General features: G+C 41.6%; 4 protein-coding genes across 10 annotated transcripts; 2 read left to right on the top strand and 2 right to left on the bottom strand.

The window, feature by feature from the left end:
* Positions 1-70451: 70451 nt before the first annotated feature.
* On the bottom strand, positions 70452-219172 carry slc30a6 (solute carrier family 30 member 6). Of its 2 annotated transcripts, XM_078557300.1 has the most exons (15): positions 218954-219172; positions 215248-215285; positions 194689-194775; positions 190404-190488; positions 143013-143055; positions 141472-141537; positions 135699-135779; positions 132498-132533; positions 129386-129480; positions 122891-122939; positions 118952-119071; positions 109530-109632; positions 108915-108962; positions 105231-105299; positions 70452-72425 (listed from the first exon to the last, which is right to left on the bottom strand). In XM_078557300.1, the coding sequence occupies exons 1-15, from the start codon at positions 219132-219134 to the stop codon at positions 71913-71915; spliced, it is 1614 nt and encodes a 537-aa protein (XP_078413426.1). In that variant the 5' UTR covers positions 219135-219172; the 3' UTR covers positions 70452-71912. The 2 variants fall into 2 exon arrangements, with proteins under 2 accessions (XP_078413426.1, XP_078413427.1); XM_078557301.1 differs by lacking the exons at positions 141472-141537; positions 143013-143055; positions 190404-190488; ... (1 more) ...; positions 215248-215285; positions 218954-219172 and having other exon boundaries at positions 132498-132576; positions 135699-135764.
* Positions 219173-219962: 790 nt separating this feature from the next.
* On the top strand, positions 219963-230624 carry LOC144689860 (protein CEBPZOS-like). Of its 2 annotated transcripts, none has more exons than XM_078557309.1 (5): positions 219963-220068; positions 224109-224227; positions 229214-229258; positions 229806-229895; positions 230025-230624. In XM_078557309.1, the coding sequence occupies exons 2-4, from the start codon at positions 224125-224127 to the stop codon at positions 229889-229891; spliced, it is 234 nt and encodes a 77-aa protein (XP_078413435.1). In that variant the 5' UTR covers positions 219963-220068; positions 224109-224124; the 3' UTR covers positions 229892-229895; positions 230025-230624. The 2 variants fall into 2 exon arrangements, with proteins under 2 accessions (XP_078413435.1, XP_078413434.1); XM_078557308.1 differs by lacking the exon at positions 219963-220068 and adding an exon at positions 223547-223997.
* On the bottom strand, positions 229788-262097 carry cebpz (CCAAT enhancer binding protein zeta). The gene is made up of 17 exons (XM_078557298.1): positions 261934-262097; positions 257931-259447; positions 254507-254738; positions 253375-253606; positions 252833-252921; positions 246965-247018; positions 246292-246394; positions 240592-240660; positions 239871-239937; positions 238226-238326; positions 237941-238001; positions 233756-233946; positions 233422-233445; positions 233205-233291; positions 230844-230902; positions 230440-230521; positions 229788-230125 (listed from the first exon to the last, which is right to left on the bottom strand). The coding sequence occupies exons 1-17, from the start codon at positions 262057-262059 to the stop codon at positions 229983-229985; spliced, it is 3237 nt and encodes a 1078-aa protein (XP_078413424.1). The 5' UTR covers positions 262060-262097; the 3' UTR covers positions 229788-229982.
* Positions 262098-262278: 181 nt separating this feature from the next.
* On the top strand, positions 262279-281709 carry ndufaf7 (NADH:ubiquinone oxidoreductase complex assembly factor 7). 5 transcript variants are annotated; one of them, XM_078557303.1, is made up of 10 exons: positions 262279-262445; positions 262928-263100; positions 263742-263822; positions 264495-264605; positions 266784-266997; positions 267690-267748; positions 269971-270084; positions 272914-273057; positions 278231-278404; positions 281261-281709. In XM_078557303.1, the coding sequence occupies exons 1-10, from the start codon at positions 262346-262348 to the stop codon at positions 281468-281470; spliced, it is 1380 nt and encodes a 459-aa protein (XP_078413429.1). In that variant the 5' UTR covers positions 262279-262345; the 3' UTR covers positions 281471-281709. The 5 variants fall into 5 exon arrangements, with proteins under 5 accessions (XP_078413429.1, XP_078413430.1, XP_078413431.1 ...); XM_078557302.1 differs by having other exon boundaries at positions 262285-262445; positions 272911-273057; XM_078557306.1 differs by having other exon boundaries at positions 262294-262395; positions 272911-273057.
* Positions 281710-282908: the final 1199 nt, after the last annotated feature.

The following is a 282908-nucleotide window of genomic DNA, read 5'->3' as shown; positions in this document are numbered from 1 at the left end:
TGAAGCTTGTCTTAGTAATGGTGACCATATCATTGATTGTCATTAAAAACACAATTGTTTCACTAATGTCCTTTAGGGAAGGAAATCTCTCGTCTTTACCCAGTCTGGCCCACATGTGACTCCAGACACACAGTATTGTGGTTGACTCTTGACTGTCTTCTGAAATAGCCTAACAAGCCACTCAGTTCAGGGGCAATTAGGGTTGGGCAACAAATGCTGGCCTTGTCTGTGATATTCACATCTCATGAAAGAATAAATAAAACCAAAAAGGGGTATACAGACAAAATGGCGAGCATGGCTACCACAAAGGAGATCTGCAACTGTCTGCCCTGTAGTCGTCCAGTGATGGGACAAAGAAGGACACATCAGGGAGGAACAAGAAAGGCAAAATAATACAGAAAGCTACCAAACAGTTGCCCGAGCCTCCTACCCCTCAGCAGACCAAATCAATGGAAGCTGAGCCAGCCGAGGGACAACTGAGTGAGTGGCAGCTGGTGAGGAAGGTCAGGAAGAAGAAAGGGACAAGAAGGGACCAAGCCACCACTCCCCACACCAGTGGCAAGAAGACCCAGATGACACGGCTGCTGCTCTTCGGATGAAGACAACACCCACAGAAGAAGCAGCAAAACACTAAGGGACTGGAAAAGAAACCCGCGCTCCAAAATATTGAAAACAGTGAATAGGCCAGTTTATCCCAATCCCAAAATGAAGAGGCCAGCGCATCCCAGCTAGGGGATCCAGGAGCAGAAAAGCACCTGGCATACCCCAGCTACAGGGAACCAGGAATGGCAATGTCCTCGAGGAAGGACAAAGTGGAAAAACTGTTCCAATGGAGAGCAGCTGAAACCTACCTGCTTGCGTGAGCCCCTAATATCATCTGGATGAAACAATACTGGCAGGGTGGATCAGGTAGGCTTTCTCAATCCAACAACAGTGGGACTACCTATGAACATTGTATGTATGCTGGAGTATACCCAAGGCCCAGAACTATTAAAGACGATGATTCTGGTAAGCAACAAAGTGCTTTAAAATGGGTCTAAAGCTTGTTTCCTGCATAGCATTTGGTCTACTACACAATGTGTTTTAACCTTGAGGTACCTTGCCAAGATCAAAGCGGTCCAGTGACCCACGCCAAGCGACCAACCTTGTAGGTTTCCTAGCATAGGCTGGTGGCGGGCAGGGGAGCCCCTCTTTAGTGGGCCCCCTGGGTCCATCCAAGGTTTTATCTCCAGGTTTCCATCCCAACATCACCCTCATCCTGATGGCTACCTTTGTGTGCAGCTACATCAAGCTGTGTGTAGACCCTCGGTACACCACACCACATGCTGAGGTTCTACCTGTCCCTGGTATTGCAAAAGATGGGTCTGGCTACATTGCTCCAGACAAATTTCAGTTAGACCATGCCGTACCACCCATCCCTCATGGAGAAATTTATGTAGAAAAACACTTTTAACCTCAAGTCCATCAGGCAGTGGTCTGCATGTAATATCCTTGAGGCTGAGCAAGAAAAAGGAGGTGGTGGATACTGTTGGATGGTTCCCTGAACGGACTGTCAAAGTCACTTGGCAGAATGCTACATCACCAGAACTTTCAGACAAGCAGCAACATGGAGTTTGGCTGGTAGTGAGAAAGGCCCTCCCGTCATATCCTTCCTGCGTGCCCGGAGTCTCAGTTCCTCTGCACATTGCCCTTGAGGGGGCTATGACAGGAGAAGACCATTGTCCACCTTCTTCTGGAATGTGCCTTTGCAAAGTAGGTCTGGAAAAAGATGCAATTGTTTTTGTCGAGGTGCATCCTAAGCAGCTCCTGACACAGGAAACTGTGCCCTACGGCAGTTCCCAGGAACACACACCAAGATAAACATCAGCTGCAGCTGGAGGACCATCAACTCAGTGAAAGATGCTCTTTGGTCTGCTTGAAACTTGTTGGTCATCCAATGCAAATAATTGCCCATAACCAAATGTTGCAGACTGGCACATTCCAAGGTCCAGGACTACAGTCTAAGGGATGCACTAAAGATTATGACAGCTGCCACAAAGGCGCAGTAGGGAAAGGCCACTTTTAAGGCCCTTCAGTCATAGCACACCAAATGGCTGTTTAACTGTAAAAAACCTCATCGGGCTATATGTTTGATATGTAATGAACATTGTGAATATTAACTGTAATTATAAATGTAGTGAGTAACATCCAGTATTGGAAGAAACTGATTTGATTTGTATTTTATATTGTGAGGGACTAAGACCTCACACTGTATATTTTTATAAACTATATATAGTCATGCTCATTGCTATTTTTAAAACTTTAAAACTGAACAAAGACCTTTAAAATGGCTAAGACTGCATCTGTCTGTGACCCCTGAACAAAAGAAGCTACCTGACAGTTTCGGGAAAACTCGCACCTTGTTATCTCTGAAGAGTGTTAGAACCATATCTTCAAGAAGTATATTTTCTTTTAAAATTTGGAAGGACATTGCATTATTTGGCTACCTGGGAATGACCTGGGTATTTTCAAAAAGGGTTATAAGTTCACCTTGGACTGTGGGCAAGCATGCCTTTTCTAAGAAATCACCATGACGCTAGCTAAATGACCAGCATGGCAATTGTGGAGGAGAGCTATTTGTTTATTTGAACTGCAATCACTTTAATTGCTAGAAAAAAAACTGTTTTAAGGCCTTTGTGATTTACTGGAAATAACCTGATAGAGATGAGCTTTATGTTTTGAACTTGTTGTTTTGAACTCAGTTGGGAATGAATGGAGAAGGGGAAAAGCTGCCCAGCTCACGCTCTCCTTGCCTTGCTTGAAATACAGGGCAGGATTTTCCCCTCATTGGGCAAGCACGGTGGGTGAGCCCAGGAGCAGCTGCGCAATGGTTCGCTGCCCGCGATTTCATGCTGGCTGGCCAATTAACAGCCAGCCAGCATGAATTGTGCGCTGAAACGCTCAGCGCTGCCTGGGTGGCAGGGGAGGAGGGCGAGCGCGGAAATCAGCACATGCACGGGGGTGCGCTCACAGAAAGCTCCCTGAAGGCTTTCTCAGGGAGTGGAGGATTTTCCACATTAAAAATAAAGTTTTAAACAATAAGAAAAACATGTCCCTCATGTGATTTTGTCACATGAGCAGGGACATGTTGCAAATTAGTTCTGAAAACTTTTATTTTTAATTAACAACGGAAACCTCATCCCACCCATGGATGAGGTTTCCTCAAAAATCGAAAGGCTGCTTGGCCTATTCACCTGCCTACCAACCATTAGGTTGAACAGGCAGGGAAAAATTCTATTTAATTAATCGATTAATGAGCTTAACAACCCTCTAATTGTCGGCGGGAGTGCTGTCGACTCCCACCCCCGCCCGCTGATCCAAATATTGCGCAATGATGTCGGGACGCTTGCCCGACGTCATCGCATGCTACCTCACGCTTGTACGTGTCAGGTGTGCACCCGCACACCGAGGTGAAAATTCAGTCCACAGTGTGGTTATCAGTATCCAGCTAGGAATCCTCATCTCAGTGGAACTTGTCCACATTTGGAAACCTGAGAGGCTGAGGCAAGAAGGATTGACCCAGCTCTATTCTTCTCCATGCTGAAGCTCAGTTGGTGAGAACCTCCAGACATCTACTGGGACTAGCAACCCATTCTTTCGTCAAAGAAACACCAGATTGACAGCATCAAAACCCTGTGAACTTGATCCTTTTTGACAGAGTTTTTTATTCAATGCCCATCTCTAGAGACCCTATTTGTTTGTCATGTGTGTGTGTGTGTGTGCACCCACGTGTGTGCATGTGTGCTGGGAAATTTTGAAAGGGATAGATAGTTACACTTCCAGATTACAAATTGTGTGTTAACCAGTTCTTGCAACTTGTTTTAAAAAAGAAGTTTCATTTTATAATAAATTAATCATTCTGAGTTTATTGAAAGACCCTGGTTAAAATCTCTTTTTTACTGGGTCTAAAAGTAGTGAAGGTAAATAATTGACCATTTTGGTAATTAAGTTAAACATTTACACTAATGGTACCACCTGTGGAGTAGTGGGCCTAGATAAACTGCGCACTGCTCTCATCCCAATCATAGCCACTAACAACCACTTGTGGACTGTACAGTCCAACTTCAAAGAGACCTATACAAAGGCCATCAGCATTTAATAAACCAAGCTGGCCAGAAGGAGATGGATCGTCTGCTAAAACAAAGGCCCCATAACATTCCTTTCAATTCCTAATGGATGAGACATTTAAAAGTCTTTGGAATCCAGATGGTGGATACACATCCTTTGTCAAAAATGGTGGAGAGGTGGGAGTCATATGCCATGGGACTCTGGTTTATGGAAAAGTTATATTGCCTTGCTGCACTTGGTTTATGGAAAAGTTATATTGCCTTGCTGCACTGCATAGCTCAGTTTGCTGTTTGCCATCTTACTAGCAGATAAGGAACTCTGCCCAGGTGGAATACCTGGCCCCCATCTACACTGCTTCTGCTGGAAATTCTATACCATCATCTACATGACTGATTCATCTCTGCGTGCCTATTTCATCATGCAAAGTCAACACCACCGGAAAAGTAAATAATCAGAATCAGTTTTAGCCCACCGACCTCCGTGAAGAATACCTCATTGGACTTTGATTCTGGACTTTGGAACCCAGGTGAAACAATAGTTCTTTCCGCTGTGGTCTCTGTACTGTAAATCTTTCTTTCCTTGCTCCCTCTCTTTACTATCAGAGTTTGGAGGTGGTGGTGTGACACTCCTTTTGCATTTTGAGGGTGTGCAAATAAATTAACCCTTTGAGTTCATCCTATCTTGAGTTTGCTGTGGGGTTATTAAAAGAAAATTGAATCAAACAAAAACTGAGGGGCTGGGAAATGCGCCACCACTTATAAAGAGGGAAACAAATTAATACACCTTTCTGTTTATGGACTGGTGGTTAGAGGAAAAATTAGTGCTGTTTAAATTAATCCCTCTCCTGTCCGTAACAATGTAATGTCAGCTTTGAACAGTTATGAAATGCACTTTTATAAATTTTACAAAGAAAGTATATTTTTGGAAAAACGAACTATATGGTAGAGGCCTATGTTCCTATCTGATTTTCCAGCCATTTATTAGTCAGACATATGTAACAGGAAGATGGAAGCAAAATACATGCTGGAAATCTGAAATAAAAACAAAAAATGCCAGAAAAACTCAGCAGGCCTGACAGCATGTGGAGAGAGAAACAGTTAACATTTCGAGTCTGTATGACCCTTCTTCATAACAAGAAGCTTAGTGACTACAGACAGAGTTTCATTTTGGTTGAACTAGCTCTACAGCGTCTACGAGGCATATGTTTATGTTGCATTGTGTTACAAACAGTGTCTTCAAGTATTAGCTGATGGAAATATCTGGAAGTGTATTTATGACAGCCAGCTGTCAACTTGAACGCTTCAACATCTAGCCATACCAGATCATGATATAATTGTTCCTATAATTGGCACAGCAATAATCTAGCAGCAAGCACAAGGCCTTCAGCTAATATGGTTCAGTACTTTCTCAGCTAGCCAACCATTTACAGCAAGGATCAAATCACAATAAGGGAAAAAGCTTCACTTAAATTTTCCTCCACCAACCCGCATTCCCCAGATTGGAATAATGTTGCCTCATTGAAATTTTTTCAATTTGAACTGAGTAAGGCCTATTTTAACATGTCCTGGTGGATCTGCCTAAATTTGAATTTATTTACTTTTCTGGCTAGCAATTATCCTTGTTCTCAATTGTCATTTGGTAGCAACACATAAAGAAGTGGAGATCTGTCATGTCTTTGCTCAACTGGTTGGATGTTCTTCTGGAGTCAGGCACACTGGATTGGCTGTCAGATTGAAGCCACATGCCTCATTGATAAAAGTGAAGCCACTTAGGGACACGTGACTTGCTCCTCACAGTGACAAAGAGAGTAACAGAGTAACACGGATGTGAAGGAGTCCTAATATGCTTGGTTTCTTTTGCAGCAAGGTTTTCAAGACAAGAAAATTTTGTGATTATATTTTTTGTAACTAGACATTGGGAGAATACTTTAAGCAGAATATACTCCCTCTAATTTCCCCTGAGGCGATATGGGATCTGCTGCAATAAAAACAGAAAATGCTTAAATTACTCAGCAAGTCAGGCAGCATCTGTGGAGAGAGAAACAGAGTTAATGTTTCAGGTCAATGATAGGATGGAAGGCAAAAGAGATTAAATAGCAAAAGAGATTGTGATGCAAAGCAAAATGAGATTAGAACATTGGTGGGACAAATAACAAAACAAAGATAATTCTAGCAAAGATGTAATTGGGAATAATAGAATCTTCACCAACAGCTGTCACCTGAAAAAGTGGGGGCAGAGGTTATGATCAGAAATTGTTGAACTCAATGTTGAGTCTGGAAGGCTGTATCACCTGGCTTGAATCCTGGATCCAAGTTAATGCAGCTTCTCCAAGCTGTTACTAATGGTCCCTGTAACTGACTCAATACAGATTAGATCAGAAACTGAACAGAGTGGAACCTGAATTTACTAACATGGAGCATGGCCTTCAATGTGGATTCTTGCACCGTTTAAACATTTACCATTCATTTGCTTCTTCAAAATAGAACCTAGGGATCACATGTGCTTCAATATTTACATTAAATACATTCTCATCCTGGGATCATTTCTTAAATAGCAAGGTGATTAGAAAGTCCAATCAATGGTTGCTATAATCTCATCATACCCCTTCAGTTGCAAGCCTTCACCTACTTGTTTGCATTCTTCTTACAGATACTTGATCGAAACATATAAGATCCCAAGGGTATTTGACAGGGTGGATGTGGAAAGGATGTTTCCTCTTGTGGGAGAATCTAGAACTAGGTGTCACTGTTTAAAAATAAGGGGTCGCCCATTTAAGACAGAGATGAGGAACATTTTTTCTCTCGGACAGTTGTGAGCCTTTGGTTTTCTCTTCCTCAAAAGGCAGTGGAGGCAGAGCCTTTGAATATTTTTAAGGCAGAGGTAGATAGATTCTTGATAAACAAGGGTGTGAAAGCTTATCGTGGGTAGGCAGGAACGTGGAGTTGAGATTAAAATCAGATCAGTCATGATCTTATTGAATGGCGGAGCAGGCTCAAAGGGCTGAATGGCCTACACCTGCTCCTAATTTGTATGGTTGTATAACTCCACAGTTATTTTGGCTCACTCCTATCTATGTAAATACTTGATTCCAAGCATTGTATGGAATCGGCTCACAAAACATGTTTGACAGTCATTCATCAATGAACCCTGTGATTGAATTGGCAGGATCTGGTCAAAATTTGGTCAGCAAACACCAGAAAGAAATAAGGGATCAAAGTCTTTCTCAAACTCTGCTTGTATCAAACTTAATACCGTATGAATCTTTTAGATCTTCTATTGCTTAGCCAATTAATACATATTAGCCTGAGATGTTCAAGCATTATCAGTTCCAGTCACAAACTCAGTGGTAGGCACAAACATTAGGGCAGCAGCACTGTAGCATTGCATCATTCAAGCTCTCAGTAAAAGCATTCCAATAGATTTTATTTACATTGTTGCCTCAAAGGAAAACTGATCCCTTCAACAAATTGATATTATTATTTGACGAAACAGTCTGTTGAATAATACTTTCATTTCTCAATGACTCCAAGTTTCCTATTATGGCTTTAGCCAGTACAGTTTTCAATAGGGCAACCTTTTATGAATGAAGTGTACATACATTAATGTAATTCAGTCACCATTTTTGCTCTGGAACAAAAATGGTCAAAATTAACAGCAAAGGCACATAAACAATAGCAGAACTTGGTGCCTCAGAGAAACAATCAACAGGTAGCATTCTTTAGTTATATTTCCGAAGCAAGCCAGGTAGGCCAAGAAGACAAAGTGCTTGTTTTTTTTTATATATATTAATCCAAAAGCTGTAACATGTAAATTGTAGAGGAGAGGTTACCGAGGCATTGAATGACTGTAGAAGGAGTTGATTCCAGCTGGAAGCTGAAATGATTGATGAGAGTCATGTAGCTGGAATTACAACACAGAATAAAAACAAGATGATATAGTTCCAGATTGCAGTGAGGGCTGTACAGTTACTAAGCTGATCAATGCTATAATAGGTCAATCCCTCTTAAGCAGATGAAGTCAGAAAAGAGTTCATTTTGTTTGCCCATGTGCATTACTCTTTGGCAGCAAGATGCCAAGACAAGCCCATGTTTTTAAAACATTCTGAATTAAAATTTTAGCTTTCATGCTCAAGAACTCAGATCTTTCTTACCAATGTGACACTTAATCAATCCGAAAATAACATGCAAGAGTGACCCAGCATAGTGTTTCCCCAAGCACTGAAACCTCTGACCTCTGTTCTGCACATCCCTGGAAATCATGACTGCAATCGAGAAGTCATCATTATGGAAGCTCTTGAGATTAAAATCAGGCCTGTAATGATCTTATTGAATGGCGGAGCAGGCTCAAAAGGCTGAGTGGCCTACACCTGGTCCTAATTCATATGTTTGTATGTTCTTATAACTCCACAGTTATTGTGGCTCACTCCTATCGATGTATATACTTGATTCCAGGCATTATATGGAATAGGCTCTCAAAACATTTTTGACAGTCATTCATCAGTCAACCCTCTGATTCAATTGTTAGGTTGTGCCAGAGCCTATCACCACCAGAATATTTTTTAAATATCCTCTTACTCTACCTGAATAAATTAAATACACAGTGAGCATTGACACTATTGCATCAGCCAATAGGACTTTTGGTAGGAATTACAGCTATTTTATAGCAAACAGAGACTACTTACCCAGCCATCAGCAGACAGAGTCTATTTAAATAGTTTGTCTACTTGGAGAACAGAGCCTATTAAAAAAGTTTTTACAGAACTCATGACCGAGACCACAGCAGTCTTCCGAACTCTCGCAAATGCGGGAAAATGCATTGAGTGGTGGATAGTTACATAATACAAATTATTTGCATAAAATGTTGTTGACACCATGTGCAGACAATTAAATATCAAGTGTGATTAGAGATAAAGCAGCTGCAAATGCTGGAAACCTGCAACAAAAACTGGATGCGCTGGGGATCTGAAAAAGGAAAGATTAACTTGTCAGGAAAGCCTCTTTCTGATATAAAAAGCTACATCCGAAACAAACTTTGCTTATCTTTCAAATGCTGACTAATGTTGTGCAATTCAGCATTTTCTATTTTTATTACCATTATCAGGCTTAGTTACGCATGTGAGTAGACACAGACACAAACTGCACCAGAATTCACACGCAAGCTCTGTCTGAAAAACAGATTACAGATTAGGGTTTAAAGTAGGTTAGACTGTAAATATTTATCAAGCCTTCAGCTTTGGGATGCTCACTGTCAGTAGTAAATGGATTTAAATCAGCGCTTTAAAGCTTTAAAGGAGCACTTTAATCAGAATGGTGGAGAAGTTCCTGGCTAAAGTGGGCTTGAAAAAAGGTTAATCTTGCGAGAAAAATGAATTGTTACAGGATATATGGCATAGTCATCTCTGCATAAATTTCAACCTGGAAATTGTAGATTATGCAACTATTCTATGAAAACTTATTACATGCTTACAACATTCCTCTACCTGCCATTTTGATAGAGACATTAAAATAAACTGTTTAAACTAATGTCAAGGGCAATGTTATAATGAAATAGTGGCATTAAATAGTCATCTCCTATTTCTGCTAACAGTGATTTCTTGGGTCTTGTTCTTTTTATTGGTAATCGGTAAAGAGTTAAAGCCTCTGATGTGGACACCACTAAGATTGGAAGTGTGGTGAAATACATTAAGTATAGCTTAACAGAAGTGCTAATGTCATGGACAACGGATTTCATATTAATGCATCAATGCATTTGTATGTTAATACTGTGCTATGCAATCTGACCTCACCAGATAGAAAATGCTTAAATCAGGCTCACAATCTAACCCACATGATGTACCAATGTCCATGCTGATGCTGAGGAATAATGAAGCATGTGACAGTGCATCCCAGGGAAGATTTTCCTCCTCTGAAGTGTCTTCTTTTACAAGGTATAAGTGCTGAAAAGAACCTAAAGCAAGAGGAAATGGGACAAGAGTCAGAAAGGCACAGAGAAGCTGGGCATTAGCAAGTTACAGTCTTGAGAATGTAGCTTAGAGTTGTGAAGCTTGCTGAATATTTGCTGAAGTGAATAAATGGTAAGCTGCAGACATCTTATTCTAATAATCCACCAGCCTCGCCTTCTTCAATGCTCATGGCTCTGCCCTAGCCACTAAACAACAGGATTTCCAGCTCTGCTTTAGTGAAGGCTATATGTTAGATACTCCTCTCCTGGATTTGCTACTCTCTCCAACATTATGTTCTTTTTTGCCATATGGAAAGAGAGGATGGGAGTCAGCAAATAGCTTCTGAAAAGGTAATGCCCCAAACTTGTCCAGATGCCTGAACCTCTGCTTCAGCACCCCTATGGCATGTTCATGTTCTGACACATGGGAACATCACCAACTGCAAGTTCCCCTCCAAAACACACACCATCCTGACTCGAACCTATGTCGCCAATCGTTCAATGTCACTGGGTCAAAATCCTGTAACTCCCTTCCTAACAGCACTGTTGATGTTCCTACACCAAATGGATTGCAGTGGTTCAAGAAAGTGGCTAACCACCAGCTTATGAAGGGCAATTAGGTTTAAGCAATAAATGTTGGCATCACCAGCTGTCCCTCGATTCAAGGATGACATCCATTCAGGGACGTGAATTTCTGCCATGGGTCTTCATGTGACTGATAGGCTAATTCTTGTCCCGCATATCTTTGGGCACATGGGGCAGTATGTCCCATGAGGTACTGGGATCCAGAGTGCAAGATTTGCTTCCTTTTCTTTCCTTCTCTGCCACCACTCTGCCATTAAGGCATTGGGACTCAAAGCATGATGTAGCTGGATGGACAAGTTTTCACCATTTTGAATGATTGGTAGTAATCTCCTCCCAGTCGTTAATGCCCATGCTGTTGCACTTCAAGGAAAGCTTCAGAATGTCTTTGAAGCATTTTCTTTGTCTGCCCCTGGAACATTGGCCATTTGAGAGTTGGACCTGGTGGAGGAGACAGTTTTCAGCCATCTTACAGTGTTCAGTCCATCAAAATTGATTTTGCAGGAGTTTTGCTTGAATGCTTGTGGACTTGGCTTCAAGAAAGGCGCTAGCATTTGTTCACAGTATTCCCATTGAATCAGGAGGATGCAGCAGAGGCATTGGTGATGGAATTTCTCTAGTGCCCTTATGTGTTGCTAATACAAAGTCCAGGCCTCACCACATTACAGGAGTGTACTGATGACAACTGTTCTGTACAATAGGACTTTTGCTGATGTCTTAGTTGTCAAACACTCACTGCTGTAGTTTGTAGAAAGCTGAGCTGGCACAACTGATCTAGTGTTCGATCTCCTTGTCAATGGTGGCCTTTTGAGAGAGGTAACTGCCAAGATAAGAGAAGTGCTCAACATACTCCAGAGTCTCTCCTTCTACATATATGCCGAGTAGAATATTTGGCGGACCATGTGTGGGTTGATTTATTCATTCAAGGACAGGCTGAACTGAAGAATGCAGAAGTATGCAGAATTGAAGAGATTGAGAGTGGCTTGCAAATCTGGTGCACAGTGGGCAACGACACTGTAGTCATCTGCAAACTGTAGATCATGTATATCTATGGTGGTCAATTTAGTTTTGGCACAGAGACAACCAAGGTGAAAGAGATTTTCACCTAGATGGTATTTAACACTGACGTCAGAGGGCTGTTGATCTTTGATGAGGTGAATAACCGCTGTCAGGTAAATTGTAAATAGTATGCCGGCTATGACACAGCCTTGCTTGACCCCAGTCTAGATTTTGAAGGCGTCTGTTCAAATCTCCCATTCAAGACAGTTGCAGTCATATCATCATGAAGCAATTGCAGGATTGTGATGAAGTTCCTTGAACATTCAAATCTTTGGAGAACAATCCACAGAGCCTTGTGATTTACCATCAAATGCTTTGGTCAGGTCGATGAATACAATAAAAGGGTTTCTAGTATAGTTCTCGACATTTTTCCTGGATTTGTTTGGCAACAAAGACCATGTTGGAGGTTCCTCTGCAAGGTTTAAAGCCACAGTAAGATACGTAAGGGTATCTGGCATAGCAATGGTTAATGTGGGACTGGGAAACAGTACTGCTTGCAGTGTGATGTAAAGAGACACATGATCTGAGACTAGGGTCAGGTGTGGATTAGACAGAGACCTGTGCAGAAGCAAGCATGGAATTAACTCATAGCATGGGCTATGCCCTGTAGGTATGCACATAGTTATGTGTTATCAATAAACACTGAATGTTCAATCATACAAGACTTGGAACCTCTTCCTGAGACATACAACAACACTGTGTTTCTGAAAGAATTTCCTCAGCCACAAGAAGTAGGCAATTTAGGAGAATGTGTGTCAGGAATTTCCCTGCAATAGATAAGAGAGAAATATCTTGATAGTTCCCACAGCGTGATTTATCTCCCTTCTTGAAGATAATTACAATTATCGCATTCCTAAAGTCAGAGGAGAGCTCTTTCTCCTTCCAAATTTGCAGGACGACTGCATGGAATCTTGATGTGAGTATTGTCCATTTGACCTTGGTCTATATTGGTCTGACCCTGGTGTCTTCAAAAATGCTTCGCATATCATGATGGTCAGCATAGTTTTGGATTTCCCAAGCTTTCTCTTCGCACCACATGTCTTCCTGATTTGTCTTTGGGCATCAGTTTTAAGCTGTTGGAATGCTGCCTTCTTGACTTGCAACCTTAGGTTGCTCTGCCAGGTAATGAAGATGGCTCGTTTCTTTCTAGGAGGTCAATATTTCAGCATTGTTTTCATCAAACCAGTCCTAGTGACGTTGATGCTCAAACCCAAAGGTCTGGGTACAGGAGTCTAGTACAGCTGACTTTGTTTGATCCCACTGTTCTGGAATTGGAATTCCAGAATGGTCATGAGCTGCACATGGACTTCCTCTCTTTGGTCGGGCTGTTTTAGGACTCAGACATTGATCTTCTTTCTCTTGGACTTCTGAGCCTTGCAATGTGTTGGTGCTCAACAAGTTGATGTTCTGTCCAGCAGATGCCAGTTCCCCACATGGATCGAGTGATACAGATATCACTTGGATCTTTGATCTAAACAATGACACAACCTAGGAGGTGCCAATGATTTGACTAGGATGTCTCCTTGTGGTTTTATATTTGACCTTCTGGCAAAAGAGGGTGTTTGTTATAATTAGGCCATGCTGAGCACACTTTGTCAATAGGGGGACACCATCTTCATTGGCTTTTCCCGCCCCGTTTTTCCCAATGGTTCCACTCCTGACATCAAAGTCATGGCCAACCCTGGCATTAAAGTGCCCTGGAAAGATGATCTCTTCTTCTTTTGAGATAGCAGTGAGGATTTCACCAAGGTAAGAATGGAAATTTTCTTTAGCATCTTCATCAGAATGAAGGGTCAGGGCTTAAGTGTTGATGATGGTGCCATATTAGTTATGGCTGAGTTGTCAGCGAAGTGTCATGACTCTTTTATTTATACAATTGGGGAATTCTGGCAATGCATCTAAGACCCTATTCCATATGGCAAAATCAACTCCTTGGACACAAAGGTCTCTGTTGGTTGTTTCTTTCGAGAAGAAGGAGTATCCCCTGCTTGTTCCCGCAGCTGTCCCTTCCCAAGAAGGCAGGCCTCAAAGAAGGAGGCAACGTCAATTTGGAGTCGTGATAGCTTATGTGATACGATTGCAGTTCTTCTTTTTGGGCAGTCACTCCTGAGATTATCCATGAGTACTCTAACATTCCAAGTTGCAAAATTTAAAGCTTTCTTTCATTGACCACAAAGATGATTATCCTGCAGGGTGTGGTTCCTCAGCTAGGAGAAAGTGGGGCACCTTTTCTAGTCCCCTCCCCATTATGGAATAAAAGGATAAAGGGATCATCTGAGCACACAAGCCTCTCCATCACAACAAGGTGTTGAGCTACGGAGAAGCATTGCTCATATCCCATGAAAGAAATAAAATCCTTCTGGTGGTCCTCAGGCTTTGATTATACTCTGAAGAAGAGTCATATGGACTCAAAACAATAACTCTGTTTCTTTCTCCACAGATGCTGCCAGACCTGCTAAGTTTTTCCAGCATTTTCTGCTTTTATTTCAGATTTCCAGCATCCACAGTATTCTGCTTTTATCTTGATTACACTTGTGTTGCTCAAGTGTGGCGTGGCTGTGGGAAGGTCTCATGTATTATGTCTGTGGAAGGTATCCTTTGCCCCCAGTAACCACCCTATCACTTTGGTGGAAGGATCAAATATTTGGGGATGATAGAATAGTGCAGAATAAAATCAGAATGACAACTGTCTGGGTATCTTGCACAAAATTACACTATCCTGTTTCCATCAGTGGAAGATGGTTGGATATTAATGGAATTGTAGCCTTTTTTACGCATAGATAATGCAGGCTGGTGTTCTGCTGTCCTGATGGCAACTTACATAGAGATAATGAGGCCTGGAACATGAGGGAGATCAGCTACCCCTAGAAACCCTCAAGCTCTCTCTTGTTAACTGTTGAGTTCGATGGGGAAGGTGACCTACTGGTTACAGCACAGTAAAAAGAGAAATAAGAATTAGTCAAAGATAGAGGCTCTAAAAGAAAAAGCACCAGTGAAATATTCTAAAGCAGGACGCCTAAGGTGGTGGGCAGAAGATTCAATTCCAGGCAAATGGCTCCAGTTACAGAAGTGCTTCTTATAGCGTGAGTGAAACAATCTGTGAGTTGTCTGCTTGAATCCAACCATTTGGATTTAATTCCCCAGCAGATGGTGTTCAATCTGGCCACATTCCCAATACACAGTGAGCAGATGAACAAAGCATCTTTTAATTCAGGAGAGTATTTCAAATCTGGTTTTAGGTGTATGCAGGTTTTCCAATCAGCAATATATTAACACTGGTGACTACTCATTTATTTTAAATAAATCTGACTGGAAAACTAGTTGACACCTTTGGTTAGGAAGAGATATGAGGAACCTTCAGTTATCCAAGTTTCAACTGTCATCTATTAACCAGTAATAAGGTAGAAAGTTAAATGTGGCTAGATGGGGAAGGGCTCATCCAAAGTTTCAAGGTCATTGCATGTGAATATAACAGGTAAAAGATGTATGTGGTCAGGGATTTCCTCCCTGGAAAGGCAGATGATCTTAGAACTGAATAGATTTTAATGAATGCTTGAGCAGAATTTTAATTGCCAAGGGCAGTTGGGTTCGGATGTAGGAAGAAGGTTGAAGACCTGAACTGTGGGTTCAGGTCAGGAACCCAATATGATCCCTCCTAGTTCCAGGTTTAACCCAGGCAGGTGAGCGGGGAACCCCCGTGGAGCTGTCAGGTAAGTAATTAAAATGTGTGCTACTGCAGTGAAACTGACAGGCTGGGATCAACTTTCTTGAAACATGTGAACACCGCTGCCTTCCCAGGTCTCATTTCCATTCCATTGTTGCCAAAGTCATAGGAATCAATATCTAATCCAGACCACTATTGCGGTCCCTTTAACTAAAAATCTCCCTTTGATAGATTCAATGAATCATCCAGTCCTGATTGGTCCTGACCTGCTAGGGGCATACTAATGCCACGGCTGAGTTGAGGAACCACAGCAAATCCCACTGAGAGACCAAACAGATTTCTGACCAACTACTGGCCTCATCGTTGTGTATGGGTATGTTCTGTTAAGATTTCACCCTTGATGTATGAGCACTCTGAGGCCACTCTTGTGTCGTGTGATTTAGTGGGTGGATGCCGGAGCCTGTGTTGGGTGGGTGTCTTGGCTGCCTTAAAAAGGACCCAGCTAAGATGGCAGCAGGTGAGAATCATTCAGGAACAGGAGGCTGGTTACAATTCCAGCTTTTGTATGAGAAGAATCAAAGGGCTAGCTTCGCAATCCCACATCTCCCAGTCCACTCACAGAGAATACTGCTCTTAAAACTGGAGACGCAACATCACTGCCCCACACTCCCTTCATGTATGGCTATCCACCGCAAGTGGAAAGGTAGCCCACAAGACTCATCATCTTCCATTCTTCCCCAGAACCTGAAACCAAGGAGTCCTCATTTCCTTGCATCGTCTTGAAAGTCAGAGCTTGGCATCTTTTAGTGACCACTTTTGATTTCTAGCTGCTACATGAATATAGCCATTGAGGTCAGCCTTGGCTCAGTGGGAAGCATTCTCACTTCTGAGTGAGAAGGTTGAGGGCTCAATTTGCACTCTAGGAATTTGAGCACAAAATCTAGATTGACATTTCAATTAAATACTGAGGGAGTGCCGTCTTTTGGATGAGATATTAAACCAAGACCTAGTCTGCCCTCTCAGTTGGATGTAAAAGATCTCAAGGCTCTATTTGAAGAAGAGTACGGATGTTCTCCCTGGCACCTTGGCCAATATTTACCCTCAGCTGACATCACAAAAAAAAATGTGATTATCTGATAATTATCTCACAGCTGTATGTGGGACCTTGCTGTGTAAATTAGCAGCTTTGTTTCCTATAGTACAACGTGACAACATTTCAGAAGTACTACATTAGCTGTAAAGAGCTTTGGAATATCCTGAGGTTGTGAAAAGCTATATAAATGCAAGTGCTTTTTTATTTAAAGCAAAAGGATCATATGCAAATATAATACAGCAAAATAGCAAGGGGACAGATGTACTCTGGGCGAAGTATTTCAACGTCCATCACCAAGGGTGGCACAGTGGCACCACGACTGGCTGAATTGACCAAGTCCTGATGGACATATCTGCCAGACAGATCCTGTGGCAGGTGGTGAGAGAGCCAACAAGAGAGAAAACCCTACTTGGCCTCGCCCTTATCAATCTACCTGTTATACATGTGACTTTAACCAAAATTGCTGATTGGATTATCCATCTTGGCCTCTTCCTGAAGCTCCCAGCATCACAGATGTTAGTCTTCAACCAATTTGATTCACTCCATGTAATACCAAGAAATGGCTGAAGGTATTGGATAAAGCAAAAACTATAGGCCCTGACAAGATCCTGGCTGTACTACTGAAGACATGTGCTCCAGAACAAACCATACCCCTAGTCAAGCTGTGCCAGTACAGCTACAAAACTGGCATCTACACGAAAATGTTACAATCTACCCTCACAAAAAACAGGTCAAATCCAATCGACCAATTACTGCCCCATCAGTCTAATCTTAATCCTCAGGAAATTAATGGAAGGCATTGTTGACAGTGCTATCAAGCAGCACTTATGCAACAACAAACTGCTCACTGACGCTCAGTGCCAGGACCACTCAGCTCCATACCTTATTACAGCCATGGCCCAAACAACTGAACTCCAGAGGTGAGAGTGACTACCCTTGAGATCAAGGCAACATTTGACTGTGTGGCATCAAGGAGCTTTAGCAAAGCTGAAGTCAATGGGAATCAGGGGGAAAACTCTCCACTGGTTGGAATCATACCTAGCATGAAAGATGATGGTTTTGGTTGTTGGAGGCCAATCATCTCAGCCCCAGGACATCGCTGCAGGAGTTTCTCAGGATAGTGTCCTAGGCCCAACCGTCTTCAGCTGCTTCATTAATGATTTTTCCTCCATCATTAGGTCAAAATTAGGGATTTCACTGATGATTGCACAATGTTCAGCACTGTTCATGACTTGTCAGATACTGAAGCAATCCATGCTTGCATGTAGCAAGACCTGCACAACATCAGGCCTGGGCTAATATGTGGCAAAGTAACACTTGTGCCAGACAAATATCAAGCAATGACCATCACAAACAAGAGAGAATCTAACCATCTCCCATTGACATTCAGTGCATTACCATCACTGAATTCCTCCACCATCTACATCCTGAGGAGTTACGATTGACCAGAAACTGAACTGGACCAGCCATATAAATACTGTGACTCCAGAAGTAGGTCAGAGGCTGGGAATTCTGTGGCAAGTAACTCACTTCCTGACTCCTCAAAACCATTCCACGATCTACGAGGCACACAAAAGGAGTAAAATGGAATACTCTTCACTTGCCTGGAGGAGTGCAGCTCCAGCAACACCCAAGAAACCATCCCCTACTTAAGAGATTTACTCCTTCCCGCAGCAGTGTGTACCATCTACAAGATGCACTGCAGCAACTTGCCACAGCTCCTTTGACAGCAACTTCAAAACCTACAGTCTCTACTACATAGAAGAATAAGGGCAACAGATGAATACTATCACCGCCACCAGCAAGCTCCTCTCCAAAGTCCCACATCATCCTGGCTTGGAAATATATTGCTGGTCATTCACTGTCGCTGGGTCAAGACCCTGGAACTCTCTCCCTAACAGCACTGTGGGTATACCTACATCACATGGCCTGCAGCAGTGCAAGGCAGCAGCTCACCGCCACCCTCTCAAGGGCAATTAGGGATAGGCAATAAATGCTGGACTTGCCAGCGATGATCACATCCCATGAATGAATAAAAAATGGTGGTGATATGGCACTGCAAAGGGTTGCTGAGCAAATTACAAAAGCACGCATTTCCCACAACCAGTCAAATCCAAGCACTTTGCTCAACTGTACTACATTATTTAGGGACAATACAATAATTAATAAAAAGCATGCTTCATTAAGAACCACATCACACAATTAAGCTGCCAAAAGCTGCCTTCAATTTCGTGAGCCAAGTGTAGAGGTTGAATATCCTGCGGTGAATCCTTCCAATTACATGATCACCAGGTGTCTTTCAGCCTTGGCACTGTTAAAGGAAGAAATAAATGATGATCTGAAAGATACGACAGGTATCCTTTTATTTTCCCTAACTGAACACTATTGCAAATGTGGTTTAAGTTCCACCATAAGAAAACATTATCAAGGTGTTACAATGGATTTCCTTTACCTTCTGTATTGACATAATTCATATTGATTCTTTCCCTATTGGATTTCTCCAGTTGTATGAGAAATATGGCAGAAAATGCAGCAAGTTACCATTAAGACCTGTATTCAATCTGCAAATGAACAAGGTAAATAATAACAATTGAATAAGATTGTGTTCACCATAAACACTGATGGAAGTCGTATGGCAAAGATCATTTTGTGAGAGTAAAGAATAAAATATCCAGATGGATATAATTTTTTTTAAAGGAGCAAAGGGAGATACTCACAGTCTCTGCAGTTTATTGAAACTTACAATTGAAAATTGTTGATACAAATGGATCACTTATTTCAGCACTCCATTCTCTTCAGCTTCTCCTTTGTAATATCAATCTTGCACTAATAGCAGAAAGTAAAAATGCTGGAGTTCTGCTATAAAAACAGAAAATGCTGGAAATATAAGGTCATAGTCAAGCTGAAAGCACATCTGTCGACGAAGTAAAGTGAGAACAGGGTGAGAGTAAAGTTTTCTAACAACTGGAATTTGATGAGAGTGGGATTCAGTGGTGAGAGCAGATAAACTGTATTTAAGTAGTACAGAACTTGGGCTTCTTATTGAGCTGAAATTTAAAGTTAGACTTATGCACGCATAACTTCAAGTCAATTGACAGATAATTGTCAATCATTTGTAAGTAGGCCACTAGTCAGGCGTTAATTAGTTAGGGGACTGACTGACCAATTGTAACTGGTCTGTGTCTGAAAGGCATATAAAGAGAGATGGTTGCAAGAGTTCTATCAGGCAGTGTGGTGGGAACAGAGTTAAAAGCTTCGGACAACAGGAAGTTAGTCAGAGAATTAGTTGAAAAAAAGGGAAGTTTATATGACTTACGCTTTTCAGTTAGCTAAAGAGACTGCTGATATGTGTAAGTCATATAAACAGTAAAGTAGAACAAACTAAACCTAAAAATGGCAATAAAGGAAGGGGCAATGATGCATGATTCCTGCAGGATGTGGGAAATTTTGAGCACCAGATTTTGGCATTCATCTGTCTGTAGGATATGTCACCAACTCACTTTGCTTGTTTTCAGAACCTTGGAACTTGAGAAGGAGTTGGGGACAATCTGATGCATAGGCTGGGATTTTCTGCCCCTGTTTGCAGTGGGCATCATGGCGGGCAGGAGAGAAAAAAATGGCGGGAGGGCTAAAAATTGGATTTACATCGTTGTTAAACCAGCTTGTGATCATCCGCTCCACTCTTCAATGGCAGGCCGCATTTCCCACTGCGGCATGTCGGGAACATCATTTTAATACATTTACATCTCATTATAAGCCCTGCTTGCCGGAATCAACCCCCCATGTTGGATCATCAGGCCACATCGATGTGCAATTAGAACAATGTGTTTCACAACAGGATATAAGTGACATGCACCTGGCAAATTGCACTTTACTTACCACTTTGAGGTTAGTTCACCTACCTTGCATCGCACAGTGCTTGCAGGAATCAGCACCAGTCTTCACACGCAGCACCACACCGCTTTCAAGCCTCTGCCTACCACACCAGCAGTAAGGCAGGCATGACTTAATGGGCTGCAGGGTTAGGGCTGCACTGGGGAAGGGGGGGATCTGGCCTGAGGCATGGGCAGGAGTTGTAGGGCTAGGCCTGTACTAGGGAAATGGGGGTGCAAGTGGCCTCAGACAGGAGAAGGGTCTGCAGAGCTAGGCCTGTACAGGGGGTTACGAATGAGGAAAGTTGCACTCAGAAACATGACTTGGGGGGGAGGGTGAATGGGAGGTTTATGTTGAACAGTGTAAGTGGCCTCAAGATGGGGGTGGGTGAGGTCCACAGGACCATAGACACATCCACTTCAAAATGTTCAGGGGCTAACTGGCGGACATGCAGTAGGAGCACGACAGGATCGAGGAATACAGGAGGTGGATGGGGATGTCTGCGAGGGAGGGAAACCTGAACATGAAGCTCCTCCAGGACGATGGAAGGAGTTTCCATACTCACACTGGGAAGGTCAAAGCTGATCTGGCTGAGAGCTCTGCACCACCATCTTCCAGCCTGCAGTGATGGCACAGTGCAAAATTAAAATGAGGAGAAGCTCTGCTGGTGAGGGCTCAGCGGCGGATTGAAGGGCAGGTGCACGCACTGACCATAAGACATAGGAGCAGAAATTAGGCCAATCGGCCCATCGAGTCTGCTCTGCCATTTAATCATGGCTGATAAGTTTCTCAACCCCATTCTCCCGCCTTCTCCCCGTAACCTTTGATCCCCTTACCAATCAAGAACCTATCTATCTCGGTCTTAAATACACTCAATGACCTTGCCTCCACAGCCTTCTGTGGCAATGAATTCCATAGATTCACCACTCTCTGGCTAAAGAAGTTTCTCCTCATCTCTGTTCTAAAAGATCTTCCCTTTACTCTGAGGCTGTGCCCTCAGGTCCTAGTCTCTCCTACTAATGGAAACATCTTCCCCACGTCCACTCTATCCAGGCCTTTCAGTATTCTGTAAGTTTCAATCAGATCCCCCCTCATCCTTCTAAACTCCATTGAGTATAGACCCAGAGTCCTCAAACGTTCCTCATATGTTAAGCCTTTCATTCCTGGGATCATTCTCATGAACCTCCTCTGAACCCTCTCCAGGGCCAGCACATCCTTCCTGAGATACGGTGCCCAAAATTGCTCACAACATTCTAAATGTGGTCTGACCAGAGCCTTATAAAGCCTCAGCAGCACATCCCTGCTTTTATATTCTAGTCCTCTCGAAATAAATGCCAACATTGCATTTGCCTTCCTAACTACCGACTCAACCTGCAAGTGAACCTTAAGAGAATCCTGGACTAGGACTCCCAAGTCCCTTTGCACTCCAGATTTCTGAATTCTCTCCCCATTTAGAAAATAGTCCATGCCTCTATTCTTCCTACCAAAGTGCATGACCTCACACTTCCCCACATTGTATTCCATCTGCCACTTCTTTGCCCATTCTCCTAACCTGTCCAAATCCTTCTGTAGCCTCCCCGCCTCCTCAATACTACCTGTCCCTCCACCTATCTTTGTATCATTTGCAAACTTAGCCAGGATGCCCTCAGTTCCTTCATCTAGTTCATTAATGTATAAACTGAAAAGTTGTGGTCCCAACACTGACCCCTGTGGAACTCCACTAGTCACCGGCCACCATCCTGAGAAGGACACCCTTATCCCCACTCTCTGCCTCCTGCCAGACAGCCAATCTTCAACCCATGCTAATACATTGCCTCTAACACCATGGGCTCTTATCTTACTGAGCAGCCTCCTGTGCGGCACCTTGTCAAAGGCCTTCTGGAAGTCCAAGTAGATAACATCCATTGGCTCTCCTTTGTCTAACCTACTCGTTACCTCCTCAAAGAATTCTAACAGATTTGTCAGGCGTGACCTCCCCTTGATGAAACCATGCTGACTTTGCCCGATTTTACCATGCACTTCCAAGTATTCTGAAATCTCATCCTTAATAATGGACTCTAAAATCTTACCAACGACCGAGGTCAGGCAAATCGGCCTGTAATTTCCCGTCTTTTGCCTCACTCCTTTCTTAAACAAGGGTGTTACATTAGCGATTTTCCAGTCCTCTGGGACCCTCCCTGACTCCAGTGATTCCTGAAAGATCACCACTAATGCCTCCACTATCTCTTCAGCTATCTCCTTCAGAACTCTGGGGTGTAATCCATCTGGTCCAGGTGATTTATCCACCTTCAGACCTTTCAGTTTTCCTAGCACCTTCTCCTTGGTAATGGCCACCATACTCACCTCTGCCCCCGACTCTCTTGAACTTTGGGGATGTCACTCATGTCTTCCACTGTGAAGACTGATGCAAAGTACCTATTCAGTTCCTCCGCCATTTCTTTGTTCCCCACTACTACTTCTCCAGCATCATTTTCCAGCGGCCCAATGTCCATTTTTGCCTCTCTCTTACCCTTTATATATCTAAAAAAAAACTGGAGGATCTGATTACAATGGCACGCAACTGAACTGTGCTTTCCCAAATGAGGAGAGAGGCACAGCTGAGACATAATAGAAACCTTTCAACAACAGTGCAGAGAATCAGGAAAGTGAAGCAATGATGCCCATGGCACTAATCAATCTCCTTGTTTTAACCCTTTGTTCGCAGCATGGAAATTCCTCAGACTAATAGCAAACTCCATCGGAATCGGGCGAATGGACAAGCTCCAGAAGCCTGTTCAAAAGTTGGTGCGGGACGGTTCACTGAAGAGAAGCCTCAGGTCCCCCTCAAATAATTTCATTTCCTGAATGAGCGTTTAACCTCATGTTTATTCCTAAGAGTGTAATATGAGAGTGCAGTGAATGAGGCTCCTAGGCTGAAAGCAGCACATCCAAGCGTCTCACCAAAGCAATGTCATGGTAGTTGTTCATGTTGGGTGGGGGGACCTTGCCATGCACGCCACACTGGCCATCATTTCAGGGGCGAGTACTCTTGACATGGGAACAAAGCCCTTGAACTCACATTCACTGACGAGTCATTGATATAAAGAGGACCCTTGGAGACTAATGCTGACACTTGTCTCTTTCTCATTGATACTGCAGAGAAGAGACCATCAGGAAGATGGAGGCTGGATTTATCGCTGCCTGCATTATTGCTTATAGACAGGAGAGAAGAAGGAGAAGATTGTGACAGAGGTGCCTGGATCGCCAAAGGGAGGAGCAAGATCCCCTGGACAAGGGCCAGCAGACCCTCCTTCGGACGCAGGAAAAGAGGCTCACAGAGACGTCCTGTGTGTGCTGAACTCGCATGAATTATCTGCAGATCAGCGAGAACCAATGTCGCTGCATGTCCCGGGATCTTGTGACTCACATTTGCCAAATTCTCCAAGAATTGGTGCCATGGGTACTGGGAGGACATCCATTGCTGGTGGCTGCGAAAGTAATGGCCACCCTGAACTTCTACACCCGTGGTTCCTTCCAGGCCTGCACTGGGAACCTCTGTGGGATCTCTCAAGCGTCCACTCACAAATGCGTTCATGAGGTGACAGATGCCCTTTTTGCCAAGGCCCTCAATTACGTCAACTTTGACAGAGATCAAGAAAGCCAGGACGCCCGAACACTGGGCTTTGCTGTTATTGCCAGATTCCCACAGGTGCAGGGTGCCATTGACTGCTGTCATGTGGCTATAAAAGCTCCCTGGCAAAAGACACTGCAATACATAAACCAGAAAGGCTGCCACTCACTCAATGTACAGCTGGTCTGCGACCATAAGAAACTTATCATGCAGGTTTATGCCAAATATCCAGGAAGCATCCACGATTCATATATCTTGAGTAGATCGCAGATCCAGGACATTTTCGAGGACCAAACAGGATCCAGGGCTGCCTCCTCAGTAACAAAGGCTACCCGCAAAGGAAGTGATTGATGACGCCCATGCGGCAGCCTCAGATTCCTGCAGAGAGAAGGTACAACAAGGCTCATGGCGCTCGCTGAGCATTGGTTGAACACACCATAGGGATCATAAAGATGCGATTCTGATGCCTGGACAGATCTGGAGGAACACTCCAGTACAGTCCCCAGAGGGTCTCATGGATCACCATGGCTTGCGGTGTGCTGCACAACCTGGTGCTGCAAAGTGGGGAGGACTTGCCAGATGTCGAGATGGAGAAGCTGCTTGTCTCCTCCGATGAGGAGGATCTTGACAGGGATAAGGGTGATGAGTTCGAGGAAGATGAGGCTTCAGGGGAAGAGGCCATTGCACGGGCCAGACGAGGCAGGTGTGTGAGTGAGGCCCTGATAGCCACCAGATTCCACCAGGACGATGACAAGTTGTAGTGAGTACCCTTTTGAACATGAGTCCTCCTTCCTGGGCCAGCATGAGCACCAGCATTGCAATTCCTCTCTTGCATGTTCTTCAATATGAGAGTGAATAATTACACATCAGGCTCACATTGTCCTGATCCTTTGAAGGAAGATGAACCCTCAGGCAGCATGTGTCCTTGCTGAGATGAGGGATGCTAACTGAAGGAGGGCATCCGTGCATCAGATGTCAGAAGGTTCTGCCTCCTCAAGTATCTCTCCAGCATCCCAGTCACATTGGCAGCCTACAAGAACCAGGAGCTGTCGGTGATCCTCAGTGGTCTTGTAGCTGTATGCCTTCAATGTGACAAGGCTGCTCAAGTAGATCCATTGTAAAGCAACAGAACAATGCACTCTGTGTAACATTGATGGTGAATCAGGTAGTTCACACTTAGGCAAGGCAGCCGATGACGTTCCGCTGCTGTTAATCCATTTCGAGATGACTAAGTCGACTGTGGTGCATTCTTCCAAATCACACTGACATCCGGCACTCTCAGTTAGGGATCCTGGGCTGCATTTATCCTCACCTTCATAGGGATGCAAACCACCTGAGCATGACAACGTCAAACACTTGCCTGCCAGACATTAGAATGCCTCCTCCTTAATACAAACATTGCACCCCTCCTGGCTCGCCCTGGCCCTTGCCAAGTCCAAAATGCACAAGCACAACATGAAGTCCTCAAGGGCACACGTCATTGCAAATAAAGAGCACACTTCAGCTTCAGTACATCCTCAGTCCTATCCCAGTGCTTCCCTACACATTGTCTAAAACAACCACGTGCGCTTCCTGCTCAAAGCCTCCATTGCCTGCCAGAAATGACCATTTGGAATTAGCATCAATGACCTTGGTGAGTGCTGAGGTGAGGGGGTGCACAGCATTGCATCCCTGGTTTGTGACAAGAGCCTTGTCCCTGCAAGACACACAACTACAGGGTGAAAGACTCACAAGGTTGGATGTTCAAGTGCCAGGACAATAATGTGGCTGAGAGGGACCAAGCTTTGTCACCTTGAGGTGGCAAGGCACCCTGCATATTGGTGAGTTTAGCAGTTGAAAACGCAATTGTCTGACAGCAGCACACATGAGCTCTAAGTTTGGGCTCATTGCATGAAAACCCTGCCGAGATACAAAAGGCACATGGAATTCCACAATATATGATCCTTCTCCATGCGTGAACACATCCCTCCTTGTACAGTGCACCTTCACCTTTCAAGAATGCAGACAAGATAGGAGAACACCTCTGCCTCAATCTTACACAAACAAGAATAAACATGACATGAGCCTGCAAAACATGTGAGCGAAGTTTGTTCCACAAACATACTTAAAATTAAGGTCAGGGTATCACTGATGCCAAGAATGATGTGCAAAAGGGGCACACACTGTGGTTATATGGAAGCACACTACATTGATGAGAGGCCCATGATAACGATATGTGCGACAAGTTGGGGGAGGAACTATGGTGTGTCACCCGAGTGACTGGAACACAGCTGATCATAGCAATGAGGCATACACAAGAGATGTGAAATAAGTGTGATTCTATTTACAGTTGTGAATATTACGTACATGTTGTTCACGCCCACGCCACTGTTGTGCTCTTATTATTTTCTTGATCCCCTCATCCTACTGCTATGTCTGGGTGCATCCCCAACATCCACAGTGGAGGTGGGGGCAGCCTGCTGACTGCTACGCCCTGTTGTCTGTGGTGACTTTAGCAGGCATCTTCTGGAGGGCTGAGACCTGGAGAGCCCCAGCTTGCTTTGGGTCTCCTGCTGTAGGGCAGGTGCAGCTTCCTTGGCCTATGGAGCTGGAGGTGATGGGGTCACAGAAAGAGGGGATTGGGATTGGCCAATTCTTGCAGTCATCTGAGTGAATAGCCCCGGGATTTTCAAGCTGCTGGTCCTCCTCCCTATGGGTGCCCAAGGGCCCCTCTAGGGGAAGGGGCAGCTGGAGTGAGATTGAGGTGCCCTGCTCCCCTCTCGCGTTGACACTGATGGATGCCACCAATGTCTACACCAATGAAGTGCAGCTCCTGCAGCAGTGCAGGACCGATGTCCTGGACCAAGGCTCCACAGCGGCTTCCATCCTTCGAATGTTGACCTTGGTGCACTGGCATGACAGCGCAATCACCTCAGACTGAAGGCGGATGGGCTCCTTCATCATCCTTTGCAATCTGAGGAATGCAGCTGATATCCCTTCCTGATATTCTCATGCTTGTCTTTGCAGCTCCAGCAACTGGTTTAGGACCGAGTCCAGAGGCTCATCATCTGACTCAGATTCAGCTGAATCGTGGTTCCAATAGTGCTCCGAGTGTCGGTGACCTCGGATGTCCCTGCCTCCGCCTGCTGTGGAGCAGATTGTGTGCTGTGCTTGCCAGATCATGACCCTGAGCCTGCTCTAGATCTAGGTCCTACTGAGGTGTGAGTCTCTGTGCTGGGGGAGAGTGTGGGTGAGTGCTGTGGTGAGTCTTCAAGGCTGCTGTGTTCTGGTTCCTCATCCAAGGTGTCTTCAGGGCTGGAGTTGAGAGCCTGGCTGGCTGAGGGCGTTGGACGCTTCACAGAGGTGTCCATAAAATAAAGTAGAGATAATTAATGCATGGCAGCCAGGTAAAAAAACAGGAGATTGCACTCACAGTAGCGTGGACTGATGGATGATCTGGAGTAGAATCCTCATGTAGGTGTTTGCCGCCAACCTCACCATTGCCACATCCTCTCCACATCCTATCCAGCCAGCTTGATGGCTCCGTTCTAGAACTCTGTCAGGACATTAAGTACTGGCACTCCACCCCTGGTCTGGGACCTCTCCCTGCGATTGTGCATGATCCTCTCCTGCATAAAGACAGATGGAATGTGAACAAGACACATGCCAGGGCAGATGATAAGGATGTCTGGCATGTGTGGGTGGTGAGTGATGCCATGGACAGGATGAGGACACAATCTGCAGAGGAGATTAAGGTGTGTGTGAGGGTGTGAGTGGTGATATTCATTGAACTGACAGTGGGTGAGATTCCTGTGAATGTCTGATGGGCTTGTGAATGTGTGAGTTGAGAGTGATGAGATGGTTGACTTACCCTGGCGGCAGAGATGAGATCATTCATCCTCTTTCTATACTGGGTGGCTGACCTCTCCTGTGCAGTGTTGGCACTGATCACTGCTGCCACCATCTCCCAAGCCTTTGTTGTGAAGTTGGTGGACCTCCTGCGGCTAGAGCGGGGGCAGAGGACATCGTGGCGGGCCTCCTCAGCATCCAAAAGGCATTCCAGTGAGGCGTTACTGAACTTTTGTACTGCTATCTTTTTGCCTTTAGCGGCCTTGTCTTGAGCGAAGCAGTCCTAGGCTGCAGACATTCAGAACTGTGCGTGTGGCTGCAGTTTAAATATGGCATCCAGAGTGAGGAAGAGGTGAGGTCAAGGCGTGGTGGGCGAAATAGAGGCCGTCAATCAGCGATACGGCGTGTTTCCCATTCCTGCATAATTAATGAGGCGGGAAGTGGAAGATATGGCATGAAAACCTGCCATTGTGGCTGGTGGGAAAAACACCGATTTTTCCGCCCGCTACCGCACTTAGTGCAATTTAGGGAAAACCCCGCCCATAAGGATGGAGAGCAGGTTTTGGAATGAGTTTAAGATGATAGTCACCAACATTTTTGTAGCATACTGGCAATTCATTTAAGTGCATGGGCCCTTTAAATTTTTTTCAACGTTCATGCATGTGCAGTAACTTAAAGGGGCGGACTTGTGCGCCGCTTGCTTGGAAGCTTTCTAGTTGCCGTATGACAGTGGGTCTATGAGTCAAACCCCGATGGAAGATAAGGAGCACACAGTAGAGTAAGAAAATGTTGGAAATCGTAGCAGGTTAGGCAGCATCAATGGAGAGAGAAACAGAGTTAATGGGCTGAATTTTATTAGCAGCTAAGAAGTCCCGCCACCAAGACTGAAAGCTGGACCCAACCCAGCAGTGGCTTCTCTCCAATTGAGTACGATGCTACGTCTTCCAGAGCTACTGACCAACCAGAGTGCCAGCAGCTTTGTAGCCTTGGCAAGGACCACCATTAGCGATCGCCACTTCTAAGGCTGCAGGATGAGGAAGAGGGCATCACCATGCCGAGGCACCCTTAAAGATGAAGTAAGTTTTTTTGCTGACAGCGCAGAGGCCAGGCAAGCAGGTCTCAGTGATGTGGGGGAGGGATGTGGCACAACTGGCTGCCCAATGGGCAGCTGCACTGCTGAGGTTCCCACTGCTGATAACGTCCCATTGCCTTTCACCGCTCTATTACCAACCCTCCCAGCCTGCCTCTTTGATTCATTGTTGTGGGTCTTAACTTAGGTTGTCCTTGAATAGACTGTTGGAAGCAAGGCTGTTGGTAACTTTAACTTTTATTAAACATTCTTCTAACTATGTACAGGATATGGTTTAGCACGAGGCTTCACATAGAACTATCTCAGTGTACTCTGTTGTCATGTGATCTTACATCACTGATGATGTAGACTGTCTATCTACATTTACCTTTTACAGTACAGTCTCCAAAGGGTCGATGAAATCTAGCTCAACATTTCAGGTCAATGATCTTTCATCTGAATCTTTCCAGCATCTGCAGAATTTTACTTTTATAATGGAGAAAGAAGGATGGGTGAATATTGTGGGAAAAGGTAGAACATTTTCAAACAGGGGTTGCCAAAAGAATTTATGCTTTCAAATAATTATCAATGGCACCAACAAACAAGAGATGATGTGGGTGTGTGTGTGTGGTGGAAAGGAGAGATTGTTAACCTAAATAGAAATAGTGTTATGAGCCCCATTCAACATGGTAGGTGCGTTCTTACAGTGTGAAATGAACATGCACGCACCGCCTGCCATATTGGACCCTTAGGCACTCATTATTTGCCTGTAAAAGGACATAGTGCTATCCAATTTCTAGGCCATGATTTCAATCTAGTTTTCAGCAGGTTTCTTGAAATGCTGTCAGACATATCCTAGAGCTAAGCAAATGGCTGGACATGGCAACAATATATCATTTGTAATATCAGCATTAGAACAGACTTACGTCAGCACATTGGATGAACGAACAATCATTAACGCTTTTGCAAGGTTGGTGTTGAAACCACACATAACTGTCACATCAGCACAAAAGCAGGGACAGGTGAACCGAGTACAAAAACTTTGTGAGCGCACAGAGAACTATGCAAAGTGCAAAGTGCTGTAACATGATCAGAGAGAAGGCAACTGGGACTGAGAAAAGATAAGATTAGCTTTTTTTTTTTTACACACACAAAGCTTCAGTGAGGTCCAGCACCATTCGCAACTCCTCACAAACTAAAGCAGTCCATGTCCAAATGCAGCAAGACCTGAACAATATCCAGGCTTGGACTGACAAGTGACAAGTAACACTTGCGCCACACAAATGCTAGGCAATGACCATCTCCAACAAGGGAGAATCTAACCATTGCCCTTGACATTAGTGGCATTACCATTGCTGAATCCCCCAATATCAACAACCATTGACCAGAAACTGAACTGGACTAGCCATACACATACTGTGGCTACAAGAGCTGTTCAGAGGGTAGGGAGCTGTGGCGAGTAACTCACCTCCTGAGTCCCCACAGCCTGTCCACCACCTAGAAGGCACAGGCCAGGAGTGTGATGGAATACTCTCCACTTGCCTGGATGAGTGCAGCTCCAACAACACTCAAGAAGCTTGACACCATCCAGGACAAAGCAGCCCGCTTCATCGGCACCCCTTCTACAACTATCCACTCCCTCCACCACTGACACACAGTGGCAGCAGTGTTACCATCTACAAGATGGATTGCAGGAACTCATCAAGTGGGGGAGGGAGGGTGGGGGGCACAGTTGAACAGTGTAAGTGGCCTCAGGATGGGGATGGGTGAAGTGTACATGGACCTTAGGCACATCCACTTTAAAATGTTCAGAGGCTAACCAATGGTCATGCACCAGAAGCACGGCGCGATCAAGGAAATGGGGTAGTTGAGGAGGCCTGTGAGGGAGGGAAACCTGAACATGAAGCTCCTCCGGGGTGATGGGAGGGGTTTCAATACTCACACAGGGAGGGTCCAAGCTGGTCTGGCAGTGAGAGTTCTGCACTACCATCTTCCAACCGACAGCAATGGCTCAATGCTAAGTTAAAATTAGGAGAAGCTCTGCCGGTGAGGGCTCTGCGGCGGATTTGAGGACATGTGCATGCACTGGAGGGGCCGATTACAATGGCACGCAACTGAACTGTGCATTCCCAAATGAGGAGAGAGGCACAGCTGGGACATAATAGAAACCTTTCAATGATAGTGCAGGGAATCAGGAAAGTGAAGCAACGATGCCCATTCATGCGAGATTAATCCCGCAAAGTGGCACCAATCGATCTCCTTGTTTTAACCCCTTGTTCGCAGCATGGAATTTCCACAGAGCAATAACGAACTCCTTAGCAATTGGGCGAATGGACAAGCTCCAGAAGCCTGTTAGAAAGTTGGGGTGGGACGGTTCACTGAAGAGAAGCTTCAGGCCCCCCTCAAATAATTTCACTTCCTGAGTGAAGTGCAGGGAATGAGGCTTCCAGCGCCTGGGCTAAAAGCAATACATCGAAGTGCCTGGCCAAAGCAATGCCATAGCATTCAGTCATGTTGGGGAGGGTGGCGGGGGAACTTGATACGTACTCCACACTGGCCATCATTTCAGGGGCGAGTACTCTCAACGTGAGAGCAAAGCCCTTGAACCCACATTCACTGATCAGTCATTGACAGAAAGAGACCTTTGGAGACCAATGCTGACACTTATCTGTTTCTCATTGATACTGCAGACAGGAGACCATCAGGAAGTTGGAAGCTGGAATTATCGCTGCCTGCATTCTTGTTTATAGGCTGGAGAGAAGAAGGAGAAGCTTGTGATGGAAGTGCCTGGATCGCCCACTGGAGGAGCAATACCCTCAAGACCAAGGGCCAGCAGCACCTCCTCCTGACACAGGGAATGAGGCTCACAGACACATCATGCATAGACAGCTCACAATGTTCAGGGTCTACAGAACTCGCATGTCTTATCTACAGATGAGCGAGAACCGGTGTTGCTGATGACTCTACATGTGAAGCAATATGGTGCCTCACATTCGACACATTCTGCAGGAATTGGCGCCACAGGGACTGGGAGGGCATCCATTGCTGGTGGCATTGAAAGTAACAGCCGCTCTATTTTTCTATACCAGTGGCTCCTTCTAGGTCTCCATTTGGGACCTCTGTGGGACCTCTCAAGTCTCCACACACAAATGCATTCATGAGGTCATAGATGCTCTTTTTGCCAAGGCCCACAATTATGTCAACTTCGACGGAGATCAAGAAAGCCAGGATGACAGAGCACCCTCACTAGTGCAAGGTGCCATCGACTGCTGTCATGTGGCTATAAAAGCTCCCTAGCAACAGGCACTGCAATACATAAACTGGAAAGGCTACCAGTCGCTCAATGTACAGCTGGTCTGCAACCATAAGAAATTATCATGCAGGTTTGCTCCAGATACCCAGGAAGAGTTCACGACTCGTACATCTTGAGTAGATCGCAGATCCCGGACATCTTCGAGGTACCACATAGGATCCAGGGCTGGCTCCCCAGTGACAAGGGATGCCCGCAAAGGAAGTGACTGATGATGCTCGTTCGAAAGCCTCAGACTCTTGTAGAGAGAAGACACAACGAAGCTCATGGCACTAGTCGAGCATTAGTTGAACACACCATAGGGATCTTAAAGATGCGATTCTGATGTCTGAACAGATCTGGAGGAACACTCCAGTACAGTCCCCAGAGGGTCTCATGGATCACCATGGCTTGCTGCGTGCTGCCCAACCTGGTGCTGCAAAGTGGGGAGGACTTGCCAGATGACGAGGTGGAGGAGCTGCTTGTCTCTTCCGATGAGGAGGATCTTGATAGGGATGAGGGTGATGAGTTCGAGGAAGATGAGGCTTCAGGGGAAGAGGCCATTGCATGGGCCAGACAAAGCAGGCGTGCACGTGAGGCCCTGACAGCCACCAGATTCCACCAGGACGATGACGAGTTGTAGGGAGTACCATATTGGATGTGAGTCCTCCATCCTGGGCCAGGATGAGCACCAGCATTGCAATTCCTCTTATTTCACCCCTGCATTTCAATATGAGAGTGAATAGTTACACATCAGGCTCACATTGTCCTGATCCTTTGAAGGAAGATGAACCCTCAGGCAGCATGTGTCCTTGCTGAGATGAGATGCTAATTGGAGGAGGGAGTCCCGGCATCAGACGTCAGAAGGTTCTGCCTCTTCAAGTATCTCTCCAGCATCCCAGTTGCAATGGCACCCTACAAGATCCAGGAGCTTTTGCATGATCCTCTATGGTCTCGTAGCTGTATGCCTTCAACGTGACAAGGCTCCTCAAGGAGATCCACCTCAAGCAATGGAATACGCACTCTGTGTAACATCGATGGTGATTCAAATAATTCACACTTGGGACAAGGCAACCAGAGACGTTCTGCTGCTGAGAATCCATTTAGAAATGACTCAGTTGTCTGTGGTGCATTCCTCCAAATCACACTCACATCAGGCGCTCTCAGTTAGGGATCCTGGGCTGCATTTATCCTCAGCTTATTAGGGATGCAGACTACCCGAGCATGACGACATTAAACACTTGCCTGCCAGACATTATAATGGCTCCTTTTTAATGAGGACATTGTGCTCTCATGGCCGGCCCTGGCCATTGCCATGTCCATTATGCAAACACTCATGAAGCCCTCAAGGGCACGTGTCATTGCTAATAAAGTGCACATTTCAGCTTCAGTACATTCTCACTCCCAGCCCACTGCACCGCCCCACCCCACCCTCCCAACATTGTCTAAAGCAACCATGTGCGCTTCCAGAGCCTGTTCAAAGCCCATATTGGCCGCCAGGAAGCACCATTTCCAATTAGCATCAGTGGCCTCAGCAAATTAACGCACAGTGCTACACCCCTAGTTTGTGACAAGAGCTTGTCCCTGCAAGACACACAACCACAGGGTGAAAGATGCTCAAGTTTGGAAGTTTGAGTGCCAGGACTATAATGTGGCTGAGAGGGGCCAAGCTTTGTCATCTTGAGGTGGCAAGGTGCCCCCACGTATTGGTGAACTTAGCAGATGTACACTCTGAAAGTTGAAAACGTGGCTGGCTGACAGCAGCACACACAAGCTCTGAGTAAGGCCTCATGACATGAAAACCCTGCTGAGTGACAGAGACTACACGGATTTGCATGATATATGATGCTTCTCCATGTGAGAACACATGTTTCCTTGTACACTACACCTTCACCTTTCAAGAATGCAGACAAGATAGGAGAACACCTCTGCCTCAATCTAACACAGCCAAGAATAAAGATGACATGACCCTGCAAAGCCTGTGAACAAGGTTCATTCCACAAGCACAATTAACATTAAGATTGCGACATTGTTGTTGGGAATAATGTGCAAAAGGGACACACATTTTGGCAACATGGAAGCACACTACATAGACGAGAGGCCCATGATACTGATAGCAGCAATAAGTAGAGGAGGCACCATGGTATCACACCTGATTGACAGCAACACAGCTCATCATAAAAAGGAGGCGTACACAAGAGATGTGAAATGGGTGCCTGGTGCAATTCTATTTACATTTGTGTATATCACGTACATGTTGTGAACACCCGTGCCACCGCTGTGCTAAATCTTTTTAACATTCCTAACCCTACTGCTACCTTGGTGCTTCCTCAACAGCCACAGTGGAGGTGGAGACAGCTTGCTAACTGCTGCGCCCTGTTGCCTGTGATGACCTTGGCAGGTGTCCTCTGGAGGACCGAGACCTGGAGGACCCCAGCCTGTTTTGGGTGTCCTGCTGTGACAGGTGCACCGTCCTTGACCTGTGGAGCTGGAGGTGATGGGGTCACGGGAGGAGGGGATTTGGATCGGCTAGAGTGTCCCAGAGTCACCTGGATGGCCCTGGGATGTGCAGCTGCTGATTCTCCTCGCTATGGGTGCCCAAGGGCCACTGGCTGAATTCTAGGTGCCCCCACCCCTCACATAGCCACTGTTGGATACCACCAAGGGCTACTGCAGTGGAGTAATATTCTTGCAGCAATACAGGACCGATGCCCTGGACCAAGGTCTCCACAGCAGCCACCAACCTGCCAGTGTTGACCTCAGCGCGTTGGCATTCCAGCAATATCACCTCAGACTGAAGACAGACGGACTCTTCCATCGTACGTTGCAATCTGAGGAATGCAGCTGACATTCTTTTCTGATATTCCCTTGACTGTCACTGCAGCTCCAGCAACCGATTTAGGACCGAGTCCTGAGGCTCATCATCTGACTTGGACTCAGCTGAATTGTGGCCTGCAGTAGTCCTCCGAGTGCCGGCAACCTTGGATGTTGTTACCTCTGCCTGCCATGGACCAGATTGTGTGCTGCGCTCACTAGATCGTGACCCCAAACCTGCTCTAGATCCAAGTCCCACCGAGGTGTGAGTCTCTGCGCTGGTGGAGGGTGTGGGTGAGCACTGTGACGGGTCTTCTGTGGTGCTCTCCTTATCTGAGCTGTCCTAGGGGCTGGAAATGAGGCTTACGGGTACTGTCAGGTGCTTTCCAGAGATGCCTATGAGAGAAAGGAGAGATAATTAGTGCATGGCAGGCGACTCTAAAACAGGACAAAGTACTCACAGTATGGTTGATGGGTGAGCTGGTGCAGGATCCTCACTTGAACGTGTGCCACCAACCTCACCATCAGCACAGGTATGGTTGATGTCCTCTCCGGCCAGCTCAATGGCTCAATTCTCGAACTCTATGAGGATCTTGATGTCGGGCACTCCATCCTGGTCTGGGACCTCTCCCATTTATTGTGCGTGAGCTTATCCTACATAAAGACAGACGGAGAGAGTGTGAGCAAGGCACATACCAGGGCAGATAATAAGGACACCTGGCACATATAGGTGCTGAGGGGAACCATGAACGGGATGAGGACGCGATCTCCAGAGTAGATGAGTCCAGATGGAGATGTGAGGGTGTGTGAGAAAGTGAGTGGTGATGTCCCTTGAGCTGGCAGTGAGTGAGATGCCAGTGAATGTGTAATGGGCTTGTGAGTGTGTGAGTTGAGAGTGATGAGATGGTTGCCTACCCTGGCGGAATGGATGAGATCAATGCATGAGATCTGCACTGAGTGGCAGACCCCTTCTAGCCCATATTGCCACTGACCACCACTGCCACTGCTTCCCAAGCCAGATTGGTCACCTTGCTGGACCTCCTGTGGCCAGAACGGGCATAGGGGACATGGCAGAGCACTAGACTGCATCCAGCAGGCTCTCCAGTGAGGTGTCATCTTGTCATCTGAACTTGGGGGCTGCCGTCTTCTTGGGTTTCGGTGCCATGTCTTCAGAGGAGACGTTCTAGGTTGCTGACATTGAGAAGGCTGTGTGCGGCTGCACTTTAAATATGGCGCCCAGAATGAGGAAGTAGTGAGCTGATGACGGGGCAGGCAAATCAGAGGCCACCCACCAGCGACCCAACATGATTCCTGTGCGCGCATAATTAATTGGGGGGAGTGGACAATACAATGCAAAAACCCACCATTGTGGCCGGTGGGTAGAACGCCATTTTTCACCTCCGCTCCTGCACTTAATGCAACGGGGGACAATCCTGCCCATAGTTTTATCACAGGTCACTGTAAATCAGAGTTTTACTTCTGGGTCATAGATCGTCTTGACAGCGTTGAAGAAAACACGCCTATTGTTAATGTCCACAAGTTGTTGGATCTCCTGCATTCTTTCTACCCACCTCTTGTTCTTTGTTGCAAGTTTTACGCTGTACTGCTGCCTTCAGCTTTCTATAAGACTGTTGCCTTTCTCTTGAGGCATGGTAAGTCAATGAAAGCTTTATGCTTACTCTCGATTAGGTCCTGTACCCCCTGGTCATTTTTGTCAAACCAGTCACAATGTTTCCTGGTAGAGAGATCAAGGACCACTTTGCAGGTACTTTTTATGGTGGACCTTAGGGTCGACCAGGCACTATGGGCACGCTGTAGCTCCTGGTGACTGGAGGTTGAGAGGTTGGCAATGAGGCACTGAATGAGAAGAGCCACCTTTGGGATCTTTCAGGCCTTCAATGTTAATTTTCTTGCGACATTGCTTCTCTGTTGTGTTTGTTTCGCTGGCTGCACAGGGTAATACCATTTTAATTGCATGCACTAATTTTAGTAGAAAATCCCTTACACACACACACACACACACACACACTTACACAATACAGATGAATGTACTTCACATGTGTACATATACCTAACAAACCACCAATCAGTAGCCAAGGAAGTAAAGCACTCACAACGATCAATAAACATTCACACAGTCTTTTTTCACTAACCTAGGGACAAAAAAAGTTAAAGTACACATGGATACACTGTGCACTGAGATCATATGCCCAACAATAGCCTATTAATTTTTAATTTATTAATCATATGCAAATAGCCAAATCTGGATTCCCAATTAGCTACATATACCAGGTGGCTAAAGTATTGGACAATACTGTCCTGGATTATTAACTAGTCCATATTTTTAGAACTTGACCAAATCACTTAGGGATTTTTCTATTCTTAGTCTTTGCTCCCCAGTGCATTCTTGTTTTCCTAAATGTTTTCTGTTTATTCACCTAAATCACAATGGAAAATCAACAGATCAGATCATGTTATGAGCTGCCAACGATAAGATCACTTCACAAGTACAGCACCAGTCAGGGATGGCTGCTTTCACTGAAAACACATACAGAGCGGATTAGGTACCATTTAGCAAATATGTAAACCAAATACACGCAAAGCAGAAAACAAATAATCACATTTAAAAGTGCAAATTATGCATAATTTAAAAAGAAAACTAAAATGGGAGGATTATAAAATGTTACAAAATAAGGATGAGTGAGTGCAGGTGGATTAGAACGACAGAGGGCATACTTTGAGAGATCAGCTTGTGGATAGAGCAGAGATCGATGTCAAAAACTGGAAAGAGATCAAACAAAATGAGACACCATTAACTCACTTTGAGTACCCAAGAATTCCAATTTTAGAAATTGGAGTCAAGGCTCTTAATCTTGATGATAATCAGGCAGAGCAATTTAAAAAGACCTTTTCTGAACATTGACAATGGAAGGATCCTGTTCTCAAGTTAAGCCAAGAAGACAAATGGAAGAATAGCATTTTAACGCAGAGCCAATAAAAGATTTACAGACAGTAATTTAAATACACTGAAGAGGGCAAAGCTGTTTTAAGACTCTGCAATGTAAATAAGCTCAGAGAATCAGTCCACATAAGTTGGCCTCGCTGAGCTAGTTCAGATCCTGAGAAATGTGGATTGGCAAAAGCAGAAATATTTCTATGTGAATTCTGATTCCATTGACTTTCAAATTTTGAAAGGTCATCCACGTAAAATGTTAACCAGTTTCTTGCTCCCCTGATGCTGCCTCAGCTGTTGAGTACATGTCATGGTGTAATCTAAGGCTTTTTTTTATGCATTCATGGAATGTGGGCTGGTTAGGCTGGCATTTATTGCCCATCCCTAATTGCCCATGAGAAGGTGGTGGTGGGCTGCCTTCTTGAACAGCTGCAGTCCATGTGGTGCAGGTACACACAGAGTGCTGTTAGGGAGGGAGTTCCAGGATTTTGACCCAGTGTCTGTGAAGGAATGGTGATAAATTTCCAAGTCAGGATGGTGAGTGGCTTGGAGGGGAACTTGCAGGTGGTGGCGTTCCATGTGTTTGCTGTCCTTGTCCTTCTAGATGGTAGTGGTCATGGGTTTGGAAGGTGCTGTTTAAGGAGGCTTGGTGAGTTCCTGCAATGCATCTTGTGGATGGTACACACTGCTGCCACTGTGCATGGGTGGTGGAGGGAGTGAATGTTTGTGGATGAGGTGCCAATCAAGTGGGCTGCTTTGTCCTGGATGGTGTTGAGCTTCTTGAGTGTTTTTGGAGCCGCACTCATCCAGGCAAGTGGAGAGTATTCCATCACACTCCTGACTTGTGCCTTGTAGATGGTGGCCAGGCTTTGGGGAGTTAGGAGGTGAGTTACTCGCCACAGGATTCCTAGCCTCTGACTTGCTCTAGTGGCCACAGTATCTATATGGCTAGTACAGTTCAATTTCTGATCAATGATAACCCCCAGGGTGTTGATAGTGGGGGATTCAGCGATGGTAATGTCATTGAATGTCAAGGGATGATGGCTAGATTCCCTCTTGTTGGAGATGTTCATTGCCTGTCACTTGTGTGGTGCGAATGTCACTTGCCACTTGTCAGCCCAGGTGTTGTCCAGGTCTTGCTGCATTTGGATATGGACTGATTCAGTATCTAAGGAGTCACGAATGGTGCTGAAGATTGTGCAATCATTAGCGATCAGGCCCACTTCTGACCTTACAATGGAAGGAAGGTCATTGATGAAGCAACTGGAGCGGGTTGGGCCTAGGATACTACCCTGAGTAACTCCTGCAGTGATGTCCTGGAACTGAGATGATTGACCTCCAACAACCACAATCATCTTCTTTTGTGCTAGTTATGACTCCAACCAGCAGAGAGTTTTCCCACTGATTCCCATTGACTGCATTTTCACCTCACCTCTTGAGTTCTGCTCTTTTGTCCATGATTGAACCAAGTACGTAATGAGGTCAGGAGCTGAGTGGCCCTGGCGGAACCAAAACTGAGCGTCAGTGAGCAGGTTATTGCTAAGCAAGTGCCGCTTGATAGCACTGTTGATGACTCCTTCCATCACTTTACTGATGATCAAGAGTAGACTGATGGGGTGGTAAATTGGCCAGGTTGGATTTGTCCTGCTTTTTGTGTACATAACTGGGCAATGCTCCATATTGCCAAGTCGATGCAGTGTTGTGGCTGTACTGGAACAGCTTGACTAGGGGCGTGGCAAGTTCTGGAGCACAAGTCTTCAGTACTATTGCAGGAATGTTGTCAGGGCCCATAGCCTTTGCAGTATCCTGTGCCTTCAGCCATTTCTTGATATCATGTGGAGTGAATCGAATTGGCTGAAGACTGGCATCTGTGAAGCTGGGAACCTCTGGAGGAGGCCGAGATGAATCATCGACTCGGTGCTTCTGGCTGAAGATTGTTGCAAATTCTTCAGCCTTATCTTTTGCACTGATGTGCTGGGCTCCCCCAGCATTGAGGATGGTGATATTTGTGGAGCCTCCTCCTCCAGTTGTTTAACTGCCCACCACCATTCACGAGTGGATGTGGCAAGACTGCAGATCTGATCTGTTGGTTGTGGAATTGGTTTGCTCTGTCTATCACTTGCTGCTTATGCTGTTTGGTATGCAAGTAGTCCTGTGTTGTTGCTTCACCAGGTTGACACCTCATTTTTAGATATGCCTGGTGCTGCTCCTGGCATGCCCTCCTGCACTCTTCATTGAGCCAGGGTTGATCCCCTGGCTTGGTGGTAATGGTAGAGTGGGGGATATGCCGGGCCACGAGGTTACAGGTTGTGGTTAGGTACAATTCTGCTGCTGCTGATGGCCTACAGAGCCTCATGGATGCACAGTCTTGAGTTGCTAGGTCTGTTCGAAATCTATCCCATTTAGCACGGTGGTACCCACACAACACGATGGAGGGTATCCTCAATGTGAAGCCGGGACTTCACCTCCGCAAGAACTGTGCGGTGGAGACTCCTACTGATACTGACATGGACAGATACATCTGTGGATGCAGGTTGGTGAGGATGAGGTCAAGTATGTTTTCCCTCTTGTTGATTCCCTCACCAGCTGCTGCAGACCCAGCCTAGCAGCTATGTCCTAGCAGCTTTGATGCCGTGCAAAGAATTTTATAAGTTGACCTGAGCTGATGCAATGGTTGGGACAACAGAATTGGGTCAGAGTTCTAGGTTAGGGAGAGAAATATAAGAGTAACATTCTAGTAAATAAAGAGGAATTGTTTCTAGTAGTAGAAGGGTCAGCAGCCAGCAAACACAAAAGAAACAGAGGAGGTGAGAATTTTTTTTATGCAGCAAGTTACTATGATCTGGAATACACTGCCTGAAATGCTGGTGAAAGTAGATTTAATAATAACTTCCAATGGAAATTGAAAAAAAATATGGAGAAAGAAAAAATTGCTCTTGGGTATGAGCAGGGGAATGGAATTAAATGGACAGCTCTTTCAAAGAGCCAGTAAAGCCATGATGGGTCAAATGAGCTCCTTCGGTGCTGTATCATCTATTATTCTATGACTTAATTACTACAAAGGTTTGGCTAAAAACAGTAAAATTAGTATTGGAAAAAGGCTTCTGTACCCAAGTGTTGAAAATTTCCATAACTTTTCTCTTGCCATCAAACCTTTGGATAACTGAAATTAAAAAAAACATTGAGAATACAGATACTGCACAGCTAAATAAAATATAGAGCTGTAAATTGCATGCATATGTCTCTTATGAACTGGAGAGATGGAGAGCAAGATAACCATGGTAACCAATGAACTACTGATCTCATGAAACAATAATAGAGCTCCATTGGGACCTGAATTTGTCTGCTTTTTTTAATCAAAATAAAATAGAGGGACCGGGTATCTTCGAAGAAATTCCATCTGCCTTTAGCAAGGCACAGAGCTCTCTCACATGCTATAGAGTCTGTTCAGAGTGCAGTCTACTCTTTGACAAACAGCTCTTTTGGATCTTAGCAGTATCTAAGAGCTACACAATTAAGAATCTTTTTCTTTTCAGCGGTTAGAACTGTATATGTGTGTGTGTGTGTATATGTGTCTGTAGCTTTTGTTTATCAAATTGTAAGCTGTACTGGGGGGTGGAACATTTTTCCATATTTTTCCACCTATTATCAACATGAAGAACTCCCAGGTCAACTATAGCATGTGCTAGATGCAGGAAAAAGTTCATTCCGCACTTCCAGAACAAAAAGCCACAACTCTAACCTTAGAAGAGCACACTCAGTTCCACCAGTGTGACATCTCACTTCTCTATGTCAACCATATTTATAGCCTGAACAAGTGAAACTAGTGTTAGAATTATAGGTTGTTCATGTTCTGGATAAGCACCCAGTTGGAACTAGAATGAAGCAGCCCAATTATTCAGCATTTCTCCTCATAGACTCAGGCCTTGAATTTCCTCTATTGGTTATGTCATTGTTACATCACAACTCATCAACAGGGGGAGTGACACACAAGCATCCTGGAGTGATTTATTGGGTCAGATTTTCCTGGAGTGCGGTTAATTAGGTCTTTACCTATACCTTTCAGCTCCATATTTTTACACCCTAACTTAATGTAAGTGTGAGCGGATAATGGAGTGTTGTGGACAAAGACGCATCTGGGGCCTTATTGAACAATTGGACCAACAGTCTACCTCCTTAACCAATTAGATTTAAAGATTGAGAAAGAAAAATAGGAATGACAGAGTAGGATGAATTAAAGCCAAATCAGATACAGAATGAGAAATAGAGATAAAGCAAAGGAAAAAAAAGATTGGATCAAGACAGAGAGAGCAAAGAGACAGAAAGCAAAAGTAAGAAACAAATCCCAAATTTGACATTTTTAGAATCTCTAACAATTTACTACATGTAAAAATGAGACCCAGCATTTAAAATTGATCCCTTGCTGGATGGGACAGATTGATTGGCATTGCAATAACAAGTATTTTGTCATTTATAGATTACTATGCAATTACTTATGAACTTTGGTGTTAGCTGTGCCATTGGGCAGCTCAACATCGCAGCAGGTAGAAGTAATACACTGGGTTTCTCTGATGAAGATCTCCAAGCCCTTCTCCTAATGATCCTATGTAGCAGTGAATCATTAGTCAGTTTTCCTCCTCATTAATATCAGTAAACCATTAGTTACAATTTCTTCTCATTAATATCAATGAATCATTAGTCAGCTTTCCTCTTTATTAATATCAGTAAACCATTAGTCACCATTCCTTCTCATTGATATCAATAAACCATTATTATTAATATCAGTAAAGCATTGGTCAGCATTCCTCCTTATTAGTATCAGTAGTATCAGTACCACCATTCGGCATTCCTGCTCATTAATGCAGTATCAACAAACCGTTATTCAGCTTTCCTTCTTATTAATATCAGTAAATTATATTCCTCTTTATAGACTTAGTGTTAGTAAATTATTAGTCAACACTTACTCTTAGATCATATCAGTAAAGCATTAGCCAATGTTCTGCCTCATAACCTTCATATTAGTAAATGATTAACCAACATTTCCTGCTCATGGCATGAGAGTAAATAAGAACGTAAAAAGATAAGATATACGAGCAGGAGCAGACCATTTGGTCCCTCAAGTCTGCTCCAGCATTCAATAAGATCATGGTTGATCTGATTGTGGCCATAACTCCACTTTCCTGCCTGCCTCTCATAACTTTTGACTCCGTTGTCAGTCAAAAATTTGCCTAACCCAGCCTCTAATATATTCAGTGACCTAATCACCACTGTTCTCCGGGGTGGAGAATTCCAAAGATTAGCGACCCTCTGAGAGAAGAAATTCTTCCTCATCTCCCATCTTAAGTGGGAGACTCCATATTCTGAAACTGTGCCCCTAGCTTTAGATTCCCCCATGAGGAGAAATATCCTCTCAGCATCTAGCCTGTCAAACTCCCTCAGAATCTTATATGTTTTAATAAGATCACCTCTCATTCTTCTAATCTCCAATGAGTATAGGATAAACCTGTTCAACCTTTTCTCATAAGACAACCCCTTCATCCCAGGAATCAACCCAGTGAATCTTCTCTGAACTGCTTCCAATGGAAGTATATCTTTTTTTAAATAAGGAGACTGAAAATGTAAGCAGTACTCTAGGGGCAGAATTTTGCCCTGGGCGGGGGTGATTGGCGGGGGCAGGTGGGGGCAGTCGGGAAGCTGACCACTGCTCGTGATTGGCGCCACACCGCAATTTCATGCTGGCAGGTGGGGGGAGGAGGGCGAGTGGGCTGAGCGCGAACTTCACGCATGCGCACGTCTGAGTGCTGCATAATCTCCCTGAGGTACTGAGCTGCCTCAAGGAGATCAAGAAAGATGATAAATAATAAAAGTGTAATGAAACATGTCCCCTCATGTGACTCTGCCACATGAGCAGGGACATGTTATTAATTAAATTTAAAAACTTTTATTTTATTATTACTTGCTTTTGGAAACCTCATCCTGCCCGTGGATGAGGTTTCTAAAAAAATGCAAAGGCCGCTTGGCCATTTTGCCTGCCCGCCAACCATAGGTTGGACGGGCAGTGAAAAAATTAATTTAATTGATTATTTAATGGCCTTAACAGGCCTTTTAGTTGTCGGCGGGTGCACTGCCGAGTCCAGCACGCACCCGCCGACCAAACTGCCGCGCAACTGCGCGTTGACGTCAGCACACTTGGCCGACATAAACGTGTGTCATTTCACGCTCAAGCAGGTCGCCCACCTGCTGAGCGAAAATTTCTGCCCTAGATGTGGTCTCGCCAATGCCCTGTACAATTGTAGCAAGACTTCCCTCCATCTCCCTTGCAATAGAGGCCAATATTCCACTTGCCTTCCTAATTACATGCCATATCTGCATGTTAACTTTTTATCATTCATGTATGAGGACACCCAGATCCCCCTGTACCTCAGCATTTTGCTGTCTCTCTCTATTTAAATAATATTCTGCTTTTCTGTTCTTCCCTGCAAAGTGGACAACCTCACATTTTCCCACGTTATGCTTCACCTGCCAGATTTTCCGCACTCACTTAATCTATTTATATCCCTTTACAGACTCTTTGTGTCTTCCTCACGACTTACTTTCCTACCTATCTTTGTGTCATCAGCAAATTTTGCTTCAATACATTCAGTCCCTTCATGTCCTGCTACTACTTCCTTAATAATAGTGTTTTGCAGGTGTTATGCCCAGTAAAGGCAAGTCATATTCATAACTTTTAAAATATGAACTTTACTTAGTGTGGAATCTTATTGAACTGACCTTTCTTTTAAAATGGACAAGATGTGCTGCAAAAGATACCTGCTGAAGATCACCTGACCCTATCTGTGAATTCAAAAACTACCACAATGCTTCGCAAGAACATAAGGATATATTCCAAACTAAGAGGTGTCAAGTACCCTATCCTGAGACCCTCCAAAAGACATTCCTGAATTGAATGGGTGTTTCTGAAACAAAGATGGTGATTGTCTCAACCCCCTCAGGATGAATGTCTTCAAACAATAAACCAGGTTGTGGCTAATCAACATAAGACGACCACCATATTTGGAAAAGGGACCTGTGAGAAGCCACAAGGTAGGGAAGCCATGTTGGTCTCCCTTTTAATCTTGAAGTGCTGTCTGCAGAAAGACACAGTAGCAGCAGAAAGGGCTTATGCCTTAAGAACCAGAGCCTGTAATGTTGCAAGATCTCCAAACCTGTTCCTTTTTTGGGCCCATCAATACAGCAAACGGACCTCCTGGTAACAAGACTACAAGAAGCTAACTTTGTGACCTTCAGAGACAGAATCCTGAAAACCACTTTGGCTCGTGACTCTGGCTGTTGAACTTACCTAAACTACACTTCAGGAGTAAAGACATCTTTTCCATGAGGCCTGCAATGCATGTTTTCCGGTGCAGGACAATCACGTGAATTATGAACTATTCATTTTGTTTATAACTTGTAAAAGTGCACTATTCTCTTTCTGTACTTGCCTTGAGCATATTTGTGTGTGTGACTATGTGAGTGAATGCCGTAGCATTAGATTTTGGGGGGAGCGCATGAATAAAAATCCTCTTTATTTAAACCAGTGAAAAAATTGCTGCTGGTTATTCAAATTGTTCACACACTCAAGGGTTAAGAAATACACACACCTCCCTTTCAAAAGCTTACTGATTTACAGACAGCAGGGAAGGGAACAGATAGTTCTGTAGTTCTCTCTCATCCTGTCTGTAACACAGGAATGCAGATTGGAGAGTAGGGTGTGGGGTTCACCGTGTCTGATTTGCAGTACCCCTAATTATCTGTTTTAAAATTAATTAACAGAAAATCAGAAGCATGGCAGTTGGAGCACCAATTTCCACACCTAGTTCTCCAGCCCACTGTCTAATCAAGCATGGTACCATGCCAAAATGTACTCTTTAGTGTAAATCAACATTCCTCCTCTTAGATTCAGTCAATTGCTCCTTCTCATCAAATTTCATTTCAATTTAATTCACTTTGAAATTGTTTAGCATCAGATTTTTCTTATATAAAATTATTATTGTCTAATGATTATTAAGCTATTGTCTATTGCACACTCTCAATCTTTGAACTGTTTCTCCCGTCACCATAGAATCATAGAATGGCTACACATAGAAGGATGAAGCCCATGCAGGCTCTCTGCAACAGCAATCCAGCTAGTCCCATTCCCCACCCTTTCCTCATAGTCCTATAATTTCTTTCCCTTCATGTATTCATTTAATTCCCTCCTGAAAGCCTTAATTGATTCTCTATTACCCTTTCGAATAGTGGATTCCGGATCATATCCACTTGCTGCGTAAATAAGTTTTTCCTCATGTTGCACAGAATCACAGTGCAGAAGAGGCCCATCGGCCCATCGAGTCTGCACTGACACGTGAGAAACACCTGACCTACCTCCCTAATCCCATTTACCAGCACTTGGCCCATAGTCTTGAATGCTATGACATGCCAAGTGCTCATCCAGGTACTTTTTAAAGGATGTGAGGCAACCTGCCTCCACCATCCTCCCAGGCAGTGCATTCCAGACCGTCACCACCCTCTGGGTAAAAAAGTTTTTCCTCACATCCCCCCTAAAACTCCTGCCCCCCACCTTGAACTTATGCCCCCTTGTGACTGACCCTTCAACTAAGGGGAATAGCTGCTCCCTATCCACCCTGTCCATGCCCCTCATAACCTTGTACACCGCGATCAGGTTGCCCCTCAGTCTTCTCTGCTCCAACGAAAACAACCCAAGTCTATCCAACCTCTCTTCATAACTTAAATGTTTCATCCCAGGCAACATTCTGGTGAATCTCCTCTGCACCCCCTCCAGTGCAATCACATCCTTCCTACAAAGTGGCGACCAGAACTGCAGACAGTACTCCAGCTGTGGCCTCACCAAGGTTCTATACAACTCCAACATGACCTCCCTACTTTTGTAATCTATGCCTCGATTGATAAAGGCAAGTATCCCATATGCCTTTTTCACCACCCCACTAACAAGCCCCTCCGCCTTCAGAGACCTATGGATGCACACGCCAAGGTCCCTTTGTTCCTCAGAACTTCCTAGTGCCATGCCATTCATTGAATACTTCCTTGTCAAATTACTCCTTCCAAAGTGCATCACCTCACACTTTTCAGGGTTAAATTCCATCTGCCACTTATCTGCCCATTTGACCATCCCGTCTATATCATCCTGTAGCCCAAGACACTCAACCTCACTGTTAACCACCCGGCCAATCTTTGTGTCATCTGCAAGCTTACTAATCCTACCCCCCACATAGTCATCTATGTCATTTATATAAATGACAAATAATAGGGGACCGAGCACAGATCCCTGTGGTACGCCACTGGGCACTGGCTTCCAGTCACTAAAGCATCCTTCTGTCATCACCCCCTGCCTCCTACAACTAATCCAATTTTGAATCCACCTTATCAAATTACCCTGTATCCTATGTGCCTTTGCCTTTTTTATAAGTCTCCCATGTGGGACCTTGTCAAAGGCTTTGCTGAAATCCATATAAACTACATCAACTGCACTACCCTCATCTACACACCTGGTCACCTCCTCAAAAAATTCAATCAAATTTGTTAGGCATGACCTCCCTCTGAAAAAACCTTGATCAAACCTTGCCCCTCCAAGTGGAGATAGATACTCTCCTTCAGAAATTTCTCCAATAGTTTCCCTACCACTACTGTGAGACTCACTGGCCTGTAGTTCCTGGCTTATCTCTACAACCCTTCTTAAATAGCGGAACCTTTGGTTCTTTTGTCAATCACCCTAAATCAGTGTCCCCTGGTCCTTGACTCTACCACCAATGGAAACAGTTTATCTTTATCTACTCTGCCTAGAAACCTCATGATTTTGAACACCTCTATCAAATCTCTTCTCAACTTTCTTTGCTCTAAGGAGAACAACCCCAGATTCTTCAATCCATCCACTATACTGCTTTTTACAAAATGTACTCTTTGAAATATTTATATTTTATGTCATACTTTGTTGTTTTTGTCTCTTCAATAAATTTTCTCAACGTCATAGCATCGATCGCCAGAGGTAAGCGTGGCAGCTGGGAAGCCACTGCTCTAGATCTTGTCTCTGTTACTAATGATTGGAGTTTAGAAGAATGAGAGGTGATCTTATTGAAACACATAAGATTCTCAGGGCATTTGAAAGGGTGGATGTTTCCACTTATGGGCGACACTAGAGCTAGGGGACACAGTTTAAAAATAAGAGTCTGCCATTTAGGATGGAGATGAGGAGATTTTTTTTCCCTTGGAGGGTCATTAGCCTGTGGAATTTTCTTCCGCATGGAGCAGTGGAGGCTGAGTCATTGAATATATTCAAGGCTGAGTTAGATAAATTCTTGAGTGACAAGGGAGTCAAGTGTTACAAAGGACAAACAGGAAAGTGGAATTGAGGCCACATTCAGATCAACCATGATCTTATCAAATGGTGAAGCAGGCTCGAGGGGCTGAATGGCCTACTCCTGCTCCTAATTTGTATGTTTGTATGATTTGGAAACGTGCAAGAGCAATCCAGAGTGATTCGTTTGTCAATTCTCCATTGAATCACCTGTAATACAGAATTGGCTGTAAACACATAGCTATGTTTACAACATATTTCTACTGAGCAAAATGTTTAATTACTTGTGGCAAATAATTATTCTCAAGAGAATCCTGTTTGAATCAGCAATGACAAAATTAATCTGAGGCCACATCAAATGCAAATATGAAATGCAGCCAGACACAGTAAAAAGGTTGAAGACTCTTTTAAATCCCATAACTTAGATCACACAAATATAACTCCTAGTCACATAGTCATGTAACTAGGGGTTCTCCCACTTGTACATTGGGAAAATGGAAGTCATCTTGTTTGACTTTTGTCAAGATCTGTATGGTTAGCCTCTAACTTCAGCATCCAGCTCCCCCCTCACCCCTGCCATAAGCTTCTTGTTTTTGCTGAAACCAGCGGTGCAAAGTTATTTGACACGAGTTATGCCTCGAATATCACATTTCATCCATTACCAAGGTTGTTTATTTTTACATCAGGGACGTTCATTAAAAATAAAATCTTTGCCTATATGTTTTTACCTTGTATGTGTCTCTTCTAATGTGCTTCTTCACAAATTTCAGCTCATTCAAAGCTCCTTTGTCTGTCTCTTGTCCTACAGCAAGTCAGTCACCTATCATCTACCCCATCCTCACCAACTTCCATACTTGTCCTCCCTGTCTCCTAATATATCAAATTCACATGGTTTGCTTCATTTCAAATCCTTCACCCTTTTTATGTAACTGCTGCTGGCATTACACACAACAATCTATCCTTTGGTCCTCTTATTCTTGTGTATTTCTCCTTCCATTCCAGCATTAGAGGCAAAGCCTTACGCCATCTCAGCCCTAAACATTGGAACTTCTCTCCTCAAACCTTCTGCCTTGATATCTTTAAAAGCATCCTCAAAACCTAACTAATCTTTCAGTTATTCCTACCTTTGGAAATTCTGCTTGGTGTTTTTTTTTTAAGAAGCACCTTGAGACACTAACACAGTTTACTAAGAAGTGCGGGAGAGCAGGCCAAGAGCAGCAGCACAATGCATACCTAAAAATGAGGTGCCAACCTGGTGATGCAACACCACAAGACTATATGCATGCTAAACAATGGACGCAGCATGTTATATAGATAGAGCTAAGTGATTCCACAACCAATGGATCAGATAAAAGCTCAGCAATCCTTCCACATCCAGTCGTGAATAGTGGTGGACAATTAAACAGCTAACCAGAGGAGGAGGCTCCACTAACATCCCCATGCTCAATGATAGCAGGACCTAACACATCAATACCAAGGGACAAGGCTGAAGCATTTGCAACTATCTTCAGCCACAAGTATCAAGTGGATGACCTGTCTCAGCCTCCACCTGAGGTCCCTTTCATTCCACATGCCAGTCTTCAGCCAATTTGATTCACTCCACATGATATCAAGAAACAGCTGAAGGCATTGGATACAGCAAAAAGGCCATTGACCAGGACAACATTCCGGCTGTAGTACTGAAGATTTGCATTCCAGAACTAGTGGCGTCCCTAGCTAGCCAAGCTGTTCCATTACAGCTACCCAGAGTTGTAGCTGTGGAAAATTGTCTAGTTATGCCCTGTCCACAAAATGCATGACAAATCCAATCTGGCCAATTACTGCCACATCAGTTACCCTCAATCATTGCAAAGTGAAATTGACAGTGCTGTCAAGCAGCACTTACTCAGCAAAAATCTGCCAAATGATGCTCAGTTTGAGTTCTGCCAAAGCCACTTGGCTCCAAACCTCATTACAACCTTGGTCATACAGAATGTTTGAGGCTTACTGATTCTGTATCTGGTGAAAATAAACCAAGCATGGACAAAAGAGCTGAACTGAAGAGATGATGTCAGATGAGAGTGTTTGCTCTTGACACCAAGGCAGAATTTGACCGTGTGTGGCTTCAAGGGGGCTTTAGCAAAACTGAAGTCAATGGGAATCAGGGGGAACATTCTACACTGGTTGGAGTCATACCTAACACAAAGCAAGATGACTGTGGTTATTAGAGGTTAACGTCTCAGCCCAGGACATTGTTGCAGGAGTTCCTAACCATCTTCAGCTGCTTCAGCAATGACATTCCTTCGATCATAAGGTGAGAAGCGTGGATGTTTGCTGAAGATTGTGGTGTTCAGTGCCATTCATACCTTCTTAGATACTGAGTCCATGTCTGCATGCAGCAAGACCTGAACAATATTTCCAAACACTCTTTACAGGTGAAGCAACAATTTACTTGCACTTCTTTCAATTTAGTTTACTGTATTCACTGCTCACAATATGGTCCCCTCTACATTGGGACACCAAATGCAGATTGGTTGACCGCTTTGCAGAATACCTCCACTCAGTCCGCAAGCATGACCCCACACTTCTGGTTGCTTGCCATTTTAATTCACCATCTTGCTCTCACGCTCACATTTCTGTCTTCGGCCTGGTGCTGGGTTCCAGTGAAGCTTAACGCAAGCTTGAGGAACAGCACCTTCCTTCCGATTAGGCACTTTACAGCCTTCTGGACTCATACGTAACTCATATTTAACTGGATCAGCTAATTAAATATAATGGCTACAACAGATGACAGAGATTGGGAATTCTGCGGTGAGTAATTCATCTCCTGACCCCTCAAAACCTCTCCACCATCTACAAGGAACAAGTCAGGAGTATGTGGTATATTCTCTACTTGCCTGGATAAGTGCAGCTCCAACAACACTCAAGAAGTTCAATACCATCCAGCACCAGCAGCCCGCTTGATTGGCACCCCATCTATCATCTTAGACTTTCACACCCTCCATCATTGGCGCACAGTGGCAACAGTGTGTACCATCTACAAGATGCACTGCAGCATTTTGCCAAGCCTTCTTCAACAGCATCTTTCAATCCCCTGACTTCTACCACCCAGAAGAACAAAGGGAGTAGATACAGAGGAACACCACCGCCTGCAAGTTCTCCTCCAAATCACACACCATCCTGACCTGGAAATGTATTACTGTTCCTTCACTACTGCTGGGTCAAAATCAAAACTCCCCCCCTAACAGCACTATGGTTGTACCAACACCACATGGACTGCAGCAGTTCAAGAAGACAGCTCACCACCACCTTCTCAAGGGCAATTAGGGATGGCCAATAAATTCTGGCCTTGCCTGTGATGCTCAGGTGCCATGAATGAATAAGATAAATAAATAAATGGTAATTGTTGTTGTAACAGTACTAGCCACAAATCCCCAGCTTCTTTGCTTCACACTTTCAAGAGGACATTTAGACCTCATTTTTATTTCAAGGAAACTAAATTCAAACAGCAAAAATCAATCAGCTTGTTTTATAACTCACTTGTCCTCCTGGATGAGGATGTCAAAAAGGATTGAGAAACAATTGGTCTGCATTATCTGAATTGTTAATACTTAGGAGTGAGTGCAAATCTGAGCTTGAAACCTGAGTGGGTTCAAACTTGGCCAGTCAAGGAAATCCGAGCTTTGGTAATTCCAACTCTGGATAAATGGTGATTTTCTTTCTTTTCTCTAATGGCAAAATGGAATATTGGAGTTCAGCCAAGTCTTCAGTAGACTATTTCAACAACGGAGGGAATTATAATTTTACTGCCTTTGGATTAAACTCAAATGGGGCCTGAATTTGGCTCAGAATCAATGGGGTGATATTCCCTGTGCAATTATTCTTTTTAACATTTGAGGTTTATTTTGTTGAATTATTCCTTTCAAAAGCTTTTATTTTACAATATATATTGGTGTACACTATTACACTTTCATTAACTTATTAAGAACTTTAAGCTTTCACGTCTGCACAATGTGTTCTATTAATGCAGTCCATTAGAACAATTCATAATCTTCCTTTTGATCCTGTTATGCAGCTTATCCAAGGCCTTGTTTCCATGGCAACTGAAACTAAAGAAAAGAAGCAATGTTCTGATCAGGGTGACAGCTCAATCAGTGTTTAAGGAGACTTCCTTCTGCTGTTGAGAAGAATAGCAACGACTGCTGAAAGGCCCTGAAGATTTTAAAGGAGCTTCGTCCAAACTCCCTTTTATATCACCCGAATCCCAAGCACATTGTCTTCAAATAATGATCCTCCTGAGAAAGCCAGTTGGCTGATACTGTATTAAAGTTACCAGCAAAGAGTTTGACTACCATGACATATTCTTTAAACGCAGTTAAGGTCTGTTTTAAGAATGCAATTTTCACATAAGTATGTTTTCAAGAAGATATCACTGCCCACAACCTTTCTTATTATAAAAATTGCTCTTTGAGCATTCTCATATCATTTATATGATTTTGTCAGATGTGTCTACAGCACAGAAACAGCCCATTCAGCTTATCTGGTCTAAGTCAGCATTTATCCTCTGCACAAGCCTGCACACACCCTTCTCCATCTAATCCTATCAACATAACCTTGTATTCTTTTCTCCTTATGTGCCTATCTAGCTTTCTCGTAAATGCATCTATGTTATTTACCTCAACTACTCCCTATATTGGCTGATTCCACATTTGTGGCACTCTGGGTAAAGAGGTTCCTCCTGAATTTCCTATTGGATTTATTGGCAACAATCTTATATTTATGGCTCCTAGTTTTGAAATGCCCTATGATTGAAACTATTTTCTCTATGTCTACCCTAACAAACCTGCTCATCATTTTAAAGACCTCTGTTGCTGGACCCCTTGTTAGCGTCCATCTTACTGAAATATTTAAAGTTCTATTTTTATAACTAACCTGAAAACAATTCTGTTCTGAGCATTAAAGGTTTAAACAAAATGACATCCCCCATTCCCATTGTCCTCCCCTCCCCCCGCAACACACATGTATTACACACTAAATAGTACTGTCAGTTGTGAGCTATTTACATCATTACATTCCCACCACTACATCCATAATGATTAAGGACTCCGACAGGCAGTGTGAGGTATGAGTTAGGTAGATTAATTACCTTCAGGTGAGTTTAGTTAAGCTTTCTACTCAAATGCCTCTTCACATACCGTGGGTAAATTGAGCAATCCCACTAGGGAAATTATTGGAGCTGCCTGTCACTCTTACCTCTGAGTAATGAAGGTTGTTTTCAGCTTGGAAAACACACAGCTCTTCTCCATCATGTAGTACCTACCAAAGTAACATTCTGTAAATTTGTGAGGATAAACATTGGAAAATAAATTTCAAGAAGTTCAAAGCAAGTTTGTAACTTTACAATAAAAACAAAAAATGCTGGAAATAGTCAGCAGGTCTGGCTGCGTCTGGGGAGAAAGAAAGAGAGTTAAAGTTTCAGGTCGATGACCTTGCATCAGAACTGTTCAGATATCTGCCTGCCTCTAATTCTGGCCCCTTTTAGTGCATTTGCAATTTCAATCATTTCACTATTGTTGGCCATGCCTTCAGCTGTCTAGAGCTGTCTTGAGTTTTGGAATATCCCCCCTAGACCTCTCCTCCTCGTGACCTCACTATTCTCCTTTAAAACACTCCTTAAAATCTATGTCTTTAAACAAGCTTTTCTCATGTGTCTCAGTGTCATACACATATTTTGTTTAATAGCATTCCAGTGATTTTTTTTTTAGATTTCTAAATAACAATTACGTAAAGGGATATGGGGATAGTGTGGGGAAAATGCATTGACGTGGATAACCAGCCATGATCGTGTTGAATGGAGGAGCAGGCTTGATGGACTGAATAGCCTACTGCTGCTCCTATGTTTCTTCATGTGATCACTGCAACGTGCCTACAGGACCACTTACAGCTCTGATCAAGCACAAAATAAATTAGGTAGCATACAGTTTGGTGACAGAATTTGAAACAAAATTATACCTCCCTGGCCCACAGTTCTTTCCAAAAACACCACCAGCAAATCATTTAGCGCATTGAAACTTGTAACAGCGCTAACATTCTTTAGTACAAACTTTCAGTGTTGGGATTTTGCAAAGGATCTTCATTTTTATGGTTTTTAACAGGAATTTATTTTCACTGGAGCAGAGTGTAGAGAATAGAGCATTGTGAACTGAGGTATGAAGGAAGCATTCATTTGAGCAATGGTTAAAGTGAAAGATCTGTTTGACATCTTATTCATTACATTCCACATACCAGCAGGTTCTTCCAAAGTAATGTATCTAGGGAAAATCAGTTCTGCTTGTGTACAACCTATGGTCAAAGTTCAGAAGCTAATTTTTTTTCCTGTTGGTTTCAAACAAGTACAAACTATGATTCAGGATTCTGTGGGTTATCAGAACTCTTATAAAGTCATTTTCAAAGTAACATGGAAGGGGTGGTGTAACTAAATTTGGGAGGAAATCTTTAAAACTGCAGCAGGTTTTCGCTAAAACAAATTGTAGCACTCAGGACTAGTGTTGGAAATTCATCATAAAGGGGCAGGTCCAACAAACGAAAGATCTCAGATATTGTAACGGTTTTGCTGTTGTTTCAAAAATATCTTTTTGTTACATAGTCTGTTTCTAAAGGTGGGAGGAACTTTATTAATTTATGCAGGACTATAGTTAAGCTCCACACCAGAAGTAAAATTCATGAAAAGACCTGGACCTTTACATTAACACCCACGATGAGTGAGAGAGGCCCAGAGATCGGACATGGGGAACACGACCTGAACATTTTTCTTCCCAATATCTATTTTACACCCAAAAATTGGCAACACCGAAGTTGGATTTCTCCTCCCACCACATCCACTATAGTGCTTTGCTCAGCAAATTTCAGAAAGAAAGAAATTTTGCAGATTTGTTAAGTGGAGTGGAGTTTTTGTTGACACCGATTATAGCTGATCTGTGAAAGGATTAGAGTTGATGGGTCAAATGGCCTTTTCTTATTTTCATACTTTCTTCTGATTGGATTAACTGATCTTTGTTTCAGTCATTATGTTACAATGGATTACTTACATGTCAGAGTGTATTAATACATTGTGGCATTTTTCCTCACAGAGTGACGATCCTTCCAAACCATCATAACCCACCAGTGGCCCCCTTTTAATGTACAGTTGGTTACTGTGCTTTTTACCCTTTCTTTTCATTAGAAAAGGAAAAACAATGCGTTTTGAAGAATAGAGTTTCAATAAAAATCATTATGGTGTTCAAGAAGTGATACTTCATTGATTTAACATGAGTTGCAATATTACATGCCAATTGGCAGTTTGCAAAGTGGGGCATGATCTTTGGGTTTTTTTGCCTTTTCTTTAAGTTTCAAAACATTTGTAATTGGTAGTTTGCAGATGCTGTGATTGTGTTTAAAAGCATGAATTCTAGACACGTTTTACTTCATGAAACATGACAGCATCAGATTTCCCTGTCAATGTGATTTAAGCTGTTAAAGGCTGTTGGCACCAGTTCAATCAGCATGTTTGCTGCTCTATCCTACAGCTAGTGCTGATGTAAAGTGGTTCTCTTTCTTTTACTGCAGATTGCGGCATTGTCTTAATTTTCGTCCTGTGCTGGTTAGTCCAGCTTTTGAAGGCCATAAAGCAAATACATGCTGTGTCACTCGTTGTCCATTATTGAAGCAGATATCTTGCTCATTCTTTAGAACACAGGTAATTCAGGAAGTGAATGATTTTCTACACTGTTGCTCCCCGCCCCCACTCCCCACCAATTTAGTGCTATATTCCTAGTTAAAGAAAACATAATCCGGAGGCAAGTTGGTCACGCAGACACCAGATTGTCTACCTCCCAACTAGATGGCCATGAGCTTAAGCCCCAGGGTTGCCCATCATCTTCACATCAATGTCGAAGTGTCACCACCCTTTCACAAGATGGAGCAGCACATTAAACCCTATAAAACTAAGATGATGTCTATTACAAATGATGAGAGATTGGGTGGTCAGCCTGAAGCAGCACTACAACTAAACAACACTGAATTGAAAAATGTAGACAAATTCTGCTACCTGGGGTTAATGGTCTCAAGTGACATGAAGTTTGATGAGGAGATATTGGTAGTGCTGCTATGGAATTTCGAAAGCATCAGGCAAGAGCCTGGAAAAACACCAAATTCACGATTGCCACATGACTAAGAATCGATAATGCCTGCAAACAAGCAGACTGCTGTGCGATGCTGAAACTTGGACTATATATCAGAAGCAGGAACACAGATTGAATTAATTTCACATGTGTTGCTTGAGAAAGATCCTTGGGGTCCATTGGCAGTGTAGGGTCCACAACACAGAAGTACTACATATTTCTAACATAGAAAGTATCATATTACTCAAGCAATATTTACGATGATGGCTAGGCCACCTTGTTAGAATTGATCAATTCAAGTAGAACAATTAAGCAGTCAAAACTAAAATGCAAGGACCCATAGAAGCAAGACATGGGTTGGATTTAATGCAGCCCGTTATGGTGGGAAACATGGCGGCCGGGCCCACTTAATCACAGGAGAGCATCCCCCCCCCCAACCCCTCCAGCCCACGGTTGGTCTCTTGGTGGCAGCAAAACTCCCCCAATTAAGTCGGAGGGCAGAAGGGTCTGAAGCAGGATTCCGAGTTGTTGGCAGCATGATGTCAATTAGGCTTATTAATGAGCCAATTATCATGAATGAACCCACCATTATCCCTGAGCCCACCACAATTTAGTGGTGGCTCATGGATTAAATGGGGGCTGCATGGCTTTCCCACACCTTCCAGAGGCTGCCCAGCAAACCCTGTTGGGTCTGCCAGCAGCCTGTCAGGGGATGGGGAGACGAGTGGGGAAGGACGGTCCTTCGTAGTCGCACACTCTGTGCTTGATCAAGGGATCCAGCATCAGGAAGCAGGGGGCCCGCAGAGAAACCCCCCCCTTGCCCTTGCATCTGACCCCTCTGTATCTCTTTCCCATGACTCCCATTCCATGACCCACATCCCATCTTCCCCTTTGGTGTGGGGTCCATGATGATCCTGAACCTCTGGTGGGTACATTGCTACCAGCTACCACTGCTCCTGCTGTTTCTGGCGGCATGAGGAGCTGCAGCCTCCAAGTGGCCAGCAACTCTCGGCAGACAGAGCTTCTGCCGCTGGGGTCCTCAATGGCAGGGAAGGCCCAGTGATGGTCACTTAAGTGCCTGAAGGGCACTTGATTCCGTTGAGCCTCTCCCATGGAGTCCCTCTGCACAACACCTATCCTCCCATTGATTAAGATCAATAGCAAGATCCTGGAAAATATGGACCATTTTCCATGTCTTGAGTGCCTTCTCTTGGCGAAGGCAGACACAGATGACAAAATCCATCATTGCCTCCAATGTGCCAACTGAGGAAAAGAGTTTTTGAGGACCAGGATGTCAAACCCAAGACTAAGGTCATGGTTTACCAAGTAGCAGTGATCCCCACATTCCTATATGCTTTGGAGATTTGGACAAACTACAGCTGGTACCTCAAAACACAAGAGATGTACCATCAGCACTGCCTGTACAAGATTCTCCAAATTTAGTGGCAAGAAAGGCGGTCCAACAGCAGCGTCCTTTCCCAAGCCAACATGCTCAGCATCAAGGCACTAATCACTCAAAACCAGCTTCACTGGGAAGGACATGTCATTCATATGCCTGACACCAGTCTCCTGAAGCAACTGCTCAACTTGAAACTTGGTCATGGCAGGAGATTCCCAGGAGGACAATGGAAACACTTTAGGGATGCCTTCAAAGCATCACCTAGAGGTCATACATCCCTGCCAATTCATGGGAGTCCCTAGCTTGTGACCGAACAAAATGGAGAAGGTTCAATCAAGAAGGCACCAAACACATCGAGAGATTCATTGGGAACACACAAAGGCAAATTTGAAGCATTGGAGATAACACACAAACCTCTCAATACCTCATCCACACAACCCTCCAAGCACCACCTGCCCCACATGTGACACAGTTTGCAGACCCATCAAATCGGAGTGGAAGAAAATCATCCTCAATCTCGAGGGACTGGCTAAGAAGAAGAAGAAAAGTTATGGATTAGTGTTAGGAGTGGGTCATCTCACTGTTGAAGAGGCCTAAAATAAGGAGAAAGATAACTAAAAATGGGTCATTCAATTTCTTTTGAAAATAGAATAATTGACAGCTGGGCTTGAGTAGCAAGGAGAGACATAAAGGACTTATGACGGATGAAATAATTCTAATTATATTTGATCTTTATTTGTAACATTGTCATCCTGTAGATAATTGATTTTTAAAACATTTCCAGCATACAATTGCAACATGGTCTTTAATGTCCAGCACATATGAATACATTTTATTGGTCTGAAAATAGCAGCACAAATCCCATTGAACTTTGCATTTCAATTCGCTTGATGTGAATACACACATGACAACAGTGTTGTGCAATGTCAAATGGGTCATTGAGCAACAACGTGCTAACACATTAACAGTGGGAGGGCTGGCACATAAACATTAGGAATACTGGAACTTGCAGCTGTTGCCCTGGCTGTGTGCAAATCAGCTTCAGTATTAAACAATGCTGGTGATTATCAGGGTGCACTGAACCTATTAACCCTTTACTATCGGTGGAAAACATTTTTTTCCTCTTCAGCTGAAGCCTTTTCTGTGGTTAGGGTGAAGGGTTAAACAAAGCTGGTGATTCTAAGAAAGCAATGACCTGAATTTGTCTGTTTTCAGGATCCAGTAAATATGATGCCTGAATCAGTTGTACATAGCTAAGGTTAAAAATGAACTCAAATATTTTGTTAACAACCTACTGAGAAGGTTGTTTATGTAGCTTTTCAAGTCTCACTTTTTAAAATTATGGATTTTGTTTGAGGGTAAGATATGATGACTAGGGAATATGTGCCGTGAGGTCACTTAAATTGCCATTGTGAAAACGGCTTCGAAAGCCCAGATTTCTTATATTACTGAAAGTCCACATTTAAACATTGATCAAAATATAAATTGCACGACTCATTACACAGCTCTATTAATTCAATCTCCAGCAAAAAGACTGACTGGTGTCAGACAATGCAGTGTACCAGAACATTACAGTCATTCTCCGTTCTCAGGCACATCTCTGGGTTGGGAGGAGGTGGCAAGCGATGCCAAATATAGATGAACCATTTCTTCAAAAAAAAAATAGAAGGAGTAGTGAACTCAATTCACCCTTGCAAATGTCGTAATTATTGGTTACATATCTGGGTGCTTAGTGCAAGCAGATCTACATTTTTAATTAGATAGGACAAAAACTGCCCTTCAGTCCATTGATTTCAGCTTTCCAGAGTTTGGGGGCAAATAGGGAGGAATGAACTCAGAAGAACCAATGATAATCTCTGCTTTTGAAACAGCAAAGTCTATAAACACCAATGAGCATGAGCTGCCTGAAGAAACTGAGAGGCTGAGAAGAATAGAGCTGAGAATGAGAAGATGAGTTGGATTGAAAAGCTGTAAAGGGAACATATAGTGGAATTCATGGAGGAAATGAGTCTGAGCAAAGCTGTCAGGGATTTGGGAACGGGTGTTGTGGGGGGAGAAACTAAATGCATAATGGTTGGGGACTGGGTTTGGAAAGGAATTATGAGAGGCTGGAATAGGAGAGAAGGGTTGTAGGATGTGTAGGTGACAGAATGGATAGGTGTAATTTTGGAAACAAAGAATTCCATGAGCTCCTCACCTTTAATATCCTGGTTGAGGATGGAGGTCATTTGTGATGCAGAAGAGGAAGTTGTTTTTCAGTACAACCCTTCTGGTGCAGAAGAGAAACAGTGTTACTGCTTACTGCAGGACAGTTGTAAGTCATGCATGCTGTACCCTGCCGGCCACAGTTTTTAACCCATGGCAATGCCTAAAACTCCATGAAAAATAGTTGGGGAGTCTGTGATCTAGTGTAAATGAAAACATCACAAATAGAGGTAAGGCAGGAAACTGACAGTGGTGTCAATACCATTGTGGTTGGCAGGACAGAGGAGCTTTTAAAAAGGGTCGTGTGAGGGAATTGGAGTGAAGTATGGAAGGAGAGTGTGGAAGGATTGGGACAAGTTTGGAATGCAGGAAGAAAGGAGAGAGAAATCAGCAATAGCCCTGTTAACAATAGAGAATTTATGCCAATCTCTCCCACTGTTTGAAACACCCTAAGTCGGGCTTACCCAACCTTCCCGCATGGAGGACCACATTTCAACATTTTTCTCACTCAAGGGGCTGATGAGCAAATTTCGGAAAGATAAGGTTTGGCACATTAAACATGAATTTCAAAACAAAACAGGCATGAAAAGAAAGAACTCATTGAGCAAATAAAAACAATATCAAAGCAACAAATTGATTAAAAAATTAGTAATAAATAACGATGAGTATTAGAGTGCGATAGGATGAGAGTGTATATGTCTGGCACACTCCCAGTCTCAGGATCCTCACTCACTTACCTGCACCCACTGTGAGAGTGTATGCTGGTGTGTGGGGGTGAGGGAGAATGAGAACCCTGAGACTGGGATTAAGCCAGACTTATGCACAAACTCTCCGCCCCACACTCTCTCTCTCCCCCTCACACTCTCTCGATCTCTCTTTCTACCCCTCACACACTCTCTCTGCCCCTCACACTTGCACTCTCTCCCCCTCACACATGCTGTCTCTCCTCCCTCACACTCACTCTCTCCCCCTCAGATTCTCTTTCTCTCTCCCTCACACTCTTGCTCTCTCTCTCACTCCCCCTCACACTCTCTCTTGAACTCATGCTCTCACGCTTTCTCTCTCCCCCTCAAGTTCTCTGTCCCCTTCACACTCTCTCTCCCTATATGCACCACCTCTCACTCTCACTCTCCCTCTCTCTCACCCCTCACACACTCTCTCTCTCTCCCACTCTCTCTACCCACTCACACTCTCTCTCCCTCCCCATCACACCCTCTCTGTCTCTCTCTCTCCCCCTCTCACTCCCCCTCAAACTCTCTCTCTCTCCCTTCACACTCTTTTAATTCATTTACAGAATGTGGGCATTGCTGGCTAGGCCAGCATTTATTGCCCATCTCCAACTGCCCTTGAGAAAGTGGTGGTGAGCTGCCTTCTTGAACTGCTGCAGTTTAGCTGTGGTGTAGGTACATCCGCAGTGCTATTAGGGAGGGAGTTCCAGCATTTTGACCCAGCGACAGTGAAGGAACAGCAATATATTTCCAAGTCAGGATGGTGAGTGCAGGCAAGTGGAGAGTATTCCATCACACTCCTGACTTGTGCGTTGTAAATGGTGGATAGGCTTTGGGGAGTCAGGAGGTGAGTTACTCGCCGCAGGATTCGTAGCCTCTGATCTACTGTCGTAGCCACAGTATTTATGTGGCTCGTCCAGTTCACTTTCTAGGTCAATGGTAACCCCCAGGATGTTGATAGTAGGGGATTCAGTAATGGTAATGCCACAGACTGTAAAAGGGCAATGGTTAGATTTTCTCTTGTTGGAGATGGTCATTGCCAGGCACTTGTGTGGCGTGAAAGTTATTTGCGACTTGTCAGCCCAAGCCTGGATATTGTAAGGGTCTTGCTGCATTCGGACATGGGCTGCATCAGTATCTGAGGAGTCGCGAATGATGTGGGACATTGTGCAATCATCCGCGAACATCCCCACTTCTGACCTTATGATGGAAGGAAGATCATTGATGAAGCAGCTGAAGATGGTTGGGCCTAGGACACTAACCTAAGGAACTCCTGCAGTGATTTCCTGGAACTGAGATGATTGACCTCCAACAACCACAACCATCATCCTTTGTGCTAGGTATGACTCCAACCAGCGGAGAGTTTCCCCCCTGATTCCAATTGACTCCAGTTTTGCTAGGGCTCATTGATGCTACACTCAGTCAAATGCTGCCTTGATGCCAAGGGCAGTCACTTCCACCTCACCTCGAGAGTTCAGCTCTTTTGTCCGTGTTTGAACCAATGCTGTAATGAGGTCAGGAGCTGAGTGAACCTGGTGGAACACAAACTAAGCATCAATGAGCAGGTTGTTGCTAAGCAAGTGTCACTTGATAGCACTGTTGATGATCCCTTACACCAATTTACTGATGATCGAGTGTAGACTGATGGGGTGGTAATTGGTCGGGTTGGATTTGTCCTGCTTTTTGTGTGCGGGACATACCTGGGCAATTTTCCACATAGCCATGTAGATGCCAGTGTTGTAGCTGTACTGGAACAGCTTGGCTAGGGGCGCGACAAGTTCTGGAGCACAAGTCTTCAGTACTATTGCCAGAATGTTGTCAGGGTCCATAGCCTTTGCAGTATCCTGTGCCTTCAGCCATTTCTTGATATCACGTGGAGTGAGTCGAGTTGGCTGAAGATTGACATCTATGATGCAGGGGACCTCCGGAGGAGGCCAAGATGGATCATCCACTCGGCACTTATTGCGAATGCTTCAGCCTTATCTTTTGCACTGATGTGCTGGGCTCCTCCATTGCTGAGAATGATGATATTTCTGGAGCCTCCTCCTGCAGTGAGTTGTTTAATTGTCCACCACCATTCCTGGCTGGATGTGGCAGACTGCAAAGCTTAGATCTGATGCATTGGTTGTGGAATCACTTGGCTCTGTCTGTCAATTGCTGCTTATACTGTTTGGCATGCAAGTAGTTCTGTGTTGTAGCTTCACCAGGTTGACATTGCCTCTCTCATCTCTCTCACTCTCTCTCCCTCTCACACACTCTCTCTCTCCCCTCACACTCTTTCTCCACCTCACATTCTCTTGCTCTCTCCCCACAGATGCTCTCTCTCCTTCCTCACACACTCTCTCACAGTCTCCACTCACTCACTCAGACACTGGTAAACCCCGCTCCAGCTCGCCCTGGCCCCGCTTCAGCTCCCCCAGGCCCTTCTCCCACTGCCTCACTCTCTTGGCTCTCACTAGTGACCCTGTCAGCAGCAAATGCAGGGAGGAACCATCCTGTGATTGGATGAGCAGCTTTACAGCATTTTTCAAATATAAGTCGGTTGAACGTCCAACAAGTTTGGCGGGCTGAGTCCAGAGGCCTCGGAGGCTGTAACCTGTCCCACGGCCATGAGTTGGACAAGCTTGCCCTCAATGATGAATGACATTCTCTAAGGCTATAACCATGCTGCATTATCCCTTCCAAGTCTCTCTCAGTCTTTAATACAGCTAATCATACCATCACCCTCAAATACCTCCACTCCACCATCCAGCTCAGTGGGACTCACTTGATTCCGCACATACTTGTCCAACCATGGCTGGTGCATCTCTAGCAATGGTTCCTTTTCCCCTTGTTGTTAGCTCTGGAGTACCTCAAGGATCATCTTGGACCTTCTCTTCCTCATCTACATGCTGCACATTACAACATCATACACAGACATGGGGTTCCATCTATTCACTGATGACATCCACCTCTCTTTTCACTTTTCTGGACTCCTTCACTGGCCCTATGCTGGGCAGAATGATTCTCCAATATCCTTGATGAACTGCAATTTCATCCAGCTAAATATTAAACCAGAAGGCATTGTGGCTGGATTTTAAGTCCGAGACATGCTGGGAGTTGAACGGGGGGAGGCGGTGGTGGTGGGCAGGTTACTGGTGGGGGAATCCACTAGTGTGTGGAAAACCCGGAAGTCAGTGCAGCGCGGCTGTCAGTGGCATTGCAACAAGGGCAACTGCATTACTATATAATTTCAGAGATTCCCAACTAATTAGCGTCAGCAGGCGTGATGACAACCCACTTGATACAATTTCAGCTTCTCTATTTGAAAGTGCGGTCCTCACATGCAATTTGAAGGAGTTTAGAGTTGGCAGCCAAAGAGAACGGATTGGGTGAATGAAGTCAAAAAGGTCAAAGGGCATGCCTTGGTTCATTGACACTTTCCTGGATGTGAGGGCCTGGAGAAATGTACTGTTCCCTTGTGACAAGAGAAATAAGCTGGCTTGGACCACCAAGAGGAGATGGTTGGAGGTAGCAGAGGACTTACAAATCATAAGTGAGCATTAGGAGATGGTGGAAACAGGGACAGTAGTGAGTGGGCAGTCTGCATCGGAGGGTGCAGGATGCTCAGTTGGAGACAGATGCTTTACCTTGGGGACTATTGATGAACAGGATACTTCTAGAGTAACAGCAGAGAATTTGCAATGTACTGCCAGGGTTTCAGCTGCATGCACATGCTTGCAGAGAAATTTGAGGAGTACACCTCAAGCATGTTGAAGGCCTTGAAGATGCCCTCATCAAAACTGTGGCCACCAGCATGGATCTCAGTTCCAGGAAGTTCTTCAGGGTAGTGTCCTAGGCCCAACCATCTTCATCTGCTTCATCAATGACCTTCCTTCCATCGTAAGGTCAAAAGTGGGGATGTTCATTGATGATTGCACAATGTTCAGCACCATTTGCAACTCCTCAGATATTGAAGCAGTCCATGTCCAAATGCAGCAAGGCCTGGACAATATCCAGGCTTGGGCTGACAAGTGGCAAGTAACATTCACGCCGCACAAGTGCCAGGCAATGACCATCTCCAACAAGATAGAATCTAACCATTGTCCTTGACATTCAATGGCATTACCATTGCTGAATCCCCCACTATCAATATCCTGGGTGGGGTGGTGGTGGGGGGGGGGGGGGGGGGGGGGGGTTACCATTGGCCGGAAACTGAGCTGGACTAGCCATGTAAATACTGTGGCTGCAAGAGCAGGTCAGAGGCTAGGAACCCTGTGGTGAGTAACTCACCTCCTGACTCCCCAAAGCCTGTCCACCATCTACAAGACACAAGTCAGCAGTGTGATGGAATACTCTCCACTTGCCTGGATGAGTGCAGCTCCAACAGCACTCAAGAAGCTTGACACTATCTGGAACAAAAATTGATTGGCACCCCATCCACAAACATTCACTCCCTCCACCACTAACATACAGTGGCAGCAGTATGTACCATCTACAAGATGCACTGCAGAAACTCACCAAGACTCCTTAGGCAGCACCTTCCAAACCTATGACCGCTATCATCTAGAAGAAAAAAGGCAGCAGACACATGGGAACATCACCACCTGAAAGTTCCCCTCCAAGCCACTCACCATCCTGATTTGAAAATATATCGCCGTTCCTTCACCGTTACTGGGTCAAAATCCTGGAACTCCCTCCCTAACAGCACTGTGGGTGTACCTACATCACATGGAATACAGCACTTCAAGAAGGCAGCTCACCACCACCTTCTCAAGGGCAATTGGAGGTGAGCAATAAATGCTGGCCTAGCCAGTGACACCCACATCCCATAAATGAATTTTAAAAAATCAAATTCAGCAACCATGCATGTGCATGCAGGAACTCACTAATGATTTGCACACTATGAATTTATGGGGGAGATGGTGGACTAGTGGTAATGTCACTGGACTAATAATCCAGAGACTCAGGCTAATGCTCTGGGGACATTGATTCAAATTCCACTACAGCAGCTGGTGGAATTTAAATTCAATGAATAAAATCTGGAACTGAAAACTAGTCTTAGTAATGGTGGCCATGAATCTATCATTGGTGAACAAGATAGGTTTTTATGACAATCAATGATAGATTCAGATATTGATTGTCATAAAAACCCATCTTCTTCACCAACGTCCTTTAGGGGAGGAAATCTGCCATCCTTACCTGGCCTGGCCTACATGTGATTCCAGACCTACAGCAATGTGGTTGATTTTTAACTGTCCTCTAAGATGGCCTAGCAAGCCGCTCAGTTCAAGGGTCTTGTTCCAGAAGGCTGCAAATGTCTACCACCACCTGACTCAATACCCTGAGCCTCTGAGACACTTGTGTCCTGACATTGTGAGGAAGCTTATTATCTGCTTGTGTGCCAGGTATGACCTGTCTGCTGATCCCCTCTTTCCTGTGAAGCGGTAGGTCTATAAGCAGAAGGCTGTGCCTGATGGTGCTGCTACAGCTAGCACTGCTGATGATCAAAAACAAAAATAAAAATACCTGGAAAAACTCAGCAGGTCTGGCAGCATCTGCGGAGAGGAACATAGTTAACGTTTCGAGTCCGTATGACCCTTCAACAGAACTAAGTAAAAATAGAAGAGAGGTGAAATATAAGCTGGTTTAAGGAGGCGGGGGGGAGGTGGTGGAGGGTAGAGCTGGATAGAGGGCCAGTGATAGGTGGAGATAGCCAAAAGATTTCACAGACAAAAGGACAAAGAGGTGCTGAAGATGGTGATATTATCTAAAGGAATGTGCTAATTAAGGGTAGAAAGCAGGACGAGCATGGTACAGATAGCCCTAGTGGGGGTGGGGTGGGGTGAAGGGATCGAAATAGGCTAAAAGGTAGAGATAAAACAATGGATGGAAATACATTTAAAAATAATGGAAATAGGTGGGAAAAGAAAAATCGATATAAATTATTGGAAAAAAAGAGGGGGGGATCCGGAAAGGGGGTGAGGATGGAGGAGAGAGTTCATGATCTAAAATTGTTGAACTCAATATTCAGTCCAGAAGACTGTAAAGTGCCTTGTTGGAAGATGAGGTGCTGTTCCTCACCCAGTCTGCGTTTGGTCTCTCCAATGTAGAGGAAACCGCATTGGGAGCAGCGAATGCAGTAGACTAAATTGAGGGAAGTGCAAGTGAAATGCTGCTTCACTTGAAACGAGTGTTTGGGCCCTTGGACTGCTGATGATCATCCTGGCTCTCATCTGAGGTCCAAAGTAACACAGCATAAGCAGCTCCCATATATGATAGATTAGAGTTCCAAAGTGCAGATCAGGCCCTTGAGTCTCCAAAGTGTATAAAGTAACCTCTAAGTACAAATACTGTGAACAAACCCTTTTACACAAGCAGATAAGCCAGCTATGATTACTCAGTACTTATTGACATGTTTCACTGTCATGGTTTCAGCCCCCACAATTGCTGCTTTCCTCTCACTTTGCTTTCACTGGTGAGTTTGGGGAAGCCCAGGAAACCTGTGGAAATGAAAGTTAAACTGCAAAACCCATGTAAATGAGGCTGTAATTGAGTGATTAGCATATTTAAATTGACAATCCACCTCCCCTGAGCAGGTTGCTCACAAACAGCCTAATGTGCTGCAGTTAAATTGGAAGCTGCCAGGTTGGAGCAGGCTTCCCAATGCACTCACATTTTTCCATTATTTCAGCTCTCCCACCTGTTAACTCAAGTTAAAATTACCCCCATTGTTTCCAGTTCCCACCATAACATCACCAGTGATTCCATCCCCTTCTCCAGCTGACATGTTAAACTGAACCAGTGAATAACCTCAGGACTTGGTTCAATGCCGAGCTGAGCTTTCAACCCCACACCTTCTACACCTCAAAGATCACCATCTTTCACCTCTGTGGCCTCAATCTTCACTATCTCCTTCAGCTTGAAAAGGACTCCCACCCCAGACTCTATTCCTTTAACTCTGGTCTTTTGTGTTTCACTCCTGGGACAATATTTAATGCTTTTCCCCATGGAGATTTTGGTGGCTGGGGGACATTCAATGGAGATGGGATGGTGGTGGATGGGGACCCTACGGATTCCCACCTCCATACCAATGAAGTTCATAGCAGGGAGGCCAGTGGACAGCTTTCACACTCGCCAAAAATTGAGGCCCTTAAATGGCCAATTAATGTGCGGGCCTGCCATGTGGACAGCATAACCAACAAACCCATGCGGGGTTGCTTGCAGGGCTGGATGGGGCGGGTTGCTCGTTCAAAGGCACTCAGTGCCTGATTGAGAGACCTGATATCAGGAAGTGGGGGGCGGGGTGGCTGTTGAGTGCCATTCCTCTGCTCTTGCTGCCGACCTTCCTCCACCGTGGCTCACATCTGTGATCCCCTCCCACCATCACTCACTCATTCCCAACGCCAGCAGGCAGAATTCCTGCGTAGGGCACTTCCCTCTCCCAGCTTAATTGGGGACAGTTTTGCCGATGCTGGGAATGTCATGCGGGTATTCCCGCCTGATTCTCCTGGCTTCCCCCCACCATCATGCCTGCTCCAGCAGGCTCAATTAAATTTTTCCCAGTGAAACGAACATTGGGCAGGGTTTATAACTGGTGTTCTGTTCAATTCAGCGGTTTCAGGCTCAATGAGTTAGGTAAAAATTGCCCCCAGATGTTCTATTTATTCATTTTAAAAAGGTAATATTTAAATTTGCATTAAAATACAAGCATTATTTTAAAAGGAACCAATGTATTTCTCTGGAATCATTTATTTTTCCTTTTCAGGTTTCATCCCTCACCAGCCAAGTGACCATTCATCTGGTATAAGCCCAAATAGAATGTTGGAATAATAGATTACGATGGGGTGATCAAAGAGATTTGGGGGAGACCCTTAAAGGCGAGAAGATTTAGCGAGGGAGGAGTACCGAGACAATTGAAGGTTGTGTCACCAATGCTGGGGCCAAGAAAGGAAAAGAGACAGAAACATTGGGAAGGGCTTTAGGACTGAAGGAGACAGAGATAGGGTGGAACAGGCCATGGAACGAATAATGATGAGAACATGAATTTTGAATGGAAGACTTTGGAGTGGGGGCAGAGGAGGAGGAGGATTGGGAAACTGGGACCACGTGCAGAACAGGATATTTGAGCAGTTTTCAACAAGTTGGAGTTAAGGGTGATCAGCCAGAAGATCATTACAGTACTTGAATCTGTGGGGTGACAAGGGCAGGCATAAAAGCTTCAGTAGTGGAGTGGTTGAGGTAGGGAGAAGTGGGCAATTATGTGGAGGTGGAAGTAAATGGTTCCGGTGATGTGTGGGATGTGGGGTGTTAAAGCTTAGATTAGGGTTCTGCATGACTCTGATTGCAAATGAATTGGTTCAGTTAGAGCAGTGGTTCTCAAAGTGTGGTTCACAGATCACTGGTAGTCCACGAGGGTCCTCCAGTTGGTCCACAGACTGGTCCAAAATGACACACAAAGTCACGGCTCACGCAACGTCACACAACCAGACCGGTTCCTGTGTGCAGCAGAAGTTGTCACAAATGCATGCAACAAAAATGTAGTTTTATAAGCAAGATTTATGTAAATGTTACAACATACAACTGAGAGGTTGGATTTTCAACACTTATGGGGCTGAAAACAAAGAGGAACTGGTGGAACATGGATGAGACTGAAACTCTCTAGCTTGGAACCAGACAGTACCTCATTGGTAAAAACAAAAAACTACTGCGGATGCTGGAAATGCAAAACAAAAATCGAATTACCTGGAGAAACTCAGCAGGTCTGGCAGCATTGGTGGAGAAGAAAAGAGTCGACGTTTCAGGTCCACACGACCCTTCAACAGAACTGAAGTATAGTTAGGAGAGGGGTGAAATATAAGCTGGTTTAAGGTGGGGGGCGGGGGGGGGAGAGAAGTTGAGGGTGGGGTGGTTGTAGGGACAAGCAAGCAGTGATAGGAGCAGATAATCAAAAGATGTCACAGACAAAAGGATCAAAGAGGTGTTGAAGGCGGTGATATTATCTAAGAAAAGTGCTAATTAAGAATGGATGGCAGGACACTCAAGGTACAGCTCTAGTGGGGGTGGGGTGGAAAGATTGACAAGGTATTAGTTGTAGATTTAAAAATAATGGAAATAGGTAGGAAAAGAAGAATCTATATAAATTATTGAAAAAAAACAACAAAGGGAGGGGGAAGAAACGGGGTGGGGATGGGGGGAGGGGGAGTTTAAGATCTAAAGTTGTTGAATTCAATATTCAGCCCGGAAGGCTGTAAAGTGCCTAGTCGGAAGATGAGGTGCTGTTCCTCCAGTTTGCGTTGGGCTTCACTGGAACAATGCAGCAAGCCAAGGACAGACATGTGGGCAAGAGAGCAGGGTGGAGTGTTAAAATGGCAAGCGACAGGGAGGTTTGGGTCTTTCTTGCGGACAGACCGTGCACACACCAATTGGTGTCTCCACACACCTCACTGGTGTCTTGTGCCATCTTCCCTTCAATTTTGATGAGGATTTTGCGGTGGCATGTGAAAGTGGATGGAATGGGATAGATAGGTGACCTGCGGGGTGGTTTGCCTGGGCTAAGTGATCCCCAGCTGAAAAAATTTGAGAACCACTGAGTGAGAGTGTGTGACTAGAAAGGAAAGCACTTCCAAGACTCCGTGTTTCATTGTATGTGTACAATACTTGGTGTAGTGGTTCCAGAAACTATCACTGAGAACACAGTTGAAAATAACCCACTTTCTTAACACAGTTATTCCTAATTTGAGGAGCACAAGTATACTCGGACAAATAGATTCTTTTTAAAACCTCATTATTTTAATGCAGCATCAAATACAAATCAGCACAAATTTACTGCTGCTCATAATGCGGTTTGTCATTTTGACTTTTCATTTTACTGGTCAACATAACGGTAACACATACCAAAACATTTAGTCTTTTAACATGTTCAGGTCAGACTGAATCTGATTTTGTTATAACTGAGCCAGCATTTTTTTTTAGAAATTTGGTTTTGTACATTTGATGCCAAACACTTCACACTTATATTAATAGTGCCAGCTACAGCATATATTTGTAACAAGAAAATTTGTACTTTTAATACAAAATATTTTTCACATACATTTCTCTAGAAAAGCCCTAACAAAAGGATCAGCTATACAGTTCTGTTTCTCATAACACAGGAATGGAGCTTTTATTCAAGAGATATTTACAGTGACAGTCCAGTCCTTATAATTAATATAACCAGACAACACAATCAAAAATGACTAATTATACTTGAATACCTGAAAGAATTATTGTAAATAATGCATGGATACCCTGGGTTCAGCAACATAGCTAAACAGATCACTCTTTCCTTAAAATGTCAATCAATTAATCCTAATGGAAGACTGGTTTGTCTCCAAAGCAAATATGTATAATTTTAAACTTCAATAACACTGAAAACAATAATCACACCCTTTGTTGAGAACTAGATGCTGAGGTTAAAACGTGATTTGCCAAAAATTGACAGTAAGATTGTTATTTCTTTATCTGAATTAATATGTCATATACACGTCTTCAAATGGCTGAAGTCTACACTGGTGCCGTCAATGTCAGTCTTGCAGTGCTTGTTAGAGTACCTACTGTGAAATTGATCTGCAAGCTGCAAAACTTGCATCACAAGGTAAGTCACTGCTGCGGTGCTTAGGAAAAGGCATTTGCGTGACTCATTGAGCTCATTTGAAAAATCACATTTTGAAGTGACGTGGATCCCTCTGTGCCTGTTCATGAACCACGGTTTCCCAAAATGGCAGATTTCTGATCTCATCAAGACCATTAGATGGTCAGGAGAGCAATATCAGGGGAGAGGAGGTCCACTGATTTGTCAGTAAGACACTATCTTTCATAGCCTGGTGGCCAGATATACGGACAAGTATATTAGGGAGTCTCTTGACCATCCTTGGCAAAAACTATAATCTCAGCCAAGTGATTTGTTTAAGCACTTTGAAAAGGATACATACACATTTAAGAAAGCAGATTACATTGTTGTTTTAGTGTAACACACTCCAGGTATAGTCACAGCATTGTAAATGCATGATTAAAGGCAAAATTCTGAAGAAACCAAAATATGACTGGTCCAGGAATGACCCCACCTAACTATACTGAGGTAATAACACAAAATATGTTCCACAGTTAAAAAACATTCCTCAGCGACACTTTTTAATTTAAGAGGAATCAACTTGAAGCATACCTTTGCATCACGTACCACTGTTGTGTACTTAAGACCTGAATTGGTTAACATGTCCTTGAGCGCCTGTTCCATATCTACTTGGAATATTAATCAATCCTGTTCTGAATCCCTGAGTCATTCCCATTCCAGGTCTTCCGATGCCCTGATTAAAAGTGCCTCCATATGAAATGACTCCATGATTGAGCCCTAAACCATGAGGTCTAGTCGATGGAGCAGTAGGTAGGATGACCGGGTTGATGTTCTTGCCTGGTGTGTTGAAGGAAAATTCAGGAGGAGGACTGGCTGGTTTTGCTGGGGTGGAGGTGATGGGGTTTATTTCGTCCAAGGACTTGACAGATGAAACTGTTGGAATATTAATGTGTTCCAAGGGATTCAGTATGTTGCTCGGGATTGACCCTGTAACCAGTGACGGCCTAACCCAATCATCTTTAAAAATCTGAACAGTTAAAGTTTTAACAAGTGTGGATAGGCGATTGGTCACGTGGGCCAGCACCAACTGTTCATTTGCATCTCTCCTGATCCGCACATGTATAGAACCAGCCTAAAGGGAATGAACACAAAGCCTTTTTAAAAAGATGTTGCAAATCTGATTTGAAAACACAAGTTCTGTAAAAGTACACCAATTCAATATGGATCTGAAGGAGGTGAAACCTTTCATCAGAAATTAAATTGTTAAAATTTACACCCAAAACATTAACCAGCTTGGTCTTCATTTTATTAGCAATTTCCAGCATTTTCTGCTTTTACTTAGAAGTGCAGAGTGCACCCTATTATTTCTTGTGCAGTATGTCCTGTTTTTCAAAACACTTAAATGCTATGAAGTTAGACAAGACAACAAAACTAGATTATTGTGCCTCAATTCTGAGGAAACAATATCTTACTCAGATATAATTAACCGGTACAGTTTACTCTTGTGTATTGGGATTGTCTTGTTATTCTGTATATTGAACACCTTTAGCAGCTCTTTAATGTGTGTTCATTTTCCAAAGTCATTTAAGACATCCATTTGTTTCAAAATTTGAAAATGAGAATGGAGAGTTGCTGGATATTTAGTAATCTGCATTTATTCCAGTTTTAGTTGTTAACAGCCTCACTTGGTTGCTCCCAATATAAAAGGTGAAAAATTATCAGATTCATAACAAAAGCAAAATAAACTCATTTTAGTTACTGCTAATCAGCCTTGGCTTATCAATTTAGACACCTCTATTTTACACTTGGATTCTAATTGTTATATTGATGTTTGGCACTCATTCTTTCCTTAATGTGAGACTCAGAAATCAAAATGGATTAAAAAGATAGAATAAAAGCAAATAATTGAAGAATATTGTCTAGTGAGATCTACTAGCATGAAGAACCCATGTCAGCCACTTGTGTCAGTGGTACTTAGAAATTATACATCTTGAGAAAAATGCATAGGTATGGGGGAGATGGGAGAAAGAGGAGAGAAATTTCACCTTGAAAATTTGTGTTATCGTGAAACTCATACTCTTATCCGTACTGCCTTGGAAGCCTGGGAGCTTCAGGTTTAAAGTTTTGTGGCAAAATAATTTACTCAGTCCTGACTTTTAACTGACTCTGATCACTGAATTTGCACAGAAATGTGACAGGTTGTTGCCAGTCCATTAGGCACAGACTCAGCATTGTATAGTATAGTACTAAGCAGCAGGATAGGCCTTTAATGGAAAACATTTACTACCCACACACTTGTTTAATAAGTTAACAAAGTCATCAGCGTTGCAGGAATCACCAGAGTGCAACAAAGTCTGAAGGAGACATAAAATATATTTCATATCGCAAGGGGATGACAGTGAGATAAAAGACAAAGACAGACAAACTCCTCTTTTTTTTACAATATTCTAGGACTGGACACTGCACAATTTTGATTTCTTCGTATTCATTAAGCTTCTAAACACTATGTGGTCTTTGATCTCATGCTGTTTACTGACAATACTCTGAATATAGAATTTGGTTCACTGACAGAATAGTTTCCCTTCTAAAAAGGAATGCACACATTTATACAACACCTTTCATGACAACAGGATGCCCCACAGCACTTTACAGGCAACAAAATACTGTGGAAGTATAGTCACTGTTGTAATGTAGGAAACGCAACAGCCAAATTGAGTACAAGATCTCACAAAAAGCCAAGGTCCCACAAACAACCATGTGTGCAGGCAATCCGTTTTTTTTTAAAAAGCGATGTTGGCAGAGGGATAAATATTGATCAGGACACCTTTGCTTTTCTGCGAATTGTGCTGGGAGATCCTTTACATCTTAATAAGGCAGATACCCTTGGGTATAAAAGCTCATCCAAAAGACAGCACGCACCTCTGACAGTGCAGCACCTCCTCAGCATTGCATTAGAGTATTAGCCTGGATTTTTGCACTCAAATGTCTAGAGTGGGACTTGAACTCCCAATCTTCAGACTGAGGTAAATGTACTGTCCGAGTGGCAGCTGACACACGGGGGCGTGTATGGTAGGTATATACACATACAAAATAAATTTTAAAAGATATTAAACAAACCAACCAACAAATAGATATTAAAATTACTTTCAGAATCTCTACCTTGCCAAGCAAGCGATGTGCCCACATCTGTGTAGACAAAAAGGCACCCCATTGGTATAAAAAGTGATATTTGGGTGTTAATGACAATCTTGGTCAGTGACCTGGATGTTAATTGAATCTGCCAAAAGCCTTTTAAAATTGGGCTCGTTCCAAATTTTAGTCTACGGATGAAATCACCCTATCCAACAATCCTGAACCATCCAGCTGATCCATGACTGTCCTCAGAACAAGGCTCCAGCTGTTCAGCAAAGGAGTCATTAGCAATGACCATTGTTTAAACTGTTGTAATCCTTAAATCCAGATCTTAGTGGGGCACATTAAATACTGTAAATTAATCTGGAGCACTCACAGATCACTCGATTGAATTAAAATCCAATAGAAATATCAACTTCAATCAAGGTGTTGCCTTTTTTAGCATCATGTATAAAAATGATTCAGATCTAACATGGTCAAAAGAGATTGCATGATCTTCTGAGTGTGCCTATTGGCCACTGTTGGAATGAGCTTATGACATTTCCAGACAGTCTGTCTTTATTTTAAAATCCAAAAGGCCAGGACAAACAGCTCTGGATATAAAGTTTTAAAACAGTAAAATAGAAGACTAGCTAAATAGGAAAGGAACGATAGGGAGACATTGAAGTGAATGTTGGTTACACAGTTGAGGATTCAAGGAGGTGGAAGGGTGCATGGGATGGCATATTTGAAGGCTCCAGGAATAAAGGTGAAAAGATGATTATCTAAAGTTCAGAAGCATAATGATCTATTTTGGCAAGGAAATAAAATAAAAATGATAGGAGCAACTTTTCTACTACTTTACCCCAGTCATTATCAGCAGAACTTGGGCAGAATCGGCCGAGCCTACAAAACTGATCAGGGCATATTAAATGTGAGCTACACCTAGAACTGGTCATGCTCAAGTTTCCACGATCTTTTACGCTGGTTCAAGATCAGTTCAGTAAAATCAGGAATAAAAATAGAAAATGCTGGAAATCCTCAGCAGGTCTGGCAACATTTGTGGAGAAAGAAGCTCTTAACATTTTAGGTCAATGACCTTTCATCAGAACTATTCAGAATGTTAACTCTATTTTTCGCTCTCCACAGATTCTGTCAGACCTCAGCATTTTCCGCTTTAATTTCAGATTTCCAGCATTGGAAGTATTTTGCTTTTGTATCAGTCAAATCAGGTTCTATGCACAAAAATTAGCCACATCCCCAGATCAAAATTGCGAGTTTCAGTTGACTGTGCGTGTTAGGATAGGTTCTTTCAATGGTGCCAATTTTCTCAGGCACTAGTAGGCATTATTTTAAAGCTTTTTTATATAAAATAGTTAGCTCAGTAAGAAACCGACTGCGAGGCCAGTTAGCTCAGTTGGCTAGATGGTGTGTGATTCAAAAGAACGCCAACAGGGCAGGTTTGATTCCCGTTCCGGCTGTGTGGTAGACCTGGGACATGTCTCCTCGTCCTGCCCCTGAGAATGGAAGGCAATGGCAAACCACCACTGACGTAAACTACCAAGAAAACAGCTGAGCATGAAGCTTCAGCAGCAATGAACCAAGGACTTGCCTTTGGGCAGAGCACACATGACAGATGAAGAAACTAAGTAGTGTACACCAATGAAAGTATTAAATGGTTCAATGGATATATTTTTAAAAATCAGTCATTTTCAGTGATTTTGAAATCAGGTTATTCACAGGTAGAGGACTAGATACTTATTAAAAATGTTCATTTTTCATCATATACTCATTTACCCCTTTTCAGCTTTGTTCATAAAAAGGTACCATGGTACCACTCAAATATATCAATAAATATTTCTATGATGTTACCAGATTGCACTTGTTCAGGTAGATTTTAGGTTTATGAATATGCAAATTGTTTTGGAAACTTGAACTACAGCGTAACTAGCGTAGGTTTGAATGTTTTATGGGTGCAATTTCTCAAATGTGCCCAAAACAGAAACTCTGTGCCAATGGAAATGCATGCCCATTTTACCATGTGCAAAATACACCTGTGTCTAGGTGGCACCATGACAGCATGGTTATATTAAACGGTAGCTCACAAAAGAGCAGTTATTGCTGCCACATTGCGCCTGAATAATTCTTCTAATACCGTACCCCAGCTGACTCTAGCAGATTATTTTAATTGTTCATCAGTGACCTAAATATAATGAACATCTTACAAGTGTTTCAAAGTGTAATGTTTGATGATTATAAAAACGTGAAGCTGTATTTGTGAGAGCTCCAACTGTTCCTTCAGGGCTGAAGAATGTTCTCTTGATCAGGCTGATTCACTGCCTTAAAATCTGTTTGGACTCCAGAGTAGCCCAATTGCACCCTTGACAGAAGAACATGTAGCTTGTCTTTTCCCCCTTTTAGACTGAGGCAAAAAATCATCAAGCCTTTTGTCTCTTTTGCCATTTACGTTTCCTGCTCCACTGGACTATGCTATATACAGATGTAGAGAACCCGGCCTCCCACCCTGTAAATATGTTCTTCCTGGGGTGGAACAAACTGTGATGCTCTCTCCGAAGATAAAAAATAGTTAGAAGAGAGCAGTCTGCAAATCCTCCTCACCCACCAATGCTGCCACCACCCCTCCCCACTCCCAACTGAGGTACAAATAAGCTGCATAGAAGAAAATGAGATGATCCAAAGCATCCCATCCAAGCAAGGTATAAATTCTGGTTTCCTGGAGGGAAGGGGAAGTTAACCTCCAAACCCAGCTTCCTCCTTTCCCACCCATCCATACGCACAAGTAGTTTTTCCCGTCTTTCCTCTGCCCATCTTCACCATGCTTTCCTCCTCTTCCTTTTCTCTGACCCCTCCCCACCCCTCACCCTCCTCCCATCTCTCCTTAGGTAGGATTAACCCCTCACCATTTAACCACGCTTGACATGATTTTTTTTTAAACTTGGTTTAGACTCCCTGGGGGAAATTTTGACTTTGGGTGATAACATGGATTGGGTGATATAAGATTAGTTGTCCAGTTACATACAGCTTCCAATTTTAATTTCTATTGATTTTAGTAGAAATTAAACAAAATATGGTGGTGCATTATGGTTGGCTGAACTAATATTGCTAATATCAGTTAAACCAAATGTGAACTTACACCAAAATGTCATGAGAATTCAACTAGTGTAATACAAGAATAAAAGAACTTGCCCCTGTATAGTTTCTTCAATCTCTCAGAACTATCCTAAATTAGAACAAATTACACTTTGCAGTTATGACAGTGAATATAGCAGCCATTTTGCGGCCAAGAGTCCACAAACAGAAACAAATCACTGACTAGCTTTTTTTTGTTTTTGGGATGTGAACACCACTGGCAAGGCCAGCATTATTGTCCATCCCTAACTGCCCTTAAGGTGGTGGTGTGCCACCTAGTTGAACCACTACAGTCGAAGTAATGTAGCTATACCCACAGTGCTGTTAGGGAGCAAGCTCCAGGTTTTTGACAATGACAATGAAGAAATGGTGAAATATTTCCAAGTCACGATGGTGAATGACTTGGAGGGGAAGTTGCCATTGCATCTGCTGCCCTCGTCTTTCTAGGTGGTAGAGGTTGTGAGTTTGGAAGAAGCTGTCGTGCATCTTGTAGATGGTACACACTGCTGCCACTGTACGCCAGGGAGAGTGTGTTTAAAGTGGCGGATGGGGTGCTGATCAAGTAGCCTGCTTTGTCCTCAATGGTGTTGAGCTTCTCGCGTGTTGTTGGAGCTGCACTCATCAAGGCAAATTCCATCGCACTCTTGACTTGTGCCTTTTAGATGGTGGGCAGGCTTTGAGGAGTCAGGAGGTGAGTTATTCACCGCAGAATTCCCAGCCTCTAACCTGTTCTTGTAGCCACAGCATTTATATGGTTGACCCAGTTAAGTTTATGGTCAATGGTAATCTGCCCTCCCTCAATGTTGATCATGGGGTTTCAGCAATGATAATGCCATGAAAGTCAATTAGGTTCTCTTATTGGAGATGCCCATTGCCCGGCACTTGTGTGGCATGAATGTTGCATGCCATTTATCAGCCCAGGCAATGCTGTCCAGGTCTTGCTGCATGCAGGCACAGTCTTTTTAAAATTATGCGAGTAGAGGGAAGAGTGTTGACTGGGATATCCTGCTTTTTCTTAATATAATGAGATTTTAATGGGTGATAAGACACTATTTCTTTCCATAATGAAAAACTGTTCACATGCAGTTGTGTGAATAAAAGGGACCAGTAAGTAATTTACAAATTGATCAATGTGCGTGTTTACGAGAGCAGAATCACCATTTTTTTCAACAATTGAATTAAATTTGCATATTGCTGAAAAGAGAGACATGGTGTCAAAACCTTTTGTCTTGTACTCATTAGGACAGATGCAACAACGCCAAATTTCAAAGGGAACAACAATTTATGCCACAGGAGAAAAAAGTTGTGGCTTGTTTGGCAATTCGGCTCTGATTGGTTGGAACGTTGCCATGGCAAATGCACCAGGGAACTATAGCCCCCATGCTTTGTTTATTCAAAAGAGGTGTAATGTCTGGACATTTTCCTTTTGCCTGCAGAAGACAGGTTCTTGCATATGAATATATGCAGTTCCAGCTACATTGCGAGCCCAACTGATAAATCTTAAAATTGGTTGCTGGTCTAATTCTTAGTACACTCGGGCTTGTTCAGCAAATGCTGCCCAATCACGGAACAGCACATCAAACATTAGATGTTATGCTCTGAGTTTTGCAAGCAAGGGTTGGTTGAGTACGGACACTATTCTGCCTATTGTGAACAGCCGAACAGATGTGCTATTTGATAAGATTATCAGTCAAGTGCAGGGACCTATACTCTGCAGGCAAAAGGAAAATGTCCAAGACATTACACCTCTTTTTAATAAAACAAAAGTATGGGGGACCAATTGCTCCATGATGCATTCGCCATGACAATGTCTCGACCAGTCAGAGCTGACTTGCCAAACAATCAGCACTCCTTTTCTCATGCAGTATCAATTGTTGTTCCCTTTAAAATTTGGCAGTCTTGCGTCTGATGAGTACAAGACAAAAAGCTTTGACAACATGTCTCTTTTTTCAGCAAAACTCAAGTTCTGTACTACAAAGTGACTAATTCAATTTGCAATCCTAAACAGGGCATCGGGTAATTACAGGAGCTTATGTAGATGATAACAAGTATACACTTTCTTTACCAATATTGTAGGTTGTGAGTTAGCAACATCAGCTTTTACACTATGTTTGATGTGTAACAATACAATGAAACAATTTAATACTATGCCAAGACAGAAGTTTTGTCTAATTTCTAAAGGTTTCATTGTTCATAGCATTTATTTATATAATAAAGTCTGGCCATATTATTTACCTGTATTCAAATCAAATTATTTCTTTATAAACTTACAATTGTAAACTAATCAATTGTGTGATCATTACTCAACATTACTCAAAACTGAATAAAAGAACCATCCCACAAAGTTATTAACAGATTAGCAAATACTGTGAATTGATTTTGAGGCTGTAATTTCATCAAGAGTTCAGATGCCTGATTTGAGTTTTGTTCTCATGATTTCTAACATATCGTTGATCAGATTACTGCCTTGCAATCATTCCCAGGTGTCATTATTCTGTACAAAAACGAAGGGGGTTTCAATCAATAATTAACACTTTGACAGTGAGGTACAGGCATTAAGTGGAAGAGGCTTTAAATGGACCGAAATCACTAGCAGGATTGAATTTAAAAATGGGCTGGGGCCAGGGGGACAATTGGTTATGAAAAGGACAAAACATTAATTGCTTTTAGAGAGCATTTTCATGTAAACCACAATCTTAAACCATGAGTTTGTTTTAACGCCTTCTGTGCATGTGAATTAAATTCTCCATAGAGATCACACACCTTCCGCTATCAGCACAAAGCATTTCACACAACCAAGCTACAATGGTTTGGAGACAAGATGCTGCTTCTCAGGTGTCATGTCATTAGTACGCAGCTGCTTTGGAACTGAGCTAATAAGTAGTTATTTGGCCTAACAAATGATAGTTCTGCTAGGTCTGGTTTTTCATAAGAGTGATGTTTAATCCAATCTGCTCGCATCGCCACTTTTACATAGGATCCTATATTTATTGCACAATTAAAGGGAAAAAAAATTCCTTTGCCTATGAAATGAAAAATATCTAGGCTCTGGTCACCATTTGTGTGCTGCTGTTTTGAAATATTTTTCCATTTATTTCTAATCAAAAATCAAAAAGGTGATTAGGAGAGCTTCAGGTTTCAGACTATGAAAGAAAGGCAATTCACCTTAAGAGTAACAAATCAGCACACCATGCAATTAAAGTTTATTATTGAAGTTTATGGAACTCTTCAAAGTATTTTTAATAAGCTACTGAAACCATATTAAACGACAAAATTGGCCAATTTCCATTTCAATAAGTTGAAATGGAAAGGAACAAGTTAAAAACAGGAAAATGCAGAAGAAAATTGCAATAACATTTCACACTCTTGTACACCAGAGCCAGTAGTTTTGAGAGCAGCTGAGCTGATTCTGGCAATGTATAAAGAAAAATCACAAAAGCGATGCTTAACTAGCTTGTGAAAGTCTATAGATTTCAAAACATTAAACCACTGTTCTATTGTTTGTTTAGTTGCAGTTCTTACCTAGTAGCACTGTTGATGGTGCCGTAACCATATGGACTATGGGATTTCAAGAAGAATGTCCACTGTCACCTTCTCAAGGGCAACTAGGGATGGGCAATAAAAGCAGATTTTGCCAGCGACGTCCATATCCCAAGAATACTTTTTAAACAGCATCTACCTGTTTAGGTGGACACAAAATGCCATGGCACTATTCTAAGAGTAGTAAGTAGCTCTTACTCTAGCCTAGCCAACATTCCACTCTTATCAGAACAATAAAAAAATGATTAACTGTCCATTAATTTCATTTGTTGTTTGTGGGGATTGCCGTGTTCAATAGACTGCTATATTAGTCTATACCTCTGTGGCAATTATTGTTTCAAAGCTAATGAATTAGTTGTCAACCACTGGGAACACCACCATCTGGAAGCTCCCCTCCAAGTCGCTCACCATCCTGACTTGGAAATATATCGCCGTTCCTTCATTGTCGCTGGGTCAAAATCCTGGAACTCCCTTCCTAACAGCACTGTGGGTGTACCTACACATGCAGTGGTTCAAGAAGGCAGCTCACCACCACCTCCTCAAGGGCAACTAGGGATGGGCAATAAATGCTGGCCCAGCCAGCGAAGCCCACATCCCATGAATGAATTTAAAAAAACTTGGAGATATCATGAGAATGGAAGGCACTATATTAATGCAAGGCTGTTTTCTTTATTGGTCTGAGTAACTTTGGCATCACTGACAGAATCATGAATAAGACATCTAAGGGGCAGCTACATGATTACACAAGGGTAAAAGGGATAGAAGAATTGATCAGGTTAGAAGAGAGAGGATGGGAGGATGTTTGTGTGGAGCATAAGCACTGGCATGGACCAACTGGGCTGAATAGCCTGTTTCTGTGATGTACATTCTACGTAAATAATTGCTTGATCCTGACCTCAGCCAAGTTGGCTGATCACCGGTCAGCTTGAATTAGTGGCACTACACCTAGCTGAAAGAGAGGAAATATAGGGGATCCCTATTCCTGACTGCAATCCAATAAGTGAATGTGAGTGAGTGTGAAAGTGAGAGAGTATATTTATAGCAGGCTGTCCACATGGTTTCACTGGTACACTTCCATAACACTGAACCACCCACTCACTAACTAGCCTTGTGCGTTAAGAACAATCACTTGCACAAAGGACTGTTGAGCACTTGAACAAACGAATTCTGCCTTTCACAGAACAATACCCCAAAATAAGTCACAACCATTTGGAGAGGTTGATAAAGCTCCTCCCAGCATCGTTCATTAAATTCTCCAGAGTGCACAATGCTGAATAAACTATGTTTGAAGAATTTCAGATTCATCAGCAAAGCACTAAGCTGTTGTATCTTATTCCCTGTAGGAGATTCCAGATCATGATAATGTATATTGTAGCATGAAGAGGTTCTGAATCCTGGGAGAAGATTTTTCTCTACAACCTATACAATTAAATGTTTCCCATTTACAGTAGTATGCATCTGTAGTGCAAACAAAATTATCAGTTAACGTCAAATGGGCAGGCTCAGACTACCTATGATTAACACAACATGGCATGTACAATTAATGAAATGTCTGTCATTCAAGGATGTAAAAAATGAAAAAGGATACTGATATAAGCTTCCCATGTAGTTATTTGAGCAACCCAGGGTCACAGGAAATATGTACTAAATCAAGAGGCATCTTTGCTACTTTGATTCAACAGCATTGCTGGGAAACCATTTTGATTTGCACTACAGATCCAACAAAATGAAACAAAGTGCTTACCTCACAGTCACCAGGGATCCCTGCTCCCACAAGAACACCATTTTGTTAGAATGCTACACTGCTTAAAGGCTGGAAACAAAATATATGTTTGTGTAGGACTTCCCTAGAGTGCGTCAACATGCATTATCAAGAGTATTTGTTGTTGATGTGCTAAACCCACCTGAGGACAGCACATCTACTTCCCCATCTGAAGCACAGTTATGGTAGCTCACTTGGGACAATATTAACTGGCAATGCACAGGCTCTACTTTGAGAAGCTGTGACTGTATCCAAGTGATAGAACATGACCAGACATATCCAAGTAAATCTCTAAAATTCCCCATAGGTACAATTATTTGGTTATTCTCTTTCAGGTTGTGCTAGGGTTAACTTGCTAAATGGTTAACAGCTTGAGCTCTTTGCCATTTCAATAACCTTCTCAGTTGAGTCCCTATCTTCGATGCTTAGAAAAAAAGCTGGTTAGATATTTTCTGAAGAGTAAAACATTTACTGCATTCCAATATGGTGATTTATAAGTGTGTAGTAACATCGCTAGAATAACCTAATCTCCCGTTTTTGTAAAATGTTGTATTGAGATATTTTATAATATATTATATAATTATATATAATAATATTCTGATATTTATTGTAGTATTACATAGAGTCTGTGATATGCAACTGTAGCAAGTAGACCAGCATGTAAAGGTCCTAAGAGCACCATATTTGCAATGATATCATATTTGTAACCTGCAGCGGGAAATGTCGCATTAGTCCCATATTGACGATCTGCAGTGGGACACTGTAGCATGTGAACCCTGTGGTAAGGAACTGTAACAACATAAATATGCATTCAGCCTGCAATTAAAAATAAATCCATCACAGGGCGAGATGTCACTAGAAAGGTCAGCATTTGTTGCTCATCCCTAGTTGCTCAGAGGTGGTGGTGTTGGGCTTTCTTATTCAATCATGAGTAGCGAACTGATACAACTCAAGTGCTTGCTTTGCCATTTTGGGAATAGTTAAGCATCAATGTTTAGCATGTGCCTGGAGTTCTATATAGGCCAGACCATTTAAGGACAGCAGGTTTCCTTGTCTACAGGAGTAAACATTTTTTTTAAAAAAGCAATCCAATGTTGCTATTTTTACTGATCCTAACAATTTAACTTCAGATATTTAAAACTGAATTAGAGCTGTCAAACTACCATGGTGAGATTTAAATCATTTATTTGGATTGTCAGCCCATGACTCTGGATTACTCGTCCAGTAACATAACCAATAGATACCATACACTTACAGCCTGAAAAATAGAACTCTTCCAGTGATATACTTAACATTTTCAACAGGAAATTTTATGAGCAACGACGACTTATTTAAAAACAAATACTCAAAACCACAAATTACAGGAAATGAATACTGTTTAGCGGATTTCACAAATGGCAGCCTGTCATGCCCAGAAAGAACAGACATGAATAATACAAGTGTATTGAGAATTGCCTCTGCATGTAGTCAACTTCCAAAACAAATTTAAAATAATAAAATGGATCCACCTGTTGTAGCAACAAAATATGCAAGGCAGAATTTAAGAACAACCTGTTTATTCTACTCTTAGGGAAGTTGTTTGCAAGTCAAATGAATGGGTCTTCTCTGCTCAGGGAAAGAATCGTTTGTGTGGCATGTATTTATTAGCTTGAAACACATAACAGTAACCAATTAAGTCTTGTGTGCATAAACAAATCAGTTGCAGCAAATGTGCAGTAACTTGCAATTAGGTTTCATGCAATGGACACGATTTAAAAACATTCCATTATTAATGTTATAAAAGTATTGTGTTGCTTTATTGACAAATTTGAATTACTAGATTTAAAAATTTTTTTAAAGTAGGATCATAGAGATCTGCAGCACAGAAAAAGGCCCTTTGGCCCATCGAGTCTGTGCCGGTCAAACAAGTACCTAAACTATTCTAATCCCGTTTTCCAGCACTAAGCCCATAGCCTTGTATGCCATGGCATCGCAAGTGCATATCCAAATACTTCTTAAATGTTATGAGGGTTTCTGCCTCTACCACCCTTTCAGGCAAGGAGTTCCGGATTCCCACCACCTTCTGGGTGAAAGAATTCTTCCTCACATCCCCTCTAAACCTCCTGCCCCTTATCTTAAATCTTTGCCCCCTGGTTATTGATCCCTCCACCAAGGGGGAAAGTTCCCTCCTGTCTACCCTATCTATGCCCCTCATAATTTTATACACCTCAATTATGTCCCCCCTCAATCTCCTCTGCTCCAGGGAAAATAACCCCAGTCTATCCAATCTCTCCTCATAACTAAAGCTCTCCAGCCCAGGCAACATCCTGGTAAATCTCTTCTGCACTGTCTCTAGTGCAAACACATCCTTCCAGTAATGCAGATTCCAGAACTGCACGCAATACTCTAGCTGTGGCCTAACCAGCGTTTTATACAGTTCCAGCACAACCTCCCTGTTCTTATATTGTATGCCTTGGCAAATAAAAGCAAGTATCCCATATGCATTAACCACCTTATCTACCTGTCCTGCTACCTTAAGGGACCGGTGGATGTGTACACCAAGGTCCCTCTGATCCTTGGTACTTCTCAGGGTCCTACCATTCATTATGTATTCCCGTGCCTTGTTTGTCCTGCCCAAGTGCATCACCTCACACTTATCTGGATTAAATTCCATTTGCCACTGATCAGCCCATCTATATCCTCCTGTAATCTAAGGCTATCCTCCTATTTACCACCCTACCAATTTTCGTGTCATCCGCAAACTTTCTGATCAACCCTCCTACATTCAAGTCTAAGTCGTTTATATATACACCACAAACAGCAAGGGACCCAACACCGAATCCTGTGGAACCCCACTGGACACAGGCATCCAGTCACAAAAACACCCCTCGACCATCACCCTCTGCTTCCTGCCACGCAGCCAATTCTGGATCCAATTTGCCAAATTGCCTTGGATCCCATGGCTCTTACTTTCATTATCAGTCTCCCATGCGAGACCTTATCCAAAGTCTTGCTGAAGTCCAAGTAGACTACGTCAAATGCATTGACCTCATCTACACACCTGGTCATCTCTTCAAAAAATTCAATCAAATTGGTCAGATATGACCTACCCTTAACAAAACCATGCTGACCGTCCTTGATTAATCCCTGCCTCTCCAAGTGTAGATTAATTCTGTCCCTCAGAATTGCTTCCAATAGTTATCCCCACCACTGAGGTTAGACTGACTGACCTGTAGTTCCCTGGTTTATCCCTTCCTCCCTTCTTGAATAACGGTACCACATTGGCTGTCCTCCAGTCCTTTGGCACCTCTCCTGTGGCCAGAGAGGTACTGAAAATTGTTGCCAGCTATCTCCTTGCTATCCCCTCCCTTGCCTCATTCAACAGCCTGGGATACATTTCATCCGGGGCTGGAGATTTATTTACTTTTAAGCCTGCCAGACCACTTAGAACCTCTTCCCTTTCTATGCTAATTAAAAAAATTATATCACAGTCCTTCTGCCTGATATCCACACCCACATCGTCCGTCTCACTTGTGAACACCGACACAAAGTATTCATTTAGAATCCTACCTACGTCTTCCAGCTCCAAACACAAATTACCACTATGGTCCTTAATGGGCCCTACTCTTTCCTTAGTTATCCTCTTACTCTTAATGTACTTGTAAAATAACTTTGGATTTTCCTTTATTTTACCTGCCAATGTTTTTTCACGCCCCCTTTTTGCCCTCCTAATTTCCTTTTTAAGATCCCCCTACACATTATATACCCGTCTAGGGATTCCACTATTTTGAGCCCTTGGTATCTGCCATTAGCCTCCCTTTTTCTCTTTATCCAATCCTGTATATCCCTCGACATCCAGGGTTTCCTGTATTTGTTGATCCCACCCTTTGTCTTTACTGGAATATGTTGGCCCTGTACTCTCCCTATTTCGTTCTTGAATGAGTCCCGCTGCTCTGACGCATATTTACCTAAAAGTAGCTGGTCCCAGCCCACTCTGGCCAAATCAGATGGTCCCAGCCCACTCTGGCCAAATCAGATCTGATCTTATTAAAATCAGCCTTCCCCCAATTTAGAACTGTGATTTCTGGCCCATCCTTGTCCTTTTCCATAACAACCTTGAATCTAACGGAGTTATGATCACTATCTGCAAAATGCTCCCCCATCGATACCTCTACCACTTGCCAGGCTTCATTCCCTAAAATTAAGTCCAGAACCATCCTTTCTCTTGTGGGACCCTCTACTTACTGGTTAAAAAGCTCTCCTGGAAGCATTTTAAGAATTCCGCTCCCTCTAAACCTATCACACTATGACTAAACCAGTTAATTTTGGGGAAGTTGAAATCCCCCACTATTACAACCTTATTATTTTTACACTTCTCTGAAATTTGCCTACATATCTGCTCTTCTATTTCTCTCTGACTGTTTGGGGGCCTTTAGTACACTCCCAGCAATGTGATTGCCCCTTTTTTGTTTTTAAGTCCTACCCATATGCCTTCATTTGAGGAGCCTTCTAAGAAGTCATCCTTCCTTGCTGCTGTAATTGATCCCTTGGTCAATATTGCGAAACCCCCTCTTCTTTTACCTCCTTCCCTGTCTCGCGTGAAGACCCTATTTCATGGAATATCGAGCTGCCAATCCTGCGCGTCTCTCAACCATGACTCTGTGACAGCAATGACATCATACTTCTATGTGTTAATTTGTGCCCTCAGCTCATCTGCCTTATTCGTCAGACTTCTTGCATTAAAATAAATACCATTCGACCTTGCCAAACTCCCTTGTGCCTTAACTGGCTTATAATTTCTATGCCTTCCAGACTCACTTGCTCGCTCTTCTAATTTTGGCTGTTCGTCTCCCCCTGCTGAACCTCCTCTCAGGATCCCACCCCCCCTGCCAAGTTAGCTTAAACCCTCCCCAACAGTACGAGCAAACGTTGAAGTAGAAACAACTGAATTAACAGGAGCCAATTGTAGCCTGTTTCTGGTGATGTTGGTTGGGAGATGTTTGTCAACTAGGACATAAACGTTTCTTAGCTTAGTGCCACAGGATCAGTTACATGAACCTTGGTAGAAAGGCAGAGCCTTGATTTAATGTCTTATCCAAAAGACAGGTGGCTGTAAATTCTGTGGAGATTCTCCTGATCTCCTGCTGTAACTTTGATGAATGATGATCAGGAACTTGGACAAATGGGACAGTTATTTACATAGATTCTACAGAGCTTTTGCCAAAAGTTGTGGTGGTAAATCAGGGAGCCACTGTAGAAATTTCAATTTAGCATCTTACACAATGCAGCACTGAAATATCAGCCTGGGTCATTTTCAGGCTGGCAAACTGTAACTAGTGCTGGGGTCTCAACTAATGACAATCTATATTAATAATTTGGATGAAGGGACCAAGTGCATTGTATCCAAATTTGCTGACGATACAAGGATAGGTAGGAATGCAAATTGTGAGGAGGACACAAAGAGTCTGAAAGTAGATATAGATAGGTAAGTGAATGGGCAAAAAAATTGGCAGATGAAGTATAATGTGGGAAAATGTCCACTTTGGTAGGAATAGAAAAGCAGAAAATTATTTAAATTGAGAGAGACTGCAGAATGCTGCGGTACAGAGGGATGTGTCCTTGTACATGAATCACAGAAAGTTAGCAAGCAGGTACAGAAAGTTTTAAGGAAGGCAAATGGAATGTTGGCCTTTATTGCAAGGGGTGGGGTATCACAGTAGGGAAGTCTTGTTACAAACATACAGGGATTTGGTGAGACCACAGATGAAGTACTGCATACAGTTTTGATCTCACTTAAAGAGGGATATACTTGCATTGGAGGCATTTCAGAGAAGGTTCACCCAGGTTAATCCCAAGGATGAAGGGGTTGTCTTATGAGGAAAGGTTGAGCAGGTTAGGCCTGTACTCATTGGTGTTTAGAAGAGAAAGGTGATCCTATTGAAACACATAAAATTCTGAGGGGTTTGACAGGATAGAAGCTGAGAGGATGTTTCCCCTCATGGGGGAATCTAGAAATAGGGGGCACAGTTTCAAAAAAAGGGGGTCTCCCATTTAAGACAGAGATAAGAAGATATTTCTTTTCGCAGATGGTCCTTAATCTTTGGAATTCTCTTTCACAGAGAACAGTGGAGTTAGGTTGAGTTAGACATACTTTTGATCTACAAGGGAGTCAAGGGCTATGATGAACAGGCAGAGATGTGGAGTTGAGGCACAATCAGATCAGCCATCATCTTACTGAATGGCAGAGCAGGCTTAATGGCCTACTCTTGCTCCTATTTCTTACGTTATCAAATGCCTGAATCCAAACTTCTGACTCAGAGCCAAGAGTGCCACCACTGAGCCTAGTTGGCAATTAAGTCACACAGCACTTTTCCTTCCCCTGCTGGCAGTGTGTAGTCCTATCTACTATAATTATGTGGTTGAGGAGCTTTGGGACATATCCCAAGCAGACCGAGTCATATCCAGCGTCCTCCTGAACTTGGGGAAATATCAAGCAGCCTGGGGCCTGTTTCAGAGTCAGAGGGAGTGATCTTCATCAGCTCTATCAGGCGCTGAAGAACCTTAGAGGTGGCCAAGATGGGGTCTTAAGCTGAAACATGGGTTTTGTTCACAAGATGCCACTTTGGAATGGAGGTAAAGCACGTTAGGAATTGGTCATTCAGAAGATTGCTAAGGGGTTGATTGTCACAAGGCATTTTGGTGAATAAGGCCTAACAGCGACAATTGAATAGGAGTAAACAGGTCATTGCCAAGGATTTTGAGTGGTACTGAAATGTTTATTCATCTTTCATTGCTCTTTTGCTGTTGGATGTTTGAAAAGAACTTTTGAAATACATGGGGCAGGGGCAGTTTGTCAAGATTTCAACATGCTTTCAACATTTATTCCAGAAATTCTCTGTAGGAATTTTACTTAAAAATAATAAGTGTTCTGCTATCCTACCTGATTGGACTCCTTACCAGATTCACCAGAAGAAGTACTTGATCATTGGCAAATGCTAGGAAGCCAGGCAGAGCAGCACCAGCTACAGCAGGAAAGAGGGTACAAGAGGTTGAGTGAACCCTTTCTACCCTGTGGATACAGGGCATCCTTTCACTTCTGGATGTCCTCCACCGGAACCTCCAATGCCTCGCCTAAGAACAGGTGCACTCTCTCCCTTGGCCTGAGCCATCCTGAAATCTGCTGTTCTGTTAGCCAGAGCACTCCACACTTTCAGTGGAAGTGGGTGAGAAGTGACATACACAGACACTGCTTCACGAAAATTGCTTCAAATCAGCGCTTGAGTGCTAAACCTGCAAATGTCTGTGGTAGTGTCTCCAGGCAAGTTCAAATTATGGTAATCAATTCGGCCCAAAATTATGTGCTGAAACCAGACCTTCAAATAGGTGTCTTAATGGCACAGCTGATAGTCGAACGGGTGACGGCCACATCCCCAAAGACATGTTCTATGCCAGGCTTGCAACTGACACGAGGCTAACAGGTCACCCATGTCTGCAATACAAGGATGTCTGTAAGTGAGACTTCAAGTTGACCGGGATTGGTGCTGATGCATGGGAATTCCTTGCTGCTGACTGAAGTGCCTAGAAGCAAGCAGTCAGGAAAGGTGTGGAAAAAGCAGAGGTCAACAGAAATTACCTGATGGCGGAAAAGAAAAGATGGAAGGAAAAAACATCAGTTGACCTTGGGCCAAAGCCATTCATCTGAGCCAGCTGTGGAAGGGACTGCCACTCATGAGTTAACCTCTACAGCCACAACAGACGATGTTCATTACAGAAGTGACATACACCCTGGCCCTTGTCTTCAAAGATGGATGGATGCCAATGGCACTGCACCCACTTAGCCTCTGTTTTCACTTATTCACCAAAATAACCATTTGGCCCATGTTGCCTGCCCTGGCTCTTTGGTAGAACTATCAAATCAAATCCATCGCCTTGCTCTTTCCCCACAGCCCTGTAATTTTTCCTTCAAATACTTATCCAATTCTCTTTTGAATGCAACTATTGAATCTGTTTCCACCACCCTTTCAGATCACAACAACTTGCTGAGTGAAAAACTGTTTTCTCACGTTGCCTCTCGTTCTTTCGCCAGTCACTTTAATTCAGTGTTCTCTGGTTACCAGGACGTCTGCCACTGAGAACAGTTTCTCTTCATTTAATTTATCAAAAATATTTATGATTTTGTACACCTCTAATTAAGCAACCTCTTAACTTCCTTTGCTCTGCTCAACTTCTCCAGTCTCCCCACATAATGCAAGTCCATCATCCCTGGTTGTGTTCTAGTAAATCTTCTCTGCACCTTCTCCAAGGTCTTGACATTCTTTTTAAGGTGTGGTGCCCAGAACTGGTCACAATACCTCAGCCAAGGCCAGACAGGTGTTCCTATAATGGTTTAGCATAACTTCCTTGCTTTTGAACTCTATTCCTCTGTTAATAAAGTCTAAGATCTTGTAGGCATTTTTTTCTTAAAAACTGCCTTCTCAACTTGTCCTGCCACATTCAAAAAATTGTGTACATATGTCCCCAGGTATCTCTATTCCTGCACCCCCTTTAAAATTGTACCATTTAGTTCATATTGTCTCTCTTCATTCTTCCTAGCAAAATGCAGCATTTCACATTTCTTGGAGTTAAATTTCATCTGCCATGTGTCTGCCCATTTCTCCAATCTACAACCTCCTGAAGTCTGTTATCTAATTCATTGATCAGCACATTTCTAGGTTTGGATCATCTTCAAACTTTAAAATTATTCCAATTGTACCCTACCCAAGTCTAGGTCATAAATATATGTCAAGAGCAACACTGGTCCTAATACTGTCCCCAGGGGATACCATTATATACTTCCTGAGAGTGTGAAAAGCAACCATTTGCCACTACTCTATGCTTCTGTCACTTAGCCAATTTTGTATCCAGGCTGTCACTATTCCTTTAATCCCATAAGTTTTACTTTTGCTAACAAGTATATTAAGTGGTACATTAGCAAATACCTTTTGAAAGTCTATAAAGACAAAGACATACCATCCTATCTCATCAATCCCCCCCATTACTTCATCATAAAGAACTCAACCTAATTAGTCAACCATGATTTGCCTTTAATAAATCTGAGCTGGTTTTCATTTATTTGCCCACACTTTCCAAATACCAATTAATTTTTTATTGGATTGTTATCTCGAAAAAATTCCCCACCACTGATGTTGGGCTGACTTGCCTGCAGCTGCTGAGTTGACCCTCTCTATTTCTCAAAAATACATTTGCAATCGTCCAGTCCTCTGACATCACCTCCCCCTCCAAGGAGGATTGGAAAATTGTGGCCAGACTGATTGCAATTTCCACCTTTACTTCCCTCAGTAACTTAAGATGCATTTCATCCGGACTGGGTGACTTTTCTACTTGGAGGATTGCCGGTTATTTTTAATTATCGCCTCTTTATCTATTTTTATCCTACCCGATATCGCTACTGCCTCCTGCTTTACTAGTGCGTTGGCAACATCTTCTTCTTTAGTGAAGGCAGATGCAACAGTTTAGCTCTTAAGCCATGCCCTCTGCCTCCACAAGATCTCCTTTTTAGTCCCGACCCAACCCCAACCTCAACTTTCTATTGACCACCTTTTAAATGCATCTTTTAAAAAAAGATGCAGTCACTTAGAATTTCAATCCACACAAAAGGGTCTGAGTTTTCCATTCTCCTTCAACCCCCACCATACATCATTTTACGTTCCATCCCATCACAATTTAAACATCCTGTCACTGCCTACTATTCTAGGTGTTGAGGAAAGCTGTAAGCAACAGCTTTTTCTGAAGCCAGTCTCTACAAACTGTCATAAGTTAAAAGGTGGGACAGGAATTATCCTGACAGTGTTACAATGCTCCTGAGCCAGAGCACTCCACCGTGTAGAGGACTCACAATATTTTTCATTTTTGTGCTGCATAACATGTTATTGCACTTTGTTTTATAACCCAGTGGGACAAATTTCCAGGATATGGCACATATATGTGTACAAAACAGACAAACTGCAAACTTAAGATTCACAAACAACAAACAAACGTGATGAATGCAGCTGATGCAAATGGTACAATAAAGCAGCATACAAACAAGTATCACCCAGTCTAGAGAGGAAGCTATTCTATTGGTACACTTAGTTACATGAATAAATAATTGTTCTAAAATGTGAGAAGGGAGCAGATTGAGTAAAGTTATAAAGGAGACAAGCAAAAATCAAAGAAGAAAAGCAAAAAGATGATAATAGCAATGATTTAGTAGCTACATTCAAAGCAAAAGAAGGTTGAAGAATGGCTGAGACTTATTTGGGATGAAGACAATTTTACAGCACAAACTGAATGAATGCTAGAAATACTTCATTTGTGGCTCTGCATTTATACTACAGGAATATATGTACATGCTAAAAAGCAAACAGCATTTAAAAGATTTATGATGATTTTTAGTTGATGACCTGGCCTTTGCACTCCACACCCCAGAAGATTTTCCACTGGATCTGGCCTAAGTGGATGTGGAAAACAACTTGCTGTTTTCCACGGGCCAGTTTTGACAAGGGACTCTACTCCAGGCCTGCCCACATGCTGACAGGCATATGATAAAGAGATGCTGTGTTTCCCACCATTTGCAGTCATGGAATGCTTGATGTGGGGCTGCCCATTAGGCCTGGCATACAGTGATCAGAGATTGATGGGACCCTGGGCAGAAACTCAAGAGACCTTTCAGAGTGCTGCCGTCCACAGGTTCATTAATTATATATGTTTTTTTGATGAATTTCCATGCTCAGAGGTATGGTCACCTCCTGGGATTACCAGAAGCCCATCTCCCAGCACTGGAAATATGAATGGGTTTTTTTTTGTATGGAAGCCCTGTCACCCCAGATGGGGCCAGGACCTAGGCCACTAAATCACCAAGCTCAAATGGTCAACACTTTGGAATATTCCAGTAAGTTTGCAATTTAAATAGCACAGCACTTTAGCAAGCTTCATGTTCAGAATACTCATCAGATACTTTCCTAAAATTCTTTGAAATTAAATAAAAGGATCAGGGGTGAAAAAAGGATAAAGCATTAACTAAAGGCCATTTAGCTTACACGAATAGCAGGAAATTGCTTAAGACCATAAAAAGGACCAACATCTACAGGCTGATACTTTAGTGCTGTTCTGCCTACCCTCCCTGGTGCAGATAAAAGGTCTGAAGGTACTATTTGAAGAGCAGAGGAGTTTTCCAAGTGCCCTGGCTCATATTTATGCCTCAATCAGAAGCACAAAGACAGATTATCTGGCCATTAGCCACAATGCTGCTTGAGGAACAAAAACAAACCCATCCTTATGTGCAAACTGGCTTCCACATTTACCGACACTACACCATGCAAAATTCCCATTATGTCACATTGAAGGTCTGGCCTGAACTCATGCTCAAATATGGCAATGGGACTCTAACTCAACTTTCTAACTCAGAGGCAAGTGCCCCTTCAACTGAGTAAGGCTAACACTAGAGATAGCCAAAACCAACGTGCTGCAATTTCATGGGTACTACAATCAATTGTGTTTCTACAAACAGGGTAGCCAATGGACACAGGAGGGCTTTGTGAACTGTATCTGGTGTCTGACATCAACATAAAGTGTAACTAGGGAGGAGACATATCAGAATGCCACAGGTTTTACCCATTCTTCTTAGCGTAAGTGACATCATTTTAGTGGTTTCCATTTACACATGGTAGGAGCTACAATTTTAGTTGTAAATTACAGCTACCCATCACCATGCCACCTAGTCCTTCCCCAGAACCCATTATCAGACAAAATTGGAAGGGAAATAGAAGCAATGACCAATGCAAATCTTGGCTTGTTAATACATGTGGTATCAGAGAAACATTATCCACATAGCACCACAGATGTAACATACTAAACAGCTTCTTGAGTGAATCCAAAGATAAAGTAGAGCTTAAAAATATCTGAAACTCAAAAATTTCAATATTGAAAATGGAAATTGGGAAAGAAAGAATGCGAAACATTAAAACATCACGCATCAGGAAACTGCAATGCAAAACTCTCAAAGCACCGTATAAAGAGATGTTCACATGTGGCAAAGTGCAAAGGGATTTTAGTGGAAACTGTGTGTATTACAAATATAACAAATGAATAGATCCATAATCTATTTTCACACCTGCTACTTCAGATTTTCTATTGTCTCTGAGTGTGCGACATGTTCGCACTTGATGTGGCCTGAGACTAAATCTCTACAATGCTGATTTTCTCTCTTGGGCCTAATTGTTTGCAACAAGTAATTAAACATTTTGCTCTGTAGAAATATGTTCCAATATGCTCCAAACATAACCATTTGTTTATACCAATTCTGTATCATGTGTGCCATACATACCAAATAAAAGCATGAAAACCTGATTCATGTCATTGCGCACTTTTAGAAGCAATTAAAAAATGTATAGTTTTTACATCAGTTAAATTTGGCATGAAAGAAAATCTCAAAATGATATGTGTACCTATGTTTGTGAATACAGACAGACAATATGTTTTGTGATCAAGTCTGTTTGTTTAGAAACATATCCCAGGTGAATTTAACTCAAATGTTGCAAGATCTATTTTTATATAGAGATGAGAGCTGTACAGCTCAATGTGTGTCTATGAGGAGAAGCAGCAACTTAATGGTTCATTGACACCGAGTTTGAACATAAACAAATGCAACAGAATTACATGGGAAAATACACAACAGGGGAACAAAACATTGGCAGAGATCGAATTATACTTTGCTATAAAGGCAGCTAGAACCTTGTATCAATCGTTAAATATTTGATACTGAAGTATTGGAACCTAATAGACGGGCAATGTGTTGTTTCAATGCATTCATAGTACAATTATCAACAATTCCATATAACTTAATTGACTATCTTAGCTGAAAAACTTATGGTCCTCTGGATCGCAGACTCTACTAGTTAATTTGGAAACCCGTTGCAAGCATTAATTGTTCCTTAATTGTGTGATAAACTTCCAGTTTTTCCTCCTAAATTTGCTTTCTTTATTTTTCTGACTTAGCCTGAAGTAATACTTCAGGCCACATCAAGTGCAAACATGCTGCAGGCTCAGACACAGTAGAAAATCTGAAATAGATTCTGAATCTTTCAGATCTTTTCTGATGTCTCTCAATCAACTTTTTACAAGTTAAGATGACAAACTCAAGTTTCTCTGGTCTTTTTGCATTGTTCAATCCTCTATTCTAAGGATCATCTTTGTTATCTTCGAAATAAACCAAACCTCTAGAAACTGCTCTTATGTTTAAATCAAAATAGAAAGGTATCAGTGCGGTGGTGAGTAGTGATAAAAGTGCAATGGATCGTGATGTGGAATCAATTTGGGCGGAAGTAAGGAATAGCAAGGGAAAGAAGTCATGGGTCGGAGTCAACTATAAGCCCCCGAAGAACTGCCTCACTGTAAGGCAAAGTATAAATCAGGAAATTATGGAGGCGTGTAAGAAGGGCGCTACAATTGCCATGGGTGATTTTAATCTGCATATTGATTGGTTAAATCAGATTGGCAGGGGTAACATGGAAGATGAATTTATAGAGTGCATTAGGGACTGTTTCTTAGAGCAATATGTTGCAGAACCTACACGGGTTATTTTAAATCTAGTAATTTGTAATGAGGTAGGGTTAATAAGAGATCTCATAGTTAAGGATTCTCTAGGGGGTAGCGATCACAACATGGTAGAATTTCAAATTCAGTTTGAGGGCAAGCAACTCTGATCTCAAACCAGTGACCTCAACTTAAATCAGGACAATTACAGAGATATGAAGAAAGAAGTGTTTAAAGCAGGCTGGGAAAATAGACTAAGGGGAAGGTCAGTGGATGAGCAGTGGCAGACATTTAAGCAGATATTTCATAAAGCTCAGCAAAAATTTATCCCAGTCAAAAAGGAGGACTCAATGAGAAGGATGAACCACTTGTGGTTAACAAAGGTGGTCAAGGAGGGTATCCGATCAAAATCTAAGGCATACAAAGTGGCGAAAGCTAGTGGTTTGGGAAATTTTTAGGAACCAACAGCGGATGACTAAAAAGCTAATAAAGAGGGAGAAAATTGATTATGAAAGTAAATTGGCAAGAAATATAAAAACAAACAGCAAGAGCTTCTACAGGTATATAAAAAGAAAGAGAGTGGCTAAAGTGAGCATGGGACCCTTGGAGGATATGACTGGAGAATTGATAATGGGAAACGGCAGATAACTTAAACCAATATTTTGCATCAGTCTTCACGGTGGAGGACACTATAAACATCCCAACGATATCAGATAAGCAAGGAGCTATTGGGAAGAGAGATCTTGTAACAGTCTCTATCATGAGGCATCTGACAAACTAATGGGACTAAAAGCAGACAAGTTGCCAGGACCTGATGGCCTGCATCCAAGGGTTTTAAAGGAAGTGCTTACAGAGATAGTGGAGGAATTCCAGAACTCATTGGATTCCGGGAGGGTCCCAGCAGATTAGAAAACCACTAATGTGATGCCCTAGTTCAAGAAGGGAGGGAGACAAAAAGCAGGAAACTATTGGCCAGTCAGCCTAACATCTGTCGTTGGGAAAGTGCTAGAGTCCATAATTAAGGAAGAAATAGCAGGACATTTAGAAAAGCTTAACACAATCAAACAGAGTCAACATGGTTTTGTGAAAGGGAAATCATGTTTGACAAATTTGCTAGGCCTGAATCTTCTGGTCAGCTTGCGGGGGTGGGCTCCGCTCGCTGACACGTAAAATGATGCGCAGTGATGTCGGGCGTGCGTCCCGACATCACTGTGCGTCATTCCAACCTTCAGTTTGGCGGGCGCGCACCAGAGTCTGCTGCGCGCCCGCCGAACTTTCAAAAGCCTATTAAGACCATTTAAAAAGTGATTGAAACATTTAATAGGGCTGCCTGTCCAACCTTAAGGTTGGCGGGCAGGCGAAGAGCCCAGGCGGCCTTCGCATTTATAATGAAGCCTCATCCACGGGTGGGATGAGGTTTCATGAAGGCTTTATAAGTCAAATACATTTCATTAAAATTCAATAACATGTCCCAGCTCATGTGTGTCACGCATGTCTGAATAATTTTTTCTAATTTTTTTGAAGCTTTCACAAAGAAAATAATCTCCCTGAGGCAAGGAGCTGTGTCAGGGAGATTTCTGCACTCTTTCGCGTGCATATGCGAAACAGCGCAGGCCCCGACTCTCCCTCCTCCTCCTGCCCGCACAGGGAGCGCTCAGCGCTTCCGAGTGCATGTCACACTTGGCGGGCCTTAATTGGCCTGCCCATGTAAAATGGCGGCACGCAGCCAATTGTGGGTGGCGATCGGCTGCTCGCCCGCCTGCTCTTGTTCCAGCCCAGCCCGCCTGACGGGGAGAAAATTCTCCCTCTCGAGTTCTTTGAGGATATAACAAGCAGAGTTGATAAAAGGGAACCAGTAGAAGTAGTGTATTTGGATTTCCAGAAGGCATTCGATAAGGTGCCACATAAAAGGTTATTGCACAAGATACAAGCTTACGGTATTGTGGGTAATGTATTAGCATGGATTGAAGATTGGTTAACACACAGAAGACAGAGAGTCGGGTTAAATGGGTCTTTTTCAGGTTGGAAAGAAGTAACTAGTGGAGTGCCACAAGGATCAGTCCTAGGGCCTCAATTATTTACTATCTATATTAATGACTTGGAGGAGGGGGCAGAGTGTAATGTATCCAAATTTGCTGACGATACAAAAATAGGTGGGTGGTTGGGGGAACAATATGGCAAGAAGGCCAAAAATTTGTTTCATGTTGGCTTGAAAGCACAACAGGATCATCTGATAGTGTCTGCCATGGCGGAATGAGAATCCCGCTGGAGGGTGGCATGAACCCTATTTGCATCCCACTCATGGGATGGAAAGTAAGGCTTGACGGGAATCGTTCCCCATGCCAGATTTATTGTTACGCTGGCGGGAAAACACACTGGCCCAGAACACGTCTGGACAAGTGCGACATACAGAAGTCGGGACATACCATTCAGGGCTTGCTCAGATCGGGGACATCCGAGATGATGATGATGCTGAAATCCTACAGCTACGGAACCCTGGAGGAACACGTGCATCGCATGTTGGGTGAATTTAAATGGACATGCTCCACCGTGAAGCAGCTCACGGAAGGTGGGAGGTCTCCATTGATATCTCAGGTCTGCTTCAAAACATCATGGGCTGCCACGGATGAGGCGGTTGGGGGTGGGGGGGTGTCTAGCTGTGAACAGGAGAGGAAGTTGTACCTGGGAGAGTGGGGATGGAAGGTCCAGGTGTGACTGGGAGAGGAAAGTGTACCGGGAGGGGTGACAGTGAGGTTGGGAGGTGGGGGAGTAACCGGGGAGAATGTAGCAAGTGGGAGGTAGGTGTAAGGGGGGAGGAAGGTGTAAGGGAGGGCGTCCGGAGGAGGGGGGAGGGCGTCCAGAGGAGGGATTTGGGAAGGGGTCCGGGGTGTGGTGTGGGGATGAAGAGGAAAGGGGAGGGCTCCGGCGGAAGGGGGAACGGGACAAGCGGGGGAGAGGGGTGTAGGGGCAAGGGGTCCGGAGCGGGGCGGGGTGGGTGAAGCGGACTGGGGAGGGGGGGCAGGGGGAGTCTGGAGGAGGGGTCCGGGAGGGTGTCTGGAAGGGGGGGGTGGGGATGGGTGTCGGCGGGGAGGAGGAGGGAGATCAGAAGGTAGAAGGTGCCTGCGGGAAGGAGCAGCAGGGGTGGAGACAGCCTGTGCAACGGTTCGTCCTGTTCCCTCTGATTACTTTCGCGTGCGTCCTCTGGAGGGCCGAGACCTTGAGGGCCCTGGCTTGCTTTGGATGCCCCGAGCTTGCTCTAACCGAGCTGCCACCAAGGTGTGTGTCTCTGCACTGGTGGAGGGTGTGGGTAAGCACTGTGATGGGTCTTCCAGGCTGCTTATTTCCAGCTCTTCAAAGGAAAGGGTATCCGCTTGGCTGGAGGTGAGGACCTGGATAGAGCTGAGGAACTGGCTGGCTGAGGACGTTGGTCACTTGGCAGAACTCCCAGTGAATTAAAGTAGAGATAATTAATGCATGACAGCAGAGTCAAAAGCAGGAGAGAGAGCACTCACAGTTGTAATGAGAGGGGGGTGATTTGGTGCAGGATCCTCGCATTTGCCACCGACCTCACCATTGCCGCAGGCATAGTCCACAACCTCACTAGTCAAAGCAATGGCACGCTTCTCTAAGTGAGTGAGGGGCCTAATATGGGCCACTCTCTGCTGTTGTGAGTCAGCTTCTCCCGCATCTAAACAGATGGAGAGTGTGTGAGCAGGATGTATGGCACTGTGTGGTATGTTTGTGTGGTGAGCAGAGCCATGGATGGGATGAGGATGCAAGCTCCAGAGGATACAAGCCTGATGGAGATGTGAGGGTGTGTGTGAGAGTTAGTGGTGTTGTCCCTTGAGGTACGAGATCCCTGTGGATGTGTGATAGGTTTGTGAATGAGAGAGCTGAGAGTGGTGAGGTGGTTGACTTACCTTGGCAGAACAGGCGAGAGCATTTATCCTCTTCCTGCACTGGTTGGCTGACTTCCTCTGTGCTCTGGTGGCACTGACCGCCAGTGTCACCGCCTCCCAGGCCAGATTGATGACTTTAGTGGACCTCTTGCAGCCAGAGCAGAGGTAGAGGATATTGTGGCGGTCTTCCACTGCACCCAGCAGGTGCCCAGAGAGGAGTCACTAAATTTGGGGGCTGCTGTTGTCTTTGCTTTCAGGGCCATCTGTCACCTGAAGCAGTCCTGGTCTGAGGATGTGAAGTAGGCTGCGCTCTTGTGTGCTTGCAATATGGCACCCGGAGCGAGGAAGTGCTGAGGTCATGGTGTGACAGGCAAATCTGAGTCCGCCCGCCAGTGATCTGGAGTGCTTCCCGCGAATGCATTATTAACGAGGCGGGACGTGCCAGGAACAGGATGATAAAGTCCAAAAGCCGGCCATTGTGACTAGTGGGTAAAATGACTTTTTCCACGCCCACTACGGCATTTAGCATAAATCTGGGACAATTCCACCCACTATCTGAAAAGCTATCAAACTAGCTGCAAGACAACCACGCAGCCAATGTAAAACAACTATAACTTGAAAGGGGGAGAAGGATTCTCCCCCAACCTGTTCCATTTTCAAGTTCACATGAGAGCTAACCTCCTGGCTAATTCAACTCAAAGGAGCCTCGCAGCTGACTGAGACTCCTCTGCTTTACAAAGACCCCCACTCCATCAAAAGCATTAAATCATCTAAGAAACTACAGACCTATTATGAAAGACACTGAAATAATTGCTACTTGTAATCGCATTGCTTTTTTTCTTCATAGGTATCTAATTTTCATACGTGTGATAGTGTGCATGAGATGTTGCGTTAAACCTCCAGGCAATTGTCCGATAATAAATAATCATCATTACTTTTAAATTAATGAACAGCTTCCTGCTGGAATCATTTAAATTGGGAAAAAATACCAAGGATAAGAAAACACACTAACCTCACATATAAAAATACTCTGATCACAGACAACAATAAAACACAAGCTCTGACTATGGCAGGTGCGAAATATTTTTGGAAGAAAAGAAGACTGGATTAAACAGAATTGAGTAGAAAAAAAGTAAAATTATGAATTAAATACAGAAAAATATAGGGAAGAATAAGAGGAGAAAGGAACACTGGGGGAATTGTAGGTTTATCTTAAATACTGATAATTATGATTTTAGTGCTTTAGTAATTTAGTAAGAGTTGGCACTAACAATTTATTACATTAATGAAACATACTGTTACACAGAACAATGTAGTTCATATTATTTCAATCCTATTGACTACAGAATAGAATCATAGAATGCTATCAAGAAAATATAATAAATTTCATAATATTTTTCTGGTTTATTATAAAGTAGGTTTTTCGGGGTAAGTATAGTTAGGTTGGTCTGTATGTGATCTAATTACATTTAAACTCAGGTAGACCCCAGGCTTTGACTCATCAAAAGAAGCTGGATGCTTGGTGTGCTAATGAATAAACATGGATGCTGGCTTAACATGTAAAATGTGAAAGGAATTTGCACTTTTAGATACATGAAGGAGGATTTGGATTTCAAAGGGATTTTAGGCTGTTTACAAATAGCCAGATAAGCAAGGCTAAGGAATGTGTTTAGTTTTCCCAAGGGTTACTGACAATAAAAAGTAGCAATATGAAAGTTTTCATATTGTGAGGAAGATACAATTTCAAAGACATATGAAACATTCAGATTTACATATTAAAAAGGAGAGAAACATATATGAAGGAGAATGAGGCTATGTGTCAGAGAAAGGCATTGAGAGATCTAACAGAAGCATGTGAAATAGCCTTAATGAAGCTTCCAGTATTTGTGCATAAGCCTGCTGTCTAACGAAACTGAAGCTGGAGGAGAAAGCCACTTGGAATCCCACTGTCCAGGGTATTGTGTTAATTTGCTGGATCAGTTTAAAATCTAAAATCAATTTTTGGACCGTTGCCTTAAAAGGGGTGTAACTGGGGGTCATGTTAATTAGGGATTTTAGGAGTTATTACAGTGGTAATTTGTAGTTTTTTGTATGAGCTTGAAATCTTCTCTTTTGTTAATAAATATTTTAATTTAGTTTTTAAAAAAAATCTCAAAGTCTTGGGGGTCTTATTACTTCTGAATTCAGTGCACGCATCTCGAAATAAATACAAATTGTAAAACTGCTGTGATAGCACAAGCAAGCTTCCCTCATGGGTTTGATCTGCTGTGTCATAACAATGCTTACAGCACAAAATGAGGCCTTTTGGCCTGTTATGTCCAAGCTAGCTCTCTGCAAGTAAAACTCAGTTAGTCCCACTCCCTGCACTTTCCCCATAGTCTTGTAAACCTTTTCTGTTTAGATATTCATCCAATTCCCTTTAGAAAGCCACGATTGAATCTACCTCCACTGTCCTCTCAGGCAGTGCATTCCAGATCCTAACCACTCGCTATGTAAAAAAGCTTTTCCTCCTGTCGCCGTCGATTCTGTGGTCATTCACCTTAAGTCAGTGTCCTCTAATTCTCAACCCTTTCAATGGGAACAGTTTGTCTCCATCTACTCTGTTTTGACTCTTCGTGATTTTTGAACCTTTATCAAATCTCCTCAATCTTATCTCCTCTTTAAGGAGAGCCACGGCTTCTCTATTCTTGTAACTGAAGTCCTTCATCCTTGGAGCCATTTGTGCAAATCTTTTCTGCGCCCTCTTTCATGCCTTTGCATCCTTCTTAAAGTGCTGTGCCCAGAAATGAACACAATACTCCAGTTGAGGCCAAGCCAGTGATTTATAAAGGCTCCTGTGCCTCTATTTATAATGCTTAGGATCCTGTATGCTTTATTAACTGCTTTCTCAACCTGCCATGTCACTTTCAACAATCTGTGCACATATACCCCAGATCCCCCTGCTCCTGCACCCTCTTTAGTATTGTATTCTTTATTTTATTTTGTCTCTCCTCTTCTCTTCCTCCCAAAATGTATGACTTGATACTTCTCTGCATTCCACCAGCCTGTCTATGTCCTCTTGAAGTCTTTATCTATCCTCCTCATAGTTCACTATACTTCCAAGTTTTGTGTCATCTGCAAATTTTGAACTTTGCCCTGCATACCCAAGTATAGGTCAATAATATAGATTAAGAAAAGCAGTGGTCCTAATACCAACCCCTGAGGAATCCCACTATATACCTTCCTCCACTCTGAAAAACCACCATTCACCATTACTCTCTATTTCCTGTCACTTAGCAACCTTCGTAACCAAGTCGCTACTGTCCATTTTATTCCATGGGTTTTAATTTTGCTGAAAAATTTATCATGTGGCACTTAATCAAATGCCTTTTGGAAGTCCATGTATACCACAATCACATGATCCTCATCAACCCCCTGTTACCTCATCAAAAACGCAATCAAGTTAAACAGGGTTTGCCCTTAACAAGCCCATGCTGGCTTTCCTTAATTAATCCACATTTGTCCAAGTGACTGTTAATTGTGTCTAGGATTATCATTTCTAAAAACCTTTCCACCAGTGAGGTTAAACTGACTGGCCTGTTGCTGCTAGGCTTATCCTTACACCTTTTTTTGAACAAGGTTGTAACATTTGGAATTCTCCAGTCCTCTGGCATCACCCCAGTCTAAGGAAGATTGTAAAATTATGGCCAGGGCCTCCAAATTTCCACTCTTGCTTCCTTCAGTACCCACGGATGCATCGGAACCAGTCCTGGTGACTTAAGTACAACCAGTCTTTCTAATATCTTATCAATTTTTAGCCCATCTAGTGTCTTGACCATCTCCTCTTTCAGTATGACTTAGGCAACATCGTCTTCTTTGGTAAAGACGCAAATTATTCATTTAGTGCCTCTGCTATTTCATCTGCCTCCATATCCAAATTTCCTTTTGGTCCCTAATCGCCCCCCCACTCCTTTTATCAGCCTTTTACTTTTTATATGCCTATAGGAGACTTTTGGATTCCTGGATCCCTTTTATGTTAGCTTCTGGTCCCTTCTCATAGTCTCTCTTTGCTTCTCATTTCTTTTGACACTTCCTCTCTGAACTTTCTATAGACAGGTTCTCATTTGTATTATCAACTTGACATCTGTCATACGCACTGTTTTTCTGATTCATCTTATTCTATATCACTTTCGTCATCCAGGTTTTGGTTGTCCTCGTGGGAATGTATCTTGACTGCACCAGAACTATCTCCCTTTTAAGTTACATTCCGTTTCGCCTGCCAATCTTGATTCCAGTTTACCTGGGCCAGATCCTTTCTCAACCCATTGAAACTGGCCCTCTTTCAATTAATTATTTTTACCCTGATATGCTCTTTGTCCTTTTCCATAGCTAACCTAATCCTTATGGTGCTGTGAATGTCCCCCTAAATGTTCTCCTGTTGGCTTGATTAAGATTTTCAAAATCATGAGGGGCTGGACAGAACAGATGGGGAAAAAATGTTCCCATTGGTGGAAGGATTGGGAACAAGAGGGCACAGACTAAAGGTAACTGGCAAAAGAAGCAATGACGACATGAGGAAAATTTTTTTCATGCGGTGCGTGGTCACAATCTGGAATGCACTGCCTGACAGTGTAGTGAAGGCAGGTTCAATCAAGGGATTCCAGAGGGAATTGGATTATTACCTGAAAAAGAAGAATGTGCAGGGTTATGGAGAAAAGACAGGGGAGTTGCACTAGGTGAACTGCTCCTTTGGAGAGCTAGCACAGACACGACAGGCCAATTGGCCTCCTTCCATGCTATAACCATTCTGTGATTCTGTGACATGATCTACTTCTTATTCCCTAGAACCAGATCCAATAAAAAAAACAAGAGAACTCAATAATTTAAAAATGATAACATTTGGTGCTGTAGGATTAAATTCATATTCTATCTACAAGGATCATACCAGAGTTCCAAATCCTAGGGTCCAAAAGTGCTCATTCCTCACTTCGAGAACACCATCTAGAGTGGAGACCTGAAACAAGGACATTAAAGCATTCATGTGCACACTGACATTTCAACTTTATTTACAGGCAAGTTCAACATTTCTAAGCTTTTAAACAACAAAACAAACCAGGGTCAGATTGTCTTTTAATATTTCATTGTAGAACTCGACAAGTTACCTGCACACAGAATACAAAAAATAAATACTTATAGGTTTCCAAAGACTACTTTATATATGTATGCTGCTCTCAAACTACCTTATTTCTCTCATTACAATTTCAAAGGATTCATATTAAACACGGGAATGAAATTAACATGTCTGGTAATGAAAAAGTGAAATAAAGCTGTCAGCCAATGTATCCTTTCTCTTGCTTCAGGCTTGTTTTGTGTTGTCACACTTTCTCCTTTAGCCAGGAATGCAGCATACTGCCCTATAGTACGAGTGCTCAGCTCGCATGAGGCACAGACATGTTGTCACAGGACACTCCATACTGTAATCTGGATGTGGACCAACAAATCTTTTTCAATGCAGCTGCAGCAAATTGAAACTGAAGTTTGGATTTAACATAAAACCACATGGCTCAGAGCCCAGTGCTATTACTAGGATGCCCCCAATGAATCAACGCTTCTATATCAATGCGATCTGAGAATCAGGAATTCAATATTTTTTCCTAATGCTTTTGGGATATTTACAAAATTTTCAGAACTTCACGTTCTAGGTTTCAAAAGGACCAAGATTTGACACTGAAAACGAAATATTTCCATAATAGGTTCTCTAGCAACTTACATTGCTAGCCTTACTAACTTAAGCCAACATCTTAAAGAACAATTTATATTTACATATTTTTCATGACATTAGAATGTTCTGAAGCACATCATAGCAAATGAAGTACTTGTGCAGTGTAAGTTGGGGGCAGGGGGGGGTGGCGGTGTCCTTGTACATGAATAACAAAGTAAATGTGCAGGTCCAGCAAGAAATTAGGAAAGCAAATGGTGTGTTACTTTTTCTTACAAAGGGATTGGAGTATAAGAGTAAAGAAGTCATACTACAATTATACAGGGCATTGGTGAGGCCACACCACTCCTTACCCAAGGAAAGACATACTTGCCCTAAAGGGAGTACAATAAAAGTTCACTAGACTGGTACCTGAGATGAAGGGATTGCCTGTGAGGAGAGATTATGCAGACTAGGCCTATATTCCTGGCGGTTAGAGGATAAAAGGTGATCTAACTGAAACATTTAAAATTCTTAATGGGCTTGACAGGGTAGATGCAGAGAAAATGTTTCCCCTGGTTGTGGAATCCAGAACAGGGGGCCACAGTCTGGGTCGGCCATTTAGGACTGAGGTGAGGAGAAATTTATTTCACAACAAAGGATGATGAATCCTTGGAATTCTCTATCCCAGAGAGCCACGGATGCTAATTCAAGACAGAGATCAATAGATTTTTGGGTACTAAGGGAATTAAAAGATATGGAGATTGTGTGGGAAAGTGAAGTTGAAGTTCAGCCATGAACTTGTTGAATGACGGAGCAGGTTCGAAGGACCAAATGGCTTATTCCTGCTCTTATTTCTCATGTTATGTTCATACTGTTGTAATGAAGAGAAGTCTGTTAGCCAATCTTTGCAGTGCCAGGTCCTTGGGGTTGGTATAAATAAGCACCCGGGGATATTTTACTACATTAAAGGAGTTATTTAAAGACAAGTTCTTGTCCCCCAAACAACAATAAAATTGTTTTAGTAATCTTGGTTGAGTATTGGTCAGTACACCAGAAGAATCACTGGGGGTTGAGGGGGGAGCGAGGCACATGTGTCAGGGGGTTGGGGAGTGGCGAGGGCATCTGGGGTTTGGGGGAGGTAGGGCAGGGGGGAGAGAGTCTCATGGGGTTGGTCTGGGTCTTTACAGTAGTTACTCAGAAGTTAGAAAAGGTTTTGACTCTTCTAACTTCTTCTGGATAATTATTGGTATAATCCTGGCGGAACAACCGAAGTTTGCAATTTAAATGGTTCCCAGCGGATGGTTCCCAGCGCAGTGCAGTTGTCCAGAGGAAGTGTGCACTTATGGGCAATTGCCATGCAAACCCTTACCTGGGAAATTGCCAGAGGGGTTCCCCAGTGCATCTTTTGGGTACCCCCCAAATCTGACGCTGGGGAGCGCAAAAGTTACAGGCCAACGCCTCATCTGGCTGACAATATCTCAGACAATGCAGCAGTCCATCAGCACTGCAATAAAATGTCAGCCAAATGATGTGCCTATGTCCTGGAGTAGGGCTGGAACACGTAATTTTCATGAGTCATACAAACATACGAAATAGGAGAAGTAGGCCATTCGGCCCCTTGAGCCTGCTCCGCTATTCAATAAGTGGCTGATCTATGTTTCGAATTCCAAATTCCAAATTCCAATCTACCCCTGATACTCTTTGATTCCCTTGCCTAACAGGAATCTAGCTACCTCTGTCTTAAAAATATTCAATGATCTCACCTCCAGAAACAGAGTTCCAAAGTCACACAACCCTCAGAAAAAAAAATTCTCCTCATTTCTGTCTTAAAGGGCAACCCCTAATTTTAAAATAGTGCCCCCTAGTTCTGAACTCCCCACAAGAGGAAACATCCTTTCCACATCCACCTTGTCAATACCTTTCAGGATCTGGCATACTTCAATCAAGTCGCCCCTCACTCTTCTAAACTCCAGTGGAAAAAAGCCCAGTCTGTCTAACCTCTCCTCATAAGACAACCCGTTCATTCCAGGTGTCAATCTAGTAAACCTCCTCTGAATCGCCTCCAATGCATTTACATCCTTCCTCAAATAAGAAGACCAAAATTGCACCCAATATTTGAGATGTGATCTCACCAATGCCCTGTATAACTGAAGCATAACATCTCTACCATTTATGTTCAACTCCTCTCATAATAAATGATAGCATTCTATAAGCCTTCTTAATTACTTACTCTACCTGGATACTAACTTGTGACTCATGCACTAGAACACCTAGATCCTTCTGCACCTCGGAGTTTTGCAGCTGTTCTCCATTTAAATAATACTCTTTTTATTCTTCCTGCCAAAGCGAACAGCTTCACATTTTCCGACATTATTCTCCATCTGCCAGATTTTTGCCCACTTAACCTGTCTATATCCGTCTGAAACCTCCTTACGTCCTCTTCACAATATACTTTTCTACCTATCTTTCAGGTCATCGGAAAATTTATCCACCATGCCTTCACTCCTCTCAGCTAAGACACTGATATAAATTGTAACAAGTTGAGGCCCCAGCAGAGATTCCTGCGGGACTCCATTCGTCACATTCTGCCATTCCAAAAAAAACCCCATTTATACATACTCTCTGTTTTCTGCCAGCCAGCCAATCTTCTATCCATGCTAATATGTTATCCCCTACTCCATGAGCTTTTATTTTCCACAATAGCCTTTGATGTGGCACCTTATCAAATGTCTTCTGGAAATCCGAGTACAGCATGTCAACAAGCTCCTCTTTATCCACAACGCAGCTCACTCCTTCAAAGAACTCCAATAAATTGGTTAAACATGATTTCCCTTTCACAAAACCATGCTGACTCTTCCCGATTACCTTGAGTTTCTCTAAGTGCCAGGCTATAGCCTCCTTAATGATCAGCTTGATAATAGTACATACCTCTCTTAAAAGTTTATCCAACTGGCCAATCACATGAGAAGGTGTCGTCTGTAAAAAAAAACAGTCAAATGGTATGTTACAAACCTCAGAGCTATAACAGCAGTATCTTCATTTATGATTATTTATGCAGAAAATATATTTATTCACAAAATGAATTTTTGCCCCTCTCATTTTCAATCCCTTGTGACCTGCCACCAGAATCTCAGATCCTGCCCATCATACACCAATAGAAGAAAAGAAAATAGCCCTTAATGTTGTGTGACATGATTCTTGTAAAAGTACCCTTAATTCATCATCTGAAAGATGCTCCAATCCCGACTAACAATAGTGTCAGACCAGTAACCATCCATATTGTATCACTGCAAATTTTCTCTCTAAACATAATCTAGGTTTGGTAGGACAAAGTACGCAGTTCAAGTGCATATCATATGACAATTTCACGCACTCCATCATAATATTTTAATGAGATCCTAGTTTTAAAAAAAATCTGCACTGCAGTCACTTAGCATGCCTAATGTTATACTTTACGGAAGTCCTAGTGAGAACCTGATTTAACGGTGACCATAGACTGAGTTGCCATTCCCAAGGTTTGACATGATGTAAAAGGACTCCTACCTGAAGTAGCACCTTTCCACTGTAGACACTCATAGGATACATGGTGCCAAATGTCATAACAGCAATGGCTATAGCTGAGGCTGTGTCCACTGCAAAATAATTACTGAAAATAGAGGGGAAAAAATAGGTGGTGGGCAAAAGATAGTATTACATGGCTTCAACACTTCTCATAGCTAGTTAAAAAGCATCAACAACTTGCATTTATATAGTGCCCTTAACCTTAAAAAATGATCCATGTTGCGATCTACAGATAGAGGTGAGAAGATACTGAGCCACAAAGGCGGTGATTTAGAAGAGTGGTTGAAAGCTTGGCTGAATGAAGGGTTTTGAGAGAACATAAGACGTAGGAGCAGAAGTAGTCCATTCAGACCATCGAGTCTGCTCCGCCATTCAATGAGATCATTCTGATCTGATAATCCTCAAATCCACTTTCCTGCCTTTTCCCCATAACCCTTGATTCTCTCTCTGCTTAAGAATCTGTCTATCTCAGCCTTGAATATACTTAACGAACCAGCCTCTATAGACCTCTGCGGTAAAGAATTCCACAGATTAACAACCCTCTCAGAGAAGAAATTCCTCCTTATCTCTGTCTTAAATGGGTGGCCCCTCACTCTGAGATTATGCCAACTGATCCTAGACTCACCCACAAGGGGAAACAACCTTTCAGCATCTACCCTGTCAAGCCCCCTAAAAATTTTATATATTTCAATAAGGTCACCTCTCATTCTTCTAAACTCCAATGAGTACAGGCCCAACCTACTCAACCTCTCCTCATAAGAAAATCCCTCCATGCTGAGATCAACCTAGTGAACCTTCTCTGGACTGCCTCCAATGCCAGTATATCTTTCCTTAGATAAGGGGACCAAAACTGTTCACAGTATTCTAGGTGTGGTCTAACTAGTGCCTTGTATAGTTTTAGCAAGACTTCCCTATTTTTATACTCCATTTCCTTGGAAATAAAGGCGAACATTCCATTTGCCTTCCCGATTACCTACTGAGCTTGTATGCTAGCTTTTAGGGATTCATGCACGAGGATCCCCAAATCCCTCTGTGCTGCAGCTTTCTTCAGTCTTTCTCCATTTAAGTAATATTTAGCTCCTCTATTCTTCCTGTCAAAGTGCATAACCTCACATTTCCCACATTATATTCTATCTGCCATGTTTTTGCCCACTCACTTAACCTGTCTATATCTCTCTGTAGGCTGTATCATCCTCACCATTTGTCTTCCCACCTATTTTTGTGTCATCCGCAAACTTGGCGATAGTACATTCATTTCCCTCATCCAAGTCATTAATATATATTGTAAATAATTGTGGCCCCAGCACTAATCCCTGTGGCACTCGCTAGTTACAGGTAGCCATCCTGAAAATGCCCCCCATATCCCAACTCTCTGTCTTCTATTAGTTAGCCAATTCTCTATCCATGCTAATATACTAACCCCATGGGCTCTTATCTTATTAAGTGGCCTTATGTGTGGTACCTTATCAAATGCTTTTTGGAAATCCAAATATATTACACCTACTGGTTCCCCTTTATCTATCCTGCTTGTTCCCTCCTCAAAGAATTCTAATATATGTCAGACATAATTTCCCCTTCATGAAGCCATGCTGATTGTGCTTGATTATATTATGCATTTCTAAATGCTCTGCTATTACATGGGGTTTTAAAGGCAGAGATAGCAAAGGAGAGGCAGAGAAGTTTAAGAAGGGAATTCCAGTGAGGGTCAAGGTAACTTGGAAGCACACATGGCCAGAGTCAGAGGACAGGGTTATTGATGAAAAAAAGAGATGGGGTAAAGGATAGTTATTCAGATTTGAGGAAGGTAGTAAGCAGTGTTCCAGACTGGGATCAATGTAATTAATATTAATGATTTGACTTAAGAACAAGTAACTCAATATCAGAATTTGCAGATGTTACCAAACTGGAGGGTGTAGCTAACACGGTGGAAAAATGCAAAATAATGGAAGTTAACAATGCAACATTTGTAGATTGGGCAGATAAGTAGCAGAGGCACTTTAATATAGATAAATGTGAGGTGATGTGCTTTAGTAGGATAAATAGAAACATGACCTATACTTTATAAAATAAGAAACAGATAGGGTGGATGAACAAAGGGATCCAGGGATATAGGTGAACAAACCATTAAAAGCAGGATCACAGGTCAGTAAAGCAATTAAACTGGTTAACAAAACACTGGAATTTATATCTGAGTATATAATTCAATAGTAGTGAAGCTATTTTAAACTTGTGTAGCATCCTGGTCAGACTGCCCTTGGAGCACTGTGCATACTTCTAGCCTCCATATAAAAAGGACACAGAAGGACCAGAGAAAGTGGAAGAAAGATTTACAAAGATGGTACTAGAACTGAGAGATTATAGCTATATGGAAAAGTTGAACAGATTTGAGCTTTCTGCTTTAGAGTTCACCTGATAGAGGCCTTTACAATTTTGAATGGGTTGAACAGAGCAGGTATGAAGAGAACATTTCCACTTGTAAGTAAATCCAAAACTAGGGGCCATCAATGCACGATAGAAATTAAATCCAAAGGAAAATAAGGAATTTTTTCTTTTACTCAGAGAGTGGTTAGAATGTAGAACTTGCTGTCATAAAGAGGTGGCTGAGGCAAACAGTCTTGATGTTTTCAAAAGAACATTAGACGAGTATATGAAAGATAAAAGAATAAAAAGATTTGCTGAAAGGTTGAGGTGAGGCAGATGGAATAGGAGACTTATGTGTAATATAAATACCAATGCAGACTAGTTGGGCCAAAAAGTGGCTTGCTGTGCTGTATGTTCTATGTAATAAAGAACCAGAAGAAATTACAGAGATTGGAAGGGCAAAGGCTTTATACTCTATGGTTAGAGAGCCAATTTTGGTTACCAAGGGCATAGGTTTTAGGCAAGTGGGACAGCTGAGTTTTGGGCGAGTTGGAGTTTATGGGCAGTGGAGGATGAGAGACCAGTGAGTTACACTTTGGGGTAATTGTTGTGATGAGGTATATGTGCCTTTAAGGATGCGTATCTTAAACTGCCATCAATCATAACCACCTCGACAGGACGTGATGTATTAGTCCCATGTCTTGTAGTCAATCTACAAGCAGCAGCAATAGGAGTCAGATGTACTATATTTAGCTTCCTAATTAACATTACTTGTATATAGTCTTATCTTCAAATGAAGAACTCACATTATTGTTTCACCAATCCTTGTGTATGATTGGTACATCTACACTGAAAAGAAAAATGTAACATGGTGGGAGCATGGTTTTGAAGATTTGACTGAGAACTATACAAGCTTCAGCCCTTCACACGTAGAAAAACTGGTGTGAATGTGGAACAACTATCAAGACCCAATGTGTGCAAGTGCTTCTGCAGCTCTGTATGAATCCTGCACTCTGTACCTTCATTCTGGGATATCGTCACACCTCACATCAGCCAGCAGACACCAGCTCCCAGTAAGATTGTTTAAATTTGGAAGAGCTTAATCAGTAGAAGTGTACCTACTTGCTGCAAAGTTTAAGCAGGAACAGAAATTAAATTGCTGACTCTGGAAAGAAAGATTTGCTGAAAGGCTGAGGTGAGGTAGATGGAATAGGAGGAGACTTATGTGGAATATAAACACCAGCACAGACTAGTTGGGCCAAAAAGCTTGCTGTGCTGTATATTCTATGTAATAAAGAATCAGAGGAAATTAGAGATTGGAAGGGGAAAGGCTTTATGCTCTATGGTTAGAGAGCCAATTTTGGTCACCAAGGGCATTGGTGTTAGGCAAGTGGGACTCTAACTTTAAGCAGAGCACACAGACAGAAGAGACTCCATTACTGTTGCTTACTGTCCTTACAGGAGGTCTGGGGGAGTTAAAATCCTGCAGACTGGGCTGGGAAGAAGAATCCATCCAGTAACAGCTCCTAATAGCCAGAAGAAGTCTGTTTAAAAAAAAAACTTGCTTCACTGTTTTATTTTACCTTTGAAGTCTGCAGTTCCTATTTGCACCTAAAATCACTGTTTTGTGGGTGGAGCTTCAGTAAACCCAGAAAATACAAAGAGCTCACCTAAGTCGCAATTACAGTCAAGCAAAACATATGACCAGCTAAAGGTACTGCAACTTAGAGCCAACTGTTCTGAATAAGTGTCCTATTTCAGATAGGGTCCTAACAATCCCACAGGATGACCACAATGTTTCCAACACTCAACTGGAAGGCAGCAGACCTCCTATCTGAGTTTACCTCGTTCCAACAATGTGTCGAGCTGTGTTCTCTGGACCACAATATTTCCGAACCACATAAACATGCCATTAAAATCCTAATTGTTATAGGCAATGAAGGCCTCCACAGACTTAACACATCAGGTCTGTCTGATGACCATCTTAAAAATCCCTATGAAATATGGTCAACATTTGAACATTGATTACCAGTGAAGCTCAACTTCAGAATACAGAGTCTTGAATTCACGTTTCATGCCCTTTAGACAACAAGCAATGGAGACCAATGACCAGTTCATAAGTAGACGTAGAGACAAGGGGCATGATTGAGACTTTGTGGTAGCAGAGCTAGCTGACTGAATACTTGAGCTCGTGTTAGCATCCACCCTGATAGAAGCATTCCAAAAAGACCTCTTGAACCAACCCAAAGGTTAGAGTGTGGAAGCATTACTACAAAGCGGACCAAAGTATGAAGCCATACTACTGGGTAGACAGAGTATACAGGCTGTGCCTAATTCGTCCACCATTGGCATGATAGCCAAAGCCAGCAAGCCTAACAAGCATTGCAGTTGGTGTGGCCTTACACACGCAACTAAAAATTGCCCAGCTTTTAACACTGTATGCAAGGCATGTGGCACCAGATGCCTTCCAAATGCCAAAACAAGTGGTTCAGCATCATGAGAAGCCACAACCAAAAGCCACGCAGGTAAATCATTCTGAACAACCAAGATCACGTACCAAATAATTTTATGAAATATCTAGCCAAGCTACACAGTCCGGTCATGAGGGTGACCAGCACATTTTACACAAAGTGAACTGACATTCAATACGGTGAATATTAAAGAATATACTGGTTGTGTGGTGCTAACCAAAGTCTCTGTCACCATCTAGGTTATGTGCCCACATTGCGAGGCCAGTATAACTTATATGTCAACTCGTAGACACTTCCTCCTACCTCCCCCTGGACCATGACCCTACCACTGAACATCAAGCCATTGTTTCCAGGACTGTCACTGACCTCATCTCCTCTCGAGATCTTCCCTCCACAGCTTCCAACCTCATAGTCTCCCAACCTCGGACGGCCCGCTTCTACCTCCTACCCAAAATCCACAAACAGGACTGTCCCAGCAGACCGATCGTGTCAGCCTGTTCCTGCCCCACGGAATTCATTTCTTGCTATCTTGACTCCATTCTCTCTCCCCTTGTCCAGTCTCGTCCCACCTACATCAGCGATTCCTCTCACGACCTACATCATATCAACAATTTCCAGTTCCCTGGCCCCAACCGCCTCTTCTCCACCATGGACATCCAATCACTCTACACCTCCATCCCTCACTGGGATGGTCTGAGGGCTCTCCGCTTCTTCCTCGAACAGAGGCCCGAACAATCCACATCAACCACCACTCTCTGTCTGGCTGAACTTGTTCTCTCACTGAACAATATCTCCTTAAACTTGTCTCACTTCCTCCAACTAAAAGGTGTGGCTATGGGTACCCGCATGGGCCCCAGTTATGCCTGTCTCTTTATGGGGTATGTGGAACATTCCTTGTTCCATTCCTACTCAGGCCCCCTCCCACAACTCTTTCTCCGGTACATCAATGATTGCTTCGGTGCCACTTCATGCTCTCGTCTGGATCTGGAAAAATTTATTAATTTTGCTTCCAATTTCCACCCCTCCATCATTTTCACGTGGTCCATCACTGACACTTCCCTTCTCTTCCTTGACCTCTCAGTCTCAATTTCTGGTGATAGACTATCCACCAATATTCATTACAAGCCTACCAACTCCCACAGCTACCTCGACTACAGCTCCTCACACCCCGCTTCCTGTAAGGACTCCATCCCATTCTCTCAGTTCCTTCGCCTCCATCGCATCTGTTCTGATGATGCCACTTTCCAAAACAGTTCCTCTGACATGTCTTCCTTCTTCCTTGACCGAGGTTTTCCTCCCACAGTGGTTGACAGGGGCCTCAACCATGTCCGGCCCATCTCCCGCGCATCCGCCCTCACACCTTCTTCTACCTCCCAGAACCATGATAGGGTCCCCCTTGTCCTCACTTATCACCCCACCAGCCTCCGCATTCAAAGGATCATCCTCCATCATTTCCACCAAACACATCTTCCCTTCACCCCGCCGGCGGCTTTCCGCAGGGATTGTTCTATCTGGACACCCTGGTCCACTCATCCATCACCCCCTACACCTCAACCCCCTTCCACGGCACCTTCACATGCAACCGCACAAGGTGCAATACCTGTTCCTTTACTTCCCCCCTCCTCACCGTCCAAGGGCCCAAACACTCCTTTCAAGTGAAGCAGCGCTTCACTTGCACTTCCCTCAATTTAGTCTATTGCATTCGCTGCTCCCAATGTGGTCTCCTCTACATTGGAGAGACCAAACGCAGACTGGGTGACCGCTTTGCGGAACACCTTCGGTCTGTCCACAAGCATGACCCAGACCTCCCTGTCGCTTGCCATTTCAACACACCACCCTGCTCTCATGTCCACATGTCCGTCCTTGGCCTGCTGCATTGTTCCAGTGAAGCTCAACGCAAACTGGAGGAACAGCACCTCAACTTCCGACTAGTTACTCTACAGCCTTCCAGACTTAATATTGAGTTCAACAATTTCAGAACATGAACTCTCTCCTCCATCCCCACCCCCTTTCCGATCCCCCTTTTTTCAATAATTTTTTTTTTTTACAACAATTTTTTTCTCTTCCCTCTTATTTTTAAATTTATTTTGGTCTATTGTTTCATCTCCACCTTTTAGCCCATTTTGATCCCTTCCCCCCACCCCACCCACACTAGGGCCATCTGCCACTAGCTTGCTTCGCTTAATGTCCCCATTAGCACATCTTTTAGATAATATCACCACCGTCAACACCCTTTTGTCCTTTTGTCTATACATCTTTGTCAGTCTCTTCTTGGCCTCCACCTATCACTGGCCACCTATCGAGCTCTCCTGTCCCACCCCCTTCTACTAGCTTATATTTTATCTCATTTCTATGTTTTAGTTCTGATGAAGGGTCATATGGACTTGAAACGTCAACTGTATCCCTCTCCGCTGTTAGACCTGCTGAGTTTTTCCAGGTATTTTTGTTTTTGTTCTAGATTTCCAGCATCCGCAGTATTTTGCTTTTAACTTATATGCAAACCTGGATACTGGTGCAGATGCAAATATCCTTCCACTTCATTTCATACTGAAATGAATGTACCCACAGAAGTGGCAAGTGATGGTTCAACAACCATTGCAAAACTCACTGTGTACAATGGTTCAGAGATCCCGCCTCTGGGACCCATTATACTCAAGTGTTGCCACAACTCACACTGGTCACCCCAGATATTTTATATTGTGGACACCATGGGTCCAGGGATCACAGGTCTACTGGCATGCAGGGTCCTGTCTTTGATCACCGTTCCAAGTATCTTCAAGACAATGGTGAAGACCAGAGACCACAAGGAGCACCACTGGGAACCCCATGCTAACCTACTGGGAGAAGACCACTTAACTCTGCAACACAGATCATCAGCCAACAGACTGAGTGGCACAATTTGAACTGAATATGTATACCCATTCTGAACGTGCATACTTCATCTATAGTGAAACCAATGTGGAATTACTATTTGGCAGACAAGTGCGGACAAACCTCTCCAGTCATCACTTGTCGATACTCCCAGGAGTATGTGATGCATTGCTCAAAAAACAGGGAAGATAAAAGCCCATGACTGGCTTGTGTGTAATGAATTACCCAACCTGAACATTGGACAAAAAGGTAAGAGTACAGCACCCAATTGATGGCACATGAATCCAGCAGAAATCATCAGCATATGCCCAGAACCAAGATCATACGATGTATGAACACTAAATGGCATGACAGTGCAATGAAACAAATGCCAAATAAGAACAATACCATAACCAGAAACATCGAGCAATCCTATTGCGAATAGGACACATTCTAAGGCACAATATAAACAAAGCACCCGTAATCAGCATTCTGGAAATGTGTAGCAGCCTCAAGCAAAGATAAACATAACTAAGTCTGGATGGATAAGCAAACCATCGATACATTTCAGAGACTTGTAAATTTATTGCTTTGTATAATGGTTTATTCAGGTACAGTTATTTTCTTTTGCCGTCATGTAAATAGCTTGATTCTCTCAGAGTAAACCTTCAGTTAGAAAAAAGGGAGATGTTGTGATCTGAGGTGCATGTCCTTTAAGGCAACGTTTCTTAAACTGCTGTCAATCACTACTGCCTTGACAGGATGTCACATGTTAGTCCCATGTCTTGTAATCAGTCTACATGCAGCAGCAAGAGTCAGGTGTATTATACCTACCCTACAAGTTAACATTATTTGAAGATAAGACTATAGCAAGTAAAGAATCTACATTATTGTTTCACCAATCCTTGTGTATGATTAGCACATTTATGTCTAAGAGAAGCACGTAACAGTTATCAAACCAAAAATGTGGATGAGGGTTTTAGCAAAAGAGGGTTTTGACTGTGGAGGCATCGTAGTAAAGATGGAGATGGAAATAAGCAGCCTTGGTAATTAATGGAATTACGGGTTTGAACTGTAATTCAGGGTCGATCCCAATGCTGAGGTTTTGTATTGTTTGGTTCACTCTAAGCAAATGGCTAGGGAGGAAGATAAAGTCAGTGGCAAGGGAATGGAGCTTGTGACAGAGGCCAAAAAATGATGGCCTGAATCTGACTCCACCATGATGATGTCAAACAAGCAGTCTAACAGCAAAGAGCTGGCTCTGAGCTCAAAAGAAACGCTGGAACTAGAGCTGGGTGCCATTGACATTGAGGTTGACACCATCCATGCCTGCAGATAATGTCATTGCATGCAGAAAATGAAGGAAAACAGAACTTAGAAGAGAAATTGCAAGTAGCTAAGGACAGATCTCTAAGGTAACAGGTTAGAACAGAAAAAACTGCTTGAAATGGGCTGATCACATGGCCTAGAACCAGAGGCAAGAGCAGTTCCATGGAGCTGGCCAATGGAGGAGAAACATGTAGCAAGACAACTTGGTCAACTGCATTAATGCTGTGGAGAGTCAACGAGGACAAAGGATATTACACTATATTATTTGCATTTTCATACATTGAGAAGTTTAAATCTGATTCAGAACCTTAATTGCAAACATACCTCCATGGCTTAATTCAATATTTCTCAAAGATTAGACACAATGCAGAACTTACAGTGCACATCACTTACTTTATTTCAATCAGCATATAGGTGATGCAGAGTGCCAGTGCTCCTGCAAGGTCTATTAGGACAAATGGGTTCATGCGAGGAAGCAAAATACTGCTTAAACTTGGAATTATTCCACATAAACTGAAAATAAAACATATTTAGGGCTTTTAGAAACAATCCATTCCTGAAACCGTCTTTTATAATTTTTGGCAATGAAATATTCATAAGTATGATATTTTTTGTGGTTAACCACTTAAGGGACACAAAATAACAATCCTGAAAGTCATTTGCTTTTCCCCAGGTCATTCGTTATCCCAAGTAACAGATTGCAAGAGCTCTAGTTCTGACAACAGTCACCAGAGGTTGTGCCAGGACAGCCCAGAGCGTTACTTGTTCTGAATTTCCTCCCTTGTAGCAAAGAGCGAAAACTCCCCACTTCCCAGCGTGAATAAATTCAGCAACCCACAATGTGGTAAATAGCAGGCTGGTAAACTGTGTCCCACTACACTGCAGCTAATGTACTCCAATAATAGAAATGGCCAAAAAGTGGTACCATTTTAAGTGGTTTAACCGCTCCATTTTTTCCTACCTATTTCTTGCACCCAATGCATTTATAACCTGGCACCATGCGAGACCTGAAAATTCATCATCATGTATAAATGGATGGAAATGATTAATACTTATACAGATGGCAAAAATTTTCAATTTGCAGTACAACTCGCTCCAACCCACCCACAAGATAATAGAAAATGGATCCCTGGGTGTGATTGAGAGGCAGTAATCTGATCCAAGGATACAGATGATGTAATAATTTTCAAGAGTGAAGCTTTAGTGCTTTATAATTATCTGAGTAAAACGATGAAATTACAGCCTTGAAATTACTCCAGGGTATTTATTTTATGTACCATACAGTATAATTTTTTTTGTATATATTCAACTTTTGGTTACTTAAAATATCAAAGGCTACTGTGCTCCATGCTATTAAAGCACAATGATATCCATGCTTAACAACTATAATGCGGTCATGTTAATTTTGTGGCAAGTGAAAATATTTACATAGTACTACACGTATGTATACTTGCTGTTTAACATAGATCAATGAATCCGACATGAAAATCACATTTCTCTTAAGTACAGGATTATTTTCTCGCCGATGAGGCGAGTTTGAGATTGCAGTACAAACTACTCAAAAGGTTTGATCTTTAGCAGGTGATTTTGTAAATGTGCAGTCCACTGGGACACTGCATGATCAGTATGCCCATACTCAACAAGGTTCTTTATCTGAATCACATCAATCTGTCAGATTGTGAGGAAAGAACAAATTACAGCAACAATTACCTTTCATTTACTTCAAAAACTTCTAATTTGGCATCTTGTAGTAAGATCAGGGTATTTAATTTGGGTTTTGAAGATGGTTTAAATTACACCCTTCTGCACAATGGTTTCTTTTGTGGCAGGGAGACTTTACACCAGGCTTATAATAGCTGCAGGGAAGCTGCTCAAATTACCTGCACTAGCAAACGTAACTACCTTGATAACACCCCTCAGCTGCACTGATGAGCTCTCAGATATGAATCTCATGAATGGTGGTGGACAATTAAACAACTAACAGGAGGAGGAAGTGCCACAAATGTCCTCAATGATGGGGCAGCCCAGCACAACAGTGCAAAAGACAAGCTGAAGCATCTGAAACCAGCTTCGGCCAGAAGTGCCGGTTGGATGATCCATCTCGGATTCCTCAAGGTCTCACAGATGCCAGTCTTCAGTCAATTCGATTCTTGATATCACATGAAGCGAAATGGCTGAAGGCACTGGATACTGCAAAGGCAATGGGCCCTGGCAACATTCCAACAATAGTACTGAAGACTTGTGCTCCAGGACTAGCCGTGCTCCCAGCCAAACTGTTCCAGTGCAGCTACAACACTGGCATCTATCTGGCAATTGCCCAGGTATGTCCTGAACTCAAAAACCAGGAAAAATCCAACCACGCCAATTACTGCCCCATCAGTCTACTCTTGATACTCTTTCGAGTTATCAACAGTCACAGATTGCAACTCTTTTGAGTACAATCACAGTTCTTGGTTTCCGGGAGTGGGACATGAACCCACAACCTTCTGATTCAAAGGCGAGGGTGCTATGGACTGAGCCACAGCTGACACCACCCCCAGTCTACTCTTGATAATCAACAAAGTGATGGAAAGTGTCAAGTGGCATTTACACAGCAATAAGCTGCTCACTCACGCTCAGTTTGGGTTCCACCAGGGCCATTCAGCTTCTGATCTCATAGCAGTCTTGGTCCAATCAAGGGCAAAAGAGCTGAACTCAAGAGGTGAGGTAAGAGTGACAGCCCTTGACGTCAAGGCCACGTTTGATCGCGTGTGGCATCAAGGAGCTCCAACAAAACTGAAGTCGGTGGGAATTGTGGAAACTCCCCACTGGTTGGAGTCATACCTGGCACAAAGGGAGATAGTTGCAGTTTTTGGAGGTCAATGCTCTCAGTTACAGAATCACAGTCACGGGACAACACTGCAGGGTAGTGTCTCAGGCACAACCATCCAGAGCTGCTTCATCAATAGCCTTCTCTCTAACATAAGGTCAGGAGCAGGGGTGTTCGCTCATGATTGCGCAATGTTCAGTACCATTCATAACTCCTCAGATACGGAAACAGTCCGTGTCCATATGCAAGACCTGGACAATATTCAGGCTTGGACTAATAAGTGGTAAGTAACGTTTGCACCACATAACTGCCAGGCAATGACCATCTCCAAAAAGAGAGAATCTAACCATCTCCCTTCGACATTCAATGGCATTACCATCAGTGCATCCCACACTACCAGCATCCTGGGGGTTACCATAGGCCAGAAACTGAACTGGATCAGCCATATAAATACTGTGGCTACAAGAGCAAGTCAGAGGCTGGGAATTCTGCAGCAAGTAACTCACCTCCTGACTCCCCAAAGCCTATCCACCATCTACAAGCCACAACTTTGGAACATGATGGAATACTCTCCACTTGCTTGGATGAGTGCAGCTCCAACAACACTCGAAACTGGATGCCATGCTGGACAAAGCAGCCCACTTGACTGGTACCCCATCCACCACCTTAAACATTCATTCCCTCCACCACCAACTCACACTGGCAGTGTGTACCACCTACAAGATGCACTGCAGCAACTCGCCAAGGCTCCTTCAGCAGCACCTTCCAAACATGCGACCTCTACCATCTAGAAGGACAAAGGCAGCAGGTGCATGGGAACACCATTATCTTCAAGTTCCCCTCCAAGGCACACCCTGGCTTGGAACTATAATTGTACTGTCACTGGGTCAAAATCCTGGAACTCCCTTCCTAACAGCACTGTGGGTGTTCCTATAACAAGTGGAATGCAGTGGTTCAAGAAGGCAGCTCACCACCACTTTCTCAAGGGAAATTAGTGATGGGAAATAAATGCTGGTCTAGCCAGCAATGCGCACATCCCATGAACGAATAATTGTCAAAAAAAAGTCACCTGCATATTGTCAGAAAGTGCTAGATAAATTTGAGGCGACGCTGGTGTTATTCTTTTACAGAAGATTGCATGAATCAGCAGTTCTGTCACATTTCTACATTTACTTTCCATAACCAAACGTTTGTTTTGGTATCCTAGTATAATGGAGGAATATTCCATTCCTGTCGTGACTGACTGGTGAAAAAGCAACCGATTACAACATAACTGCAATTACCCATAACTGTTTTCTACCCTTCAAATGCAGTTATATTGTAGAGCTTGTTTTAAAACTACATGATGGTAAAAATCAATAAAGCTGAACACATCAAGGGCCTACCAATGCCTCAACTGCCTGCCACTGAATTGACGAAAGGTCACGGACCTGAAACGGTAACTCAGTTTCTCTCCGTTGATGTTGCCATACCTGCTGTATATTTCCACCAAATATTTGTTTTTATTTCTAAATCACTCTTACCTTCGGCTTAAATCAGCAACGTGTTCCTGGAGCCAACTCGTACTAGCAGCTGCAAAGAGAGTGGAAAGGCTCATTAGATTCCTTTTCATATTGTTGTCTGTAAATGAACACCCCGAAGAACTACAGGTTGATTCCAAGAAACTGTGCCTTTACTTTCCTAGAACAAAACATTTGTTTTGGTTTCCTAGTACTACAAAAAATATTCCTTTCCTGTTGTGGTTGACTGGAGAGAGATTAACTGATTATAACCATAATATTTATATTTCCCTTTAAAAACAGTTTTATTGTACAGCATGTTTTATGACTGGATATTGGCAAAAACACTAAGTTGAAAACATCAAGAATCTGCCAACTTTTCAACTGCCTGCCACTGAACTGCATGGAATAACCCTTATTCCAATTAAATCATCACCCACTTATAATGGAAATATATGCATCGCCATGCACTACCTGAAAAGACTATTATGTTTATTGCAAGTCTTAATGCAGTCTCGATCTCTTCAGAATGAGGAATTAGATGTTTTCTTATTTTCTACACTTTGTTTTTGAGTGCTCATGAGGACAGAACGGGAATCTATTGCTAGGTGTCAATGTTTGAACTGAAAAAGGGTCACAACCAGAAACACTAGTCAATCTTTCTTTCAAAAAATGATCAATTGTTTATTTTCACTATTTTCTATTTTACCCAATGGCTTGTGTGCAAGACAACTGCAAATAAGTGGCTCAGGTGACTCTCTGATGGGTAAATGCCCAAGTTCCACTCAATTTCTAAAACACAGTTGAGAAATATATTCAGCACAAATCTGAAAATGCCAGCCAAACAATATCTCAATGGCAATTCTGAACCTCTTTATTCCTTCTTTTCCTCAATCTTAATTTTATTTTATTTTAATCTACTTTTATTTATTTTTCTTTCTAACACTTTTGTCATACCAAGTTTCAGCACACAAAAAAGTATGTATGTTTTACTCAAGCCTGTATACAAGTGTGTGGAAACAATTTTAAAAAATGATATTTTTATTTGTGTGGTTCTGAAGAGCTAATGTTTTCTAAACCAATAAAATAGCCCTCAACAAGCATTCAAAACTCCAGTCCAGATAAGCTATCTAACAGATACACTAGAGAGGGGAGGAACTCTAACCTCCCATCTTTGAGTCAGGTCTGTGCGTAAGTAAGCAGGTCCATTTGGTTGTGCGCTTTTCTCTATTGGGGTGGTGCCTGAACTCTGTGACACTTGCTTAGATTGTTGTCATATTGGATCATTACAGGATCCAGTGTCAGTGGATTAATGCTCTGTAACCAGCACCTGGTGCTGCTTGCCTTCCCCACTGTCTGAGGCTGGGGATCCAAGGTCCCAGCAACATGTGGATCTTCACATGGCGACTGTAGCCCTGCCAGTACCCCCAAGCTAGGAGCCGGGGGCTGAGCCTGGAGCTGTGCCTGCAAGAGGGATTGATCCTGTCGGGGGGCTGGGTTCTGATGGACATGATCCCCTTTCCCTCCAGAGTCTAGTGAGGGTTCAAGCCTGGGAAAAGTGTGCAGCAGGTCAGGATCACTGAAGTGAAACAAAGAAAAAAAAAATCAAACTGGCATCACAGGAAGGTCATGAGCTGATTGGCTAGTGAGCGTTGTAACTTTGTTTCCCTTTCTTCAAAGTTAGGAAGTTAATCTAAGGAGCTGGGAAATTAAAAAAATCATTTTTTTAACAAGTGTTAAATAAAGCATTTGAATTAACACCACGTAGTTAACAGAAAACAGAAGAGGAGAAGTGAGTAGCTGGTGAGTCTTTTTTAAGTAGCAAGTTTTATTATTTAATAGATAGAGGAATGGCAGGGCAGGTCTGATCCCTGGAGTACACATTTTGTACACATTTGGGAGCTCCTGGACATTTCTTGTGTCCTGGATAACCATATATGTAGGAGGTGTCACCAATTGCAGCAGCTCAAGCTCTGGGTTTAGGAGCTTGACCAGCAGCTAGAGTCACTGCAGTGCATCCATGAAGCTGAGAACTTTATGGACCACATGTTTATAGATGTGGTCACCCCAAGCTTGGAAGTATTGTGAACCATGAGGAGGGTAGTATGGAACTTCAAAAGGACATAGATAGATTGGTAGGATGGGCAGACAAATGACAGCTGAAATTTAATTTTCAGAGAAGTGTGAATTAATTCATTTTAGTAGGAAGAACATTGAGAGACAACATAAAATAAAGGATACAATTCTAAAGGGAGTGCAGGAGCAGAGGGACCTGGGTGCATATGTGCATAACTTATTGAAGGTGGCAGGACAGGTTGAGAGAGCGGTTAATAAAGCATACACCATCCCAATGCTTTATGAATAGAGGCATAGAGTACAAAAGCAAGGATGTTTTGTTAAACCGGTTTTAAAAAACTGGTTTGGCCTCAATTGGAATACTGCATCCAGTTCTGGGCACCACACTCGAGGAAAGATGTGAAGGCATCAGAGAGATTGCAGAAAAGATTAATGGGAATAGTTCTAGGCATGAGGAACTTCAGTTACGAGGATAGGCTGGAGAAGTTGGAACTGTACTCCTTGGAGTGGTTGAGAGGAGACTTGATAGGGATATTCAAAATCATGATGGATCTGGACAGAGTAGATAGGGATAAACTGTTCCCATTAGTGAAAAGATCGAGAGCCAGAGGGCACAGATTTAAGGTAATTGGCAAAAGAAGCGATGGAGACATAAGGAAAATCTCACAGGGAGTGGTTAGTGTCTACAATGCACTGCCTGAGTGTGTGGTGGAGGCAGGGTCAGTTGAGATTTGCTAAAGGAAATTGGATCATTATCTGAAAGGAAAAAAATTGTTGGGCTATGGGGAAAAAGGCAGGGGAGTGGAACTCAATGAATTGTTCCTTCAGAGGGCCAGTACAAACAGAACAGCCAAATGCCTTCCTTCTGTGCTGGAATCGTTCTACAATTCCAAGGTCATAAATGGCGAAAACAGGAGACACTACTACTCAGGGACAGTTTCAGATCCAAGAAATTAAAATGGATTAGCTCACTGCTTTATTACCCATTTCCCCCAAGATATTCTTCTATTAAAATTAATGCCTTATATGTGTTAATGTCAAGGTTCTGGGATATTAACGTCTATCAGAAAATAACCATGACAAAGAAGTGGATAGAGATGATTACTTTCCAGTATTAAATTGCTCCAAAAACACAATGGTAATATGTTTTTAAACTTTAATGAAAACTTGGATCCATGGTGCACTTGGTCAAGCCAGCATATAAAATGAATCACACAGACCAGGAATTTACAAGTTTGATTTCCTGCCTATGCTCAGCTAGCTGATTGTAGCCATGATGGCAGTGGACTACTGCATTCTGCCTTAATGGCCCTGGATTAGGCAGCAGAACAATTGGTGCAGATTTCCCAATAATGACTGCTATCAAATGAATACAATTATAGATTGCAAACACTCACTGCCCTGAATCAAATCTGAAGGTTGGTCACTTGGGTGAAGCACTGGAGGATACTTGGTCCTCACGGTATCAGAAGTCACCATTCAAGAGAAAATTGGCAAAACAAATTACCAAAAAAACTACATATTAAATCTAGTATCAGAATGTTGGAACAAAAGCAAAATACCGTGGACACAGGAAATCTGAAATAAAAACAGAAAAGTGCATCGACTTGAAAAACATCAACTCTGTTCTCTCTCCACAGATACTGCCTGACCTGCAGAGTATATCTAGCATTTTCTGTTTTTATATCAGAATATCGGATTCTGTTTTGGAAATTTGACGGCCTATCATGAGGCAAGTCTCTTTTCCCAAAGTGATTAACTGAAAGGCATAGTTATTGGAGTGTACTTAATGGTTTATGACAAACTGACTAAGATTTCAAATTGCTGTTGTGACTTGCTTGCATCCTTGAAAAACTCCACTTAAAGTCTGTAATTGCTCTCATGGTGGCTGTCATTCTGATGTTTAAATATTGATGAAGCATTGTAAAAAAGGTATCTGCCAACAAAACAAATTAAATGTGGCAATATTTTCATATGCTGTTAAACTCACCAGCAGCACCTATGCAACTCTGAAGTGACTTTATTTCTCTACATGAACCCTTAAGCCACCCAATTCATATTAAAAGCTATGGAAGTTCATGAGAAATATTAAAATCAAGACCATTAAGTTTTGAAATAACTTTTGTGTTGAATATATGTTTTGATAGGTTAAGCAGAGACCAATGAACAAGTTCCTAATTTCTTTCACACTTGGTCCAATTAGTCCCAAGATGCCTTCTAACAAGGAAAGGTGGCATAGTGGTATTGTCACTGGTATTCCACAGACCCAGGGTAATGCCCTGGGGACCTGGGTTCAAATCCCACCATGGGAGATGGTGAAATTTGAATTCAATAAAAATCTGGCAAAACCAAAGGAAGGAAATCTGCTGTCCTCACCTGGTCTGGCATATATGTGTCCCCAGCCCCACAGCAATGTTGACTCTTAAATTAAATTAGGGATGGGAAATAAATGCTGGGCCTAGCTAACGATGCCCACATCCCATGAACGAATAAAAAAAAAATTGGTTACCGTCAGCTGGGATTAACTAAAGGTTGCACACAAGCAATATCAGACTATAGAAAAGAGGCTGTCTAGCAGACAGCGCTAGGATGCTACCTGGTTGGTAAGAGTCATAGGGCTGGATTTAACGCAACCCACTTGATTGGATCAGTCTCCAGACAGCGGCAAAACTGAACCGATTAAGTTGGAGGGTGCAAGGGGCTGATGCAGAGATCCTGGCTGCCAGCAGCGGGATGTCATCACTAAGAAGGCAATTGACACCCTTTATCCCTGAATCAGGATCCCAGGAATTAAATGGTAAGAGGGTCTCTCGATGTGTCTAATAACGAGGGGTAAGAGGGTCCCTCTTACTGTGCCTGATTTGGGGCGGGGGGAGGCAGTTGCTGCTCAAAGCCAACCCACTGCCCTTGCTTCCACCCACTCTCTGGCGACCCCACCACATCCTCAACCCACGTTTCGCCTGTGGTCCCTCGGCAATCCTGGGCCTCTGCTGGGAGCGTTGCTGGCAGCCACTGCTCCTGCTGGCGTTGACAGCGATGAGGAGCTGCCAGCCTCTGATTGGCCAACAGCTCCCAGCAGGAGGGGCTTCTAGGACCTTAGTGAAAAATAAACATCTGGTATAATCCAAAGCACTGAGCAGCCTGATTATTTTTACGTTCATTTCACTTTATATGTCTCACCCAACTTTTTCTTGCCAATTCCCTTAGCAAACTTGTTTCCAATATCATTCTTCAGTTCTAGTGAAAGGTCATCAAGCTGAAACGTTAACTCTGTTTCTCTCCTCAGGTGTTGCCTGACTTGAGTTTTCCCAGCCTATTTTGTTCTTGTATCATTCTTCAGCTATTTGCCAGAAGGCATGGCAGAGTGGCTCTATGATGAATTTCACAATGGGCTTGCACCTTGGGCTTGCAACAATGTGACAGAGATCAGAATCCCAGCAGAATGGGAAAATGACATGCACGTTGTGCTTCCAAACGTGACAAACGTACTGGTTTCTAATGTTTCCACATGCAGTTGATAATACTACATGAAACAGAATTGGGGGCAGAACAATTTATGAGTTTGAATACCTACAAAAAGCATATTTTTAAAATTAGATAAATATGTTGCTTACTTTAAATCAGTTGTTTTAATGTTGGAAATTAAATTACCTATTCAAACCTATAAAGTGTAAATCCTTTGAATTTTCAAAAAATGACATGGTGTATAATGTAATATCTGTGTAAATGTTTACATTTCAAATGTGGATGCTGGGCTTTAAACAGAATTTGAGATGCTTTCAGGAGCACAGAATTTTTTTTCCTCAGTGTACCTGTAATTTTACAAATAAAAAGGTGGGTAGGAGACTGTTCTACCACCCAGACCCCTTTCTTAAAGATTTGATTTTAAACAGCAACTGGGGAACTGGAGGTGTTACAGAGAATTAAATTAACAAACCAACATTTGAAAATAGAGATGTAGGTTAATGAGCAAGTTAATGTTGATTCAGTTCCCTTGCTGCTCAGAAGCCTTCTCTAATTTTGACACCTGACAGCAACTTTAAAAGTGGAAAAGGAAGGAATAATAAAGTCAATCATATCCTGCCAAATAGGTGGTGTCCCTGATGAAGAAAATGTCATCTTATATTAAGGAAATCCTACTATGGTCCTAAAATGTTAATGCAGAACATACTTAAAGTACATCGTTTGCCCCTTGCAAGATTTGAAATATGCTGCCAATAAAATAGAACCGTGCAGAATGTGCCTCATGCCCCAAATGCAAAGAAACTATTTTATTTTTATTAATTTCTGTTTTAAGGCCAACTTAAGTTCTCCTTTTTGACAGATTCCTGTACATAACGAACGTGCTTCGAAACTGTTAACATTTTGTAGACAGCAGCATTTAAATCATTGGAAATTGCTACCACTTTGCAGCTAGTATGTAGCCGTTGAACTGGAACATACCTTCAGAGACGTAAGCCAAAGCCTTGTTCTTCAAAGACAACATGGTAAGCAAATTGAAGAACAGGGCCACAAAGGTACCAACAAGGAGGCGCCCCCTGCAGGATAGAATTTGTTTTTCTTTTAGCAAACTATGGAAACTGATTTTTATTTTAATTGCATACCCTGTAATTATATTTCTGAAAATTGATTATTCATGTACTTCGTATTCACTAAATATACAATCATCTGTCAATCGAGGACTCGTGGCATTTCTTCAATACCAACTATACAAAAACTGGAGTCTACAATCAACAATGTATCAATAAGCTTAGGACCATTTAACCATTAATAGGCATGAAAATCTAGGGCTGGCTGGGGGAGGCAGCAATTTTTTTTAGTTAAGGTACATGCTCAACATATAAAACAATATATATTCATGTTTGGCAGTTTTGTGACATTGCTGCAGAGACAGCCCCTCAAGTGCCCTCAAATGGCTCTGCAGCAAATGGAGGTTTTGACTCTGGACTGGCCTGAATCCATCTCTGGAGCTACAGGCCTGGCTGAAAATCAAGACCCAGTGGATGGGCATGGATGTACATCTATTATTTTTCATAGAGTCATAGAGGTCTACAGCACAGAAAACGGCTCTTCGGCCCATCAAGTCTGCGCTGGTCAAACAAGTACCTAACTATTCTAATCCCATTTTCCAGCACTAGGCCCATAGCCTTGTATGCCATGGCATCGCAAGTGCATGTCCAAATACTTCTTAAATATTTTGTGGGTATCTGCCTCTACAACCCTTTCAGGCAGTGAGTTCCAGATTCCCATCACCCTCTGGGTGAAAAAATTCTTCCTCACATCCCCTCTAAACCTCCTGAATTTGAGAATTTTGAACAGAAAGTGCTTTCCTCTTTAATCTTTAGTGGTTAAAATCAGGATTAAAAAGAATCACTCAAGTTCTATTGGAATTTAAGACATGGATTCATCAAAAATATTGATCCTTTTCCTTACAGTGATGTGTATGACTGGTGAATAATCAACTTGGTGAAAATGTCTAATTTCACGATTCACATGTTGTAGGAATATAACTTTTAATTTTAGGGAAATTCAATTTTTAAGGTAATTGAAGCTCCGAAATTCAGAAGTTGCCAGATCACCCGAAGTACTCATTCATCAAAGGCCAGTCTATGTGCACTTACACGGTCAGAGTTAGAAAGGTTTTTTTTTTCATTCATGGGATGTGGGCTTCGCTGGCTGGGCCAGCATTTATTGTCCATCTCTAATTGCCCTTGAGAAGGTGGTGGGTGGTGAGCTGCCTTCTTGAACCGCTGCAGTCCATGTGGTGCAGGTACACCCACAGTGCTGTTAGGAAGGGAGTTCCAGGATTTTGACCCAGCGACAGCCACGGAACGGTGATATATTTCCAAGTCAGGATGGTGAGTGACTTGGAGGGGAACTTCCAGGTGGTGGTGTTCCCATCTATCTGCTGCCCTTGTCCTTCTAGATGGTAGTGGTCATGGGTTTGGAGGATGCTGTCTAAGGGACCTTGGTGAATTCCTGCAATCTATCCCCAGGTGAAAGCCATAAAACAGCAGGTGGGCCCATTTAGCCGGGGAACTGAAGACAGTAAGCTTGAGGACAAGTGCCCTGCCTTCATTAGGGATGTGAATTATTCAAGTAATTCCCCAGATCAGAGAAAGGTTGAAAAGCAACTGGTAAGCAAGGAAGGTTCTTAAATTAAATTAAACATTACCTTCTAAAACATCCTTATTGTCAGGAAAGTTAATTAGTTTAAATCTCTATCTGGGACATCCCGGGTGTGCCATGTTGCAGTGGGAATAGATTTCAGGGAGGCACGTCTTTTGTTTTGGGTTGATCTGCGCATTTTCTCATGGAAACAGTCAGTTGGAGTCTGGAAGCAACTTTGAGACAAGCAGAGAGGGAAATATACCAGAAGCTGTAGACCACTAAGCAAGAAGGCATTGAAACTCATGCTTGAACGGGGGGTGTCAACAATTGTGAGATGCTTAAAGAGAATTGGAAAGTCGCTCGGCCGAATGTTAGTGCAAGGGCCCCAAAGAAACCTCATACCTCAAAGAATAGCAGGAACACTGAAGGAATCAAAGTGAATTCCTGAGAGCTGTGGCACATCTTGGTTTGATCTCAGGAGAAGTGAAATAACCCTTATGTATAGGGGAACTTTCAGCTGGAATTAAAGTCAGAATGGGAAGTGGTCTGTTAAGATTTTTGGCTTTAAAGAATAAGGGTTGACAAAATATAGGGCAAAATTTTTAGCTCGGCAGGTGAGCGCATGCCCGACCCGCTCAAATGTGAAATGATGCGCGTTGACGTCGGGCAAGCGTCCCGACATCAACGTGCAGTTGTGTGATATTTCTGTCGGCAGCACACCCGTTGACAATTAAAAGGCCTGTTAAGGCCATTAAATTATCAATTAAGTTAAATTTTTCGCTGCCTTTGAACATTACAGTTGGCGGGCAGGCGAAAAGGCCAAGCGGCCTTTGCACTTTTTAGGAAACCTCATCCACGGGAGGGATGAGGTTTCCTAAAGCAAATAAAAATAAAATAAAAATGTTAAAACTTAATTAATAACATGTCCCTGCTCATGTTACATTTTTGATTTCTTTATTTTTTTATATAACTTTTTATCTCCCTGAGGCAGCTCTGTGCCTCAGGGAGATTATCAAGCGCGCACTCGCGCTCGCCTGCTTGCCCTCGCCTGCACAGGCAGCGCTGAGCGCTGTTGCTCGCGTTTCACGTTGAGTGAGCCTTAATTGTCCTACCAGCGTAAAATTGCCTTCTGGCTCCAATCATGGGCAGAGGTTGGCTTTCCAACTGCCTCCGCTGAGCCTGCCCGACAAGGGCAAGATTCTGCCCATAGTATTAAATTAGTAGCACTTGCTTTGCTTAATTTTTATACAGTAGAAGTTTTTGTTTAAAACATGAAATCTTGTGGCATCCAGTTAATAGCTGGGTGTTCAAATTTTGTTTTAAAAGCTAATGGTCTCTTTCGAGATCATAATTGATTCAGTTAAGCAAAACTGAATACCATTTAAGTTTGCTGCCAAGATACTACTAAAATGTTACCCATACAGAACTAAATCAAAACACTTACGTATGAATTTCAGGCTGTTCTAGAAATCGCTCCACGCTGTTTTTTAAAAAAAAGTTAAAACAATTAAACTGCTGCATTGCTAAAGGTAGAGAAAGCAATATTATATTGCACAGAAATGAAATAGAAGAGATGAAAAAAAGTTTTAAATGTATAAAAGACGAAAGTGCACTTTTGCTAATATTAATATTAATCTATTGATCAGTAGTCACAATGTATCATTTGGTTTTATTTTTAACAAAATCTTTCCAAATTTTCACCCCTTCTCTTCTGAAGATGTCAAATCATGATGGAGTATAACTATAAGAATGCTGGTTACTGTACAGTACTAAGCCCATGTGATCATTTGGTGCAAGATTATTCTGGTTAGATTTTTCTGTCCTGGATGTGGAGGGGGCTGGGGAGGGGGAGGTTGGGGACTTGCAGTGGGGGAGGGATGAGGGCAGTGGGAGGCACTGTGGGGAGGGGTGCAAGCGTAATTCCAAATCCCCAAAGTCTGTTCCAGCTGAGATCAGATAATTCAGCACAGACTAGGAATCTAACCTGGGATGATATGTGTAGCTCAACTATGCACTGTATGTACCAATAGCCATTAGAGGGCTGGTGATGCAATGTATCAGCATTGAATTTCTTTGCAGCTTGGCAAGTAGGTATTTTCCATAATCAGACACCCATACAATTTTTTTTCTTGGAACTATTAATATTCTATATGACACAATTCACTCAGATAACTGAACACTGTCTGCATCTTTCAAAGCTTTTCAGGATTCTATGCAAGTAAAGAACTATAAATATCTTATTCCTACAGTGAACGATAAAAGTTTGAAAAGTTAGGTTCAAACTTTATGCACCCAGCATTTCAAAAGACTTAAAAATCGTGGTGCAACTGGAGACCACATTTAACATGTCTGTGGACAATGCTGTTTTAAAAAGTACAATGCTACAATAGCTGCAGGCCTACTAATCCAGGAAACCGATAATTCTAAATTCTGATTTCCTATTTTTCCCATATCTATCTTAAAAGAGTTAAAAGATTTTACCCTATCCTCTGAAAGCACCAAGCAATCTATCTGTAGCATGGAGCACATGCAACAAATAGCTTCCCCTACATTGGCCTAAAAATAAAACTAATGTCTGACCTCAAAAGGGCACAGACAACTCCATTTGATAGCATTTTTTATAAGAACAGTGGCCTCATCTACTGGGGATATAACAGATATTTCACTTTGGACTCTTTAATGGCATTCAGACTCAAATCTAAAGCCAAAAAGCACTTCAAATTAATTTATATTTTTTAACAAATTGGTGTGGTACATAGGAACATGGACTGGGATTTAAAAAAATTCTTTTCACAGGGTGTAATCAGGAGTTTAAAATCTAGCATCACCGGTGTCACTGGCTAGGCCAGCATTTATTGCCCATCCCTAATGATCCCTAGGGTCATTAATTTGATCCCCATTTGATCCCAGTGAGAACAAAATTGATTTGCTTTCCTGTGACCTTGTGATTGAGAGAGGAGGAGGGGTTTGGGAGAAGGGGAAAATCTGCTAGATTTTAGACTCCTGATTACTATGCAGGAAATGTATGTCTGATATTTGGATAGGGACAAGATTGAGCTCAGCAGTCACAAACTTCTTGATAGACAACCAGCCTGCCAACATGCTAGGATAGCTGTTGGTACCAATGAAACTGTATCATAACGCAAGACAAATACTTTCAGTCAAGGGGTGGGGAAGGAAAGCAACACTAAAAATCAAAGGGGTGGGGGAGTTTTATGGAGGGGTCAGGGGTCTTTGTTGCTGGCTGACGAGCTGGTGAGAGACCAGTGTTGCGTTTTCTGGGAAGCCCGCTGGCTTTAAGTGCCTCTCTGGCACTTACGTGGCCACCGGCGGGCATGCCCTGGGATCAAGGACCTTAAGGTAGAAATCCCACCCACCGAGATCTGCCGCCCAATCAGTGGTCGGAAGCTCTTTTGCTCACCAGCATCACCAGGGAGCAGGGAGGTGGTGGATGCTGAGGGAATGACAGCCACCAGAGGCCAGGATTGAGAAGCGGCCTAGGGCAGGGATAAGTCATAGCAGGAGGGGTTTCATGGGGTGGGGTATGGTGGCAGGCAATAAACAAATCTTAAATGTTTCCTACATGAAGGGCTGCAGGGTGGTGGTGGGTATTGGGGGGCGGGGGGGGGGGGAAGAGCAGGGAAGAGATGGAAGATTAGAAGTCAATCATGCTAGACAGGCCTTGGATATTCCTAGTTACTATCTATAGAACTGATTTAGTGGAACATGTAGAGGCCTGAGAGCAGATCTCCAGGTCATCATCTTGGTCAGGAAAGAGGTGTTGGACTGTTGGGTTTGAAGGAATGGAAGAGCAAGGACCAAAAAAAAAAAAAAAATAATTTTTGAAAAACAGATTAAAAAAACATTCAAATTGCTCTTTCACTACAAGTGGTGGGCTGCAGAAAAAGATAGCTTGGAACCTTGGACCAAGCTGCCTGTCTTGTTCTTAGGTATATGGCACGGGGGGGGCGGGGGTAGAGAAATTGAAATGGAGGGATAAATATAAATACAAGGAGGTCAGGAAGTTCAAGCAATTTGACGCATTAAGCTAATATGCTTGATCTCTTTCAAACATACTGCTGGAGCTGAGCTCCCTTTGTGCCCCAAATAGTCAAGTATGTTTATGATAGTCCAATAACAGCATGTTTTATCCACTTATTTACTGATTAATTGAGTAATGTTACTGTTGTTCCGTATATAGTAGTAAGATATGCACACATTTATTGTTTAAAAACATATCATTCTAACTAAAGATTCTTTGCACTGAAAAAGCTTCCAGAAATTAGCTGATAACCTCTGATATAATTAACTTTACTATTTTATTGAACAGCAATAGGTATTAATAGAAATGCTAGCTCCATTTTTACTAAATCTTTGGTTTGAATTCCCTCATCAATCATTCTGAATCTGAATAAAACTTTAAAGTAATACCAAAGCATAGCCAAAGTACATCACCCCCTCCTCTTTTTTTTGGCACGATTTTAAAATACTCTCAAATTGCACAATTATTGCTTTAATGCTGAAAGGAACAATTGTGTTCTTGCATCTATAAAATATCGATTAGCCCGATGCATGTCAGGCCAGGATAAATTTTCATGGTAAAATGTTACATGTCAATCAAAGGGAAAAGGACCCACATTCCTACCTTTCTTTGAGTATAAAGAGAGCCCCGAGCTGTGCCAGGACGGTGGCAGCGAACACTGCTAATACTTCAAACCTCTCAAACCTGAAATTTAAGCATCAGGCAGGAAAACAAGTGTCACGATTGTAAAACAATCCATGCATGGTTCTCACTAATGCATATGCTACTCCATGCAGAGTAGAAATAGGTGCAAGACAGAACTAAAATTGCTCTAACATAGGAATCTCCCCCCACTTAACGATGAAGATGGGTCAGCAAACAGCTGAACTAACGTTTCCAGATTTCAACTGCCGTATGTAATCCTGCTCAGATAAAAATTTATAAGGTCATTTTCAATACTTCATCTGGTTGTAGATCTTATCTTGAAAACAAATTACTGCAACATTTAAAACTAACATTATACATAGCTGAATCTTAGTATTAAAATAAATTTCAGGAACATGCAATAAATTTCAAATGTGTTTTCCTGTTCAAAATTTTCTCCCTCCAGGGGTATTTCTTCTGCAGGAAGCAACGGGGGTAGAAAATCAGTATAATTTGTCTTTCAGACAGACATTAAACCATAGTCTGTTCTCTGAGTGAGACACAGAAGATCCCATGGAACTATTTTAAAGAACAGCGACTCCTCCATAGCGTCCTGGTCAATTTTTAATTCCTCAACCAACATCACAGAATATCTGGTTATAGGCACATAGGATTTAGGAGCAGGAGTAGCACCATTCGGCTCTTCAAGCCTACTCTGCCATTCGGTAAGATCATGCCTGATTTGATTGTAATTTCAACTCTACTTTCCTATTAACCCTCCAATAACCCTTGACTCTCTTGTCTATCAAAAATCTATCCAACTCCGCCTTGAATAAATTCAATGACCCAGCCACCACTACTTTATGGGGAAGAGAATTCCACAGACTAATGACTCGCAGAGAAAAAAATTCTCATCTCAGTCCTTTCTTAAACTGTGTCTCCTGGTTCTAATCTTTCCCCTCATGAGGAAATATCTTCCCAGTATTCATCCTATCAAGTCCCCTCAAGATCTTATATGTTTCAATAAGATCACCCCTCATTCTTCTAAACTTCAATGAGTATAGGCCCAACCTCTTCAACATTTCTTCATAAGACAAACCTCTCATCCCACGAATGAGCCTTCTCTGAATTGCTTCTAATGCATTTATATCCTTTATCAAAAAAGGAGACCAAAACAGTACACAAGGACTCCAAATGTGGTCTCACTAAGGTCCTGTACAGCTGCAATAAAACTTCCCGACTTTTATATTCCATTCCTCTTACAATAAACGGCAAGATTCCATTTGTCCTCCTAATCATTTGCTGTGCTTGCATACTAACCTTTTGTGATTCATGTACCAGGACTCCCAGGTCCCACTGTATCACCGAGTTCTAGAATCTCTCTCCTTTTAAATAGTATACTGCTTTCTATTCTTCCCACCAAAGTGGACAACTTCACATTTTCCCATATCATACTCCATCTGCCAATTTTTTTGCCCACTCACTTAACCTATCTATATCCCTTTGTAGACTCTTTACCTCCTCTCACTTTCCAACTTATCTTGGTGTCATTAGCAAATTTAGCTCCCATACATTCGGTCCCCTCATCCAAGTGTTTGAAATAGATTACAAATAGTTGAGGCCCGAACACATTATCACATTTGCTGTTCACTGGAGCATGATGTGTACAGATTGGCTGTCACATTTCTTACATTACAACGGTAACTACACTTAAAAAGTACTTCAATGGTTATAAAGTGCTTTGGGATGTCCTGAGGTCATGAAAAGCATGACATAAATGCGAGTCTTTCTTTTTTTACTGTAGAAGAGGAATAGCTGGATTATCAGTGAAATATTATGAAAAGATTCTTCAGGTCATTGAAGTAGTTTTGACCATACAGCAGTGCCTGTCATCACTTCTTGCAATAACAATCATTCATAAATAAAATATTGCAGACAAGTTATTTTGTGTAGATTTTTACTTTGTATAAGGACTGACTTCAAAGTTGCACAATTTATTACCTTACTTGTGTAGAGAGGAACTGAGTGAAGCGGTGCCACTAAGCACCAGAATGCTAATATTCTGAGATACAAAGTGGTGGGGTGTAGGACTGTAACTGATCTTCCTCACAAGCTCTCAGACTCAAATGCTCTGTTTTAGGGAGGGGGAGTCACCAATATTTGTTTTGGTACAATGTGGTGCACCTTGTGGTAGTTGTCTAATGCATTGACGGAGGCTTAGAAGATCTCCTGCCAATGCATTCAGCTGGGGAATGTGAGCAGCACAGCAATGTTAGGGTCTTGTGGAGTAGGAGAGAGAGAAAGAGAATGATAAAAATAAAATTACAAAATAATACTATATAGATGGCAGCTGGACAGTTATACCATATTCATTTTCTTTTCTCATGTTTTCACCTTATTATTTCACATGTTAAGTCAGTGGTCAGACCATGAAAATGCATTAACAAACCAGGCCTAACTTGTGGTTGAAATGCTATTGGATTTCGAAGGGTATATGTAGTTTCTGTTGAGTAAATGCTGAATAATGAAGAAATAAAACATAGCACAACGAAAAGTTAGGATCTCCCTCACAGTTCACTTTCTGATCTGAATCATGCTGTGCAGCGGTATGGCAAGGAGTAGCCACAACAGTTTCTAATGCTAATAAAAACAAAACGTGCTGGAAAAACTTAGCAATCTGGTAGAATGTGGAGATTGAAACAGAGTTCCGAAGAGGAGTCACACTGGACCCAAAACGTTAACTCTGTTTCTCTTTCCACAGATGCTGCCAGACCCACTGAGCTTTTCCAGTACTTTGTTTTTATTTCAGATTTCCAACATCTGCGGTATTTTGCTTTTAGTTTCTAATGCTACCCACCTTTACAAGCCAAGCAGGTGGGAGGCCTGCTTTCAATTCGTCAGGAAGCCATTAGGAGGTACAGGAAGCAACTGGGTTCAATAAAGAACATTTAAAATTTAGGGAAGAAGGGAGAAGAGCCACAACCACACTATGGGATCTTTACTGCAGTTCTGCTATCCCTTTTTCCTTTGTGAGTCACGTTTCTATGAAGAGACAATTTAGAGTACCTTTACACTACAAACCCATACAAACCTAAGAGCTCAAGTGGACTTTGATCCAGTAAGTCTGGACTGATGTAAATCCAACGTCTCCAAGTAAATTCCTGGATTAGGATCCATCACAGAAAAAAATCTGATTCATTTCACAAGAAATATTTCAAGATAAAATGTAACATTTTCCAGAATAGTTCACATGTGGCCCAGTGATAGAAATGAACTGTTGTAGTAAACAGATTTGCTTCTAAGTTTTTGATCTCAGTTGACCTACTTGGAGCTGACATACTAAGAGGTGAGTAAAAACAAACAGAGGGAAATAATCAACCTCACCAAGTCTTTACACACCTATCCCAGGCCAATGAAACAAGTGAAATGATAGAAACCTGGAAATGAATAGTCTCTAGTCTCAAAGAATGGTGCTCATTGTTAATGATTTCCAAGGAATTCAGCTTCATCTGAAACACGGCACCTCCAACATTACATTATGATCTTGTTGTTGACTAATATTTGTGCCATAAAATGAAATTTTTTTAAGGTGTTTCTCTTGAAGCTGCAGGAACTTCTGAGGGTTTTGAAAAAGAATGTTATTTTTTTTCCACCAGCTATGAAACATGACAAAGACAGCTGTCCCAGCTGGATGCCCAGCCAACATACATACAGTGGGATTTTAAAATTAAAATAATAATTAAAGTGCTTTAAAATTGGGTGAAAAAAGTTTTTTGTTCCTGAGCCACAGACTGAAAACAAAGATATTACAAAGCCAACTAATGCTCAATATGGGCGCGTTGGACAGAGGGAGTGGGGGCGGGGGGGAGGAGAAGAGAAGCTCATCATGTAGAGATTCCATGTGCAAGCAAATAGGGACAGTTGTGTGGGAAAAAGTGATTATCCCCTAAAGGGGACTTTTTAAATAAAATGTATACTCTTCAATACTGGTTGCTCTTTCAAAGTTAATAGTCACATGAAAGAAACAGATATTTACAATTTTCATAACGGAATGTCTATATTGTCTGGATGATACAAGTTCCACTCTATAGGAATGTGATGACCAATGTTCTTTCTAACAGAACATGATACTGTTAGCTGAATATTCAGAGCTTGGTTTCATCCAATAGAACATTGATACAAGTTAGAGCTTGCACTTAACCAGGGAACAGCACACAAAGGCACAATTTGTTTATTGTGACATTTTTCAGTGAATATACAAGTCAATTACATGGTTAATCTATGGACTGAAATTAAGTTGTGGCTTTTCTTTCTCATGCTAGTATTGTGAGCAATCTTCTACTTCTGGGTCACCCTCTAAACAACCAGATCAAACTGAACCTGTCAGGTAGCTAAAAAATACCATTTTGGAAACCTAGCTGAATATTATCAGGTTTGAAAATCCACGAGGATTTTAAAATCTAGTTCTCTTTTGCTAAGAAAATTACCCAAGAATTTCCATGCCATTGTGAAGGCAGCAGGATTGAAATTCTAGACTGAGCAGAAATAAATTGTACTGTTGTATTGCTAAGTATGGTGTAGAATGAAGCAACTATACATTTAGTGGCACATGGATTTGTCGGAAACATCAGCAAGAAAAGAAAACATATTTGCATTTATATAGTGTCCTACACAACCTTAGAAGATTCCAAAATTCTTTATTGCCAATGAAGAACTGCTGTAACTTAGGAAACATGTGCATAGCAAGCCCCCACAAACATCAACAATCTGGCGATCTATTTCAGTGATGTTGGTTGAGGGATAAATATTGGCCAAGAAAATGGAAAAATATTGCCTGCTCTCCTTTGAAATACTGCCATGGAATCTTTTCTGTCCATCTCAGAGGGCAAATGAAGCCTTAGTTTAATGTTTCATCTGAAACACCGCACCTACAACAGTGCAGCTCTCATTCAGTACTACACTGAAGTGTCAGCCTGAATTATGTAATTTGAGTCACTGGAGTGCATGTTGAAGCCACGACAACAAACTCAGAAACCAGTGTGCCACCACTGAGCCATGCCTGACAGTGGGTAAGTACAGGCTATACTGTTGTTCTCCAGAACACAATGTACACTTGTTCAATTTAAACCCCAAGTTCATCAATAACAGTTGCTCTGAACCACACTGATATAACTGAAAATGATCCATTTCAGCCTCCTCCTGAGGCCCCCACCATCACAGAAGGCAATCTTAAGTCAATTTGATTCACTCCACATAATATGAGGAAAAAGTTGAGTGCACTGGATGTAGCAAAGGCCATTGGCTCCAACAACAACCTGGCTGTAGTGAAGACTAGCCTTGCCTCTTGCCAAGCAGACTACCAGACTGTCTACCAGACAAAATGGAAAATTGCCCAGGTACGTCCTGTTCACAAAAAAGACAAACCTGATCTGGCTAATTATTGCCGAATCAGCCTACTCTCAATCATCAGAAAAGTGATGGAATAAAGTATTCTATCTACTGGCAGAGGATGTAAAGGATGAAACTTCACTTCAGTTGCATGCAGGCTGGAGACCCAGTCAACCTTATGTTACGAACACAACCAGGCTGAAAAACCTGTTACTTTATAAATAGGCAGCATGAAAACAAATGTCTTAAAAGGGTTAAATGTCCTACTTTTGGTAAAATGGATAGAAGCGCTCATCAAACTGTTATGGGTCAAGAGGGCTACCTCATCTAAGTGTCTACTGAGTAATGTTGAACATATACTTACCCAAAAGAGTACCCTGGACCAGGTTTCTTCAAAGTCACCCAGAAACTTATTAGGCAAATCACCAAACTAGGAAATAAAGAGATTAATGTCAAAAAGCCTGGACTGAAAGTAGCAAAACCAAATATATTTGTAAGCTTCAGATCTGCTTATGAAGTGATTTTTAAAAATTAATATTTCACATAAAAATGATCTAATAGTACAGAGATATATTTTACAATTCTAACCCCAGCCCAATAAACAAACACAATTTTGTGCATAATCAGTCACTAACAGGGAGCCTTGGAAGGTGCTTTTGATTTGCTGGAATGATGTCACTTAGTGCTGTTGTATTCATAATCTCAACAGTAGCACTGTTAACACTCTACTAAACACTAAGCTGTGCCTCATAAATTTATGTAGATAAATAATTCATAGTGAGAAGAACAAACAACAGTTCTTCCCCCTTTCAATAAAAAAGAGCATTGGTGAGCAGACAACCATTTTTGAAGGGAAAGTAACAAATGTGCACATTAATTGCATCTTACAGATCTCCCAATCACATTTTCTGGTGCCAGTTTAAAAGAAACAAAATCCAACATGACTTTGCTACAGCAAAGATATGTTATTTTCCATTCTTCCTGAAGTGATGACATCCCAGATAAAAGTCAATTATGATATTCACTTTCATAAATGACAGCAGGGACCATATTGATAATCACTCCCTAAGAAAGACAGGAAGGGCAGGAAACTAGAAGAGTCTCATCTGAAATGTTAACCTCTCTCCAATACCGAATGGACTTCTACACATTTCTACCATGCACGTCTTTTTCAATCCTCATCTTCAGCGAGGTAGCGATAGATTAATATTCTACAATCTAACTCAAAGCACTGAATGTCCTTTATAGTTTTCAAAGTAATAAATTTTGAACAGAATTTTACAAAGAATGCTGCAAGAATTCTCATGCTGAAATGTAAACAGAGACTCATTCAGAAATATAGACCAAGGCATAGAAAGTTTCTTCACTGACAATATTCTCAAACAAAATACCTATTCTAAGCTGTCTACCATCAGAACAAAAATAATTACATTATTGTTATGTGGCAGAACAGCCAAATGAATTGAGTTGTGAAATTACAAAATGCGAAGCAGGCAACACAGCATTATCATGGCACAGCAATCAAACTGTACTATACCAGGTATCAGCTGTGCAACCAGAAGGAACTATAGTAAGCAGATGTCAGGCATCATCCCAGAGAATGTAGAAGTTCTCAAAGTCTGTTCTTGTGGACCTCCAAGCAGCTGTGGCAAGAGCAGCAGAGCACAGGAAACAGCTCACCTGACCACCCTTCCTCAAAAGGGTAAGTGTTTATGAAATAAACAGATAACTTGCAAGTTCAAGTAAAAAATGATCACCTGATGGAAAGCAGTCACACAGTGACAACTAATTCTGAATATATTTCACTACAGCCATTTACAAGATTTGACAAAATAAAATCTCACTTTTATCAATGAATCTTTAATACAAGTACACTAAAAATTGAGGTTCATAACAAAAAATTACCTGAAAAGATCAAAAATGGTAAGGTATGTGTAGGCTGTCAAAGCTGTAGAGAAAAAAAGGGGAAAATGTCAAATTAACACTTGTGCTGAGTAGACTTCTCTTCATTCACAGCAAAAAATAAATTAAATTTCTTTGCGTCTAATGTAATCACCTACCTTTGAGAAACTCTCAAATTTAAATGGATATTTACAATCAATTTTGTACTCAAGAACTATTTCAAAATATGTTCATGATTGCTTACTAACCGTGCCATGTGAATACAGACTTACCACCAATAACACTAATTCTGCCTCAATTAGATCTCTTTTACTTTTAGTAATTCAAAAATCATCCTACTGTATATGTAAATGTAACATAGCAAAATGCATCAATCCTGCAACATCTGGCAGAATGTAGTGCTTATTTTCAATTCTCTAAAAATCAGTATTACTGCTATGACTAAGAAAGGTATAATTATAACATACTACTTTGATGCATTAAATCTTTCTCTTAAGCTTGTTGGCCACATAGACAGTAATGTGGCCCTGATTTACTTTAGGAGGATTCAGACAAATTACGTCCTAGTGGATTGGACATAAAATGATCCTATTAGTACGATGGATGGGCATTAATACTAATGGGAGTGGAGTTCTTAAAGATTTTAATCTATGCTGCCTCAATAGAAATAATCTTTACTACAGCATGCAAGATTAAATCAAAGTGTATACAAAAATTAATACCAGGAAACACCTGCATCTGTAAAATCACTACCGGCTGAATATCATCAAAGCTCCTATGACTATCCTTTATATCAAAGGCAGGGACATAAACCCTGATGTTGTGTTTCAGGCGGTTCATGGTGGCTCTTTCATTGACTTGTTATGCATTGCAGAAATGTCACGGCTTGTAAGGTTGTGGATGCCATTTTTTAATTGAAGGCTTAGCACCCCATCCTTTGATGGCATTTCCTCTGTCAAGGGTTCCACTAACCACCTCCAGGTGTTCTTCTCATCTGATGTCATCAGCATTTTCTGGGGGTGGCCAGGTCACTTAACTGTTAGCTAACAGTCACCATTGTCCAACCGCAAGAACCGAAAGAGTATTGATCTTTACCAATCAAGTCCTTCAATGGAACAGGAATGGTACAATTTCAATTGAACTTTATAGACGTGCTGAAAAGCATTTTAAAGTAAATTGTGCATTCTAGTATGAACTTACTCATTGTGCCTAGGGGTTAAGAAAGGAGTTTCCTTCCACTTCAAAAATAGATGTTAAAAAAATTATTTTCAAAAATCATAAATAAATAACCGTGCCTAGACATGGTAAACGGTCGACAGAGAAACTCGTCCCACTCACAAAACTAACCTCCTCTCATCTATTATAGAATGGCATTGACAGTGATCGTGAGAAGAACATGGAGATTAAAAAGGCACAAGAAGATTAATGGTTAAAAAAACTATAAAGTCTTTGTTACTATTTTGTATGAAGAAAATAACAGCACCACGTCATATTTCTCAAATTCTGACAATGTACAACTGTCCATCAATGTTACTTAACAAATTTAACCTTGCCACAGGACTGTCTTTCTTTCATTAGGAGGCCAACCGAAAACATGCATGTCAAAAATTACTTTAGGAATGGGTTTATCTTTTGTTCTTGTAATACTTGACATTTGAAATCCATGGAACAATTCACTTTGCCACCCTGATCCGACTAAAACCGCATCAGAGTCCTTATTTCACGAAAGCACTTTCGAAATGGCTTGTACTCAACTAATTTAAAACAACTCAGCTCCTAAAATACATGTCATGGGGATTTAAAACCAAAGATAGCATTAGAAGAGAAACATAGTTCAATGTTGACAAACATCTTCAATGCAGAATGCTACAGCAGCAATGTGGCATGATGGGGCAGTTCAGTGAGAGATGATGCAGGTTTAATTGTTATTTCATTATTCTTGATCTCAGGTGTGCAGTTGTGTGGAGTAGCCAAGAAGCCAGACATCTCTTTACAAAGCATAAATAGAAAATAAATAAGTCTTCCTCAGAACCCCGTAGCCAGCTTAACGGCAGCACTTATGGAATCCTGGCACAAAGCGTTTATAAGAACAGGAAGTTCCTCCCACATTGCCTGTCTTTTTTGCAATTCACCTTAAATCTGTGCCCTCTGGTTGTCAATCCTTCAGTCATTGGAAATAGTTTATCTTTATTTACTCTATTTAAGATTTTCAGTGAAAACTATGCTCATTTCAATCCCTCTTCAAAAGGAAAAAATAATCTGTCCATTACTAGAAATACTACGCACTAACTTAGTGCTCATTCAATAGCATTTGATAAACTATTTTGCAAATTACGGTCTTACGATCCAAGACATTACTGTGTAATTAAATGTACAGAAAAATCAAAAGTAATATTAGGGGAACATTTCTGCTGTTTACTAGATTGAAAAATCATTAATGGATATATAAGTAACAACTTTGTTAAAATGAAGAGCAAAGTCTTCCCCCATAATTTTCTAGTTGACAGGTTTGGGAAGAGGGACAGCAAGGAAATACAATTCCAGGTTAGGTTCTTTTGTCACTGTTTGAGAGCATAAAATGCTCGGTTTACTTACATATTTCTCATTGATCATGAAATTAATTGTCCTGAGCTTCTGTAGTAGGTAGCACTGTAATTCCCAAATTAATGACCACAACTTTAAAGTATTAGCAGCTACAGCAGTCATCGTGATGGCTGTTCTCCAAGTTAGAGGAACTAAATTATGCCTAGAATAACAATGTCAAGGCTACTGGCAGGAACAAGACACAGATAGTTGCAGTAAGAGGATCCCTTGTGTATGCGGCTAATCCTTAAGTCAGTACAACAAATATACACACAGCAACAGAGATCATCCTGAAATATACAGCACGCCTTTTATTTGAATATGCTGACAGCCATAAAGTGTGCAATGTTTTAGTCATGTAAATACTGCAACACACTGCAAACAGGGACACAGAACGGTGTATGTTTTATAATTGATTAACACAATTCACTCAACTAGCTACGAATTGAAAATAAACGGCATATTTATAAAGCTAAATTAACTCAATGTGCTTAGGTTACAACTTAAAATAACCACTGGGATTATGCAATGGTTGGAAATGAATGATTAGGTTGATGATTAGGGAGTCAGATGGGATTATAAATTATGGTAGAGAAGTGAGAGCAATTTTTGGCAAGACTGTCCAAACTTCTTTCTTTGAAGGTGACAAAGTTTGGGACATTTGTAAAAACCTGAAATCCCATATGTGTAAATGTTTAATTCACTCACCAGATTGGCCAATTGTTTACCTTCGCTACTGCTAGACCCTGAATAAACGAGACTTAAACCAGGATTCTTTCAATAAACTCAGAATAATTGACTTGTTATGAAACAAAACTTCCTTTTTTAAAACAAGTTGCAAAACTGGTTAACATACAATTTGTAAGTCGGAAGTGTAACGATTTACCCCTTTTAAAGTCGCAGCACCCTCTCACGCACACACACATACCAGAGGGCAAGACAAATAAAGTCTGTGCAGAGGTTGGCGTAAGGGAACCCTTTATGAAAAAGGATGAAGTTCGAAAAGGTCTTGATGCTGTTGATTTGGTGCTCGTGTGTGTGTAAGGGAACCCTTTATGAAAACAGATAAAGTTCAAAAAGGTCTTGATGCTGTCGATTTGGTATTCCTATGTGTGAAGATGGAGCGCTGGTCACAGCAGTTGTCTGGAAGTCCTTTCCAAAGGATCTTCGGTGAAACGCAGTCTTTGTTAACTCTTGCTTCTTGTAACCTCGCAGGCTTTCAAGTGCAGACGAGTTATACTGAGATGAGAATTTTCTGGCTGAAGGTGAACACACCCACTCTGGACTGCAGGCAATGCAGGGAGGGAGGGAGTGAGTGAGTGAGGGAATGAGGGAGTGAGGGAGGGTGAAAGAGAGCTGAAGTCATATTATTTCTTGGAAAAAGCAGCTTGCTTATGGACAATAGTGAACTTGTAACCTTTTAGGAAAAAAAACTCAAGAGAGTGTTTAAATGATTCAATGTCCTTCCAATTTTTAAAAATGCCATATCGTTCTTGGAGATATGGATTCCTAACATGCCTCCACCCTTAAGAAATGAAACACAATTTCCAAATGTGTTTCATTACAAAATGTACAGGGAAAACATTAACCTATTAAAAAAATTCAAACATGCACTCATTCTCATTCACTCCTTATACAGAACTTATTTGGTTTCTCATATCTTCTTGATTTCCAGATAATTCTAACAAAATTACATTCTTGATAATGCATCAGCAATTATATTATCCTTCTCAGCAATATGGACAACCTTTAAGTTATACGGCTGTATTTGCAAGCTCCATCGGAACAGTCTGGCATTGAGTCTTAAACCTTTCCACAAAGGCCAAGGGATTATGGTCAGTATATATTAGTGTCTCTTTACAGCCATGATGGATATATACACCAAAATGTTTAAGAGCCAGTAACAGTCCCAGGGTTTCCTTTTCTACTGTAGAGTCTCTGTTATGATGTCAATTTAATTTTTTTTTAGAAAAGTACCCCACTGGCTTCTCCGTACCCTATTCATCTTCTTGCAATAAGACCACCCTAACCCCAAGTCACTAGCATCGATTGCCACCATAAAGCTTAGTGAAGTTAGGGGTAGCTAACTCCAGGTCATTAGTTAGAATTGCCTTCAGCTTTTCAAAAGCTGTCTGGCACTCTCTTGGCCATTCTCCCTCTGCCTTCTTTTGCAACAAACCTGTTAGTGGAGCAGTTATTGTACTGAAGTCTGGCACAAACCTACGACAGCAGCTGCACATCCCCAAAAATCTTATGATTTCTTGTTTAGTTTTAAGGGCAGGGAATTCCAACAAAGCCTTTACTTTTGCTGTTCTTGGCAAACCTGTCCTTGCCTTACAATATTCCCTAGGTAAGTAACTCGCGCTTTCGCAAACTCACTCTTGGCAAGGTTTATTATGAGATCTGCCGAATGTAGTTGTTTAAATAGAGCTTCCAATTGTTTTAAATGATCTTTCCAAGTGTTGCCATAAATCAATATATCGTCCAAGTAAACCACACAGTTAAGAACACTGATTATATCTTGATTCATTAGTCTTTGGAAAGTGGTTGGAGCATTTTTAGCCCGAATTGTATCACTCGGCATTGGTATAGACCATTTGGCATGACAAAAGCCGATATCTCTTTCGCTTGCGATGTTAAAGGTACCTGCCAATATCCTTTCAATAAATCCATCTTAGTGAGGAATGTAGCACTACCACCCCTGTCAATACAATCTTCTAAATGAGAGATCGGGCAGGAGTCTGTTTTTATTATCACATTAACCTTTCTGTAATTTACACAGACTCTGGTTGACTCATCAGGTTTAGGCACGAACACTACTGGGGAACTCCAACTGCTTTGATTAGGTTCAATTAGGTGATTTTCCAACATATGTTGAATTTCTGCTTTCGTCTGAGCCTGTTTTTCTGGGCTTAACGATAAAGATATTGTTTTGTGGAAGATTTCCCTACATCCAAATCATGCATGGCTAAAGTTGTACCCCCTGGTTTATCTCTACAGATTCCTTTAAATTCTGTAAGTAACCTCACTAGGTCTGCTCATTGTCCTAACTCAAAGTATGAGAATATGGTGTCTAATTGTCCTAATACTTAAGTGTCAGCTAACCGGATAATAGGAGATTCAATTGGTGAACTGTCCAAGTCTCCTTCTACCTCACTCTCACTGTTTCTTTTGTCCTCCACTACCCTTACTACCTGACATACCTGCTCCTTTTTATCCTCCTTCCTATGACGGTATTGTTTTAACATATTGATATGACACAGCTGATTCTTTTTCCTATGATCTGGGGTGTCTATCAAACAACTTACTTTGTCAGCCTGCTTAATTACCTTGTACGGACCATTGAACGGTGCTTTCAGAGGTGCCTCCTGTAAAGGCAATAACGCTAACACTTCATCCCTTGGTTGAAATGTTTGGGTCTCAGCTTGCTTGTCTGCCCATTCCTTCATTTTTGTTTGTGAAATTTTAAGATGCTCTTGAGCCATTTTGCAGGCTCCCGTGAGCCGTTCCCGGAACGCGGACACAAAGTCTAGCATACATGATTCGTCTCTCTGTCCTAAAGGCTTTTCTTTGATTAATTTCTGAGAACTTGTTATCACACGTCCATAAATTAATTCAAAAGGACTAAAACAGTAGATTAATTTGGTGAATCTCGGGTACCAAATATAAGAAAGTCCAGTCCTTTGTCCCAATCAGGGGGATATTCATGACAATATAATCGTTGTTTTAAGAGTTTGATGGTACCTCCCTAAATTTGTGTCTGTGGCTGCTATGCCGTGGACTTCAACTGTTTTATACCCAAACTACTCATTGTTTTGAAAAATTTTAGACATAAAATTAGAAACTTGATCCGACTGGATCTTCATCGGTAATCCATGAAGAGTAAGAAATTGGGTTAACTTCTCTACCATGACCTTAGCTGTAATAGCTCTCGAAGGGATGACCACTGGAAATTGAGTTGTCATATCCATAATATTAAGGATGTACTGGTGTCCCGCAGTCTACAAACACCCAACTAAATGGTTCCCCAAAAACTGCTATGGGAATTAAGGGTGCCAGTTTGATTGTAGGTTGTAATTTTCCCGCTATCTGGCACGTATGGCAAGTTTTACAAAACTGCACCACGTCCTTGTGAAGACCTGGCCAGTAAAAATGCCCTGCCATAGGAATTTCATGTGCTATCCATAGTATCTCTATGATATTTGGGTGGCACCACTATTTGATGAACAACCGTCCACTCTTCGTCTGCAGATCTGTAAGGAGGTCTTCACTCCCTCATTAGAATTCCCTTTTTAACATACCATTCTGGAACTCCCTCAGCTTCAGTTTGGGCTGATTATGCTATATTACTTAACTCCAGGTTGGCTTGTTAAGCCTCAATTAGAGAAGATTTACTGAACAGCTCTTTCCGATTCTCCAAGTCCTTATAGAAAGTTTCAGCTAACCAAATATCTGTCTGTGGTATCGCTTTGACTTCCCATAATGGACTTTGATTAACTATTGCCTAGGTCATCACACACAAAGGAAAAATTCCTGGCACCTTTTCCTGTAACTGCTCCCTCTCTTTAACCTCATTTGGGTTTTCCATAATTATGGGAGAAGATACTACCTTCGTTCAGGCTCAATCATTTCCCAGGAGTAAGTCAATTCTGTCTACAGGTAACTTCTGGACAACCCCTCCTGTCACTGTCTCAGACATTAGGTCACACTCCAAGTGTACCCTGTACAAAGGTAGAGGTATATACTCCCCACCAATGCCATTTATTAAAACTTTGGCTTTTAATGCACTTTCTGGTGAACAAGTTATGCCTTTCCCCAGCAAAAGTGCTTGAGTGGCTCCTGTACCTCTGAATATAATTAGATGTTTAGCTGTCTCATTTGAGGGATAAGGGGTTACTTTCCTCTTGACAAAAATTCTTTATAATTCTAATGTACCTTAGTCATCTCCTCTAAGCTCACAACAGTGTTCGCACTTGGACTCACAGCTGTACTTAACACTACAACTTGAACTGTTATATTTTTCAGTCAGGACTCCTTTACCTGAATTGCCCGTACGTACCCCCAAAAAGTACCATAGATTTCCCGTGCAACTTCCTGTGGTCTGCAGAAAGGTGTCCCACCTTGTTACAATGGAAACACTTAGGCCTTCGAATATCACTTCCACCCTCAGGACCTTCCTTTACGGTATGAGGAGGAGTTTCCGAGGCATTCCCAGCTGTCCCTTCTCTTTCCGGGCTACTTGCCTTCCTTTCGCCCTCCCACCTGCTATCCTTCTTGAGTTTGTGGGGGTGATGGAGAAAGGGTTTGCATTTATGGACCAGCTCATAATCGTCAGGCATCTCCGCTGCCCTTCTAGCTGTTTTAACTCTCTGGTCTTCAACATGGTCAGTTCTAACTACTGGAAGAAGTGTATCTTTAAATTCTTCCAGGAGAATTATTTTCCTAAGAGCTTCATATGCGGCATCTACCTTTAATGTCTGTATCCAATGATCAAAATTACTTTGCCTTACCCTCTCCAATTTAATATAGGTCTGCCCAGGCTGTTTCTTTATGTTTCAAAGTTTTTGCCTGTATGCCTCAGGAACCAACTCATATGCACTAAGAATAGCCTTTTTTACTGCATCATAATCCATAGAAACCTCTTCCGAAAGTGATGCATAAACCTCATGAGCTCTGTCCACCAATCTACTTTGCAGGAGCAATGCCCAGTTTTCTTTCAGCCACTTAACCTGCTTAGCTACTTTCTCAAACAAAATGAAAAATGCCTCTACACCCTTTTCCTCAAACTTTGGTAGGCCTTGTACAAATTTAAACATCTCCTGACTGGCCTCCAAGTTAGGGGTAGTTATTTCTTCATCAAAACTTCCCCCAAAATCTAGAGCTTCTCTTTTTTAAATTCCAGCCTTTTAAGCCAGTATTCCCTTCCTCGTTCCTTCTCTCTTTCCTCCCTTGCTAACTTCTGTTGCTGGAGTTCTCGCATTTCCATTTCTCTTTATTTTTTCCTTTTCAAGTTTTCTCATCTCTCTTTCTCTCTCTTTCTTCCAATTCAAGGTCTTTCAGTTCCTTTTCCTGTTCAAGTTGCTTCATTTGCAACTGAATACTAGCTAACTCTAGCTGTGATACTCCAATTTCAGGTGTCTTCTCTTTTAATTCTAAGCACTGGATAATTGCTTTAATCATATATACTTACAAAATCCTGCTTTTATATCTACCCTCACTTCATCTGCTAACTCTCTCAGTTTAGCCTTAGTCTAGGATTTCAAATTACTGACATCTTCTACTCCAAGAAAAGTCTTAGCAACTTCCAAAGCCATTTTGGTTTACTCATGTATAAGAAGCCTGGTATATGTTCTTTTATCCTATACCAATTGGCATTAATCCTCATCCAATCATCCGTTGTTCACGTTTCAAAATCCGGCAAGAGCCCCCAATTTATTTTATGACTGGGGTAGGAGGAGTGCGCAGTTTTTCTAGCCCCACTACTCCACAGGTCACACCACAACTGCAAATGTTTAATTCAATCACCAGAATGGCCAATTGTTCACCGCTGCTACTGCTAGACACAGAATAAAAACAACTTTTACCAGGCTTCTTTCAATAAACTCAGGATACTTCATTTATTATGAAACAAAACTTTTTTTAAAAAACAAGTTGCAAAACTGGTTAACATACAATTTGTAATCTGGAAGTGTAACAATTTACCCCTTTTAGAATCCCAACACACACACACACACACACACACACACCCCAAATAACAAGACAAATAAGGTATCTGCAGAGGTTAGCGTAAGGAAACCCTTTATGAAAAAGGATAAAGTTCAAAAAGGCCTTGATGCTGTCGATTTGGTGTTCCTGCATAAAAAGGAGCACTGGTCACAGTGATTGTCTGAAGTCCTTTCCAAAGGACTTTTGGGAAACTGCTGCCTTTGTAAACTCTCGCTTATCACATCCTCACAGGCTTTCAAATACAGATGAGTTATACTGAGATGAGGATTTTCTGGCTGTAGGTGAACATCCAATCTGGACTCCAGACAACAGAGGAACAATCTTCCTTTACAGTTTGCTCCCAAGGCACATACTGAGTTCAAAAACCATGGTCATCAGAGCTTCTCCAAGGCCAGGTGTTTTTCAGCCAATCATGAGAAGCCGACAATCTGGCAACAGCAGTTCTTAATTTTAACTCAAGTGAACAAATTAACTCTCATCTCCCTAGGTATCTTGCTGGTCACTTAGCTGAAGTCATGTGGTTTCTTAGAAAAAGCAGCTTGTTCACAGACCAAAGTGAACTTGTAACCTTTTGGAAAAAACATCAGGACAGTGTCCAAATAATTCAATATCCTTCCATGTTTTTAAAAAGCATATAGTTCTTGGAGATATGGATTCCTAACACTGAAAAAACTGGCTTGGGAATTCTGCATTTTACTTGCATTTGTTAATTTACTGGTGCACCTACTTTGGTTCCAACAGATTAATGCAAACAAAATATATTTTTCTTTGGGTGGCTGACATCTTATTAGGTTCCATATAAACTGTATCAATATTTTCAGGTTATAGATATCTCACGAGTACACCATTGCCTCAATAAAATGAAAAGTCCAAACAAGACTAATGAGTGATTAAGCGGGGCTGAAAACTCAAATTTAAAACTGCAACAGGCAACAATTATGCTAAAGAATAGACATATTGATCACAGGAGGGTACAGCAAGTGGTTAATGTTCTCATGGCTGCATTTGAGCCAACTTTCACTACAATTTATAAATTTAATTTTTAGGGAGCATCACACAATCAAGGAAATCCATCTAATTCCAATACATTATTTTTGTAACTAGCAAAATACACTAACAATCAAATGATTGTGTCTATTATTAAAATATACAGGAGAACAATATTACTATTAAAAATACAGGGATGAACAGTCTCCCAAGTTACCAATGTCTTGAAATCATTCCTTGTTACTGGTATTAAAAATGCTGGTTAAGACACCACTGTCTGGGGAAGAGATTTTATGACTCCTGATTGTGCCACATCCTTCCGTTCATTCCAATGTCACACGTAGGGACTGCAAATGTTTAGGCAGCACTTCTCATTCACATAGTCGCCAGAGCTAAACTCTGTCATCATTGGTCCCTTACCCTCAAAATGTACTATTATTTGAGCCAGGTGCTAGTCTGGTCTTCATGAGAATTAGAGTCAGAAATCTACCGGATGAAAGGGAGATTGGGATTGAAGAACAATGTAATTGAGAGATACCTTCCCCTTCATTGGTACCTTGGTGCTGAAAAACATATTGGATTTATTTTTGTATCTACAATCATTAATTTAGAAGCTCTGGAAAAACATCCATTAACAGCGCTGATGCTTTACAGAACTAGCACATAGTTGAAAACACAGGGATTATGTCCATTTATGCTTTCTTGTGGCCAATTTGGTCTCCCAGATGTGAGTGAAAACTAGCGAAAGAAAAGTTGATTTTTTGGGATTGGAATGGGATCCCTGTCTGGACATAAAATGATCATGGATACAGCTATTAAAAATAACCTTCATATTTCAGTTTTGTTAGCCCAGTCCTCATGCAGCAGCCTAGTCAAAGAAAAACTATGGGAAGCAACAAGCATAAGAGTTAGAGTCTAGATTTTTTCTTACTCCATATGCTGGGTTCTGTAATGAACCCCACATTAGTGGCTATTGGAGTGAAATCATCCATCAAGGTAGATCTCAGTTGCAATCTAAGCGTACTGGTTGAATTTGGACAAATGTGTTTTCACCAGATTTAACAAACCACCCTTTTGAAATACCAAGTCTGGGTCAGTTAAGGTTAACAACTGCAGACAAGGCAATTAGCAGAAGACCAGGTAAGATTCCATGTGTTTCTGCCTCCGCTAAAGCATTTTGGTGGCCACAGCATTGCACACTGCTGTCTTAGAGCAACATCATATCAGCAGGATAAGGTCAGCTGTGTATGTTTACAAAAGTGGCCAATCAAGATAAAAGAAACAAGAACAATAAAGGTAAATTAATCTATCTTTTTGGTTTAATTTTTAATGTCGACTGCAGAACAGAAGACAAACATTCATATACTCCGCTCTCTCATTTTATTTGTGCCATTTTATTTCCTGCCCTGGGGACAGATACATTTCTTACATAACTGCAGCCCTGTTACCAAGGGATCAGCAATGTTAAAGGCTCTGCCCTTTCCCATCCATCTATCCTACATTTAGCCAGTTCCCCTGGCAGGGCTGCAACTGAGCCAATAGAATGGTGTAGAAACATTCGATTTCCAATATCGAAATCTTAGCTAGTTTTCAGACTCGGAGAAGGAGATTTGCAAACTACAGCATTCTGCTGTCATTGCTTCATGAAACACATATCGACCACTCAGTGTCGGATGTCGTAAAATGCTCTGCATTAAAAGCGAATTCTTCAATAAGTAAACTAAAAGCTTTATTGACTGAAAACAAGAATCCACTTGGTATACTCTGAAAAGAAATTTAAGACTTTAAAAGGAAGCTTTGCGTCAAAGCGTCCCTGCAAAGCTACCATTAGTGGCTGTGGATTCAAGTTGATAAAGGCAGCCGTCTCCTACCAGTCACTGAGACAATCTTCCCACTTTGGCAAACTCCAGACATCCAGATGGATTGAGCTGTCATAACATTACAGCAGATACTGTCAGCTAGGCTGTACAGATTTCATATCTCATCTGAGATCTCCACTTTGCTGCTTCACAGCACAGTCTGCAAGTTAAGTCTGTTTACTATGTTCTGCCAGACTGGGTTTGAAGGTTAATACAGAATATTTGTACAACTGTACAGAAAAATTTAAAAATGCATTAGTCCATCTCCCAAGGTAGTGCTCACATACAAAGTTTATTTTAATTAAATATGTCTCTTGCTGTAATGATCTATCTGCTTGCCACATTTCAAACGTTTGACTCAGTCTCTCCTTATTTTATTCAGTGTATGGTTCTATTATTATCTGTTTCTGAATCTTAATAATCATTACTTCCTTTTTTTCCCCTCAGTCTTTAAGTCTCACACTTCATAATGTTGCATTATTAATTTAATTTGCATCTTTTACTTTTTAAAAGCCCAGGGTTTGCAGTGAAATGGCATGAAAACTGTGCACAAACAGCTGTTGAAATGTTTACAGGCAAGAGAACCTTGAGCCAGGGTTCTGCTAAAACAAACCAAAGCCTGATGGGGGAACCAGCAGCAATAAGCCAATCAGCACGGTGTCTGAGCATGGGAAGCTAACTGTCAGATCAAAAGGGAATTGGATTGCCACCTGAAAAGAGAGAACGTTCAAGGTTACGGGGATAAGGCAGGGGAGCGGGACTAGGTTGAATGTTCTTTCAGAGAGCCAGTGCAGACTCAATGGGCCAAATGGCCTCCTTCTGCACTGTAAAGATATTGTGATCTACTGAAACAGCATACGACTGGGGAGTGCAAGATGGAGTTGGGGAGCAGGGTATGGAACTAAGGAGAGAAGATGACCTGCGACACTCAAGGCACACACACAATTGTTTAAAATTAGCTTGAGAAGGACAAAATCCCAGCAAGAACAGGATTGCCTTCTCCAATGCTAAAGATTTCTATATTTTCATGTACTGTACTAGGTTAACATGTAAAATGTAAACAAATTTATGTATGTGATAGCAGTAAATTAAGATTACAACCATTTGATATTTGGAACACCAGATTGTTCCAGTTTTTCCTGGGCTCAAAAAGAAACAACATACCATGGATGCTAAAAATCTGAAATAAAACTGAAAGTGCTGGAAACATGCAGATCAAGCAACATCTGTGGAATGAGAAAAAGTGCTAGTGGGCAGAATTTTAACATTTACTCCTGCCCGCAGCAGGGCTAGGCAGGCTGCAGCTTGAAAACTCGAAACTTAGAGGTGTGAGCTTTGCCACAGCTGAGTTAAAAAGCAGTACATGGAAGAGGAAAGGAAAGAATGATTGATCATTTTGAAGAGAGAAACCCTTTTTTTTAAAAAGGGGCCAACAGAATTTAGCTGATTCTGATGATGAATCACAATTTCCTTCTGGCATAAACATTTACTCTTCCCAAAACAGTTCTTTGATCCTTGTACTCTATTGAGGAAGGAACTCTCAACTTTTTGTCAGCCATGGCTCAATTGGCAGTGTAGCACTTACCTCAGTGCTGCTGCACTGTCAGAGGTGCCATCTTTTGGATGAGATTTTAATCCTGAGGTCTGTTCTGCCCTCTCAGGTGGATGTAAAAGATGTCAAGCCATTATTTTGAAGAAAAGCACGAGATTATCCCTGCTTCTGGGCCAATGTTTAATCCCTCAATTGACATTACAAAAACTGATCATTATTATGTAGCTGTTTGTAGGAGCTTTTTGTGCTGTTATGACCACAGTGATCTTAACTGTTGCACAAACCAAATCCCAGAGGGAAACTTGCCTTACAGGCCATACCTTTATTTGTATTATTTGTATTCTGAAAACGAGAAGTCGTTTTCACAGTGATCTCAGCAACAAAAAGTCCAGTAACACTTTTTGGATTTTAAAAATTCAAAGTAAAAGTTTTATTAACAAGAAGAAAACTTAAACACACAGGATTACAGTTACACAGTTAAACTTAGTCTTACAACACACAACCTCAGGGGGCAGGTGATGGCTTGGTGGTATTGTCACTGACTAGCATTCCAGAGACCAGGGTTCGAATCCCACCACAGCAGACGGTGAAATTTGAATTCAATAAAAATCTGTAAAAGTCTGATGGCGACCATGAAACCATTGTTGTAAAAACTAATGTCCTTTAGGGAAGGAGATCTGCTGTCCTTATCTGGTCTGTCATGTGACTGACTCTTAAATGCCCTCTGAGCAAGGGCAATTATGCAATAAATGCTGGCCTAGCCAGTGACACCCACATCCCATGAATGAATTTAAAAAAAACATTCTGCCAAAGACACTCTACTTGGCCACAAGTAAACATCTTCCAGGCAATTCTCCCTTATAGATATTTAACGATAAAAAAATCCAGTAATATTACCCAAGGCACTGCTGTAGCTTTAATAGAGGCATACCACATGGCCTCTCAACTCTCTCCCACTCTGCTGTGGAATCCACATTTCAGAATTCTGTTACAGCCCAAGGCTTTTCTGGTTTGACTGGATGGCTGGTTCAAACGGCATCGCCTCCCAGCCTAGAGCTAAAAGCTCCCAGCTCAGCTCTAGCTGCTATCTCAACAGCACAAATTGCAGCTACAGCTACAGCTACTCTAAGCTCCCCACAGTAAATCTAAAATACCTTTTTTCCCCTTTCATCTCAGGTTCCATTGTTCTCACACCTCTCTGAAACTCAAATCCTTCCAAATATAAAATCTTCCATGTCCCTATCTTGTCTTTGCTTTCGGGTAAATAAAATATATCCCCACTACTGTTTACCAATGGAACTCCTGCAAGATGGAAACATTTTCCTTTTTACCTCCGACTCCCCTTTGATATTCAAACGAACTCTCAACTTATCTAAAAATGCAAATGTTAGATCTAACTTATTTGTTGGTACCTCAAACCTAACACCGCTATCCTTATCATGTTTTAAACCCCCAAACAACCTGTCTCCTATTAATTTCTCGCCAGTTTAATTGAATCATACACACACACAGGCACAGAGAGCCTTTTCCACAGAATAACACAATATTCCCCAAAAATATTTTTTAAAAATCCATTTCTCAGTGCACAAATTGGCTTCTGTGCTTTTAAAAATTTCTTACATGGAGGTGGGCATCGCTGTCTCATCCAGCATTTGTTGCCCATCCTGAATCGGCCTCAAGAAGGTGGTGGTGAGCCACAGTCTTGAACCACTGCAGTCCATGTGGCGTAGGTACACTCGGAGCACTGTTAAGAAGGGAGTTTCAGGATGTTGACACAGAGACAGTGAAGGAACAGCAATATAGTTCCAAGTCAGGATGGTGTGTGGCTTGGAGGGTAACTCCCATGCATCTGCTGCCCTTGTCCTTCTAGGTGGTAGACATTGCAGGTTTGGAAGGTGTTGTTGAAGGAGCCTTGGTGAGTTGCTGCAGTGCATCTTATAGACGGGGTACACACTGCTGCCACCGTGTGTCAGCGGTGGAGGAAGTGATGTTTAAGGTGGTGGATGGGGTGCCAATCATGTAGGCTGTTTTCTCCTGGATGGTGCCAAAATTTTCAAGTGTTGCTGGAGCTGCACTTATCCAGGCAGGTGGAGAGTATTCCATCACAATACTGATTGTGTCTTGTAGGTGGTGGACAGGCTTTGGGGAAGTGAGGAGGTGAGTTACTCGCCGCAGAATGCTCAGCCCCTGACCTGCTCTTGTAGCTGCAGTATGTGGCTGGTCCAGTTGATAGTGGGGAACTCACCAAGCCTCCTTAGAGAGCACCATCCAAGCCCACAACCACTACCATCTAGAAGGACAAGGGCAGCAGACACATGGGAACACCACCGCCTGGAAGTTCCCTCCAAGCCACTCACCATCCTGACTTGGAAATATGTTGTCGTTCCTTCACTGTTGCTGGGTCCAAAATCCTGGAACTCTCTCCCTAACAGCACTGTGGGTGTACCTACACCACATGCACTGCAGTGGTTCAAGAAGGCAGCTCACCACTACCCTCTCAAGGGCAATTAGCGATGGGCAATAAATGCTGGCCTAGCTAGTGATGCCCACATCCCATGAATGAATTTTTAAAAAATTCTGCGATGGTAATGCTACTGAATGTCAAGGGGAGATAGTTAGATTCTCTCGTGTTAGAGATGGTTATTGTCTAGCACTGGTGCGGCAAATATCACTTGCCACATTTCCTACATTACAACAGTGACAGCACTTCGAAAGCACTTCAATGGCTGCAAAGCATATCAAATGGTCATGAAAGGTGCTACATAAATGCAAATCTTTCATTCTTTAAAAATACTAGCTGCAAAACAAACTAACCAGAACCTGTATTAACCAGGAGTTTCAAACTTACCACAAAATTTACGATTATACAATCAGTCTGGGATAATACTTTAGCTTAAATAAATAATCCACCAGGAAAGGGAAAAACAATCTGGTGCAGTTGAATTGGCAGCGTGCCAAAAAAAATGACTAAATGGAATAACAACTAAATAAAAGTAATCAAGTATTTAAGCCACAAAGTTAACATTTCAGAAATGATGTTATCAGATTAAGTTTTAGAATCAATTTTAATAAAATTTGTTGCTTAAAAAACCCTATGCTGTTATATTATAAAACCTTCATACACTATACAAACATTTTTTCATGATCGCAGGCAATTTTACTTCCATCATTACTAGTAAGACTGTTTATAATCATAGATAATAGCTCGGAGAAGTGATTTAAGACTCACATCCCTGATTCAGATAGTACAACGTTCAAGTTTCATCCAAAGCCCATGACGTCTGTTGAACACCAATTGTCAAAATAACCATGACATTTCCAAAACGGGATTCAAAATGATTGAAAGTTTAGGTTATATGGAAGCTTGTAGTACAAAACACTTCCTACTATTCCAACAAAACCTTTAGTCGGTCATGGGGCACACCTTGGACACAATTAAAATAAAAAATTGCAGTCCTCTCTCATTTTTGTTTGGTGTGGGAAGAGGTGCGGGGGGTGGGATGTGGGAAGGAGTGGAAGAGAGAGACTCGACACTGACTGCAGCCTGCGGCTCACTAACTGAGCCTGAAGTCTCAATGTAGAACTGCAATAGACACATCCATTAGTGCAACTTTTACACGTAAAAATAATTAATAGCAGCTTTAAGTCACAAGAACACAAGAAATAGGGGCAGGAGTAGGCCATGTGGCCCATCGAGCCTGCTCCGCCATTCAATATGATCATGGCTAATCTTGGGCTTCAATTCCATTTTCCTGCCAGCTCCCCGTATCCCTTAACTTCCTGAGAAACCAAAGATCTGTCTATCCTAGCCTTAAATATATTTAACAATGGAATATCCACAGCCCTCTGGGGTAGAGAATTTCAAGATTCTCAACCCTTTGAGTGAAGTAATTTCTCCTCAGTTCAGTCCTGAATGATCAGCCCCTTATCCTGAGACTGTGCCCTCATGTTTTAGACTCCCCGACTGGCGGAAACAATCTCTCAGCGTCTACCCTATGATGCCCTCTCAGCATTTTGTAGGTTTCATGAGATTGCCTCTCATTCTTCTAAACTCCAAAGAATACAGGTCCAATTTACTTAGCCTCTTATCATAGGACAGTCCCCTCATCCCAGGGACCAGTCACAGTAAAAAACTATCCTCTATGAAAGTCTATTAATTGATGATAAGTGGGTTGTGTGTTAAATGTTTCAAGGAGTTAACATGGTGGATTTTAATGCTTGCAAAAGCACTCAGACCTAAATCTTAAAATGCAGAATATATACACAATAAAAAAAGGTAAACCAAATTTAGTGGAAATAATTATATAGAGTTGATGGTGGCTGAACGCTTAAAGGATAAAGAAAAATGTTTGATTACAAGTGTCTGCCAAAAATCTGTATGATTAATCAGATCCTTGCTGCACTTCAGTAATTCAGTACCACAGATGCTAGAGTAGACTAAAGACATTAGAGTAACTAAATGGCAATTAATGGATAAGAGTGAGGACCCATCAGAATTCAAACTCGTATTACAGCCGGAAGCTGAGGTCACTTTCCCAGGAGGATTAATCCACAACATAAATGATACAACTGCCACAAGGCATCACTGTTTTTTGAACAAGGATAAACATTTATATTTACTCAGAAAGCTTTTTGTACAATTACCCACCTCACAACAGCAATGTATATTAGGAGGACAGTAATATAAACTTGCCAGCGTATAACTGCACCTCCCAAAGACATTAGTAAAATCTCTGTATTTCAAAGGGGTGGGGGTAGGGGGAAAGCAAAGGCAAGTATGAGCAATTTTTCAAAAATCCTCTCTTTCCCACCAAAATGAAGCTGTTGCAAGTGTTTGCAGAAATTAATTTTTAAAACCACAGTTATAAAGTGCATAGGACCACCAAGAATTGAAGAAGGGAATCTGATTGGGGAGGTAGGGGGTATAGCAGAATTAATACATGAGTATTTTTGCATCAGTTTTTATGAAGTAAAAAAAAATAGAGGATATTGAACAACTGACCAAACTTAACTGTATATTTAAAAAAAGAAATTAGTTCTGAACACGTTCATAGAGTGGAAGGTGAATAAGTCACCCAGCTTAGATGGCACGCACCACTGTCTGATAAAGAAGTCAGAGAGAAGAGCAGATGCTCCTTAAATATGCTGTGGGACTGCAGAATGCTCATTGTAACACCCTTGCTCAAGATAAAAAAGAATGATAAACTAGGCACAAACCATTAGCTCTTCTAACTTTGCTTGTGGGGTAAACTCTTAGAATCCTTGATTCAAATAAAAATTAATGAGGGTTTAGAAATGCATAGTGAACCAGCATTGATCCATTAACAGCAAGTCATGTTTATCAAGCTTTACAAAGCTTTTATGAAGAGTGAATAAATAAAATGAATACTCTTGATATTGTATACGTCGATTTTAAGGCAACATCCAACAAAGGTGTCTCACAAGAAGGTTTAGGGAATAAGTTTCATAGCACCATCAACAGAAAGCTGGTTGAAGGACTTAAAAGAAACAGGGTAATTGGGTGTTGCTTAAATTGGAAAAGGTTTGGAAATGGGGTATGCCTGGGTTCAGTGCTAATCCACTTTTATTCTCAGTGATTTAGACTTGGGTAAGGGAAGACTATCTCAAATTTGTTGACAATATAAAATCAGGAGACATGGAAAACAGTGAGAAGGACTGTAAAAGACTTCAAGGAACACAGGTTAGCAGAAGAAGACGACAGGTGATAAAGGTCGCTGATCCTATTAGTGCAGTTAAATGTGAAGAAATACCTTTTGGGAAGAAAAGCAAAGGAATGGAAATACTGTACATCATATCTGTATCTGTACATTGTAGGGATACACTAGGGGGGGGGGGGGGGGGGGGGGGTCGATCAACAAAGGCATCTAGGTCCCCAAATACATAATTCCTTGAAATGTGAGTGCAAGCAGATGGAGCCATAAAAAAGGTCAAGTCTTTGGATTTTATGAATAAGAATGTAGAATATTGGAATAAAGAAGTCATGATAAAGTTAATTTGTTAGGTCAGCTATAAAAATGGTAGTAGAGCAGATTACGACAGCAGTAAAGACAGATTACAGCTGTAGTTTTGAGTGCTGACTTATAGAAAGAATAATAAAGCCATGGTTAGTGTCCAATATTGATTTATTAGGGTGATACCAGGAACAAGAAACTATAGTTATGAGATGAGACCTCAAATAATGGGATTAATTCCAGTGGAGCAGGGGAAATTTAATAGAGATTTTAAAATTCTGAAGCGTTTGAATAGGGTAAAACTATTTCCTCTGGTTGGCGATCCAATGACGAGGGATCAATTTAAAGCTGTCACTTCTTAACAGTAACCACATGGTAGAATGGAGCATAAAAGAAGAAATAATTGGAGCTTGTCAGAAAGGCACGGTGATAATCATGGGAGATTCAAAGGAGGGTGCGAGAGGAGGACCCTGGGACAGGCTGTCAGCAGTACCTAGAGGAGAGTGCAAGAGGAGGACCTTGGGATAGGCAATCAGCAGCACCTAGAGGAGAGTGCGAGAGGAGGACTCTGGGACAGGCAGTCAGCAGCACTTAGCGGATCTAGTCTATCTAGAGGATCTAACATCAAGTTGGAGTAAGGGTAAGATAAAAGCAAGGGTCCATATTCTATTTAGTTAAGATATGTCTGGCTAGCTCAGTGCCGTGATTTGCATATATTGCGCTATGTAGGAAATCCTAGACACTCCTGACGGTGTGGATAACCATGTGTGCATGAGGTGCCTCCGACTGGAGCAACTCGAACTCTAAGTTTTGGAGCTTGAGCGGCAGCTGGGGACACTACGGTGCATTCACGAGGCTGAGAAGTTTGTGGATAGCATGTTTCAGGATGTGGTCACCCCGCAGCTTAAGAAGTGCAAGCAATGAGGGAGTGGGTGGCCGTCAGACAGAAGGAAGGGACCAGGCAGGTAGTGAGGGAATCTCCTGAGTGCATCTCGCTCGCAAACCATTTTCAGCCTTGGAAAACAGTGAGAGTGACAGTTCCTCTGTGGAGGCCAACCAGAGCAAATATCATGGCACTGTAGGTGGTCCAGTAGCTCAGGGCAGGAGAAAGAAGTGTGGAAGAGCAATAGTGGTTGGGATTTGTTAGTGAGGGGAGTAGACAGGTGCTTGTGAGGCCGTAGACATGATTCCAGGATGGTATGTTGCCTCTAGAGTGCCAGGGTCAAGGATGTTATGGAACGGCTGCAAGACATTCTGAAGGGTGTGGGTGAACAACCAGAGGTTGTGGTCCATGTTGGCACCAATGACATAGGAAGAAAGAGAAATGAGGTCCTGCAAGCAGACTCAGGATTTCAAACTTAGTAACCTCCGGATTACTCCTGGTGCCACGCAGTAGTTAGTATAGAAACAGAAGGTTGGAGCAGATGAATGTGTGGCTGGAGAGATGGTGCAGGAGGGAGGGCTTCAGATTCCTGGTGCATTGGGACCATTTCTCAGGGAGGTGGGACCTGTACAAGTTGGACAGGTTACATCTGAACAGTAACGGGACCAACATCCTCACGGGTAGGTTTGCCAATGCTGTTGGGGTGGATTTAAACTAAATTGGCAGGGGGATGGGATCCTGAAAAGTAGTTCAGAGAGGAAAGAAGCTGAGATGGAATTAGAAATTAAAACACTAGTAAATGAGCCTGGAAGGCAGAGAAAACATAGGCTAGATAAGAAAGAAGTGAGTTTAGCAAGGCTAAATGGAATATATTTTAATGCAGAGCCTAAGGAATAAGACAGACGAGCTGAGGGCACAGATAGGCATGTGGGAGTATGATATCATAGTTATGACCGACACTTGGCTAAAAGGAGGGTAGGATTGGGAGCTGAACATTCTTGGTTACAGTGTATTCAGTTGAGATAGAGGGGGGATAGAAGAGGAGGGGCATTGCAATATTGATCAAGGAATCAATTACAGCAGTGAGGAGGGATGATATCTTGGAAGGATCATCAAATGAAGCCATATGGGTAGAAGTAAAAAGAAATAAAAGGGGCAAACACCCTGTTGGGTGTGTACTACAGGCCCCCAAACAGTCAGGGGGAGATAGAGGATCAAATATGTAATCAAATTTCCGAGAAATGTAAGAATAATAGGGCAGTGATAGTAGGGGATTTTAACTACCCAAATATTAACTGGGATAGTTTTAGTGTGCAAGGTTGGGAGGGGGCAAAATTCTTAAGTTGCATCTAGGAGAGCTTTTTCATCCAGTATGTAGAAAGCCCAACAAGGGAATTCTGAACCTAATATTTGGAAATTAGCCCAGGCAGGTGGAAGGTATATCAGTAGGGGAGCATTTTGGAGAGATTGACCATAACACAGTTAGATTTAGTATAGTTATGAAAAAGAATAAGGTTGGGCCAGGAATAAAAGTTCTAAACTGGGGAAATGCTAATTTTACTAAGATGAGATGTGATTTGGCCCAAGTGGACTGGGGGCAGCTACTTGCAGATAAAACTGTGTCAGAGCAGTGGGAGGCATTCAAGAAGGAAATAGTGAGAGTACAGAGCAAATATGTTCCTGTAAAGCCAAAGTGGGGGACCAAGTCCGGAGAACCCTGGATGTCATGGGACTAAAAGGTTAGGATTAAGAAAAAGATATGGCAGATACCAAGAGCTCAATACAGCAGAGTCCTGAGAGGAGTATAAAAAGTGCAGAGGGAAACTTAAAAAGGAGATTAGGAAAGCTAAGAGAGTGCATGAGAAAGCACTGGTAGGTAGAATAAAGGAAAACTCAAAGGGTTTTTTTAAATACATAAAGAACAAGAGAATAACTAGGGAAAGAGTAGGGCCAATTAGGGACCATAGAGGTAATCTGTGTGAGCACCCGGAAGACGTGGATGCAGACCTCAATGAATACTTTGCGTCAGTCTTCACAATGGAAAAGGACGACGCAGATATACATATCAGGGTGGAGGACTGTGAAATATTAAAGGAAATTAACATAGAGAGAGAGGACGTACTAGCAGATTTAGTGGCCTTAAAAGTAGATAAATCCACTAGGCCCGGATGAGATGTATCCCAGGCTGTTGAGCGAGGCAAGGGAAGAGATATCAGGGGCCCTGGCAGTAATTTTCAAATCCTCCCTGGCCAAAGGTGTGGTGCTAGAGGAATGAAGGACTGCTAACGTTGTCCCATTATTAAAAAAAGGGAAGAAGGGATAGACAAGGAAATTACAGGCCAGTCTAACCTCGGTGGTGGGGAAGTTACTAGAAAGAATTCTGAGGGACAGAATATATCTGCACTTGGACACACGGATTAATCAGGGACAGTCAGCATGCATTTGTTAAAGGAAGGTCATGTTTGACAAATTTGATCGAATTCTTTGAGGAGGTAACCAGAAGTGTTGATGAGGGTACTGCATTTGATGTGGCTTTAGCAATGCTTTTGATAAGGTCCCTCATGGCAGACTGGTCAAGAAAGTAAGAGCCCATGGGATCCAAGGCAAGTGGTACGTTGGATCCAAAATTGGCTGAGAGGCAGGAAGCAGAGGGTGATGGTAGAGGAATGTTTCTGTGGCTGAAAGTCTGTTTCCAGTGGGGTTCCGCAGGGCTCGGTGCTGGGGCCCTTGCTGTTTGTAATGTACATAAATGATTTAGACTTAAATGTAGGGGGTATGATCAAGAAGTTCATGGATGACACGAAAATTGGTAGGGTGGTTAATAGTAAGGAAGATAGCTGTAAACTGCAGGAAGATATCAATGGACTAGTAGATGGGCAGGTCAGTGGCAAATGGAATTCAGCCCGGAAAAGTGTGAGGTAACGCACTTGGGGAGGGCTAACAAGGCAAGGGATTACACTATGAATGGAAAGACCCTGGATTTTGATATTCACTTGCACTGACATAGCCTCCAGGGCTATGGGCCAAGCGCTGGAAAATGGGATTAGTATAATCAGATCTTTGTTGACTGGCATGAACACAGTGGGCTGAATGGCCTTCTTCTGTGCTGTAGCCTTCTATAAGTCTATTTTAATTTACATATACACTGGAAAGGGTAGATGGGCAAAGATAGCCTGGATGTTGAGTACATTGAATGTTTTTGGGATAGTTTCTTAGAACAGCATGCTCTGGAGCCACCCAGAGAGCAGGCTTTACTAGACCTGTTTTTGTGCAATAAGATGGGAGTAATTAATGATCTCACAGTAAAGGCACCCCTAGGTAGCAGCAACCACAATATGATTGAATTTTACATTCAGTTTGAGGGAGAGGGGAGTGGGTCCGAGACTACGTTTTAAAATTTAAATAACGGCAATTATGAGGACATGAAAGCTGAACTGGCTAAAGTGAATTGGCAAATTAGTTAAGGGATAGGTCAATAGAGATGCAGTGGCTAATATTTAAAGAAATATTTCAGAATGCACAGAATAGGTAAATTCCAAAGAGTAAAGAAATGTCCAAGGGATGGACACATCATCCGCGGTTAACTAGAAAGGTTAACGATAATATGAAACTTAAAGAAAAAGCATACAATTGTGCATAGGCAAGTGACAGGTCAGAAGATTGGACAGAATATAAGGAACAGCAAAGAATGACTAAAACACCAATAAGGGGGGGCAAATTAGAGTATGAGAGAAAGCTAGCCAGAAATATAAAATCAGGTAGAGTTTTTATAAATATTTTAAAAAGAAACGAGTTAACAAAGTGAGCATTAGTCCTACAGAAAGTGAATCCAGAGAATTGATAATGGAAAACAAGGGGATGACAAATGAATTGAACAGGTATTTTGCATCGGTTTTCACTATAGAGGATACAAGTAACATCCCAGAAGCAGCTATAAACCAGGAAATGGAAGGGATGGAGGAAGTCAGGAAAATTACAATCACCAGAGAAGTGGTACTGAGTAAATTGTTGGAGCTGCGAGCTGACAAGAGCCCAGGTCCTGATGGACTTCATCCTAGGGTCTTAAAAGAAGTGTCTGGTGAGATAGTTGATGCATTGTTTTAATTTTCCAAAATTCCCTAGATTTGGGGAAGGTCCCATTAGATTGGAAGACAGCAAACATAACTCCATTATTCAAAAAGGGAGGGAGACAGAAAGCGGGAAACTACAGGCCAGTTAGCTTAACATCTGTCATAGTGAAAATGTTAGAAGCTATTATTAAACAAGTTATAGCAGGCACTTGGATAAGCTCAAGGTTATCAGGCAGAGTCAACATGGTTTTTTGAAAGGGAAATCATGTTGAACCAACTTATCGGAGTTCTTTGAGGAAGTAACATGTGCTTTGGATAAAGAGAACCGGTGGATGTACTGTACTTAGATTGCCAGAAGGCATTTGATAAAGTGCCACATCAAAGGTTACTGCGGAAAATAAAAGCTCATGGTATAGGAGGTAACATATTGCATGGATAGAAGATTGGCTGGCAATCAGGAAGTAGAGAGAAGGCATAAATAGGTCTTTTTCAGATTGGCAAAATGTAACAAGTGGTGTACCACAGGGTTCAGTGCTGGGGCCTCAGCTGCTTACAATTTATATAAATGACTTGGATGAAGGAGTAGATGGGATGGTTGCCAAATTTGCTGATGACACAAAGATCAGTAGGAAAGTAAGTTGTGAAGAGGACATGAGGCTACAAAAAGAATTAGATCGGGAGGTTATGCTTCAGGTATACAGGGCACTAGTGAGACCACATTTGGAGTACTGTGTACAATATTGGTCACCCTATTTAAGGGAGGATGTAAATGCGTTGGAAGTAGTCCAGAGGATGTCTACCAGACTAATACCTGGAATGGACAGGTTGTCTTATGAGGAAAGGTTGGACAGACTAGGCTTGTATCTGCTGGAGTTTAGAAGAGTAAGAGGTGACTTGATTGAAACATAAAAGATCCTGAGGGGTCATGACAGGTTGGATGTGGAGAAGCCGTTTCCTCTTGTGGGAGAATCTAGAACTAGGGGTCACCCATTTAAAACAGAGATGAAGCAAAATGTTCTCACTCCGAGGGTCGAGAGTCTTTGGAACTCTCTTCCTGAAAAGGTGGCAGAAGCAGTGTCTTTGAATATTTTTAAGGGAGAGGTGGAGAGATTCTTGGTAAGCAAGGGAGTGATAGGTTATCAGGGGTAGGCAGGATGCAGGTTTCAGGTCACTATCAGATCAGCCATGATCTTATTAAATGGCGAAGCAGGCTCGAGGGGTTGAATGGCCTAGTCCTGCTCCTTGTTCGTACGTTCCAATGTGAAGTGAAAAAAGAGAGACATTTCTTTATACCAAAAGGGGGAAGAGAAAAGAAGAGTAACATTTTAGTTTAACACTGAGTAAGACAATTTTACAGTTATGTCATGTAAATTTTGTACTGAAATGAGCCATTGTTACCTTAAGATAACTGATGGGTCTTGACATCTCGGGCAGCATACTCTGCCAGTTGTCTGGAAGAGTGACTGGAACAGGTAAGAGGTAGTTATATATGGTGGAGGATGGGAATATGGGCAAGATCCTACTGCTGATTGGTCAGGTATTTGTGGTAGTCTGGTACCCATTAACATTCTCGCTGCTGATTGGTCGACTGTGCAGAATGGATGGCAATGTGATTCTTGAGTAAGGGTAGCCAAATCTCATTGATGAGAAGACTGGTGTCTTGGGGGATGGTGTGACGTTGCTAGATCTCCATGGCCTCCCTGATGCGTCCTGTGTGCCAGTACATGATGGGTGAGATAAGTAGAGTTGGACCACTGTATGTAGTGGTTATTAAGTTGAGCATGCTTGATGTTAGCTGATTTGTCCTATCCACTGCGTTTGAAGCGTGTTTAATGTTCCTCAAGTTTAGTGTGTAGGCTGTGGCCATTTCCCCCCCAATATAGACCAGTCTGCAATCGCATGGTATGCTGCAAATTCCTGGCATATTGTGAGAAAGCTTCTGGTCTTTGTGGGAGTGAAGAACGGAGTGGAACTTCTTGGGTGACTTGTGTCGAACTTCAATGCTAGCTGACTTGAGTATATGACGTAGTCCTTGTGAAGTGGAATTGATGTATGGAAGGCTGAATCTGTCTTGGTGGAAGTAATTGTTATGGAGCAAGTTACAGATGGGCATGTGTTCATTTGAGTGAATGGGATCCATTGAGTTGATGTGTAGACTTAATATGGCAAAGTTCTCGTAAATTTTTTTGTCACTGATGGAGTAGGCTCTTCTAATGAGGGTGTTGGAAAACGATTGGAGGATCGAGGAATGATGGAAAAAAAACCGAGTAGTTCAAGTATCATATATACTCATGTAAAACTAGGGTTTTTGAGACTAGAATTTTAAGCAAAAAGTAGGGATGTTTACATGAGTAATACTTGAGGGGTTGAAATCCATGCTAGTTCTTGGGAACTGCCAATAACAACATTGCTTTAGCGGTTGCTGCCCATGGTGGCGGGACAGACAAATGAGGAGAGATTGAGTCGGTTAGGATTATATTCGCTGGAATTCAGAAGAATGAGGGGGGGGGGGGGATCTCATAGAAACCTATAAAATTCCAACAGGACTAGATAGGGTAGATGCAGGAAGGATGTTCCCGATGGTGGGGGAGTCCAGAGCCAGGGGTCACAGTCTGAGGATACGGGGTAGACCATTTAGGACTGAGATGAGGAGAAATTTCTTCACCTAGAGAGTGGTGAGCCTGTGGAATTCGCTACCAGAGAAAGTAGTTGAGGCCAAAACATTGTATGTTTTCAAGAAGGAGTCGGATATAGCTCTTGGGGCAAAATGGATCAAAGGATATGGGGAGAAAGCGGGAGCAGGCTATTGAGTTGGATGATCAGCCATGATCATAATGAATGGTAGAGCAGGCTCGAAGGGCCAAATGGCCTACTCCTGCTCCTATTTTCTATGTATGTTTCTATGTATGAACTCCCAGGCTCTCTCTTTCTGATTGTTTAAATGAGAAAAGAATAATTGTGAAAAAGACTCACTGGACTGTTCCCGCTAACCCCGCTCCCAAAACAAGCACAAGGTATATAGAAAATGAAGGATTTTTGGCCAAAAGTCAGGGGTCGATTTATGCATGCGATATATGAAAAACTAAGGATCTTGGAACCAAAAGTCAGAGGTCAACTCTCACATGAGATCAACTATTACTTGTGTGTTATGATATCTGTCAATACGAGTAGGCTTTTGGTAGAGTTGATGTATTGGCGTGCCACTGTGAGACTTTACAATGAGAACATCGAAAAATAGTATGGAAAGTTGTTCATTCCTCCAGAAAATGAGCACAGTACACTGTCTGAAACGTTGAGGCCCACCCAGTTCTCCTAAGAAGTTCATAAGATAACTGCTCTTTTCAGAGCAAATTTTACACGGTGTAACAGTAAAATCGTTTCATTCAACTGTTTCATTCTCACCATGAAAACTTTCAAACAAACTTTAATGTTTTAGTTTATTCACATTATACAAAAGCAGATTTGATTACTGTGACAGATAGCAAAGAGCAGTGAGTGTGAAAGAGGAACAGAAATGATGAGATTTCACAAGCAAAAATAAAAGGTAGTAAGAGAGAAAATAGAGAGGATGCAAGAATGACAAGGCCCAAGTGAAAATAATGGTCTGTCCATGAAGGCGAGTTGAATGGCAAACAGACCAAGTAATAAAAACAAAGAACCCCCACTCAAAAGAGAAAAAAAAAATGGAGAACACGCCAGAGTAAAACAGTGAATATGAGTGAAAATAAAATGAGTGTGCAAGACAGAAAATGGAAATCTGGCATGGAAAAAAATGGAAAGCATACATGCAAGAGGAAAAGTGTGAAAAACAGTGCAAGAAATAGAAATTGAGAGAAAAATGAGCTGGAAATGCTGAACGTGTGAGACAAAGGTGAGCACACGAGAAAGAAAAATTGTGAGAAAGAGCATGAATATTACCAAATACATATTGGTAAAAAAATGGCAAGCACAAGCAAGAGTGAGAACACATGAAGGAGAAAGCAGCTAGTATGCATTTAGGAAGTGCAAGTAGGAGAAAGAGGCAACCACAAGAGGAAAACAAAACAGTGAGGGGAAAAAAGCATCGAAGAGCACATCTTGAGAAAAACAATGCACAAAAAATAAAAATAGTGAGCATGGATAGAAACATTAAAGCAGATATAGCAGGTCAAATAAAACAATCCATGTTTGCTATAGAGCAAGAAAAATAAAGAGCGTAAGTATAAAACTCTAGTACAAAAACAAAATACTGCAGATGCCTGAAATCAGAAATAAAAACATTAAATGTTGGAAATACTCAAGTCAAGGCAGCCTCTGTGGAGAGAAACAGAGTTAATGTTTCAAGTCAATGACCTTTCATCAGGACACATTATTGGGATAAATGGACATTGACCAGAAGCATTAACCCTGTTTCTCTCCACAGATGCTGCTGAATATTTCCAGTATTTTTTGTTTTTATTACAAGTATCAAACTGTTCTAATGACATGTCAAAAGTGCCACAAGTAATAGAGGATGAAAATCCATAGGTGGGAAAAAGAGAGAAATTGCAGGGCTAAAATAATCCATCAGAAATGGGGATTTGCATTTGCAACAATCAACTACTCTGGTAAATAAATGCATCATTCAAATGTATGTTCAAGCTTTACAAAGGCAAGCAAGTAAATTTGTCTTTAAGAGGTAATCATTAGAGGAAATCAAGTTATTGTATGTAATTTTGTCTTCAGGGCTATGTCGATATTCTTCCAGAACATTGGCTCATTGCCTCAACTCAAATGATCTGACTGGGTTTCAAGTCACCTTAAACATCTCCCTATACACAGTGACATTCCTAAGTGATCAAGTGAGAATAGCTGATTGAAACCAGAAGTCAAAGGTTCACATGCTGCAAGTAACTATTCCCAGATCATATAATAATTGTTCTTTTGTCCAAGTTCTCTTGGGATCGATGCCTGTGGTTACTGGTTTCTGGTTCTGAATTGCATGACGATTGTTCTTTTGTACATGACCCATTCAGATTAACATTGGTGTTTTGTCACATTGTTGATTCTTGAATTGTTCAAAATTTGGATTTTCCTTTTTAAAATTCCTGGATTGATTGTATCAATTTTATTCTTGTCTGTTAATATTTTACATATCCCTCCCCTTGGCAGCTGATAATGGTTAAATTACTTTCTGATTTTATGGTCTTGTTATAACTGCTGGGTTACTGCTTTCAATACCATGAATGTTTTCAACAGCAACTCCGCAGGATAAAGAATCCAATAATTGTCTTCAAAAACAGCAACAAAGTCGTGGAATTTACTTGCTGCTCCGATCCAACAACCAATGGTTTAGGAATTTAGGTCCACCACCTGATGGGGGATGGTGATTGGTTACAAGCAGTCTGATCTGTCAGTCCACACATACAGCAATATTTTACTAATGTTGCTTGTAGCAACCTTCCCAAATATTAGATTATTAAAAGATTAATGGACTGAATGAAGAAGAATCAAATGCAACTGTGCATTAACTCCAAGTATGAGAAATTGACAGAAGTACACTAACATTAGTTTGGTATTTATAACTTGAGAACCACACAAGTGTACATTTTCCTGCTGCTGTTGCATCACTCCTATCCAGCCACCAATCAGCTATAGGACAATCAAGCCATTATCACAAGTCTTCAAATAGGCTGCAGATGCTGGATCAATTCAAATTTTCAAGATGGAGATTAGGTTTTTAAAATATATTTGATAAGGGTCTCAAGGGATATAGGATCAAAGGTGGTACAGAATCAGCCATGATTTAATTAAATGGTGGAACAGGCTGCAGGACATTTTAGCAGGAACTTAAATATAAAAGTACAAGCAAAATTTTAAAACTATAGGACTCATGTACAAATGTAATAGTGTATTCTTTTAAAAGGAAACTAGTGAGTGAAATTCACGTTTCTTAATATTAGGGGGAACATTCAAATGATTGTCAAAAAGAAAAAAAATTGTCATTAACTTATTAATTACTGGAAAAAATAAGCCCATAATATACAAAGCATAGAACTGGAATGCCTGCATAACAAAAAGAGCACCCATAATCTATTGCTGTTATAATATTAATGCCACTAATTGTATCTGTGGTAATATCACAGGTCTGTAAATTGGAATTGATCTAGAAATAAAGTCATTAACTAGCTTCTAATACTAACATTGCATTAGGTAACAGGATATAACATTGGCCCACTGATGTTAAAATTTGTTTACAATAAGATTATATGTACAACAGGCAGTTTCAAGTCCAGGTACTTCTTGCTGCTAATATAATCGGTTGGTCAGTCAACCATTGCATTTAATCACTGAAGTGGCTCCAGTGTTTAATTGGGATTGGCTGTCATCTCTGGAAGTGAGTTTCACTATGGTAGCTCGCTGTAAGAATGACTAATTGTGACAAGAAAATGAAGTATGATACCAGACTAAAAAACATCAGTTTCAAGATGCTAGTATAATTTGTACAGTCATGGAATCTGAGGGAGGTGACGGGGGACTGAAACTATAATGTTATATGTAGCATTTGATTATCTGCACCAAACTTATATTTTTCTTATCAACCAACTTTATTTGAAAATGCCCATATAATTAACTCTCTTTAATGAGGGTCTACTTGACAAGTTGTTGGGGGTGGGGTGGAAATGGTGAGGAGGAAGAAAAGTAGCTGGGGTAGTTTTCCAGTAGATAGCACTGGTTTTATCAGTGCAATTCTCTCGAAATCAGAAGCCAGAAACCAGCGGATTTTAAGCACAACTTACATCCAGCTCAAATCATTTCCGCAATCTTTTGCCCTAGTTTAAAAAACATCACGCTAGAAACTGGCTCCATTCCCCAAAACTGCCCACAGTATCAAATCCACCACCATTGTGAGCTCTGCTAATGATGCGCATTTCCGGGCCTTCAAGGAGGCTCTTAAAGAACTGATTCTTTTTGGGTGCTAGGGCACTAACTTACAGTTTTCAAATGCTTCTGAAAATAATTTTTAGTTTACTAAGAGACTGACTACTGTACACCAATTAAACCAGCAAATGTTCTGTATATATTTTTTAAAAGTCATTTTCAGTTATTTAAAATCAGATTATTCTAATGTGGTAGACTGACATGGACTAAAAACACTTTGTGATAAACCAATTTTCAGCTTATTAAGCTAAATGCACCAGGTTACCAGTCAAATATATCAAGGACTTTTTAAAAAAAAAGTTAAAAACCAAAAAATTTCTATCCTAAAATGCTGCCTAATTGCATTGGTTCATGACAGATTTTACATGTGGTGATATGCAAATAGGTTTGAGTGGAAACTTTAGACACCACAACTTTGAGCGCAATGTGTGCTCAGATCAACGATTGAGCCCAAAGTGGAAACTCAGTCCCGTGTCTAGTTACCTCCACCCCCCCACCAACCAATTTGCTTGCCAATTTGGTACTAACTGTCTCTAGTTTTTGAAATCACGGCTGAAGGTAAATAACATGCTTTTTACATTATCCATATCATTCAGTATTCTAAAGACAAGGATCATTTTCCCTCTCAATCTTCTCTGCTGGCAGCAAGTCCAATGTAATCATTCTATTCTGATAAGTTGATGCTCCAGTGGTGGCATTTTTTTCTTGGTCAGTAAGTATTTAACATTAGCAGCAACCCATAAGCATGTGTATGAGTGTCCAAGCAAGTTACGGAGACATCAAACACTTGGGGAGTGCTCCTGTTTGTCAATACAAAGTGTATACTTTGTTCCATTAGCGCCATGTCCCCAATTTACTCAAAATCAGAGAGCTTTGTGCAGGTTGAAAGAGACATGGTTTATGGGCCATTGGCATTGCTGGAGGTCAATCAGGTAAAAGAGTGTAGTTTTCCAGTGCTGAGTGATTGTAAGCTTTCTGCTGCTTATCCAGATTGGATTATCTAACCATTAGGCACTGGTTTACAGTGTTAGCTGGAGCAAGTGGGAAGATCCAAATCACCAATAACAAGTCTAGTCTTCCAGATTCCATTAAAGATCCAGGCTACCTAGCCAGTCACCTTGGGCTACAGTGAACCTGCTTACTTACAGGATCCACAAGCTCACTTGGTTTTGAACTTGCACCACTGAACTGGTCACCTTGATCTCCAACTAACTTACTCCACCTACCTCCTACACTACCCCACACCCCTCACCACCACCTCCCAGAGGATAGTCATCATCTAACAAGTGAGGGCTTAAGCCTTCACTAGGAGGATAGCAGGAGTGAGATCATCGTAAGTGGCATAGTGAGCAGCACACCCCACATAGATTCTGTCAGTGCAACACTAGCATTCCCTGACCACAACAAAGATACACAGAAAACTATCCACTGAACAGTTGGAAGTCCAGAGCATCAGAAGTAGTTGCTTGCCTTTCTGCAACCCAATATGCTGGGCCAATCATACTAGGGGACAAGCAATGGATATTTGCATTATTAGTTGTGGTGGTAGTAGAATATGACCTCTATTCCAAACTTCTGTGGAGAAAGAATAATGCCTCTTAGGATTATCCAATGTATGGCAACAGTAGGAAGCTATGCCAAATTCAATAATTTGTTTTGTTCATGGAACACCTAATCATCATTCACACAGGGTGTTTAGTTAATTACCTAATTAAACTTATTACTTTTGTTTGAAGTACGTTCATCGTTGATCCTGAATTAGTTGCAGTGTCTAAAAAGAGAACCATTTTGCCTTTTAAACTAGCAGCTTTCCATTAGAACATACATGGGGTAATACGTCCGAGTCTATGCTCCCTTTAAAGACCATTAATTCCAATTCATTGAGTATCCTACAGCATTCCAAATTCTATGCTGTGTGTTTTTTTTTGTATGCCATCTCTCAATTTCCTTCTCCCCCTTATGCCACCAAGCTACACAACTTCTGGCAATAAGCTGAGAAGCAACTAACTTAGACACTCAATCATGACGACCAAGAACTCCGGTTAATATTTCAGTACCTTTAATTGTATTGATTTGGTAATTCTTTACAATCTTCCATCAATTCATATTTTTAAGATCAGGAGAAAAAATGTGTTCAAATCACAACATTTTATATCGCAGAATTTATTGAACATGAGGTATTGGGCAAAATCATTCAAGATTCCGTATAGAACGGACATTGGTTGTAGGGAATCTGAAGTGGACACTAATAGACAGTTAGCAAAGGACAGCACAACTCTAGAGACAAGTACTGTGGATATTCGGTACTTTTTCCCCTTTATTGTGTTTTTCATTTTGCGACTTTCAATTTAAAATGTTAAAAAAAACACCTTTCAAGGACTATTAGGCGGAAAATCATGAAGACTAACACACCTGCGACATCTCTGGGGGGGTTCAGCACGTATCCCTAGAGTTTCGCACTCTTATTTTTAATGTATCTTTATTGTATAATAATAACTCAGTTACTTATTTATTAGATTAGATTCGGTTTTCCTGAATCTGCCAAGCAGAAATTGAACTTAATTTGGTTTTAAAAAATTATTATCCAATTCATGAAATATATATTTCAACAAAACAATCTCATGTGTAATCTTTTCATACTTGGGCATCAATATCTTCTTTAACTCTTTCCTCCCCAAATCCTATACGCCATTTACTAATTCCACACCCTTTAGGTCACTCTAAGTCATGCATCATACTCTGACTAGAAGGTAAGTTCCAAGAAAGCTACTTTTTAAAAAAATAAATTGAGAAACTTAGGTGATGGGTCAATTGAGAGATGAAAGGTAAGGAATGCGTTGTGTGGAACAAGCGCTAATAAATTAGATTAGGGAATGGTGGAATGATTGACTTCAACATTGTTGTCGATGCAGGGAGAGCATGAGTGAGTGTACAGGATGGCATTAAAGTTTAAGAAACACCTTGTGTGGCAAAGAGCAGGAACATGATCACCTGAGGTGACCTATATTTTCCATTGTTTCTTCTTCCCAGTGAGAAAGCTCCTTGCCTCTGAACTTGCCCCCTATTCCTATGCATGGTAAAAATCAAAACTCAGCAGGTGGAGGAAAGATCTATATATGGGTGGGGGTGGATTCATACCAGTTCAGGCTGCATATGGATAATAATTTTGCAACAGTTTATTAGAAACTAGACTTTTTTTAAGCTTAGCAGGATGGCACACATGTAATAAATAATTTTCTTTAATTTTAAAACATACCATGTTAAGACAGAAACTTTTAAATAAAAGCAAAATATTGCAGATGTTGTAAAGTGCTGGAAATACTCATCAGGTATGGCTGCCTCTGTGGAGAGAGTTAACGTTTCAAGTAAAAAATGACTCTTCACATTTCTACGTTCCTTTAGTTCTGATGAGTTTTATGTGGTTGAAAGGGGGGAGGGGGAGGAAGAGCAAAAGGAAAGGTCTCGACTAAGGTAGAGGACAGGAGAGATTAAATAATAAAGATGTCATGGAACAAAAGGCAAAGAGAGTGATAATGGTTGTAGCAAAGCATTTGTCCAGAGTGAGAGTGAACGGCTCTGTCCGAAAGCAAAAAACATGAAAAACAAGAACATTGAAGGGTACATTACATTTAAGAAGGACAGGAAGCTGGGAAAGTTGGAAGGGTGGCCCTGTTAATGAATCATGGTATTAGCACAATAGAGAGGGATGACTTAAGTTCAGGAAACCAGGATGTAGAAGTGGTTTGGGTAGAGATGAGAAATGATAAAGGCAAGCCATCACTTCTGAGTGTGGTGTAACCACACAGTATGACGGGGTATAAAGGATGAAATAATGGGAGCTTGCAGACTCTAAAAGCTTCTATAAATATGTAAAAAGAAAAAGATTAGTGAAGACAAATGTTGGTCCCTTACAGTCCAAAATAGGAGAATTTATAATAGGGAACAAAGAAATGGCAGAGCAATTTAACAACAACATTAGTTCTGTCTTCATTGAGGAAGCCACAAATAACTTCCCAGAAATACTAGGGAACCAAGGGTCTAGTGAGAAGGAGGAATTGAAGGAAATTAGTATTATTAAAACAATAAAACCTGTGGAATTCTCTACCAAAGAAGGCTGTGGAGGCCAAGTCACTGAATATATTTAAGAAGGAAAGAGGTAGATTTCTGGACTCTAAAGGCATCAAGGGGTATGAGGAGAGAGCAGGAGTATGACATTGAGATAGAGGATCAGCCATGATCATACTGTTTGGCAGAGCAGGCTCGAAGGACCGAATGACCTTCTTCTGCTCCTATTTTCTATGTTTCTAAAGGTATGGCGATAATCCTGGGGGATTTTAACCTACATATAGACTGGAAAAATCAGATGGACAAAGGTAGCCTGCCTAAGGAATTCATAGAATGTTTTCAAGATAGCTTGTCAGAACAGCATGTTCTGACGCCAACCAGAGAGCAGGCTATTCTAGCCCTAGTATTGTGCAATGAGATAGGATTAGTTAATGACGTCATAATGGAGGTGCCCCTAGGTAGTAGCGATAATAATATGATTGAATTTTACATTCAGTTTGAGGGAGAGAAGAATGGGTCCAAGACTAGTATTTTATATCTAAATAAGGGCAATTATGAGGGCATGAAAGTAGAGCTAGCTAAAGTGAACTGGCAAATTAGGTTAAGGGATAGGTCAATAGAGATGCAGTGGCAGACATTTAAGGGAATACTTCAGAATACACAGAATAGATACATTCCAACGAGAAAGAAAATTCCAAGGGGAGGACTCACCATCCGTGGTTAACTAAAACAGTTAACGATAGCATCAAACTTAAAGAAAAAGCATATAATTGCGCAAAGATGGGTGGCTAGTCAGAAAATTGGACAGAATATAAAAAACAGCAAAGAATGGCTAAAAGATTAATAAGGAAGGAAAAATTAGAGTACGAGAGAAAGCTAGCTAGGAATATAAAGACAGTAAGAACTTCAATAGCTATTTTTAAAAAAAGAGTTAACAAAGTGGGCTCTGGTCCTATAGAAAGTGAGTCTGGGAAATTAATAATGGAAAATAAGGAGATGGCAGATGAAATGAACAGCTTTTTTGCATTGGTCTTCACTATAGAGGATATAAGTAACACCCCAGAAATAGCTGTAAATCAGGAAATAAAAGGGAGGGAGGAACTCAAGAAAATTAATCACCTAGGAAGCGGTACTGAACAAATTGTTGCAATTGTCGGCTGACAAGTCCATGGGTCCTGACGGACTTCATCCTAGGGTCTTAAAAGAAGTGGCTAGTGTGATAGTTGATGCGTTTAATTTTCCCAAAGCTCTTTAGATTCAGGGACGATTCCATTAGGTTGAAAAATTGCAAATGAAACTCCTTTATTCAAAAAGGGAGGGAGACAGAAAGCAGGAAACTATAGGCCAGTTAGCTTAACATCTGTCATAGGAAAAATGTTAGAAGCTATTATTAAAGACGTTATAACAGGTCACTTAGATAAATTCAAGTTAATCAGGTATAGTCAACTTGGCCTTGTGAATGGGAAATCATGTTTGTTAGCGCTCTTTGAAGTAACATATACTATGGATAAAGGGGAATGGGTGGACATACTGGACTTAGATTTCCGGAAGGCATTTGATAAGGTGCCACATCAAAGGTTATTGCAGAAAATAAAAGCTCATGGTGTAGGGGGTAACATAATGGCATGGATAAAAGATTGGCTAACTAACAGGAAACAGAGTACGAATAAATGGATCTTTTTCTGGTTGACAGGATATAACGAGTGGTGTGCCACAGGGATCAGCGCTGGGGCCTCAACTTTTTAAAAGTTATAGAAATTATTTGGATGAAGGGACCGAAGGTATGGTTGCTAAATTTGCTGATGATACAAAGATAGGCAGGAAAGTACATTGTGAAGAAGACATAAAGAGGTTACAAAGGGACATAGATAGGTTAAGTGAGTGGGCAAAGATCTGGCAAATGGAGTACACGGAGGAAAATGTGAAATTGTCAATTATCCAAATGGTGAGAGATTGTTGAGCTCTGAGATGCAAAGGGATCTGGGTGTCCTAGTGCATGAATCGCAAAAGGTTAGTATGCAGGTACATCATGTAATTAGGAAAGCTAAAGGAATGCTATTGTTTATTGCAAGGGAAATTGAATACAAGAGTAGGGAGGTTATGCTTCAGTTATACAGGGCATTGGTGAGGCCACATCTGGAGTACTGTGTACAGTATTGGTCTCTTTATTTAAGGAAAGATGTAACTGTGTTGGAAGTAATTCAAAAAAGGTTTACTAGACTAATACCTGGAATGGGCAGGCTGTGTCATGAGAAAAGATTGGACAGGCTAGGCAGCATCGGCGGAGAAGAAATCAGTTAACGTTTCGAGCCTTCATGGCCCTTCGGCAGAACTGAAGCATAGTTAGAAGAAGGGAGAAATATAAATTGGTTTAAGGTGGGGGGGTGGGGGGGGAAGAGAGATTGAGGGTGTGGTGATTGTGGAGATGAGCAGATAATCAAAAGATGTCACAGACAAAAGGGTCAAAGAGGTGTCGAAGGTGGTGACATTTGTCTGAGAAAAGTGCTAATTAAGAATGGAAGACAGGATATTCAAAGTACAGCTCTAGTGGGGGTGGGGTAGAAAGACTAACAAGGTGTTAGTTTAGATTTAAAAATAATGGAAATAGGTGGGGAAAGAAGAATCTATATAAATTATTGAAAAAAAAAGGGGGGGGAAGAAACGGAGTGGGGATGGGGGGAGGGGGAGTTTAAGATCTAAAGTTGTTGAATTCAATATTCAGCCCAGAAGGCTGTAAAGTGCCTAGTCGGAAGATGAGGTGCTGTTCCTCCAGTTTGCGTTGGGCTTCACTGGAACAATGCAGCAAGCCAAGGATAGACATGTGGGCAAGAGAACAGGGTGGAGTGTTAAAATGGCAAGCGACAGGGAGGTTTGGGTCTTTCTTGCGGACAGACCGCAGGTGTTCCGCAAAACGGTCGCCCAGTTTGCGTTTGGTCTCTCCAATGTAGAGGAGACCGCATTGGGAGCAACGAATGCAGTAGACTAAGTTAGGGGAAATGCAAGTGAAATGCTGCTTCACTTGAAAGGAGTGTTTGGGCCCTTGGACGGTGAGGAGAGAGGAAGTGAAGGGGCAGGTGTTGCATCTTCTGCGTGGGCATGGGGAGGTGCCATAAGTGGGGGTTGAGGAGTAGGGGGTGATGGAGGAGTGGACCAGGGTGTCCCGGAGGGAACGATCCCTACGGAATGCCGTCAGGGGGGGTGAAGGGAAGATGTGTTTGGTGGTGGCATCAAGCTGGAGTTGGCGGAAATGGCAGAGGATGATCCTTTGAATGCGGAGGCTGGTGGGGTGATAAGTGAGGACAAGGGGGACCCTATCATGTTTCTGGGAAGGAGGAGAAGGCGTGAGGGAGGATGCGCGGGATATGGGCCGGACACGGTTGAGGGCCCTGTCAACGACCGTGGATGGAAAACCTCGGTTAAGGAAGAAGGAGGACATGTCAGAGGAGCTGTTTTTGAAGGTAGCGTCATCAGAACAGATGCAACGGAGGCGAAGGAACTGAGAGAATGGGATGGAGTCTTTACAAGAAGCGGGGTGTGAGGAGCTGTAGTCGAGGTAGCTGTGGGAGTCGGTAGGCTTGTAATGGATATTGGTGGACAGTCTATCATCAGAAATTGAGACAGAGAGGTCAAGGAAGGGAAAAGAAGTGTCAGAGATGGACCATGTGAAGATGATGGAGGGGTGGAGATTGGAAGCAAAATTAATAAATAATCGTCGCATCTGTTCTGATGACGCTACCTTCAAAAACAGCTCCTCTGACATGTCCTCCTTCTTCCTTAACCGAGGTTTTCCATCCACGGTCGTTGACAGGGCCCTCAACCGTGTCCGGACCATATCCCGCGCATCCTCCCTCACGCCTTCTCCTCCTTCCCAGAAACATGATAGGGTCCCCCTTGTCCTCACTTATCACCCCACCAGCCTCCGCATTCAAAGGATCATCCTCCGCCATTTCCGCCTCCAGCATGATGCCACCACCAAACACATCTTCCCTTCACCCCCCCTGACGGCATTCCGTAGGGATCGTTCCCTCCGGGACACCCTGGTCCACTCCTCCATCACCCCCTACTCCTCAACCCCCACTTATGGCACCTCCCCATGCCCACGCAGAAGATGCAACACCTGCCCCTTCACTTCCTCTCTCCTCACCGTCCAAGGGCCCAAACACTCCTTTCAAGTGAAGCAGCATTTCACTTGCATTTCCCCTAACTTAGTCTACTGCATTCGTTGCTCCCAATGCGGTCTCCTCTACATTGGAGAGACCAAACGCAAACTGGGCGACCGTTTTGCGGAACACCTGCGGTCTGTCCGCAAGACCCAAACCTCCCTGTCGCTTGCCATTTTAACACTCCACCCTGTTCTCTTGCCCACATGTCTGTCCTTGGCTTGCTGTATTGTTCCAGTGAAGCCCAACGCAAACTGGAGGAACAGCACCTCATCTTCCGACTAGGCACTTTACAGCCTTCTGGGCTGAATATTGAATTCAACAACTTTGGATCTTAAACTCCCCCTCCTCCCATCCCCACCCCGTTTCTTCCCCCCCCCCTTTTTTTTTCAATAATTTATATAGATTCTTCTTTCCCCACCTATTTCCATTATTTTTAAATCTAAACTAAAACCTTGTTAGTCTTTCCACCCCACCCCCACTAGAGCTGTACTTTGAATATCCTGTCTTCCATTCTTAATTAGCACTTTTCTTAGACAAATGTCACCACCTTCGACACCTCTTTGACCCTTTTGTCTGTGACATCTTTTGATTATCTGCTCATCTCCACAATCACCACACCCTCAATCTCTCTTCCCCCCCCACCCCCCCACCTTAAACCAATTTATATTTCTCCCTTCTTCTAACTATGCTTCAGTTCTGCCGAAGGGCCATGAAGGCTCGAAACGTTAACTGATTTCTTCTCCGCCGATGCTGCCAGACCTGCTGAGTTTTTCCAGGTAATTCTGTTTTTGTTTTGGATTTCCAGCATCCGCAGTAGCTTTTAGCTTTTCGTTTTTATCTTGGACAGGCTAGGCTTGGCGGCTGGAATTTAGAAGAGTAAGAGGCGACTTGACTGCAACATACAAGATTCTGAGGGGCCTTGACAGGCTGGATGTGGAAATGATCTTTCCTCTTGTGGGAGAATCTAGAACTACGGGTCACTGTTTAAATATAAAGGGTCGCCCATTTAAGACGGAGATGAGGATAAATTTTTTCTCAGAGGGCCGTGAGTCTTTGGAAATCTCTTCCTCAAAAAGCAGTGGAAGCAGAGTCTTTGAGTATTTTTAAGGCAGAGGTAGATAAATTCTTGATAAGCAAGGGGGTGAAAGGTTATGTGGGGTAGGTGGGAATTTGGACTTGAGGTTACAGTTAGATCAGCCATGATCTTGTTGAATGGTGGAGCAGGCTCAAGGGGCTGAATGTCCTACTATTACGATCCCAGCTGCTGTTAATACAGGACATGTCACATCCTACACTGAAACCTGGCTTGATAGATCCTAACTTTTTCTTTTAGAAATGGTGGAGGAAAGTTACTGAACAAATTCACAGGAGTCTGATGAACTTTTAATACAAAGAATAAAATCTTTTATTAGAACAAGAAAAATGAACTATATTTCACAAGATCAAAAGGGCGGAAAGGTCTCGATACAAACAAAAGATGACAATTCAAATTCCCACTATTCCTTTACCCCAGCAGTATCTTTACAGACACATAAACCAGTGAAGAGTTATCACAAGCTTGACACATAGACTTCTCACTTGGGACTGGCAGAGTTGCAAATGTTTTTTTCTGGTGAATTCCTGAGCATTCACTTGATCCTTCTCACCCAACTTGTATCTCTCCCGAGACACCCAAAACTGCACTCTAAACTCACTGTTTCTTCAACTGCAGAGCAAAAAAAGAGTTCCCTAAACTCAGTCTTCTAGTAGCACCTTTGCAAAACTGATCACTTTACTGAGCCCTATAATTGATTATTCAGTTAACCACTGTCCCCAGTAGCCTTGTAGTCTTCCTTATCAGAGAGCTTAAAATTCCTGTCCTCTCTCTGTCACACTTTGAACTCTCTCCCATCTTTTCTCTGTGTCTATGTCACTTGATCACTGCGACTAGACAAAAGCAAAGTTTTTTCTACTTTGCGTTTTTCTCCCCACAGTCACTAAATATTTAACCCCTTTTACCCCATCTCTAACTTCAGGGGTTGTAAAACCTTATTAAAAATGTATATATACAAACAAAACCAAAAGACCCAAAATCTTTTAGTCGTATTTCAGACTCCCAGGCACCAAGGTTCATAAACAAAGCCACAATGAAACTGAAACCATTTTTACCTTTCTTAACATGCAAATATATATATATAAATTCAACTTAAAAATTATGCATTGTTCATAACAATACTCCTGCTCCTAATTTGTATGTTCATATGTCTGTATGGTTCAGACTGGCACATCGTAAAAAAAGAATCAAAATGGAAGACAGAGCTCATGATCTAAATTTGTTGAGCTCAATGTTGAGTCCAGAAGGCTGTAAAAAGCCTAAATGGAAGTTGAGGTGCTGTTCCTCAAACTTGAGATTGAGAGTGTAAGGTGGTGAATTAAAATGGCAAGCAAAAGGAAGTTCGGGGTCATGCATGCGGTCTTCCAATGTAGAGGAGGCTGCATCGTGAGCAGTGAAAAAGGTAAACTAAATTGAAAGAAGGACAAGTAATTCACTGCTTCACCTGGAAGCTGTGTTTGGAGCACTGGATGGCGAGGAGAGGCAGGAGGTAAATGGGCAGGTGTTACACCTCCTGCGGTTGCACGGAGAGGTGCTGTGGGAAGGGGACAAGATGCTGGGAGTGATCAAGCAGTAGGCCAGCATATCACAGAGAGAACAGTTCCTTCAGGATGCTGACAGAAGAGGGATGGGGAAGGTGTGTTTAGTAGTGGCATCATGCTGGAGGTTGCAGAAAAGGCAGATGGTAGTGCTTTGAATATGGAGGCTGGTGGGGTGAAAAGTGAAGACAAGGGAAACCCTATTGTGGTTCTGGGAGGAAGGGAAGGGGTGAGAGCAGAAGTGCGGTAAATGGGTTGGATATGGTTGAGGGCCCCGTCAACCAGGGTGAGGGAATTTCTCCAATGAGGAAAATGGAAGACATATCAGAATCGCTATTGTGGAAGATTACATCACCAGATGGAGACGAAGAAACGGGGGAGAATGGAATGGAATCCTTACAGAGAGAAGGGTGGAAATTGGAAGCAAAGTTGAAAATGTTTTCCAGTTCCAGGCGAGAGCAGGAAATAACACCGATACAGTTATCATGTGCCAGAGGGAGTTGAGGGAGGGGGCCCAGAGTAGGACAGCAACAAGGAATGTTCCACATACCCCATAAAAAGACAGGCGTAACCAGAACCCACGTGGGTACCCATAGCAACACCTTTTATATGGGGGAAGTAAGATAAGTTAAAGGAGAAATTGAGGGAACTAGATTAGCCAGGAGGAGGGTGGTGATGGATGGGGACTGGTTGGGCCTTTATTCAAGGATGAAATGGTGAGCTCTTGGACCATCCTGGTGGGGGATGAAGTAGTAGAGAGATTGGATTGGAGAGAGTGAAGTGGTGGTGGTTAAGGCCAGGAAACTGGAAATTGTTAAAATGACATAAGGCATCAGAAGATCACAAACTGTTAGGAAGTGCATGAAAACAGCTTAGATTTGGGGATTGACAGAGTAGATACTGAGGTGTTGTTTCCTCTGACTGCGGAATACAGAACACAGGGGCACAGTCTCAGGACAAGAGGTCGACCATTTAGGACTAGGAGGAGAAGTTTCTTCACTCAGAGGGTTATGAATCTTTGGAATTGTCCATTTGTGGGTGTTCCATCATTGCATATATTTAAGTCTGAGATAGACAGATTTTTATCTTTCAGAGATCAAGGGATATGGGAAGCAGGAGGGAAAGTGGAGTTAAGGCAGAAGATTAGCCATGATCATACTGAATGGTGGAGCAGGTCCAAGGGGTCATATGGTCGTTTACTCCTCCAATTTCTTATGTTATGTTCACTATAACTTGGAAATTGCTAATCTATGACCAAAGGCATAATGTAAGAAAAATTTGATCTGCAATAGTAGATGCTGGCTGACTGCTTTGGAATAGGTCTCCTTCACCCTGACTCTAGCTAGGATACAAATATTTCCAAAGACTGCAAAGTAAATATAAGATAAGAGATAGCTTGACAGGAAGTTCAAATTTGCAGTTCATTTGATATCAGGAGTGGCAAGTCCAAGTGTTTTTGAATAACAGAAATCGTATCAGTTTACTACCAGCAACAGTTACGCTTTCTTGTATAAAGTATTGATTTATACAAAAACATTCACGCAGTGGCAGACAAAAAGATTATAGTGATGTAAGAGATGAAGGGCTATGTTGCTATTTAACATCAATTCAAACATAAGCAGAAAACTTGGAACCATAGAACCATAGAACACTACAGCACAGAAAACAGGCCATTCGGCCCCTCTAGTCTGTGCCGAAATATTATTCTGCTAATCACATTGACCTGCACCCAGTCCATAACCCTCCAGACCTCTCCCATCCATGTATCTATCCAATTTATTCTTAAAACCCGCATTTACCACGTCAGATGGCAGCTCGTTCCACACTCTCACCACTCTCTGAGTGAAGAAGTTCCCCCTAATGTTCCCCCTAAACCTTTCCCCTTTCACCCTAAAGCCATGTCCTCTCGTGTTTATCTCTCCTAATCTAAGTGGAAAGAGCCTACTCTCATTTACTCTGTCTATACCCCTCATAATTTTGTAAATTTCTATCAAATCTCCCCTCATCCTTCTACTTTCCAAGGAATAAAGTCCTAACCTTTCCCTGTAACTCAACTCCTTAAGACCCGGCAACATCCTAGTAAATCTTCTCTGCACTCTTTCAATCTTACTGATATCCTTCCTGTAGTTAGGCAACCAGAACTGCACACAATACTCCAAAGTTGGAGTTTTACAATTGGTGATTACTAGGAATCACAATATAATATAACTCCTACTTATCCTGTTCAGCTCCATAATCTGTTCATCATTCTTGTTCATGATTAATATTGGGGAGGTGATGGCACAGTGGCATTGTTGCTGGACTAGTAATCCAGAGACCCAGGGTAATGCTCTGGATTACCCAGGTTCGAATCCCACCACGGCAAATGGTGGAATTTGAATTCAATAAGAATCTAGAATTAAAAGTCTAATGAAATCATTGCTGATTGCTGTAAAAAACCCATCTGGTTCACTAATGTCCTTTAGGGTTTTAGGAAATCTGTTGTTCCTTATCTCCAGACCCAGCAACGTGACCCTTAAATGCCCTCAATAAACGCATGTCCCATGAACCTAAATGTTAATATGACTGTTATATTAAAAAATTTATTCTTAACACTTATTTCCAGTTGGAATTGGAGTTATGTAAGAGGTTAGACTGGGTAAGGACAGCAGGTTTCCTTTCCTAAAGGATCCTGGTGAACTAATATGGTTTTTATAATAACATCATTGTTACTTTTACTGCCACTAGTTTTTTTATTTCCCTTTTTTTTATTTAACTGAAATTAAATACTCAAACTGCTATGGTGGGATTTGAACTCACCTCATTTGCTGAGGTCTCTAGATTACTAGCCCAGTAACATAACTATTGCACTATCCTACCTCAGATAAATTGAAGGCATCAATGTTATGTTTGATCTTCAACTTTGGACAGTTCCTTTTTGATATACAATGAACATTATATGAAACAGAAATAATTAGTGCCAAGAACATATATTAGCAACGGAAGGCCCCTTTAGGAATTTAGGAAAAAGCAGCAGAAAAACACACACCTGGCAGTTCATGCTTCATTATTAGATACAGGTTAAAAAAAATCCAAAAGGTTTCCTCTATCAGGATCATCTTTCTCTTGTTAAATTCCTTTCTCTTTCTCCATAATCCTACCCCTTTGAATGTAAAGTGTAAGGCTACAAAATCCAAGGCTGGTTCAATATTTTTGAATTAAAAGAGGCCCTTTCATACACAGCTCTCTTCTCAATGTCTTGTGCAATACTAGCATTCTGAAGTAGAAGTGCAGAACGGCATTTCAATGCCGATTGGATCTTTAGAAAATGATATTGTAGTGCTCATTTTCTTTTATTACTCGGTATTCAGAATCTGTCGAAAGTTAACTTAAATAAGCTAACTACTTTTCATATATAGTGCAATGTACATTCTCTACTCTATACAATTTCCTGGTTAAAATAAATTCAACAAAGTCAAATCCTGCTTAATAAATAACATGTTTACTAAGTAACAATGCTAATCTGCTACACAGTAAAATAGTCTTCTTTGAACTTACCACATAAACAAACAGATCTGCATTAAAACTTTTGGTGGCTAAAGTTCCTCCAGTGGCTCAGAGGAGAGCAAGCGCATTTTCTTTCCACCCTCCTCGTGCTGTTTGTGTCTTGGTTTGGCTAACACTGTTTTTTAAAGTCATAATCCACAAGAGCCTGGAGGTTTCTTCTTTGGCAGCAACTACAAGTGACACCCAAAAACATGCCCAAAGTTGCTCCCATTTTGTTGACGCAAGGTTACACCAAAGTACCTCCCAAACTCATTAGAATACACCCAAACCTACAATGTGCATATAGGGGCATAAATCAGTGTAAAGAATTGGGGCTCAAGGAAATGCTGAACCTAGAACAGTACAATTCTTCCTTGAGCCTTAAATTTAAATGTTTCATCTACTTAGCCATCATCCATGCACATCAGGCACAGTTGCTTTTAAAATCTGCAATTTGAGTAGTTTTTCAGTTCTAAAAGTAACTTTTACTTTGCCTTAAAAATACATTCAAAGGAATAGATAATACAGAACAGATCTCAAAAAACAAAAGGATTTTTCAAAAACACTCAAACAAATTGCAATTAAAAGACTAGAAAAATGACCGATTCCTGCTATGCCTAAAAACCTGGAAGCAATATTAAGAAACTTATGAACAAGCTCAATTGGAGGATGCTTGCATACGAGAGCTTGAGGCGTGGTCCATTTTATATACTGGGATCCGTTTGACCGGCAGATTTGATGGATGGGCATAAAAGATTGAGGAAGCTTGGGCGCATTGTAGTTACACGTACAACTTACTTACGTTCAAAATCCCTCGATCTTTTTAGCTACACTATTGGTTTGCATCTAGATAATTGGTATGTTATAATGGAAAATGCTATGTATGTCTGTTACACTGTAAATACACCTTCCCACCAGTATGGTGTTGTCTCATATTTGCATCTCTCAGATCCTCAGTCTATATTATAGAGAAACTCTTCTACTTCAACCAGCTCTACTTCTGTGCTTCCTAAACTGCTCCAAGTTGTAGAAACCTTACTTTATTGAAGTTAGTGAAGATGCTCTCAAAAGCTAAAGGAATTTGGATTAAATCATCTTAAAAAGATCTAGAGTAAGAAGGGTAGAAAAGACCCAAAACATGACAGCAGTATTGCACCATATGGATGAACCCATATTCAATCCTCAGTCTGTGTTCAGTCAAATATGGCAATGAGTTACTACAATTGGTCGAGTATCTCTGAAGTAGGAAAGGAGAGAAAAAAACTCTTCTGCTCCAATTTATTCACTGACACTTCTGGAACATAGTCACATGGATAGATTTATCAAGCTAGGCTGATATAGGTAACAAACCTCACCTTGGTTGAAAAATAAGCTCAAATATGAAGGATAACCAATTGGTGGATGAGACGCACACAAATTTCAGTGACTGTTTTCCAAATTAAATGCAAAAGTCAGTGATACAGAAAGTTCTTACTTACCCATACTATTTGTAGAGCTGCACCACATCAGCAGAAAGCCAGTGCAAATCAAGTTCAATAATCCAAACAGTAAGATCTTCCAAGACTGTGAAGTAGAAAAAATGTATTAACATCACTGAAACAGAGCACAACATCTTGCACTAAGTTTGCTCCTTGTCATTTTTAATTGACAGAAGTAACTCTGCTGTTCAGCTCAACGAAAGTGTGGTCTGAAACAGTGGAAAATTCAACATTGTTCAGGCAACCAGCATGAGGATGGATATGGACAGAGCCCGATTTGTAATAAAGCAAGCAGAAATGGATTTTCTGAACTTTTCAACTTTATTAGCTGGACACTTGACATGTATGCTGGCTGCTTTAGAATGAAACTGTGTCTGTGCATACCAGAAACTCATTTAGCTAAGAAAGTGAGAGGGGGAGTTAAAGGGAGAGAAGTAAATGAGTTATTTTACTTGAATTCTCAACTCTGTTACTCAACTGCCGAACACAACTGGCAGCAACCCAAATCACCTCATGGTTCCAATTTAAAATATTTTGCCCACTCAAATGAATTGGTACAATTTGAAAACCAGGGCAGCAGACACAAAGTTAACAAAAGAAGAAAGTTTCAGGGGTTGGGTCAATTTGTGTGCTGACCTGCAGCACTATGGAACAGTAGGATGTGGATTCATGCCTGCAGTTCCCCAATGACTAACTTCATTAGTTCAAGCCAGTCAGGCAGAAGTGCCAAGTAGAGCCTAGGAATTTGTCCATGGAGAAAGAACAGATGAATTATCCAAGTCCATTTTCATGCATATCTCAGCGATCATTAGGAGCATGGCATTGTTGGCCTTTAAACAAATGGAAAATAAACAGTAGAAATACATTGTGCATGATAAAATATAAGAGGCCTCTCAGTTTGAGTTTAGGTCAAATGGGGAACCTTATCCCACCTACTGCAGGCACCGAAAAATATCAAGCAATGCATACAGGTGATAGCAGCAAAGAGGACAACTAGAGTTTATCAATCAGCCAACACTGTCAAGAGTGTGGCTTATTTTTAGGCACAGGAAAAATGGAAACTGCGGGCCATATTTTAATTCCAGGGTCCTGATCCCAACATTGGGCTGAATTCCCAGGTCGTGAACCTGGAGATGGTTGTGATGGGACCCTGCAGGAGATTTGAGAAGGTGGCCACTTAAGCAGGCACCTTCGGGATTAAGGGCAGCAAGCGGGCTCTGCAGCCAGGAGGACAGCACCAGTTCATCTATGAGCTCTAGCGCATCAGGGGACAATCCAGACAGCATGTATAATGTGTCCTCAGTTGGCACTTTAATTGGCCTAAATGGTGGCAGATGTTGCCCCCACGGCCCCAAATATAGGCTGGAGGGAGGAGCTGTGGTGGCCTAGGCAAATAGGGTACCCACTTAGTACTGAAAGGGTTAATGGAGAAATTGAATTAAATGCTTAGGCCTAAGAGAAAAATACTGCAACCTTGAAGAACAATACCATCTTGTCTGACCACTGTTGTAGGATGAGCCCTGAGACATTCCATGTTGTTCTTTCTCAGGCCGAATGTAATCAAAGTTGTGATAAGCATTTGCGTAACCACAATGTCTGTTGTGATGGGAATGGAAATTTACTGGAACATGGATTGGTCAGTAAACTTATGCAAATAAGCGGATTGAGTTGTGCAAAATTTACTGATTGGCTGTAAAATGCTTTTAAGCAAGTGTTTGTGTATTCTACTTTGAGACAGTACAATAGCTCTCGCTGTATTGTTCTCCTTTGTGCACAAGTAATAAATGGGGTTTCTATGTATTAATGATGTCTTGGTGTGATTAATCTCCGACAGAACATGTCGGTAGATTGGTACAGCAGCTGGTAACAAGAAATTGCCGAGACGCCTGCCTCCAAATTCCTGCCCACCAACCACTGCTTTCCTGACTATACCTAAATGTGTTGGGAGTTGGCACGGAGAAGGGAAATCAGAGTTCAGCTTTGCTCATCTGCTGCTGGCATTATCCAAGACACAAGAGTGGGTCCAGTACAGACACAACAGGCCAAAGGACCTCCTTCTGTGTTGTAAATTTTCAATGATTTCTATGAGGTCTGATACCTACCCTCTGAGTCACAATGTGCATAGCCTAGGGAATTTATTTTAAAATGGCTTTTTAATCTTGCAATTAATTGAACTATTTTCATTGTGGCTTCTGTTAAGATAGTTTTTTATACTTTGCTCAAAAACGAAGTTAGTTAAGCTTTATGAAATACATTCTTAAAGCTTTTGAAAAGTAAAATAAAGTGTCTGAGGGATAGATAGGTCCAAAGCGACAAATGGAACTATCTTTAGGGGATCAAAAAATAAGAGCAGGCTGACCAGCGGTTAAGTTGATGAATTCTTCTGCAACAAAGCAGGAAGTAAAATTCATTTTAAAATGGATCATTTAATCATTGTACAGGAAGTGAAATAAAGATTGGGACCTATATATGGGACAAGAGAGAAGCTGAAATATCAAATGAACTTCAAAAAGAAATAAAAATGATTTTAAAAATCATTCAATTTTTAAATGTTCTTCTAAGGGAATGAGACCCCACACTTATAAAATTAGTTATTCAGGGCTGAAGAGGTTGCTCAGTAGTAATTATGAAATAGTTAAATTGTTAAAAACTCAGCTACTCTTGGTCAAACAGGGCTCAACATTGTTTTTGATTCTTGTAGCAAGAATAGTGAGTAAAAAGTTGAATTTCACTTCACACTAGCGACAGTGTGTCGATTGCATATGTGAAGACTGCAACAGTTAATTCAAGATAGGAGGTGAAAGTGATTGCTCTTGACATCAAGGCAACATCTGACTGAGTGTGGCATTAAGGAGCCCTGGCAAAATTGAAGTCAATAGGAATCGGGGGGAAAAAAACTCCCCAGTAGTTGAAGCCATACCTCACAAAGAGGAAGAATGCGGGTGGTTGTTGGAGGCCAACCATCTCAGCCCCAATATATTTTTGCAAGAGTTTCTCAGGGTAATGTCCTAGCTCAACCATCTTCAGCTTCTTCATCAATGGCCTTCCTCCATCTTAAGGTCAGAACTGCGGATGTTTGCTGATGATTGCACAGTGTTCAGTTCCATTCTTAACTCCTCAGATACTGAAGCAGTCTGACTTGGCAAGACCTGGATAACATCCAGGTTTGGGCTGATAAATGGCAAGTAACAATCACACCACTCAAGTGCCAAGCAATGACCATCTCCAATAAGAGAGTCTAACCATCTTCCATTCAATGGTATTACCATCGTTGAATTCCCCACTATCAACATCCTGGGGCTACCACCAACCAGAAACTGACCTGGGCCAGCCATATAAATACTGTGGCTAAAAGAGCAGGTAATTCACCTACTGACTCCTCAAAGAATGTCCACCATCTACAAGGCAAAAGTCAGGAGTGTGATGGAATACTTTCCACTTGCCTGAATGAGTGCAGCTCCAACATTCAAGAAGTTCGACACAATCCAGAACAAAGCTGCCTGCTGGATCAACACCCCATCCACCACCTTAAACATTCACTCCCTCCACCAATGATACAAAGTGGCAGCAGTGTGTACCATATACAAGATACACTCACCAAGGTTCATTTGACAGCACCTTCCAAAGTTGCGATCTCTACCACTTGGAAGGCTAAGGACAACAGACACATGGAACATCACCGCCAGCAAGTTCCCCTCAAAGCCACACACCACCCTGCCTTGGAACTGTATCGATGTTCCTTCATTATCGCTGGGTCATGAACCTGGAACTCACTTCCTAACAGCACGGTAGGTGTACCTACACCAAACGGACTGCAGCAGTTTAAGATGGCGACTCACCACCACCATCAAGGGCAATTAGCAATGAGCAACAAATGCTCACCCTGCTAAAGACACTTACATCCCAAAGATTTTTTTTAAAGTACACACTGCAGGAACAGGGCATCCATGACAGTAATTTCTAGATTTCTTCATTAAAGTTACTGTTATTTTACACAGTGATGGCAGCGAATGCAGACTGTTTTGCCATCATTACAGCTGCAAATTCACAGCCAATGCTTACAGTTCCAGGATGTGCTGTCACTACCTAAATTAGGTTACAACCCAGTACCTCATTCCGAATTACCCACTAACTGACGTGGGTGTCTCAAATAAATAAGTTATCCCTTTTTAACTGACATTTGATTATCAAAACTTGTCCTGCAACCTCTACAATTACACAAGGAATAAACACTTTAACTTAACAAGGCTATCGTAACTAGGTGCGTGTTTTGTACACCACTTACCCGTCTGTCAGCTGCCACCAGCAGGAATTCTTGTGTAAACTTTCCACCTAGAGATCTGTGAGTTTTGTGGAAAGGATGAATAGTTCCCTTTATAAAAAAAACAAAGATTCAATTTTAAGTATCGTCATATTTCACAGCAGAGAAACACTAATGACTTCACCATATAATCTGTGCTGACACTTCAGTGCATCACTACGAGGGTGCTGCAATATCAGAGGCATTAGCTTTCAGACATGAAATTAAACTGAGGATCATCTATTTTAGGTGGACCAAGAAATCCGATTGCATTATTCAAACATTCTTTCCTCAACCAACAAGAGCAGATTAACCAGTCCAAAGAATGTATGTGAACTCTCTGAAATGTACCAATGACATCACCTCAAATTGATAAAGCAATTAGCTGTTTCTCATCCAAGCTGTCTGCTAACCCAGCTATTGAGTCTTAGGCCCATGTAGAAGTTAGCCCCCTGTGCAACAAATTTAACCATATTAAAAACAGAGGTAGAGTTTTTCCTAGTTTGCGCTCATTCTTTTAGCACAACTCAAGTGAAATCAGTACTACCTGCCCAAAAGATCAGGTGATTTTAAACACAAAATATGTCAAACATAAGTAGGATCTTTAATACTGCTTAAAAAATCATTTTGCCCAAAACCAGCCCAAAATCAAATTAATGACAATGACGAATTTTTACTGATTGTGGCCGTTCAAAGAGGGTCTTCGAAATGGAGCCCATTACCACAATGGAATAGTAGGCATGTTTTAAAAGTCTTAGCATTTAAAAAAATATTAAATTTACTAAGAAAGTGACTTGTCTTTTTCAGTGATTAAAAACAAGGTTACTCACAGGTGGAGGATCACAAAGTTATTAAACATTTTTGTGATAAACCCATTTCCAGTTATATTAATAACACTGAACAAGGTTACCACTGATAAATAAAATGAATATTTTGAATGCAGAAAAATATATAGGACTATGTTCTATTAGACTGATACAGACATAAAATTTTCCATGTACTTACGCAAATGAACTTCAGTGGAAACTTGAAATATAACGGAGCCAATGCAACTTGTGCTCAATGACCCAATTGATCCCGAAAGTGGAAACTCTACCCCATTATAACTCATGGCAAAATCTGTTCTGAGCTAACCAGGCAAGTATCTAAAAATGTGATAATGTTACGAACATAAACTTTCTTACTGTAGGCCTTTGATGTAATTTTGCTGCTGATTCGCTAACTGGGTAAAAATGTCTTGCAAAGGATAAATTACCAGATGAAATAAGCGTTTAATATAGTGAGACACTGCTTTTGGAAGTCAGAAGCTGAGCTATGAAACGGTAGAACTCTCCAACTATCTCTATGAGACGTTGAACTGAAAAGTTCAAATAAAGACATGCAACATCTTGATTTCCAGGAAAGCTTCAGTATTAAAGATACATAACAACCCAGATTATGAAAACTGAAATTACAATTGGGTTACACTGCATTCAACAAAAAGCAAATAAATTTACCACAGCAATTATATTTGCTACTTCTAGCTCACTTTCACTATACATTGAACATGAAATGCCTTTAAACAAATGAACAACGACAAAATTGAATTACGGCCATCTATTTATTAATAGTGAAAAACATGGAGGAGATGGTGGTGTAGTGGTAATGTCACTAAGTAATCCAGAGGCTCTGGCTTTGGCTTTAGGGACACCGGTTCAAATCCCACCATGGCAGCTAGTGGAATTTAAATTCAAGTAAAGCTAGTCTAATGGTGACCATTAAACTATTGATTGTTGTAAAAACCCATCTGATTCACTAATGCCCTTTAGGGAAGGAAATCTGCTGTCCTTACCCTGCCTGGCCTACATGTGACTCCAGACCCACAGCAATGTGGTTGACTCTTAACTGCCCTCTGAAATGTGTTATGGCACAGTGAATGGTAAATGCTAAGTTTCTCAAATCCCAGAGGGAAACTTGAAACAGCTACCACAACCGTTTTTGCAATTTGTATTTTTATTTCGAGATGTGTGCCTTGAAGTCAGTAGTAATAAGTCCACCGAGTCTTCGAGGTTTTTTTAACAAAACTAGATTAAACATTTATTAATAAAAATGATTTAAAGCGCATACATAGGTCTACAAATCACTGCTATAACAACTCCTAGCTCCCCTAATTAATCTAACTTCCAGTTAAACCTCCGTTAAGGCTACAATAAAACAACATAGATTTCAACAGACCCAGGCAAAGCACACAATACCCTGGACTGTGATATTTAAAATTAATTCTCTTAACTTCGGTTCCTAGAGACAGCAGCTTGGTACATGGAGGCTGGAGGCTTTTCACACTTATTGGACCTTAGAATGCCTTCTTTCCTTACACATAACCTCATCTCCTTAATACATGTTTCTTCCTTTTTAGTGTAAATCCCATTATTCCAATAGGCCTTTGCAACTTTACTTTATCCATAATATAAATCCTTCATAGCACTCATTATCAGTAATCTTTGCGAAAAATAAATACACTGTTTGGTTTAGCTTCTGTGTGCTAGGTGTAACACCTTACCAAATCTGAAATTCACTACTCTGGTTTATCTAAAAATGCAAACATTCTTCACCTCACATTCTAAAACTTCAGCCATGTTTATGTATTTAGCATTTCAAACTTAGTTTCTCTTCTGATACATCAAAGCGCCCAGACCAGCTGTCTGTAATTCAAATCAAAACCCACACACACCTACACACAGAGAAACTAATCCAAACTCCACTATTAATCTACCTTTACAATAAATTACAATAATATTATGAAAATTATATTTTCAAGACAAATGGCCTAGTAAGCTACTCAGTTCAAGGGCAATTAGGGATGAGAATCAAATGCTGGCTTGGCCAGTGACATCCACATCCCATGAAATAAATAAATAAATAAAAAAACATTCCCTCAATGAACCTACATGATAAGTCACAGGAAGTGGTCAAAATTTAGTCAAATGAACGCAGGAATTACTTTGTCTAATAAATGACATGGGAGAAAGAGAATTTATTTATTAAACATATATTTTTTAAAAATGAGAAATTTGAATGCATGCTTTGAACTAGTATCTGGATTTTCCAGATTACAAATTGTGTGTTCACTTATCACTGAAAACCTACACCATCTGGAGAGATTACTAGGAGGCATGATAAATCATGGTCATTAACTGAAACATTATCCTGCTAATACAGAACACTGTATCCATTAAAGTCGGAAAGTTATGAAGTCCACCGTACAACATGTGCAAGCAAGATTCCATGCACTCAATACCGGTAATGGAGATTTTTCAGTGACATTTCAATTTGCCATACTTCGAGTAGCTCTTTTGTTGTCAGTTTACATCTCCTTTCACTCTAGCAGAGGCCGACACAAATTACTGGGTTTTACAGCATACAGGAGATGCATTATTTTGACTGCTATTGTAAAGGGGTACATTTTACACTTCATTTGTCACCGAGGAAGAGAGCTGCTCCCTGATTAACTCTTCAAATACAGAAAGACCTTTGTAACTCTCAAACTACACAAGACTTCTGATAATATAATTAAATTTATTTTGAACATCATCATCGAATACAATAAATAAGACAAACCAGTTAGGATACATGGGAAGGAAAATTATTCCTACATCTACTGACAAAATAAATCAATTTTCACATTTCATTTAAAAATTAATCTTAGCGTGTTCTCACACTACCAGCATGAGGCATGAATCAGATTAGTCTTTCAACTCATACAAACCTAGTTTTAAAACAGAATTCTTACTGGTGCATTATGTACAGGTTGCATTTCACAGTAAATCTGTGGTTGGAATATTTGTTTCTGAAGAACTGTCAGTTTAAAAACAAGACTTTGGATAAATGTGTTGTCCTTGGCTGTATTTATTTGCTACAATGAACTGCAGTGGTTCAAGGAGACACCCTTTTGAAAGGGTAAATAGGGATATGCAATACACGCCGGCCTTGCAGGTGACAGACACCCAGATACCAAGAATTAGTATAACTAATATTTTCATCCCCTGTAATGAACTGGAGAACCAACACTACATGCTTCTTATGGCTCTTGTGCCCTTTTTAATAACGGGACTTCCAAAGTTACACAGGGACAAGAGCAAACCAAATTCAGCCACGGAGTCTGTTCCACCATTAGATTAAAGCTAAACTCAAATTCAACTCCATTTTCCTAACTTTGATTCATTTCCTTTCCTTTGACACTCTGATACAAACCCATTGATCTGAGACTTGAAAATCTCAATTCGCCCAGCACTGACAGCCTTTAGGCAGGAAGAATATCAGGTTTTCACTATGGTTGTGAAATGCTGCTTCTGATTTCATACCCGAATGGTGCAGTTCTAATTTTAACATTTTGTCCCCTGGTTCTGGATTTTCCACCAGATGAAATGGCTTCACTGTATTGACTCTATCAAATCTCACTATCATCATTTTAAAAACTTCTATTAAATTACCCTTCACCTTCTAAACTCAAGGGAATACATGCAAAGTTTGTGCATTCTGTCTTCATAATCCCTTCACTACAACCTAAGCAATTTCTTAAAAGTATGCAGTCTCTAAGCAGAAGAACAGAAAATAGTATTACACAAGTAAACCTCAGAAATCATGGTCCTTGGTTCCTATTCATTCAATTATATTATTAGCAACACCAGATAGTTGAAATACAGAAACAGGGTGCGAGTATGTTACCCCCAACTACAAGCGCATAACATTCCCCTAAATTAGTGCAGGTACCGTTTCCCTTTTTTATATTCTGTTAAGATCTGCACTGAAAGAATAAGCATTTAAATTTCCCTCCCCAAAGACCTCCAAAAAAAAAAATCAGTGTTAAAAATGGCAAACATTAACTGAAGAGTAACTAGGAGTTAGGTGGAAGAATGAACTGCCTTGAGAAACACTCTGTAGAAATATGAGCAGCTCAAGGAAATGAAGATGGCTTAGTTACAACAAAGATATTCTTAAAAGATGGAATGGCAAAGGGGAAATAAAAAAAACTTGTAGAGCAGGCAAAAATAAGTAAAATATTCCAAAATGTATGCAAGACAGCACTGAAACATAACCAGACAATAGAGGTATTAATTTATCCAATGCTGATATTTTGGAGCATTTTGTATTATAGATTATTTTATTTTATTTTATTGCATCACAAGAAAGCTCTATTTAATGTCTTGTTGGATGCAATGCACAACAAACATTACTATAAGCACCAAAGCATCATTCAAATGCTACACTTGAAGGAAAGTAACAGAAGTTTACATTGCACCTGCGCTCCGATTTCCCCCCACACCCTCAGCTTCTCACCCATCAGTGATCCGTAGTCAGGCATGAAGCATTGCAGAGCTTGGCGATAGCTATGATCATGAGTAATGAATGTTAGTACGATCGTGCAAATGAATAGCTAAAGTATTCCCTCAGTAGCACAGGAACAACCAGTAGCAAAGAATAAGATAAATGCCAACATTTTAATGTTCTGATAGGGTATGTTCTGATAGCAATATTCCTAATATTTTATATATGTCCACCTTACTGGTTCAAGACTATTTCCCCCCATGGTATTACACTAACTTTTCACACCTTTCCTCATTTCACTGTACTTGACTAATCTGAAAATATTCTCTTATTTTTGATGCAGTATTTTCCCCTTGCAATTGATGAATTGAAACACAATTTGCACTTTTGAAGTTGATCAGTTTGCCAATGGCTCCACCTAGTGGACAAGCCCCAGATTTTCCAGATACAGTCTTTTCTCAGGTGCCCACTTTCCCATTATATGCCTGTCAAACTATACATTCAGGAGCAATTTCAGACTGTTATCCTCATAACAATGATCCAAAATATGCAGTGTGGGTTGGGTACAAAATTAAGTCACCCTATGTTAAATTATGCCAACTGTATAACTTGCTCTAAAGTGGTGAATACGCAGGAACGTTTGTTAGCTTGTTTTTAAACTCCCACAGCTGATCAGTTTTTGGATAAATATTTAATTGACTACTGATTTAGGCCACATGACACAGGGAGACAGAAACATCAGGGGTAAAGTCATCAAGTGCTCTCACACATGTTGGTACTTGGCAAAGAGGAGCACTATAGTGAAGCACTTTGGGACATTTTACTACATTAAAAGCACTATATAAATGAAAATTATTGCTGTTTTATAGTTAGCATTGAGCTTCTAAGACCGTAAAAACATAAGAAATAGGAACGAGTAGACCATTCGGCCCCTCGAGCCTGCTCCGCCATTCAATAAGATCATGGTTGATCTGCTTACGTTTCGAATTCCACATTCCCATCTACCCTGACAACCATAAGACCATAAGACATAGGAGCAGAAATTAGGCCATTCAGCCCATCGAGTCTGCTCCGCCATTCAATCATGGCTGATAAGTTTCTCAACCCCATTCTCCCGCCTTCTCCCCGTAACCTTTGATCCCCCTACCAATCAAGAACCTAACTATCTCGGTCTTAAATACACTCAATGACCTGGCCTCCACAGCCTTCTGTGGCAATGAATTCCATAGATTCACCACTCTCTGGCTAAAGAAGTTTCTCCTCATCTCTGTTCTAAAAGGTCTTCCCTTTACTCTGAGGCTGTGCCCTCAGGTCCTAGTCTCTCCTACTAATGGAAACATCTTCCCCACGTCCACTCTATCCAGGCCTTTCAGTATTCTGTAAGTTTCAATCAGATCCCCCCTCATCCTTCTAAACTCCATCAAGTATAGACCCAGAGTCCTCAAACGTTCCTCATATGTTAAGCCTTTCATTCCTGGGATCATTCTCGTGAACCTCCTCTGGACCCTCTCCAGGGCCAGCACATCCTTCCTGAGATACGGGGCCCAAAATTGCTCACAATATTCTAAATGTGGCCTGACCAGAGCCTTATAAAGCCTCAGCAGCACATCCCTACATCCCTGCTTTTATATTCTAGTCCTCGCGAAATAAATGACAACATTGCATTTGCCTTCCTAACTACTGACTCAACCTGCAAGTTAACCTTAAGAGAATCCTGGACTAGGACTCCCAAGTCCCTTTGCACTCCAGACTTCTGAATTCTCTCCCCATTTAGAAAATAGTCTATGCCTCTATTCTTCCTACCAAAGTGCATGACCTCACACTTCCCCACGTTGTATTCCATCTGCCACTTCTTTGCCCATTCTCCTAACTTGTCCAAATCCTTCTGCAGCCTCCCCGCCTCCTCAATACTACCTGTCCCTCCACCTATCTTTGTATCATCTGCAAACTTAGCCAGTTGTCTTAACCTTTGATTCCCATGCCTAACAAGAATCAATCTACCTTTGCCTTAAAAATTTTCAATGACCCCGCCTCCACCGCCTTCTGAAGCAGAGAGAGTTCCAAAGCCACACAAACCTCAGAAAGAATTTCTCCTCATCTCTGTCTTATAAGGGCGACCCCTAATTTTCAAACAGCGCCCTCTATTTCTGTACTCACCCACAAGAGGAAACATACTTTCCATAGCCACCTTGTCGAAGCCATTCAGGATCTTGTATACTTCAATCAAATCACCCCTCACTCTTCTAAACGCTAGTGGAAACAAGCCCAGCCTGTCCAACCTTTCCTCATAAGACAACCCATTCATTCCAGGTGTCAATCTAGTAAACCTCCTCTGAACTGCCTCCAACACATTTACATCCTTCCTTAAATAAGGGGGCCAAAACTGTACACAGTATTCGACGTGCAGTTGCACCAATGCCCTGTTTAACTGAAGCATAACATCCTTACTTTTATGTTCAATTCCTCTCATAATAAAGGATAGCATTCCATTAGCCTTCCTAACTACTTGCTGTACCTGCATACTAACTTTTTGAGACTCGTACTGGAACACCTAGATCCCTCTGCACCCAGAATTATACAGCCGTTCTCCATTTAAGTAAATCTCTGCTTTTTTGTTCTTCCTGCCAAAGTGAACAACTTCACATTTTCCCACTTTAAACTCCATTTGCCAGATCTTTGCCCACTCACTCAACCTATCTATATCCGTCTGCAACCTCCTCATGTCCTCTTCACAACATACTTTCCTACCTATCTTTGTGTCATCTGCAAATTTATCTACCATGCCTTCACTCACCTCATCCAAAATGTAAATTGTAAAAAGTTGAGGCCCAGCACAGACCCCTGTGGGACTCCACTCATCACATCCTGCAAATCCAAAAAAGACCCTTTTATGTATACTTTCTGCCAGCCAGCCAAACTTCTATCCATGCTAATATGTTACCCTCTACACCATGCGCTTTTATTTTCCATAATAACCTTTGATATGGCACCTTATCAAATGCCTTCTGGAAATCCAAGTACAATACATCTACAGGCTCCTCTTCATCCACAGCACGTGTTACTCCTTCAAAAACTCCAATAAATTGGTTAAACATAAGTTTCCTTTCACAAAACCATGCTGACTCTTCCCAATTGCCTTGACCTCTTCTAAGTGCCCAGCTATAACCTCCTTAATGATCGATTCTAACAACTTCCCCACGACAGTCGCCAAGCTAACTGGCCTGTAGTTTCTTGTTTTCTGCCTCCCTCCCTTCTTGAAAGACCAGAACAAATCGAGGGAGAAAATACACTTGAGAAACATAACCACATAAAAAACACAGCTTGTATATGCATTAGTGAATGCAGTATTGAGGACTTATTAGCCATCTAAGATGTAGGAAGTCCACATGGGCAGAACTCCAGACTGATATCCAAGGATAGTGTGAAGAGCCACAACCTACAATCAACTTAGACAGAGCATGAGACAAATGAAAAACTAGTGCTGCTAATGCAGAGGATAAAGGCTAACCTGATCAGTACCCACAGATACTTTGTCTTCACAATATAAATTTTTCCATAAGAACTGGAGGTAATATTGTTTTATAGAAACATAGAAACTTGAAGCAGGAGTAGGCCATTCGGCCCTTCGAGCCTGCTCCGCCATTCATTATGATCATGGCTGATCATCCAACTCAATAGCCTGCTCCCGCTTTCTCCCCATACCCTTTGATCCCTTTCACCCCAAGAGCTATATTCAACTCCTTCTTGAAAACATGCAATGTTTTGGTCTCAACTACTTTGTGGTAACGAATTCCACAGGCTCACCACTCTCTGGGTGAAGAAATTTCTCCTCATCTCAGTCCTAAATGGTCTACCCCATGTCCTCAGACTGTGACCCCTGGTTCTGGACTCTCCCACAATCGGGAACATCCTTCCTGCATTTACCCTGTCTAGTCCTGTTAGAATTTCTTTAAGAAAAGAGCCTACTCTGAACATCTTCAAAACAAGTATCCTGTAATGCTTTTGTAAATGAGCTATTTTATTTCTGCTCTTTGTACATGCAAAAGTGGTAAGTTCTTTGAGAAGCTAAGTATCCCTTCTGCCTTTTCACTCCTCGAGGTGCCAACTCCTCAGGCATTCAGCTCCAAGAGCATCATCTGCTCTCTCCATTATTTAAATTTTAATTCTTGATGTGCAAGCCTAGAGAGTGTTATCAACCTATCTAACTCTGGAGGGAATCACGGCTGAATGCAAACTAGTTTTTACTCAACGTCCAGAAAAATGCATTTGCTGGCAGGTGTAATTGGGTAGAGATCAGGAACAAAAGCCTTGATTAATGCCTTTCCCTCTCTAGCCCAGTGGAACCAAGGTAGCATCCTAATTACTGCCTGGATGAGGTCAGCCAACTTTACCACCATAAATCATTTCAATCCTGGGACTTTCCAAGCCTTAGGACAGAAATGGCTGATACCTTTATACATGCACTAATCAAAAGACCGATGCGTAGCTCTGCAGATTTATATCTAATTGGCAGGAACATGCTGCAAGTAGACACAGCTTCATATTCTTCACTTCCAGCTTAATTAACATCTTCTCTAAGTCCCATCTTTACTCGATTCTCTGATATTTCTGCCAGACTGCCCAGCTAAACATGGCTGTTCACTTTATTTTCCCCTTTACTATCAGAAGCTTGTAATGTCACCTTGTCATTGTAGCTCAAGCAATGGAAATAGGATATTCATTCATAAGTAAGGATATTACACAGCAAATCATGTCATCATCGTCCAATTAATTTACAGCAGAAGACAATTCACTATACTTAGCAATATTTTTAAGCATTTACACCCAGGATTTGGGCAATGGTGACAAGGCCGCATTCATTAGCTATCCCAGTTTGTCCCGAGGTGGTGGGGCGTCTTCTTGAACCACTTCAGTTTTCGAGATGAAGGAGCTCCCATAATCCTGGTAGGAAGTTCCAGGATTTTGATTCAGTGGTAATGAAGGAACTGTAATAAATGTCCAAGTCAGGATAGCGTGGGACTTGGAAGGGACCTTGTAGGTGATGGTGTTTTCATATGCCTGTTGTCCTTCTAGCTAGTGGAGGCAGCAAGTTTGGGAGGTAGGCAACTAATGAAGTCTTGGTGAATTACTGCAGTGCATCCTGTGGATAGGAGACACTTCAGCTATGGTATGTTGATGGTGAAGGAGTACATGGAGATTTAGGCTGGTGGATGAGGTGCTGATCTAGTGCACCATTTGGCCCCGGATGTTGTTATGGCTATACTCATTCAGGCAAGTAAAAAGTATTTCATCACCCTCCTAATCTGTCCCTTGTAAGTGGTGGATAGATTTTGGGGAGTTAAAAGGTTAGTCCTGCTGTAGAATACCCAGCCTCCGACCTGCTCTGGTTGTCATGACATTTACATGTCTGGTTCACCCTTCTTTCTTTCTCTCTCTCCAATAACAGGAGAAGAATTTTAAATTTGTAGCGATGGATGACAAGAAACTAATGTAAGTCAGGATGATGGATAAGTGAGACTTGGTGCAGGATAGAATAGAGTTATACTAAAATATGAGATGAAGTTTATGGTCTCCTGAGGGGAAATAATAAGTTGGAGATGATGCAGTAATTGCACAGACCAAGATCATGAGTGGGGTTTTTGAGGAGTAAGGTGGTCGCTCTGATGGTTTTGATAAAGAGGTGGAACTATTTACAATGTCAGCTATCATAGGGACTAGAAAAAATTGGTTGCTCCTCAGTTTTGCAGAGCAGGAGGTAGACCTCATGGATGAGATTAGCTTAGAGAGGGCATAAGCAGAGATGGGAGACAGGTAGGTTCAGGGCTAGGGAAGGAGATTGTGGTAGAGAAGAAGGTAGGCTGAAAACATTTGGATGTGGTGCAGTCAGTTTTGATGATGGATGGATAAATCAGGATTTGGATAATGATGACAAGGCTGCATACACTAAAGTCTTCAAGGAGCAAGAGGACATACCAGGAAAGAGAGTAAAGGTTTTTATGTAATCAAGGGCATCAGAGGTGAGGTTGAGTGATTGCATCATGCACAAGTGTAGTTGCAGTGTGAGCTACCCTATTCAGATATACATATACATGCAAGATTAAGGTTTGGTTTAATCTCATATGATTAAGGTTTTTGTATTCTTTTGATTTATAAATGGCTTGTTGATTTGAACCGTAGTTAGAAATAATGAAATTGTTCATTTCCAGGATGCTTTAGGATTTACTGTTTTAGAACACAATTGCTGACTGTTTTTCCACTGAATTGCAGGATAGCTGCTGACTTCTTTTGTGACTGTTATGATATCACTTTGAGGGAATATGCATATGAGCAAGTTACAGAATGTAAAGCAGCATGTGACTAGCGGCGAGTAGAATGTGTGTAGGAATTGCAGCTGTGCTGTCTGTGAGTAATGGTTGCTGAATGCCTAAAGAAAATCTGTGTACTGAGCCATCCTGTAACGCATCTTCAAAGAAATCAAACCGGCATATGGTTTAACAGTCCTATGTGAGAGATTGGTCAGTTTGCATAAAGTAGACACAGAAACACAACATGATGGCAGTGATGTGAGTTTGAAGACCATAGGAGGAGCCACAGACAAGGCAGTAAAAGCTGCAGGGCCAATGAGACATCCTCAGGTGCCACTCCTGCTCAAAAAACAAAGGTGTGAAACGGGGAAAAACCTGAACTGCAGCCAAAAAAAAGAGGGAAGAGGGTAAAAAAAACACAGCAGCTCCACTGGTGAACCTCTCCAGGGGGTGGAGAGGTTACAAATCCCCTACACATCGGGACCATCTGTAAAAGGCAGGGAACATCATGAAGATGACCACCAAATTCCCCAACAATTAGAAGGCCACAGATGTCTTATCCGAATTTAGGCTTCCCAAAGGATGAAATTATGCTTCTTAGATTTATCCATCACAGAACCAGATAAATAAGCAGTGAAAATAAAGATAGCCATTGGAAAGGAGGGGTTGTATAGAATCAACACTTCGGGCCTGTCTGAGGAGGATTAGGAGGTCCCCATTAAGCTATGGAACAGCTTTGTATGAACTTCAGGATTCACTGTTTGGAGCTGATGTCTTGCAGACAACAGCCACAAGAATCAATTGATCAGTTCATCAGCAGGTGCCATGATAAGGGCAAGGACTGTGATTTTTCAGAAGCTGAGCTGTCTGAATGCTGTCTCAATGGAGCTGGTTATAACTTCTATGCCAATCGAAGCCTTACGAAACGATCTTTTGGAGAAAGAGGTCACGATATTGACACAATGCTAAAAGATAGCAGAAAATACGAAGCCATTGTGACTGGACAACACCACTTGCGAGCATTAGGTGCAGCTACCAGTATTGATGCAGCAGCCAGGACGCAGAAAGCAAGCAAGCAAGCCATGAGGGAAGTGTGGACTATTGCACCCACCGCAAAGCAGTCCTGTGTTTCATGATTTTTGCAAGGTATGCAGTGTAAAACAACATTGGACTCACCTATGTAGGAAACTTGGTTCTGGAGGTGTGACCAGAGGATACAATAAGATACAACTAAACAAAACCTACGTGCAGCATACTGGTAGCAACAACAGGGACCCGCCTAAGCGCAAGCACGTACACTAGGTTAGTGGACAGATAGGCCAGGCTGCAGATCCACAGTGGAAAATATTCAACTGGAATGTGAAATATTCCACCTTGTGAATGTGACATGACATGTGGATGAAGTCAAACAGTTTGAGGCGTTTGCTCCTCACAGAACTGAGAGTTCCGAAGGAGAGTCAGATTCAACTCAAAACATCAACTCCGTTTCTCTCTCTACAGATGCTGCCAGACTAGCTGAGTTTTTCCAGCACTTTGTTTTTATTGAGAAGAAAAATGTATTCTACAATACTACGACCCATGAAAAGAGACAGTCTTGGAGGTTGACACATCTCAAAAAGGGTTAGGAGCATGCATTATGCAAGGTGGCAAACCAATTGCATTCGCCCTCAAAAGTCTATCACAAGTACAATCCAATTATTTGAACATAGAGCGTGAGATAATCACTCTGGTATTTGGCATCACAATGTTCCACACAAAACTATTTGGTAAATTATTTGGTATAACTCATTGTGGAAAATGATCATAAACCATTGGAAATGATTTGGTGCAAGCCACTGACGAGTGCGCCACCCGGACTACAACAACTTCTAATAAAAATACAGGGATACGACTTCAAGGTCTGTTACAAATCAGGTAGCAAAATGGTTACTTCAGATACACTGAGCAGGCTAGCAAATCAAAAAAAGGCTGCAGAGGTTTTGCTAGACCTACAAGTAGATGGTGTAGATATCAAAGTAGAAGATGTACTCAATGTTCATCTGATGAGTTTTGGTCAATACAAATGCAACCAGCTTCAGGAAGAAACAGCAAATAATCTACAACTGAAGACATTATGGAGACTTATTGTAGAAGATTGTCCTGATACACTACAAGAAGTGACAGACACCCTCATATGTTTTTAGCCGTACTGAGATGAACTAAGTATTTCAAGAGGCATGATTATCAAAGGGAAACAGATGCTTTTATCTGAAGCCCTTCGCCAGGGCACATTATCATAGTTACATCAGAGACATATGGGCATTAAGCGAACAAGGCACCCAGTAAAACTGTGCATTGGCCAGGGATCGATGATGATAAAGAAGGTAATGAGGATGTGCAAAGAATACCAGAGTCACCAACCACATCAACATAAAGAACCTCTATACCCTCATAAGACTCCATCATACTCTTGGTCTAAAATTGCAACAGATGAGTCACTATCTGTGATGATGACTTTCTCCTAGTCACTGATTACTATTCCAAGTTTCCAATCATCTGACAATTGAAGGACACCTCAAGTGCGTCTGTGGCAGACACAATGAGTGCAATATTCAGTTTGTTCAGTGCACCTGAAGAGATCATATCAGACAACGGGCCACAATATATTGGCAGACCTTTTAGGGACATGTGTGCTAAATGGGGCATAAACCATGTGACAGCCTCACCACACTATCCCAGATCCAACGGTCTTGCCATGCAAATGGTTCGCACTGTTAAGCCATTGATCATAAAATGCAGTGAAACAAATCAAGATCTCAGTATTGCCATGTTACACTTAAGAGGAACACCTTTAAATATGGGCTTACTGTCACCAGTGGAAATCACGTTCAGAAGGCAAGACAACCTTGCCAAGTCGTCATCTGTCCAATTTCTCAGAAACACAGGAGGAACTTCTCAAAAAACAAGGGAGAATGAAGAAGGCACACAACCAACATGCAGGTGTGGAACTACCTAGTCTGCGCATAGGACAAAGGATTCATGACATACATCCTACCTGGTTATCCACGGTAGTATCCAAAGTATGCAGTGAGCCTAGATCCTATGAGGCCACAACATTGAATGAGGCAATGTTAAGGAGAAACAGAAGCCAGCTAATTGTACAACTGTATAACACCCAGCACTCCAACTGCATCTAAAACACATCCAAAGATAAACTCGGAAAGCGAAATTGTGGAAGACCACCTTGAAAATAAACAGCACTCCAATAATACACAGGGTGCCAACACACCTACAAGTCACGAACATCTAAATGACAAGTCTAGATCTCAGGAAGGTCATACCATAGAGATCCAGAAGGATTAGTAAGCCATCTATACACATACAGACTCTTAAATTCTTAAGCAGAGATCTATCTTTTGTGTAAGTAGTTTTCACAACCACCCTACTGCATGTATTTTCGTTGCTAATGTATGTAATGTTTATTGGGAAAATAAAAGGATGTTGTGATATCACTTTAAGGGAATATGGAAATAAGCAAGTAACCAGGGTATAAAGCAACATGTGACCATTAGCTAGCAGTGTGTGCATAGGAACTGCAGCTATGCAGTCCCTGAGAGTAATGGTTGCTGAATCCCTGAAGTAAATCCGTATGCTGAGCTATCCTGTAATGTATCTTCAAATAAACCAGTCCTCTGTGAGAGATTGGTGACTTTCTATAAAATAGACACAGAAACACAACAGTCGCCACATGAGATATGAAGCAGGACAACAGACAAAATGGTAAACAAGTTAGCATTTTGCAGAAACTCTCTTTTCTGGGGTCTTGTTCACAATAATACTTGTCGTATAATCAATCCAGATTTTGTGTGTGACTAAAGATTTCAAGAGAGACAGGAAGGAAGATGAAGATTATGTCTCTACCTTAAAAATAGGGTCACTTTTTAAAAAAATTTAGCCATTGGATGTGTGTGGGATGCCCCCAGAGAGCATTTAAGAGTCAACCACATTGCTATGTGGTCTGGACTCACATGTAGGCCAAACCAGACCTTCCCTAAAGGGCATTAGTGAACCAGATTGGGTTTTTATGACAATGATTTTGTGGTTATCAGACTTTTAACTCCATTCAAATTTCACCATCTGCCATGGTGGGATTTGAACTCAGGTCCCTAGAGCATTACCCTGGGTGTCTGGAATACTAGTCCAGTGACAATACCACTAATGCCATCGCCTCCCCCCATTGTATGATCACTACCTGACACTGAACATGTCAAGATTTTGTGGAAAAACCAAACATTGAAGTTGCAAATCATATTTATTGTCAGATTCAAATTCTGTTACAAGGGCCAAAGAAAGTGAAATAGGAAGGCAGTAGAAGGATATGGATGGTGTGGAATAAGGAAACAGTTGTACTTAATCTCATCAGTGTGTTTCCAAAATAAACTGACAATTCCTTACAAGTATAATTTCTCATGTTCAGGACATTCATTTTGTATGTAAATATTCTAAGACTGGAGAACATAGGGGCAAGTTGGCAGCAGCAAACTGTAGGATGCTGAAGCTTATTTGTTATAATAATGCAGCTTACTATTGCAGCGCACACTGGTGAAGCTAAACCAGCTAGAACGACCTACCCATTAAGAAATTGGCTTCCGGGACTATCTTGAGCTGAATGGAAAGAACGTTAACTTCCAATAACAGGTCTCTCCCCATCAGGTATCCTCACTGAGCCAGACTAAACGGTTAATAATCAATACTGCCCTGGAGTACTGTAGACCTACCCAAATCACAAAGTAGATTACACAGCCTGTAACAGAACATTATTTTGATTCCAATTTCTCTTCACTTGTTTTGTAATGTTGGAACCAACTAGATTTTAAATGAACCTGTCTTGTTCTGCCTCAAGGTGCGTAGTAATTAACTGATTTTTAAGTAATTCACAAGTGCAAATTTGAGCCCACACTAGAGTGGTGATTCAACCCCCCTTCCAGGTAGCATGGTGAGTAGCTCATAAAATCTGATCGAATTGCCACCACCATCCTCTTAACTACAGCATAGATGCACATCATATCAATCCAAATAATTGTGTCACTTCAAGTGCAACTGTTTGACTCTCTGTACAACAGTAGCCTGATCATGGTAGGCACCAACCTGTATATATGACACAGTCACATACCTATTGTCTGTAACCTTAGAATTTATTCACCACATATTAACAGACATTTGCCTTCAGTGTGTTGACACTTTACCATGTTAGTTCATGATGTGGTTTTATTTAGGAACCAACAGCGGATGACTACAAAGCTAATAAAAAGGGAGAAAATTGATTATGAAAGTAAATTGTCAAGAAATATAAAAACAAACAGCAAGAGCTTCTACAGGTATACAAAAAGAGGGTGGCTAAAGCGAGCATGGGACCCTTGGAGGATGCGACTGGAGAATTGATAACAGGGAACAGGGAAATGGCAGATAGCTTAAACCAATATTTTGCATCGGTCTCCACAGTGGAGGACACTATAAACATCCCAAAGATATCAGATAATCAAGGAGCTAATGGGAGGAAAGATCTTGCAACAGTCTCTATCATGAGGGACAAAGTATTTGACAAACTAATGGGACCAAAGGCAGACAAGTCACCAAAACCTGATGGCCTGCATCCAAGGTTTTTAAAGTAAGTAAGTGGCTGCGGAGACAGTGGAGGCATTGGTTGAAATATTCCAGAACTCACTGGATTCTGGGAGGGTCCCAGCAGATTGGAAAACCGCTAATGTGACACCCCTGTTCAAGGAGGGAAGGAGACAAAAAGCAGAAAACTATAGGCCAGTCAGCCTAATATCTGTCATTGGGAAAATGCTAGAGTCCATAATTAAGGAAGAAATAGCAGAAACTTAGAAAAGCTTAACGCAATCAAACAGAGTCAACGAAATTTTGTGAAAGGGAAATCATGTTTGACAAATTTGCTAGAGTTCTTTGAGGATATAACAAGCAGAGTTGATAACGGATTAATATAGTGTATTTGGATTTCCAGAAGGCATTTGATGAGGTGCCACGTAAAAGGTTATTGCACAAGATAGGAGCTCACAGTATTGGGGGTAATGTATTAGCATGGATTGAGGATTGATTAACACACAGAAGACAGAGTCGGGATTAATGGGTCTTCTTCAGGTTGGAAAAACGTAACTAGTGGTGTGTTACAAGGATCACTCCTAGGGCCTCAATTATTTACTATCTATATTAATGACTTGGAGGAAGGGACAGAGTGTAATGTGTCCAAATTTGCTGATGATACAAAATTAGGTTGGGTAGCATGTTGTGATGAGGATATAAGGAATCTTCAAGGGGATATAGATAGGTTGAGTGAGTGGGCAAAAACTTGGCAGGTGGAGTTTAATGTAGGTCATGCACTTTGGTAGGAAGAATCAAAAGGCAGACTATTATTTAAATAGAGAGAGACTCCAAAAAAGTGCAGCACAGATGGATAAGGGTGTTCTTCAGCATGAGAAACAAAAAGTTAGCATGCAGGTGCAGCAAGTAATTAAGAAGGCAAATGGAATTTTGGCCAGTATTGCTAGGGGGTTAAAGTTTGAAAATAGGGAAGTCTTGTTACAACTGGACAGGGTGTTGGTGAGGCCACACCTTGAGTACTGTGTACAGTTTTGGTCCCCATATTTAAGCAAGGATATACTGGCATTGGAGGCAGTTCAAAAGAGATTCACTAGGCTGATTCCTGGAATGAAGGGGTTGGCTTATCAAGAACGGCTAAACAGGTTAGGCCTTTGTTCATTAGAGTTTAGAAGAATGAGGGAGAGTTGTGGAGACTAGATCACTGAAAGTATTTAAAGCAGGTAGATAGATTTTTGAAATATCTGGGAGTTGAGGGCGATGAGGAGCTGGCACGAAAGAGGAGTTGAAGCCTGGGGCAGATCAGCCACGATCTAATTGAATGGCCAGGCAGGCTTGAGGGGCTGAATGGCCTCCTCCTGCTCCTGTTTCTTATGTTATGTTCAATGGTCTAGGTGGTCATGTTTAATGCCACATATCACTCTTATTCTTCACCAATTACTTAATCCGAGCTTTATGGAAGGGCTTTTCGCAAAGGTGCGCAATGGTTGCAAGATAACACCTCCCTTACAAGGTTTTTACCATAATATTGATGTAGGATGGAGAGACAGTATTAAACATTGCTACTGTGTATTTCTGACTATAAAATCTGATCCTATAAATAGCTTGAGATGGAAAAAGTTTAGCAGTAAGCCCGAACCAGGTTATACATGTACTTTTAATCCTGGGACTCCAAGTCAGGTGAAAAATAACAGGCAGAAGCCTCAATGGAGCTCCTAAACACCCCAGCACAAAACTAGCCTTACACTTAAGAACAATAGGTATAGATGAACATCAGAGTGAAAAGTCAAATTAGGATTGCTTCAGTTTATGATCAAATCTCTAGCTGCCTTTTACAACCTTTGTTAGGTAAATACCCAAATAGCTCCTACTTCTGGTAATCTGGTCTAAGACAGAGGTACCAGATATTTTCCCTTGCTTAGTGGTGAGCTTGCTTCAGATTTCATGGCAATGCAACAGGTTTGGTACTGGATAAATAAAAGCAAAATACATATAAATAAATAAAATAAAAATCCAAAAAGGAGTCATATACAACTTGAAACGTTAACTCTGTTTCTGTCCACTGATGCTTCCAGACTTGCTGAGTATTTCCAGCACTTTCTGTTTTTATTTCTGGTACTGGATCTCTATTTGTTCCCTTAATCAATCTAATGTTTTAATCTAATCAATCATGTTTTATCTATTCATTAACCTTTCGTCAAAGCTGAAAACCCCAAGCAGCAACATGCTCTTAGGTCACATGCACAGAAAGTACCATAAAGCAACAAAACTTTAAAACTATTTGTTCATACTATTCATTTTACATTCAGTAACCATTTTCTTTCCATATCTCAATACCACACACATTTAAAGGTGCAGATGAATAACTGAGCTCTGCCAATGCTTTTGCTCCATTGCAGAGTTTGAGAAAAACTGTAACCGTTCTGTTCCACTGAACTGCTATATCAGTAATTTGCTCAGCAGCCATAAGTGGCTCACCTCCCCCTCATCCATTACTCCATCTACAGGGGATGGTGGCACAGTAGTAATGTTACTGAACTAGATTCCAGAGGTTAAGACTAACATTCCAGGAACACCCATTTCATCAAAGCAGCTGGTGGAATTTAAATTCATTTAATTAATAAATCTGGAATAAAAAGTTAAGTTTCAGTGAGGGTGACCTTCAAAACTACTGGACTGGTAGTCCTTACCTGGTCTGATCTTCATGTGACTCCAGACCCACAGCAACGTGGTTGACTCTTAAGTGCACTCTGAGATGGACTAGCAAGCCATCCAATTTTATCAAGTGGCTACAGAGAAATCAAATAATAAAACCAGACTGACCACCCAGCATAAACTTTGGCACAGTAAACGACAAAGGCTAGCTGGACCTGTAAAGTTCTTCTCATTAACATCCTGGGACTTGTGCCGAAATTGGGAGAGCTGTCCCACAGACTAGTCAAGCAACAACATGACATAGTCAGACTCACCAAATCATACCTTTGCAGCCAATATTCCAGGCTCCTCCAGAACCATTCATGTGTCCGTCCTATAAACAGCAAACCCCCACTTGCTCCATTCCCTTCCATACTCTCCCATCAACAGGAAAGATTTCAAAACTACATCTGTACTCAAGAAACTGAAACTAACTGAAAACACTAACTCAAAGTTTCAGTTAATTAACACACAAAAAGCAGTGTCAGATGCCATCAGTTAAGAGACAGAGGTGCTCTTGGGTATCAAGTCATCATTTCCATGTAAATTTCCTCAGACAACATAGCCACAACCTATCTGACACAAGTTTTGTACGACTAAAGAAAAGGGAGAAAAATTGGACACTGTTAAATGTTGTACTTACCAAAAGATAAGTACTGGTATCCTGTTTTCTCCTGTGACCTGGAAGATCATGAAAAAATTGGTTAAGCAGTACAAAGATTTGCTTAAGTCATTTTAAAAGAACCTAAGAGGAAAATATCAAACAGAAAAACAGATTAAATACAATATAAACAAACTTTCTTTTTAAAGCGCCACAAATAATCCTTTATTTGAATGTGAGGAATTTTTATTGTAATCTTGGATTTTCCCATTTGGTTTCTCTTTCCTGCTTTTCAAAGCAGGCGGAATGTTATATACTGAAAACATCAGCAGTGCATTTTGCATTTTTGCAACAGCAGCAAAGAAAAAGACTGCATGAAAGCAGTAATATGGTGGTGTCCCAATGTTTGCTTGATAGTCTTCTTTATAAACCCTGGTGCTTTCACTCAGTGGTGGTGTCTTTACTAATGTAGATGCCACAATGTGAAACATTGTATCTAGTCATACCAAGACAATGACACAGATTATTCACTGCAGATCACATATTTGTGGCAAATTCTTGAGTTTATAAAAGATTTATTTTATAAAATCAGTTTCTGCAGCTCTTCCAATGTCTAAACAGTTGCATAGCGAATAGCTGTGCATTGCAGCCTAAAGTGATCCCAGATTTAATCTTCAGTCTGTGCTGTTAGTTGTGGTGTGACAATTTTATTCAGTCTACAACTCACTCCTTACTTCTGCAACTTCACCCAGCCCTGTGTCTCAGTTCACAACATTACTTTTCCAATTCCAACCTGTATACAAGAGCACAAGAAATAGGAGCAGGAATAGACCATATGGCCAGTCAAGCCTGCTCCACTATTCAATACGATCATGGCTGACCTTGCATTTCCCATTTCACTACACCTGCTTCACAGTTTACCCAAGGAACAGTGAAAATTTATACCTAATTTTCTGCTGAATAAGAACCTAAATGCAACTCCCCAGACTGTTTTAATGCAAGATCTATAGAAGTCTATGGAACAACTGGCCAACTTTCAGCCTATTGTACCTGAGCCGGCCCTTTGCTAGAGCAATCCAAAACTCATGTCACGGTCCTGCACTCTCTCCATGGGATTTCATTTTCCTCTTCTTCAAATATTTACCTGGTTTTCATTAAAAGGATGCAATAATCTCTACAGCAAAGCATTCCATGAAAGCACAGCCACTCACGGCTAAAGGAGAAATGTTCATCCCATTAGTCTGGTTCGCGTTCAAACTAAGATCATAAAAGCAAAGAACAGTATGCTAACCCAGTTCATCATCCAGCTTCCAACATTCTCAGGTTGTGCAGTCATCATCCTTTGATCTTTGATTGAGGACTGCCAAATTAGTTTCAAACTATGGGCGGCTTGGTGAGAACTTTTTGCATCAATCCATCAATTTGTCCCTTGGTTGTAATGGCAGTATGTTAACCAACTGATAAACCTTGCTAGATCACTGGTTAAGTCTCAACTGGAATACTATGTCCAATTCAGGGAACTACACTTTAGGATTACAAAGCCTTGCAGGGGGCAGGGGGTGGGTGCTGCAGAGGTGATTTGCTAAAATGAAAGCAGGGACGGGGAGCTACAATTATGGAGAGATTAGTGAAGCTGAGATTATTCTCATTAGACTAGAGAAGTTTATGGAGAGATTTAATAGAGTTGTTCATCATTGTGAAGGGTTTTGACAAAATAAATGAAGAGAAACTGTTTCCAGGAGGATTGGTAATCAGGAGATACAAATTCAAGATAATATGCTAGGTATCTAGTTGTTCGTCAGGATCCTTCCATCTACATAAGATGATGGACATGCAGCAAATCAAATGTTAGGGATGAGGTAGGTTCATAAGGTGCTGATGGGCAAAGAGACAAACTGCTGCATGTGAAATGATTACCAAGTGTTGCCGTGCATTGTTGGTTTCAGTGTTGGTGCCTGTTGCCAAGCTGCTGTAGCCACTGACGATCAGTGGTCATGGTGGCACATGCTGGTCCAAAAGCAATGCTGCCATTTCTCTCTGTTGTTGGCTAGTGTCTCCCAGGCAAAAATCAACGTTTAGGGAATTCATGTCATGCTCGCAAGCATCCTTGAAGCAGAGCTTTGGGTGTCTTACTGGTCTTCTGGCTTCGGCTGCCTCACCATACAGAAAATCCTCGAGTAGCTATCAGTCTTGTAGCCTGCAAACGAGCACTAGCCAGCAAAGTTGCCTCTGCTTGATGAATGCCAACATGCTTGGGAGATTTCCCTTGGACAGGACTGCCATATTTATGATTTTTTTCCTTCCATGAGATGCCCAGAATGCGCTGCAAACAGTGAAGATATAAGTTGTTAAGCTTCCTTTCTTGATAGCTGTATGTTGTCCAAGTTTCACAGTCATACACCAAGGTGCTGAGAACACAGGCCTCATAAACCAGCATCTTGGTCCTAAGAGTCAGCTTGTTATTATTTCATGTACGTTTGAGTTGGCCAAATGTGGTAGCTGCTTTTCCTATGTGTGTATTGAGTTGTGTCAAGAGGCACTTTGTCTGTCACCTTGGACCCAAGATAGCAGAATTTGCTAACCATTTCCAGCAAGGTCTTATTTATAATGATCAAGGGTAGAAATATCCCATAACCACAGTTTTCTTGATGCTTATAGGAAAATAGGAAATAGAACAGGAGAAGGCCATTCGGCCTTGAGTTTGCTCAGCCATTCAACTAGATCATGGCTGAAATTCTACCTCAACACCATTTTCCCACACTATCCCCATATCTCGATATCTTTCACACCTACAAATCTATTAAGCTCTGCCTTGAATACGCTCAAATGACTGAGCATCCAGAGCCCTGCAAGGTAAGAGAATTACAAAGATTCACCATCCTCTAAGTGAAGATACTGCTTCTTGTCTCAGTCCTAAATGGTCAACCTCCTATTCTGAGACTGTGTCCCCTGGGCTGAAAGAAACATCCGTCCTCCATCTGCCATGTCAAGAACAAGGTACAGGCATGGCAGAGACAATCCATGGTCTTTGTAGCCGAGTTTCTGTGAGCATTCAACATAGAGTTCTCTGATCAAGACAAGCTTTTTTTTTGTCTAGGATGGTGAAGCAGGAAAGGTAGATTGTGGGTTAGGCAGCAGTGAGGTTCGGAGAGCAGAGTCCAGTAATGCAAGGCTGCAGACGAGAAGTGGGGATCTTGGCCACAGTAGTCTCTCTTTGTACAGAGGGGATTGGGTTTGGCAGTTGGCAAACCAAGCTTGGTTTCCAAGAGGAGAGAGAAGGCTGGCAGCCTAGTGTGGGCTCAGTGTGAGGAGAGATGACGGTGGATGAGGGTGTGTGGGGAGGGTGGGGGTGGGGGGTTGTGGTGGAGGTGGGGGTGGTGGTGGTGGGGGGATGAGGAGAGCCTGGTGAGGTCAGGAGGTGGGGTTGGGGGGAGGAGAGCCTGGTGAGGAGGTGGGGTTGGGGGGAGGAGAGCCTGGTGAGGAGGTGGGGTTGGGGGGAGGAGAGCCTGGTGGTGAGGAGGAGGAGGAGGGGAGGGGGAGAGAGAGCGTGATGTTGTGGGGAGAGAGCCTGATGATTTGGGTGGGGTGGGTGATGGGGGGGGCACAGAAGACCACCAACCACCCCCCCCTCACTCCTACCAACCATGCCCACAACCACCCCCCTCCTACCACTCACCCCCACCCCCCCCTTACCAACCGCTCCCCCTCCCCCCTACCAACCGCTCCCCCTCCCCATGCTCCCTCTCACCTTCCCCTTCCTTCACATTCACCACGTCCACCGCCACCATATCCGGCTTGTCCAGGCCGATGGCGAATGGAGAGATCTTCCTCTCGGTCACCCCCGAGGGCACCACATCGGGTTTGGGCCCGAATTTGCGGGGGTAATAATCCCCGCTCAGGTACCGAGACGTGTCTTCCGCCATCTTCATCCACCGGGTTTGATCCGCCCCGCTCCCCCCCCCCCCCCCCAACAGCCGGCTTAAAGCTGGACCACCCCTCAACTCACAATAAACAAGAAAGATCCATGGATACAGCAGATAAACATTTCATTTACACTAAATCCATCTTACCGAAATATGATGTTTTTTTTTCCTTCATCTCTTAAAATTGAATTATGATCCGTAGATGGAAAATACACGAGAAGCCTTTTATTTAATATTTAAGCCTTTTATGCTAAAAGAACGGGAGTGTTCAACTAACTTGTAACTGATAACCATCGAATTGTGTTCGTGTTTGCCGAAGGATCTTCAGCTTGGAAATGCGGAGCCTGAGAGGAGATGGTGCCGGGTGTCAGGCGGTAAATGGGAACGGTTCACGTTTAAATGAGATAAAAACATCTTGTTTAAATGACACTGGGTCAAACATACATCAGCTCAAACTAACGCAAGACACGTTGTAGGACTGATATCAGGATGCTGGCATGGTCAACAAAGATTGATTTAGAAGGCAGCGGGCTGCCATGGAGAGATCTGGAGGCAAATCTCCGTATCCTGGGTATGTTGATGAAGCTTTTCCCTGCTGCACTGGGGGCGGCAGGGGGGGATCTGCAGGGGCCTTTTTCAGGGTGGGTGAAGTAAAATGGGACGAATGGGGCTTCATTGTTGGTAAGATCTTTGTTAAAAGGTCACTAGCCTAACTCGTGATTTTTTTTCCTGAGCTCTAATCCAGGACCAGATACACCGATTGAGAAAGTGAAGGCAGGTCTGACAAAAGGGCTCTCTGAGGGGAGGCTGGGGTTTGGCAGCACAGGGGGGATTCGAAATAGTGCAAACGCGCACCTTCCAACTGTCTACGGTGTCCCGCGCGGGAGTGACGTGCGCGCAGACTCAGTATCGGCTTCGCCTGCTGGGATGACCCTGCAAGGTGAGAGCTTGTGAATTGCTGCACGTCATTAAAATAACCGGAACCGGGGGCGTGGGGGGGGGGGGGGGCGCGTGCCAGGACAACATCCCGGGCTTTGGGTATTCCGGGGTCTATTGTGTCTCAGATCGGGTACTGGGAATCCAGTGTCTCTGGGTACAGGCAGGGTACTGGGAATCCAGTATCTCTGAGTACAGGCAGGTACTGGGAATCCAGTATCTCTGAGTACAGGCAGGTACTGGGAATCCAGTGTCTCTGGGTACAGGCAGGTACTGAGAATCCAGTGTCTCTGGGTACAGGCAGGTACTGGGAATCCAGTGTCTCTGGGTACAGGCAGGTACTAGGAATCCAGCGTCTCTGGGTACAGGCAGGTACTGGGAATCCAGTGTCTCTGAGTACAGGCAGGTACTGAGAATCCAGTGTCTCTGGGTACAGGCAGGTACTGAGAATCCAGTGTCTCTGAGTACAGGCAGGTACTGGGAATCCAGTGTCTCTGAGTACAGGCAGGTACTGGGAATCCAGTGTCTCTGAGTACAGGCAGGCACTGGGAATCCTCTCTCCTCCCCCCCCCCCCCTCCCCACCTTAAACCAGCTTATATTTCACCCCTCTCCTATTTTTACTTAGTTCTGTTGAAGGGTCACATGAGGAGTCGAAACGTCAACTTTGTTCTTCTCCGCCGATGCTGCCAGACCTGCTGAGTTTTTCCAGGTATTTCTGTTTTTGTCTGGGAATCCAATGTCTCTGGGTACAGGCAGGAACTGAGAATCCAGCGTTTCTGGGTACAGGCAGGTACTGGGAATCCAGTGTCTCTGAGTACAGGCAGGTACTGAGAATCCAGTGTCTCTGAGTACAGGCAGGTACTGAGTATCCAGTATCTCTGGGTACAGGCAGGTACTGAGAATCCAGTGTCTCTGAGTACAGGCAGGTACTGAGAATCCAGTGTCTCTGAGTACAGGCAGGTACTGAGAATCCAGTATCTCTGGGTACAGGCAGGTACTGAGAATCCAGTGTCTCTGGGTGCAGGCAGGTACTGAGAATCCAGTGTCTCTGGGTACAGGAAGGGTGCTGAGGATTCAGAATCTCTGGTTACAGTCAAGATATCGAAAGTTCAGTGTTTCTGGGTACAGGCAGGGTGTTGAGGATTCAGTAACTCTGGGTACAGGCAGGGTGCTGAGGATTCAGTATCTCTGGGTACAGGCAGGGTGCTGAGGATTCAGAGTCTCTGGATACAGGCAGGGTGCTCAGGATTTAGTATATCTGCGTACAGGCAGGTACTGAGGGTTCAGATTCTCTGGATGCAGGACGGGTACTGAGGGTTCAGTATCTCTGGATACAGACTGGGAACTGAAGGTTAGAGTCTCTGGGTGCAGGCCAGGTACTGAAGATTCAATGTTTCTGGGTATGAACTGGATATTGATGGTTCAGTGAGTGGGTATAGGCCATGAATTCAGTCTTTGTGCAGGCTATAGGTGCATACTGGTTGGTTGAAAGAGATATTCAGCTTGTGGTGATGGGATGAGGATTGCCTGGCCACTGTGAGTTGAGAAGTTGGTCAGAAAGTGGGACACTAATAACTCAGTACCTAGTCATTTGTCCTTGCTTTAATGTGGTAGATAATCAGATAGAATTAGATACAGTAATAAAGTATGTTCATAATGTGCAAAATTGTTAGTCTTTTTTCTCATATTGTAGATAATGAATTTATTCTTGTGGCATTGCATTACCAGCTGCTCATTCTTTTGTAGCAACTATATGGTATACATTTGTAGATTATAACAACCAACATTTTTAATGTATCAAAATGCCAGATGCCAAGTAGGAGTTGGGAAGAGTTCTGGAGTTGTGGCTGAAAGTAGTGAAAGAAAATGTTTTTGAGGGTGCCATTGAAGGTGGTGAGGTTAAATAAGGTTTCAGATTTAGGAAGAAAATTCAGTGGAGCAGGATTGTGAATCCTTAAAGTGCTTGAGAGGGGGAAGAAACAAATAGAACACAGTTGGAAAAGCAGATTGCAAGATGACTCGGCTGCAGAGGTAGGGGTGTAGCAAGACCATGAGATCAATTCCAGAGATGTGGGGCTAGTCTTATGAGGAGAGATTGAGCAGTTTAGGCCTATACTCGATAGCGTTTAGAAGGATGAGAGGAGATCTAATTGAGGTATATAAGATGCTAAAGGGGATAGACAAAGTAGACATGGAGTGGATGTTTCCCCTTGTAGGGCATTCTAGAATGAGAGGCCATTGTTTTAGGCTAAGGGATGGTAGATTTAAATCAGAGGTAAGGAGGAATTACTTTTCTCAAAGGGTCGTGAATCTGTGGAATTCACTACCTCAGAGTGCAGTGGATGCCAGGACGCTGAATAAATTTAAGGAGGAGATAGACAGATTTTTAATTAGTAACGGGTTGAAAGATTATGGGGAGAGGGCAAGAAATTGGAGTTGAGGCCGAAATGAGATCAGCCATGATCGTATTGAATGGCGGGGCAGGCTCGAGGGGCTGAATTGCCTACTCCTGCACCTAGTTTTTATGTTCTTATGAAGAGATTTATAAATGAGCAAAGAAATTTCAATACTTCAGGAGCTAGGGAGCCAGTGTGATTAAGTGAGAAATAATCAGCTCTGGGCAGGATGTGTGTGACAAGGTTGGAGCTTGTCTTAGGGTTAGCTGAAGAGTTCGTGAGAACAGCATTGCAGAAGTCCACATTTGAAGTGAAATTTGAAGCTCAGCTCAAGTTTGAAGATGATACCATGGTTACACACTGTTGAGTTCTACTTGAGCAAGCTGATCGAGAGGAGAGCAGGAGCAGAGGCTAAGATATGAAGTTTCCGGTGGGCTGACTTCAGTGTTCTCACAGCAAAGATAGTGACTGATATTAAAATTTTCTTGAATAAGGAAAAATTTAAGAGCATTGTTGTGGGTTGAGGAGGAACTGGAACCAAGGGGAGGCTTTTTAAGTGAATTCATCATCCAGCAGGTGCGGAACATGTGTGGCTTGAGCAAGTAGGAGTTCACTATCCGGTTTTATTCAATGGGTTGTAGACGAAAAAAGCTGGAAACGTTTTAAAAGAAAATTGTTGAACAGATTGAGAGAACTGTAGGTTCTGTTGGGTGAGCACCCTCCTGTGCATCTATTTGGTGACATGTTTGCTTCTTTTAAGAAGTCACTGGTTGCTTTAGAGGATATGGAATTAAGTGTGGAGAAATTTTCAATATAATTAGCGACATTGCAAGTTACCTAAAACAGATCCCGTTCGAAAGACATCCATCAGGTAAGGCCAGGGTATAAGGAATGTTGTGTTCCTTATTAGTGTGTGTCTATGAGTGTGTGCCCTGTGATGGACTGGCATCCCGTCCTGGGTGTACCCTGCCTAGTGCCCATTGCCTGTCGGGATTGGCTCTGATTCCCCGTGACCTTGAATTGGATAAAGCGGTTCTGAAAGAGTGAGTGAGTGTTCCTTATTAATGAAAAGAATATCTATTGGGTCAAAACAGCTTTTTGATACTGAATATAGATTTGTTGAGGCATGTTCTAGTTTACCGTTTTGACTGTCAAATCATACCGAAGAAATTAAAGTTTCAGTGCTGCTTTTGGTATATTGCAGAGATTTAACCTACAGTAATCTGCTTTCGTTTTCTCTCAACTTCACCATGGAAAATTATGTTCGTTTATGGCACAGCCAAGATCGTTAAATAACTTGGACCAGCCACAGTTACTGTTGTGAATTGTCATCCGAATCACCATTAGGGAAAAGGTGTATTGCAAATGACAATTTTAAAACACCTGCATTCTCTTATACTTTGTAAGAATAAGTACATAAAACAGATTATCTCATCATTATCACATTACTGTTTTGTGGGAGCTTGATGTGAGCAAGTTGGCTGTTACACAGCCTAAATTACAAGTGACTACAATTCAAAAGTGCTTCATTGGCTGGTAAGTACTTTGAGATATCCAAAGACGTGAAAGCGACTATATGAATGCAAGCCTTTTTCGTACCTTGTAAACTACAATATCACATAAGCTGGAATCCCGTTTCTCTTTAAGAACGACATCTAGAACGATGGAACCATTAGCAAGAAGACTTTTTAAGGGAGTTTTATTCATGGAGGTTGCAGGTGTAGCTGGAGCGTACTGGCTGTTTCGTAGGATGAATGCCAGTCAAGGTAAGGATAACTGCTACATTCACCCAACATTTTCCTTCATAGTTTAACCACTGTAAAGCAGGACTGACTCACTTTTGTTCAGCTAATAATTGATTCACAGTATCTTTACAGTGCAGAAGGAGGCCATTCGGCCCATCAAGTCTGTACTGGCTCTCTGAAAGACCATTCCACTGAGTCCCACTCCCCTGCCTTATCCCTGTAAACATGCACCTTCTCTCTTTTCAGGTAGATTAATTATTTGTACTTTCTGTTAAAATATCAAGTTAAAGTACAAAGATAAATGCATTTAGAACAGGTTTGTCCAACCTTTTCGTGTGGGGGGAGGGGGGCAGGGCGGGGGGGCACGTTTTAATTTTTCTCACTCTGGGGGCCAATAAGCAAATTTTAGAAAGATAAGGTGTGACACAACATTAAACATGAATTTCAAAAAAAAAAGCTGATGTGTGAAAAGAAACAAATTGCTGAGCAAAAGAAATGTAAAAACAATAAATTCATAATTTTAAAAAAAGTAATCAATAAAGACGACCATTAGAGCGTGAAAGGGTGAGAGTGTGTCCAGCTCACTCACTCACCCTCACTCGATGTGAGTGGCTGAGAGTACATTTTGGTATTTGGGGGTGAGGAAGAGTGAGAACCCTGAGACTGGGATTGACCCAGGCGCACACGCTCACCTCCCCTCCCTCACACTCCTCTTTCTCACACACACACAACTCACCCTTCTTTCTCTCACACATACACACTCGCCCCTCTTTCTCTCACACACACACACTCGTCCCTCTTTCTCACTCACACACACACTCGCCCCTTTTTCTCTCACACACTCGTCCCTCTTTCTCTCACATACACACGCACACTCGCCCCTCTTTCTCTCATACTCGCCCCTCTCTCACATACAGACACTCGCCCCTCTTTCTCTCACATACACACACACTCGCCCCTCTTTCTCACACACACTCGCCCCTCTTTCTCTCACACACTCGCCCCTCTTTCTCTCACACACTCGCCCCTCTTTCTCTCACACACACTCGCCCCTTTCTCTCACACACACTCGCCCCTTTCTCTCACACACACTCGCCCCTCTTTCTCTCACACACACTCGCCCCTCTTTCTCTCACACACACTCGCCCCTCTTTCTCTCACACTCGCCCCTCTCTCACACACTCGCCCCTCTCTCTCACACACACTCGCCCCTTTCTCTCACATACACACGCACACTCGCCCTTCTCACATACACACACACTCGCCCTTCTTTCTCTTACACACACGCGCACACTCGCCCCTTTCTCACACACACACACCCCCACACTCGCCCCTCTTTCTCACACACTCGCTCCTCTTTCTTTCACACACTCGCCCCTCTTTCTCTCACACACACGCACTTCCACACTCGCCCCTCTTTCTCACACACTCGCTCCTCTTTCTCTCACACACACTCGCCCCTCTCTCTCACACACACATTCACCCCTCTTTCACACACACTCGCCCCTCTTTCTCACACTCACCCAACTTTCTCACACACACTCTCGCCCTTCTCTCACACACACTCGCCCCTCTTTCTCTCACACGTACACACACACTCGCCCCTCTTTCTCTCACACACGTACACACACTCGCCCCTTTCTCTCACACATACACACACACTCGCCCCTCTTTCTCTCACACACATACACATGCCCCTTTCTCTCACACATACACACACCCCTTTCTCACACACATACACACACTTGCCCCTCTTTCTCTCACACACACACTCGCCCCCTTTCTCTCAGACACTCGCCCCTTTCTCTCTCACACACACTCATCCCTTTCTCTCTCACACACTCGCGCCCCTCTTTCTCTCACACACTCCCCTCACACACACCCACACTCGCCCCCTTTCTCTCACACACACCCACACTCGCCCCCTTTCTCTCTCACACACACCCACACTCGCCCCCTCTCTCACACATACGCACACTCGCCCCTTTCTCTCACACACACACACCCACACTCGCCCCTTTCTCTCACACACACACTCGCCCCCTTTCTCTCAGACACTCGCCCCTTTCTCTCACACACACACTTGCCCCTTTCTCTCTCACACACACTCGTCCCTTTCTCTCTCACACACTCGCGCCCCTCTTTCTCTCACACACTCCCGCCCCTCTTTCTCTCACACACTCCCCTTTCTCTCACACACACCCACACTCGCCCCCTTTCTCTCTCACACACACCCACACTCGCCCCCTTTCTCTCTCTCACACACCCACACTCGCCCCCTCTCTCACACATACGCACACTCGCCCCTTTCTCTCACACACACACACCCACACTCGCCCCTTTCTCTCACACACACACCCCCACACTCGCCCCTTTCTCTCACACACCCACACTCGCCCCCCTTTCTCTCACACACACACTCGCCCCTTTCTCACACACACACACATTCGCCCTGTTCTCTCACACAAACACACTCGCCCCTTTCTCTCACACACACCCACACTCGCCCCTTTCTCACACACACTCGCCCCTTTCTCTCACACACACTCTCGCCCCTTTCTCTCTCACACACACTCTTGCCCCTTTCTCTCACACACACTCGCCCCTCTCTCACACACACTCGCCCCTCTCTCACACACACTCACCCCTCTTTCTCACACACACTCACCCCCTTTCTCACACACTCACCCCTTTCACACTCGCCCCTCTTTCTCTCACACGTACTCGCCCCTCTTTCACACGCACTCGCCCCTCTTTCTCTCACACGCACTCGCCTCTCTTTCTCTCACACGCAGTCGCCCCTCTTTCTCTCACACGCACTCGCCCCTCTTTCTCTCACATGCACTCACCCCTCTTTCTCTCACACGCACTCGCTCCTCTCTCTCACACACTCGCCCCTCTTTCTCTCTCACACACTCGCCCCTCTTTCTCTCACACACTCGCCCCTCTTTCTCTCACACACTCGCCCCTCTCTCTCACACACACTCGCCCCCTTTCTCTCACAGACACACCCCCCCCACACTCGCCCCTTTCTCTCACACACACTCGCCCCTCTTTCTCTCACACACACACTCACCCATCTTTCTCTCACACACACACACTCGCCCCCTTTCTCTCACACACACTCGCCCCTTTCTCTCACACTCCCGTTTCTCTCACACACCCACACTCGCCCCTTTCTCTCTCACACCCACACTCGCCCCTTTCTCATACACACACACACTCGCCCCTCTTTCTCTCTCACACACTCCCCCCGTTTCTCTCACACACACACACTCCCCCCGTTTCACACACCCATACTCGCCTCTCTTTCTCTCTCACATACACCCACTCGCCCCTTTCTCTCACCCACTCGCCCCTTTCTCCCACATACACACTCACCCCTTTCTCCCACATACACACTCGCCCCTTTCTCCCACATACACACACTCACCCCTTTCTCCCACATACACACACTCACCCCTTTCTCCCACATACACACACTCACCCCTTTCTCCCACATACACACACTCACCCCTTTCTCCCACATACACACACTCACCCCTTTCTCCCACATACACACACTCGCTCCTTTCTCTCACACTCGCCCCTTTCTCTCACACTCTCGCCCCTCTCTCAAACTCACCCGTCTCTCTCACACACTCTCCCCTCTCCCTCTCACACGCACCCTTTTCTCACATACACCTTTCTCTCCCTCACACAAACACACAACCTCTTTCTCTCACACACACTCACCCCTCTTTCTCACACACAGATACCCTCCCTCACCAGATCGGCAGGGTGGTTGAGGGTGGGTAGGTGCGCTGAGAGCTCGAGAGACTAGGAGCGAAGCCTGAGGCTTAGCGGTGCCCGCCAAGAGCTGGGTGAAAGTGGCTGGAGTGACTAGGAGCCTGTTAGCAGCAAACGCGGGAAAGGACCTGTCTGATTGGAGGAGCAGCCCCTGAATAAATCTTCAACCTCACTGACCCATCTGACTGGCTTTCTGAACAATCACCCCAGTGGCCACATTGAGGGGTTTCATGGGCCACAAACCGGCCTGGGGTTGGGCAAGCCTGAATCATTCGGGCCATCATGTCTGTGCTGGCCCTCTGAAGGTGCAATGCAACTAGTGCCACTCCATGCCCTTTCCCCGTAGCCCAGCAAATTTTTCCTTTTCAGATAATAATCCAATTCCCTCTTGAATGCCTCAATCGAACCTGCCTCCACCACTATCTCAGGCAGGACATTCCAGATCCTAACCACTCACTGTGAGAAAAAGTTTTTCCTCATGGTGCCATCGTTTCTTTATCAATTACCTTAAATCTGTGCCCTCTGTTTCTCAATCCCTCCATCAATGGGAACAGTTTCTCCTTGTCTACTCTGTCCAGACCCCTCATGATTTTGCACACCGCTATCAAATTTCTTCTCAGTCTTCTCTTCTCCAAGAACAGTCCCAACTTGATTTCATGTTAGAACTATTAACACCCTGCTCCTTCCCAGCTGTAGAAGTTTTCATTCTATGTTTCGTGAAAATTTAACATTCAGATCTGACAACTTTGTTTTATGTATCCCCTAAAAACAAGGAAGGGTTCCATAGAATCAGAGAATTGTTATAGCACAGGACACCATTTGCCCCTCATGTTTGCACCAGCTGTGCATTCTTCCTTTTCAGATAACAGTCTAATTCCCTTATTGAATGCTTCAATTGAACCTGACTCCATCACACACTCAGGCAGTGCATTCCAGACTTTAACCAGTTGCTATGTGAAATTTTTTTCTTAGTGTCACTTTTGCTACTTTTACCAATTACTTGAAATCTGTGTCCTCTTGTTCTCAATCCTTTCATGAGTGGGAATAGTTTCTCCCTATCTACTCTGTCTAGACCCCTCATAATTTTGAATACCTCTATCAAATCTATTTTCCAAAGGCAAGTTAAAAGCTTTTGCTCTTGGTTGACTATTTGTACAATATTTCATCTCAGCTGCACTTTGCTTTAAACCGCACTGACTTCCTTTTTTTCCCCCCCAGAGTTCAGACATACAGTAAATAGAAGGTTTCCTTCCATTTTAGAAGGTGAGTACTGTCCTATTTGTTCAGACCAGGTTAGAAAGATGAATTTGTGCTGTAAAATTGTAAATGTTTTGAAAGTTTCGAAAGCAACTCTTCAATCCAGTTATAAATCACTCAAATTCAGTTGAATTTATAAAGCTAGACTTAAACAGCATGTACTTATGGAGAGCAAAACACAAATAACCAAGATAAATTGGAAAAATATGTCAATCTCTATGAAGAACAAACACAGCTTAGTTTTGGTATGAATGGTGATGTGCTTGAACTTCTAGCTATCGACTTTTCTAATGTGCTTTACAATTAGCACTTGCAGGATGTTTGAATAATTGATGTACTGCCGTCTTCTTCTTCACACATATAACCATGTTCTTCCACTTGCCTCTTTTTTTGAAAAAGAAAGTTTTTTTTAAAAAACACTTTAGCCGTTAAAGATGGAGAAGGCAGTGCAGGACAGAGGAATTTTTTCTGATGCTAGGTGATTTAAAGACCAAAAATACTCAGACATCCATTTTATAATTTGATTCAAAATAAATTTCTTTACAATTTTCAGTTTATTATAAATCCAATGAATGGGCAGGAGTTTATGGAATTCGAGAACAGGATCAGGAAACCTGGTCCAACAAACATAACCAGTAAATATGTAAGTACAAAGTTTAAATATATAAAAGTTGACTTGGGAGGGAGGTAAGGAACAATGTTTTACAACAGCTGTTTTCGTAAACACTGTTCATCTCTTCTTGTTTAAAAATCTTTTCTGTTTATTTTGCAGTTTCTTGGCCTTGAATTTCTTCTTCTGCTTACGTAGTGTTTGGGCATCTTTGCCTCTGATCCAAGCATCACGATCAGATTCCCACTGTAGCTGCTTCACACCTGGGGAAATAACATGTTTGAAACTCAGTAGTGAGCCACCGTTAAAATTCCAAATGGCGAAGCTTCTACAATGGATAAATCTACATCGTTAGTACCTAGCCAATGGGAGAATGTGATATCTTGACAGAATAATTAAGATCAAAAGGATGGAATCAGATTTTCACGGATGTAAATAAAATCTTTTCAACGTGTTATACTGAAGATTTCAAAAATGGAGAGAACAACTTTTGTATGCTTAAGTCAAAAATTGCAAGTTATTACTATTGACGCAAAGTACTTCGCTTTTTCTCTTTATACTGATAGCAGTTACTTACTTGCTTTATCTTTGTTTGCCATTGCATTTATGCCAATGTTGTCAAACTTTGATCCAGCATTTTCATCCAGCAGATAGCCAAACTGTAAAGGGACAAAATAAGTTTATTTAAAGCACTGCAAAAACCCATTGCAACAAAATAATTTTTCACCCCTGCTTCATTAAATGGCACCAATTATTTCTTGACCTTGCATATTTCGATTTAACTGCACTTTGACTTTCTTGAGTTCTAAATAACTTACAAGAATACTCACACTTCTTGGAAGATTGCTGATTACAAAGCAATGGAGCAATTTACACATGCATATTAAATAATTGCCTGAACTACAGTCAAGTGTAGCAGGACTGTTATAATCTAACAATGTCATCTTAAATAATTTATGAAAAGGACAGTGTACTACTCACCTCTTCTGCAGCAGCAAACATGGCAGAGTCATCCTTAAAACCCTTTTTCTGTTTCTTTCCTGCAACAATGCGTACATTTTAGGATATTTAAAAAGTAACCAACCACTCAATAAAAACCATCTTCAGCTTCAGTTACAGAAATGCACATAACAATCCAATGCACCTAAAACTCCCAAATCCCAAAAATTTCCTTTAAGTTTCTTATTTACACTGCATGGAACTGAAAGATCATACAAACCAATTTTGCATTTCCATGCTAGTGATAGCAAATAGGACAAAGTAATGAGATGTACGAGGTCAAACAAATAAAATATGCAAACTTTGGACTACTTGCGTCAATTCATAAAAGTCACCACTTCTCCCACTTGCTCTGATATAAGGGCTAATATAATCCAAAAACATGTATTTACAAATATAGAGGCCCAATATGGTTATTTTTTTCTTCCAGTTATTGGATGTAAGAAAACCAAGCAAGCCAATATTAAGAAAATGAGTGACTGTTTCAATCACTATTGAGAGAATTTTGACATTTTGTTGCCCCAACCTCTTCCAAAGGTGATGAATCATGATGACATATGGTTCTATAGAAGTAACTCAGTTATGTTACTCAAAATGCAATATTCCTTTTAAAAGTTGAAATGTTGAGTGTCAGTCAGATATCCCCATTTCGGCTGAATATAACCCAATCCTCACCCAGAATAATACTCTTCCAACACCAACTGCATGGCAATCAGAGAATTGGCCCCACCAACCTCATCCTAACCTGGGAGTGCAAAGATCATTTTTTCTTACATAAGTGTCTCCCTCAGTAGATTGACTAATTAATCACTGACTAGAGAATCTAAGATTTCCCTTCTTGCTCAAAGTCAAAGCATATAGTAAATTCAGCAAGCTGTGGTTAACACTTTCCCAAGATAGAAACAGACTTTGAAAAAGCAGAACAATTATGGGACGTGACTGAAGAAACTGTAAAAAACAGTGGGCTGAATCTTCTGGCTGATGTGCAGGTGGCGGAGCCCACCTGTCAGCGCTTAAAATGTCGTGCGAGCTTCCTGACGTCAGCGCGTGGCATCGCGATGTCTAGGTCAGCGGACGCGCTATGCAGCGCGACGCGCGCCCGCCATTAATTAAAGGCCTTGTTAAGGCCATTAAGTCACCAATTGACCAGGATTTTGAGGGGCCCGTGTGAACTTCGGCTTGGCGTACAGGCCCAACAGGCAGGCGGGTAAGTGAGTTTTTAAACAAACCTCATCCAGTGGCGGGATGAGGTTTGATTTCGGATTTTAAAAAGTTAAAAGTTTTTGTGTACTTCATTAACATGTCCCATCTCGTGTGACATTTTCACATGAGGGGGACATGTTAATGATTTTTTTTATTTTTAATGTTTCACAGCCTTTCAGCATTCTCCCTGAGGCAGCACTTAGCCTCAGGGAGATGTGCGCTCTTTCATGCGCATGCGTGCGAAAGAGAGCACTCGCAGTTGGGGAATCCCCCCCGTCCGCACAGGGAGCACATGGCGCTTCCCGTCAGGCGGCACACTGAGTGGGCCTTAATTGGCCCGCCCAAGTAAAATGGCAGCGGGGCCCGTTTCGGCGGCGATCAGCTGCCCGCCTGCCGCCGAGTCGGTCGGGCCTGCCTGCCCATCAAGGGCAAAATTCTGCCCAGTTTGTGAGCAGGCTTTTGAAGGGTGGCAATGGTAAGAAACGCTCTAAATGGTAGGGTGCAGGCAGCTGAAGACTCTCACAATAGTTGAATGGGAGGATGCATAGTATGCACTGCCACATAGAATTAGGAGCTTGTAGAAGTGTGTGGTGAAGTCCTGGAATGATTCATAAAAGGTCAAGATTTTGAATCATGCTGTAAGAAGGTAGAAACAAATAATAGGGAAATGAGATACAAGTGTAATACAAGATGCAGCTACTGGAATTTATCAGTTAAAGTTTATATAGGATAGAGCATTGGAAGCGGGCAAGCAGAGGTTGGAGAAGCCAAAACTGGAAGCAACAAAGACTTGAATGTGAATATTAGGGCATTGTAGTGACTTAGCTCAATTAGCCATAAGAACATCAGCACTACTTGATTAGGGAACTATAATCAGCCATGATTCACACTTCAGATTGTTATCCAGTGACTCCTGATGCCTCCACACGGACATGTTGACACACTGTCAGGCTGCATGGATAAATAATATCTTGACATTGGTGAAAGCATAATTTGTAATTCAGGAGAAGTGAAATTAGTGAGAGTAAAAATCCCAGCGATGTTCTTCCAACTTAGAATAACCCTAAAGATACAATTTTTTTACAAAGCAGACCAGTTAAACATATAGAATGCTAATAAATTCCAAAAGTTATTTTGTACCTGTAACAAATTTGGCAAAATCCAAGTCTTCTCCTTTTTTCCTTTTACCAGACTTGTTATTTTTCTTGATTGCTGCACTGTCAACCTCTGTATATTAACACGAAAAAGTATCATGCAAGAGTACTTCTGGTTAAATGATTTGCACTGTATTAAAATCTCAATGTGGTTACTGATTATAGATTTGTGCAAACAACAGGAAGTTTGAAAATGCAGTTACCTTCAAATGCTTCATCATCAAGATCTGAAAATAGAACCGGTGTTTAGTGTGTATTCTCATCTACTCGTTAATTTTCATTTATTTACTTATTACCTGACAAACTCACTAAACATATTAAGCACTTATGCAAATATTTACTGTCCAGTAAATAGTTAAGAGAAGGTACATGAAGTTGAGTACCATCAGATACAAGTACATGGTTTATATTAAGATTTTAATAAATACTTTACATAGCTTTTCTGTGGAGTTCATCTCACTGATATCAGGTTAAAAAAAGTACCTATGCTGTAAATTAAGTTTTACTATGCAATATTACAGCATGTATGGATAGTACCTTGTGTCTCATCTGGTTCATCCATGAACACACCACCTTCTTCTCCAATCACTTCCCCAAAATCTTCCTCATCCAAGCTTCCTAATGATACTTCTTCATCATCCAAACCATCCATATCTTCATCATCTAGATCTGAATTGGCTTGTTCCTCAAGTCCTTTTGCATCTTTTGATGATTTCTGTTTCATATTACTATGAAAATAGTGGACATTTGTTTTTACAAGTTAGTAGCATCTTATTTTCTGCCATTTCCCAACAATAAGAACTGCATTCCCTCTCTTTAAGAAAACACATCTCAATATGTCATTGTATTCTGCTATCATGCCACCAATTTTTCCCTTATCCCAACGATACTCAACTTGCTTCCTCATTTCTGTGTTGTGGATACAGTGTCTTCTCAGGCAATGAGAAATTTAAAATTCATTTGATTAGCAAGTTAGGTAAAATAATAGATGAAATTAAACAGAACTGAAGTGACTTTTAAATGATAAAGTTACAGTTACTAAATATATAAACCCAGCCTTCATAAAAATAGAAATTCAGTGGGAATACTGCTAATGTAAGCAAGGAGGAAAATAGATATATAATAGGTCAATTGGACAATATTGATTGCATTCACAAAGATTAAGTCAACAGAAATTTAAGCAGAGAACAGCATTAACTGTTGCATTAGCCATTATAGAGTCCCATACTGCAAAACTGACATGCAGACCTCTAATGGCAAATGATCATTATTTCTCATCCCTCATCAAGCGTTTTCCACTGAAATTAAAACATTTTCATTTAATTGTGTACGATCAACAAATCATTATTCTTTACATTTCTCTTGCAAAAAAAAATTCAGATTTGGTATTGAAGTGATGCAAGAAACTGCTGTTATAAATCTTAATGCTTTCATGAATATTTTACATGATTTTATGGATTTATGAAATTCTGGTTAAATTAAATTGCAGTGAAAATATTTTATGTTATAACGCAGCTTTAGGATTAAAGGTTAAAATGCTTTGAAATTAATGCTTTATCATATCAAAACTAAGCTGCCAAGGAATTTTGCTTTCATCCTAATAGTTGTGTTATAAATTGCCTAATCCAGAGTTATCATAAACTCAATTACTTCAGCTATCCAAATGGCACTTTTTCATGTAATGGAAGATCTTTAAAATGCCTTTTTAAATAAGTTCAAACTAGTAAAAAGAAAACTGACAAGCTTGTTACGGTTGAAGGATACTTAAATACATATAAATTCCTCCATCCAGCAAGATTCTACAGTTCTGCCCCCCACCACAACAATCTATAGTTCCTATATTGCAGCATTCACTTATTTTTTTAATGCTTCCAATGCTTTTGCCTTCATTATTATACCTTGTAGTCTGTAACATTTAACTGTGCCCAACAGGTTGATGTGATATGCGGGTGTAGAGTTTAGTGTGCAAGTTTGCTTCTCATTTTCAGCCTACGCTGTTGGCTAGCAGCAATGCAAAAAAGCCAAATGTGAAAGTCTCTCCCTGTCAGTACACAGCCCCTCCATTGGCAAGTCCTCAGCTGTGCCTCTTCATGGTGACACACGGAAACTGGGGTCCCTCATGGACCCATGCTAAAGCTTCAGAGGAACTCGTAGAAGCTTTGGTCCCCAGACATGCAGTGTGCAGACCCATCAGCATATGGTCACACCCTGGTACCTTCTTCCCAGTAAAACAATGAGTCCCCTTTAATATCTAACAATCAAACCACCCAGACTTCCTGTCAGGCAGACTTTAAAACAAGTCATACAACCCCCTTCATTTCACCTTAAAGACACAATCCCAAAACATAACAGGAATGAAATATAAAGGTAGGGGAGTTTTACTACAGCTGTACAAGCCCTTGGTGAGACATCTGGAGTAGTGTGTGCAGTTTTGGTCTCTATTTTAAAAAACATACAGTTGCTTTAGATGCAGTTCAAAGAAGGTTCATTGGACTTATTCCTGGCATGAAGGGGTTGTCTTCTGAAGAAAGATTGAACAGGTTAGGCCTATAGGGTGGATACCCAGAGGATGTTTCCTCTTATGGGAGAAGATTAAAACTAGGGGACAGAGTTTAAAAATAAGAGGTCTCCCTTTTAATAATGAGATAAGGAGAATTCTTTCTCCCAAAGAGTCGTTAGAGTGTGGAATTCTCTTCCCTAGAAAATAGTGGAGGCTGGGTCTTTAAATTTATTCAAGGCTGAGTTAGACAGATTTTGTTTGACAAGGGAGTCAAGGGTTATGAGGGGCAGGCAAGAAAGTGGAGCTGAGACAATAAACAGATCAGCTATGATCTTATTGAATGGTGGAGCAGGCTCAAAAGCCCAAATAGCCTACTCCTGCTCCTATGTTCCTATAACATCTTATAAGTCTCAATGGTAATAATATCCAGCTCTGCCATAATAGGCAGGTTTTCTATGGTGTCTGAGCTTCCTCAGTGACAGTGTTCTCCCTAGAGTACAACTCAAGGTCCTGTTCCGCCCATCTTTCCAAGTGTTTACTGCAGTCAGTGACAACTCCATTGCCTTTGTTTACAATAGAGCAGTTTTCTGATGGACCTGTTGCCTTTTGTAATAGTTCATACATGCCCCTACCATCACCTGTAAAGAAGGACATCTGGATATTCTGGCACAGTTGTAACCAGTTGGTGTACCGCATAGCAATCTGTTGGACTTGACTGTAAGTGGCTCTTAGTGCATTGAGTCTTCTCGCTCAGATCTCTCTTGTAATTTATGAGAGCGGACTGATGGCTTCAGTGACAGGCTCCATCACAGTCATGTCAGCCTCGAACCAGTCAGCTTTTTTCGACTTTTTTCCCCATATGTTGAGAGTGTGGTATTGTAGATGGTATCTCAAAGTATGTTCCATTTTGCCTCTGCACTCTGTGTGCCTTTTCAATTGGGTTGAAGAATTGTTGCTTTTTATCTGGGTGGGCAGTATGGCTGACATTGATACAAAGACAGCATTTTTGCTTTGAATGAAAAAGCTTCAAGGATTAAATCCTAACCCTGTTGCAAAAAGTGATCTGTATCATAGCGCTGTGGTAGCTTGAGTTAAGAATGTTGTTCATCTGATGATGATCAGATCCAGCTGGTGCCAATGCCCTCCTGATCTTCTGAGGGAAGATGTTAGTTACTCAAAGCTCATGGTAACAGCAAAGCTCAAGTAGTCTCTGTCCTTCATATTTGTCTTTTCCAGGTCATGACGTCCAACGCAGGAAGACCATGTCTCATGGTCTGCACTCACTCCTGCGTTTAATCCTGACTGGAGGATTTCAAATTATTGGCGGGAAGGCCAATGGTCAATAATTCCATCCTGCCACCTTTTGAGGCCCTAAAGTGGTCAACTAATGACCATTTAGGGGCCTCATCCCACTACTGCTGGTATTAACACAGCTGCAGGCAGGCCTGTTGCCATGCAGGGTGCATGGCAGTTAAAACTGTGTCCAGCTTGTCACCTCCAGAGGTAGGGGAGGTGGGGGGTACGTCTCTCGATCAAAGACACAGTGTCTGCTGCGAGCCATCCCTCTGCCCTTGCTGTCAACCTCTCCCGCACCCTTCCATTACTTAACTGTGGCCTGGGTCGCTCAGTGACCCTGGGACTCTGGTAGGTGTTTTTTCCTGCAGCAGCCACTGCTTCCCCTGTGGCACTGCTGAGCACAAGAGCTGCAGGCTTCAGATTGGCTGGCAGCTCTTGGTAGGTGAGACTTCTGCCCCCGGGGTTTTGATTCCAGAGTAAGGCCAGCCAGTGGCCTCGCCACTGTCTGATTGACTTGTGGTTTGGCAGGCTTTCCTGAAAAGAGGCAATATGGGTCTTTCACTGGCTCTCCAGCTGGCAGCCGAGATCCCCAACAGCTCATTAGGATTCTGCTCTTCACTCATACGTTCTGTCTCCCTCCTACCTGTCAACCCATTTAAAACCCAAACACACAGTCATTTTTGCTAATAATCTCTTGTGAAAGACCTTATCAAATGTCTCTAGAAGTCCAAATATACAGCATCCTGGTATACGAAGCACGTCCTGAACTTAGGGCTTAGAATCATTTTGTCAAAATAGATAGGCAATACCTCCGTTTACATCAGAATAATGGACTAAAACACTGAGCACACAGAAGAGTAATCTCCTCTCCTTAAAAACAGGTGGCATTTTTTTTAGCTGAAATTGTACAATAGAATAAACCTTACCTAGCAAAATCTAAACTGTCATCAATTAATGTTTCAAAAGATTTATCTCCTTCATAGATATCTGAAATGATAAAATGTATAAATGTACAAGATGAACACAATGTTTCATACTTCACTTACATTACAGTGAAACATATAACAGTACATTAATCATTTTGACAAGAGGAGCTATTGATGACAGACATTGCCTGCCACCATTATTCTACAGATTCCTTTAGGCAAAATTCTATTCTTCAACTGCACACCTTCAAGATATATTTAAATATCTGGCTTAATAATGCTTACCAAGCAGCTGCTCAAACTCATCATCATCCACATCTTCCATGGCTTCGTCAGCTCCTCGGAATCTTTGTAGTTTCTGGGATGCTTTAAGTCTTTTGTAATATCTGAATAAAGTTAAAATACAATAGATAATTAGACACTGCAGACATCACAACTGTTGATGTTGAAGTTTCTTTGGTTCTGTTGCCATTGGAATCAAAGAATTCAGATTCAAAACTGACCGTGACCTATGGTGGGATTTTCCACACCTGCCCGTCGCCGCAATCTTCCGGTCCCGCCACAAGTCAATGGACTTCTGGCTGGGTCACCGCTTTGCCTGCAGCGGGTCCCGCCCGCGACGGGGCTGGAAAATCCCGGCCCTAGTCTCTAAATTCAACCTACCCCAGCTAAAACTATAGTTTAAGTAATAGGCATATGTTAAAAAATAGCTGCCAAACCTTTGTTGTGCATGGTAGTCACAGTTTCTATTACTGGAGTTAAAAACTTACAGAAATTAAAATAACTATATGTTCTTAAAATAAGAAGCTTTCTAATCAGACCATCTTTGTACACTGCTTCATTAAACATCCTGAATCTGTACTTCAAGGTGTGGTTCAGCAGAATAAAGCATTGTAAAATGAGACTGAAACCCAGAACATAACCTGCCACTTGAGACAACCATTTTGGAAGAAATATCAAGATTTGTTACTCGTTGTACTGTGGCAAGAATAGGCAAAAAATGCTGGCCTTGCCAGCAACACCCACATTCCATGAACAAATAAAAACACAAAATAAGGTCGTAGTGCATTACCTCAATTTTATACCAATTTGTATTCTCCCATAGTAAATAAACCAACGATTGACAAGCATCAAACTCTATACTCGTCTCTGTATATATACCCGTTTATTAAGATTTACCAACTTCAGTTACTGAATGACCTAACCATATTCCCAACAACTTGCATTTTACTATGTTAAAGGTGCAATATAAATGTCCCAAGGTGCTTCACAGGAGTGTAATTAGTCAAAATAAATTTGCACCAAGAGGGAAACATCAGGACAGGTAACCAAAAGCTTGGTCAAAGGGATAAATTTCAAGGAATGATGTAAGAAGGGAAAAAGGAGAGGATTACTGAGGCCCAGACAATCGAAAGTAAGCCCATCAATGGTGAAGAGAATACACCCAATAGAAGGCTGTGGCCATGGAGAGATTTGCCAACAAGATGTCAGATTCTACATGTTCACTGATGACATGTTTTCAGCTGTCTTCAAGGAGCAACGTGCAGTTAAGAAAAAAGAGGGGGCCAAAGACAGATCCTAGTGAGACACCAGAGATAACAGTGTGGGAATGGGAAGACAAGTCACTACATGAGATGCTCTAGTCGCAACCAGATAGATAAGATTGGAACCAAACGAGGGCAGTCACACTCAGCCAGACACCGGAAGAGAGGCTACAAATCAAGAACAGTGAGGAGGGAAAGTGCACACTGATCACAGTCTTTTCAACTGTGCTTTTGGTTTCGCCCATTGTTCCTTGTAAAGCATGCTAGGATTTTAGTCTTGTGAAGAGCTACATAAATGTGCGCTATTGTGTACTAATTGATCCTTGTCAAGTACATACAATTGCATGAGTTTTAATAAGTTCCAAATGCTACAAAATAACTCTTACCTGTGGAAAAATATTTCATCCACTGGGATCTGGCTCTCCTCACGTTCAATAAACTTCTGACTATTCACTGTAAACATTATAAACCGTATCAATATTAACAAATCTGTAAAGTTCCATTTCAGACCTAGGACTACAAGCTAACGATTTAAATTCTGGAATAAAAAACACCAGAATGAGGCTTCATTTGCCATCTTTGAATAAAACATGATTTAAAGAGTTTAGCAGTGGCTTTAAAGATGAAGATGATAATAGATGAAACATATTAGACTGCTAATATGCTTATTCCATGCAACAAAACTAAAACTTAATCCATGTAGTTTCAGAAACATCTTAAGTGGTCTTTTTTTATATTCCCCAGCTAAAATCAGTTAAGTCAAAACAGACCAGTAACCTCCTTGATCTGCATCACTCAGCACCACACCACAGTGCACCTGCCTACCAAGCTACTGGGGCAGCTGGTCATTTAATCCATTTACAGGATTAAATCAGTAGAAAATATTGGCACTCGGTAGGACAACCGAACTATAATAAAAAGCTTAGTACAAATCATCATAAAATGATGAAATGATGTTACTGAGCTCTGTTGTGCAAAGTCTTTGAATAGAAACAGCTGTAAGAGAAAATAAAAGTACGTTTTCAAAATGCATTAGGACTAATATGCTTAAGGCAAGGTTGATCACTGTATTCCATTGCTGCAATTACTGTTTGTTTCATTAATTACCTGGCAGGTTGCGCACATCATTCAGCAGAAGTTTCTGTTTAGGTTGCATCACAATACTGTCAGTGTTTCCTGCAAAAAGAAAAAGACCTTTTGTCAAAAGACTCATCTACATTGAAGAATGTAATCAAATGTACATATGAAGATGAATGACAATAAAAGATCAACTGGCCCATCAAGCCTATACCATCATGGTGTAACTAATGTGCACAATGACCTATAACCTAACCACAAACAAGCCAAGGGACCTCCTGGGAAAGATAAAAAAAACCTGTAGGATGATATAAAAAATTGTTCTTTTTTTGAGAGGAACTTCCGAGACAAGATAAAACACTTGGTGAGAAAGAAAAAGAGAATGTGCATTAGGCTTCAAAATAGCAAGCCAATTGGACAAAGTCTTTTGCAAGCACAAGTGCTTCAAGGATATAAACTTTCACAAAAACCAAGAGAGAATTGTAAAAATTGATTGTGTAAAATCTATGGGATCTATAACAAAAAATTATTACTATGCAATGTCATTTTAAGTCACTAGAGTGAACTCCATTATTCTCATAATTGCAGAGCTTCTGGTAGATGGAACAGGGCACTGCATTGCACAAATCCTTGCAAGGACAAAATTCATAGTGCGGTCACAGTCTCGTTAGATTTGCACATTAAGAAGTGTTCATACCATTCCTTAGTTGTATTGCGTACACATTCCCCTGTATGGTTACAGGTCATCTTGTACTATAGACAAACGCCATTATTTTCCAGTGTCAATAATTACTTTCATCAATACTCAGATGGCCACAGACACAAATGCAAATCAGATACTGGGTATGTTTCTGACCAATTTATCATAGAATGGCAACAGTACACAGAGGCCAATCAGCCAGTCACATCTGTGACAGCTTTTGGGGACAGCAACTGGGCTAGACTTAGTGGCTTGGAGAAAAGCATGCAGGAAACAGTCCATTTGACTCTACTGCCCTTGGTCCTAGCAGCTGAACTAGAACATAATGTCAGAGATGTTTACAAGTTCATATTACGTATCAAAAAACCCCCAAAAGTCACTTTTATATAAAAGAAAGGCTTGCAGTTATATAGCACTTTCACAATCACTGGTTGTCTCAAAACACTTTACAACCAATGAAGTACTTTGGAAGTGTAATCGCTTCTAATGTAGAAAACGTGGCAGCCGATTTGCACTCAAACTCTCACAAGAAGCAATGTGATAATGACCAGATAACTTGTTTTTTTTTGTGATGTTGCTTGAGGGATAAATATTGACCAGGACACTGGGAATAACTCCCTCTGCTCTTCTTCGAAATAGTGCCGTGGGATCTTTGACATGCTAACAAGCAGGCAAACGGGGCCTCAGTTTAACATCTCATCTGAAAGATGGCACCTCCAACAGGGCAATGCTCCCTCAGTACTGCACTGGAGTGTCAGCCCTGATCTTTTTGCTCAGGCCCTGGAGTGGGACTTGAACCCAGAACCTTATGATTCAGAGGAGTGTGCGCCACCAACTAGGCCACAGCTGAAACAAAACTACATTCAAATCCAATGTTGCATTTTCTAAAGTGAAGCATGCAATCAAAAGTAACTATAGCTATCACAATACTTTAGGACTTAATCTCAAAAGCCAACAATACTGGCCAAATCACTATGCATTTTTTGAGTGCTCTTTTAGTGGTACTTACAACTCAATTCTTTTTACAAATATAAAAAATTAATCTGGTAGTTTGATCACACATATACAAAACCTATCCTAGCGTTACACAACATTCATAATGGGGGCTTGTAGGGTTTTTCTGAATAAAAAAATTAAAATTAAGGATTCCTCATCTGTATGTATTTTGTGAATTTATGGACCCAATTTTTCATGATTTTCCTGCCAATGTGCAGTCAGGTCCACTCATTCATATTATAGACCAAAACATGTTGGATCCTTCATTTTAATTACTATCAGTCTTTTGAGACCCGTCAATTCAGATCAGGGAGTCACAAGCTTAATGATTAATCAACATATGCTTGGGTTTAGTCAGTAAGTGCCTCTGTTGAAATAAAAATTAGGATCATTTTTGTTCTTGGCTCAACCCAATAAATACTTTTTGTTAATCAATACAAGGACATGATACACTGATTTATAAGGACAAGGGAGTTATTCAATATAGTGCACAATGCATTATTTTGATAAACTGAAGTTAAGTCCCTTTGAGCCCAGAAAAAATTTAATTGTAAACCAAACAGAGGTTCAGATTCTTCAGAGTTTAACTGTTATTTGGTCAGGAACCTGAATGCATATGTAAGGTTTAGGTTCCAAGGCAGAAGCAGCTAGCATTATATTACTGGTTTTCTTTAAGATCAATCTGTATCTGTAACAAAAGTGTGATGCCTGAATGTGATGAACAACACCTGTGCTAGATGTAAGATTTTTACATATGTTAGCAGATCACCTGTGATGGACTGTTTTACAATAAGAAATTAAATACAGGTTCAAATGGGCCAGAGTTTTGTACTTGTCTGGTCAGGGATCTTTTAAAGTTGGAATGTATTTGACAATCTCAGTTTGCAGCTCAGAATGACTTATAATATTCTCAAGACTGTAGGTCAGAACTCGGCATAAAATGTTTGGGTTTCTTTGTTTTGTTTTAGGTATGATTACAAAGATTATTTTCAAAGTTGCATGGTCTAAACACTGAGACCTATGTTAATATGTATTTTGTCTTAGTTAAGGACATTCTTTATTTAATTCCAAGTAACTAGCTTTGTAAACTTAACTAACAGAAACTAACTACAACAAAAAGTTACAATAGATTTGTCTACACTTAAGTGTGACACGGAAGGAAATGCACATATCTATTATTATTACATTATATACAAAAATAGCAAAACACAAGAGTATGCAACTCTCCTTGATGTTTTATTATTTGATCTGATTTTGACAGGTTATGTTTACTATAGGCCTCCTTTTTACTTGTAGGAGCTCTCATTCCAGATGCTGATTAACCATGCATTTTATGTCCTCCTCCTCCTTCAGGTATCATGCCCTAAGGTGTTTACAACACAGACCTCCATTGGATTTGTCCATGATTATGGATGGCAATCACTGCAGTACTTATGCTTGATATCACCTGATATCACACATACTGGAAGGGTTTACAGGCTAATTAACCTGCTTGGCCACATTATGAACGCACCTTCCGTGAGCATCAAGTCCTGAAATGGGACTTGAACCTGGAGTGTCTGACTCAGAGGTAGGGACGCTACCATTGCACCACAAGACCTCCCCACAGAATGACTGAAAGGTTAGTCAGGAGAAGAAAGGAATTAGAGTATGAGAGGAATCTAGCAAGAAATGTAAAAATGGATAGCAAAGATTTCTACAGGTATTTAAACAAGAAAAGAGTAGGTAAAGTGAGTGTTCGTCCTTTAGAGAATGAGAATGGGGAAAATGAACAAATATTTTGCTTCTGTCTTTACTATAGAGGATATAAAAAACATACCAGTAACAGCTATAAATCAGGAAGTGGAGGGGAAGGAGGAACTTGGTTAAATTACAATCACTAAAGAATCAGTACTGAGCAAAGTGATGGAGCTGCAGGCTGACAAGTCTCCAGATCCAGATGGACTTCATCCTAGGGTCCTAAAGGACATGGCTAATAAGGTAGTAGATGCGTTGACGTTAATTTTCCAAAATTCCCTATATCATGGAAAGGTTTCATCAGATTGGAAAGTAGTAAATATAACCCCTCTATTCAAGAGAGGGAGGTAGAAACAGGAAACTACAGGCCAGTTAGCTTGATGACTGGGAAGAGTCAGCATGGTTTTCTGAAAGGAAAATCATGTTTAACCAATTTATTAGAGTTCTTTGAAGGAGTAACATGTGCTGTGGACAGAGGGGAGCCTGTAGTCATACTGTACTTGGATTTCCAGAAGGTATTTGATAAAGTGCCATATCAAAGGTTATTGCGGAAAGTAAAAGTTCATGATGCAGGGGGTAACATATTAGCCTGGATAGAGGATCGGCCGGTTGGCAGAAAACAGAGTATGCATAAATGGGTCTTTGTCCGATTGGCAGGATATGACTAGTGGAGTCCCGCAGGGGTCTGTGCTGGGGTCTCAACCTTTTACAATTTACATCAAGGGATGAGGGGAGCGAAGGCATGGTAGCTAAATTTGTAGATTACACAAAGATAGATAGGAAAGTATGCTGTGAAGAAAACATAAGGACTTTGCAGACGGACATAGATAAGTGAGTGGGCAAAAATCTGGCAGATGAGAAAATTGGAATTGGGTCAAACAGTTCATAGAGTTGAATGTATGAATGAAAGAGTGGTGTGGAGACAGGAGTTTTGATTCATGGGGTATTGGCACCTTGGAGAGATTATTTTTGTGTTTTATTCTTCCCTCAGTCTAGGATGTATATATGGGGAGATGGAGTGAGTGGATGAAGAGAAAATAACCAAAGGAGCTTTCTTTATATTATAAACCAGGGGACACAGATTCAAGATAAGTGGCAGAAGGTGTAGAGGGGACATGAGGAAGAACTTTTTCACGCAGAGGGTAGTGGGTGTCTGGAATTCCCTGCCCAAGTTGATGGTAGAGGCAGAAACTCTAAACTCTTTTAAAAAGTACCTGGATCTGCACCGTAAATGCTGTAAGCTGCAGGGCTATGGGCCAGGTGCAGGAAGGTGGGATTAGAAAGGGCACCTGGGTGTCCTCGGGCTGGCATGGACAAGATGGGCTGAATGGCCTCCTTCTGTGCTGTAACTATTCTATGGTTCTATGGAGTATAACGTGGGAAAATGTGAAGTTGTTCGCTTTGCTTTTTTAAAAATTCTTCCTGCCAGAGTATCACTTAAATGGAGAATGACTGCAGAATTCCGAGGTGCAAAGGGATATTGGTGTTCTCATGCACGAGTCACAAAAAGTTAGTATGCAGGTACAGCATGTAATCAAAAAGACTAATGGAATGCTATCCTTTATTACGAGAGGAACTGAACATAAAAGTAAGGATGTTATGCTTCAGTTATACAGGGCATTGGTGAGACTGCATCTCAAATACTGTATGCAGTTTTGGTCTCCTTATTTAAGGAAGGATGTAATTGCGTTGGAGGTGGTTCACAGGAGGTTTACTTGATTGATACCTGGTGTGAGCAGGTTGTCTTATGAGGATACGTTGGACAGGCTGGACTTGTTTCCACTGGAGTTCAGAAGAGTGAAGGGTGACTTGATTGAAGTATACAAGATCCTGAATGGTCTTGACAAGGTGGACATGGAAAAGACGTTTCCTCTTCTGGGGGAGTCCAGAATTAGGGGGGGCACTGTTTTACAATGAGGGGTCGTCCTTATAGGACAGAAATTAGGTTTTTTTTGTCTCAGAGGCTTGTGCATCTTTGAAACTCTCTGCCTCAGAAGGCAGTGGAAGTGGGGTCACTAAATATTTTTAAAGGCAGATTCTTGTTAGGCAAGGGAATCAAAGGTTATCAGGGACAGATGGGAATGTCGAACTCGAAACACAAACAGATCAGCCATGATCTCGAGGGGCTGAATGGCCTACTTCTGTTCCTATTTCGTATGTTACAAATTATTTAATGACACATTGAGGGATTTTGTTCAAGAAAGTACTTGTAGAGTAATTTGGAAAATGTATAAATTTTGCAATGAGATATAAAATGCTAGTTTCTTTTGTAAAACAATAACAAAGACAGAGCCTACCTTTGCCTTTGTGCTGTTTGGGGTTCCTGTACACAAAACGGTCAAGAAATCTTATTAATGTGAAATCCTGCAGAGGGTCTCCGGAATATTGGATTTGGTCACCCTAACAGAAGTCATACAAGCAACAAGTTTATTTTTTCCAACTCACAACAGATACTATTTTCATAAATCCCATGAAATATTTAAAGTAACAAGTGGGTAACGTTCATAAAATTGGTTTAAAGAGAAAACTGGTACCCAACAAACCATATTTATAGAAATCATTATAAAGCTGTTTAAAGAATGAACAGATCCATCAAAAATCTCTAAACAAATCTGTGGGAGAAGGGAAAAGGGGATAGACTACTATTGCTGGCAGTGATCTTGGGCCACAGAAGGAATATATCATACAAGATTCCCACTCCTGACCACTGTCCAGTGATCCTTAATGAAAGGATATATATAAACTGGATTGGACTTGACTGCTTCGGTGACCTATGGAACTGTACCTCACAATAAGAATAATATTGAAGGGGGTGAAGAAATATTGATGTGACAAATTAGCAACTGTAACAACTACTCCAGGTGTCTTTTTGCAAGGAAATTCCAAATTTAAAAGAAAGTAATTGAAGAACTACTTTGTTGGGGAAAGAGATAAAAACAACAAACCTCACGATGCATTTATGTATCTTACCTGCAGGATAGTTGTTGCAAAGAGTGCCACTGATGGGTGGAAATGTTCACTCAACTGGGAAGAAACAACAAAATTTAATGAATGCAAATAAGCATTAGGACAAACTTTTCATACTTCTAGAAAACCTTGCCCTGTTCGTGTATATTTAGAAACAGCTTTCTCAACATTTAAATAAAAACACGTTAAAAACTTCATAAATAAGGTAAATACCCATGTTATTTATGCTTCAATGGATATATTTGGTGACTTCTGCAAAACCATCTTTCCTGTACCTAAAACTCTTATCACTAAAGTTCAGAAACAGGATCCTGATGAGCACATGACATAATGAGTAACCTGGATGGAAAGAGTGTAGGAAGAAGGCAGAGTGGGGGATAGGATCCTAAAAGAGTGGTTTAAAAAAAAACTATATAACAGAGCACCAAGGACAGTGCGTTGCAGAATGGCGGGGTCTAGATCCATCCCAGCTTCTACCAGATCTTGTACAAGCAAATTCAGGGCAGAAGAGGAACAAGGAAATCATCCAGTCCCCTGGCCAACATTTACTCCTTAGCCAATACCACAAAAATAGTGTTCCCAGGTATCTGCTGCCCTTGTCCTTCTAGATGATAGTGGTCATGAGTTTGTAAGGTGCTGCCTAAGCAGCCTTGGTGAGTTTCTGCAGTGCATCTTGTGGATGGTACACACTGCTGCCACTGTACGTTGGTGGTGGGAGGGTGTGAATCTTTGTGGATGAGGTGTCAATCAAGCAAGCTGCTTTGTCTTGGATGGTGTCAAGCGTCTTGAGTGTTGTTGGAGCTGCACTCATCCAGGAAAGTGAAGAGTATTCCATTACACCCCTGACTTGTGCCGTGTAGATGGCGGACAGGCTCTGGGGAATCAGGAGATGAGTTACTCGCCACAGGATTCCGAGCCTCTGACCTGCTCTTGTAGCCACGGTATTCTAGTCAACAGTAACCCCCCAGGATGTTGATAGTGGGGAATGCAACAATGGTAATGCCATTGAATGTCAGTTAAATGATGGTTAGATTCTCTCTTGTTGGAGATAGTCATTGTCTAGCACTTGTGTGGCGTGAATGTTACTTGCCACCAGTCAACCCAAGCCAGGATATTGTCTAGGTCTTGCAGCATTCGGACATGGACTGCTTCAGTATCTCAGTAGTCGAGAATGGTGCTAAACACTGTGCAATCATCAGCAAACATGATGGAACAAAGGTCATTGACACAAAGATTGGCTGGGTGGTTAACAGTGAGGTTGAGTGTCTTGGGCTACAGGAAGATATAGACAGGATGGTCAAATGGGCAGATAAGTGGCAGATGGAATTTAACCTTGAAAAGTGTGAGGTGATACACTTTGGAAGGAGTAGTTTGACAAGGAAGTTTTCAATGAACGGCATGACACTAGGAAATTCTGAGGAACAAAGGGACCTTGGCGTGTGTGTCCATAGATCTCTGAAGGCAGAGGGGCATGTTAGTGGGGTGGTGAAAAAGGCATATGGGACACTTGCCTTTATCAATCAAGGCATAGATTACAAAAGTAGGGAGGTCATGTTGGAGTTGTATAGAACCTTAGGTGAGGCCACAGCTGGAGTACTGTCTGCAGTTCTGGTCGCCACATTATAGGAAGGATGTGATTGCACTGGAGGGGGTGCAGAGGAGATTCACCAGTATGTTGCCTGGGATGAAACATTTAAGTTATGAAGAGAGGTTGGATAGACTTGGGTTGTTTTCGTTGGAGCAGAGAAGACTGAGGGGCAACCTGTTCGAGGTGTACAAGATTATGAGGGGCATGGACAGGGTGGATAGGGAGCAGCTGATCCCCTTAGTTGAAGGGTCAGTCATAAGGGGACATAAGTTCAAGGTGAGGAGCAGGAGGTTTAAGGGGGGATGTGAGGAAAAACTTTTTTTACCCAGAGGGTGGTGACGGTTTGGAATGCACTGCCTGGGAGGGTGGTGGAGGCGGGTTGCCTCACATCCTTTAAAAAATACCTGGATGAGCACTTGGCACGTCATAACATTCAAGGCTATGGGCCAAGTGCTGGTAAATGGGATTAGGTAGGTAGGTCAGGTGTTTCTCACATGTCAGTGCAGACTCGATGAGCTGAAGGGCCTCTTCGGCACTGTGAGATTCTGTTAAATAGCTGAAGATGGTTGGGCCTAGAACACTACCTGAGGAATTCCTGCAGTGATGACTTGGAACTGAGATGATTGCCCTCCAACAACCACAACCATCTTCCTTTGTGCTAGGTATTACTCCAATCAGCAGAGTTTTCCCCTTGATTCACATTGACTGCAATTTTCCTCGGGCTCCTTGATGCCACACTCAGTCAAATGCTGCCTTGATGTCAGGGGCAGTCACACTCACCTCACCTCTGGAGTTCAGCTCTTTTGATCCATGTTTGAACCAAGACTGTAATGAGGTCAGAAGCTGAGTGACCCTGCCGGAACCCAAACTGAGCATCAGTGAGCAAGTTATGGCTAAGCTTGATAGCACTGTTGATGACCCCTTCCATCATTTTGCTGATGGTTGAGATTAGACTGATGAGGCGGTAATTGGCTGGGTTGGATTTGTCCTGCTTTTTGTGTACAGGACATACCTGGGCAATTTTCCACATTGCCAGGTAGATGCCGGTGTTGTATGTATGTGTACCAGACCTTTACACTACACCTCCTCTCCCCACCAAGTCTTTATCCAAAATATTTCAAGTTATTCTAATTTACTCCATATGTTTACATCATTATTGCTACTCCATCTCCCCACTTCAAGTCTCTGAGTTCATAGGTTCAGGCGGTCTGGATGATTTATAACCCTTGTCTTATAACCCTTCCATATCTCGTTCTCACTACCATCGGAGAAGTGGTAGGCTTGGTCGCTGCAGTTAAATTTTGTTGATTTGGAGGTTGTTCTGGCATCTGGGTATCCTTTCATCTTTTTCTATTCCTTGGTATTGAACCACTCTGTTGATTCGGCAGTTGTGACAATAGTCATGTCAATGGACATGAAAAGAAATCAAAGCTTTGGTATCAAAACTTAATTTTTTTATTTCTTTAAAATTATTTTTAAAATAAACTTTTGCTGAACTTCAAAATAGCTGCTACAGGTCACATGACAAGATTGGCCATCTGTTCTGGAAGCTTCCAGAGACTTTTTTTTTAATTCATTCACGGGATGTGGGCTTGCTGGCTGGGCCAGCATTTATTGCTCATCCCTAGTTGCCCTTGAGAAGGTGGTGGTGAGCTCCCTTCTTGAACCACTGCTCATTCAGCTCAGCAACAACGCTGGCAAGTTGAGTTGTTTTTGTTTCAGAGTTATCTACGGAACTAGACTTTGCCCGGGCTTCAGTTCTTTTCAGAATCTTTCTCCCATGGTCACTGACTGCTTCTTAGATTCTTTCAATTCATTCATTAGATCTTCAATCTGTTCTGCAGAATTCACCTTTTCAAGTCTGGATTTGCTCTTTCATGCTGCACATCTCATCCTTCATGTTGTTTGGATTGGACTAAAGTTCAAGAAGTTCATCAATTTTAGTTGTTAATTCTGCTTTCAAGCAACTGTTCTGATTCATCAGCAATCCCTTCTCCTGTTCCCCAGCATATTACACAATGTTTACTAGAGACCTCTGATGCTTGAAGTTCAAGTTTTAATTGAAGATCCATTTTTGTTGAATTTGTTTCTACAAGTTCCTCATTTAAGTGTTTCAAGTCCTCTTTCAAATGTTCTACTTCCTATGAGTGACATTCCAGTGTTTTCATTAATTCTCCTTTTTCCTTATCAAACACATCTTTCGTACGTGAAAGTTAATTCTCTACACTGATCAGCTTTTCCTTGGCAGAGTATAATTCTTCTGTGCTATTATTCAAGCTCACATTCTATAACTGTGCTTCTGCTGTTTTTGAGACTCTTCATGCTCTTTTGTGAGAACTACTTTCTCTTGCCATTCTAGGTTCCTGATTTTCAACTCTTAATATATTTCCTTGGAAATGTAATGTTTTTGCAAGTTTTCGTACAAATGTCTAACCATTTTTTTCAGCTCTGTAGACTCTTTCTTGTACCTCTGTGACACTTCAAAACTTTGTTTGCTCAGATTTTGAACAGTTTGGTTCAATGGCGTCTTTACTGTCTCATGTGCTTCCAATGGTATATACTCAGCTGGAATCTTGAGTTTCAAATCTTCCAATTCAGTTCTGATATAAATATTTCCCAACACTATTTAATCTTCCTTTTGCAGGATTTTTTTATTTTGGGTTTCATCAGATAGCTTTCCTTCATTCACAGCCTGTTTCTTGCTCTGCATTACCTGAACTGCAACAGCTGGAGACAATGTGTTGGGATTTCCAAGATATATTTTTGATACTTCCAGGAAGTTCCCTGCCTCTCTGGTGCCCTCGTGTGGTTTACTTGAGTATTGTCTTTTTCTCTTTCGGCACTTCACTAGGGGTTTTCTGTGCCACTTTTTAAACTCGGCGCTCTCCAAAACCTGAAGATTGAAATACTAAAGGCCTTTGATTAATATTTTATTGAAGCTGTTTGAGGATTCATTAAGGCACTGCATTAGGATTACTTCATCAGCAAGTTCACCAAATCAGTATAAAAAGGTATTAATCTGGACATTTTCTGACTTTTTACTTAGACCTGGTTTTCTCCAGTAATTTAAAAATTCTCATCTCCAGGATGTCCAATTTTCTTTTAGGTTTGGCCCTTGGATAAGTCCAAACTGATCTGGAAGTTAGATTTTTGATCCATGGTTAAAAAATTTTAAAGTGTGGGTTCAGCTTTAAAAAGTTGCTGAAGTCCAAGATGCCGTTGCTATTCGTTTAAAGACAAAGGGTTTACCTGGGCTTGCCAGTTTTGGCGGGCTCCCGCTCCAATGACACCTGTACTCAGCCTTGAAAAAAATGTTTAAACAATGGCTGCTTGGATCGACTAGCTGTAGACTTCTCCATTTCAGCACTTTGCTTTAGGGTTGCGCAAGCATTGAATCCTGGCCTTTTCTGATCTCTACAGCCAGTTCTTTAGTTGCGATTCTTCAGAATTAATTAATTATTTTTCCCTTTTTGGACCGAGCCCAGGTGCTGATTCGGGAATGTGGTTTTTACACAGCAATTTCTGACCACTGAACTATTTAAAAGTTTATCAGGACATGCTGTATCCTAGAATTTAAAAGTTTTAACTCACCCCTTCTAGGTCTGCTGACTCTGCACGCTGGGAACTGAAGCTGGACTTCCCAAGGATCCTATGGAGTCTTCTGCTACAATGAAGAATTTTAAATTTCTGCTTTCAGCTTCCAAGCCTTTCTTTGGAGCTTTTCCCTGGCAATTTTCCTCTGCACGCCTGCTTCTTGAGCTTTTTTTCAAATTTTCCTTTAGTCTTGCAGAATTTTCGTTTTGCTCTGCATTTTTGTGAGGTTTTGGGTTTTTCCATTTGCTGCCATCATGTTGTAGGGTGTTGGATACCATTTTGTAGGTCTTAATGAAGTCTTCGCAATATTAAATTGGTTAACTGCATCTATTTATTGACTACAAGAACTATGTATACAGTAAAGGGTTCAAGCTGGGAGCTGTCTCCATGCTTTCTTGTTTACACAGCTTTGTCCAACACCAGATGTGAGACATGTGTTCTCTTACATCACTGTATGGGTAGTGCTGTACTCAGTCCCACGATAATCCTATATATGCCAGACCCTTATACCACTGACACCAGCACCAGCTGTGAGGACTTATTTTTAGTTGTTGATTTACACAATTGATGCCAATACAAGTTTTTTTTGATTACACATGAATGATAAAGTACCTAAAGCTTTTTTTTTAAAAAAGAGAAACATTAAATATCAGTTATGTGCAGTGATAATCAGGAAAAATGTATTTTACCTTCTTCAATTCCCAGAGGCCAGTGCAGTCTGCTCCGCAAGCGAGGGGATTCCTGTGGAATGGGTCATAGACTCCCAGAGACTTTCCACCTAAAACAAAGAACAGAGTTTAATAGTATTAGCAGCACTTTGCATAATAGCAACTCATGTCAACAAAGCTCAATTTTTTTTAAAACTGAAACAACAGCCAGCTGTTTGTTTTTTTAAAAAGATACTGTTTGAAATTTAGAAATCAACCTCAACATATAGGATCCCAGGCTTTATAAACAAACAGAGGCATGCAGTACAAAAACAAGGAAGTTATGCAGAATCTTTATGAATCAGTGCTTAGGCCTCAGCTTGAGCAGGCCTCACTAAGAGGGCAAAGGAGACCTCAGTTTAATATCTCATTGCATACAGTAGAGGTTTGGGGAGGTGGGGCTAGGGGAGGAGTGTGTGTGTGAGGGGAAGATTTTCTTGTGTTAGATATAGCAAAATCATGAAAAACAAGCTTGCAATCGAGGAAGTTTTTCCCCACACTGGCCTATCCAAATAGTTTACCACCTTGATTTTTGTGGTGCAACCACGATCCAGATGCTTTTGATTCTGTTTTGCTATTTACAGCAGTATTCTGTACAACCATTTCTTGTCCTTTGGCAGCATCTCCTGTGTCAGGATTTATATATTTTTCCCCTTCATTTTCCGATTTCTTCATCATCTCATCATCAAGATCTTCAAATTTTTCTTCCTCATCACTGTTATCAATATCTTTAAAATGTTCTTCTTCATCCAATTCCTAAACAAAAAATATTTGGCACATATATATAACAAGCAATGCTTTATTCATTGGCATCACAGACATAGTGAGGACATTGTTTATTCTGATGAAACAACTATATCAGTTGTAGAATGTAATATCTGTAGGAATAGAAGGTGGCTGCTACAATGCCATCAATAATTTTTTTCCAACCTCCCCTGAAGGTGCCAGCCCACACTGGAGTTATGGTTCTATAATTGGGGGAGAGGGGGTGGTAGCAGCCTCTAGTATCTCATTGAAGTGGCCTGCCTTTGTTCAGGACATTAGACAGAGTGTCAGTGAGGCACTATTGTCTTGCCAATCTGGTTCTCATCTGTTATTCCTGCACTTCACACTAGGCTTATTTGAGAGCCATCAAGAGTGGAACTCCTGCTAGGCCCCTTGATCTACACTGGAATGCTTCAACAAAAGTCAATGCAGGACAGGAATTGTACCTGGGACTTATACTTAACGCATTAAGCCTCTAGACTATAAGGGGAGCATACTATTTTAGCTTTTAAATTACATAAATCTGTATCCTAGATGAGGATTAAAACACTTGTGCCTGGGATTTTCAGAATTAACCTTCTTAATTATCCCAAGGAGTGACTTCATATTTTCAAATTTTACTTGAACTCCTGCTTCCCAATATACTGAATTTTCCTGGTTTTATCAGATAAAATGACTTTTAAATTTTCAGTCATAATCCAACGCACAATAAATTAGTACTTAAACCTGCAATTGACTTAGAAAACCGAGCTCCACTCATATGTCATTCTGACTGGCACAAAACCTAATGCTGGATAAATCCATAGCAAGGACTGTGAATGACGTCTTTGATATCAATGGGAAAACAATGGTATGAAACACAATGGAATGATATAATAGAGAAAGCAATACCCCATGTTCCTGTAACAGGACTCGGATGCCTGGCTTCAGTTTCAAAATCTCAGAAATAAGATAGAGAGCTCCACACATAAATGCTGGCGTCTGGCCACAAGTGACCTGCAAGATCCGTTTTATAAACGCCTTAACACGATGAAGCACGACGTCAGACTTCAAAGACTTGTACAGCAAATTCAGAAACATGGCTTGCTTAGAACATAATGCCAGTCCTGGATCTAACAGTTTCCTGCATATGAAAGACAGATGAATGAATTTTTTTTTACATCAGATATAGAAATACACAAATGTTTGACTCATGCATATTGAATCACAGAAGAGGCACAGAAGGCCATTTCCTCCCTGCGTCATCAGTGCTAGCTCCACACCTGGAACTATAACAGTAAGTATTGCTGAAAAAAAAGAGGCATGCTATCAAAGCTTTTCGTCTTGCACTCATCAGGATAGCTTGCAAGAAATTACTACTGTAATGGGGGAACAACAATTTATACTGCATAAGAGAATGCTGATTCATTGACAAGTGGACCCTGATTGATGGAAGTGTTGCCATGGAGAATGCAGCATGGAACAGTTAACTGCCTAGCTTTGTTCAAATTCAAATAATAGTATAAAACACATTGGAATGATATAATGAGTGAAACAATACCCTATGTTCCAGTAACAGGACAGGTTAACTCTGATTGGACAAGGCATTGCCCTGGGGAGTGGCTATTCCCTAAGCTTTTGTTTAATTGAAAAAAGTGCAAATTGTGGGCATGTTCCTTAGATCTGCTTAAGTAAGCCACACTGCAAGCCCAACTGACAATCTTAAATTGGTTTTCAGTGTAATTCAGTGAAGCGCTGACCACTTTGATTGGAGTAGCAACTTAGGCAAGAATTTAGAGCTCATGTGAATCTTACCTACCTCATATGTATAGTTCACCCAAACACTAGGTATGCAAACTACTTAAAAGTATAAGGCAAGAATTTAAAAAGAGAAACTATATTTAATGTAACAAAATTTATTTAGTCAGAAAACAAAAAATAGAGATAAAAGCGTTTAGTTTTTGTATATATTTTTCAAAGCATGTTAGTGCAAGTGGGGAATTTTTACATGACAGCCACATACACGAGTTCAGATAATTCAGTTACCAAACTTTATATCATAAAGGTCCCGCCTTTGAATTCAAGCAGTGTTCATGCTTTCAAAAAGAATAAAATTAGTACTTGATGTTAAAATGTGGGGATAAACAGCATACACCTGGGACTGTGCCATTCTTCATAGCTATATGGCAATGGAATGGAACATCAATGTCATACACCATGGAAGACAACCTTCATAGTTACAGAATGTACAGCACAGTAACAGGCTATTTGGCCCAACTAGTCTGCTAAATGCTTCACATGGGCCAGTTTAACTCTGCTTGGATTCAGAGATTAAAATGGGATTGGGCAATCTACTCTTTTTCAGTACATACTCATTTTAGAAGATTAGTGGAAATATAGAGTTCTTAACTTATTTTAGGAATTCAAATCAACTGTCCAAAATACATAGAAGCAAGCAATCAATGGGGAGTCATAAAACATTTAATTTGAGAGAAAATTCTGTGACTACCAGAAGATCCAAAGATAATTATTACACGTATTACCATAACCAGACATAAATAAACACCTCGGTGGTTCCATAATATCGTCTACCTAGGGGAGGGATTATCTGCTCTCTGTTGTTTTACACTGGTGATCTATACTAACAATGGACTTTGTTGGTTTTGGCTCTGTACCAATGGTACCTTGCCATCATACCTTAAATTCATTTCAAGGTAATTATTAAAATTAATTCCAATGCTTTAAATGAATCAAACTAGTAACATAAAATAGATTGCATACCAATGATTGGTAATTTATACAAAAACTGTGATAACATGGTAATTTTACCTCACTTCTTGATTAACCAGCATTCTTCAATTTATACATTCCTGTATATGAATGTCAGATACATCCACATGTTGCATAAGTTAGATGGAGGTAAGCCAAAAACAAATAAAATTAATGAGTTATGACTAATTAATTTTATTCCCATTAAGTCGACAGATTTTACTGTTAGCAAAAAATGCACTTCATCCAAGGTCAGTATGTCTCTTCCAGACCAAATATAGCATGTTGGTGGTGATGGTTTGCTGGAAGCATAAAGACCATTTTATTCTTTCTTACTTTACCTCAGAAGAGCATTCCTACTCCAACAGCTGCTATTTGTCACATCAGCTAAACTTATGCACCCCAAAGTGGAAAGAGGAAGAATAGAAAGAGACTTTGGGGTTCAGATGCAGAGATTAAAATGTCATGGTCAGGTGCGAAGATTAATCCAGTAATTGAACACAAGCTAAGTACAAAGACACTGACTTTACCAATTTTTTCCAACTTGCTGAAGAATATCTTTTTTCTTTTAAAGTAAGAATTGTAATGAATGCTGTTGGAACCCAGTAATTTCCATTGGCTTACCTAGTGCTGAAGAGCAGTGTAACACTGTTTTTATAAAGCTAACCTGTTACTAAATATTTTGTAATTTGTTTTTATTTTTACTAAGTCATGTCTCAGCAATACCTCGTTCAGGCCACACCTTGAATACGGGGAACATTTCTGTGCACCACACTTCAAGAAGGATGTATTGACCTTGGAGGGAATACTGCGTTGATTTACAAGACTGACAGCTTGACTGCAAGGGTTAAATTACGAGGAGAGGTTACACAAACTAAGGTTGCATTTCCTGGAATTTAGAAGGTTAATGAGTTTTTGATCGAAGTTTAAGATATTAAGGGGAATAGAGAGAGTAGATTGGGAGAAAATATTTCTGCTTATGGGGAGTCTAGGGTTAGGTAGCACAGTAAAAGACAAACAAAGCCAGATCTTTTAGGAGTGAAATTAGGAAACACTTCTCCAAAGAGTAGAAGAAATTTGGAACTCTTTACCAGAAATGGGAATTGATGCCAGGTCAACATTAATTTTAAAACTGAGATTGATAGATTTTTATTAGCTAAAGGTATCAAGAGATATACAAGACAAAGGCTGGTATATGGAGTTAGGTCACAGATCAGCCATAATTTCACTGAATGGTGAAACAGGCTTGAGGGCCAAATGGCCTACTCCTGTTCCTATGTCCCTAAAGAAATGAAAAACTTATAATGAGAACAAATAAATCTCCATAAAAAGGAGAGGCTGATAATTGTTTAAGGTCTTCTAATTAGTGGGAACAGTCTGCTATCAATTATTTCATAATTTTAAACACTTTTACATGCTACAAAATGTATGTTATCCAAAAAGTCCCAATTCTTCAAGGCTTTCTTTGTATTTGTATTCTAGTATATCTCCTCTAAAGCTATTTGAAATTTTAAATAACGTCACTCGTATATAAATATTTTTGACAAAACCTAAAAGTAAATTTTACCTGTAGAGTGCTACATAATATCGATTGGATACTGCTTGTTGAGATTCCATCACTTGAAATAGCAACATTAGTGCTTGGACACTTGTAGTGAAGTTCACAACATGTACAACCCTGAACAAAGTATCCATTTGTTCCATCATCTTTTCATCATCCATCCTGGAGTAAGGAAAAGCACGATTGACACCTGACAGCAATGCACTTAGCATTTTGGAGTCTAGTTCTGCCTTTTTAACGTGGGCATGGAAAAATGAAAAGTATACAGCTATTAGCTTCCCAGCTAGATCATTCTCTTCATGGCTCAAGACCATTTGGTTGAGAAAGCAAATGGCATAGTACTGAGCTTTCAAACTAATGTTAGGCCTGTACAGAAGTCGCTCAATTTCACAGCATATAACTGTTTTCATATTGGGATGCTTATGGAGCAAAGTTTTCAAAAGGTAAGAGGCCTTTGTGGCCAATTTATATTGTGGGTCTCCTAATTTATTCACTAACTGGGTCAACAGAGCTTTCTCTTGCTCTGGCTTATTGCACAAGATCTCATGGACTGTTGCCAAGGCACGAGCTTTTGTTGCCTGCACAGTGTCATGGGCCAATGTTTCTAATGCCTGCACAAACTCTGCAAAATGATGCTTCAACTGGTGTTCAAAGTACCACAATATTAGGCGCTTGTCTTGGGCATCCTTGTTCCCACTAGCAAGCTCCTCTAGGTTTTTAAGGGGATGCTGGGAAAAGGATCGTAGTTTTCGATTATCTGGAAGCAGGTCAGAGATCAATAGTTCTGTTAACGTACTTAAAGCCATTAAGCATTGCCGCCGACTTCCCTTCTTCTTGATTTGGTTGATTAATGTCTCCACAAAGTGTAGAGTGTGCACTGGAGCATCTTGTATCATAAGTGTCATAGCTGCCATTCTGTCTGCTAATGTGCCTGTTGTGACCACAGTTTTCATCCATGTTGAGCTTGCTCCCTTTTGGATATTTTTCTTACTCCTGTACAGATCGGTCTCATGCTCATACAGCTGTTTAGCTAGATTCCTATACTGTGTGACGAATGATTCATCTTGTGGCTTAAAGCTGTGCTCATTGGTATATGCCACATCATACCACTTTCCTCCTGGCTTTATCAATAAATATGATTTGGGCTGAAATTCAAAGTTGACCTGTTGTTTTGTTTTCCTGCCCAGTAACCCAGATGTACTAGATACTTCATTATCCTGAATCAGCTTTTTCTTTCCATCCTTTCCTTGCAATTCCTTTTGCTCACCCTTTCTACCTTGGATTTTCTCTTTCAGTCCTTTTTTCTTATTCTTGTCAACTTTCTCTTTCTCCTTTTTTATTTGGTTTTCTTTTTTATTGCACTCTTCGTTTTCTTCCAGCAGAATTTTGGAATATTTGCTTATGCCTATTTTATTGATGAAGGCTTCTAATTCACCTTCTTTCAGATCATCTATTGCCGTCTTTTTTCCACCATCAACCAGTTCTTCATTCTCATTTAAGGAAGACAGCATTACATAGTCAGCCTGCAGAGAAAAAAGATATGATTACAAAGAGGCAATACCACATATACAAATATTTTACTGAAACCAAGTTCTACTATCCTGGCACAATCACATGGATAGAAATATACATAATTTGTTAGTCTAAGGAAGGTTTAAAATACATTAAATATAAAACAACTTGCATTTTTATATAAAGCAAACTATCCTGGGCTTTATCAATTGTTACACAGAGTATTAAAGGAAGGAAGTTATGTTAAACCTTTGTAAAACACAGGTTTGGCCTCAACTGAAGTATTGCATCCAGTTCTGAGCACCACACTTTCAGAAGGATGCGAAAGCAGTAGAGAGGATGCAGAAAAGATTCACACAAATGGTTCCAGGAATGAGGAACTTCAGTTATGTAGAACGATTGGGGAAGTTGGGACAGTGCTCCTTGGAGAGAGTTGAGAGGGGATTTGATAGAATGTTCAAAATCATGAGGGGTCTGGACAGAATAGGTAGGAATAAACTGTTCCTATTGGTGGAAGGATCGAAAACCAGAGGGCATAGATTTAAGGTAATTGGCAAAAGAAGCAATGGCGACATGAGGAAAAACCTTTCCATGCGGCAAATGGTTAGATCACTGCCTAACAGTACAGTGAAGGCAAAGTCAACTGAGGTTTTCAAAAGGGAATTGGATCATTATCTGAAAAAGAAATATTTGTAGGGCTACAAGGAAAAGGCAGCAGGGTGGCAATAGATGAATTGCTCCTTCAGAGGGCCAGCACAGACACAACAGGCTGAATGGTTACAGCACAGAAGGAGATCATTCTATAACAAAAGAAAAAACTTGCATTTATATAGCACTTTTCATGACCAGGCATCTCAAAAGCACTTCACATTCAATGAAGTACCTCTGAACTAGAGTCAAAGTTGTAATGTAGGAAACGCAGCAGCCAATTTGCCCACAAACAGCAATGTTATGACTAGGTAATCTGTTTTTGTGATGTTCTTGCAGGATAAGTATTGACCAAAACACTGGGGATATTCTAAACTAAAACAAAAATAGCTGGAAAAACTCAGCAGGTCTGACAGCATCTGCAGAGAGGAATACAGTTAACGTTTCTAATCCGTATGACTCTTCATCAGAACTAAAAGAAAAATAGAAATAAGATGAAATATAAGCTAGTTGAGGGGGGTGGGACAGGTTGAGCTGGATAGAGGGCCAGTGATAGTGGAGGCAAAGAAGAGATTGCCAAAGATGAAATAGACAAAAGGACAAAGGGGTGTTGACGGTGGTGATATTAGCTATGGAATGTGCTAATGGTGACATTAAGGGTAGAAAGCAGGACGAGCATAGCCCTAGTGGGGGTGGGGTAGGGGGATAGCCCTATTGCGGGTGGGGTGGGGGAAGGGATCGAAATGGGCTAAAAGGTGGAGATAAAACAAAGAATGGAAATACATTTAAAAATAATAGAAATAGGTGGGAAAAGAAAAATATATTTAAAAAAATATATTAAAAATATATAAGTTATTGGAAAAAGGGGGATCAGAAAGGGGGTGGGGATGGAGGAGAGAGTTCATGATCTGAAGTTGTTAAACTCAATGTTAAGTCCGGAAGGCTGCAAAGTGCCTAATCGGGAGATGAGGTGCTGTTCCTCCAGTTTGCGTTGAGCTTCACTGGAACATTGCAGCAAGCCAAGGACGGACATGTGGGCATGAGAGCAGGGTGGTGTGTTGAAATGGCAAGCGAAAGGGAGGTCCGGGTAATGCTTGTGGACAGACCAAAGGTGTTCCGCAAAGCGGTCACCCAGTCTGCGTTCGGTCTCTCCAATGTACAGGAGACCGCATTGGGAGCAACGAATGCGGTAGACTAAATTGAGGGAAGTGCAAGTGAAATGCTGCTTCACTTGAAAGGAGTGTTTGGGCCCTTGGATGGTGAGGAAGGGGGAAGTAAAAGGGCAGATGTTGCACCTTCTGCGGTTGCATGAGAAGGTGCCGTGGGAGGGGGTTGAGGTGTAGGGGGCGATGGAGAAGTGGGCCAGGGTGTCACGGAGGGAACGGTCCCTACGGAATGCCGACTGGGGGGGGGGGGGGGGGTGGTGAAGGGAAGATGTGTTTTGTGGTGGCATCATGCTGGAATTGGCGGAACATTCTTCCTGCTCTTCTCTGAAGAAGTAGCACGGGATATTTTAATATCAACTTGAGGGGGCAGACGGGACCTCTCACATGCCAAAGACAGCACCTGCGACAGTGCCGCACTCCCTCAGCACTGCGCTAGTGCCAACCTAGACTTTTTTGCTTATGTCCTGGAGTGCGGACTTGAGCCCACTCTGGAGGCGAGAGTACTACCAAACTGAGCCACGGCGGTCACAGCAAAAGCATGGGGCCTTGACCCCAGTGTATCTCAAGCCCTAGCGAGACCCGAACAGCAGCAGCGCTTCCCCCACGTGTACGGAGGGACCTCTCCACTCCAGGCAGCCTTGACGCTGACACCCTTTCCGTCCGTCCGTCCGTCCCTCCCGTACCTTGGTCCCTCCGAGCCGCCGCACCACGTCCAGCGTGAACTCATCGCAAGACTCCGACTCGTCCTGACTGCTCTCTCCCTTATCCGATTCTTCCAGAAGCGACTCTAGCTTCTCCGCCGCCGCCATGTTGTCAACCGCTGCGTGCCCAGTCCAGGCCCTGTCAAATAGATAAACCGAACATTTAAAAAAAAACCAAAACGGATTAAAAACAAATCCAACTAAAACCCTTGCAAATAATAAATTAATATAATCCTGATAGCACCCTAAAATAGATCTAAAATAACGATTATTGGTCTTTGCTTAGCGAATATGACCTGTCAGAGGTGAGGGGTAATAGGTTGAAGGTCAAAGGTTACAACCCTGTCAACGAGTTGCAGGTTGCTTTGAGCTTTTCGTCTTTCACTGAGATTAGATGCAGGAAATGGTTAAACTGGACACGATGAAGTTCCTTCCCGGACTAAAGTATTTGTGCAAAGAAATTTCTTCTGTTATTTTTAGAAAAGACTGCCCAGGTATTTACTGCAGAGTAAACCGTCAGGGTCCAGAGTTGTCAAGTTTCAGACATTAGTACTGACAGTTTGTCTTTTTGTTTCATGTTCATTCACATGTTACCTTGAAATTAAATAACTCCACTTGTTTAGTTGCAATCTGCGCGTCAATATTACTGATTGTATCTACCATTCTGAATATTTCCTGGCAGTGGAAATTTCTGGTTGCATACATGCCTACTAAGAATGAGGAGAGTTGTTTCAAATTTCAATCATGATCTTAACCTTAAGGAGAAGTTCTCAGTTCTTCCAGCCTTAAAATAAATAAATCCTTTTCTTGCACTTGAAATAAGACAAACTGATCATTTCCTACATCTTCTCTCCTATAGTTACTCAGGTTGTCAGACTCAGATCCGCTTACTGTATAGTTAAATTTTTCATTGGTTTACGTTATTACATTAGAATAACTGGAACACTGCTTCAATCTTCTTTTCTCTTTCTTGCAGTATGTGGAAGATTATCCGCAGGTCAATGGATGAGATCATGCTCCAGAACATCGGAAAGCACAGAAAGCAACCAAGATAATATGATGTTAAAGCACCTAATTTCAAAAATAAAGTCAACAGGTCCAATTTCAGTAGCAGAATATATGAGGGAAGTTTTAACCAATCCTGTGACAGTATGTAATTCATCATTGACTATTAAAAATTGCTACCTTTGAAATATGCTGCTATTTTAGTGCTACCAACTGAGCCACTAAGAATTAACTCTTGCCTCTGAGTTAGAACGTTGTGGGTTAAGTCCCACTTCAGGACTTGAGCACAAACATCAAGGTTGACATTCCGGTGCAGAAAGTGCTGCACAGTTGGAGGTGCCATCATTCAGATGAGACATTCAACCAAGGCCCTTTCTACCCTTGGAGGTGGATGTAAAAGATCCCATGACATTAATTCAGAAAGGAGCAGGGGCCCTGTTTCTTGGCCAATATTCATCCCGCAATCAACATCACAACATTACCTGGTCATTATCAGATTGCGGTTTGTGGGATCTTGCTTTGCGCAAATTGGCAGCAGCATTTCCTACCTTAGAACAATAAGTACCCATCAAAAATATTCATTGGCAATAAAGTGTTTTGAGATGTCCTGAAGTTGTGAAAGTTTTTTTTCTTTTTCTTCAGTTATACGTTTATTGATGCAGTTACTGACCGGTCACCTGCTCCTATAATTATCATACTGTATATATCTGTTTTGAAAGCATAATTATGTAAGTCAGCAAAGTCTGGGCATTGTTAACTGAGATTATTGGTGTAATCTGTTTCAGGGATATTATCAACACAGGGATGTTCTAGGACCACAAGGAGACTTCATTACATCACCTGAAATTAGTCAGATCTTTGGAGAAGTAAGCCTACAAGTGCATTGTGTAACTTGTTGTGATTCTGACCATTAGAAGAACAATTTGATTGTAAGAAAGCAGGATTTGGTTGGATAATTTTAGAATGTAACCTGTTTTGTAATGGCCAACAGTCTATGCATTACTAAAATGGACTGTTATAAATGGCATGCATATTATGGCAATCACAGCTACATTAGTATTTACTCTGGAGTGGGTATTTGCCTCCTGCTTCCTTTTATTTCTCTAGGTTAATAGATGGCATCTGTGTTCATAAGAAGAATCGTCAGTGCTGCTCAATCAACCCAGCAGGAAGTTTGTTAGAGCAATGTGGGAAGAGAGCCATCCCTCAATTTAGTCCATTATATTTGTCCCACAATCTTGATAGCTTTTACAAGACAGATAATATATTCACTGTAGAGTGTAAAAGTAAATTGGGTGCTGATCTTTTAGCTGGAGTCCAATGTTCTGGTGGTGTAGGTGTGCCAAGCTTTTAAAGTTTAAATAATATACTTTGAAGTGTTTCCATTGATATGGACACTGCATTTCTTTAGCACTTTTCATTAGTAAAGGGTAGTGCTGTAATTCACTGTAACAACTAGTCACTTAGTAATTCCTGTAGCTAAATTGCACCAGTTAAATTAAAAAGTTATCTAAAGTATTTTTTCTTCCCAACCCAAGCTACTTGGAGTGTGGTGCGTAAGCGAGTGGATGGCTGCTGGTAAACCAAAGACATTTCAACTCGTAGAACTTGGGCCTGGCAGGGGTACTTTAGCAAGTGATGCTCTAAGGGTAAGATGTCAACTATTTCTTAGTTTTATGAATGCACAAACCAAAATTCCAAAGCATGAATTTGATTAAGAATATTTCCAGTTTATCTCCAGTACATATGAAAAATAAGAAAAATTTAATGTACTGATTTTAGTAATTGATTTCATTCCTATACTCTGTAACTGTGCTGAAAATAATTCAGTTTACTTTAATAATGGATATGGCTTAAAGGCTTACTTTATAGTACATTGCATAATGAATTTAAAATATTGTCATAGAATTTTGCCAATGGTGCAATGACTTAGGGGTGAATGTTCCTATGGCGGGCGGGGACGGGTGCGGAGCTGATCGCCGCTCACAATCGGCTGCGCACAGCCATTTTAAGGGATGATTAAGGCCCGCCCAGAGTAACACGTGGCCGGTAGCACAGAGCTGCTTCAGGGAGATTAAGTTGATAATCCTTTTTTATAAATGAAGTAAAAAATTATTTAAACATGTCCCTTCATGTGACAGTATCACATGAGCTGGGACATCTTTGTGAATTTAGCAAAATTTATCTAATTATTCTATAAAACCTTCAGGAAACATCATCCCATGAGGTTTCCTGAAAAACGCGAAGACTGCTTGGTCTCTTCGCCTGTCCGCCAACCTTAAGGTTGGACGGGCAGCATTGTTAACAACTTTAATTACTTTTTTAATGGTCTCAATAGGCCATTGACAGTTTGGCGGATGCGCAGATGCCTCCGGCACGCACCCGCCAAACGAAATATCGAATTGACACGTGACGTCATCACACGTCATTTAATGCGTTGGCGTGTCAGGCCCACCCCACCCCCGCACACCAATGGCAATATTAGTGTTTGTCAATTGTGAAAGTACTTGAATACGCCAATAGTAGCAAGTATTTTTATTAATATAACAAACAATGGGGGAAAGAATTTCAATATTTTCTTATGTAGTTCACATACATTGCTGAGAACATTATCAAAGATTTTTTTTTTTAATTGATTCATGGGATGTGGGCTTCCCATCCCTAGTTGCCCTTGATAGCTGAGTGGCTTGCTAGGCCATTTCAGAGTCAACCACATTGCTGTGAGCCTGGAGTCACGTATATCCCAGATCAGGTAAGAACAACAGATTTCCTTCTCTAAAGGGCATTAGTGAACTAGATGGGTTTTTACAACAACCGTCAATGGTTTCATGGTCATCATTAGACTTTTAATTCCAGATTTTTATTGAATTCTAATTCCACCATCTGCCATGGTGGGATTCGAACCCAGGTCCCCAGAGCATTACCCTGGGTCTTTAGATCACTAGCCCAGTGACAATACCAATATGCCATCACCTCCCCACATCATTCTGGAAATCATTGTTTCAATATCTCCATAAATTTAGCTAAACTAAATTGACTAACAGATTTGTTTGAAAATCAAATATTTCAGAATAATCCTTTTTATTTCAGTTCAATGTTATTTCTCTGATATAAAGGGTGCTCAGACATGGTCATTTTCTTTTTGCTATGGGGCTGGTGAAACTCGTCAATGTTGAAAAATTCACAGATGACTGATGTATTAAATCCTAAACCTGTTTGCAGGTAGTTCGACAGATAGTGATATTGTGTGAATCTAACTGACACTGCCCTTCTGTTACTCTTTTTGATAGATATACAAAGTGTTGATTGACCACTGCCAAATTATACACTCTCAGCTCAGAATTATTAGGCATTGATGTGTCTGTGACCGATTTCAATACTTCAAGCAAACATTGCTATGTAATTGGGTCATATACTTTGCCTGAACTGTCTAGTCAGTGGTTATAACTATTACGACCTTCTCTTCAGTGATATGCATTGGCTGCAGGATACCCAAAAAGTAATGGTTACCATCAAGGAATTTTTCAAAGTTGTCCAATTCATGGGACTTCCGAGGGAAATCTCAAGGAATCTTCATTTTTATGCAGCATGCTTGCTTTTCTTCCAAGTCAGGGATTGGGGGCAACAATAAAAACTTAAAACAATAAAGAGGAAAACAAAAAAGGAGGGAACAAAATTATGGCAGGGCGGTCACCAAATAAACAGTTTTGGGTTTATATCGTTGTCTTACACTATACAAGTTGATTATTTCAATTGCTATGCATTTTAAGTGAACTTCCTATAGAAAACTTTTATTTTTAACAATTAATCTGTATTTGTAATATTAGGTCTTCAGCCAACTTCGTTCTGTGCTGAAGGAATCTGAGATTTCAGTGCATCTGGTTGAGGTTAGCCCAAAGCTTGGTGAAATTCAAGCACAGCTTCTCACTGAAGGAGAGCAGCATTTACTACATGATCCCAGTGGTGCAATTTACAGGACAGGTATTACCAAAACAGGGCTTCCAATCTCATGGTACAGGGATCTACGGGATGTACCTAAAGGTGAGACCCCATCCCACTATTAAGTAAAATATAAAAGAAGGGAAACTAAAAAAACAATTTGTAACATATAATGACATAATAGAAAAATTAATTGTGAATGCCACGCCTAATACCAAAGTATGACAGAAGGAAGGAAGTGTGATGCCTGGAGCATAATGTAAATATCACCTTTGCAATGGAACATTTCTTAAATAGCTGAAGTTGATTAAATATGTTGTAATTTACAAATTCTCCCAAATCTACCTGCTTAATTTACTTTTAATAATTTGGTTAATTTTTATTTACTGCTTTTTATTAGTTTCAGTATTTTGCTTTTATTGCATTCCAATGCTATCTCTGAACGCTTTCCTTAAAATTAGATGCCCAGGCTTCAATGGTTACTTCAAAGTCATTCTACTCTATTCTAACTCTATATAGTTGACCACTTACCTTACAAATGCTAAAGCTGTAATTTTTTTTTAACAGAATTGTATCCATATCTTTTTCAGCCTCACCTATCATCAACTGGGATGGAATGGGTCCAAATGTCTGTTTATTTGTAATTAGAATGGTTTAGAGGAAATTATCATCCTTTTGCCTGTAGTTTCTAGAAAGATAGCAATCCATTTTTTTTAAATGTTGAAGTAAATAAATGTTTCTTCTGTCTTATTAATATGTGCATGTGTGTCAATCTATACTCATTTCTTTTTCAGGTTTCAGCTTTTATCTTGCACATGAGTTTTTTGATGTACTTCCAATCCACAAGTTTCAGGTAAAAGCATCATATCTTGCACCATGCTGCTGACAATATTGATCTGTACCTGTTCTACAACTTCAGTTCCTCATTTCATTCCTTTGATCTCCAATTAGCCATTTCACCCAGGGGAACAAATGGACTGATTATTTAGTGAAGATGCAGTCACTCAGGATGATAAATGTGATGAAACTCTTCCATTCTCCCGCAGGGCTTTAGTACAAGGAATGTTTTTGCCCTTCGTGACCAAGGGACAAATAAAAAAGTAAATTAAAGATTTTTTACAAAGCCAAGAAAAATCCAACCATTGTTATTGTGAGACTCAAATATATTTGATATACTGAAGTGCTTTTTAACTGAAGTCCTCTACTCTCACTGCACCCAGGGATTACAAAATTTGGATCAAACTTGTTTGTTTAAATATATGAAAAAAAGGAAGGATATCGGTAAGATTGAAAGAGTGTAGAGAAGATTTACTAGGATGTTGCTGGGTCTTAAGGAGTTGAGTTACAGGGAAAAATTAAACAGGTTAGGGCTTTATTCCTTGGAGCGTAGAAGGATGAGGGGAGATTTGATAGAAGTTTACAAAATTATGAGGGGTATAGACAGAGTAAATGCGAGTAGGCTCTTTCCACTTAGATTAGGAGAGATAAACACAAGAGGACATGGCTTTAGGGTGAAAGGGGAAAGGTTTAGGGGGAACTTCTTCACTCAGAGAGTGGTGAGAGTGTGGAACAAGCTGCCATCTGACGTGGTAAATGCGGGCTCACTAAGTTTTAAGAATAAATTGGATAGATACATGGATGGGAGAGGTCTGGAGGGTTATGGACTGGATGCAGGTCAATGGGATTAGCGGAATAATATTTCGGCACAGACTAGAAGGGCCGAATGGCCTGTTTTCTGTGCTGTAATGGTTCTATGGCTCTATGAACTCGAATATGAAACAGAAATAGTATTTTTTTTTTACATCGTGCAAAAGAGGCCCTTCGGACCATCGAGTCTGCACCGACACGTGAGAAACACCTGACCTACCTACCTAATCCCATTTATCAGCACTTGGCCCATAGTCTTGAATGTTATGACGTGCCAAGTACTCATCCAGGTACTTTTTAAAGGATGTGAGGCAACCCGCCTCCACACCCTCCCAGGCAGTGCATTCCAGACCGTCACCACCCTCTGGGTAAAAAAGTTTTTCCTCACATCCCCCCTTAAACCTCCTGCCTCTCACCTTGAATTTATGTCCCCTTGTGACTGACCCTTCAACTAAGGGGAACAGCTGGTTCCTATCCACCCTGTCCATGCCTCTCATAATCTTGTACACCGCAATCAGGTCGCCCCTCAGTCTTCTCTGCTCCAACGAAAACAACCCAAGTCTACCCAACCTCTTTTCATAACTTAAATGTTTCATCCCAGGCAACATTCTGGTGAATTTCCTCTGCACCCCCTCCAGTGCAATCACATCCTTCCTATAATGTGGCAACCAGAACTGCAGACAGTACTCCAGCTGTGGCCTCAGTAAGGTTCTATACAACTCCAACAAGACCTCCCTACTTTTGTAATCTATGCCTTGATTGATAAAGGCAAGTGTCCCATATGCCTTTTTCACCACCCCACTAACATGCCCCCCGCCTTGATGGTCTTGATGTCATCTGATATCATGCTGTTATAAAGGAAGCTGGCCACAATGATACAGATTCTAAAATAACAGTGTGGTTGCAGTTTTGGCTGACACTTAAATCCTGTAGTTGTGATACTATGACTGCAAAACACTTAGGGTACAGCAAAGCGGTGTATATACAGTATTGTCACAGCTTCACAGAATTGGATGCCTTACTATAATTTCTAATAATTTCACTAAATTGTCCATTTCATAGTTTGAATCCACACTAACAGGTGAGTTATTAATTATAACTGTAGTTAAGGGAATGACTATTAAATCTTTCACAGTCACGATTTCCCAATAACCTCGGGACCATAATTTGGTTTGTCACAGCAATTATGCCACGTTTACTTGTAAAATATGGGGCAGATAAATAATTGATTAGTGTTCTGCAGTATTCATTTAATTATGCTTTAATAAAAAAAGACTGCTTTTCAAAGAATAAATTGTACTTTCTTCAGTGAGGTAAACTTTGGCAAAATTAATGTTACCTAATTAGCATGAAATAAAATATTAGCTCTATGTTTATTAAACTGCAGCCATTATGATTTTATAATTACTAAATATTCATCACTTCCAGAAAACTAAGCAGGGATGGCGTGAAATACTGATCGACATTGAACCAAAGTCACCAGAAAAGCTTCGGTTTGTTCTAGCACCTCATGCCACTTTGGCTTCCAAAGCATTGATTCAGGTGAAATAAAACAAAACATTGCGCCTCCTTTATGCAGTGTTCGTTTTAAGTTTGTTCAATTTTTAACAATCCAATGGGTCAATTTCCTCAGAGCTGTTTAAACACGATTTCAGCCAAACATTGGCCAAAGTTACGGCAGCAAAGCAGGAGAATCCCAGCAGTAACTGATGATGTAAATGTCCAGTTAAAAATAATCTTTAAATGAAAAACTCCTGTATAGTAATTACTTCATCATGCTTGTTGCAAAAGCAGTGAGAGAAACAGAATATGTTGTTCACTGTACAGGATACAAGTAACATCCCAGAAACAGCTGTAAATCAGAAACTGGAAAGGAGGGAGGAACTCAAGAAAATTACAATCACCAGGGAAGTGGTACTTAGCAAATTGTTGGAACTGCGGGTTGACAAGTCCCTGGGTCCTGATGGATTTCATCTTAGGGTCTTAAAAGAAGTGGCTTGTGAGATAGTTGATGCGTTGGTTTTAATTTTCCAAAATTCACTAGATTTGGGGAAGGTTCCATTACATTGGAAAATAGCTAATGTGACTCCTTTATTAATAAAGGGAGGGAGACAGAAAACAGGAAACTATAGGCCAGTTAGTTTAACATCTGTCATAGGGAAGATGTTAGAAGCTGTTATTCAAAACATTGTAACCGGGCACTTAGATAAATTTAAGATAATCAGGCAGAGTCAACATGGCTTTGTGAAAGGAAAATCCCATTTAACCAATTTATTGGCATTCTTTGAAGAAGTAACAGATGCTGTAGATAAAGGGGAAGCAGTGGATGTGCTGTATTTAGATTTTTGGAAGGCATTTGATAAGGTGCCTCATCAAAGGTTATTGCGGAAAATAAAAGCTCATGGTGTAGCGGGTAACATATTGACATGGATAGAAGATTGGCTAGCTAACAGGAAACAGAGTAGGCATAGATGGCTCATTTTCTGGTTGGCAGGATGTGATGAATGGTGTGCCACAGGGATCAGTGCTGGGGCCTCAATACTTTACAATTTATATAAATGATTTGGATGAAGGGACTGATAGTATGGTTGCTAAATTTGCTGATGACACAAAGATAGGTAGGAAAGTAAGTTGTGAAAAGGACATAAGGAGGCTACAAAAGGATATAGATAGGTTAAGTGAGTGGGCAAAGATCTGGCAAATGGAGTATAATATAGGAAAATGTGAGGTTATCCATTTTGGCAGGGCAAATAAAAAAGCATATTATCTAAACAGTGAGAGATTACAGAACTCTGAGATGCAGAGGGATCTGGGTGTCCTAGTGCATGAATTGCAAAAAGTTAGTATGCGGGTGCAGCTAGTAATTAGTAAAGCTAATAGAATGTTATAGTTTATTGCGAAGGGAATTGAATACAAGAGTAAGGAGATTATGCTTCAGTTATGCAGGGCATTGGTGAGACCACATCTGGAGTACTGTATACAGTATTGGTCTCCTTATTTAAGGAAAGATGGAAATGCATTAGAAGCAGTTCCGAGAAGGTTTACCAGATTAATACCTGGAATGGGCGGGTTATCTTGTGAGGAAAGGCTGAACAGGCTAGGCTTGTAGTCGTTGGAGTTTAGAAGAGTAAGTGGCAATTTGATTGAAACATAAAAGATCCTGAGGGGACTTGACAGGGTGAATGTAGAAAGGATATTTCCTCTTGTGGGAGAATCTAGAACTCGGGTCACTGTTCCAAAATAAGGGGTTGCACATTTAGGACAGAGATGAGGAAATGTTTTTTTTCTCTGAGGGTTGAGAGACTTTGGAATTCTCTTCCCCAAAAGGTGGTTGAGGCAGAGTCCTTCAATATCTTTAAGGCAGAGGTGGATAGACTCTTAACAAACAAGGCGGTGAAAGGTTATCAGGAGTAGGCAAGAATGAGGTTATAATCAGATCCACCATGATCTTATTGAATGGCGGAGCAGGCTTCAGGGGCTAAGTGGCCTACTCCTGCTCCCAATTCCTATGTTTGTAAAACCTAGTTATTTCAGTTAGATTTGCTTGTTGTGTCAGACGGTGCTCACACCATGTCATGAAGGATGGTGTTCCAGGTGCTCCCATATAATCCCACATTATGCTTTTCAGATTTGGATGGGTCATTTGGTAGAGTAGCTCAGCAAAGATAAGAGCCTGGGGAGAGAATGAACCTGTATTGCTTGTGGAGGGCTCAGAGTTATCGCACTGAGAGCATTCCTAACTCAGTTACAAAACAGTAAGCGCATTGAAAAGTTACGGAGTTAGGAGGTGCTTAAGTGGATGACTATGAAATTAGAATAATATATAAATAATTCAACTAGTTGAGAGCTGCAGTTAGAATATTGAATATTCTGGAATAAGTTTTTCTTTATATAGTTCTGTGATTGCTCTACTTCATTAAAGGCTATTTGTAGAACCTCAGATAATTAATGTTAAAAGATAGAAGAACTACAATCAAACCTTTCTATCACAGAAATGTGGAGACAGGCATGCTAAGGTTATTGAATCAAGATATGCTTTGGAGGTTTAGAGAAGTCAATGTACAAATTTGCCACAGTTTCTGATAAGATATGTGAAGAGAAAGGTTACTTTAATACATTAAACAAAACGTGTCACATTTTCATCTCTTCCCATTTTCCACATCAGTGTGTTAGAAATCCAAATATACGAGTTTGGTCTACAATAACTGATCGAGATTATTGATGGATGTTCAGGAAAAGTTAAAATACCAGTTTGTTTTATTGAGGTTTTTTTTGTCTGTGTTGGAAGCTGCATATGCCTATTCTACTCAATATTTTTTACATTTCTTGTTTGGCTCTATAGTAAAAGTCTTTATTTTCCTTTCCAAGCAGAGAGATGATGAAAGGGACCATATAGAGGTCTGCCCTGAGGCTGGTGTCATCATTGATAATCTAGCCAGTCGAATCACTGAAGATGGGGGAGCAGCACTAATAGCTGACTATGGCCATAATGGAACAAAAACTGACACATTTAGAGTAAGTTCAATGAAACATATTCTTAACGAGTCTTTAATATTCATAGGTTTCCCATCAAACTGTAATGATCCCCCAGATATCTGCCACAGAATGGCAATTCCTTTTCTTTACTGGTTGAGATCATATTATTAAATGTAGATCTTTTGTGCCATGAGTTTCACATTCTGACTTGTATGCTATAGAATTGAAATAAAGAAGAAGGATGTGATTAGTTTTATGCTTAGTACTACTAATCTGAGTATTTTATTTTTTTCCCTGAGAGAAGGGAGTGTTATGGTTAATTAAATGATTTCATGAAGACTTATACATAAATTCATACCATGAACAGTGCCAGCTATAATGAATATCAACACAATAACAGAGTAATCTGTTAATACCTCAGTGACTGAACCTCAAATTATTCAGTTTTTTAACCAGTTATCTGCCCACAAATGTCAAATTTCTAAAAAATTGTTATTGTGAGGGTACTTGAATGATTCAGTCTAGGCCAAGCCTAAAGCCAAAGTTTTAAACTGATTGGATCAGTTAATATTGTCGCTGGTCCAAATCCTGGAACTCCCTTCCTAACAGCAATGTGGGTGTTCCTACAACACGTGGACTGCAGCAGTTCAGGAAGCACATTACCACCTTCTCAAGGACAGTTAGGATGGGCAATAAATGCTGGTCTCACCAGCGACATCCATATCCCATGAACGAATAAAAAAAATCGTTATTATAAACCTTAGTGATTAATAACCGATCAGAGGAAAATATTTGAATTTATAAGCACATTTCATGTCCTCAGGACTTCCAAATTGTTTTACAGCCAGTGAAGTACAATTTGATGAGTAGCCACTGTTGTAATGTAGGAAACACAGCCACCTATTTGCGCACAGCAAATTCCCACAAACAGCAATGTAATAATGAAAGTGATGGTTGAGGGATAAATATTGGCCAGGGTACCGGGGAGAAATCCCATGCTCTTCATCAAATACTGCCTTGGGATCTGGTCCACCAGAGGGGGCTGACAGAACCTCAGTTTAATGCCTCATCTGAAAGATGGCAGCTAGGACAATACAGCATATCTGTACTACACTGGAGTGGCAGCCTACATTGTTGTGCACTACAGAGACCTAATGAGCCAGATATTTACAAGGAGGTAGTGAGATGGTGGAAGGGGGTGGGGGAGTGCTAGCCAATTGTGGGGCAGGCTAGAAATCGGGGGTTGGTAAGTGGAGGGATCAACGATCTTCGCAGGGAGGAGTGGCTACAATTGGGAGAAGTTGAAGGTTACTTTAAGCAGCCAGGAGGAATGCTATAAAAAGCATATGCCTTCTGCAGGCAGATGTCCAATTTCCATTGAGCTGCTGGGTTTTCCAAGCCATGGGGAAACCTGGCCACCAGCTGTTAAATTTGAATCAGTCTCCCAGCGTCACTGTGGAAGCCTGAATTAAATATTCAAATGAAATGTCTTGACTCTCCAAGATGCACACGATCAAAGGTCAAACAAAGTAGAGGTGGTGGCAACAAAAACATGAAACATTAACTCTGTCGTTCTCTCCACAGATGCTGTTAGACCTGCTGAGATTTTCCAGCATTTTTTGTTCTTGTTTTAGATTTCCAGCATCCGAGGTATTTTGCTTTTATCTATAGAGATGGGGGCAGGTGCTTACAAGGTGTGTTTGGGATGCGTTTCCCAATTTTCAGTTCCCCTGTGCCCCCACAGCCCTGGCCAGTCATGGAGAAGTTAATATTGATCCCAATGTGAATGGTTAGCGATGTGATCTGAACGCTTTTTTCAAAAAAATGAAAAATGCGTAATCTACACTTAACAAAATATCATTATTAAGTTTCACTCTTTTTTGTGCATATTAACTTGTCCCACCCAGCTAGTATATAAAATGTTTTTCAAAATAAAACACACCCTCAGGCTAGCAACTATATTTTCAATAATAGATTTCATGAATAAAATGTTCTCTCAGCAGTAGCTTTGTTTGTACTTTTATTGGAAGAAACTTGACCTACTTTTTCTGCCAAGGAAGTTCCTGACAAAAACTGAAAAGAGTGTGATTATGCATTGATTTCCAAAAGGAATTAGTCTTTATCATTTTCCAAAATTACTAAAATGCTTGCATTTTCAATTAAGCCCACAATGGTTGGTTGGTAATAATTGTTTTAAGTTTTCCAAGCTTATTTGGTAGAAAACAGTCACTCTCTGATGAAAGGTTTCCTGGCATTTGGACATTTTGATTTAGTGTAAATGTTCCTGAATCGCAAGTCCTAATTTCAAGAGATCTCTTTGAAATTTAATGTTGACCTTTTGAATATTTACTGGAAACATCAACGTGTTGTTTTCTACACAATTTCTTATATGCTGTTGCTGATCTAATGCCACCTTGCATTAGAAAATGTCAGGGTGAATGGATATAGTTGAAATGAGGCAAGTATGGAAACATGCCGAATCACTGATGTATTGATTTGCAGTATTCCATCCTAGTTACACAATTAGCAGAATTACGTCACTGATCTATTTTTCCCCAGAAGTCTCAATAAAACGAAAAGACAACAGTCATCACGCAAATGTCAGTGTTAGATATTGTAACATTCCATGATTCAAGTCATTATCATCCCATTTTTCTTGCTCATTCTCTCTTTTTCTTTAATAGTCAACTTTTTAAAGGAACTGTTTTTTAAAAAGAATTTAATAGCAGCAATTTGGACGCTTAGCTATTTACAGGAGTGTGTAAAGACTTAAAATTGAAGACAAAAATATTGTTTACAGCTCATTGCTTCTGAAAAAAATTGTGCTGCAAATATGACATTCTTTAAAAAAAAAGTATTTTTTTTTTCTCCATATTGCCTATCCCTAATTGTCCTTGAAAAGGTGGTAGTGAGCTGCCTTCTTGAACTGCTGCAGTCCATTTGGTTTAGGTACATCCACAGTGCTGTTAGGAAGGAAGTCCCAGGATTTTGACCTAATGACAGTGAAGGAACTGCGATATAGTTCCAAATCAGAATGGTGAGTGGCTTGGAGGAGAACTTGCAGATGGTGGTATTCCCATGCATCTGCTGCCCTTGTCCTTCTAGTTAGTAGAGGTCACAGGTTTGGAAGGTGCTATTGAAGGAGCCTTGGTGAGTTGCTGCAGTGTATCTTGTAGACGGTACACACTGCTGCCGCTATGCATTGGTGGTGGAGAGAGTGAATGTTTATTGTGGTTGATGGGGTGCCAATCAACCAGGCTGCTTTGTCCTGGGTGGTGTCAAGCTTCTTGAGTGTTGTTGGAGCTGCACTGATCCAAGCCAGTGGAGAGTATTCCATCATACTTCTAACTTATGCATTGTAGCTGGTGGACAGGCTTTGGGGAGTCAGGTGGTGGCTGGTCCAGTTCAGCTTCTGGTCAGTGGTAACCTTCAGGATTCAGCAACCCATCCACCACAATAAACATTCACTTCCTCCATCACCAATGCACAGCGGCAGCAGTGTGTACTGTCTACAAGATACACTGCAGCAGCTCATCAAGGCTCACCAAATGCCATTGAATGTCAAGGGTCGATGGTTAGATTCTCCCTAGTTAGAGATGGTCATTGCCTGGCACTCATGTGGCATGAATGTTACTTTCCACTTGTCAGCCCAAGCCTGGATATTGTCCAGATCTTGCTGCATTTGGACATGGACTGCATCAGTATCTGAGGAGTCGTCAATCGTACTGAACATTGAGCAATTATCGGCAAACATCCCCGCTTCTGACCTTATGATGGAAGGAAGCTTATGAAGCAGCTGAAGATGGTTGGGCCTAGGACACCATCCTGAGGAACTCCTGCAGTGATGTCTTGAGACTGAGATAATTGACTTCCAACAACCACAACCATCTCCCTGTTTGCTAGGTATGATTCTAACCAGTGCAGAGCTTTCCCCTGATTTGCATTGACTCCAATTTTGCTCGGGCTCCTTGATGCCGCACTCAGTCAAATGCTGCTTTGATTTCAAGGGCGGTCACTCTCACCTCACTTCTTGAGTTCATCTCTTTTTTCCATGCTTGGATAAAGCGACAATGAGGTCAGGAGCTGAGTGGGCCTGGTGGAACCCAAACTGAGCGTCAGTGAGCAGATTATTGCTGAGTAAGTGCCGCTTGATAGCACTGTCGGCAACCCCTCCCAACCCATCACTTTGCTGATGATTGAGAGTAGATTGATGGGGCAGTAATTAGGCAGGTTGGATTTGTCCTGCTTTTTGTGTATAGGACATACCAGGGTAGTTTTCAACACTCTGAAGAGTCATACGGACTTGAAACATTAACTCTGTTTTTTATCTCTCCACGGATGCTGTTAGACCTGCTGAGTTTTTCCAGCATTTTCTGTTTTTGTTTTTGTTTTCAACATTGCTGGGTAGATGTCTGTGTTGTAGCTGCACTGGAACAGCTTTGCTATTCCAGTTCAGGAGCAGAAGTCTTCAGTACTATTGCAGTAATGTTGTCAGGGCCCATAGCCTTTGCAGAATCCAGTACCTTCAGCTTTTTCTTGATAACATGTGGAGTGATAATATCTGTGATATTCCTCTGGAGGAAGCCAAGGTGGATCATCCACTCAGCCTTTCTTGCTGAAGATTGTTGCAAATGCTTCAGCTTTATCATTTGCACTGATGTGCTGGGCTCCCCATCATTGAGGACCTCCATTTAGTTGTTTAATTGTCCACACCATTCACGACTGGATGTGGCAGGACTGCAGAGCTTAAATCTGATCCGTTGGTTGTGGGATCGCTTAGCTTTGTCTATCGCATGCTGCCTTCGCTGTTTGGCACACAAGTAGTCCTGTGTTATAGCTTCAGCATGTTGACACCTCCTATTTAGCTATGCCTGGTGCTACTCCTGGCATGCCCTTCTGCACTCTTCATCCGATCCTAATAAATTGAATTCTATTTCAAACTATTTTCGTGAGTTGCGTTCATATTGTCATTTTAATTGTGGTCATTTACAAATTGAGAAATTATAAATTACCCTGAATAAACCAGATAACCATTCAAGTACCGACCAATAAAAGCTCACATTTTACTCTCGCCTTAGAAGGTAACCATTGACTGCTTTCTCTGTCACTATCGCTTTGTTCTAAAGAGGAAGCTCTATGAGCTGACGTTTCTGGGTATGTTTAACAATTTAAAAAAAATGTTTCTCTGCTTAATAACCATTATTTTGTAAAGGGTTTCCGTGGGCATCAGTTACACGATGTACTCACGGCACCTGGAACTGCGGACCTGACAGCAGATGTTGATTTCAGCTTCCTTCGGCAAATGACAGAGGGTAAAGTGACCTCCTTAGGACCAATTACACAGCATCAGTTTTTGAAGAACATGGGCATCGATGTGAGACTTCAGGTAGGATGTTGCCAACAATTCTGTTTCTCCCCCCTTACATTTCAAACTTTTTCTTGTGTTTGACCTGGTTTTGAACCCAAAACCAAAGTATCTTCACTTGACCATTTCCTAAGCTGTTACTGTCACTTGACAATTTTCTAGATTGTTGAATTTTCATGCTGAGGTTCCTGGAATCTACGAGAGGATCCAGAGTGTATTCAAACTCGTATGATTTATGTCTGTTTTGGTATTTGTTGACTTACTAAGACAATATTACTGTTGCTCTATATGGAAAAAATATTTTATGCATGAAAGCACCAATTTGTTTGGGGAGCTGAAGAAATCAAATGTTTCATCTTGGAATTTTCAGATTAAAAAGTTCATGTTGCAAGATTGCTTGCTGTCCTTTCCCAGAACATTTTTCCTACTTCAGTCTTTCCATTTTTCTGAAGGTTCCAGATCACATTAATTGGTGCAGTTTCAGAGCTGCCTCATCAGAATGGGCTGCTCCTCAGTAACGGGTTCAGATAGTGAGTGTTATCAAGGTAATGGAGAGGTAGCGGGCACGACAGCCACGTAAGTCCCAACCTCAGCCAGCATCCACCTGTGCACACTTTGCACAGGAGCAAGAACTTAGTTGATTTTCTCTAATCTAGAGCCACAACAGTGGACAGTTACTGCTCTGGCTGAGATCAGCTTATCCAGCACACACATGGTTCCAACGTGGAACTTTGTTCTGTAAGGCTGTTACATTGTGAGGTAGAATTACCTCTGATATGTGGCTAATTCCACTTCTCCACAGCGCATTGATTAAAATTCACAACAAAGGATTGTTTGGCAAAAGTCAGCCATTTACGACCAGCATTTTTAAAATTTAAATTGCTATTTTAATCAAAATTACAGTAAAGAAAGAGCGCCCTTCCCAGTACAGCTTTGTCTTCTGCGCTAAATATTCTTTGCTTTCTCCCAATTGATTATTTGCTCTTAATTTCTTAGCTTAATTTTCTTAGGGAAGCTGCTGTTCATGTTTGTGCCGTGAGAGTCACAGAGTTAGAAAAAGTGCTTGGTTGTCAAATTCTGTCCCTTTTGTAACATAATAGGATTGTATTTTTTTTTACCAAATGGACAACAATACTTTGTGCTGTCAATAATATTATAGCTGATACTCTTCTACAGCTAACAATAAAAAGTACAAGCTTCGTTTCTTCACAACACACATAGGATTCATGGAACAGGATTGTGTAGGTATATAAAGGATTAAGGTCTTATAGAAGGATGGTTTAGATGTCCATTCACTGATGAAATGATCTTTACTTTTCATCTGCATGTGGTTTTGTTCCCTATTCCATTACCTAAATCAGTCTATTGGTGTATTGAGAGCCTGCTTTTATAGTCAGAGCAATGCCCGTGTGTTGACTGAAATCTGTATGTGTGTGAAATGTTCAACTAGATATTTAGTTGACATTTAAATAAAATTAAATTGTGTCAAAGTAATGGAAAAATCTGTCATTTACCATTTTTGCTGTCAGTTTGCATGCTACTCAGAAGTATTTTCTTGTATGGGGAAAGCTGGCTATAATAGGAAAACTTCCACTTGTAAAGTATTGAAGGAGGACAAAATTGCAATTATATAGCACTTTTCATCTCCTCAGGCCACCTCATAGTGCTTCAGAGCTAGTCGGCCTTGTTACGTAGCAGTCAAAATGTCCCATTCCTGGGTTTCATAGATATGGTTGACATTCAGTGACATATTGGAGGAATGTTGTATTGCTCAAGGTGGCATCCTTTAAAAAAGATATTCAAACCAGGGCTAATCTGCCTGTTCAGGTGCATGTTAAAGATCCCATGCTAACACTCAAAAGTACTGCAGAGAATTTTCCCAGTGCCCTAGCCAAAATTCTGCTCTCAATCTCAAACAACTGAACTGGTCACTCATTCACTTGCTGGTTGTGGATTAGCGTGAACACTGGCTGCCATGTTTGTAGACATAATGCTTACTCCGCTTCAGATTAATTATTTTGAGACATTTTTGACAGGAGTGATGTAATGTAAATCTAACTCTTTCCTAATTTCTGGAGGGCACAAGAACATTATTCTAGTAAAATCAGCCAAAAGCCTAAGAATTTTGCTTTGATGGGTCAGATGGTTATTTGAAGATTGAGTTGCGCTATTTTATTATTAAATATTGCCAGCATCATGTCAGCTTTTTTCTTATACTGGACTTGATGAATTATGAATGCTTGCCCTCGCCAGGCTGCATGTAGGAGGTGACTATGTACAATTTGATGGCGTTATGTTACCATTGGGTACCTAATTTGGACAGACACTAGTATGAATTGAACATCAAATTCACGGTGTAACAGTTATAAGTCTGCCACTATGATCTACTTTGCTCTGCTGAGTAATACACAAGAAGTGAATGTTAACAGAATACTGCCTGATCTTCCAAAGAACTAATGATTAGATTTACTTTGTCAGGAAGACCTGAGCTTTGGCCCAGAACCATCATCTGTAGCTGCCAGCACAAAACACAAGGAAGTACTTTGACTTAAAGTCTCTGTACTCCTACTTTTATCACATTTATGTCCATGTGCCAGCTCCAAGCTCCCAATGTTGCAGGCAAGCCTGAATCTTTTGCCCTAGCTGAAGCTATCTAACATCAGGAGTCAAGAGCTACACGGATGATCAGGGATCATTCCAAAAGACTTTGAAGGTGTATTGAGTAGTTTAGTAGTGTGGAAAACACAGCAGTTACATGTAATGTTGTCTGACATATGTAGGGTATACTTAGTTATCTGTATGTTCATGCACATATTTGTAGTGTTGTACTCAATCTAGGAAATTTTAATCAGCAACTACTCTCTACTCTCTTTCCAGGTACTACTGAGAAATGCATCTGATGCAAACACACGCAAAGGCCTAATGGATGCCTATAATATGATAATGAACCCTGAGAAAATGGGCAATCGATTCAAATTTTTTGCCTTGCTGCCTTATAATAGATTAATTTCAAAACATGACACGAAGACCGTGAAATGTGGTCCAACAGCACCACCTGTTGCAGGATTCAGTGAACTGCAGTTGTAAAGGAGGACACTGGTTCAAAATGATTTATCATTAACATGGCACACCTCGATGAAATAAAACTACAGTATCATGTTGAGGCATGTGATCATGAATATAACATCAAATACTGCTAACTTATACATATGCCTATGGAAAGCACATCTTATTACACCCAGAGAATGAAGGGGATGCTAATTTACTTCAGATTATGTAAATTCAAAACTCAAGAATAATACATAAATGAAATGATTTTCCAATGATGGTGGTGTTCTTGTTTTTAAAAGTGGTAGAAATTGTGGCTGTTGTTCAAGAAAACTCAGCTTATACACAGTGTACCCGTGATATCCGATGGTGAAAGGAGTGGACATTGGCAGCCTGGCTCTGGACAAGCAAACTGCTGTGTTCTGGATAATATGAAGTTATGAGTGGGTCAGGCAAATGGTGAGTACCATCCCGCTCTTCACCTTAGCCATGTAGATGGCTGTCACTCTATTCTCACAGAATACCCTGTTTATTTAGCAACATTATTGATATGGCTGGACCAGATAAACTTCCAGTCAGGTCATCTCCAGGATGTAGATAGCAGGGCATTTTGCAATGATGGTGTCAGTGAAGTGTGGGAAATCTGGTTGGGCCTTTCCATGTTGAGATAAATGGCCATGGCCTGGCACTTAAGTGCACGAATATAACCTACCATTTATCAGCTCAAGTCTTTGCTGAAGAAAAAGATAGTGGAGAAGAGGTGAGTCTTAAAGTGGTTGAGAGTGATGAGTAATATTGTGAATAAAAGGAAAATCTTGACTAAGTTAGTTACACTAAAGTCACTGTTGTATAATAGGCGAATTTGACAATTGGCACAGGTTAAAGTCCCACAAATAACAATGAGATAAATGATCAGTTAATATGCTTTTAGGAGTGTTGATTGAGGGATACATTTTGGTTAGGACACGGGAAATTTCCCCTATTCTTTAGTGCCACAAACATGTTATCAGGGCCTCTGGTTAACATCTCATCTGAAAGACAGCAAATTTGGGGAGGCGGTGGCATAGTGGTACTGTCACTGGACTAGTAATCCAGAGACCCAGGGTAATGCTCTGGGGACCTGGGTTTGAATCCCACCACAGCAGATGGTGGAATTTGAATTCAATAAAAATCTAGAATTATAAGTCTGATGATGACCATGGAACCATTGCTGATTGTCATAAAAGCCCACCTGGTTCACTAATGGCCTTTAGGGAAGGAAATCTGCCATCCTTACCTGGTCTGGCCTACATGTGACTCCAGACACACAGCAATGTAGTTGACTCTTAAAATCCCCTGTAAACAAGGGCAATTAGGGATGGGCAATAAATGCTGGCCTAGCCAGTGAACGAATTTTGTTTTTTTAAATCCTGACATTGCAACAGCCCATTACATTGGCCTAGATTATCACTGAAACCCTGAGAATTAAATCACAATC

Source organism: Cetorhinus maximus, chromosome 14 (genome assembly GCF_964194155.1).
Source record: "Cetorhinus maximus chromosome 14, sCetMax3.hap1.1, whole genome shotgun sequence".
NCBI lineage: Eukaryota > Metazoa > Chordata > Chondrichthyes > Lamniformes > Cetorhinidae > Cetorhinus > Cetorhinus maximus.
This window is presented reverse-complemented; position numbering and strand designations above follow the sequence as displayed.

Excerpts from the sequence above, each read along its gene's own strand:
- slc30a6 (XM_078557300.1), bottom strand. The coding sequence starts at position 219,134 with ATGAAGATGGCGGAAGACACGTCTCGGTACCTGAGCGGGGATTATTAC. Across the intron at positions 215,286-218,953 it reads GAATGTGAAGGAAGGGGAAG|GTCACAGGAGAAAACAGGAT; the intron begins GTGAGAGGGAGC and ends ATGATCTTCCAG. Across the intron at positions 135,780-141,471 it reads GGTCCAGGGTACTCTTTTGG|GTTTGAGAGGTTTGAAGTAT; the intron begins GTAAGTATATGT and ends CTTAAATTTCAG.
- LOC144689860 (XM_078557309.1), top strand. The coding sequence starts at position 224,125 with ATGGAACCATTAGCAAGAAGACTTTTTAAGGGAGTTTTATTCATGGAG. Across the intron at positions 224,228-229,213 it reads TAGGATGAATGCCAGTCAAG|AGTTCAGACATACAGTAAAT; the intron begins GTAAGGATAACT and ends TTTCCCCCCCAG. Across the intron at positions 229,259-229,805 it reads GTTTCCTTCCATTTTAGAAG|TTTATTATAAATCCAATGAA; the intron begins GTGAGTACTGTC and ends TACAATTTTCAG.
- cebpz (XM_078557298.1), bottom strand. The coding sequence starts at position 262,059 with ATGGCGGCGGCGGAGAAGCTAGAGTCGCTTCTGGAAGAATCGGATAAG. Across the intron at positions 247,019-252,832 it reads GCCTCTGGGAATTGAAGAAG|TTGAGTGAACATTTCCACCC; the intron begins GTAAAATACATT and ends GTTTCTTCCCAG. Across the intron at positions 238,327-239,870 it reads GATGAAATATTTTTCCACAG|ATATTACAAAAGACTTAAAG; the intron begins GTAAGAGTTATT and ends AACTTTATTCAG.
- ndufaf7 (XM_078557302.1), top strand. The coding sequence starts at position 262,346 with ATGCAGGAAATGGTTAAACTGGACACGATGAAGTTCCTTCCCGGACTA. Across the intron at positions 264,606-266,783 it reads TAGCAAGTGATGCTCTAAGG|GTCTTCAGCCAACTTCGTTC; the intron begins GTAAGATGTCAA and ends TTGTAATATTAG. Across the intron at positions 266,998-267,689 it reads TCTACGGGATGTACCTAAAG|GTTTCAGCTTTTATCTTGCA; the intron begins GTGAGACCCCAT and ends TTTCTTTTTCAG.